The sequence below is a fragment of the Pelecanus crispus genome, chromosome 1 (genome assembly GCF_030463565.1).
Source record: "Pelecanus crispus isolate bPelCri1 chromosome 1, bPelCri1.pri, whole genome shotgun sequence".
NCBI classification, from domain to species: domain Eukaryota; kingdom Metazoa; phylum Chordata; class Aves; order Pelecaniformes; family Pelecanidae; genus Pelecanus; species Pelecanus crispus.
In genome coordinates, this window is record NC_134643.1 from 48,721,952 (window position 1) to 49,010,309 (window position 288,358).

A 288,358-nucleotide genomic window follows, 5' to 3' on the forward strand; every position below is an offset into this window, starting at 1 on the left:
ATCTGTATTATGTTTATGTATGTCATCATCTGGGATAAAATCCAGATCTGAAGATGGTGAGACCTCTACTGCCTGTGGGCAGGGTCCACGTCCTCTTCCCTGGCCCTCTACCCTTTACTCAGCTGCACAGATTTTCCATACCTGGTTTGTGTTTTGAGGGTTTGTAATCATTTATGTCTCTCTCAGAGACCAATAAGTGTTAGAAGATAAAAAATCCAAGGATGAAGCTGTAGAGCTTTAGAGCTCCAGATTACTTTAGGAAAAAGTAGCTAATATTCATGCATAGAAAACAAGAAAATCCTGCTTCACATCTTAATGAAGACCATCTGAATATCCCAGAGAGTAAAATCTCTCCACAACAATGTACAGTGTAGGTGAACAATATTTTAAGTTACTATCTGAAGCAATTTGACAAATAAATTTCCTGAGAATGAAGAAAATGTTTGTCCTACAATAGAAGGTGTTCATGAATGCAAAAATTTTCTATACGAGGAAACTGTATCCAGAATTACGGTGAGCTATGGGTGATCAGCAGCAATTACTTTGTCCTTCTTAAATGTACACTCTAGCTTGGAATCCTTTGTCTTAGAAGACAGTGGCAATTAAATTGCCAGCAAGAAAAGTAAGCTTTGATTGACAGGGTAGAAGAACGGAAGTGTCTATCCATATTTTGTCCCCCTTCGTACCTTTTTCAGAAGGCCACATACTTGTGGTAGCTGACTGTCCCAAATGAGCCAACACAAGGCTTTATATGCTTGCACTGATATATTCACATACAGTTGAGACTTGGAGAGGTCATGTGTATCCATTTATGAAGATTCTTGTTGCATTATGATTAAGATTGTCTTTACTATTTATTGCAATTTTAAAGTTAAATATGTCAAACAATCTAAAAACAGACCAAAGAAACTGTTAACTGGCTGATGGACATTGAGCCAGAGCCAAGAATCAGCTGACAGCAAGAGACATGGGCTGATGGACCTTGAGATCTGGAAATGAGTGGAAGACTCCTAATATTGGCAGATCAGGTCTGCTCTGTACCCAAGAGAGCTTGTAACTGAAATAAGTGATTTCCCAAAGATGGGATATATAAGAAAGAATCTTTTATCTAAATGCTAGAAAAGTTTTATCTCTGGAATGATGTTTATATATGTACATAGGTCATGATGTAGAAACTCATTTCACATTTCAGCAAACATCTGCCAATAAAGTGTAGGTTAAGATCAGCAGGATAACATCACATCCCTCAACCCATATCGAGAAACATTAAATAAGCATAAAAGAATGCCAAAGTTTTCATGCTGCTTTCTGACCTCTTCTAATACACAGGGCTCTATCTACAAACTTATAAATTCTGTTCTCTTCAAAGTTCCTATAAAAGAACAGGAAGAGAATTTTAGAAAGTGTACATATATGTACATATATATATAACTTGGATGTGAAACAAACATTCATAAATATATATATATACACCTTGTTTGTTCTGAAAGAATTTTGAGACAATTTTGATATCACACTGTCCTGGTTTCAGCTGGGGTAGAGTTAATTTTCTTCCTAGTAGCAGGCATAGTGCTGTGTTTTGGATTTAGTAGGAGAAGAATGTTGATAACATGCTGATGTTTTAGTTGTTGCTAAGTACTGCTTATGCTAGTCAAAGACTTTTCAGCCTCCCATGCTCTGCCAGGTGCACAAGAAACTGGGAGGGGGCACAGCCAGAAGAGTTGATCCAAACTGCCCAAAGGGCTATTCCATACCATATGATGTCATGCTCAGTATATAAACTGGGGGGGGGGGGTTGGCCGGGGAGCAGCGACCGCTGCTCGGGAACTGTCTGGGTATCGGTCGGCAGGTGGTGAGCAATTGCATTGTGCATCACTTGCTTTCTATAGTAGTAGTATTGTTATTATCATTATCTTTATCGTTATTATTATATTGTTATTATTATCATTACTATTTTACTTTATTTCAATTATTAAACTGTTCTTATCTCAACTCAGGAGTTTTCTCACTCATACTCCTCTGATTCTGTCCCCCATCCCACTGGGGCAGGGGGAGTGAGCAAGCGGCTGCGTGGTGCTTAGTTGCTGGCTGGGGCTAAACCATGACACACCCAAACATTGAAATGTAAAGTAGTAGTACCATGACACTGTTATACAAATAACCAGCTCCCAGCATTTCTCCATTAAAATAAAATATTACAAAGAGTTAGTTTTCTCTTATTTTTTTCCTTCAAATGAAGAGACTGTGCCAAGCATGTTTTTATAGTGTTTGTATGTAAACATTCAATTTTAACTGGAGGAAAACAGGTGTGTAGTTTTCCAAACAGTCTGCTCTGGGAAGTTATTTTATGAATCAAATTACATTTCCTTACGTGTAGCTTCAGAGTTCTCCCTATCAGGTCTAAGCTGATCCTGCTCAGCAGAAATTTTGACTTACTGCATTCCAAGAACAGTAGAACTTTAAGATTGCCTCAACGTTCAATAAAAAAAAGCACCCCAGATACAGTATACCAAATACAGGTTCACAGGGAATTAATCAGAGTGCAGTCAATGAGTACAAGTATGCATAGTACATAAAGTATATAAAAGTTTTTGTTCAGACAATACATTTAGATCACTGACTTTTCTTACTACTTATGCTAACTATCCTTAGAGCAAAAGTTAGCAAGTCACTTTGGGAATATACATTTGTATTTTGAATCATCCATTAGATTGCCATGAAACACTAGCCTTGCTTTCCATGCCCTGCGCCCCCACCCTGGCCCAACATGCATTTCAGCATGTATGGACTACACCTTTTAGGGTTTTTGTAACCCAGAGATTTACAGCCCTATGAAGAAGAATTAGGGACATGATAATTAGTAACTGTATTTTTTTTAATTATGAGAAAAATAATTCTAATGATATTTTACATGAAGGAAATTATTTAATATATAAGCAGCCTTGCTTTCTTTCAGACACATGGATCAGGAAAAATGATATGACCATGATGGTAGACTTTTGCTCTAATTAGTGTTTATGAATTCAATGAAAGCAGATAAGAAGTGTTTGAAATTTCCCCTATCAGGCACAGATGAAATCTATTGTTCTGTTTCCTTGCATTTCAGCTGCATTAATGAAAGTAGTAATAGTTGCAGACCCCATGCCATTTTGCCATATAGTCACGATTTGTCCTTTCACAAAAGAAAATCAGAAAACTGCTGAGTATTATAGATATTAATGGTTGTTAGAAAAGTGTAATAAAGGGCTCCTCTTCTAAAGCATTGCCAGGCTTTTATGTCATTATTCACGAATGACTAACACATTCAGAGGAGAGTAGCTCTGATATCCAAGGAAGCAATGATGAGCAGCAGGAAAGAAGGGTGCAAGGAAAGCAGTTTTTCATACGGCAGAAATATCAGGGCTGTGTGTAATATGTGATTTGAACAGAAGTGAAAATGAATTATTTTTCATGAATGTTAAGAGTAGCACGTCATTTTGAAAGAGAGGTAGGTCAAACCTGTACAGTGGTTAAAATAGCTGAGGGTGAGAATGGGGTGGGGATGGGAGCGGGAAAGAAGAGTAAAAATAGACCAGACAAGAGCAGGCCAGACTAGAATTTGGTAACTAGCAAAACAACATGCAGGCATTCTTAAATTTTGAGCTCCTTTGCTGGCACTTCGTATTTAAGCTCTCAACAAATTTACATTATTTTTACACAGTAATTAACAATGTTTTAGCAACATATTACAACAGAAGACATGAGCATCAATAATTAAAACAGAAAAGAAACTGGTAAATCAAGTATACATCATGATTTATTAACTAGCCCATTGTTCATCTGTATTTCTTTCATTACTCTGTAAATCACCTAATATATTAAAAAAAAAAAAATACAGCCCCCATTCATTACTATGAAATGGTGTTGAGATAAGCAACTAATTGTGTATCAGTGATTGCTGTATTCCATTAAGCACGATGATTTTTCTTCTTTTTCTTCACCTACTATACTATCTTCTTGGTGTATCAGAAACAGGATTTGAGCAAATGCTGAATGAAACCACTGGGAATCTTTGCATTAACTTTGAAGGGTTTTGAAGTGGATTCTTTATAAGACAAGAGCACTCCAGAACTGGGAAATATCCAGTTCACTCCAAAGTCTCTCACAGCTTTTTTATAGTGTTTATGGCTTTCAATACAGAAATTCCACTTGTGCTCACTTTTGAGGATTTAAGTGAAATTTAAACAGAGCAGATATCTTAGTGCCAGCTATGGGGCAGGATATATTTCACACTGAAAATACAATCAGAAAATATTTTTATAGTTATTGGGAAGCTCACCAAAGTTAAATGAAAGAAATAAATTAATGTATTTTATAACAAAGGAATGGGAGGCAACACATAATTTTTTATTATATCAACTATTTATAGGTTTGCACAGTGAGCCAAAGATTATAGAATATTTTATAGTATATAGTTATCTGCTACATTATATTAGACTCCTTAAAATATTCAGGATTCTACCTGAAATTAAGATGCTTAGATTCAGGTAATCTACATGGAGGTGGTTACATGTAACTTACATGTAAGTTCCCATCTGTGGAGAAATTGGTCATGGTTCACCTCCTTAAAAATGGGTGTCTGAGTTGGAAAACTCAGTAGAACTCCCCATTTCAAAGGGCTAAATCCATACTAGTTTTGTTTAATCTTGTCTTACTTCTCATGCTGTCAGATGGGACATAATATTTATTATAAATAATCGTAGGTTAAAAACTAATACCAGTTTCCAAATTCTTTGAAATTATTTTTTTTTCTGCCTTTATTTTTGCTGATGCATGAAACTATCTAAAAGTCAAGATTTCAGAAAGGTCTGCCTGCCCAGGGCTCTTTATTTTGACTCACAACCTTCTTTGAGTATTTATAATTCTATTTATTAAAGTAATAAACATAAGATACACAAGTGCCTTAGTCAAAGGATGTCTATGTTAAAGTAGCCCAAGGGACAGATTTTCAAAATCAGGCATTATCATCACAAATTATCAGATGCACCAATTAAAACAAAATCAAAGCAAAATTCTGTGTGTGTGTGTGTATGTACGTATGTATGTGTGTTTGAGACAAATTTAAGTCAAAATTATGTATCTGTATTTTAATATATGTTGGATAATTCTATTTTTTAGGTTAACCTACAGAATATTCTTTTCTAGGAAAAAAACTCCAAACCCAAACAAACCCCCCAAAAAACCCTCTTAACATTAAATAGATATAAAATAACACACTGGCTATTAACCTTCATTTCTTAATAATATCTAGGATTAAAAGTCATACTTAGTTACATGAAATAACTGTTCTTAGAATTTTTTTGTTTAGTTCTTAACCTAAACTTATTCAAAGTTACCTCTATATATAGGTATCTGGAATCTATTTATTTGTATCATTATGGCTGTTAACAGGTCAAACTAATAATATGAAGAATACTTAAAAAAGCAGTTTATAATGAACTCTTTTTTTCTGATTAATTAGAAGAATCTTTGTTACATTTTATTAAAAGTATTAAATACATTTTCTTTCAGTGTACTGACAAAGGACAAGCAAGGCCAACACAAATATACATAATGCTTAAGTTTGCACATTTTGTCAAATTCATATTCATACGTGGAAAGAATGTTCGTACATGTCTTTCAAAAATGACATTTTCTAACTAGATATTACTGAAGGTTAAAAAATTGTGTGAAAGACATGAAAACATTTCCATACACATTATGCAAAACCATCTAATATTATTCATGTGAGCTTTTAAATGTATTTTCTTCAGTCATCTTTCATTCCTTTTTTTAAGCATGTTTTCCCCAACACATTTCACTGATAGTTTATCAGAAAGCAAAGTTTAAAGTTGAAGGTACAAGTCTGTGAACAACCAATCTGCAGACAGTCACTATGGCTGAAATCAGAGATGGAAAATCGCTGGCCGTCAGAAAACTGTATTGTCAGTACAGGGTGCAACATAAGCATTGTGCTATATGTTGCTTAACAAAATCACTGGTTTATTGGGCAAGGAAGGAATTACTCAGAATAACATTCAGGACTGGGTTCATATATACAACAAAATGGCTGCCTTTCTTATGTAGTCCAGTAATACACAAATGTAAGGAACAAATGCTGAAGCCATCTTCAGTAAGAAACTTGTTTACTAGGAAGAAGGAAATTTGCATGCAGTGCTGAAAAGTTTCTTTGGTTTTAAAATTTTAGCTCCAACCAAGATATATAGGTCTTTAGGGTATGACACAAATCTACTGAAATCAGTAAAAACCTTCAGGTAAGGCTGTTAGGACTGAATTCTACCTTCAGCTGTGTCTTGAAATATAGTGGTAAAAAATACATTTGGTTTGGGGTTTTTGGTGTTTGGTTTTTGTTTGGGTTTTTTTTTTTTTCTTTTTTGGAACAGCTGATGGAGGTAGAAGCAGCATTAACATGGAAAAGGTATTTGAGGCAGAGGACTACCTGGAAGGTCTGTTGACTAGATGCTTTGGAGATGTGCTGAACTAGTTCAAGCTTGTTGTGCATTGTCTTGGCTTGCTGTTGGATTCCACCCCAGCCACTGCTCATGTAAATGTTTCCTGGCATTTGTTTCTATAATCTTTTAATTTCTACAGTCACATCTATGAGTTACGTTTTAAATCAAGGGTGGAAAAAAAGAATGTAGACAGTAATATAGGAGAAATTTGTAATGGATTAAGGAGGAAAATAACACTAACATAGGAAGTATTTTAGGATATATTGTGGTTAAATAGTCAAAGACTTATTTTCTTTTAGGGTTCTAGAAGCCTTTACATTTTCTTTGGTCTAATTAGGCTTTGATGTTAGCTGTTTTCTTAGCCTTTCTGGAACATTTAGTTTTAGGTAGTCATGCAAGGAGCAGGGATTTGGACTTGATGATCCTTATGGGTCCCTTCCAACTTGAGATATTCTATGATTCTATGATTTTTGAAGCCTGATGCCCCTTTTCAGAGGTAAAACTTAGTAAAGATTCTCAGATGCAGTGCTGATTTGACATTATATTTGTAACATTAGATTGCGGAATACTCAGACACTTTTAAAGGTTAAATTTCAGTGTTAATTGAGGCAAGCAAACATAAGTTGTTATGGTTAAAGAAAAAAAAAAAAAAGGTTTTAATTTAGATACCAGAAAACATATGTAGTTTTAAGGAAAAAATTGACATCCTTTTCCCTAACCTAGTTTCTTCATCATTCCTTTGAGTATATGTTGGAGTCTCTTATTTCATGATTTTATGTTTAAATAATGAAGGTATAGCATCTATGTTGAATGCCAATTTCCACAACCATCAAGGGTCTTTTATTTTTCAAGGCTGTCCATTTTGCCCTCACTGATCATTTTTACTCACAGAATAGTTCATACTCTGTTACCACACTGTTCTGCTGATGGAATGACTGACCAGTTTCTGTTAAGGTTTTATTTGGTTTCATTTTATAAGGGTTTTTTTTTGTTGGTGGTGGTTTTCTTACCCCTATAGTAGAGTAAGTGGTGGTAATCAGTGTAAGTAGACTCTAGTCTGAGAGCCATTTCTTATCACAAAAGTCGCTGCGTGGTAGAAGCTGCAGTAGCACTATTTACAAGAATTTCACTGCTGTTTAGAATCAGAATTATGTCTATTTGCTGTATGAAACTAAAACCACTACATTATTAATACCAGTAAATACCACATGTTGATGTCCAAATGGGACTATTCTGGATATATATTACACATCCTCTCAAAGTTGTCACATCGATGATGTACTATGTAACACTAATGGCTGCTACTCCAATGATGTATAACAAGTGCCATCACTTCAGCTAAATATTTCATCATGGCAACAGAATTTGTGCTAAAATACTTCAACAGTGTAGTTGTAAATATAATATACATGCACAGACCAATCACTCCATAATGTGCTACAGAATTATTTACCCTGTATGTGCTTGTGTGTATGTGTCCGTGCGTACGCACACACGTCATCAGATAGTTTCCTGTTTTCAGGATATGCACATTGTTCTTGATTATTAACAGCCTGATGCCGAGTTCTCTTAAGGCTAATACCTTTAACATAGACAAAATCTCTTACCACATCCTTGCCCTGAATTTTCTTTATCATATGTCTTTGGAAAACCAGTTTTCCCTATCTGGGTTCTCACTCTAATACGATGGGCTATCCATTATCAGTGTTCCACTTCATCAATTGTCCTTTCTTCATTATTTCCCTTATCTTCCCTCTTGTGTCTCCACTTGCTCTTTCTCTTTAGCTCTTTTCAACCCCACCAAGTGTCAAAGCTGAGTTTCACTATTCAGACCTATCCCTAGTATTTAACAATATTCAATGACCTGCTAAGTAACTTCTAGTTATCAAAATGCACAAGAACCAAAAATCATAAAAAACCCAAGCCAAAACAATATAAAAAAACCCTGCAACCAACCAACCAACCAAAACCAGAATAAATGAGCTGAAATACCGTCACATTCCACACTTAAGTTTCCCTAGGTCAGGAGTCATGGCTTGATGGAAAGAAGTACGCCAATTAAACCCAACTCACTCCTCCCTCCCAGTTACATGAAGTGATTATCTGGAAATTGTACTGCTTTCTCCCTCGTATTCTTCCTTAAAAATATGGCAAGCAACATGGAAGCAGAATAAAGTTTACATGTGGAGACCATTCATAGCAAAATTCAAGCAGCAGGGGACCTCAGGAGGTCTCTAGTCCAAACTACTGCTCAAAGAAGGGTCAGCTCTGAGATCAGACCAGGCTGCTTGGGCTGTATCCAGTTGCATGTTGACTGCTCACCTCTCTGTGCAATATTTTCCGTTGCTTGACAGGAAAAGTGTTTCTCCTCACATCCAGTTAGAGCCTTCCTTGTTCCATTTACACGCATTGCCTCTTGTTCTCCCACCATGCACCACCATGAAGGCTCTGTTTTCTCAACCACCTCCATGGAGAGCCACTATTACGTCCCCTCAAAACCTTCTCCTCTCCAGGCTGAACCAGCCTTGGTCCCTCAGCTTCTCCTCCCAGGTCAGGTGCTCCATCCTCAAGACTGTCTTGTTGGCTTCACTGAACTTGCTCCAGTCTGTCAATATCTTTCTTGTACTGAGCGGGCCCAAAAACTCGTCACAGTTTTATGTATTAAATCTAATAAATCCTCATTAAAGGAGGATAATCAAGCCAGTCCAGGATGCTATTGGCTGCCTTTGCTATCAGGACACACCATTGGCTCATATTCAGCTTGCTGACTGCCACAACCCCCAGGGCCTTTTCAGCAGAGCTGCTCTAGTCCATCCTGGTCAGTCCTATTCTCTGTTCTCAGGAAAATGTTATTCCTTCCCAGGCAGAGGACTTGCCATTTTTCTCTCCTCTGATCCTGACACACAAGCTCTCAACCAGTCTGTCATCCGTCCTACAGAAGAGCTCCATGTGTCCAACCTGCTCCTTCGTTCTGAAAGCATTTCTGTATTAGATGTCATTAAGCTCCGGAGGATCTCAACTTCTGCCACAATTGTGTCCTCCCTTCTGCTAACTCACATCAAGAGTTTTCTAGTCCTCTTCAGTGTTCTGCTCTCCCTTCCCCTGAGTGAGAACACTGGAGGGATGTTCTTCAATTAAAAAATTAACTACTCTAGCTTTTGTCACTCTAACTGCACACTGCCCTGCCAAATCACGTTGTGGGCATTTCATCACTTTGCTATATTTAGTTTTTCATAGTGCTTCTGCAGTCTTTCTTAGATCTTATTCATGTAGCATTTTTCTCTACTGTTTCAAAAAAGTTGCCTCAGTATTCTTAAAATGATTTGATATTTTAAGAAGCATGTAGTTTTCTTGCTTTCTGTTTAGTAAGTGATGAGGTCTCATTTCTTACAGATAATGACATTGCAGCATCTAAGTGTCTGTAGCATTACAGTGGTCTTTTTTAATTTAAAAATTATCTGCAGGCTTATACAAGTAAATTTCCCTTATAATCAGGGTTTCTTGTTAAATTATTAGTAATAAATAGTACTCAAAGATATTTAAACTGTCCAAATTGTTGACATCTACAGTAGTCAATTACTGTAGGCAGTATAGAACAGATTACTGGGTATTACAAATCATACTCATTCTGTCCTTTTATCCCTTTTTATATAAAGTAATAGTCTATTGATTGCACTGAGGCAAGAAGTCTTGCAGTGGTTTTTACATCACATTTTTTCAAAACTTCAAGTTCTTTATCTTTTCTTTCAGGATTTCAAAAGACAAAATTAATGTGCAAAGCATTCAGTTTGGTTTAGCCTTTCTTGCCTTAAATAATTTATCAGGAATGCTGTAAAATATTAAGCTTTTTCATTCTCATTAACTTTTAAGATTCTTCAATTTTTTTTCCTCCTGCTCACAAATCAGATCAGCATCTGAAAATGTTAGCTCAGAGCTTATATTTGTATCTGTCTTATCTTTCTGCAACTTTTGTGACTTAAAGATTTGTATTTTTTGTCTTTGGCAAATTCACATGTATTTGATAGTCTGTCTTCTTTACATTGAGACTCCTACAAACTACTCCCAAATCCTTAGTATTTCTTTCTGTCTTCTTTTTCTTTACCAAAAAATAAAATATTGCCTTTTGAGATTTCTTACCAGTCTCCTTTTTTGGTCTTTCTTTTATTTTCACATTCCTCAAGACATGACTGAGTCTGAAAACATGCAATTTGCAATTCATTTTACATACAGGAAGCTGTAGAATTGTATCCTCAAATCATCCCCTTTTCTTCATTTCCATGGTCTCCAGTGTCTCTCTTCAGTATATGCCTGAACATGTCGTACAAGTAATCAACAATGTCTGAAATGTACATAGCAGTCTTGTAAACCCTTACTTTCAACTTGATAGTCCTGTCTATATTTCAGCTTTCACAAAGGTTCTGAATTGTACCTGCAGCTCATCTGTTTCCCCTACCTCTCTGTCATAGCAAGCATTTTTTTAACTGTCGCCTTCTAAGTCAGTGATCTGAGTGTAAACATCCCCTGAGGTTTCTCTTGTTCTTGATATCACTCTAATGTCAGGAATCAGTAAATGCATGATTAAGCTGATTGATAGCAAAAAGTATCCTACTTCATTTAGGATTGCGGGTAAGTAATATGTTTATGAAACACATTTCTCTTTACAGCCATAACTTTGTATATGTTTAATTAATTATTCTCTTTCTTCTTCCTTTCATTATATTGTAAAGACTCTCATTAATTACAATTGTTTTCTATGCAAGGGCCTTTAACACTTCCACATTGCAATCATTATCATTCGCAGTTATTTGGATGTTTCAGTCAGGGATACTACCTGTTATTTGTTAATGCTTTTCATAAAATACCTTGTATTTCAACTTCTCTTCATAAAATATCTTATATTTCATTATCAGTTCTTCCAGAAGGAACATTTAAGGTCAATATTTTACCATTTTGCTTTTATCCTTAGATAGCGGATTTCTTCACTGATAGTGTCAAAACCAATAACTGCTGAAAATAGAGTATCATTCATCATGAAACTTAGTCCTATTTCATGCCTCACAGTCTTTTCTCTCCTATAAAACAGTGTGAATTCACTAACTTAAAAGATCCACATCCCAGGTATCTTGTGAGGCTGTGATGTGTATGCAATACACACATGGCAGGGTCCCAGTTCTGTTTATACTCCAGATATTCCATGTTCCAACTCCCTGTCCTTTTTCTATGTCTTATAATCCCCTGCCAGTTTACTTTGGGTTCAAAGATAAACTTTTGGAGGTCTTGGAGGACTTGAGATATAAAAAGAAAGGCATAAACATTTTGCTCTGAAGGGATTGTTATTCTTACCAGAACAAGCCCTTTATTTATCACAATTGTTATTTGCCAGAGATATTTGATTTTCTACATGGGAGTGATTATTGCTGGATCTAAGGACTTTATATGAACTGAACTGAAGTGTAAGGATACATGCTTAGCATACAGAATTTATTCATAGTCACAGGCCACAAGGTGGGCTATTCATGCAGGCCAGCAAACACAGAAGACGTTCTGTTGATACTAAGTTGCATCTCAAGTCACTCCAGAACCATAGCCACTTTAGGCTGATTATGCAGGTTTGCCTGAAGTGTTTTTTGAAGACTCCAAACTATAAGATAGACTGAAATGTCAGGAAAAGATGTTTGGATAAAGGCATTGCAATATCTGAAAATGATAAAGGAGGCAATCTTCTGTGATATTTGCTGATTCTGAGGACAAAATGTCTCTTTAACCTGAATATATGTTTGCTACAAAAAGTGAGAACATTATTTTCAAATGATAGGTAAAATTATTCCTGATAATAAGGAAATCATAAACTGTAAAATATGCATAATTTAGTTTAACAGTGAATAAATGTCTGAATGCATAACCAGAGTAACAGGATGAAAATAAGACTATATTTAAAAACCCCAAACCAAATCAAAAAACAAACAGAACTTTTATTAGGCTGTGAAATAATATTTCAATAGAAGAAATAAGAACCTATCTCTTGCATCTTACAAACTTACATTTTGAATTAAATTAAATTCTAAACCAACATTTTACACAGCAGTTTTGAAGAGTGTCCAGGGACTCTTAATAGGGACTGGGAGAGGGGACATATGAAAAAAACACTCTCACTCATATGGCAGAAAAAAAAGTGAAAATATACTTCTGTAATGAGTGAAAGAAAGAGTTATTTTCTACAATTTAGAGAACAGATACCAGCATTACTCCATGGGATGGGTTTGACATAAAAAAGGTTTGCAAAATAAATGCAACCAATTCAGTAAAAGACAGAACAAACATGAACAGGAATGAAAAAATCAGATTCAGTAATTTGAGATATTTTTAATAATAGCGAAAGTATCACTTTATGATCACTGTGGAAAATAGAATCATAGAATCTTTTAGATTGGAAAAGACCTTTAAGATCATCCAGTCCAACCATTAACCTAACATTACCAAGTCCACCACTAAAACAATTAAGTGTAGAGTAGCAATTTCTTGTTTCCTGGCTTGGTGGCTGGGTTATTTTTAATGAAAGTAAAAACTAGGAATCATTAAGGTTAGAAAGGATCTCTAAGATCATCAGTCCAACCACCAGACCAACACCACCATGCCCACTAAACCACGTCCCAGAGTGCCATGTCTACCCATTTTTTGAACAATTCCAGGGATGGCCACTCCACCACCTCTCTGGGCAGCCTCTTCCAATGCTTGACTACCCGTTCCATAAAGAAATGTTTCCTCATATCCAATCTAAACCTCCCCTGGCGCAGCTTGAAGCCATTGCCTCTTGTCCTATCACTAGTTACTTGGGAGAAGAGACCAACACCCACCTCTACTACAACCTCCTTTCAGGTAGTTGTAGAGAGCGATAAGGTCTCCCCTCAGCCTCCTCTTCTACAGACTAAACAACCCCAGTTCCCTCAGCCGCTCCTCATAAGGCCTGTGCTCCAGACCCTTCACCAGCCTTGTTGCCCTTCTCTGAACACACTCCAGCACCTCAATGTCTTTCTTGTACTGAGGGGCCCAAAACTGGACACAGTATTCCAGGTGTGGCCTCAGCAGCACTGAGTACAGGGGAACAATCACCTCCCTGCTCCTGCTAGCCACACTATTCCTGATACAGGCCAGGATGCTGTTGGCCTTCTTGGCCACCTGAGCACACTGCTGGCTCATGTTCAGCCGGCTGTCTACCAACACCCCCAGGTCCTTTTCAGCCAGGCAGCTTTCCAGCCACTCTTCCCCAGGCCTGTAGCATTGCATGGGGTTGTTGTGCCTGAAGTTCAGGACCCGGCACTTGGCCTTGTTGAACCTCATCCAGTTGGCCTCGGCCCATCGGTCCAGCCTGTCCAGGTCCCTCTGCAGGGCCTTCCTACCCTCCAGCAGATCGACACTCCCACCCAAATATAGGGTGATTTCAAGTTAATGGATTATTTTTAATTCAATAATGCAAGGGAACAATTCTCTAAAGACTTATGTACAGTCATAAATGTGAAAAATCTACATTTCACTATATGTAGAGTTGAAGGAAGTCTTTAAATTTGGTATCCAAGGGGAATTTAGAAGAGATATCTAACAGAACAAAGGAGAAAACAGCTAAAGAAGTTACTACATTTTTAGTAGAAATATTCATTAAAAGCTGATATAGAGTGCCATTTGATGATACAACCACAGCTAATTATAAGCTTGAGGGGAAGATCCTAAAACTGTTATGTTAGACTATTGCATTCTATGTTGTTAGTGATTTCTAGCATTTCAGGTATTTGTTACTTTGCAATCCATCATGATGTGTCCAATCAGAAATTATTCACATTAATATAATGATTTTCACTTATATTTTTATTGTCTGACTTAATATGAATTTAACTCATTATGATGAAAAATTAGCATTACATTTTACTCTCTAGAAATGGATTCTCTTATGTTATTAACAAGTATGTTAGAGCAATGTATAATGAATAAAAATCTAACAGAAGAATCTATTTCCATCAGTTCATAATAACATCATTTCACACAGTATCTTATTAAGATGTGAATTTATTAGCAAAATTGACAGTGTATTTGAAACCATTCCCATTACAACGTGCAAGGCAGAAAAGAATCATCATAAGAAAATCAGTAAAGAATACTAACTGGTTTTTCTTTTAAATCATATTGTGTGTCTCCACAGGCAAATGATTACTTATGGCAAATCAGATGAGGAACACCTGTCATTTAGTATATATTGTACAGATAGTAGATAGATTTTTTTTTTTTAAATGGTAATAAGAAATGCAGCATGCAAAGTGTTATGATGCATGTTTGTTCTTTCATCTGTTTAGCCTCATAGTATTCCTGTAAATGTAACTATTCCCTCCTACAAATGGGACTTGATGCACAGGGAAGCTATATAAATTCACATAGAAAAATTGTAAGAAAATGGACAGTTAAAATCATATAGGCCAAGTCCCAGAAAATCACTCAAACCATGGAACCATCCTTCTTTTCTCATTAACTCAGAACATACAGGGGACATTTCCCCAGGGCAAATTGTTAGCAGAAAATATTTCAATGGTAATAAAAAATTGACTAGCTAATCCTCTTGAGATAAATAGATATCTCTTGTTCTATCTGTAATCTGTGTGAATCTGAAATTCTGTCCACAGATCTGCTACTCTGTATCTGACTCCAATAAATCTGTTACCTTAGATAAAGGATGACTGGGACCTCTGTTATTGCTTTGCTTCCCTTACTATCATTTATGTCTTGATTTCTTCTGTAAAAATAAGTCTAAAAAATCAGCTTGATTTGCTTTTGAACTCTAAAACTTTTAACATATAGTTAATGGCAGCATCTGAGACATTAATAGACATAACCTAACAGTTAAGCACATCTCTTACATTCAGTAAACTATCTCAAGCATTTGCTAGGAATCTCAGAAAAATTAAACACTTCTTTTGGACATTCCTAGCAGTCAGTACTTGCACATTCTCATACATGATAGGTAAAACAAGGGAAATGTATTAGCACCAAAAAAAGAACTTAACATTAAACTGCCCTACCACAGTGGTAAGTAGTTACTTACCAGACCCAGTTCTGAGCTGTAGGTATCCAATAGTCAGTTGCTTCCAAAATGCAGTAGAAAAAACCTCTTCCTTCCTTGGAAGATGTTGCCTTACTCTGTGTGGAAGTTTAAATTCCTCTAGTTATTTAAGCATTGTTGCCCTCAGCATGGAGGGCTCAGTCTGCAGAGCTTCAGTAAACAACTGCCTCTGTACTGTATCCGCCCTGACAAAGAGCCCTAGCAGACATCTGCAAAGAAAGCTAGCGTGAAGAGGCACCTGGCACTACTTATTGGGAGATAGGGAAAGGTGCCTCCTTTCCATCATGATTCATCCAGAGGTCTGAGTAAATCATTTCCACAAATGAAATGATCTGTAGCCATTTCCTGCCCTTTTACTCCCCATCCACTGCCAATGATCAGCGAAGCTCAGCACTGCCTAGGATTTGAGGACACATGCCTTCAGCATGTGTGCACACTCTTCCCACTCCATTTTTACTGACATACACTCTGCCTTAAAGGCTATTTACCACATCACAGGGAAATCCCTGTACCATCGACAACCTGCAGAAATCATGGCCTCATGGACTTTCAAGATCCTTTTAATTATTTTTACTTTTCACTGATAACCTGGTATCTTGCTACATTCCCCCTTTCCCTTCTGTTCTTTGGCAGACTGGACAGGGATTGAGAGTGTTCTGAGAGACTGAAAACCTTGTATATCAGGACTGTTCGGCTCCCCAATTCCTAAATTCTATTTTATTTCACTATTCATGACATGACTGCATGGGAAAGCTGTTAGAGATTGGATTTCCTCTGAGGGTCCAGTTTTTCCTTCATCTCACGGCCATCAGAAAGCCTTGAATCTCTGCTCCAGTCCAGTTTGCCCTCTGAGTGACTCCAAAGTCCGAAGCTTAAGGGTTATCTACAAGGTATCTGCATCTGGTAATCAGACTAGAAATTTGTGCAAGACCTGATGGCTTTGATACGGGGAGATGTAAAAAAATTCTGCATCTCATGTATTGAAGAGCAGTATGATTGATTGTAAAAACTGTATATAATCTGTGTGAATTAAAGAACATTTTTATTTAAAATATTTAAGTCAATTAAATATTGCTGAAAAACAGGACTAGAGCTAATAGGTAATTAAATACCCACTTTGAAAAAAATAGGCTGACAAGGAAGGGAGGAAAATATTCAGAAGAAATTGAAAAAATTCCCAGATTGTGACTTGCTGTCACATATCCTATTTCAAGCAGAGCAAATTAAGAAGACTGTGTTAGAATATAACAAGATAAATAGTTATTAACAATTCACCATCATGCAGAAATCATGTAGTGGTCACACATGTTTAATATACAATAAAGTCTGTTATCTTATTAAACTTAATGACACCTATAAAAGGGAGACAAGTCACAGGCTTGAGACAGTAATGAGATAAGCTTGCAGTCTGATCAGTTTGCATGCAAATGACCTAATCTGAATGAAATTAATGTTTGCATTTTTATACTATTCTGAAAGCACTGCCATTCCCATTATTCTATCCTCTCTTTCTTGAATTTTCTTACAAACAAGAAAAAAAAATGCTAATCAAGAGGATAAAGATCAACTTGTACTCCACCATTACATCAGTTTTCAAATGTTCGTTTCTGAGTGCAAGCTTCTACTGATGTCCATCAAAGACATGTCTTGTTAGCAATTTTAATAAACTTTAAAAAGTTGAAATGTATATTTTATTTGAAATGTATTCATGTGTTTGAAAAGGATAATGAGATGGTAAGGCCTCACATTCAGTGAACAACACATCAGTGAATTTAATTATTTTTTCCATATAAATAAAACCTCCTTATATTTTAATTTTATTTGGTTTTATGCATTCCATAATTAAGGAAATAAAGAAGCTGGAGTCATATTTATCTTCATCTACATTTTGTTTCAAAACCCGGAGTTTATTTTTCCTGCAAATAATATTGCAGAAGAGGCAAACACTATTTCATTTATGTGCTTTCTGTGCAGTTGGGTTTAGACCTAATGTAAAGACACATGAAAAGTATTTTCTTTATACCATCAGATGTCAGTCTGACAGCGAAAAACTTTCCATTAATATATGTTCAATAATGCAACATGCTGAATATTTTGACCACAGCCTAGGAAATCATTTAAAAGCATGTTTCATTTTAAGCACAGGAACAGGTTGTACTTCTTTAAATTATGAATATGAAGAAAAAAGGTATTTTGACAGGTGAGGGTAAATAACTATAGAAGTGCAAAAAACTGAGTCCAATGCAAGCTGGAAAAATACAATTTAAGGAGTAAGTGCCTTAAATTTGTATTTTAATGAATGTCAGACTAATTCTTTAAATAACTTCTGCTATTATTGTGGACTTAGTAAAAGTTACACTTCTCCCCTTCTCCATTCTTAATGTTCCAGACAAAAAAAGAAGGTTTTATTGTAACATAAATATACTGTATCATGCAATGCAATGTTTTGATTACTTCCCCCTCTATTAAATATCAGAAAATAGAAGGGAAAAAAACAACACACAAACACAACTGTTCTTCACCATCTTTTTTTGTCATTATTCAGACAAGCTATTAACAGGATCAACTTACATTATCTTAAAGAACTATCCCTATGATTGGATTGCTCCAAAGAAGATTAGGACTGTTAGTGGAAAGTCACAGAGAGAATTTCTCACATACTTAAAGGAATAAGGGCCAAGTGTTGTACAGCCGCTAAATATTAGAGAGAAGGACTATCCCTTAAGACTTCTGTTCATGTGGTGGTCTAGAGCAGGCTCTGGTAAGGTTTTCTTTTTGAAGGAGCTAACAACAATGTTGTGAAATGCGGGCAGCAAGGCTGGGAAGATATTCAGCTGACATCCTAGTGCCTCCAGACTCCCTCCCTAAGCACAGAAGGGAAATCTTTTGGAAATTAATTTAGAAAAAGTTGGAAAAAAGGAAATTCCCTTGGTGGAAGTACCAGTAAATTATTAAGGGGAATGAAAACCACTTTCAGAGACCAAGAAGAGAAGTAATCAAGAGGAAGGGAAATTATGAAGTCAATAGAAGTTGTGAGATAGCTTTCATTTAACCTTTCAGCGTAAGAAAAAACAGCATAAAGCTCCGTGTATTAACTACAGTTCTTAAAAGATCATGTCCAGAGAAAACATGTGGAGGAGAAGATGATTATTTGACTGGTCTAACCATGCTGAAAAATTCTGTTCCATATTGTCTGATCAGCGGAATAAAATAACCATGAGAACAAAAGTACACAGAAGATAGAGACCCACCCTTAGATGATACTTAAGACAGAAAGAGGAATTAAATATTTGAATTAACAAATGCTAGAGAATGGGAAGTGGTAGTATAAAACACCAACTTCACTTGTGGCTAACCAACTATAAGTAGAAATTCCATTATTCAAGACAACTTGAAATGTAAAGCAGAATCATCCAAAAAAATCCGAAGTGTCAAACCAGAAATCTAAACTCTGTTCTAACAACAGTTCAATATATAACTTCACAATCTTATCTTGGAAACTGAAAAGATGTATAACACTATTTCCTTTCCTTCTTGCTTGCAAAGGTGTGATGAAGGATTTCTGATGCTTCCTATACATAAAGCTGTGTTTCAGCATGTTCCGATCTATAATAAGAGTCAATGGATTATGCTTTTCACATCATTACATCCACTTCCAAAGCTAATTGTCATTGGCTCAAGCAAAACATCAAGAAAACAAAGATGTTTATAGTCTTACCTGATACACTTAAAATATATATAATCAGAAAGAAACGATTCAAATAATTCAAAAATAAAAAAGTTCATTTTAAGATCAGGACCAAACACCTTCTGTGGTAGCATATAGGTGGAATAAAACATAAATTGTAAATCTTTATCTTTTTTACTTATTGAAGTGGTATGTAGACAAAATATGTAGGACACATCTGTTAAAAAAAAGTATTTATGACTGACCTGGAGAACCATGAAAGGCAGTTGCCTATTTTGTTTTCTAATAATAAGTACAATTAATTGTGTATTTTCATTTCAGGTTTTATTTTTCACTTTTTGCTTTTGTTCAGTTTGGAATTCTATCAGTAGATGCAGAGAAAGACAGATGTGGAAGCTGTGTGAGGACAAATGAGGTTGAGCGTAAGCAGAAATCATCTCTCAGGAAGGTGGTAGAAATCTATTTTGAGTTTCTTCAAGTTGTATAGTGTTGAAAGACATCAGACAACTGGAACAAATTGGTCTTGATGAAACAACATAAGGCAAAATGTAGAAGATGCAGAAAATATTACCTGCAAAAAATAATGTCATGTTGGCTGACTGAAGTTTAAGGCAAAGTTTTGAGGAGTGCACTGATTTTGAGCTACTCAATTTTGCAGAAGTTAAACTGAAACTCCTGCATCCTGATTACCATTTGGAAACATGGTGCAGGTAACCCATTAAAAGCTAAGGCGTTATTTGGGTTCTCAGCATCTTGGAAAATACTCGTGCTAGGTCTACTGATACAGCCAAGAAGACTGAACAAATTAAGAAACAGGAAGTATGAAAGGTTACTCTACAAGAAGGTTTTGTATGTCTTGTGATTTCACTACTCAAGTGTTTACAAGAACTTTTCTTCTGACTTTTCACTAAAAAAAACCCAACAAACCCCGCCCCCCCCCAAAACCCCACAACAAAAACCCAGCATGAGTTATGCAGATTAAATCACATTATTTCTGTCATGTTAAAAGAGTTTGTGAGAAGAAAAATGTGTAATAAACTGGCATGTTCCTAATATCTTTGTTATGATATCTTTCTTCTGTAACTGTTTTGGTTGTAGGAAATTAATTTAACAGATAAGAAAGAAGAAGAAATGTGATACAGATCACTAGATTTTAATCTTGGTCTACCTGTGTTAGAAGGAAAAAGCTGGTTCAAGATTTATTTTACTAACTGAAAATGAAATAAATACATAAATAATCCATGCTGTTCGCAGAAATCTATTGTAATGCAGAAAATTACATTCATGCAATGGATCAACTTTGCTACTAGATATGTTTCAAAGGCAGTTAGACAGTGATAATCATTGGAACAGTCTCTAACAGTGTGTATGGGGAAGAATACCATTATATCAGGCCACTTAGACTCATTACTCTCAATGTCGCTAAACAGACAAGTTGAATCAGTGCCTTTTTTCTTCACATAACCTTAATCCCTCAACATACAAAACTCTTCCTTGAGCAACTCTAGATCTACCTGTCTTCTCAGCACAGATTTCCCTTGAGGTCTCTTCACTTGTGGGCTTTCACCAGGGAGCACTGGTGAAATCCTTCACTGTGAGTTAGCTTAAGGGAAACTTCTTAAACCAGCTGAATAACTTCACATTTAGCAACAAAAGGACATAAATAAAGAAACAATTTGACAATTTTTGTGATACTGGATTTCTTTCTCTGCATGCTACAGTTTGGACTGGAAAGGTAGCTATTCCAAAGAAATAAAGCGGTACAGAATGACCAAAATAAGAGCTGCTCTTAGGCCCTACTGAAGATCCAACGTGTACAGTAAAGCTAGGGCCATTCAAGCTAGCAGTATGCTGTAATAGTCCCAAAATATTTAATAACATGGAATTAGATGCCCTACCAGTTAAGAAACTACATTTTTCTTAACAGTAACATGCTCCAACACCATCTTTCCTCCTCCAGGATGGTCTGAAGTGAACCATGTCTTCTGGAGATAGAAAAAAGATCACAAACTTTGCCTCTTCCATACATTATACAATTCTATTTCCCCTTATTGAAATGAACATACTTCAAACCATTTTATATATATAGTTTACAAAGTTATTAGCATGATAACACATAGATTTTAACACTTAAAAGATAACACCATAAAGCATTTTCTATATTACTATAAGAATATTATAAAATTAATTTATTATAAGATACAATGGTTGCTTTCAAAACTATTCCTATTTCCAATAAAAATGGAAGACTTTGCTAACAGAAGCAATGGTATTCCTTTATTTTTAGAGATAAAAGATGTAATATTTTAAGGAAGAATATTGTATTCTGCAAGCATGTAAACATGATAAGATTTGTATAAATCAAGGTAATTGAGGACATTTTCAACCACACATGGAACCTGGGAAGAACAGATGCTGGTTACTCCCAGACATATGCAGAACAGGGGGCAAGAATACATTATGTAGTCAAATATGATCTTCTTATTCATGCAATTTATTATGTCAGTCTGCAAGTGCTCCTTTTCATTTTACAGGATTAAAAAGCCTCTCAGGTAGAACAAAAATTATTAAAAATTAGCATTTCATTCTGGTTTCAATATTTCCAAATCTGTTTTCATCTGCACTGAGAATTCAAATATTAAGCATTAATTTTTTTTAAGAAAAACAAAATATTTATGTGTCGAAAGTTATTTCAGTGTTTTAGACTGAAATTAATTCTTTTTTATATCATTGAATCAAAACTTTCTATTTCAGTTTGTTGAATTGATCTTATGCATAACTATTTGAATGACATGAGTCAATTCAACATTCATCTACATTTCCTTCCTATGAAACAAAGCTTTATGGGAGTTCTCATTTACTGGAAGCCTTAATTTTATTTTTTTATATATATATATGCATATTAAAAAAAAGAGTTTTTTTATGTATACACACACCCCTCCATATAATTTATACCATATTATTTAATTTAGGAAGATTTATTGCAATGTTTTGGGTATAAACAAACTTAAACTGAGGATTGCAGCAGTATTGTCAACTTCGTATTTATTGCGTATCTACTTACATTTAGGATATTTTCTTGCAGCTATGAAATCTACTTGTAGTTAGTCTGACTTTTTTTATGTTCAGTTTCTACTACTGAAGTTTACAGAGAAAAAAATGAAAGTTGGAATCCTAGAGATTCCTATCTTACATTTGATGTTAGAATGCTGTCAAGTTTTCTTGTGAAGATGCAAGAACATGCTTTAGCTAGGTTTGGTGGACTAAGAATCTGTTACTTCTCAACTGCAAAGTAGTCTTATTCCTATAATAAGTCTTATTCCTTATTAATTTTCATATTAAATGTTCTAGTGCATGCTATGTTATAGAGTGTCAAGATCTTTACAATTGCTTTTTTAGACTTTGGATATAGTATTGAGAAATGTTGCTTGGTTATTTGTATAGCTGTGTGTTGTATTCAATTTTGAAAGCTTATTTTCAGCAATGATGGGAATACAGATAAACACAAACTAGGATGGATAGGCTGTTGAAAACACTGTTAATGTCATCATAATAAAAAACTTTAACAATTGTTTCATTTAGAGTATGGTAATAAAGTAGCAATATTATTCCAAGAATGCCTTTGCCTTTATAAAGGCAATGATAAGGACAGTTTTACAGAGAAACAGTAACTTACCTGAAAATTCCAGGATAAAAGTCAATGAGAACATAAAAGTGGTTGACCAGGCAAGCTAATTCTTTTCTCTAAGCATGAAAAACCATTTATGAAAATGATAATGATAGCAAGATCATTCACTTTATTGCATGGGCATGAAACAAACTGTGTCTATAGACTAAAATCTGAAACAGATATGTCTGATTTTTAGAATTGCTAAGAAGTCTATAGCTCCTACTTTAGAAAAATACATGCTTTTCTAAGCCTCAACTTAACTTCCATGACTGCTATGACATCTTATTCTGCTTTGATCAGATGTTTTGATTCATGTTTAAAAGATCAATATTCTCTGACAAGTACAATATGAGAAACTGTAAGATTAAGAATAGAGAAGAGCTGTCATGACTTTGGTTGGGGTATTTTGTGGGGGTTTTGTGTGTTGGGTTGGGGTTTTTTTGTTGGGTTTTTTTTTGTTTGTTTGTTTTTTTGTTTGTTTGTTTTGGGTTTTTTTTTGTGGCACCCATTCATAATGCTTTTCAGGTCTTCAGACTATTTCCCATGCCAGTAAAAGCAGCCATAGTAAATCACCTTTCTCATTAATTAGTTAAGAGGGTTCCATGTGAATTTGAGTCCTGTAGGTAAGCATATTAATTAGATTTAACTGTTCTGCTTTACTTGCCCATCTAGTGATCCTTTTTCAAATGTGGTTCTTTTTCCAGGTTTTCACATATATGTAACAATATAATTTTAGAGACTATCTTCAGAACGTGTGTTTCTTATTCCAGGCACGTATGGTGCTTGATCAACAGCCTACTTTCAAAAAAATAACAGAACTGCAGCAGAGAAGGTTTCAATCTTGCCTCGTCACAGAAAAAGTAGGTAATAGAGCAGTGTTGACATTCTGATAAATTTTTATCATAAATAAATGTCCACAGTACATAAATCCTCTGAATACGAAAAAACAGAGATCAGTTGAACTGTTAATTCATGGAGATATTAAATATCTTGTAAGCACAGTTTCTGTAATTATATTAATACAGAAAATGACCAAATCCTGAATCTCAGCACTGCAAGAAAGGGTTGCTCTGGTATAGATTAGCCACAGTTTCATGACAGTCTTCCAGCATTAAGTAAAACGAATTTGATCATCCAAACACTAATGCAAGTAGATGTTAATAAGCACAACAAAAGACTAAGAAGTGTGAAATCAGTGATCCAGGTAATGGATATGGTTTTTACAGGTGCCCAATGGTTTATGGCTCATGGTTTAGCAAGTCCTTTGACATCCCCCTGGCATCTAGTTACTCAATATTCTAACTTACTTTGTTTAACATCATTACCCACTTTCAGAAATGTGTTCTCAGAAAATTCTTAGTGAATTGCTCAAGGGTAGTTCTCAAAAGACTGCTTAAAACAAGATAATAATTTTACCTACAGTTTGAAATCACAAGGTCAGAAATCAGACCACTATAAAGTAGTGTATTATAATGAAACATCTCTCCCTTGGGAAAGTGTAACACATTCTTATTTTCAATATTTCAATATTCTACTCATGATTCAAAAGCCTGGATTTTGAGGACACAAGGTATCATTGTCTTCTTCTTACTCAAGAAAAGGAAATTAGCAGCAGTTTGAGCTTATAATGTTCAACCTTGATTCCATTAACACATCTTAAGTATTCTTCTGACTAGCTGAAACCCATAACGCTTGAGCTTTATAGCCCAGTATATGTCTGGAAATCTCACTTAACAGTCTCCATAATAAAAATACAAACAACCCTAGTAGAACAGCTCTACTTCTTTCTGAACTTAATTGCAGTTGGAAGCTAGCAAAAATCATTTAGAAACTGGAAAAAAACCACCCTAAATATGTCTTTATCAGTATATCAACCCACAACCTTGGCAGGTCTAAAGATATTCAGCAGACAGATCACTATGCCTCTCTTCCAGCTTATTTCTAATTACAATCTCTTCAGGCAACTGATTGGAAGGGATTATATCATATGATAATAATAACATTAAAAATAGATCAGTGGTACTACATCTCTCTTATTGCATATGCAGTATATGCTGTTTGGAAGGTAGAGAAATATATGACACTGTGAAGCTACAACTTTAGTACTGAAGTTACTTTACAGCTTTAGAGTTCAGACCATGAAGTACCTTTAGGCTTCATTTTAAAATAAACTCACAGAATATTAAATGAAAAAAAATTCTCATTTTTCTGATATATGAGGTCATCAAAATTACTTTCTTTATTGCACCCTTCCATAATATAAATGCTAACCCTGAAGGGAGGAATAAACTCTGAAATTAGAAAAGGTAAGTCTCTAGGGCCTAAGAGCCTGTTTCAGAAAAGTAGAATTAAAACAAAACCAAATACATTTAATTGCAGAAGGAAGGAAAGGTGGATAGAAGTACAATGCTAAAAGTTTAGCTGGGGATTATCCCACAAATTCTAAGTTATTTTCCTGTATAAACAAGATTTATGTCATTAAATTCTCTGTATGAAAAAGCAGATGTAACTCCCCATGGACTACCAAACTCCAGATTAAATATTCATGAAAGATAGGGTTTTTTTAAAATGAATAATCCTGCTGTTTACCACAGAATTGAGACATAAATTACACTATGACATATAGCCAAATGAGATATTGGTTACATACATTTCTCCACAGGATCTAACTTATATGTTTTCCCTACAGCTTTTCTTGAAACCTGGCCCTATAAATGTCGTCCTGCAGTGCCATGATATTTCTACATGACAAATTCAGACCATTGATATGATATATTTAAAAGCAAGAAAATAGTTGATGTTGCAAGGAAGACTGAAACTGAGGAAGAGGAAAACACGTTTGAACTTCCTAACCCTCTGATTCAGAGCAGCAAGTGGAATTTGACTGATATAGAACACAAGTTAGATCAGTAGTACAGTTGAAATACTTAAAACTAAGCTGATGACTAGATATTATTCCCATTAACGATTTTAGTTCTCAGCATCTTACATGTTTGAGGTTTCAATAGTTGATCGGTAAAATTATTATTTATAAATCTTGGTATTCCTACAACTATGCCAACATAAATAAACCTGACTCAAAACCCACTGAACTTAATGAGCTTTGGCTTGTAACCTGAAACAGCAAAGAATGCAATACTAAGCACCATAAATATAGACATGCAACAGATCAAATGGGAAGGGGCAAGCTGCTGACGTGGGGCAGCTCTGACGCAGCGTGAGCGGGGCCAGGAGTGACGGCGGCCAAACCCCCTCACCTATAAAAGCAGCCCCCTGGAGCGCGGCGACCAGGGTGTGGAGCGTCAGTTCGTGCGGGGAAGGCCGAGTGCCCCTGCTCCTAGCTCCAGGGGTAGGTTCGGTAAGTTCAGCTGGTCAGAGGGAGCCTAGGCATGGCCATGGTGTCCATCCGGTGGAAGGCTGTATCCCCTGCACTAGCCAGAAAGGATGTATCCACCCAGACTGAGCTCCCAGGGAAACACGCAGCCGTCCAGGTCTCCAGCTGCAGGGAGTGCCACCAGCTTGCTCTGGGAACAGATGGCAGTGGAGCAAACAGCTGTGTGCGCTGTGACCAAGTGGATTACCTACTCTGCTTGGTGGCAGAGCTAAGAGAGGAAGTAGACAGGCTGCGGAGCATCAGGGAATCTGAGCAAGAGATAGACTGGTGGAATCACGCTCTGAGCTCCCGGAAACCTGACCAGGGACAGCCTCCAGAGAAAGCCTGTGATCAAAGGGAGCCAGTATCCTCCCCCCACCAAGATGTAGGCAAGGTCTTAGAGGGAAGCGGCGAGTGGAAACAAATCCACAATCGGGGCGGCAAGTGAACCCTTTCCTTGCCCACTGTGACCCCCCAGGTGCCTCTACATAACAGGTATGAGGCTCTAGATGTGGAGGACCAGTCAGTGGATGATGTGGGCATTGATCCATCTACACCCAAAGAGTTGCCAAGACCACAAAGACTTACCCCCATATTACTACCATGTCCACAAGGAGGAAAAGACGGGTCATAGTCATAGGAGACTCCCTCCTGAGGGGAACGGAGGTTCCAATATGCCAGGTGGACCCTCCTCATAGGGAAGTCTGCTGCCTGCCAGGAGCCTGGGTCAGAGATATCACCAGGAGACTTCCCAGCCTGGTACGGCCCTCGGACTACTACCCCTTACTGCTCTTCCACGTGGGTGGTGACGAAGTTGCAGTGCACAGCCCAAGGGTGATTAAAAGAGACTTCAGGGCCTTGGGATGGTTAGTGAGGGAATTGGGGGTACAGGTCATCTTTTCCTCCCTCCTTCCAGTTGTGGGAGGTGACATTGGTAGGAACAGGCGGATCCAATCTCTTAACACATGGCTCCGAGGCTGGTGCCACCGTCACAACTTTGGGTTCTTTGACAATGGGACAGCCTACATGGCACCAGGTTTGCTGGCGACAAATGAGAGCCACTTTTCTCAAAGGGGAAAGAGGGTCTTTGCACAGGAGCTTGCGGGGCTCATTGACAGGTCTTTAAACTAGGTGTGAAGGGGGAGGGGAAATGTTTCAGGCTTGCCTGCGACAAGCTGCGGGATGGTACGCAATGGTTAGAGGGATGGGGTACTACTGAGAGCCCTCAACCTGTTGCCCAGAGGCATGATGGGGATGCTGCAGCACAGTTGAAGTCTGGCAGAGATGAGCCGGGGGCTCCTGAGATAGTTAGAGCTCACAAGGAAACCTTCGTGAAACACCCCGAGGAAAACGAGGGGTGTTCCACTAAGAAGGTGACACGGCCAACAGCCCAGATGAAATGCCTCTACACGAACGCACGCAGAATGGGGAACAAACAGGAGGAGCTGGAAGCTGTTGTGCTACTAGACAGCTACGACCTGATTGCCATAACAGAAACCTGGTGGGATGAATCCCACAACTGGAATGTGGCTATTGATGGCTACAGGCTCTTCAGAAGGGACAGGTGAGGAAGGAGGGACAGAGGCGTTGCCCTCTACGTAAAGAAATCAATAGAGTGTGAAGAGCTGTCCCTGAAGAATAGCCACGAGCAGGTCGAAAGCTTATGGGTAAGAATCAGAGAAAGAGGCAACAAAGGGAACCTTGTGGCTGGTGTCTACTACAGGCCACCTGATCAAGGGGAGCCTGCTGACGAAGCCTTCTTCCTCCAGCTCCAGGAGGCTTCGCGCTTGCAGACTCTCGTCCTGCTGGGGGACTTCAACCACCCCGACATTTGCTGGAAAAGCAACACGGTGAGCTGTAGGCAATCCAGGAGGTTCCTGGAATGCATAGACGACAACTTCCTAAGCCAGGTAATAGACACATCTACCCGAGGGGACGCGATACTGGATCTGATGGTCACCAATGCAACTGAGCTCATCGGTGATGTCAAGACTGGAGGCAGCTTGGGCTGCAGTGATCATGCATTGGTGGAGTTCATGCTCCGGAGGGACATGGGAAAAGCGAGGAGTGCAGTCAGGACCCTAAATTTTAGGAAAGCAAACTTCCAGCTCTTCAAGGAGTTAATCAGGACCCCCTGGGAGACGGTCCTCAGGGACAGGGGAGTGGAACAGAGCTGGCAGATCTTTAAGGACACCTTCCATAGAGCACAAGAGCTATCAGTCCCCAAGTGTAAGAAATCAGGCAAGGAAGGGAAGAGACCAGCATGGCTGAGTCGAGACCTGCTGGTCAAACTAAAGAGTAAGAGGGAACTGCACAGGCAGTGGAAGCAGGGACAGGTGTCCTGGGGGGAATACAGGGAAACGGCCAGGTTGTGTAGGGAGGAGGTCAGGAAGGCCAAGGCAAGGATGGAGCTGAATTTGGCAAGGGATGTAAAGAATAACAAGAAGGGCTTCTACAGGTATATCAACCAGAAAAAGGAAGGTTAAAGAAAGCGTACCCCCCTTGATGAACAAGAAAGGCGAACTTGTATCAATGGACGAGGAGAAGGCTGTGGTACTCTACAACTTCTTTACCTCAGTCTTCACCAGCAACCTCTCTCCTCACCCCTCCCGAATCGATGGACCAAAAGATGGGGACCAGGAGGTAAAGCCCCTCCCACTGTAAGGGAAGATCAGGTTTGAGACCACCTGAAGAACCTGAATGTACACAAGTCTATGGGACCTGATGAGATGCATCCCAGAGTCCCGAGGGAATTGGCTGATGTAGTTGCCACGCCACTCTCCATGATATTTGAAAAGTTGTGGCAGTCAGGTGAAGTCCCTGCTGACTGGAAAAAGGGGGATGTTGTGCACATTTTTAAAAAGGGAAGAAAGGAGGACCCTGGGGACTACCGACCTGTCAGCCTCACCTCTGTGCCTGGGAAGATCATGGAACAGATCCTCCTAGAAGATATGCTCAAGCACATGGAGGACAGGGAGGTGATTTGAGACAGCCAGCACGGATTCACCAAGGGCAAGTCCTGCCTGACCAACCTAGTGGCTTTCTATGAAGGAGTGATGGCATCAGTGGACAAGGGAAAAGCAATGGATGTCATCTACTTGGATTTCTGTAAAGCCTTCGACACAGTCCCCCACAACATCCTTCTCTCTAAATTGGAGAGATATGGGTTTGATGGGTGGACTGTTCGATGGATAAGGAATTGGTTGGATGGTCACATCCAGAGGGTTGTGGTCAATGGCTCGATGTCCACATGGAGACCAGTGACAAGTGGTGTCCCTCAGAGGTCCGTACTGGGACTGGTGCTATTTAACATCTTCATCAATGACACAGACAGTGGGATTGAGTGCACCCTCAGCAAGTTTGCAGATGACACCAAGCTGAGTGGTGCAGTTGACACACCAGAAGGACGAGATGTCATCCAGAGGGACCTGGACAAGCTGGAGAGGTGGGCCTGTGTGAACCTCATGAGGTTCAACAAGGCCAAGTGCAAGGTCCTGCACCTGGGACGGGGCAACCCCCGGTATCAGTACAGGTTGGGGGATGAAGAGATTGAGAGCAGCCCTGCGCAGAAGGACTTGGGGGTACTGGTGGGTGAAATGCTGGACATGAGCCGGCAATGTCCGCTTGCAGCCCAGAAAGCCAACCGTATGCTGGGCTGCATCAAAAGCAGAGTGGCCAGCAGGTCGAGGGAGGTGATTCTGCCCCTCTGCTCTGCTCTGGTGAGACCTCACCTGGAGTGCTGCGTCCAGCTCTGGGGCCCTCAGCACAAGAAGGGCATCGACCTGCTGGAGTGGGTCCAGAGGAGGGACACAAAAATGATCCGAGGGCTGGAGCACCTCTCCTACAAGGCCAGGCTGAGAGAGTTGGGGTTGTTCAGCCTGGAGGAGAGAAGGCTGCGAGGAGACCTTACTGCGACCTTCCAATACTTAAAGGGGCCTACAGGAAAGATGGGGACAATCTTTTTAGCAAGGCCTGTTGTGACAGGACAAGGAATAACGGATTTAAACTAAAGAAGAATAGATTTGGACTGGATATAAGGAATAAATTTTTTACAATGAGGGTGGTGAAGCACTGGAACAGGTTGCCCAGAGAGGTGGTGGAGGCCCCATCCCTGGAAACATTCAAGGTGAGGTTGGACGGGGCTCTGAGCAACCTGATGGAGTTAAAGCTGTCCCTGCTCACTGCAGGGGGGTTGGGATAGATGACCTCTAAAGGTCCCTTCCAACCCAAAACATTCTATGATTCTATGATAACTTTGAAACCCACGGTATTTTGTGGTCATTTGTCCCTTTTTATTTATTTTGACCTCTAGTAATTACTGTTACTTCAAAATTGAAACAATTTGCAAATGCATTGGACTGCTTAAGTTTTGCATTTTGGGGGCACTATTAACATATGCTACCTCATTACATGAAGGATGGCATTCAGAAAACACAGGTATCTAAAACGCAATATAGGTGTCACCTAACAATAAGGTGACAATAATCCAAATTGCAGCCCAAACATTGATCAGATGCAGAGGTGTAATGACTTCAGGTACACCTTTATTTGAATTCAGGGTTCATTAATGAATGTCATTTCCCTAAGATCAGAAAAGATGGAAAAACAGGAAAGAAGAAAACGTGTCTCTTACAGGAGACCAGTCCTGCACAAAAAACAAAGTCAAAATGCCGTGACTTGTGGTTTCATTTGGAGAGGCCCTGTTCTTGAAAGTGCTAGTGGAGATGAGGGACATGTGGCAAAAGATAGAGTTGCTTTTCCACGTGTTAATGTATGCCATTTTTCTTTACTAGGATACAGTGGTGCAACAGGGAAGACAATTTGTTTGCCTTTTCCTGGCACTTGCTCTGCAGGTCACCTGGGCCACACAGGCAGAGTGCACACTGGTATGAGTATGTGGTCGTGACCTGGGAGACCGCACCACCATGGGGACTGAGGGACTTCTGAGAAGCTCAAGGAGCATATATAGATCTACAGGTCCTGAAAGGAAGAAAAACTGTTCTTAGGAATCTGGAAAGGACCGTGTCAAACTTAATCACAATTTAGACAGCCATTGAAAAGATGCTGAACTAGGAAGGAGCCTGGGCTAAAGGATGTTCTTTTCAAAGGCACAGTAGTCTGATGACAGCAGAGTAGAGAAGACTGTCTTTCAACTCTGTGTCTAATTCATTCTGAGCTTTATACAGAAAATATCTTGACTTAGCTTATAGTCTGATAGAACCTAATTTTAAAGGCGCACAGCACTTCTCAGGTGTTTAGGGTGCTCACTGGGCATGCAGCTCCCCCTCTGCTTTTTGTCTCTCTTTGGGCCCCCTCAAAGGGTACCATGTCCATGGTCTAGGGGTAAAGGAGTACTTGAGAAGTGTTAGACCTAGATTTAGGCCCTCCTCTGTCAAAACATGTTCAAATTCACATCTATCTTTTGCTTTCACAGACAACAGTCTAAAAAGTAAGCAATAACCAGTATTCTTTTTTTCATGCAATAGCTGTGCCACTGGCTGCATTAGCAATTGATGTGGCCTGGAAAGGGTCTGTAGATCCAAATGCTTTCAGTCTGAGGGCCCAATTTCCACATTACATGCATATCTGGGGTGGGGGTATAGTGGTGGGGAAGGGAGGGTTGTTTCTGATAAATTCCACTCTGGTCCTGTGGACTGAAAGTCATTGGAGCACAAGTTTGGTTTTAATTCAATGGGAAAATAATTTAGTGTATAGGCTGAGATTCTTCTGAAGTAATTTCCAGTAAGCAGAGAAAATCATGCAATTCACTTCAAAAGCTCACTCCAGATCTAAACTAAAATACTGATATAGGCAGGTCCATTATGCAGCAACGAACAAAGTATGTTAGAGAGTGAACTTGGAGAGAGGTTCCTGAATTCCAGTACTTGCTTATGCATTTTATTCATTGGTTACTTGACATAAAGTGTGTAAAAACTTCTATACAGTACATGGAACACCACATTCAGACTATGTTCCCATAATTCTTCCCTAATGTCTCGAGGTCATGGAGAATAAAAATTTTTATATATTGGTTGTTTGGTAAATTTTCATACTAATCCATTATTCGAAGTTTTTACATGACTTAAACAAAAAATGTACACCTTTTCTTTCAAGCAATCTTGCTTTTGAGTCTCACTTACTGCTTTACAAGCTGTCTCTGAGTGTCAAATATTATTGGAAATTGCAGTCTTCAAGAAAGTAATACCACACTATTCTCAGAGGTCATACTTATTCACATGCAGACAAATTTTGAAGGGAGAAGTCTCAATGAGAACTATGCCATGAGATCCTCTAACAGCTTAGAGAAGAAAATGATTCCCACTTGCAGAAAGAGCCATAAACATTCATTTTATGAGCTTCTGAGGGCTTGGATATGTCAATGCAGGTGCTGCTAGGCCACTTCTCCCCTGCTTTCTAAAATTGATATATGAAAAAAGTTCCTTCCATCTCTGAGTCACAAATATTTCATGCTATAATTTGTATCATTGTAATTTGTATTAATAGTGAAATAACTGAACAGCACTCTCAATAATTAAGTGGCAAGCTGCATTAAATTAATTGGGAAAGAATTCAAACAGTAAAATCACAAAGGACAATATTTCTTTTAAAAGAATGAGACTGAACAAAGTCTTCTAACTGCATGAACAAACTCAGAGAATCAAGATCGAAAGCAAATTTAATAGCTACTATCAATAACAATTTGGCAAAATATTTTTATTTATTAAGATTTTGCCCCCAAAATGTGGTTTATAAACTGTTTATATCCAGAAGTATCATAAAATATACCATCTCTTTTCTGATAGCTTCCACACCCTGTTATTTAGGATAATAACAGACCGCACATGTAACAAACAGAATTATTTTGATGATCAGGAAAGTATACTTTGCAGTGCAATTAATCCTCTGTAAAAAGGATTTCTATTAAAACCCTGTGATTAAAACCTCTTTAGAAATACTTTTTTCCCCCAGTTTTCTACATACTGTTGATCGTATCTATCTGAATCTCACTCTGCAATTTTCCTGCTTACCAGAAAGGATGCTTAATGCATTGTGATTGGTCCATTGGATGGAGATTTATAATTTACATTTTGTGAAAGAGGTTCATGCTGTTCTAAACAGTTACCTCCTTTATTATATTTCCAGAATATGCTAATAACATGAGAGAGAGTGTATTTATTCTTATCACTGAATAAAAGCATCACATTGGTTCATGAAAGTGATAGAGAGGGTAGCCTTAAGCAGAGGTATATAAACCAGTCAAAACTGGATCAAAAACAGACAAGCAAAAGCCTGACAAAAAACTGCATGATGGATAGCTTTGTATAGATTGCTGAAGCACACCAGGAGTTCTGCTTTAATTGAAACCACACTTTCTTTTCAGCCTTGTATGTAAAACTTGCCATTAAATGTATGCAAGGGCCTTTTTTCTCTTTCTGAAAAAATACGATTCTCTTGGTTCTTCCACTGAACAAAGCTAAGCAATATGGTTCTTCCCCTGTATGACTTAGAAAAAATAGTTTTTTAACTTTACAGGTATTAAATGTGTTCATTTTATTTTCTCCTCCCCCCCATCCAATTTCCAAAATGTTGTGTTCTTCCTATGCAGCTTTCTCTTCAGACTTCACAAAAGGAGTGGCACAACATAAAAGTTCCAGGGAAACTCATCTGGAAAACTTTTACTACTATACTTGCCTTCGGCAAAAATAACATGTGCTGCTGGGTTATTTTCTAGAGATGTGTCATGGTTTAGCCCTTGTGGGCAACCAAGCACCACACAGCTGCCCGCTCACCCTCCCCCCTGGTGGGATGGGGGAGAGAATCAGAAGTGCAGAAGTAAGAAAACTTGTGGGTTGAGATAAGAACAGTTTAATAACTGAAATAAAATAATAATAATAATAATAGTAATAAAAAATGTAATGAAAAGGAGAACACGTGAGAGAGAAACAAAACGCAGGAAAAGAAAACCCATAGCACTATCTATGCCAGCTACTAGGAAGAAAATTAACTCTATCCCAGCCAAAACCAGGACAAAATGGTTAAATTATTATCTCATAAAATAAATAAAAATCTCACTAGATTTGTCTAGCCTGGTACCCTTCTTCTTCCAGTGACCTACTGTGAGTGCCCAGGGAAAATGCAGAGGACACAGGGCAACTATGAGACAGTTCTTTGCTCTGGATGCATCACAACTTCCAGTAACTCACTTTTTGTCTTATATTCTCTCTCACATTGTGCAAATCTTTGAAATCTTTTTGAAAATGAATAAATATATTGCATAACAGCACACATGCATACAAAACAAACATACATAGCCAGTCTATATCTTCCATGCACAAACACGTGTACTCATGTAATGGCAAATTTTGACTCTAGAGTATGAGTAACAATTCTGATATCAGTTATTTACAAAACACACAAGATTTTCAGTCAAGTGACAAGGTTTTGCTCTATATTCACTGACGTAAAGGTGGACTTCTTTTCATATTGACCTCATTAAAATGTACGTGACACCAATATTTTACAGCAGGACAGGTAACTACTTGTGAAATGCTCCAAATTCCCCTTTTTTCTTTCAGATATTTATTTTTTACTTTAAGTTTACAGAATATTATTTTGCATAGAAATCTTGAATATTAAGGTGGGTGGAATTAGATAGTAAATACTCAGGAAGTAAGGAAGATGTATTTACTTTCCCTGTCACCTTGTGCCTATCACAGTAGACCAGAGTACGATGAGCATGACACATGTGAAGATATTTTATACTAGATAATAATCCAAAGATTGCCTGCAAAACAGACAAATTGGAAAATACTTCTGAATTAGTAAGTACAGAACACTGCAAATTACTAATCAAGGCTAAGAAATTATAGAGAAAGCAATTTAGTGAGTGAGATGCAATGGTATCCTCTGAATCAGCTGCAGAAAAGCTGTTAGAATCAGTAAGGTGATTTCTTCTCAGTGTACCAATGGTCAAAAATACAGTGTTTATACCGACCATCTGAAGTTCACCCTGTTTGGAACAAGGTAGAACTTCTGCCTGTGGTGGGTACTCACATTTGTTTTCTATGCAAGATACTTACTGGGAAAAGAAGGCACTTTGTACATGCTTGCATCTTACTTCAGGATAAAACTGGGATGAAATTAGAGAGTGCACCCAGTCCCAGGCACTTGGAAGAGCTCATGAGTTCTCTAATCTAAACAGTATACTGGCATTTAGAATCACTCTGGTAAAAGTAGTAGTTCTTGTTTCTGCTTTGAATTGATGTGAAACTTTGAACACAGCTGTAAACTTGAAAGATAAGACCAGCTGGAAAATGACTGGAAGAAAATGAGGAAGATACTTGACAAAAATGTTCCTGGCCTTTTGTGATATAGAAGTCTGAGCAGTTGCAAAAGCTTCTCATTGGCAGATTTAAATTTATTGTCTGAGCACTGGATTTATTTTCAGTAATTCTGACTGGTTCCAGTATGTACAGGTCTATATTCCTTTTTTTGCTCAACTGGTTAGGTTTTCATATGCCTGTGCAACAGGGCAAGAATAGAATGCGGATGTCCCCTGAAACTCATACTCTGATTAAAATATCAGAATTAGATAAGCACTAGCAATCCTGGGTGGTCAAGACTGAGCTGTTGTTTTGGTTGGGGTTTTTTGTTGTTTTTTTTAAAGTAGAATACAAGTTTTTTTCATTATTATTTTAATGATTCAAAATAAAAGTAAATGAAGAGTCATCCTGGAGGTATGTTTTGAAAACTCTTAAGAAACTGAGTTTTCATGCAGACTCAGGAATATGAGGTCATCGAGAAGAATTTAGATGTTAGACATTTGTTTCTATGCTCTGGCAGTCATAATTTTATTTGCTATTTCCTTATCTTTTTTGTGTCTTAAAAATGAAAAATAGAAACAATGATAGGAGTTTAATGGAATAAGTTCCATATTCTGTATTTTTCTCTCTTGATTTTCCACCTTTTTAAATTTTTTTAAAAATGCTATTATCAGTCTAACATTCATATTCCCAAAGCCCATTTCCCTTATCAAGCTGAAAATTATCTTCCAGAAAGGAATCAGGGAGAAAAAAATGCCATTGTAAAGTATTTCACTTCCAAGTTGAAGAGCAAGTAAAATGCCAGCAACTAAAATGCAGATGCAATTTTTCTGCAAACAATGAATTTATTTTCCAGTTTATTTCTCAAAGCTTTCCTCCAGAGATTCACACCTAAATTTCCTTACTCCTCACTAGCTGGGGAATAGTTTTAATGGTAGGAAATCTGTTTCACTAATGTTAATCCCAGTAGATACATATATTGTGATGTTCCTTTTCAATCAAATTGCTAGGGAAAAAGTAAACGTGCCTGGAATGCTCCGTGACAAACTGAGTGTTTATATCCTGCATTTATATGTCCTGCATTTATGCCTTTAACATTATGCATTTATAACAATGCAGTAATTAAAGCTACAGAATTATTACAAGGTGATATTTATAGCTTTTGGTCGCTAAAATTCATTAACAGAAGAGCACTGTGTGGCATGGAGTATGTATGACCTCTGCCATAAGGTAAGCTGACCACTGAAATAAAGATGAACAGTTTGATTTTTTCCCACTAGAAATAAAACAATACTGGGAATAACGAATATTACCCTTCGTCTGTACTCACTGTGCATTCTGATTACCACTTCCCACAATTGTCTGGGATCCTATGAGCAGCCATGTTGCTCAGGGATGCTTAAAATATTTGTGTAGCCACAAAACCTTAGAATAAAGCTGTCTCCTTGGTTTTAAATATTGGTGTGGTCAGAGGTAATGTTCAGTTATCTCCATTTCAGTAAACTAAAGACAGAAAATATAGCCGAGTTTCAGTAAAACACTATCAAGAGTGAAAGACTGTGGAAAACTCTTGCTAGAGAAGCCATATTATTTTGGAACATTGTAAATGTACTGAGGTAAAGTTTGGTTAATATATGATACAGAGTAAATCTGACTGGTAAAAATTTGATCAAAAGTGAGGCTCTGTGATTCAGAAATAATTTCCTGGCACACTGTGATAACAGTGAAAGAGGCATCTGTCACAGCTGACTACACATTTCTGTTCTTTTATGATCTGAAGCATCTCTATATACACACACTTCTAAAACATTTATAGATTTCCTAATACACCAGATACGTGGTTTCAGTATTCTGTTGCATCAAATGATGAAGTAGGAGGACTTCCTGAAGAGAAACACACATCATCCAGACTAAATCCATTTAGTAAAATGATGATGTGAAGTGATTGTAGTATATGCTATTCACTCAAGCATAGCAATAACTCTCTGGAGGGAGAAAAATGGGAGTGAAGGTTGGATGTGTTGTGATGCCATAAGGGCAAAATACAAAAGAAGTTGTTAAACACAGATTTTAAAACCCCTAGGGACAGAAAACATTACCTTTTCACTGCCTTTGCAGAGAAAGACAAAACACGTGGGAAAACCTTGCTATGTAAGTAATTTGGAGATTATCCTAATCACTCTAGGGGGTAGATGACCTTTCAAAAGGTGTATTTATTCACAAACATATAGAAAAGGATCATCATCTTAATGCAAGTAAGCCATCTGAAGAATGTTTTATTTGTATATGTGGATTTATATACAGAAACTGCCTATACACGACAATCTACGTTCCAGGTCCAGTTCTGCTGCAGAAGGAAAGGGAGGGGAATAGAAAGGGTAGGGGTGGGGGAGGAAGGAAAAGGAAAATATTTCATTCTCTTACTGAATCATCACAAATTTTTTCAGGAAATAAAATTGGCAGAGTGACTACAATTTTCAAGGAACTTACTTCTTTTTAGAAACTGAGAAACAGAGCTACACAACAGTAATAACACATTTCCAGTGGCTGCCCACTTGGAAAAGAAGTGTCAGAATGAGAAAAGCAAAATAACATATGTTGAAGGCAGTTTCATGATAAAAGAACATTCAAAGAAAGTAAAGAAGAATTAAAAAGAAAAACTAAGAGGCACTGAGATTAAAAAAAAAATATATATTCAGTGTTCTCTTTTTAGACTTTCCTCACTCGAGTTGTTACCATATTTTAGATAATTGAAGTCACCATTTTCAGATCTATCTAAAAACTACATCATCTAGTAAACAAAAACACAAAAGACTGACATTATAAAGGAAAATGCATTATTACACAAATTCTATTGGGTGGACTAAAACGCTCAACTTGCTTAAGCCACGGAATATTTATAAATGAAGAGAAGTGATTATCTTCCTCCCTAGAAAATATTTAGAAAAGCTTTCTTGAAACATATTAAAACAACAACAACAACAAAAAAACCCCAAACAAACAGGGCAAGGTATCAAATAATCAAAAAATTAAGATGATTTAGTCTTTCAGAATTAGAGGGTAACATAGTCCCTCTAAAGTGAATGCAGGTAAAGTAATGGCTGAAGATCTGTTCTTGAGTGCCAAAATAATGTAGCAATAGAAGCAGAGTTGTCCATTACCCTCTCCTATTGATTCCAGTATGATTATTCAATTAGTGAGCCAAAGAATAACCTTTGTCAATTAATCAAACTGGGGGAACACTCCTTCCTAAACTTAGCTGTTAATTATCTTCTGAAGTATGAGATTTAATTAAATTTTTTTTAGATTATTGCAACAAACAATTAGTCAAATCTTTGATCCCCTATATGAACCCAAATTCAGTGATAGACACATGAAAAAGAAAAATTGAATGTTAGCAAGGAGTGAGATTTTAACACTATCACAGAATTTTGCACGGCTGATAATACATGCACACAGAACCACAGCTGGTGTTTCCTCTCATAAGAAAGGAGTACACTCTACAACAGAGCAGAAAGATCAGACTAGCACTACAGGTACCATAACTGTTGAAAATTGATCCTCAGTTGTCATTTTATCCCCTTTCCCACACAAAAATAAGCCCCAAACATTTAATATATAAAAGCCTGAAATAAAAGCTATATAGGTTGGGATCATTTTTAGATAGCTACATTTCTAAGGGTGGACTAGGAACTGATTCAAGTAGTCTTGATCATTGGGTACAGCTCAAACAGAGTTTTAAAGAATTGTAAATGTAGCTGCTGTTTGACTTTGAAAGGAAACAGGATGGAGAAGGTAAGTTGTTAATAGCATCCCAGTTAAACTCATGGGGGAGCTTGACTGTCAGTTTAAATGTTTAGTCTATGCTCAACAAAGAAATATGTGCCAAGAGGATGGCAAATATTACAGTTAATTTATTGCCTGAAACAACAGCAGTTTTAATTGATTGACAAATGAACAGAAGCAAAGAAGAAGAAAAGTAAATGAAAACACTGTAAGAACGGACAGCTTTGTAATTGGAAATTGTAAAGGTCACTAAACATGGCTTATTGCTATCTGTTTGAATGGAATCATTACCTTGCAGAAATCTTTATTTGGAGCCTGGATATGAGCAACAATTACTTTAATGAAAAAAAGGTTATTTTTATTAATACTTTGGGCATGAATGAACATGGCAAATATGGATGTGCTGCTTCTGTAAAAAGTGACAAGACAATTATACACCATTACTAATGTGCACTTTTGACCCAGTCAGAGACTGTTCAGTACATTTTATTTCTGGGGAACATTGTTAATCTGGGCATCAAGAAATAAAAAATATCAAAAGATATAGGAGTTCAAGAATCAGACTAATATTAATTTAATTTAAAAATTATTTTTAACAAATGAAATAAACATTTATTATATAAAAATGAAAAAATTAGATTCCTTGCCTAAATTCATAACCTCACCATAAATTAAAAATTAGATATATCATTCTGTGTGTCTGATATTATTAAAATACTGCTTTAAATATCCCAAATACCACTGTTTAGAACATTATTGCCCCAAAGCTGACATCAATACATGAAATTATTTCCATTAGAAATCCGTACAAGGTTTTCAATTTCCCTTTTAAATGGAAATATCATTCTCCACTATATTTTCCTTTGAATATATATACACACACATGGATTCATGTATATATAAACTGTTCAAGAGCTAGAAAAAACCCTGTTTCCTTTGGGGGTTAGTCTTCAGCTAAAGACATCCCTTTTGTCAGTATTTTTTCCTGATATTTAGGACATTTGTTTCAATCCATAACCTAAGAGATGGTGCCCATATAGGTATTCTTTAAGCTTGCACATTTTTCAAGACTGAAATCTCGCTATCCTTTTGCCCCGAATAATGTAGTTTTGACATTATTAATATATGATGAAATAGCTTAAATTTAACCAGTTCTTTATTTGTCTGAAAACTGTTTCATTGATGTTTCTTTCAACTGATTGAAATTCTATTCTTTTGATCTGACTAGGTCATCTGATATGAAAGTGAAATCACCACATCATATTTCATTGGCTTGAAAGATGATTTGATATGCAATTTAAAATGCTGACTATGCTCATCAGTGCAGGTTGGGAAACTGTCAGAGAAAACCCCTATTTGCATGAAAAGTGAGTATGAAAAGTGAAAGAAATCTTCCCAGCCACACATTTGGTGTCCTGTCCCTTTTTCTTTTGCAACTTTAACAAGCTAAGCTTTCACAACAGAAAGATGCTATCAATTACCTTTAGCTTGCCTCTTGAGGGATAATTATTCTATATCACTTGAGTGTCAAAGATAGGAGATTTCAAATCAGTTTTGAAATTGGCTGTTCCTTCTAAGAGTTCATTACTGCATTACACATTTCTTATAGACCACAGTGAAGGTTTAAAAGAGCAGCCCTACAAGTAATTTGCTTTTGTACTAAATGAAATGTTTTCTGCCATTTTAGTGCATTGCAATGTTGTTCCTTTTGTGTGCTGTCCTACAGTCAGTTTTCACTCCACTGGAATGGAAGTGAAGTGGGCATTCTGAAAATAAATTTTCCACAAAAAGGACTGAGAATCATTTCACCAAACTTCTCCCTGCAAATATTTGTGTTGGACCTAGTTCTCCAGACTTGCTTTAGTGTTACTGGAGAAGATGGCATATCTGGACTATTTCAAATATCTACATAAGCATCTGATAAATCCCTCTCAAGCAGTGCCTCTCTCTCTCACTTATCTATAAAGGGAGTTCAGATGTTTGATATGCCGGTCCCCACACAAATGACCAATGCCATGGAGGTACTCTGAGGTATCCCACCTCATCCCCCTCCAAAAGACCACAGGCTCAGCATCCAATCTGTCAGGCCTGTCCCAGATAGCCTGTCTAGGTACCCGGAGTGGGATGCAGTTCAAGATTAGTATCTTTCAATGTAGATTTACTGTGTATATGTGAGCTCTTCTGTAAGCACCCCTTATAGTCAGAGGTGATCTGTGGCTTCATATACCTCCTAAACAGAGGCAGCTAGTGCCTTTTTGGGGTATCTTAAGGTATTTGAGAACTCTGCAAAGGGCTGGCAGATAGGATAAATGACTCTTGTGTGTCCCTCTGGGCTGGCAGGTAAAGGACAGATGGCCAGAGATAGTCCAGGACATCTCAGGCATCCTCGGACACCCAACTGACTTGTACTGTTACTTAGTAAAAGCAATGCATCCCTGCAGACAATCTTCTCAAACTGTGGTAGACACCTGGTGTCTGTTCAGCTGAATAACTTCCTAAGCTTAATTAAATAAAGGCTCATTATTTTGTCTAAACATAGCTGTATACTGCCATTTGAGATGCCCTAGTATTCCTTGTCCAAGGGTACCCATAATATTCCCACTAATACCACCCTCGAACAAACCACAAAATGAAGATTTTCTTTTTTATGAAATACCCAAGCTTCTTTTTTGTACTGTGAAGGTAAAAGTCATTGCAAAAGTCCCTGAAGAGTTTTCTTCCATTAATTTAATCTACTTTATTTATTATTTTTTCTCTATTACTTCTTTTATCATCGCACATTCATAAGAAACCTTTAGATTTATTTATGACATACTTACTTATTTTCCTGTAAATGAACTGACTGCATATTCTTGTTAATAGCCTACTTTTCAATTCCTGTTATATTCCCTTTCCACTTTCCTTCAGTCTCTCAGCAGTCCTTTTTGATGTCATATTTTGCCAACATTCTTCCCTACTGTGAAATATTACAGAACTAGGACTGTTTTAATGAGCTGCCTACTGTATTAAACAGTTGTAACTGTTTAATACCTCACTATACTGGAGGGACATTACTTAAATTTAAGTATGTGAAAGTATAACATTGACCTCAAATAGCTATTTCTATTTTTATTTCTTAACTTCAAGTTTTACAGCTCTGATATATTTTCAGCTGAGTCCTGTTTCTGTCAATCTAACAGACTCCTTACACAATGAGTTTACTCTTAACTCCCTCCTTTTACACTTAATTAACATGATTAAATATTTATACTGCTGTCACAGCCTATGTCCCTATCAATATTGAGGTCCTATTGTGTTAACTGCTAGGTACAGTACAAACACAAAAGACCATCATATTAATTACTTATGAAAAATGTTGTTAGCTTTCCATGAAGAATTACTTGCTATATGAAATATTCTTCAATTTTCTGAATAGAAAAGAACCTTGCTTAATATAAAAGGCTTTAATTTGAAGGAAAAATTATACAGATTTTCACACTTAAGGATTAGGATGGCTGTCTGATTATGGCAGCAGTCATATATTACCTAAATTATAATTATAAATATTATTATTATGTTCAATCAACATGACCATCAGTATTTAACACTGCAAGGTATGCAAAATGAGAAACTACAAATAGCTTTATAAAAAATAGCCATTCATATGCATTGTTAGTGGCAAAATAGACCATAAAGCAGAAGTTTGCATTCATGGGAAGAAAGAGTGAATATGTTTCTAAAGGAGCTCATACATTATGTATCTTACATAATATATCTTAGAAGCAAAACATCAAAAAATAAGTTATCTAAGAACATACAGAAGAGAAAATTCTAATCCTTATGCATATTCCACTACATATACTAAGCTCATATTATTTCTGAGTAAGTTACTGAGATAGAAAACAGAATGAGTAAGTTCATAGTGGGGACTGGTAGGGCAGGATAACAGTCTAAGCATGGCAAAATTCTCAGTTCTACAAAATTAACAGAAAAAATAGCAATCGATGTAATCCAAATTTAAGATTACACAGTTTTGCTTTAGAATTGCAAGACAGAAAGAGAAAATCTGACAGTTACTTACTTGTAATTAGAGATCCTGTAATATTTCAGAAAATAAAAATGTAGTTGTGTTCAGACAAATTCCAGTTTAGATAAGGCACCAAAGAACTACGGTTACTCTGACCATCTTCTTCTAAGAAACATATACTCATATAATCACTTCATGCCACACGATTTGGTCACAAACATCCTCAGACACCTACACTCTGCCTCAGATCAAGGAACCTATTATGATTTGCAGATGTGTTCTTAAATTCTGCCTGTTCACCTGGATGCACTCAATCCATAAGGCATACTCCTCATATTTTAAAGCAAGCCCGGTGCACAAATATCAGAGACAGTATGGGCTCAGGATCTGTAATGGAATATGTTTAAGGATTAAACACAACTCATGTGGCCTGAGCACAATTAACAGATTGGACTTCTATAGGGATTAGGTGAGTGTGATCAAGTTCACGTGTCTGATCCTTAAAGCAGACTTAATATAATCAGACAATATCGAGGTTAAAGCAGAGATTACAGGCATTTTCATTGAAAACCACCAAGTGAATGAAAAAGGTACTTCCCATAACCTAATAGCTCGTTTGTTAGAGTGCCTCTAAAAAAGAAAAGGCTTTAGAGTCAAGTGATGAGGATCTAGAAAAGGAAAAGCCTCTGGTGAAGGATGCCTGAGCCTTAACATGCAAAAGGAAGATGAGAAAGATATGATTGCCCAGCAGAGTGATGTCAATGTCACCTCTGAAACCAGAGGTAGCAGCAGCAGGAAACAGGGTTTATCTGATGCTTCTTCTACCATCTAATTTGGGGGTAAAAAAGATTAAATTTCTTGCTTCAAAATGATTGGATATAGAACCTTTAAAAGCTCTCCAGCTCAATAACTCAGGTAAAAAATCTATATATTGCAGCAGAACAATCAGCATTAGTCACATAATAGAGTAACACTAGCCATTTTTGACCCATAAAAGAACACAGAAACCTCCAGAACCACCCAAAAACTTCAAATTCAGTAGAAGCAGAAAGGAAATTATTTGTTTGGTTTTTTTTTTGTTTGTTTGTTTGTTTGTTTTTAAACAGAGGTTTCTAAATGCATTCCAAAAGTCTGAGTATTTCAATACATGTTGAAGTGATCAATACACAGTATAGGACTATATGAGCATGTTAACTGGAACAAAAGCTACTTTTTTCTAGAAAACTTGTTCACCTGAACCACTGACATCACTTCCTTGAAGATGAGCTAAAATGCCTTTTTAGAGATTATGTTATTTGGTCTTCTACTTAGTTGATGATATCTAATCTTAATTTCATCAAGTACGTACAGAAGTCCATTTTTTGCAGAGGTGTTTAGCTTTTGTTTCTAGCAAACAATATTCTACTCCATTAAGTTTTTTCTTCTGTTGAAACATTATTTCTCAATGGACAAGTGTTGAAAGACTTTTTCCTCATCGATTATGGAATCTGTGGATTCCCTCTAACTCCACTCATCTATTGTATTAGTTCACCTCATACAGTCTTAGCTGTGTGATGCTGTGAACATTTAAACATACCCCTAAAAAAGTGTCTCATAGTGTCTACTACTGGCCAAGCAGCACAATTACAGAAGGAAGAAGAATGGAGTACAAATTACATTCACCTACAATTATAAAACTGGAGAAAGATTTATTGCCAATCTCTGGAAATTTTTGAAATGTCAGGTAGTATTTCCTGCCTTTTAATAATATTTCAAAGAAGCAAAGAAGTATGTACCCAGTTTTACTTTAGAGTTTTGTAGAGCTATTTGTCATTATGACAATATGATTTCTGTGAAAACACAATTAAAAAAAAAACGTGGAAGGTGAAAATTTTTACTTAATTGAAATAATCAGGACTTAAATAATTGCTTTGAATAGCTCATTCACTGCTGCACATTTTTTACTCAGAAATTATTCTCTAAATGTATACATTCTATGTATTCATGAATAATGAATTCATTCCTGTATGCAAAGGTCTCTTCCTGCAGTCACATTTCTATGTTGAAAATCCAAAGTTTCTCTACTATTTACCTTCATTAAGTCTTCCCAGGAATCACATGAGTGAAGATTTGCATAATCTAACCTGCAAATACACTCTAACACGTCGGCCTCTCTCCTTTTCCTTAGCTTTCTGTAATGTTTTCCACCCTTGTCCCCCCTTGTCCTCTTAATGATCAAACCTTCCTGGTCATGTAGAGTGTTTCATTTCTTGCCAGCTCTTCTCCTAACCACCCCATGAGGAGTTTTCCACTACATTTAGCCCTGACCTGAAGAACTTTCTGTGGTTCATCCCCACATTTGAGAATATTCCTGCTGCATCCCAAGTGAGAAGAATGTGAGCTTTCCACTCAGTCTTCTGCTCCTTTGAAGAGAAAGTCAAGGAGGAGAAAGCTCAGCAGCAGAAGGAAGAAGAGAAGGAGTAGTGTCTGAAAACCACAGTGACCATAAATGAAATTAAAATAGCTAACTACAGAAAACTTACCTGCACCATCTCATGAAGGCAAAGTCAGTAACTGCATAATGAAATTTAAGTTCATGCTCACTAAGCATAAGGCTGGACTCAGTCTGCTGTATATAATACGGGTGAATGTACAAAACTTCTTACAGCCTTTCCTTGGGACAAGTTTCAGGTTAGCATGTTTTCATTGTAGGAATCAAAGATCAATAATAATCAAATTTCATATCACAGTTAGGCTATCTGACTTTTCACTGTGACTTTTCACTGAGAGGATATTTATGGTTGTAGGAATTATTAAAATCTTAGTGCTATGTATTGTGTGATCTTGGCATGGTTCATCTTTCACGTTAAGACTATTGTTCAAATTTAATCATTTTTATATTAATTCTTCTTAGTACAAGCATTTAACTCCTAACTGAATTTATGCTGCTTTAATGTAAATGCAATTTAAACATTAATTATATTTTTAAAGGGGGAGGAGGAACCCAACACAACCATGGTCTCTTCCTAAAATGTTCCCAAGAAGGATAATTGAAGTAATTGAACTTTATGATTTTGCATCAGTAATACTTTTAAAGTCATTTGCCTATTAATATTTATGAGATGTGTTAAAAATTTGGGTGTGGGTTTGCAGAAAAATACAGATGAAAATGCACCTGACCAACCTGTGTGTCTGATACTGTGTCAATATAAGAACTGATTTACCCAAACATGAATCCAGTTACGTAAACACTGCAGAAGTTTATAAAACTGCAATGAATAAAACTTTTAGGTTTGATTCTTTTTCAGATGCATATGTAAGTGACATTTGAAACCCAGCATATTTAAACTTGCACTTTCAGCTCATCACACAAATTTCATCCAGGATGAAATTAGGTAAGCTATTTAACATTCCTATTCCTCTTTCTTCTTCTGCAAAATCTCTCAATTATGTATATTTATAAAAAGAGGTAATAAGGCAGAAGGACTCTATTAGGTCAAATGATTTATAATAGTATTTAGGAAGGAATAACTAGTAGTGTTGTGCATTATGGATATTGTGATACTCTCCTAACAAATTCTGGAATGTAAAAGTGTCCTCATTTCAATGTCTTTATTTTAACATAAAATCCAAGCTGAACAGAAAGAATCAGAATGATTTGAAATGTGTAATGACTTTTGAAGTAATAAGAGAATTAGCTTCCTTAGAAACTAATATGCTAAGTTCAGAGATGATGTCAAATAATAGCTATATTGAAATCACTGGAGTTTTGCTAGTGACTTCACTGAAGCCAGATTTTTCTCTTTGTCTGTGAAAATTAGGCCCCTTTCCACTCACACTAGCTACTCTTCTTACACCTATTTTCAGACATTTTTCAAAATGTGAAGAACTACCTTAGCACAGTTTAACAAAACGAGATGAAAGAAGGTGTAAAATAATGTAATTTAAAGTGGAACAGGTACTGAGACCTACTTTGTTTGAAATAAGTAAGCAAATGAAAGCAAACCCAGCAGTCGCATAAAAGACATCAGTGTGAACAGTATGGGAAACTGAATGGCTTTAAACAGTGTAGAGAACAAGACCCACAAAGTGACCTCAAGGTACATATTATTTTATAACACCTACCACACTTTATGGACTAATTTGGATTTCTCTCTGAATTAATTATCAATGATAGATTGATATTAGATACCTGTTTCTATTACAAAAGTTTCCCAAAGCTAGGAGAATAATTGTTTCAACAATGTCCTCAAATGAAAAAAGGAGGGGGAAGAAAGGGGGCTATAAAACAATAGAGCTTAAAGGGAAGGACATATTTTATGAAGTTTTTGTGTATGCAAAGATACTATCAAACAGTATGTAACCAGTAGTAAAACAACAGAACACAGTATCTTGGCATCAGTCCCAAATGAGTAATATTTAGCATTCACATGAAGGTCAAAGTTTTCAAAGTGCTGTATCCACATTAACTACTTTATCTTTACTGCACCTCTGTTTGGTATGTAAACAGCTACTATATCTGTTGGAAAGCAGTGTGAGAGCTGGAGCTATTGAGACTTCCAAGCTGTGATACATTTATAAATCATATGTATCCCCAATGCAGTGACAAGATTAAATAAACGTATGTTCCCTTAGCTATTTTGAGATCTGGATGAAATTAAACACCTCATTCAAGATGGTAAGTAAATAGAATTACTTTTAAAATTGTCTGCATTTAATGAATTCCCTGTTTAAGTAAGGTAAAACAAAACACATTTAATGAATATAATTCAATCTTCAAGCAAAGAGTTTTAAAAAGATTACTTTTGGGAGAAACAAGCATTGTTAGTTACAAAATACTGCTTTGCAAATATTTCTTAATGGTCTGATTATTTTTTTTAAAGTATTCACCATACAAAGCTGAAATAAAACTTGAACAATACACCACCAGTAAAATATTCAGAAGGGCTTAAAGGAATAAGAGTCAGAACTTCTTTGACTGTCGATGTTGCACAGATTCTAAAGTACCTAAGTCAAAGAACCCAACGTCTTCAGATATGAGGAAAAATCTTGTTCAGTTAACATTGCTGAAGCTTGTCAGTCAGAATCGTAGAATCATTTAGGTTGGAAAGGACCCTTAGGATCATCGAGTTCAGCTGTAAACCTAACACTGCCACGTCCACCACTAAACCACGTCCCTAAGTGCCACATCTACACTTCTTTTAAAAGGGAGAATTCCCCATTCAGCCTCCTTTCTGAAGAGACATATGTCTTTGGCAAAACAGGGAGCGACTCTGTTTAATTTCTGAATGAGTTCAAACTGACTGCCTATAGATAGCGATGTCTATCAGGATGATATGCCACCTGTTTTCTCTCTCAACCGCTAGGCCACCAGACTATTAGCTGTTTGTACTAGATAGGTAGGTAAATCTGCAGCTGGAGGACATCTTTGTAATTTGCTTGAGATTTTCTGAAAGCCTTGCCCTCCTTGTATCCTGCATTACTGATCTAAATTGCCAGATCAGTCAGGTTACAGAAGCACCCGGTAGCGTTGCTCCGTCCTGCAGTGAGCCGGGACTGTGCACTGCCTCTGCGTAACCTGCCTGCTCCATCCCTAGCTAAGGTGGGAATCCCAGATGGAGTCTGCACACGAGGCTCAGCAGTTCTTGCCTTTTGGGCATAGCAGTTATTGCAGACAGTCCCATTAAAGAAGGAGTGCGGACTGGTATAGGAATGCAAGGTATTTATATGTGCACTTTCACGTCAAATCAAAAGTTATTAGAAGTGACATGGTAAATGGAAGTGGCTGGTGTTGTCATGCTATGTGTAAAATTATATGGATTAAATTTTACCTTGTTCTCTGAACTACAAGTAAATAAAGTAATCTCAGGATGTAAATAATTTCATCAGTTATTTTGAAGTACTTTCTGGGCTAGGTTATATAGTATTTATGCATTTCAGTTTAATTCATTTTCAATATTGGCTCATGGTCCAGTGCAGACTGTTCCCAGCTTTTCTTACATTGTTATTCTACTCTGGCTGTTGTTATAGCTGATTTTAAAACCCTGGGCACATCAATATTTTGGTTTTATATTAAAGATGTTTTGAGATTCACTGCAGCAAATTGACACCTCTTAATTCCTAATGTGATTTTCAATTTGCAGAGACTCTCTCTCTGGAATGAGAAGAGAGGGTAGAGCAAATCATATCAAATCAGAAGGTCAAGTTTCTCCATCCAATGTAGAGAACAAAGAATGACGAGCACTCTACATATAACAAATACAAGCATAAAAAAAAATTAAAATACAATTTATGCTTTACAAATGATAAACAGCACAAAAAATAGCCAAGGTGAAATAAAAAAATATCTTTACTTCCTGTATATTTAAACTGTTACCTCCTCTGTCTATGTATCCTGCTGGCCATCAAACAGTAGTACTGAACGTTTACAATTGATTTGTTTCTGCTAACTCCAGTTCTAAGAAGGTACCATGATCATTTCTAAAAAGAAAATATCTTTCCATTGTGTAGTGATGTTTATTATTCTTGCTTCTGTCTCTCAAAAATTGACACTACATCTCATTGTTCAAATATATTAGGTGTATTTAAGTATTTCAGAACCAACAGACTTTCTTGTCCCCCAGCTATACAAACAAGCCCCAGAGACAAAAATATGTTGACTGATCTATATGTAGCTTTCAGGTCTAAACACTTCAAGTCTTCCAACTTAAGGGACACTTCTGATAGCTCGTTTTCTTTAATGTCTTAGCCCTTACTCAGATCAGAATCTGCAGTATATAGAAATCTATGATATTCACAAAAGTGTCTGCAACTACCTTTTTGCTAACAACCATCTCATCCTCCAGACAGACAAAGGCTAATACCTTTGTAAATATGACTCACACTCACTTAGCAAATGAATACAAATATTTTGAATTTTTGTGCTGAACCCTTTACTGTTCTAATGCACTGCTGAAACTTATACTCCTCAAAAATTCAGCTGCGGATTTTATTAGACACAGCTGAGGAACAAGCCCAAATTTTTCCATGTTTAGACTGCTATGATGGAAAGAACTGAGGTTTTTACTCATGAGACTTCACCAAAAGACCCATATAAATGGATTATGATTTCTTTTTAAGACACCTACTTGTTCTGTACAAAAATTATCTTAAGTTCATGTTTGCATACAGGATCAGATTAGACAGGCCTCAGTATTTATACATTCACCAGGGCTAAGGGAATTCATTCTTGTTAGGATCAGCAAAGTCAGACTAGACAAACAGATTCTGTGGGCTGAGTCCCCAAGGAACTGTCCCCAGACAGCATGAGAACGCTATCAGCAATTATCAAAGACACTGTCAAAAAAATAAGAACTGTGGCTTCTTACATCTCAAGTGATCATGAGATGCATTTGGATAAGGGGGAGAAATAAATAACTATGTACTTTTTTTAATCATAGATTAATACACTTGAAAAATTTATGTGCAAACTTAAATATTCATAGTGTTATTTATTAGTATTTTAACGATTATGAAGAGAAATAGGTCAGAATATATCTGTTGTGTTACATTGCTACACTACGACTAAGGAAAATTTGAATAAAATTTCCTATCCACTATTGTTCCATTTAAAAAGTATAATTTAACAAAAAGTGTAAAATGAAAGACTCCTACGTCTTTAACAGAAGAAACTTTAGAAAAGTAAATATATTTCATGTTATAAAAACCTTAATTTTCACTTTTTTACAGCCAAAAAGTATTTTTCCTTAGTTTGAAATCAGAAGTAAGAATGTGTCATAAGTTTACATGCTTTCTTCCAGCATTAGTGGGACAAATATTTATCTGATCTTCAATTCAAAGAAAAAGTAAGATTAAATAATCTGTAGAAAAACACAGATATGGAGGAACAAACATCTCTGACTTGACCTTCCAGCTCTTTTAGCAATGGAATGCTAATGTACATCATTCAAAATCATGTACTCTGGGGAATCTTTCAAAAGTTTCCAGATAAAATGTGCTTCAGAAGAATGGTATATTCCAATATTGATTGAATATACAATTTAATAGAAAATTAGTTTAAATGAATTGCTTTCATATGATGTAAGACTTGAAGGAACTTTTTGGTTCATCAAGCCCAGTCTTTATTATCAAAGAAAACTGCAACGTGCAACTGCTGTTATAAATTTTTCAAGCTTTGTTTTGAAAATTGGTTTGTTCAGCTTTTTGCCCAAGCTAATATTGAGAAGCTGTTTCTGAATTTCTTTTCCTTGGTACTTAAGGAAACAAATATTTCTTGCAATTTTCCATTTAAATTTTTGGCCTGTTTTGTTCATTCACTTTTGTGCCAGCTTGCCCTTTACTTCATTCCTGGAGCTGAAACTCTGATGTCTTTACAGAGGAGGACTATATAGCCTCTTATTCTTTATATTTGGGAGATATAAAGTGGTTTTTTGTAGGCACACAAATGGTTAGGACTTGTGTTTGCAGAGCTCTACAGTTGGGGAAAATGGAGAACGGCAGACCCCATTAGTGCACCTCAGTTACTCTGCAGTCTTGGCTTGCAAAGCATCCTTGCCATGGCTTGAGTTAAAGCATGAACACAGTGTCATTGTCATGCACCACCCAGCCACTGCATGTATCAGCTTCACTCAGGCAGTGAAGTTAAACAACCAGCAATGTGGGAGGTCAGTCCTTTCCCACAGGATCCCAAAGCAAATCTTACACTGAGCAACTAAAAGGAAGAAATACAAATATGCAGAGACGGCGTCAAACTTCTCTCTGTTTCCTTGCCTGGCCATCTTAGGCACACTACAAATGCAGCAAAGAAGTCTCCTTCTTATGACCACTCTCTCAGGATCTCTAACAATCTTGCTGGGTGACACAAGCTCACCAGCCCTTCATTTTCATTCCGGTTTTACCTAGAGTTTTCAATTTAAAAGCAAAAATCAACCAACCAGCCAACCAACCAAAAAAATTAAAGTATTAATAATAAAATTTCCTTTACATTAAAAAAAAAAAAAATTATTTGTTAGGACACAGGATTAAAGCTGGCTCTTGTCCCAAAGTCAGTTTGGCTGTGTCTATCAGTTTGACTACTTAAGAGGGACAGTCCAGTTTTAGCTGAACTAATAAAACATTAAGCAAAATGCACAAGCCTCTTTTTAATGAACTCATATAGTAAATATGAAAAAAAAAATTGCTAGAGAAAGTATTGGCTCAGCAAGAATGTGTTAGACCACACAGAAAACTGATAATTTTTGAAAGATTCAGAAGACTTTGAGTTCTTCCCACTGATGCACCATAAAATGTCATATGTTCTATGAAAGACGTGCTGTAGACTGCTCCATCATGTACACCATGACTATTCTCAGTTCTTCCCAGAAGGACCAAAAAATGTTCATTGTAACCACACAAAAGCTAGAATTGTTGCTGAAATATTTTTGACATTATGCACAAAGGTAGATCACGGTTTGTCATCTAGGTGATCACACAGTGACCCAAGTCATGGTTTACTACTTTCACTCAGAACAAAGTAATAAATTTTTCATAAAGAATTAAAACACAACTGAATTCTTAGATTTGTAGGTATTATAAAGGCAAGTAATTTTGTTATCTGCCAGGTAAAATCCAGAAATAGGTATCACAAGCTAGTCAGCTGCTTTGTGCAGTAACTTTTTGAGAACATGGCAGAACAAGGGTCTTGTTATGTTTCAATAACTGCATTTTACAAAAGCTTTTTGAAAATAGTCTGACAGATCATTGTTTCTTTCTTTTGTTCATGAAATGTTGATAAACTAAAATATTTTTTTTTCTTAAGATTGCATTGTTTTCTTCCCAGTTGAATGGGACATGACTGAATAGTTTATTTCCATCAGTTGAAATACTGCATATTTTTTATAGCAAAATATCATTTTAAGGTATGACCTATCAAACCAAAATATCCCAGTAAAGTCAAAACATTTGGATTATATTGTATTGAATTACATTTACTGATTTATATTCCAAACAGAAAAGTTTGGAATATATTCTAAACAGTTAAAGTTGTTAGTTTCAGCTTAATCAAGACTAAATTCGATTCTAGTATTTCTTAGAGATGCATTATGAGATAAGATTTCTACCATTTGACATTATTTAGGTTCAGAAGTTAATCTGAATTCCAGAATTTCCCATAGGTTTTCCCACTAAGCAGAGTTATGTATTAATGAAAAACTGTAGGAAGCACCACTGGGTAGAATGTTTTTACCTGGAGTGCTGCGTCCAGCTCTGGGGCCCTCAGCACAAGAAGGACATGGAGCTGTTGTAGCGGGTCCAGAGGAGGGCCACAAAAATGATCCGAAGGCTGGAGCACCTCTCCTGTGAGGCCAGGCTGAGAGAGTTGGGGTTGTTCAGCCTGGAGAAGAGGAGGCTGCGGGGAGACCTTATTGCGGCCTTCCAGTACTTAAGGGGGGCCTATAGGAAGGATGGGGAGAATCTTTTTAGCAAGGCCTGTTGTGACAGGACAAGGAGTAATGGTTTTAAACTAAAGGAGGATAGATTTAGACTGGATATAGAAAAGAAATTTTTTACAATGAGGGTGGTGAGGTACTGGAATGGGTTGCCCAGAGAGGTGGTGAAGGCCCCGTGCCTGGCAACATTCAAGGTGAGGTTGGACGGGGCTCTGAGCAACCTGATGGAGTTAAAGCTGTCCCTGCTCACTGCAGGGGGCTGGGCTGGATGGCCTCTAAAGGTTCTTTCCAACCCAAAGCATTCTATGATTCTATCATAAGATTTGGGAGACCAAGTCTGTGATTTGGAAATGGCAGGTCAGAAAGACAAAAACAATCCCATTTTAAGTGATAGATATGTCCAGATGTCTTAGAATGCTCTGGAAAGCAGAAACTAAAAACTTGAAAGCAAAATCAATAAATTCCTGATGGTGTCAGGGAAATGTGTCATTCTAAAATAATCTTACTTTCTTGATCAGAAATATGTTTGGGTTTTTTTTTACCCATAATAGAAACATTAACCATAAATCACCATGCCACGTTATCCATCCCTCTTTGACACCTTATAGTGTTAGAATCTCCTCTAACAGAAGCTTGGACCACACAGACACACTTAGCAGCTGTGAGAGAGAGACAAAGTGAAAAGGAACATGGTAATCGCTCTTGCCTCATTTGTAGTAAAAGACATCACTGGAAATTAGACCTGTACCACATGATTGCCTCCACACCCCTCTACTTCGATTTTTTTTCCTTAATTTATGTGTGAAGTGGGGAGAAGGTATTAGAGTACAGAAGAGATTATTTCCTGTCTTGGATGTTTTTGCACAGTGAACACAATCATTGTGGTTAAAGGACACCAGAACTTCTATTACACTGAGCACCTCAAAAGAAATAAAAGCATATCTAATAATGTAACTTAAAGTTTTCAGTGCTTTAGATAGCCTTATTAATTAGGTCTAATATATTAGGTATCTGGGTTGCTTATAAAGCAGATCTTTCCCCCAGAAGCATTTTAATTTATTCTCTTTGTGAATAATTTGTTCAGGAACCAGGAAGGAATTATACTTCTGACATAATGGATTAATAAGACAATTTTCAACCAACAAAGGAAATTGAATACAAAGGTTAGTAACCAAGGATGAAATGAATTTAAAAAAATACATAACCTATTCCTTTGGATTTCTAATGTACTTAGAAAAGTGCATAAAATTTCACTGACTCCTTGTAATGAACTAGTATTTTCTTAAAAACTGCAGATTTTATGTTGGACAAAAATAAACTCTCGTGATTTATATATATATATATGCATTTATTGAATATATGCATATATACATATTTACTGAAGTATAAAGGTTGCTACATGAATAACTGATTCTTGCTTATAAGGTTTCTGCATGTGTGTTTGTTGGTATGTGTGCACAAATGGATACACTAAAGGAAGAGTTTGTAGAGAAAAGAATGTTCATTTAATCTTTGATGAACATCCAGAACCGCAGTCTTTGTTCACGGTTAAGGCATGCATTTTCAGTCTGGAAATTTTGTATGACTAGTCCCTTTTAAGTGTGTCTTTTATATAAGTTAATTTCTTGATTCTAATAGACAAGAAGCAGAAAAAACCCTTGCTATTTAGATTCTTGTGTTTTGGACAAGCTGGGAAAAGACAGAAACTTAAAGAAATTTGTCATGGTTTAGCCCCAGCCAGCAACTAAGCACCATGCAGCTGCTCGCTCACTCCCCCTACCCCAATGGGATGGGGGAGAGAATCGGAGGAGTAAGAGTGAGAAAAACTCCTGGGTTCAGATAAGAACAGTTTAATAATTGAAATAAAGTAAAATAGTAATTATAATAATAACAATATAATGATGATGATAATAATAATAATAATATACAAAGCAAGTGATGCACAATGCAATTGCTCACCACCTGCCGACCGATACCCAGACAGTTCCCGAGCAGCGATTGCTGCTCCCCAGCCAACCCCCCCCAGTTTATATACTGAGCATGACGTCACATGGTATGGAATAGCCCTTTGGTCAGTTTGGATCAACTATTCTGGCTGTGCCCCCTCCCAGTTTCTTGTGCACCTGGCAGAGCATGGGAAGCTGAAAAGTCCTTGACTAGCATAAGCAGTACTCAACAACCACTAAAACATCAGCGTGTTATCAGCATTCTTCTCATCCTAAATCCAAAACCCAACATTATGCCAGCTACTACGAAGAAAATTAACTCTATTCCAGCTGAAACCAGGACAAAATTGAATTTTAAGTTGCAAAAAAGGATCATGTTGTTCAGTTCATTCAGAACCTGAGAAACTTCTGCTTGGAGAACAGGGGATCCAGATTTCATGAAACACATTTTCCCAGAAAGGGAGAATGTTTTCAGCTCTACCCCTCTGTAAATACGTACACAAACCCACACATATATATATATATAAACAAAATTTTCTGTCATCTACCTATCTACAAAGCTGCTGGATGGCATCTTTGCAGAAAAAGATGTGCTGGAAGGTAAGTAGAAGGCGAGCCACTAGGGAGCTTGGCAGCAGAAAAGGTGGCTGCCTGCAGCCTGGGCTGTTTTGGCAAGATGCCACCAGCAGGTCCAGGGAGGTGAACCTTCCCCTCGCTTTGGCATTTGTGAGACCTCATTTAGAGGACTGTGATCAGTTTTGGCATCCCCAGTACCAGAGCAGAGCAAGTCCAGCAGAAGGTCACGGAGATGGTGAGAGGACTGGAGCACCTGGTGTACAAGGCTGAGAGCTGTGACTGCTCAGCCTAAAGAAAGGAAGTTTCAGGGGAGGCCGTACTGCTACCTGATCTGCTACACGACGGGGCCAGACATCTCCCAGAGGGCTACAATGAAGGGGTGAGAGGAAGCAATGGGGACAAGCTGGAAGATGGGGAATGCCAACTAGGCGCAAGGAGAAAATATCATGAGGGTGATCACACGCTGGGAGATGTTGCCAGGAGAGATTGTGGAGTCTCCATCCTTGCAGGTATTCAAAACTCAGCTGGTCATGGCTGTGAGCAACTTCCTCCAGTTGACACTTCCTTTAGCAAGTAATCTATATTGTTCGTCAATTCTACTAAACTTTATTTTTTGAAAAGGAAACTTTTATGCCTGGATTTTCTATTATTTTGTTCATTAGAAAGTGTACATGGCCATGAAAATGCTCACATTTCTTGTGATCTTATTAAACCAAAGTAGTTCCCAGCCCCAACAGGAAAATTTTCATTTAAAAAAAAAAAAGAATAAAAGCGTTAAGGACAACTTTAGAATTATATTTGGCTTTGATTTTCCATCTATACTCAGTAAAGTAATATAGTATGGGTCTATGGTCTTTTTTTTTTTTTTTTTTTGAGTAAATTTAGACTATGTTTTCAAAATATTTTTTTCAATGTTTAAAGCAGAGTTAGAATCACACTTATTTGTACGTATATACATAAGTATGTACAGATATCTGTGTATTTACACATATATATGTATTTGTATGTGTCTACAGAAACCAGGACTTTATGGATAATGGACATATGGCAGCAGGAGATAATTCTGACAATAGTACAAGATAACATTGACAGTGTTGGAAAGATTTGTTTTAGACAGGCAAAAGATTGTATGCACCATATATGTAAATAAATAGTTATCTTAATTTTTAGTGAGTAGAAAGCGCTCCAGGGATTTTAGTGGTGCTGCTGTAAATTCTTTTATATGAAGATAAAATCATTAGTAGGAAACGTGATACAATATTTAGATGAGATTCATTCAACAAGGTCAGATATTTTAGCACTCAGATAGCTCAGTTTCAAAAGGACCATTTTCTTACAGAAGTGAAGGATGGAACTCTGTGTTTCTTAATTTGACAGACAGACAACAATGCTGGTAACAGCTCCTGGTTCCTGTAGGTTAAACCTAGAGCCTCAGGAAACAACAGCTGCAGAACTGTGAACTACCTGAGTCTAAAGTGAAGACGATTTTCTTGACCCAGGAAACCTTTTCCCATGTGTGGCATGGAAAAGGGTTAGAAAAAAACAAAAAGACGCAAAACACAACAGCTTTTCATAAGAGATGCTTTTGAGGGATGTTTATGAGTAACATCCTGTTTATATGCAATATAAATGAGTTATGGGAGGAACTCAAGGTAGTTGGAAACATTAGACATTCCTTGTAGCAGGGAAGGAGTCCACCTGGTTTAACTCCGCAGAAAGAAGTGTATGTTAAATGAAAATGTTGGAGTTAGTTTGCTACCTTCTCTACAGCTTTGCCTGGTTTTATTGTTTTGCTTTTTTCAGGTGCTGGAGTAGAGGATGAACAGTCATGCACTAATAAGAGCACTGACAAATTTCTCTTTTTGATTCTGTTTTAAATGAGCTAGTGACAAAAAATCAGTGGTTTATTCTGAGACTGGAAAAGAAGATTCATTTCTAATTAGTATTGAAAAATGTCTGCTGGTTTCTAGTTCCCATGAGGTTTTGCAATAGAGTGACAGTTAATTGTCATTACTTCTAACAAAATGTCTTATCCCTAACTTACCAGCATATTGTAATAATCAGAAATAATTAAAATTACTTTTACATTAAAACATTTATAAATATGTAGAAACCTGTTAATCGATTCATAATGAAATAAATGAGGACAGAGAGTCTCTTTTTGTTCTGTGTAATAGAGAACAAAGCTAATATGGAGTCTATCACTGGACTCCTGGGCACTATCACAACACAAGAAATAAATTATAACAGCAGAGCAATGCAAATTCTACAGCTAGAAGACAGTGCTGTAATTTTTAATGATGTGTGTGAGACTGCTGCACTGTTTATAACAAATATTCACACACAGTCTCATGCACGTGTACTCATCCTGTTTACAATGTTTCTTCTCCTCCTGAGAGTTTTTTAAAAAAAATCATTGTCAGTCTGCTGCAATCCCATTCCATTTTCTGAAGTTAGGAAAATCAGTTTAAAGTCATTTGTTACAGATCAATGAATTAAGAGCACTTTGTATTTGGGAAAGAGAGGGTTAGCCTTGTTTGCTTGACCAGCTTGCATATTTCAGTAACTCGCAATGGATTTCTCAGTCATTAGTCTGAATGAGTGAGGTTTTCTGGTAATAATAAAATAGCAACATGGTCTGCTAGTCAAGACAGCAATCACACTGAAGTGGAGCTCTGCTGTCTTAATATTAGGAAAATGCAAGAAGGCAATAATATTTCTTCGCTCTGTGGTCTCTGGAAGACCCTGGTAGGAACTCAGAAGTCACAGATGACCTTATAAGTCACAAAAGACAAAGAAATGTTTATAAGAACAGGGACTAAAAGGGTGGGTTTCTACTTGTTCATGAAGAACCAGTGCTCCCTCCAATGTCTCTGGCTGATCCATTTAGAATAAAGAGAAAGTCCCACTGCACCACCTCCACATTAACTGCATGAGGCTTTCACCAGAAGTCATTTACCACTGAGCACTCTGGTAAAATCTATGCTGGTGTATTCCCCTCACACAAGCTCTAGCAACAAGCCGGATAAGTTCAAAACAAATAACCTCTCTGGTGTCTAACCATTTTGGAAGCACTCATTCAAAACCTGGTTTAATAAAATTTTTCCACTAAATTGATCATCAAAATCTCTCTTTTATTTCAACTTTTTTTTTTTTATAAAGAGGAAAAAAAAAACCTCATAAACAATTTCCTAACAAGTATTAGGAAAAAGTAAATCTTAAATTCACAAATGCCTTGCAACTGAAGTCCAAGTTTGAAAATCTGGGCTCTGTGTGTCCTGCAGAAAATTACCAGGTTTCTGGATATTCAGGAAAAGCAAGTAAACAAAAGTACGTTAGCTAGAATTTCAGAGACAGACTTACACTCTTACCTCCCACTTTTATGATGTCAATTCATATGTAATGTTGCCAAAGAGCAATACCAATATTTACAATATAGAACTTTCTTCTTATACCTTTCAGAACACTATTCAGACATTTATTTAGTTCTTGAAACATTCACATAAAACAAGAATATTATCTCCAGTTTACACAAAAAGAAAGTCAGTCCTGGGTAGGACACACATAAAGTTCACTCAACTACCAAATGATATAATCAATTATTAAGACTAATTAAGACTAGAATGGAAACTCCAGCTCTTCTGAGTAAGGCCACTGCTACTGGAAGTTGATGTTGGGACCCATGAAAGACATAGTTGCTTTAATTCAAAGAAAACAGTACATTCCTATCATGTTTTATTGCAGATATGGTTCTGTAAAGATGACACTCTGAAAACCAGTTTCCAAAATTCTCAAGTCAAATAACTGTGACATTTTTCTGTCTCAAAAGATAGAATGAAGGTTCTTTCTTCCTTCCTCCCCCCTACCAAAGTCTTCATTAATGCGGCCCTACACAGGATAGTGAGGCTACAGAATCCGAGACCTCTTCTGATCCATTCAATTAAACTGTTCTCCTCTTCCGGTTATGGGGTAAGATTGAGAAACACATCAGAAGAAATTTTTAAGGCAAAACCAATCGTATTCCGATCCAAGCTGTCACTTCTTTCATAGAGTTGCAACAATATCAGTTGTGCTTTTATTACAACAGGCCACTCACATATTCATTCCTTGAATGTTTTTGTTTTTTGTTTTTTTTTGGAGACAAACAAAGTAAGACTTCTGGATATGCATTTTAGATTTAATGAATTCAATGCATTACTTGTGGTTTTCAAACTATTAAGGATAATTTTTAATTTTATATAGTTCTTTACAGTATTAATTACTGTATTATTTTTATCCTCCAGCTATGTATATTTATGTCTTAAAAGAAAAAGATGAGGTTAGGGAAGTCATTATCATCTGAAATGTTAGTTCTGCACAGGATCAAGCCTCCACACTAGAAATTCATTCTCTGCTGTTTGTCAGATATTAGATGAATATGTCCATGTTTCCAAAACAGCTAATGTCTATTTTTGTCACCTAGCAACAGAACAACAAACTTATCCTAAGATTAGTTGTATTGTTGAGTTAGGTGGAAAAAAAGGTTCTTCTATATGTACGTGTAGACCGTGAAAGAGCATAGTCTCATTAGGCATTTCTGAGGCTTTCTTCTTTTTCGTATGCTGCATCTGACAGTAAGAACATATGGAAACTAAAGCAGATACTAAAGTGATGCACGCTCAGCAGAGGGAAAGAAGCTCATGAAAGATTCCTACACTCCAATCCAATTCTGTATTAAGTAACTTGATAGATAATACAAATTGAACAGTCCAACTCCTGCAATTTAATTTAAGTCAATGGAAATATGTTAGTTAATGAGGTACTAACTATATGAGCTGTATAGGCAATCATTTCTGCATTTCTCATTCAAGGAAAACCTCTAACTGATATACCTGAATTTAATTTTCTTGCAAAATGACACTCTAAATTAGAAGTTCCTTAGGAGAATGTCCTTACCATCCACATAATCTATAATATTTGCACTAGGATATCGTCCATCCCATAAATATTTAATTTATTATTAATCTCAAAAATGTTTGCAGCACTCAGAGTCAGAAATATAACAGAAATGCACTAGTTACAACTTCAGTAAGAAAGTAGACTATACTACTAAATGGAAAATTCATTGATGCAAGAATTTCAACTTGCAGTCAATATCCTGTATAACACAATTTATTTCACTGCATTTAATCTATGAAAAAGGTCAGAGAAAGATGTTCTTGAACTTCTCTAGTATATACAAAAAGTGCTATGTACAGAAAAAAAAAATCCTTTAATATGTGCTGAAGTTCATTTCCAATGGGAGTAGAATTTGGCTTCAGCTGCTGAATTCTGTGTTTTATTTTCATCTTGTGGTGATAAGCAGATGAAATTTTGTTATTCAAATAAAGACAGTTTATAGTGTCATATTTTGACATTGATTGAATACATATTCTGTCTTCATTTGGCTGACATAATGAATTTAACATTCAGGAGTCAGAAAAGAAAAACTCAGTTTTATATTATGTTTAAAAAATATAAGTGTATTCCATTTCTTTGCTTGCACATATTTTATTCATATCTCAGCCCCTAAAACTTCAAAAGAAAAAAAGTTTACAGTTCATATTCATTGGGACACATGGACAAATTATGTTCTTGCTCACAAAATTTTCAGCTTCATTAATTTTAAGAGTCACTCTAGAGTGCAGGAGATCAGGCTTCCTTTCACTATTTACAATGTGTTACAAACGTCTTAAAGTTCAGTCCAACTGGGAAATGTCATAGCAATGAATTTTGAGAGGCTTGAGATTTCCTGAAACAGGTTTTTCAATCCCTCATGAGTTAGAGATGAGTTTAAAATTCCATTATCAAATCAAGGCAGCTGTATACTACTAGCCATGATACAGAGGTTAAAGTTTAAGAAAGCAAAAACTTTCATCTTATCTAATCAATGAAGAAACTTCTTTAGTTACAGACTGACTGTGTTTAGAATAACAACCATACTTCATTTCATCACTGTCCCAAGACAGCAATAGCATTATCACATATTAATGCAGTATAACATTTTGTCCTTATCCTGTGAAATTCACAGAAATCATTATCTCTAATTATTGCATCTAGACAGAATTTGGCACTAGCTTTAAACATAATTTGTTTTGCCATTGTCCTGCCATTTGCCAGGACTAGGATATCAACCTGGTCAGAACCTGTCTACAGTTAGCAGTAAAAAAATAAAGGATGACAAGAAAAATAACATTATATGCAGATATTCTAGAACAAAAAAAAATCATATTTACTTTTTCAAATTCAAGGAATTTGCAGTAAGTTGAAGGGTGACTGATTGCATATTTTACTAACATTCAGAACAGAGGTTTATTGCCAGTAAAAGGTGAGGATAAAGAAAATATATATCAGGGCAGGGGGAGTGTTTTGTTCCATACCGTCCTGTTACAAATATTACAACATATGAATTACAGGTAGCATTCATTTATGTAAAATGTGTACAACTATTCTTTGTACCATGAAGCACCTATGACTGCCTGCAGAAGTATGCTTGGAACAGCAGCAAGAAAGGGCCTGCACTGTCATCTTCTGGCATTCCCACAAATTTTGGGTGGGTGACTGCTATATCCAAAGTTTCTTTTAAGTTTCGTGAATAGAGCTTAGATGCCAGAACTTTGTTTAGACAATGAAGAACAGGAGAATTGTAGATTTATAGACTCTTATACATGCATGAGTACAAATGAACATATATGAATGTAAAGCGGCTATGAAGTTAGAATCAAAGAATCATAGAATTATATAGGTTGTAAGGGTCTTCTAGCAGTCATTTAGTCCAACACCTTGCTAAAGGAAGTGTCAACTAGAGGAAGTTGCTCACAGCCATGACCAGCTGAGTTTTGAATACCTGCAAGGATGGAGACTCCACAATCCCTCCTGGCAACCTCTCCCAGCGTGCGATCACCCTCATGATATTTTCTCCTTGCGCCTAGTTGGCATTCCCCATCTTCCAGCTTGTCCCCATTGCTTCCTCTCACCCCTTCATTGTAGCCCTCTGGGAGATGTCTGGCCCCGTCGTGTAGCAGATCAGGTAGCAGTACGGCCTCCCCTGAAACTTCCTTTCTTTAGGCTGAGCAGTCGCAGCTCTCAGCCTTGTACACCAGGTGCTCCAGTCCTCTCACCATCTCCGTGACCTTCTGCTGGACTTGCTCTGCTCTGGTACTGGGGATGCCAAAACTGATCACAGTCCTCTAAATGAGGTCTCACAAATGCCGAAGTGAGGGGAAGGTTCACCTCCCTGGACCTGCTGGTGGCATCTTGCCAAAACAGTGCAGGTTGTAGAAGAGACACAGCACCCAAAAAAACTATTCTTTTGTCACACGTACCTCTGATACAACTAATCTCCTTATCCTAAACAAAGGTAAAATATGCTAATTTAACTACCAATGTCTACCATATGCTTCATCTGTCCACTCATTCTACATTAACCTTTTATTTTTCAGTTTGTGGTAGCATTCTCAATCATAGAATCATAGAATCATAGAATGCTTTGGGTTGGAAGGGATCTTGAGAGATCATCGAGCCCAACCCCCCTGCAGTGAGCAGGGATTGAACCTGTGAACTTGGCGTTATTAGCACCATGTGCTAACCAACTGAGCTAACCTGGCAGTCAGTAAAATTATCTTCGTTAATACTGGTAAAATGTTTTGAGGAGCTGTTCTAGACTTCAAACTTTGTAACCATTACATGAAAAAATCTGTAGGCCTGAGCTTTCCCTCTTTCATGATTGTTTATAATTATTGGACTAAAATTTCAATATATAGTGATATGTTTGATATGTGGTTAAAAGGCAACTTAAGAGTACTTCAATGAGCTTGAAACCATGCTACACGAATTTCCTGGTCCCTTGAGCAGTAGCTATATGAACCTATCTTTTCCTTTAGAAGATGAAAGGAGTAACCCTGTCCCTAGCCGAACACACGCATTGCATATTTGAGCAGTGCTCTGTCATACCACATGCTGAAAATTAAGTTCACTGCTTTGGTCAGGGTCTTGGGTTTTGTGCTGGGGATTTGGCTTCATGCACTGATTTTATGGTGCTGCTGCAACTCCACTATCTGCCGTTCCTCAGCAGTTTTTTAATCTACTAAGAAGCTGAATTTATTAATTAAGAATTTCATAATTCCCTATTTTGTAAGTATGGTTGTGGTCACCTAGCCTTGCACCCAGTGAAAACCTGTAATCTGCCTCCCAGTTGTTCAGCTGCCTGAGATCCAAGGATTAGTTTAATGCAGCATGGCTGAACTACCTTGGTTCAGTTTTACAGAGAAAATCATTGCTAAGCTGAGAGATAACACATGGAGCAGCAGCAGACTCACCTCTCTTGGGCTGTTGGATCTGGCATGACATATTTTATCCTAAAAAATTCAAGATTTCAGCCCTTCTGTGAAGAGTTTCCCTTTCATTTTACAGTGCATTACATAATTTTGCACCCTACAACCTGCTCATAAATGAAAGACCCACTCATAAAGAAAAAGTAAATAAATCTCTTAAGTCTGTCTATCTATTTACTGCACTCATCTCTCCTTTCTGCATACTTAGGTTATATCTTATTGGCAAGGATAATGTAAATTATATAATTATCTGGACAGATAGCAATAATTATATCTCATGACAATATATTAACATGTATAGAAAAAACACATAACAATAGAATCAGTTTAGAAGCAGAGATTCCTTGCTTTCCCAGTACCTTTAACCAGGTCACAAAAAAAGTACGATAAGAATCTTTTAATTGACAAAAATCTATGTCTTCATACACTTGTGGAAAAGAAGGTGTGTAATTTGAAAATAAGAGTATTAATTTCAGAAAAGAAAAAACAAACCTCAGGTCTACAAAACAATAAAACCAACTAAAAATACATACAGATTATCTGGCACTTGTCTGAATAGGATCACACTCTTTTTTTGGAGTCTGTCAATGAGGCAGAGCTTCACTCCAAACACCTGAGTGTCACTGACTCAGGTTGCTTTATCCATTGTCTTTGTAGACCAAACGTTTTTCTGAAATGATGTAGTTTTTTAGTTCTTGTCTTAGAGCAATATACACATATTTATAATATTTAATTTCATTTCTTTTCAAATAAAAATATTACTTTAAAGAGAATAAGAAGCTCAGGATTATGTACCATATTTTGTGTATTCTCTAAATGCAGTAATTTCCAGTTGTAAGAGCATTATCATGGATCATGTAAAGCATGTTTTTTTAGAGCAAGTATGAATTTCACATGCAATATCTCTGAATAAAGTTCACAGCAATGATTATTTTGTTGATAAACTTTCAGTAATTGATTAAAAGATTAAGCTGTACACCAAACATTCATTTGGAAATGGACACGGTACAATTTTGAGCATATTACAGACAAAATTTTGTCATTCTCTTTTTAAACTATACAAAATGCATTAATCAATGTTATCAATATATAACACCTCAACAATTACAAACTACAAGAGAAAACCCACTCAAACCAGCATATGTTTACTAAATAATAATAAAATGACAAAAGGAATTGCCAACAAACCAGATTAATCAGGAATACAAGGAAAGTTTATATAAGAATCTGAAGAACACATGTTCTTGAAGATACTGCTCTGTTATCTACTACTTTGAACATTTTCTCTAACAGGTTGCACTGCAAGAAGACACGAGCTTGTTCTGCTTGCAGTATTGCAAGAGAGCAGGATGAGGACCAGCTGAACCCAAAACCCAAATGACCACATTGGGCTGGTTACATCTTGACTGTTATAACTACCTTATGGCAGAAATTATTACCCAGTACTAAGAAAGCCACATGGCTTTTGCTTACCTTGTAGCATAGCAGGAACAGTACTGCATAGACATACCTGATTTCTCTTAGTCTGCGAAGGCCATAATGCAACGGAAGTAAAGTACTAAAATAAAAAAAAGATCAGATGGAACAGATCTCATTGAAGAATTTCAATCCAAATATTAAAACTTGAGCCCTAGCAGTTTAAAACATAGGACCAGGATCCATGGGTGAGTGTGTGTTATATTACATTTTTTGTAGGTGGAACATAGAGGGAGTATTAGAAACTCACCCTGAATGCTCTAGGTTCTAACTATGAGTACAGATTATGTTTATTTAGTGCACTGAAAAACTGTACTGGCACATGAGATAAAATAGTGTCTGTAACTGCAGGTTAAATGGGATCCTCAAAGGGAATTCTACATGGATAAAACAAAAACCAACAAATGACACACAATGCACACTGGCAACTAGGTTTAAAATCTCTGGGCTTTTTCTTTACTTGAATCTGTGTGTGTGAATGTGCCTGATTAAAAGAGAACTTGGCATCTCATATACCACTTTCTGGCACCTGTGAACCACCTGTGGTCAACATACTGCAGGCTAAGAAACACTGGAATAACTTAAAGACATAATCACCAGACAGGAGAGAAGGATTATGGACAAATATGACTGAGTAAGAGATTAAGTGGTAAAGGGCAAAGTCAGAAAGAAAGGACAGTATTCAAACATTGGTCAAGAAACGCAAGTGAAAAGAAATATGCTCAGGCTAATCACAGATTAGTGGAAACCTGTCAGCACAGGGGAAAAGTTCTATTCTCACTGCAATGCTTAGCAGGAAAAAATTGTTCTCTGCACAGAACGGATGAAGGAACTTTCCTATAGATGTGTATCTTTTCTTTCCTAAGTCATCTCCACATGAAATGGACACTTGTGACATCATTGCTAGCCATGAGACAGGTTGAAGCTTTAGGCACAGCATCTTACCAGCCAGTCTGCATGTGCTAATTGGGCAGTTGGCTTCTGCCAGACAATGTACAATGATGGAGATTTTCCTGCCTTTCTTTCAGAGTCTCTGTCTCCTGCAATTAGTTTTCACAAAACTTGAAGTGTTGTTATCTAAACTTTGGCTTTCTCTATTAAACTAGGTAAAATATTCAGAAACTATTAGGAGGTGGGGAAGGGAGCAGGCATTTGTCACAAAATGTAACCAAGTAATACTTATTGTCTTTGGAAAACATAAGTGTTTTTTAAGGGGGTAAATGAACTACAAATAGCTTATTTGGAGTATCTTAGATATCAATTAAATGTTTTTCACTGTTCATAACTGAACACTGACTTTCAAAAGGTAAGACAGTGTAAATGTTGAAGTGTAAAGTATGTAGAGATGACTGAGGAAAATGAGATTCATGAATGAATAACTGATTAGTTTTAGAAAGGAGTATGTAAGTCTGTGCCTCTGGGCATGTTAAATTGAATTTACCCACATTTCTGCTTTACACAGTTGGAAATCAACATTAGCACAAAAATTGGCATTATATAGGTGATATTTTCAGATGAAGAAATTATTTTTGTAAACCTGAAGCTATACTGTAATGATACTTGGGATGAAATTGGAAATCAATCATAAGATTTCATCTAATATCTCATAAATCCTATCAAATCTTGCTGCTTCAAAAGTAGACAGTGCAGTGCTACTAAAATACGTATCTATATTACTAAAGTTGATGCTTATTGGACCACGTGTGATCTACCACTGAACTGGAAAGCAACATCAACAAAACTCTTCCAAGGCTACTTGAATTACCTTACTAATCTTTACCAAATCAAATCAGAATGAAAAAATAAGCAACAGTAACAGCATAGTCTTTATTTTCCTTTCAGCAAGTTCTATCAAGGTCTTATATTCATAATATCTCTATATTATAAACCATACAATATTGTATTTACAGTGTGTCATTAATGTTTAAATTGAGTTGCAGTTAAGAAAATAAACTATATTTTACTAGATATTGTAATTTTCTTTTTTATTGTTTTCTGCATTTTCAATGGTCGACTACTATTACAGAGTAGTGAGAGTTTAGAAAACGTGAAGAAAATGAAAAAAGGGTAGGTGAACTGTAAATTTAGAAGTGCTGGGGTGAATGATTTGCAGTCAGCCATTGTGCAAGACGAAGGTTTGGCTTACACGGTGCTGCTCAGAGCGCAAGTACTGAATGAAGCAGATGTCTGTCCAGAACCCCCCTGAGCTTTCTCTTCTCCAGGGCGAACAGTCCCAGCTCTCTCAGCTTTTCCTCAAAGGAGAGATGTTCCAGTCCTTTAATCATTCTTGTGGCCCCCTTGTTGGACTCTCCCCAGTATGTCCATGTCTCTCTTGTACTGAGGAGCCCAGAACTGGACCCAGTACTCCAGCTGTGGTCTCACCAGTGCTGAGAATCTCCTCACAGTCCTTCCTGCAATGCTGATATTTTAGGTAAACATTGTAAACCCCACTTTGTAATCAATTTAATATCTTGCAGAAATACTTCCAATAATTTGTTAATACTGTGGCATGAGTGGAAGAGCCATTACATTTTTTAAATTTGCATGTGTGTTTGTGATGGCTCATTAAAAGATGTCATTTTAAAACTATTAATCTCAGAGTATATCTCCTTAATCCAACAGGCTTTCACTGATGGAAGTAGAATCACTCAATAAAATTATAGAATCATAGAGTTGTTGGGGTTGGAAGGGACCTTTTAAGGATCATGTAGTCCAAACCCCTTGCCATGGGCAGAGACATCTTTCAATAGATCAGGTTGGTCAAAGCCCCATCCAACCTGGCCTTGAAAGTTTCCAGGGATATGGGGCATGCACAGCTTCTTGGAGCAACCTGTTTCAGTGTCTCACCACCCTTAACAAAGAATTTCTTCCTTATGTCCAATCTAAATCTACTCTCTTTCAGTTTAAAAATGTTATGCCATGTCTTATCACTACAGGCCTTGGTAAAAAGGCCTCTCCATCTTTCTCATAAGCCCTCTTTAAGTATTGAAAGGCTGCAATAATGTCTCCCTTAAGGCTTTTCTTCTCCAGGCTAAACAACCCCAACTCTCCCAGCTTGTCTTCCAGGGTGTTCCAGCCCTCTGATCATTCTAGTGGCCCTCCTCTGGTCCTGCTCTAACAGGTCCATGTCTTCCTTGTTCTGGGGACCCCAGAGTTGGATGCAGTACTCAAGGTAGGGTCTCACCAGAGAGGAGTAGAGAGGCAGAATCACCTCCCTTGACCTGCTAGCCACACCTCTTTTTATGCAACCCAGGATACAGTTGGCTTTCTGAGCTGGAAATAGGTTTTTAGTCAATACAAAACCTCTACAGGAAATCAATGAGGAGTTTAAAAAGTCAATTTGAGCTCTATAATTCTCAAGAATCTGAGATTCTAAACTGACAAAATTTGGCCACAAGAGTGCAAGGCCACAGATATTCAAGGAAATGTGTGCACTGACATTGGCCAGAGCAACATGAGTCAGAGGGCAAAAGTGGTTTTTTATCACAGACACAGGATGTTACCTTTCATAGTCTATAACTTCAAAAAAGGTGAAGTCAGGTGAAGCAAAAGGAAAGTTATTTTTTTCTTCATACATGAGGCACCAATTTGTTTGTACCCAAAAACCTGACTACAGAGAAATATGATCACTTTAGAAAGCATTCCCATTAGTATATCCCCAGCCAATTTCTCTTTCTGAAGAGACAAATATCTTTTAGGACATCTTTGCATTTAGCTAGGACTTACAGGCTTTTCTCTGACAACAGTCAGTTAAGGAAATGTATGAGAACTAATGGTCTTTCCAGTGTGCCAAAAGCTTGTCCCTGTCCCAGTCTGCAGATGATTAGTGTAATCACAAGTTTTTACCAAGGGAAAGACACCACACCAAATATCTTCAGACTGTCTTAATTTACTCTGTCCTTCATAATATAACTTTATTCATTGATTTTAAGATCTAAGGAGTAGTAAAGTGGACATACAGGTAGGGAAGACAGAATAGTGTAGGAGAACTTGGTGCCAAATATACTATTAAAAACATATTTTTGTGATTTAAGCAAAGACTTTAAAATTGGCATCAAAACATTACAAGAATGAGGAGGATTAATATGTTCTCCGAGTAACATTTCTCATAGAGTATAAGGTCAAGATCAGACTGCTTATTTTAGGTAGTAAGTTTAAGTATTAGACCACATAAGATACAGGTGATTAGTGAGCAATGATGATTACCTGTGTTAGATGCCTTACCTGTATTAGTTAAGTGTCTTTGAGCGACTTCCAAGGACATTTATATGGTGAGCACAGACCCACATCAGGCTGTCTACAAACAGCACCATGTCTACCTGTGGGGTGGATACAGCCTGTGCTTTGCATCAGTGTCCTAGTTCCCAGTCACCCAGATCAGAATAGCTATTGGAGTGCACAGTGGCACCTGGTCTTTCCTTCAGAGGGGAATGGGGGATGCAGAGTTCTGGGGTTCTCATCCCCAAGTGAAAAGAGAACATGGTTAGGATGCACACACAAAGCCTATGGTGTGCACCAGGGAATGCATCTGCTCTGCAATGTGTTCTTTGGAACATAATTGCCCTGGTTCTGCAGCCAACTCTCTGAATTCTCTGTATATTTTGTATTAAACAGTCACTGGATAAAATTAAAAAATAAGCCAGCATTTGTCATTCATCTGAGTACTACAAAACTACAATGTTACTTGATTTCCTACATAGTCATCATGCCTATATTCCTGTATTCCTGTGGTTGCACAGTGTCCCAGATTCAACTCCCTGGGTGGGAAGAGCCCTGTCTCCCTCTGTGTCTGCTGGTTGGCGTTTATGATACTATCCTGTAAAGAAAACACCATAGGTTTCAACTCCTTCAGACTGAGGATTGCCTAGAACTCGAAAGTTTAATGTACAATTTAATTTCAAGATTCTGGTCATCTTTTTAATACAGGAATGGAGGTGATTAAAGGTTTTACTTCAAATCCAGTATGGTCCCTGGAATGTACTGTAGAGTGTAGTCTGTGTGACCAAAACCAAAAAAAAGCCACATTAAAAGTAAGCTGCTAATGCAACCAAATAACTGAAAATGAGTAAGGCAGTCCTGAAAGAAAGTGCCATTCTAGTGCAAACACACAGCTTTTTAGTCTCTCAATGCATCTGGAGGCATGCAGCAGGTGGGACCTAGTCAATTATCTCCTATTATCCGTATGATTAAGTACGGTTCTTCATATCAATAATATTATAATTGTCTGTCACAGTCCTTTGTGATTCTTGAATTTCTGAAACTCCTGGCAAAGTCAGTCTAACCATTTCTTTTAGTGTAGCTCTCCTGGAGCTCAGAGAGCCTACTGCAGTGCCATTGTGAAACACTGCGAGGCCCAGGAGGGAATTCATTGTAAGTGTGCAAGAAACTGATACCTCCTCTCTCTGTCACAGGAAGGAAGTTAACAAGCCCACTGAGGATTTGGGTCTGCTTACTCTCTTGTCTACTTCTAATTTAGAAGCAACCTAAAGGTCTCTGTCAGAATCCAGGAAGAAACAATTACCCAACTGGGAACGAAACACTTACCTTTTAGAAATTTTTGGTTAAACCAAACAAAGAAATCTTTCTAGAGAACTACAGCTTTCGGAAGTTTTACGTGTTCTGGAAAGATTTCAGTGAATTACTGTTCTGAGTAAATTCTGAGTACCCATAGAATATTATTTGATAGAGACTATACTTCAATGTCTTACTAAATCATATTCATGCAAGCTAAATTAGTACACAGGAAAAACTAACTGTAAAATTTTGTAAGATATACTAGAGCTACAATTGCATATGAAATGCTTAGTGTGTTTCTAGAAATATTTTACAGACTGTGTCCTCCTTACACAGTGTCCATGAAATGTATCACCTCTGTGGTTCATTCTATACTGCTGTTATAAAACCTGCAAATTTCCAGCTCCTTCCCAGCACCCCCATGGAAGAGGACAGATCCTTTCTCCAGTGAAATCCTCAGCTGATAAAAGTTCTCAGAGCTCTAGCAATACAGTTCTAGTGTTCATACATTTAAACACAATCCCACTGGGTTTTTTTCTTGAGAAAATAGGCTTACTCTTCATCCCCACCTAATAACTTTTGCATGTAGTAGCAGACACCAAAGTTGGACGTCCTGGGGACAATTCTCTAGTGCCAATTAGAGCAGAACAGAGTAACCCATCTCTTACTCCCTGTACTCTGTGTTGGAGAAAACTGAAAGGAGAGGCAGTGAGAAAAACCAGCTCTCTTGGTATGCTAGTGAAGGTACTTGATTCTAACTAGTTGGCACAAGCCAGTACTTGCTAGTCCTGCAGCGAGAAGAAGAATGGCTTAATTTTACAAGCATATGGAGAGATAACAAGAAATCTTAGTATAAATCACTTAAAAAGTTAATTAATTAAGGGACATAAACCCATAGGAAATCAAGCACTGTTTCCAGGGATCATTAATATACTTAGCTGTTGCTGTTGGGTTTTTTTCCCCCCATGATTCTATGAGAATTATAAGATGAAATAATGAAGAAAGATGCTATAATTCCTACTGTTCTTTACACATTGGTTACAGCAGCAATCACGACGACAGTGGCATTAAATAGGCTTCTTGATAATTTTGGGGATATTGGGCACGGTAAGATTCAGATATGCTTTCAGAGAGGGAGAAAAATCAGGGAATGTTCTAAGTATTCTAGTGTTATTAACTTGAGAAGAATTCTTCCCAAATATTGGTTTTCAAAGTACATAATCTTTTTGAGGTTCAAAAATCAAACCAGACTAGATTCTACACAATTTAGGAATTGGGTTTGGAAGCAAAATGAGGACTTGGAAGTAGACCATTCCTTCTTGGAAGTTAGGCAATGTTTCTAACATATTTTGATAAAAATTGAAAGTTGCATTTTGCTGACATAGTAACACCTGGTAACTTGAATCCCATAGTTTAAAACCTGTGTACAGCTGCTTCCTCTTTAGTTCAACTTTACTTTCTTGAGATGTCACTAAGCCTCCTTTTGTTTTGCCATGTGACTGCAGTTGACTTTGTAGAAACCAGAACAAAACAATTCACCCCTTTTCTCAGAAAGAATATTGGTACAAAAATTCACAGACATAAAAAAAAAAAAAGTCAAACCTATTAAAGTCTTTCACCAGTGAAAGTCATGACCTCTTTGTGCTGTTATTTTCTGTCTAGTTACTGATATGTAGGACCCAGATGTCTGTTCTGCCTTTACAACTGAAAACAAGGGTAACTGAGAGAATGACTTCAACACACCCCTTGTCAGTGCTACAGACCATTAGCAGTACTATAAATAGCATGATCAAATCCCATATTGCAGATTCAGTCATAAAAGTGTCTACATTTCACGCTGATTCAGAGGGGCAGCAGCATTAACTGCAGTCATCAAGGAATGTGACATCTCCACAGTATTTTCTACAGCTCACTGGTCTGGTGACAGGATGATTGTTAAAAATTAATGGGAACCATCAGATGTGGATAAGTACAGTTTGGCAACTATGAAAGCCATACTTCCCATTTGTGAGTGATAATGTAATATTATTCTATGACATATTGTAATAGATTATTTGGATTATGTTTAATTCAGGAAGTAGTAAGTGTTCTTACTCTTTGAAAGTTTGACCACTATATTTTATTTAATTGCTAAATTTATAAGCCAGGGAATAGGGGGAAAGAAGTATTTTCACATTGTTTTCTAATTTTTCTCTGTTGAAAGTACACTTCCACCTTCTGTTTATCCATTATAATCATTCACTTCTCAATTACATAACACACTAAGAAATTTGAGATCCTAAAATCTAAAGTTTGTTAAGAGATTGATTCTGAGAGTTAATAAGAAAAATATCAACACGTTGTATCCAGTAATTTCCAGCTTCATGTCTGGATTTACAAGAAATAGCACAACTTTGTTTGATACATTCTTACTCTCTTATGTGTCTGTATTTTTAAACTGCAACAAACTGTTTCAACCAAAATCGTGGGCCTGATGAAGAATTTGCTGGATTAAATTCTCTAGGCTGTTTTATGCATAGGGGCAGACTAAACTAGCATACTATGAAGAATATTGCTTAAGAACTCCTACATAGAGTCTGATCCAAAGGGATGGACTGACAGGCGGAAGGACAGGCTGACTGCCCGATGTACCTGTTTAAAAATTCCTGTTTATTTTGGAATTTTGGACATTATGGACACTGACCATTTGTCCTGAAATTATAGCTACTAGACACCTGATGCTGTTGTCAAAGAATGAGACTAGGCAAATGACATTTTTTTCTCCATGCTCAATAGATTGAATGTCTGAGGAGTCCCTAATGTTAGTGCAGGGACTTAAAGAATGGCAGGAGGAACAATGTGTGTGCTATCTCTGTCTTTTAGGGAGAAAAATCCAATGAAATTTAGCCAAGTTGCAATACCTTGAAAATATGCAGGGTATATGAGCAATAGCTGGACTCTCCAATGATTATGGGAGCAGGTAAACAAATGGTCACTAATAGGAACAAGAAGAGTTTTAAGCATGGGAGGTAATGCTTGAATGACTGTAAAAGATGGAGCATGCTTCCCCCTATTGCCAGCCATGGATCTACATTTCCCAAACCTTTACGTTTCCTGACTGCCAGCGAATACCTGTGGAACCTCAGAGTTTTGGGCCAAGTGCTCTGGTCAACACCCCTGCTGCAGCAGAGATGAAGTCCAGGGTCCATCTATTATGAAAATAGATAACTGTGACTCCTATGTGCAGCAAATAATGGGCATAATTATTTGTTTATTTATTATTTATGCTACTGGTGCAATTCACTGCTACTCAGAAATCTTAAAGATCTTAATCAGACCATATTTAAAAGTTCAGAAGTTAGACACATAATTGAAAGTATTCAGGTAGGTTGTCTATACGGACTGAATCTGACCCCTCCAGAGAGTGATTCAGCCTATCTATCTGAAACAATTACCTTAAGGATGAGATGAATCCTTTTATTGGAGATGCTTCTTTCTCTCCACAGATTATAAGAGGAACCTTCCTGACTGAAATTAGCTGAAATTGATATCACCCTTACTGAACTACGTAGGATTGACTCTATGCACTCACAGTGTCACACTCCTATGTGAAAATATACAATTAGGGAAAGAAAAAGCACCGTGCTATATGTAGGCAAAAGATCTAAACTGAGGTTGCAAAACTACCATAAAATCTGAGTTGTAAGTCCTTGACCATGATCTTCTTTTAGTACAATCTTTATTGTGTTGCAGGATATCCATTGGACTTCATTTAAGATTCAAAACAAAACAAAGCAGAACAAAATAGATAACAGAAAACAAACCAGAAAACAAAACGGTTGTCAGTGTCTGTACTATGTGACAGATGTGTGATCTAAATTTCTGGTCCTTTAATCATCCAGACAGGTCTCCTATTGGGGTACATCCAAGGTGTGCTCTCCATGTCTGTACACCTGGATTTCTTTCCAAAGGAAAACAATGACTTGGAGGGATAGATGCAGATCCACATCTCACATCTCCCACATTAGAAATACTTTTTGTAATCTCTGTTCCCTTAGACTTTAGTAACAGAGAAATGAAAAAGGAAAAAAAAAAGAAAAAAATCTCCTCATAATTATATAGGTATACAGGAATTTTTTTTTGGCTTGGGTAATGGAATATAAGGAGAGAAAAAATAGAACAGGATGGACTCTCAAGTCATCTTCTCTGGCACCCTCAAACATAAAGAACTTCAGTGATGGACAAGGAGGATGGTAGCAGCACAAGGTTTTGTGGCTGTTTTTATAATTTGGAAGTTCCTAGAGAAGCCTCCTTGTAATCTATCCTAGATAATCCAAAAACCTGACCCTTGGACCAAAGCTTGGAGCATGAAGGAATTCCTCTGTCTCCTGTACTTATTGTAAACTGGATACAGAAGAAAATATGCTATTACAATCTTACTTTAATTTGTATTTTCTAAGGATAATTTTCCTTTGCCAGTTGTAGAGGAAGAAGAATTACTTTTAGTTCATGTTTTTACTGCTGGTGATATGGATACTTTTTCAGCAACTGATGTAATTATCATATTTCTGCTTAGCTGACACCTTTATTTTCTTTAAGAAATATTAAATGCATTGAATTCTTATCAGAAAAAATCCTCTTTTGTCACTTCACTCAAAATTATCTGAAAGAGAAGTGAGTATCTTGTGTAGGAGGAATGACTCAAATCTTCATTATAGGGGTTGTTACCTGATGTCATTGTGGAAATGTATGAGTTGACTCATTCATAGAAAATCAGACAAACAAAATGACCTGTTCTTACAGTCAAGCCACCTAATGCTAATTCTTCATTTAATACAGTGGGCCATTGATGGAACATGGACTTTGCAGAGTATGCTCTGTGGGCATAATCTGTCATTCAAGCACAGGATAAGAAGGACTCTTCCCAGACCAATGGTCAACCTGCTGTGCAGTCTCTGTGCTAGCATTATCATTATTATTTTATTTTTATTATTTAAAAAAACAAAGGTTGCAACACTATTTTTATCCAAGAAATATGGTTTTCTACAATTTTTTTTTTTAAGCTAAACACTGTTTCTGATTGAAAGTAAGCAAAAAACCCACCAAATTTTTCCTGTAAAATGGGCTCCCAGAAATGATTTCTCTTCCTTTTGAAAGATTAGACCAAACTAGAAAGTCTCATTTCCTATAAGAAGTTGATTGCTATCTGTTTGGATTACCATATCATTAAGTCTCCCTGGCTTGCCTAGGTCCATGATTACTATCTAATAAAGCAATGTACATTAGTACTTAAAAGAACACATATATTAAAAACAGTCTTTGAATGCTTTGAAACAGAGCATTGTGAGTATGTAGCAAATCAGCATTAAATCTACATTATATCCATCATCCTGTATTTCAGCAGAAATAACAGATAATTTGTTCATATGCGAATTTTGGCTAATCTGAGTAGGAACAGAAATATTGTGAGATCTGACATGAAGCCTAGTAATGAAGCATTGATAAATGACATGGACCTATGCAATGTGTAGATAAGTAAAACTGAGGGAAAAGTTCAAACTTTTACCTTTTAATTAAAAAAAAAGAATTTAAAGACATAACTGCAAAATAATTTTCAGTTAAGTTTGATAATGATCTAAGCAAGAAGAGTAAAGTAGTAAAATGTCAAATACTCCTCGCCCTTACAGGCCATGGTCATCTCAGCTTTGAACTGGAATATCTACCTTCTGCTAGCGAAAAGGCAACAAGCCATAATGAAGGTTTCACCTTTACAAAAATACATTGTTCTAACCCCATCCATATTATACGTACGGCATTTAATTGAAGTTTAGGATTGTTTGGGCACATTAGTATCCAGAGCAGAATTAACAATGGTAAACGCCAGGAGCTGCATAGACAGGACTGGACTAGTAAAAAGTACAAAAGTATAATACAGCTGAGAAACCCTACTGTGTTAAGTGGGTTTTGAGCTGAAAATAACTATTATTCTTCTGATAGTGATTAGAGCAGACCTAGTCATAGCTAGATTGAATGACAATATATCTCAATTTTATGAACACTTGTAATACTCACTGCATATGTCATTATTTAAAACTTTGTATTGTGTAATCATGGATTACTGAAATAAATGCAGAGAGTTCTTAAGTGGCCTAGGTATTTAGTGAATTCTAATCACTATAAAATAAATGTCATTAAGCTTTTAAATTAACTGGAGCCTGCTGTTTACTATTTCTGATCAGGTACAGTACTTGACTAGTTAAACTGGTTATTGGATTCTTCATACAGTAGCCCCTGAACTCCTTCAGTCAATTAAATCCTTTATTGCATCTGATTTGTCAATGTCAGCGTCACTTCTAATCTCTTAAATCCACATCAGTTCAGAAGCTTTAAATGTACTTATGCTGTTGCAAAATTAGGAAGTTACACAGGCAGAATCCTTCCCCTCTCCCTCTTCCCTCTGTGCAAACCACAAAACTGTTAACAGTGTAAAAGGTACAAACACTTCTTCAGCCTCTATGTATACACTCATATAGCTACAGAATGAGACATTTTTTAATATGAGCTACAGAATGTAAAGGGGAAAAAACATACAAACAAAAGACGTACATTGGGTGGTTTGCTACCAGTATATTGCACATTGAACACTTTTAATCTATGACTCAGTTTCTTATCGCTTTAAATTATGGAAATTAGCAGAACAAAGTAACTATAACTAATTCCAGAACTGGAAACTTGAACATCTAGGTATTAATCTCCATGGGTTTTGAAATATATCTGCAAAAGTATTCCAGAACATTTTTTAAAGTTGGTACAACATCAAATTCCCTCATCTTAAATCTCCCCATTTCTTTGTTCATCAACAAAAGCTAGATTTCAAAGGGAAAATATAGCTGTTAAAGGAAAAGAAAGGAAAAATACAGCTATTAAATTATTGTTCTGTGCAGTGGTCTTGTCAGCCTAATAACTCTTTAGTTCACCTGAGGAGCAGCATAAACATGCAGGCTATGCATTTCCCTATTGTAAAGTAGAGTTTGCCAGACACAGACTTGTTTTTCCTTTAAAACATCCCCTTTCGAAAGGATCTCCTTTTTCGCCAGCGAAAGCTACTCTTTGCATATTATAGCCGTATACGCATCCGAACTATGAAAGCAATTCCCCTCGCAGGTTAGGCGCATCACCTTTATTCTGAAAGAGAAGGCAACCCGGACCAGACCCTTACCAGACGCAGGGACAAGAATTGCTTCAGCTGGAGCCAGCCGCGCTGTGTGCGAGCCGGCAGCGTGCGCGATCCTTGGGCCTCACACAAAAGCGAGATAATTGGGAGAGCTGGGAGCATCCATCACGGCGGCGCTGGCGCGGCGGCTGGGAGCTGCCCCGGCCGGGCTGGGTGCTCCCGTGCAGGATGATGTCAGACACATCAACCGGGCGTACTCTCATTGGCTTCCCTCACCTGGAATCATACCTTAACCCTAAACTGCCAGCCACGAATTGAAATGTGTCTCTCTAATCATTATATATACACGCAGTTGGGCTCTTTTTCTCCCCCCCCCCCCCCCCTTTTTTTTTCCTTTCTTTCTTTTTCTTTCCTTTTCTTATTTTCTTTTTTTTTTCTTTTTTTTTCTTTTTTTTTTTTTTTTTTTTCCTTGGGGAAAATGAGACTGTACAAGAAACTCCTACTTTAGGAACCAGGAGTGGCAGGTGCTTGTTGCTCTAGCCATTGAATGTAGCAATTAAAAAAAAAAAAAATTTCTAACCCCTAATTTGCCTAAATTATTAAACAAGGTCCTCAGGTAACTGCATTGTCCTAATCTGTTTACTAAACGGCAGTAATCGTCAAAATATTGTACAGGAGAGGTATTAATGGAAAGATTAATGCATGCAGCACCTGGAGAACATACTTTTTAAAATGATTTTGCATCACCTCCTCTTAAGCTATGAGATTAATAAAGGTACACACTGGAAAAAAAGGTGTAAATTCAAGAACATTGCACTGTTGCAACGTCAGGTGGATTATGGTGCCTTTTTAAGTATCTAAAACTAACAGCAAAACTAGAGATGCACAAATGTACGTGCACACTTATTCCTTGAATGCTAAGTAGCAGCCCAGACATTCTGTAGTAAATGAGGCATGAAACGCACTGCCAAATGTACGATGTCCTAAATATAGTGACACTAAGTATTTTGCTGTATTACAGGCAATAACACAAATCACATGAACTTTTAAATGAGTCCAAATCAGTGCTTAAAGAATTGCTTTTTCCATAAATGAGTATTTTGAGATCTCACCTTTCAGTGACAAAGAATCCTAACGTTCTATGGAAAAATGCAAAAAATCTTATCTAGCACATGTTGTATTTGTACCTTTTGTTCTACATCAACTTTTATTTCATCTATGAAAACTAATTTTTTCTCTCAAAGTATAGGAACCTGATTCAGTATTTATTTACAGTAAATTATATACCATCCTAGTTTATTTCTGGTCTCCTATCCCTCATGACAAAAAAAAAGTATTCTTTTTAAAAATAATCTTCCTCAGTTTGTTATCTGGGGGAAAGAAGCAAAACCGAAGAACCAACCACACTAAGCCAAACAAACAGGAAAAACAAAATATAATCAGACATGGTTTAGCTTAATATATAAGACATGAAACATAAAATTTCTGGAATAAACTTGATAAACAGCTCTGCCATTTCCTTGTGGTTCTTTCACAAAGTTATAGAGACTCAGGAGATTAAATTCTGGGGACTTAATAAACAGCAGTTCTGTGTGGGGATCTGGAGGCTAACCTATTAGTCAAAACACACTTTAGGCCAAAATGAAAGCCTCTGTTCATTTATTTCTGCTCAGAAAACATGGGAGTTCAGATGGAAATGTATATAAAAAAAGATTCATTGCCATGCAAAGTGACAAAACTGAATTAAACATCAGAAAAGACGAATTTGGACAATGTGAATGCCAGCTTTGCTTCCGTATGATTAATGATAAAGGTAAGACATAGTAATTGCTAAGAAGATATGAGTCATGAGTAAAAGAATTATTGATGAGATAAAATATGCTTAGATGTATCATATGTCCAAGTTATATTCTCCTGAAAATTTAGTGCTATAAATAGTCTAGACCAAACAGACACGTTGTTGACAAAATTTGATTATGTGGGTTGGTTTGACCTGAAAAATACACTGATTTCCCATATCTAGTTAATCTTACCATAATGAGCTACATTTCTATACATTTTTTATTCTTACATAGACTACACTTTCTTCCTTAACAGAGCATATCACTCACAGATGACCTGCTAGACAGTCTTTAATGGTAGAGTGCAGTACTCTTACAAAGCCTTCAGCATTCATAAAGTACGTTATCTATGGTGATAATACAGAACTTATGCTTTTTAAAACTTATGCTTTTATGAACTAAGCAGTCACTTATATTAGTAGAAAATTTACCTAGAATAGGTAGGACAAATGCTAGTTTGGAATTTTAGTGGAGAATACTTCTTAGTAAATGGCCTATAAATTTGGTCATGTTTTTGTTAGAAAAAATGTCCTTTTTCTGCAGTAAAATATGATAAATGAATGTTTTGAAATTGAATGACTTATGAATATTAGTGATAAATTATCAATTTGTACATGCTCTTTGTTTTAAGAATAAAAATTATCTATCACCAGTGTTTTTAAAAACATGGGTAACCTTGGAAATTCAGCTGAACAAAGGTTACAGCTGTAGATAACAGAGCAGTTCCATGATCCTAATCAAGTCACACAGCATTTTTCACACTTTGACATGCTGTCATACATGGGTTACAACCAGTTTGAACTTAGTATTAGTTATATTACAAATAGAAAAAAAAAAGGATAGGATTTAAATCATACTATTTACATATGCAGTAGTAGTGAGCTGATTCAACAAAAAAAGTCATAAGACCATTTCTTTAAATGAAAAATCATTTAAATAAAATAAACATATAGAATAAGTTACAGGAGCTGAAAGAAGGGTGTGCGTGACTGTGTGTGAAATCCAGGAACACACAATTCATATATTCATACCATTGTGCCATGAGTTGTTTATCTGAAGAGAATAGCTTGTTAACTCTCACACATGGTGCAGACAATGGGGATACTGTTGCTGGTGATATTTTTTTGGCATCATAGTTTCAAACACAAATCACATGGAAAAGAGGGAGGAAAGAAAAAAAGAATAAAAGAGAAGTGAAAGAACTTTTCAGTAACTAACTGTATAATTTCTTTCTATAACATAATATTAATTGATAAAGGAATAATGCTGAAGAACCTAACAAGAGTGGACATCTTAGTTCTCGAGCAGAACGAAACTTAGGTATATTAGTATATATTTCCCATGAGTTGAAAACATTACTGCATTTAATTGCTTGACAATTATTTCTGTCACATCAATTTAATGGTTAAACCAATTATTTATATTACAAAACATAGCTCTGCACCAGACACTAATTGAAAAACACAAGCGGTTCTTCAGTGTTGTTTAACCTATACATTATTAATATTGGAAAGGCTAGGTCTAAAGATTTTTGGGGAAATTAGAGTTCAGTCAGGTGATAAGAGGTTTTAGAGATTGAATGTGCAGGCTCAAAATTACAGCTTTCATAATCCTGTATATAAGCTGAATGCCATGTCAGGTAGAGCTGATAACCATTATAAACATGTTTTTCTTCCACATTCTGGCAACGTGAGCCACCTGCTCTTAGGACATTTTTATCCACAAGATGGCAGCTCAGTTTGCATGGTCACTACTTCTTGCACTATTCAACTTGAAAATCATAACATGGTCATTTTTTTTCAATTTATAGCAGATAGCTTTTCTACCTTATGAAGAATTTTTAAAAAAATCCACAAACAATCCCAATAGCTAAGCGTTAATTAACCACAACGCTGAGGTAAAATTTGCCAAATTTTTGCTGAAGTGTTAGCAGATCATAAGAAGAATTTTTACTTCACAAAAACTTTATTTTTAGAGTTTTGAAAGAAATCTCTATTCACATCCATGTTTCCCATGCTTCAATTTCTAAGCCGTCAAACCCAGCATAGCCTTTAACAGATTGAATTTAAAGAGTATAGAAAATTCTACTGACAGTAGAAGAAATGCTTATATGTCTAAAAGTAAACTTAAGTTAATAGGTTTCCTCTATAGGTAATTGTATCTTTTTTTTTTTTTTTCAACACCTAAACTCATCAAGAATGCTCGTTTATGTTATTAAAATCTAATAGATAACTTTATTTCTAAGTCAAAAAATGCTGAGATGTTTATATGTAGAGATCAACCACATAAAATGAATAATTGTTTGTGCCTTGTAAAATGAATAAAGTACAAGTGAACATAAGTAACAGGCTCTAGTTCTTTTCAAGGGGTTCATTTACAGCTGAAATGATTAGCAAGAGTCTTAATTTCAGATTTGGGCAAAGATATATAAAATGCAAAAGTATTTGCTTTGTCAATGAAAACCAGTAAATTAAAATGCTTTAATACAACAATGCATAATTTAACACGGAAGGAGTTTGCCCATGGGATGACCATTTCAAAGGAAATTATTTGGCCCAGGGTAACTGTCTGTGTGCAGTCTTTGATGCCATTTCTGGAGTGGAATCTTTGATCCCTCAGAGAGGGGTAAGAAACTCTGACTTACCTAACATTTACCATTAACCAAGACCCTTCACGCATATAATTATAAATCAGTGGATGGGAGCCTGTAGACTGTAGTAAATGCAAAATAGATTGATGTGACTTAACTCTTCATGAAAAAGAGATAAACTGTTTCTGAAGTGCTGTGGCCAGGAGTGCATATGTGAATGGTTATCATGGATCAGCTAGTGGGCAGTAACTTGTTAACATGTCAGCAAGGCAGTAATTCATGGCTTAGGGGCACATGACTACTCTCACAGTATTTTACATAATGAAAAGAACAATTTGGGGGTGTGAAATTCCAGAGGACAAGAGCATGCTTGGTAGCCTAGGTCACATCAGCATTGACTAAGTTGAGATGTGCAGTAGAAGAGAAGCAGATAAAAGGGGTCTAAAGAAAAAAGGTGGTATAATAGAAGGATAAAGGTAATTTGAGGTATTTTAGGCTTCTGTGAAGAGAGGGCAAGCTGCCCAATGCATGACATGAGCCTGAACTCAGTCAGTTATCTCAGAGCAGATGATTCACTGCAAATTACAATCCCACAGTGACTTGTTCATATAGCCACACTGTAAGAGCACACCACCGGTTTTGGCAGAGAACTGTCATAACAGAAGTGCCGGTCTTTCATCAGAGAATGTCAAAATACATTAATGTCATGAAGTTCCATTTCCATTCCATGAACTAAGCTATGAAAAGGGTGTCAGGAGAAAAGGGTTTCAAGTTTGCTCTGCATGTGTGTGTTGGGAGTTCTACATCAGGGTTTCCTAACTGTGGATAAGTTGACTGTTGTATTCTGGTCTACCATGTGAGGGTCTATTTTAATACACTTTTTTAAAAATAGGCAATTTTATATGGATTAGAATGCTGCAGTAAAGGCACCTGGACTAAGAGTTTGCGACATTCTCAATAAAAAATACATATGAAGATTAACTTTTTGCGACACTGAAGATAAGAATTTTCAGATAAAGCTTAAATTTAAGATAAACTTTTCCAAAATGTCTACATAGTTTAGGAGGCTAAATCACTTTTTCACAAGTGACTTTCAGCCTGGAGGAGAGAAGGCTGCGAGGAGACCTTATTGCGGCCTTCCAGTACTTAAAGGGGGCCTACAGGAAGGATGGGGACAATCTTTTTAATAAAGCCTGTTGTGACAGGACAAGGAATAATGGATTTAAACTAAAGAAGAATAGATTTAGACTAGACATAAGAAAGAAATTTTTTACAGTGAGAGTGGTGAAGCACTGGAACGGGTTGCCCAGAGAGGTGGTGGAGGCCCCATCCCTGGCAACATTCAAGGTGAGGTTGGACGGGGCTCTGAGCAGCCTGATGGAGTTAAAGCTGTCCCTGCTCACTGCAGGGGGCTGGGCTGGATGGCCTCTAAAGGTCCCTTCCAACCCAAAGCATTCTATGATTCTGTGATTCTGTGACTTCAGCTCTAATTTGCGCACATGTAAGACTAAGCTTTCTTACTGCCTAAATTCAGAGATTGCTGAGCTAGCTGTGAACACACCAGAATTTTGTTACAGGAAAGGGTGGAACCATGAAGGTGTACTCTGTGGGCCTCAGACCTACCACACAGAGCAAGTGGAGTGCCTGTCCTGTATGCTAAATTAAGAGCAATACCAGGTTTGTTCAAAACAGAGCCTGTTTGAACTGCTGTTGTAAATCAGGAACAGTGTCAGCTGACTGACCTTCATTTGAGCATGACATAGATATCATCTGGAAAGATTAAAAAAGAGGATGAAGACAACTGAAATATGGTGATATCGTCTACTTCTCTGATGATCAAATTACTGCAGTACTTCAGCTAAAAAGGTCTGCTCACAAGCATCTCCATTTTGAATGGCTACATTTTTTCCATAACTGGAACCTTCAGACAATCATTTTACAGGTTCTGATTCCAGAGCTGGATGGTATTCATACACAAGCTCTGAAGAACTTTCATTATTGGACCTCAGAGAAAAAAATTCTAAGAGAAAAATGGTAAGAACGTCACACAAAGTTTCTGCATAAAATAGGGACCAAATAGTCTTTTCATACTTTTGCAAGTCATCCTTTTAGCACCTAGCTTCCATAATTGCTTTGGAAATTATTTATTAGTCAATTCTGTTTTGACTAATAAATGACTTCATTATTGACTCCTATATAAGCCATTTAAAGTCTAAAAGTTAACATACGATTTCATTAAGTACAAACATAAGAAAAATGTCTCATAATCACTTCACACACAGGAGTCAGAACATATCCAAAATTAAAAAGCATGAACTTCACAGCTTTTTTTTCCAATTTCTATTTTGATAACTCTATCTTTGTGTGTAAGCTTTAGCCCAAACAGAAAGATCAAAAGCACTGCTGGAAGCCGTGATTGCTGTGTTATATAGTTCACCCAAAGTAAGGATCACAGGAGTAAAAGAATGAACAGGACTACCTGAAAATACGTTTTTGAATACTAAATGTTCATTTCAACATCTTGACCTGTAAGATAGTTGACCATCCTGGAGTAGCATTTTTAGACACTATTGCAGTGAAGAGAGCTCTATTACCATTCAAATCAGTAGGCAAAGGGCAATTTTTGCAGGTCCGAGTCAAATATTGGTCTTTGAGAACAGCTTTCATGATCACTACAAAATATGATACAAGCATCCTCCTCTTTAACTCAAGTTTTCCATAGATGGGTGTGCCAGATGCAAATTTACAGGGGATGGTAAAGGTACCAGATATCAATACCAACTTGTGAAGGACATACATGACATGATAAATGTATCATGTCATATGCATGACATATTAGTGGCCACACACCTGCGCAGCCATTCCTCATTCACATCGGGATTAAGCTTGTTCCTGAATGTCATCCTAACAAGACAACTTTTTTAGCAGTTCAGTTGAAAGTTCATCAAAGATGAAATTATTCACCATAAATATGTCAGTGTTTGATGTTTTATCAGGAGATTTTGAGCCAGTATAAAATGAAACACTTGTTTCCGCAGCTAGCATGATAGTGTACAAAACCATGTCACACTAAAAAGGCAGAGGTGACTGATTGAGGTACAGCTCTGTGCTGACTGACCATCAACCTTTCTGATGTGTTAAATGTTAAGCTAAATTTGAATTGACAAATATCTACATCTATGTTATTTATACACATCAGAAAACTTTGTTATGTTTTGCTGACTTACCCAAAAAGGCTACTTCCAAAAATATGTATAGCAATATTTAATACAGCCATCACATTATTAAAACAGTACATACTGAAACTATAGAAAAAAAATTGAAAAAAAAAAAAGATACTAGGCAAGGTAGCCATTTTCAGTGTTTATTGAATGCTCAGGGAGTAATAAAAACAAGACAAAGACCTTGAGAAGGACAAGCTATTAAGTGACTTCTAGTCTTGAAGACACTATCTTCATTCTGACATTGTGGAAAGGAATTCTGAGAAAAGTGGAAAGAACAGCTTGCTGTCAGAGGTCTCTGCTAGTGGCTGGACAGTTGGATTTAAAAATGACAATGAATTACTGTTATATTTATATTAATACACAAAGATATATATGGTGTATGATACATATAGTATGTCATAAAATAGTTAGGCATATTTAAAAGTGCACTTTCCAAAGGTAGCATTTAAAAGAAAATTAAAAAAAAAAATATTAATACAAGTATTCAATACTGTTCAACACAATTAATTCCAGATTACATTAGTAGTGATAGGATAGGGAGTAATAATTTTAAACTCAAAGATGGTAGATATAGATTAAATATAAGGAAGAAATTCTTTACTGTGAGGGTGGTGAGACACTGGAACAGGTTGCCCACAGAAGTCATGGATGCCCCATTACTGGAAGTGTTCAGAGTCAGGTTGGATGGGGCTTTGATCAACCTGCTCTATTGAAAGATGTCCCTGTCCACAGCAGGCGGGTTGACTGGGTGATCTTTGAACCAGTCTAGGATTCTGTGACTCTATGACAAAATGCCAGCACAGATAACATTTTGAATAACACTGAGATGCAATCTTTTTGTATTCTTAAAGGGTTAACTTCTTTACAATTAATATTCAGTAAAGCACAGTTTCACGTAGATTGAAAACTATATACAAGATACAACACTGACGATTTCTTTATTAAGCACAGTCTATTAAAATGATAACATCTTAGGTTTTAGAATGGTTGCAGTAATTAAAGCTGGTTGAACCATTCTGTACAAGATAAAGAGTCAGCTGAATTTTGGGGGGAATTTTCAATTAGCTGACTAGATTAAATCTGTCTTGGTTTAAATCTGTCTGGATGATTTAAAATGGTAATACTTTGCTACATATGGGATTCAGTTTTAGATTAACACTCACAAATTCAAGTGTCTATGTGTGAGCTAGGTATCTTATCTCACTTTATAATCAAGGCAGAGCTAATCAATGCAGTCACTGGAGCCTAGAAATAAGTTTAGCTCACTTTGAACTAGGTATCTATGGAGAGACACAGTTGTCTAAATACAGGAGTTGTTTAATGTTATTTGAGATGGCCAATGGCATCTGAAAAATCAACGTCAATGTAGCTGAAGTCTCCTTTCTGAGAAACGACAGGTGGACACAGGAGTTACAGGAGACCTGCACCCTCCTCATGCAAGCTCTGCAGACAAGGCAGGTTACCCAAAGCATCACAGATAGCAGAACACTTCTGTGTTCAAACAACTGAATAATTCCTTTAGTGATTCTTCAGACCAGTGGGAAAACTTCAGCTGTTTGAATATAGGTGCCTATATTTGATGCTTGCTATTTGAGATCCACCTGGCCCAGGGCCAGAGGGCAGAGGTCTCCACTGATCTTCCAACTTACCTACCATCCCTGTGAAGATGTTTCCAATACCCTAGGCCATCATCTCAAGCAGCACTGGATGTTTTGGCAATTGATTTTAATCCTTCTTACTGAGGTTAAACACCACCTTTTCAATGTTACCCAGGATTACTTGTTTCTTAGAATTTACTTGCTAAAATAAGCACTTACCTCCTTTAGTCCATCCTTACACTGTGAGCATAAATCTTGTTCCTTCTACAAGATATTCCTCAATACATATTTTCCATTCATCCATTCCGAATACAGAAGAAACAATGTAATTACCTGATGAACCTCAACTAAGTGAACCTTAACCCTATTTCTAGGGACACCGGATTTTGTCTGATGTTCTAAAAATAAGGAACTAAATGTGCTGAAGTAAGGAGTGTGGGCCATCCTTCTACAATATCTATATTACACTGTTGGAAAAATAGTCCAGGGAAACCAACTTTTAACAAACAATGGGACTGTGAACCATAGTCCCTATAAGGGCTTGCACTAGGAAAGTACAGCTTCAGCATTGGTTCTTAAATTAATTGAAAATGTAATATTATTAGTTAGCTCAATAGAATGAACCATTTCATTTGGCGGACTGGCAGAGCAAATGAAGGAAGTGAACATCAGCACACCTTTTTATATTGTCTGCATCTGTTACTTTATGTGTTACTATCCTATATGCCACCTAACTAAAAAGCAATTTAAAAAAAATCCTTTGTAAAGAATGTACGTTTTACTTCTTTTCACTTTTGACACATACTGGAAAACTAAACTGTGAACTAAAATAATCCCAGTTATTGTAATTCTAGAGAACATGAGCATAAATTGCATATAGATCTTGAAGTTGTACATGAAGCACAGGAAGAATGGCAATCAATAAAAAGTTTTCTTGTCTCAATATTACCTAAGAAGGGAGGAAAAAAAAAAACCTATATAGCTATTTTCATCAGCAGGATTGTAAGAGTAGTTGTGCTTTCTGAGGTGGGACTTCTCCATAATGTTTACTTTTCAACCGTGAGTGTTTGAGGCTGAGGTTGTGATTAATTTTTATGAAACAAATGTTAATATACATTTTTATTTGCTGAAGCAGACATTGGGACATCTAGAGCAGAATGTTCATTGATTCATTCTGCATGAAATTGAAGTTCAATGTCCTCAGAAGAAAAATCTGTGACAAATGCCAACATGACAACATAGGATTTGCATCCTATGCTAGACCTTTGCCATAAGTTTTTCTTTCATGTTGCTTGTTTCTGAAAGTCACATCAAGAAGTTATTTTTGTACATTAGTATCTATTAGCACAATATCTCACTGCAGTTGTAAATTTGTAACACTTTCTTTGGTTCTATGAAATTATATAATCCACTATTTTAATATTGTTTGTATTGTGTTCCTCTTGCTCATAATTAGTTTTATGAAACATCTTTTTTGTTTGTTTGTTTAAAGTATATCTTTCTTAGACATAAAAAATTATATACAGTCCCATACATATTGCTGGGTCAATGAATTTTCTGCTCTTCAGGGAAATGATATCTTATCTTCCTTAGTTATACCATGGTGACACATATTTTGTTCTTATTTAAGCAACACAATTGAGGAGATGATTGAAATAATCTGGACACAGACCACTGTATTGTGATTGACTGTGCTGACTTCATATGTAGATGCTCTCCTGCTCCATATTTACTAGGCTTTTTCCCCTACACTGCTGAAATAAAACATAGACTCACATTCTCCTCCTTACCTTGCTTTAATCTAAATAAATTCCCAAATGGATTCTAAAGTCTACCTTATGATATAACCTTATCTTGGCTTCAGTTAATAATTAGTCACTTTTTTTATTTTCTGCCTTACTTGAAGTTACAAAATTAAATAAATATTATCTATTCTGAGTTTCCTTACTGAAATTAATGAACCATATATTCCATTTCATCTGCTTTGGATAAAATTAATAAAGTTTGAATCCTATTTTATCCTTTCTTTTCTGAAATTAATAACCTGTATGACCTTTGTTATCTTTCTTTGACTTAAAAAGGTAATCTTCATGTCTATTTTTGCTTTCTGTCTCCTGAATTGCTGAACCCAGCTTTGTCTCCTTTAATAAAATTAACAGATTCCTTAAAGCAGTTTATCTTCATTTTCATTTAAATGTGAGAATTCTTTATTACAATTTCCTTGACATCATTCCTTGGTTTAAGTGAAGGTCTAAACCAGTAATTTGCAAAGAAACATATTAATTTAAACAATTAATTTGCTGTCTAATATATTAGTATGTAGTTTCTTCCACCTCAGTGTCCCCTTCCCAACCCATATGTCTTTGCAATTTTTAATCATTTTATATTTTCTTTGTATTTTTCACATTTTTTTCTGTTTTGTCTCAGTAAGGTGCACCCTGAGCCTCTAGCTACGCAGCTTCCCTCTCACATGCTCTCTCCGCACAATCAAATTTGCAGTGTGGCTGTAATTCACCCCTGTGGCAAAAGGTAAGAACAAAATCTATGAAACACCTAAGTCCAACTGAAGCCTTTAAATAGACTTTGTATTATCACTGTGCATACAAATGAGTTTTGTTACTATAGAGTTTCCCCAGTTTATTTGTGTGCAACTCTTAGATATGTACAGTCCAACAGATGTCCCCTGGGGAAAAAAAAGAAAAAACATAAAACAACCAAAACCATCTTACTCTTTATGAACTTCCAAAGTTGATACAAATGATTTGTCTTTAAAAAAAAAAAAAAAAATCTTCACAATAGTTGGCAGTATCCTTATTGACAAGACTGATTTTTTTTTTTCTTTTTATGTATTCCTTTGGCTTAGAATTATTACACAAACTAAATCTAGCACTAGAAATAAAATGGCTTTTGTGGATACACTGAAAATTGTAGGTAAGTTCTAAGTCTCTATTCTGTGAGCTGGTGGAAATGTTTACTTGCTTCATATTTCAGATGTCTGTGATGCCATTTGGGACCTTTGGCAATCCTCTAGCCCTAAGGTCTCTTTGCCAATCATTTTGCCAGTTGTCATGTGATCCCTGTTTGTAAGATATCCTCCTGAAATTGGTAGAAAATGTCATTGCTGGCATGACAGACCTGTGATTAAGATTTGAATTTTTGAAATCACATTTTTTTCATAAAGTCACTTTCAGAATGCATTACCTAGATAACTCCTGACTAGAAAAGAATTGGAAATTCTACATGATAAATGGGTATTGTGAAAAAGAAGCTAGAAAGAAGCCCTACCAAATGAAGGCCTGGTCCTAAATCTATTGAACTAGTGGAAAAAATCCCAATTATTTTATTGAGCTTCACCTCAAGGTGATGAGGAACACATAATCAGTAACAAACTGTCAGTTATTATCTTCAAGTTACATGAGGCTGGATCTCCAGCAGATTTAAACTGGTGCAGTTCCATTTGTTTAAATTCAGTTGTGTCTTTTCAGATTAAATGAGACTGTGTCAAATTTTAATTTAAAGCTTCCACTGCTTACCAAAACATGTCTTATGAGCGAAAAGTCCTTGTAGGTTAATTTGAGGCCATTTAGAAGAAATATAGAAGATGGATAAAACATTTCTAAATTTTTGATCATTACAAATATTTTAATGAAATTATCCTGTTCATTAAGAAAAGTTCTTTAGAAAATAATCAGGGAGGAATAATAATTACTTTTAATTACAACACCTATCTAGTCTGTATAGTTTAACTACAGAGCATTTTGCCTGCAATGTGTTACAATGGGTTATTGATGCTGCCTATGATCCCTTCTTCTCTCAAGCAGCTCTTTCAAAGCTGTCACCCTTACTCCCTTTCTGTATGAATTACTCAACACCTTGAAGTACTAGTTAGAGACACTCATAACATGGCAATGACTATGCTTCAAAAGTGTTGTGGTTTAACCCCAGTCAACAACCAAGCACCACACAGCCGCCCACTCACCCTCCCCCCCTACCCCCGGTGGGATGGAGGAGAGAATCTGAAGAGCAAACGTAATAAAACTCATGGGTTGAGATAAGAACAAATTAATAATGGGAATAAAATAAAATCAAATACAGTAATAATAATAATACATTGTAATGAAAACAATAAGAGAGAGAGGAGCAAAACCCAGAAAAAACAAGTGATGCAACCACTCACCACCTGCTGACTGACACCCAGCCAGTCCTTGAGCAGCAATCACTGCTCCCTGGCCAACTCCCCCCAGTTTTTATACAGAGCATGGCATCATATGGCATGGAATATCCCTTTGACCAGTTTGGGTCAGCTGTCCTGGCTATGTTCCCTCCTAGCTTCTTGTGCACCTCCTCACTGGCAGAGTATGGGAAGCTGAAAAGTCCTTGACTTAGTATAAACACTGCTTAGCAACAGCTAACACATCAGTGTGTTATCATTCTATATAATTTTTTTAATATATATATATTCAGTATATTCTATACTAAATCCAAAACACTGCACTATACCAGCTACTAGGAAGAAAATAATTCTATCCCAGCTGAAACCAGGACAAAAACCTTAAAAAGAAAGGATTCCCAGGTGGTATTTTCTTCCTTTCTGTTGTGAAACACTGTTTTGGACTTGGAAATTACCATGGTTCATATTCAAAGAAATGTTCAACAAGGTTATACCTGTTCAAGGATGATATTCTCTGGGCATACTGACTCTCCATGATGAATAATTTTTTTCAACTGCCTTCAGGAACCCCATTCCCAGACACCCAGGGAAACAGCAATACACTGTGATGGTCAGGACTGAACAGTGCTGATACTGACACAGGAAACACATTCCAGTTCTGAGTATCCTTTAAAATAAAAAATATCTTCCTTGCAGTCCCCTACTGGTTAAGCAGAATGACTGTTTACTCATAGATGTGTGCACATGAGGAGAGATCTTATTGCTTAGGTAGGGTGTCTCAGTAAAGAGATGAAAATGCTGTCATTTTTTGAATAAATAATTTGAAACATTTAAGGGTGGGTTGTTTGGTGATTTGGGATTTTTTTAGTTTCTTGAGCCAAATTTCAGCTTCTTTCTCACTCAGAATGAAAACAATTTGCGTGATTGAAAACAGAAATCAGAACATTCATTTCCTTCCAAAATTCTCATAGAATATATATGCTATTTTCCCACAAATATAATTTCATACACTGTCTTTCAGATAGACAGCACTGAGTGACAGCTGCTGAGAGGAAACATACTCATTTTCCATTGTAAAACTTGGTTTTAGATCTAGCTAGAGCATGTTTCTTTTAGTTATGTCAAGTCCTACTTGACTTCTTAGCCTCTGTGTAGCTGCATGGAAGGCAAATGTTGAAAATTCATAGTGAACTTTCTTTAAGCACAAGTAAAACCTGGGAAAATAAATTTGCTAATAAAAAGAGGTAATTTCTACCTACCCAGCTAAAAAAAAAAAAAAAAAGATAAAAAAATATTATCTCCATCAGCGTTTTTTGTTCTCAGAAGAAAAAGAGCAAAATAAGTCTTAGAGATGTGATTGTAAGAGATTACCTAGAAATAATTAATAATAAAGTCTGTAGAAATTGTCATATGTACATATGATGCCCTTAAATTAATAGAGGTTTACATTGCCTACATTGTTTTCCACAAAGAGTGCTGTTCCATTCTATGTGACCTTAATTAGTATAATTGATAGTAGTTTTAGAGCTGCACACCATTTTAATCATGTAGTTACAGCTTTCATGACAGAAGAAAAATGAAATAGCAGCTGGGAGTTATCTATTAATAGTGAGGGAATAGAAAGGTAAAAGGAAAGACTCTTCTCTCCTAGGACTTCAGGGCTTTTATGGCGTTAGTAATGAATGACTAATGTATTCTAAGAGGAGCACACTGATCTCCCAGGATGTAATGAAGGGCAGCAGGAGGTAGGATCAATGCAAGTGAGAAATTTGATATCATTAGGAAATGATATGGCTACAAGAGTATATGGATAGGCCAGAAAAAATGTCAAAGCTTGAGAACACAGATCATGCGTATGCATGCATGTATGAATGGGCTTACCTGGTCATGTGTGTTAGGGGTTCACACTCTGACATACAGAGTAAAGTTTCCTGTAGAAGCATGCTGTGCTACCACAGGTCACGAGGTTAGAGTGGGAATGGTAGAAGAATCAAATTTTATTTGGAAATAAGATTACTTGGAATGGATTTGAAACAAGCCAAGGTACAATGAAAACAGAAGATGAACAAGACAGTTTCTAAGCTGTGAGCAAAACATCCTAAACAAGTAGATTTTTTTCATTAGCTTCAGTTGGTAATTGTTTTCTTGAAGGTTTCTCCTATCTTTGTTAATGACGCGCAGAGTTTCCGAGGTTGGGAAGCTTTACAAGAAAAGAAAGCTTGTTCTACTGTCTCTTTCTCACAGGTCTAGCTAAAAAAAAACCCAACAAAACAAACCAAAAAACCCTCTACCAGTGGCACTTACTGCATATCATACCGGGAGAAAAAAGTATGTCACAATAACTGCCAATTATGTATAAAACTGTATTCCACTAAGTTCCTCTGTGGCACTACAGTTTAGCACATTTGTAAAAATTACAGTGTAAGATGAATTCATTGATAAATACTAATTATATTTTCTATCTAACAATTCTTTTTTCTTCTTTAAAATAAAAAGGAAAAAATGAACACATTAAATTAACTTTAAATATATGGCAGAGGACAGCATAATTGAAAGTGAAAAATCTGGGGATATATATTAGTTTTTAACTGTGCATGTACCTAGAGAAGAACTGTGTTTACTTAAGGTAAACCATCTTGGTCATGAAAATAAATAACATAACATAGCTCTTATAACTTAAATGCTATCATACTTATTTTGAAGATCATGCCAAAAAAGCTTAATTGAGGTACTCACTGTGCGCTATTCATAGTGCTAAAACATTTTCATAGTTCCAGTCTTTATGGATTTTACATACAAACACCGTTAGGAAGATTCAACTGTCATTACATATATGGAAATAGTCAGACGGTAAGAAAGAAAAATATTTCTAAAGACTTGTAAAACAAATTTTCATCCAGCTTCTTTTCTAGCTTTGCAGAATGATTGTTGGCTTTTTTCATTATTTTCTTTTTTACTTGTGTGTCTGCTCTCCTGTATTCTTGCACAAAGAAATGAACTTTGACAATGGGGATTCTAAGACTTTTGCTTCCTAGACAAAGAAAAAAATGTTCACCCTGCAATTATTTACACAATGAATAGCTACTAAATCTGTTGCTGTTCCAGTTAACAGTGTATTGTGGCTACATGATAGAGCCAGTTCTATTTTTAGGTCAATCAATGCAGAAAGGACATACATTTTTTTTTTCTGTGTCTTTTGTTATGACACATTTCAATCTGCTCTATAGAAAAAATATTAACCATAAATTGCGGTTAATACCTTAAGGTCAATAAAAGTCGGGAAAACAGCAAAGTTAAGGTTACACATAGAATTCTACCTCTAGATGCAAGAAAATATGCACAGCGACTGAATTTATTATGTAACTATATAGAATTGGTAAAATATCAGATGACTTTTCCAACAATTTTAAGTACACACACTTGGAGTCTTACACCACTTACTTTATTCCTAACCATATAAACATTATTTGCATTCTCTATCTGCCTCTGTACTGACTTAACTCAGAGTTCCTTAGAAGTAGCCAGGCATTTTAGAAAATTAAATATTTTTTACTTCTAAGGAAAGGGCAATATGCAACCAAACCCAGGGCACAGGTTTTGAAATTAGTTCACAACTCTGATGAAGGACAGCACCCTGATTTCATTATGATTTTCCCTTCACAAATGTATAAATCCTGAAAAACAATTAGCATTTTTGATTCCTTCTCCTTTGCATTATAGAGCACTAACTCAGTTCAAGTAAAATAAAAACTTCAGAGATTTACCTGAAACTTATTGTCTAAATTTCTTGTAGATATTAAACGCAACTTATTAATCAGTCACAAGCACAGTGTTCACTGTGTGAACAGTTACGCAGAATCCGTTTTTTTGGTTCAAAGCCTGGTTTTGGTCTACAAGATTTAATACTTTTTCCTCAACTGGGGAGGAATAAAGTATTCCTTCACTAGGAAAATTGTGGAAATGTCATTAGCATCATCAATTAAAAAAAACCCAACAAACAACACAAAGAACCCCCCCCAAACCCCAAACATTTTAATATATATACATCTATACTAATACTTAATCATCATCTGTAAATGTTTACACATCCACAATTTACTAAAAAAAAATCTAAACAATGACAATAACAAACAAATGGGATTTGTTGTTGTATAAACACAGCTTTTTAAGACATATCTCAGATCCATCAAGTTGAATAGACAGAATTCAGTACAATTGCCTAGTTTTATTTATTATTTAGAAGGCCCAAGAGAATTTGTATTAATTTTATAGCTTGTTTGAAGTTTCTTCTATTTTAAAAAACGTTACTTTTATTCCTCTCCTCTTATTTTCTTAATTTTACACTCTTCAAACACCATACTTTACATGATAGCTTGCTTTGGAGGAAAGACTTTTTTTTTTTAGAATGAGACCAATATGATAATACATCTGACTTTATATATGAATCCAAACAAAAACATCTAGTTCCTCTTCCATTTTCATTTATTATTACATCTCCATATTTCTCCAAAGTTACCTCCAATCTGGATTTAAGAACCAAACTGTCATTCATATTGTGCCACATCGCCTTCTCCAACTGCTACTGGAGAGAGATTCTTAAGATAATGATACATTTTATGAAATATAGTACAGCCAAGTATCTAAAGCAGGGAAGGACCTAAAATGCATAACACCCTACGATACAATATCTTTTAGTAAACAGTAAAAATTCTGGTAGCAAGAGATAGAGAACTAATCTAGAAATTAATCCTGAAGTTGGGCTAAAGTTCTGAATTTGAGTGGACTAAACCATGGTTTAGTCTAGTCTATCATGGTTTAGTCCAGTCTACCCTTAACTGGTTTAGTGTGGACTTGGTAATGTTAGGTTAATGGTTGGACTGGATGATCTTAAAGGTCTTTTCCAACCTAAACGATTCTATGATTCTATGATTCTATGAAATTTCAAATTGTACTTTTTCAGGAATGTTCTTGAACAAATAGAATAATTATTTGCAGTATTTATTGATGATGGGATGAAAAGTGCCACTTTTTCAAAGAAAATGTTTTATAACAAACAGTGAAACAGTCTACTTTTTCAAATGCTAAAATCCTACCAATGTCATTTAAAATGTGTGTCATGTGTGCTGTCTTTCAGCTTAGACACTGCTGTCTTTGAACTTCTCATAGTGTAATTATTTACAAAAATGTGACCTATACAACACACTGCAACACAGGTCTTTATTCTATTGATGCATTTATTTTTAAGTTTACTCTTAGCATGAGTTTTGGAAAAAAAAGCCATGTTTGAAAGTTCTGAAATTTTGAATGAATCTGATAAATATAATTATAACTTATGTGGCCAAAGCTGTGCTTACATAAGTCAATGAGAAATCAGTGAATTAATGTTTTGATGGTTGTCTTGGGTTTGCGTGGCAAGGTGTCGGTAGTGGGGGGCTACTGGGGTGGCTTCTGTAAGAAGCTGCTAGAAGCTTCCCCTATGTCCAATAGAGGCAATGCCAGCAGGCTCCAAGATGGACCCACCACTGGCCAAGGCTGAGCCAATCAGTGACAGTGGCAGCACCTCTGTGATAAAATATTTAAGAAGGGGAAACAAAAAAACCCCCATGGAACACAAACTGCATCTGCAGTGAGGAGCGAGAGTATGTGAGAGGAATGACTCTGCAGACACCAAGGTCAGCGAAGAAGGAGGGGGAGGAGGTGCTCCAGGTACCAGAGCAGAGATTCCCCTGCAGCCTGTGGTGAAGACCATGGCGAGGCAGGCTGTGCCCCTGCAGCCCATGGAGGTCCACGGTGGAGCAGATATCCACCTGCAGCCCGGGGAGGACCCCACACCAGAGCAGGTGGATGTGCCTGAAGGAGGCTGTGATCCCGTGGGAAACCCACGCTGGAGCAGGCTCCTGATAGGACCTGTGGACCCATGGGGAGAGAGGAGCCCACTCTGGAGCAGGTTTGCTGGCAGGACTTGTGACCCTGCAGGAGACCCATGCTAGAGCAGTCTGCTCCTGAATGATTGCACCCCATGGAAGGGACCCATGCTGGAGCAGTTCGTGAAGAACTGTAGCTTATGAGAAGGACCCATGTTGGAGAAGTTCATGGAGGACTGTCTCCCATGGGTGGGACCCCACGCTGGAGCAGGGGAAGATTGTGAGGAGTCCTCCTCTGAGGAGGAAGGAGCAGCAGAGACAACGTGTGATGAACTGACCGCAACCCCCATTTCCTGTCCCCCTGTGCCACTTGGGGGGAAGAGGTAGAGAAAATCGAGAGTGAAGTTTGAGCTCAGGAAGAAGAGAGAGGGGAGGGAAGGTGTTTCAGCATTTGGTTTTATTTCTCATTACCCTACACATGTTCTCACTCTTCTCTCCTACTCAGTTTTGATTGATAAGAGATTAAACTGATTTTCCCCAAGTTGAGTCTGTTTTGCCCGTGATGGTAATTAGTGAGTGATCTCCCTGTCGTTATCTCGACCCATGAGATTTTTTGTTATATTTTCTCTCTCCTGTCCAGTTGAGAAGGGGAGTGACAGAGCGGCTTTGGTGGGCACTTGGCATCCAGCCAGTGTCAAACCACCGCATTGGTAAAACATATATACCATGAAATAACTCTAGTTAAACAATAATTTTTATACTTGGTAATTGTTACCATCATATTGTTGTCATAAATTAGTATATATTTTCTAAGGTTGCATAGTCTCACATAAACATTATTTCTTTTTGTTTATTCAACATTAACTATAAGAATCAATCTTGTTATTTAGATTATTATATTTAGAAATGTTGAGGCTAACATGTCCTCTTGGAGCATCAATAGGAGGTAATCTGGTATTTTTAATATCATTGCAAATCAAGAACATACTGTATAATCAGTTCAATGTATGAGTCAGTTGTCTTCAAGTTAAATAACTTTTTTACTCTTCAGTTATCATACTTTGCTTCTCCAAAAAGAATAAAATATTTATTTCACATTCTTATTTTATAATCCATACATATTCAAGAAAAGGAATGCCAGCCACTGGTGAGCCAGATTTACTGAGAATTTTTACACAGTCCTTGACCTACGGAACTTTTAGAACAAAATTTTGTTGACTTTTTGTGTGCATGAGGGATCAACATAAAGTTTGGAATGGATTAAGGAGGACAAAAATAACCTTTTCTCATACAATCCATATTTAGTAGAGGAAGGCCAATGGCACTTAGGCAGCACAGTTTCCAAAAGACATCTGCCAAGAAGATGTCATGAAAGTTTGATATCCTGATGTCCATATTCCTTTTTACCTGCCAGCAATGTTGACCAGAAGCTAATCAGTGCTCCCTGACTATGACACAGCAATTGCGTTTCACTGTAACATCCTATGGGTGGTAAAAGGGAATCTTGATCCCTTGATCACAGAAAAGTATTGTGCTTCATGGGTCTGTGCCATTAGGCAGTAAATGTGAACTACAGGCTATATAACAGGCAGTAATGTAGCACATTTTTTTTCCTATCGTTTATTCTATATACTCTCAGATACTTTACCATCACAAAACAATATTTTGACTGAGCTCATTCAAGCATCAGAGCATCTTTATAAACAGTAAGCAAAATTATGACTCATCTCTCTATGACTAATATTTTTGTCAAGGCCATCTAAACATTTCTTCTGATAGTGTATATAGATGGTGAGAAGAAGAGAAGGAATTCATCCATGTGGACTTTCACTGGAAAGTGGATCAAAGTAAAAGTGTAATTTCAATTTAAATGTCAGTTGAATTTCATCAAACTTTAGACACATACATAGACCCACTCCAACAGGTCCATCTCTTTCTTGTGCTGGGGACCCCAGAGATGGATGCAGTACTCCAGAGGGGGTCTCACAAGAGCAGAGAAGAATCACCTCCCTCAACCTGCTAGCCATGCTTCTTTTTATGCAGCCCAGGATACTATTGGCTTTCTGGGCTGCAATTGCACATTGCCAGCTCATATCTAATTTTTCATCCTCCAGTATCCCCAAGTTCTTCTCAGCAGGGCTGTTGAGCAGGGCAGTTTAGAAAGGACCTTCAAGATCATCAGTTCCAGCCATAAACCTAGCACTGCCAAGTCCACCACTAAACCATATCCCTAAGTCCCACATCTACACGTCTTTTAAATACATTCAGGGATGGGGACTCAACCACTTCCCTGGACAGCCTGTTCCAATGCTTGACAACTCTCTCGGTGAAGATGTTTTTCCTAATATCCCATCTAAACCTCCCTTGATGCAACTTGAGACCATTTTCTCTCATCGTATCACTTTTTACTTGGGAGAAGACACTGACACCCCGCCTAGCTACACCCTTCCTTCAGGTAGTTGTAGAGAGTGATAAGGTTTCCCCTGATCTGCCTTTCTCCAGGCTAAAAAATCCCAGTTCCCTGAGCTGCTCCTCATGAGACTTGTGCTCCAGACCCTTCACCAGCTTCATTGCCCTTCTCTGGACATGCTCCAGCACCTCAATGTCTTTCTTGTACTGAGGGGCCCAAAACTGGACACAGTATTCCAGGTGCAGCCTCACCAGTGCTGAGTACAGGGGGACAATCACTTCCCTGCTCCTGCTGGCCACACTATTCCTGATACAAGCCAGGATGCTGTTGGCCTTCTTGGCCACCTGAGCACACTGCTGGCTCATGTTCAGCCGGCTGTCAGCCAACACCATCAGGTTCTTTTCTGCAAGGCAGCTTTCCAGCCGCTATTCCCCAAGCCTGTAGTGCAGCATGGGGCTGTTGTGACCCAAGAGCAGGAACTGGCACTTGGCCTTGTTGAACCTCATACAGTTGGCCTCGGCCCATCGATCCAGCCTGTCCAGATCCCTTTGTAGAGCCTTCCTACCCTCCAGCAGATCAACACTCCCACCCAACTTGGTGTTGTCTGCAAACTTACCGAGGGTGTTTTGTTTCATCCCCCAGCTTGTATTGAAACTGGGGATTGCCCCAGCCCAGGTGCAGGACCTTGCACTTGGCCTCATTCAACACAGGCGCACTCCTCAAGCCTGTCAAGGTCACTTTGGATGACATGCGTATCAACTGCACCACTCAGCTTTGTGTCACCTGCAAACTTGCTGAGGGTGTACTCCATCCCATTATCTGTGTCATTGATGAAGATACTAAACAGCATCGATCCCAGTATGGACCCTTGAGAGACACCACTCATTTCTGGTTTCCACTTGGACATCAAGCCATTGACTGTACTTCTTTGGACGTGGCCATCCAGCCAATTCCTTGTCCATCTAACTGTTTATCCATCAAACCAGTATCTCTCCAATTTAGAGGCAAGAATATTGGGGCGGGGGGAGGGATTCAAAGGCCTTACAGAAATCCAGGTGGGTGACAGGTAGAAACTAGTGAGTCCATCTGAGACGTGCATTAGGATCAGACAAATTTTGCTATTTAAGTACCTGCTTCTCTTCATTTTAAGGCAGTCTACAGAGCTAGGTCAGATGCAGACATCCACAGTTGTGTGAGCTGAATCTCACGAGGGTTATATTTCCATAAGAAGAATTCAGAAGATATTAGAGTTACTGCTATTTCTGACACAATTTGCAGCAGCTGTTCATTATGAAGAATATCAGAAGCTAGAGAGACAGGTTATCTATTTATTGTTACACTATCCATCGGCAGAGGCTAGCAGTCATCTGTCTATAGTACAAAAGCTCCTGATTATTAATCCTTACTACTTGTTTGAACTTAAATGTAACAGATGGAAAAAGTTAACTTCAATTAGGCTTTAACTAACTTCTGCCAAGCTTGTTCAGCTACATGAAATTTGTCTCTATGTCGGATTTGGTCAGACTTGAAATATAGCATGAGTTTCTTCATGGATAATTATGCTGTTACATTCTTGAGTACATTGGGTACTGCACTGTGAATTGAACTGTGCAACAAAATCTACTTAGCGTGCATAGGTTTGTAAAGTCATCTGCAACCCCCACAAATGACTCTACTTCAGTCTTCTGGTCAAGGATGGTACAACCTTACAGGGACTTAGAAAATCATGGTGACTGGGTATTTGGTATTTTACCCTGGAATATCCATGAACCACTTCAGATATGTAAATCTTGGACTTAACCTACTTAGGGGTTTCCAGAACATCTTGACAATTAAATGCACTGAAGCTTAGGAATAGAGACTGATTTTTGGCTTGTGACTATAAAATGGGATGATTTATACTTCAGGTTTCATGTATGAGATCTTTTATTACAATAGGAGTACTGGTTTTACAGCACCTCATACTCCATTCAGTTGCAAGCTGTAGGTATCTGGGACTGACTTACCACCTTAAATAGCAACATATACAGGATTTTAAATTGTCATTGAGAAATATTAAGAAATATATTTGAGGAATTTGATATGGATGACTATAGCAATCACAGAAGATATTTTCTCTGGAAGGTCACATGAAGTAGGTGTTTGCACAGTACATTAAGTTGCTGTTGCTGAAAACATATTTCAACCTTTCCTGAGTGCAATATTTATGATAAAGTCTCTCAAATATATAATGCTGCATTTTCAACCCAGCCTTCTTAAGCAGTAATTATATCAGAAGATTAAGGGGAACAAGAAACAGAGCATGCAAATAGTCTCTTTCTAAGATAAGTCTTTAATAAAACTTGCCTTTCATTTTAAAAAAAAAAAAGCTAAAAGGTGCCCTTTGAGATAGATCAAAATCAAACTTTTCAATTTTCAAGCTTGAATTTCAATTTACTGAATAAACTTTCTGTGTTTGGACATCTTATTGTTTTCTTTCTGGCCTGAACTCCATCTCCAGCAATTATTAAATGATTTATAAGAGCTATATTTACACAGCACCCAATACAGAAATGGCTTTTTTTCCATCTGTGTGTAAAATATTACTAACTTTATCTTATACCTTAAACTTCATTTTATTGTTGATGACAAGAAACTGACAACTGCTTCACACTAAGAGTCTAAAAACAAAGATCACATTTTGCCAAAGGAAAATGCAGTTTCTTGTATTAAAAGAATGAGGCAACCAAAAATTTTCTGAGTTAGTAGGTGATATTTTATGATAAAAATTATGCCACCTGTTAAGCAGAAATTATGAAGTTATGGTGCTTGGTCAAATATGAAAGTATTGGCTTCAAACAATGACAAACAATAACAAAAAAATTATTTTGTCTGGTACACACAAGATTAGCTTTATGACAAGCACATGTTCTCAGAACCAGAGGTTTGTGTCCACTCAATGATTCAACACTTGTAAAAGTCCTTTTGTTGCTGCTACATATGGTCTTTTAACTGAACAATCCACAGAATGACTTATAGAGAATCACTGTTGTTGAGAACCTCTTGACCTTGTTTGTTATGGAAAGATTCCACATTTAGAATTGGACGTTCTACAAGACAGATGTATCAACATAGACAAAAAAAAGTATTTTTGTATACTTTCATACATACTTTCTCTCTAATGAGTTGTACCTGTATCTTTATTACCTCTCTTTTCATGAATAATTAGCTTTCTTAATAGGCTCTTCTGTATGAAACCACATGAACAAACTTTTGTAAGTCTACATATAGCATGTTTCCAAGTTTCTTTTTTTCATTACACTATTGACATCTACAGTCCATCTCAAGAACTGAGTGAAAGATGCTTTTCTTGGTAGACACCATACTGGATAAGTTCATTATTTCATGACGTTCCATGTCTTTTACTATTCTATTCTTAATTATTTCCCAACAGCCAGTTGTCAGGTACAGATGTAAAGATTTGACTGGCTTAAAATTTCCCAGGTAACATTTATAGCATTTATAGCTAAAAATACATAGTTAAACTCATAATTAAGAGGACAAGAGGCAATGGGCACAAACTGAAACACAGGAGATTCTATCTGAACATCAGATCTAATCTGATGGAAAAAGGAAAGACTTTTCCTGTGAGGGTGGCTGAGCACTGGCACAGGCTTCCCAGGGCAATTGTGGAGTCTCCCTTCTCAGAGATATTCAAAACCCATCTGGACGTGGTTCTGGGTGACTGACAAAACTTGCCTGAGGCGGGGGTGTAAAGGAGACAGAGCCAGACTCTTTTCAGTGGTGCCCAGTGTCAGGACAAGAGGCAATGGGCAGAAACTGAGACACAAGAGGTTCCATCTGAATATCAGGAAACACTTTTTTTACTGTGAGGGTGACTGAGCACTGGCACAGGCTGCCCAAGGAGGTTGTGGAATCTCCTTCCTAGGAGATATTCAAGTGCCTGGGCAACTGGTTCTATGTTGCCCTGCTTGAGCAGTGGGGTTGGACCAGATGACCTCCAGAGGTTCCTTCCAACTTCAACCATTCTGTATGATTCTGTGAAAATAATTTATAGTTAAAATTTCTGCTTTCCAAACATCTAAGCCTTTGAGCTGCTTAGAATAAGAGACTAGATCTTTTTGTTGTCAGCTCAGCCACTTCATAGTTAAGCTTTTTTAGACTCTTGGGTATATACCATCTGGAGTGGTGACGCTCTGCTTTTGAAGTGGTTGGTTTACTCCAAAAATGCTGTTTATAAGTCAGTCTCTGAGGATTCCTCATGTTAATTATTAAACAAGGCAGGCCCAAACTGCTGCATTTTTATTGATGGTGATAAGAAACGATCCACTTATCAGTATTGTCTGCACCTTGTTTAGCTGGTTTTTTTAACCCCTTGATATAGCAGACCACTCTTCCCCTTCATAAAGAACATGTTTTTTGCAAAACATTAAGATTCAATTTTGGCATTTCTGATTTCCTCTGCCTTTAATAATTAATCAGAAAACATTCATCTCTATTCTATAGTAAGCAAGTTTCTGGAGGAAATGCAACAGGGCAAGGCAAAGGAGCAAGGGAATCCATCTCACGTAGGTGACATGGTATGCACACATATGTGGGTGACAGCATTTTTCCTGGTGACCAAAGAAGACAGTGACCTCCCATGGCTTTCCTTATTTTATGGCTATCTTTTTCATTAGCTGGGCAGTGACTTTTCCTCATGGGATAAGACTAAATCAATGTATTAAGCAATTTCTCAAACATCTTCATACTTATTGAAGCCAATATCAAATCTAGCTCCTGATGGGGAAAAATATAAATCCTTAGGATTTCTGTATTTTGTGTTTGTGCAAAGAATATTTTCTGTTTCTGATGGGATATTAGGTTTGGTGCTCTTTGAAATAGCTTTGTTTTGAAGTGCTTCATAGGCAAGAGCATCAGACAAGGTACCTCCTTGTTTCTGGAGACTTTCCATATCTAGTGTTAAGAGCTATTCTGGGTAGCAGTACCTCATCTGGTAAGTATCAAAATCAGAGCTCTTTGAAAGATGAAACGTGCCTTTGCCTTCCTTTCTATAAGCCTAGCCCAGCTGGGGGTTTTACAAGGTTGATGTGTTTTGTTTTGTTTTTTCTTCTTTTATTTCCTTTTTGGTTTTCTCTCTTTCTTCTGTCCACTCAGCTTCTCTCAGGAAATGGAATCTGCTCAATCCAGATTATCAGAGTTTGAACTAAATTGCCACATAAATCTTCTAGAGCACTCTTTTGCTTCTTTTCACATTGCTATTATGACAGCTAGTCATCACTCTAAGGCACCTACACATTCTTCATGCTCTAGATCTTCCTGTCTAAATATGTTAGGGATAGATGGATGCTTTTCCCTGCCTTGCTTCATTTGAACCCACTTGGTCCTCCCTCATGGAATTAAAAAGCTGGCATCATTTGTCAGATCCTCCACACTTACTTTCGACCAGATGTTAGTAGAAAGTAAATTAAGTCAGTGTGCTATGGAATCCATGGAACAGATTTTAATTTTGGGACCAAATAGGCACAAAGGTTTCACAAAACAATTGCAGTTCCTAATAAATGGAAGAAAGAAGACAGACAAACAGTATTTTCTAAGCAAAAGAACTTGGAAAAGATAATAAAATTCTGAAGTTATAAAAAAGAAAAAAACTTAAAAAGAAATTTGAGTTTACTACTGGTAAGGTGATTACTAACTAAAGAAATAAACCATAATAGAAACACACATTTCACTTGTAATTCAAACAAGTCAAAGATGCTGGTACAGCCTTATTTCAGTAGTATTTTATATACACATTGTAATATGACCTTTGACTACATGATTACATACTACTTTTCTGTGAACATCTGTTTCCAGTGGTCTTACTACATCTTTGGCATCTTCAGACTCAATATCTTAGTTCTAGCCTTCTCAGTTGAAGTTTTTAATCCAGTTTAACTCCTGGACCTGCTTCTGTTCTGGCTACTGTTGCATACTTGTCCATGTCCCGTCATCTAGGTTGACCATATAGGTCAGCCCCATTCTCCCTGCTGCTCCTGAAATTCATAGCTTATAGAATCATAGAATCATAGAATCGTTTAGGTTGGAAAAGACTTTTAAGATCATCCAGTCCAACCATTAACCTAACATTACCAAGTCCACCACTAAACCAATTAAGGGTATGTTCACTTTCTAAACACTAATTTCTTCCCTTAATTTAGAGGTACAGCAAAAGTGGGCCCCTCTAAAAAACATGCAAAAAGTGGACAAATACTCCCATATCCACAGGTGAAGGAAGAAGACATCACACAACCCTAGGTGCCAATGTATCCTGTCACAGGTCTTCCTACACTCCTTCCTATTTTCCCTTTTATTCTGCCTACTTACTAGCTCTTTATCTGCATACCAATAATCCCCCTTTATAGTAACTCCCACTTCTCTCCATTGATCAGGTCTCTACCCCTTCTTTTTGCATTCAGAAGGGATGGCTTCCTCTTCTTCACAACCATGAACAGGCTGTATCTATACTTTCAGCTGTATATCCTAGCAAGTCTCAGATTTGGGCCCTCCACTTCTCAGACTTTGGGGTGAATTGTTGCTCCTTCAATGCCCATTTTCCTAGCTTTCACTTCAAGCAACACACGTATGGGTAGGGACTGGCATGTCCTACCTTCCCCACCTCCCAACATGGTATCAGGATGAACCCAACTTTCCAGAAGAGTGGATAATGCTACTGGAAGTACTAAGAAGAGGCTCTTTATCCTTGGACATACTAAAAAATAAACAGCTGTACTGTCCATTACTGCTGAGAGAATAGAAGAAAAAAAAAGACATAAAAATGGTCAGGAAGAGAATGAAGACTGTGCAGCTTGAACTAGGCATATGCCCAGACAGCAAAAAAACCTGCACCATAAGCTTGTTGTCTAAATATTAATAGAAACTGAAACTACATTAAGACAATTCTTTTCTTTTTTTTTTTTTTTTTCTGATTGATCAGAGCAAAGTATTTGTGTATTTTTTTTTCTCTACAGGGTACTCACCAAATATAGTAACTAATTATTTACAAATTCAAGACTTAGATAATTGGAGGTAACACAACTGATTTCTTGATTATGTATCATCTAGATTAATTTGAGGTCCTCATAAAATTTATTAAATTTTGCTGACCACTCATCCCCTCTATTCACAGTGTGGGAAGTTTATTAAAATGTTGTCAATGATAGGAAGAAAAACAGTAATAAAGAGGATAGAGAGGAAAAACCAGAACTACTTACAGTGGGACAAAACAGGATATTTCATTTCTCACTCCTTTCCTTCCATGGCCAAATGTTCAAAACATAAAATGATACTGTGGACCATCTTCTCACAGATTTAACTTCTTTATTCAGGACTCTCCTTTCTCTAACATCACTCAGACACTTGGCATCTATGGGACAACTATGTTATTTCTTTTGCATAAGAAAAGTTGTCTCCTGTTGCCCAGCCTATTCACTAGTCCCTGTTTCATGCAGCAGAAGTTATTTCTCCTCATTTCACACAAAATACATGAGACATCTCTCTTTCCAGAAGTTTCTTCAGCTTTCTCTTTTCTATGCTATGAAGCATCAAAAGTTAGTTGAGATTGCTGGAAATTTAGGAGAGTTTCACATCGTCTATTAAATCTCTACAGAATATGAAAATGTTCAGCAGATCAGAGTTTGAGAACTGATGGATGAATATCTATAAATATTATATTAAATGCAAAAAGCTATGTTAATTCTATATTAAGTATGCACAGTTAAAATCTCAAAGTCAGGAAAATTCAAAGGTTAAGAGTTCCATACTTCAACAGCAACTCCCAAAAACAGTATGGAATATATATTTAATAGAAAATGGATTCAAAAATAAAATCTGCAGAATGGATTTTCAAAGAGACAATATATAGAACACATAGGACAATAAGCTAAATAAATCAAATAAAAGAGTAATTATGTGACAAAACAATTCCTTTATAGAAACAATAAACTAAAATTTTAAAAATGGACTAAACCATTGAAATTACAAAAAAACCCCAACCAAACAAGCATTACCAAAAAATCATGCTAGTAATTTCCTCTTATTCATTCTCTAGCAACATGACTGTGTGACCACATATACATCATTCTTTTGAAGTCTTCAGAAACATTTTACTTAAAAGAATGTCTTCAGGATATAAAGGTAATTATCCTAACAGCTGAAATCTTTAGTTTTCAGTGTTTATCATAAACTTTAAAAAAAGCAGCAATCTCAAACCTTAAACATTCTTCTTTATATTTTCCTCTTTATGGCAAAATTCATAAAATTTAAATGCATTCCTAGTTTATATATAAATATGCTTATATATCAGTTTTTAGTATTGTGGCACTGTGACTTAGAAGCTTTTATAATAGAGAACATATGTCTGATTTTTCTCCAGTAAGCAGTAGAAGTGCAATAAACTCTGTGATGCTCCAATTTGTTTAAGTTTTGGAGTATGTTTATATTAAGTAATTAATTCTGACACTTGACTACTGATAAGTTTTTTTATGAAGTCAGGCCATTTTGGTAGTAAATGTTTGACATATACTGTATGTTAAAGTGACATCATTTAATGGAACTATAATGTAAGCACAAATGAAGCAGTACTGAACAAATACAATAAAGAATTGTGACCCCCACACTTGTTTGTAGTATCATAGATGCCATAAATAGAGTCTTAATCTATATGTAAATTAGATTATTTCATACTGTGAAACAACATTAAACAACTGTTGGAGCAGTTTCTTTAAAACAACATTTAAGTGCCTGTAAAAAACCCCTGCTTTTGTACATGATCTGTGAACCACAAGACAAAACTTTCTTGTTCTGCTTAGTTTAGCTTAAAATTTCTCATGGTATTCGTATTAGGGGATAACAATAGATCTGGGGCTCTCTGAATCTTCCTAATAAACCCATGCTTGCCTTTCTATTTCAAGACTTACTGTCATGCCTAAACATCTACCTCTAGAAACACATGAGCTCTTTTGCAACATCACTTCTGTATTTCATTGATATTTCAGAAACTGTTTCCATGGTGAGGAACAGACTTTTACATCAGTAGAAGCACATTATAAGGAATAAATTATAGTCAGTCCTTGCTACTGTGAAGAGAACTGTCTCTCACTACTGCATGCATTTCCTCCAGCCTGCTTTTCAAGCCAGCGGCACCAGCTTTGGTAAGTCACTGTAATGACCAGGCTGATCTCTTTGACTTTCCCCACATATAAAGACAGTTAGCATTTGTATTCTAAGTGACTGTCACCTTCTAGCCTCCTGCCCCAAATTTGCTAAAAGGAAGTAAAGTCATTAACTGTTCATCAGTCCTCCTGTGGTTTTCTGCATATCAGAATCATCTAATTGCTTAGAGCTGCTGAAAAATAAAGACTGCATTATATCAGTTGCATTACAAAGTTCACCTGTTGGTTCTTTGTTTTGCAGCACATAAAATAGGATAAATTTAGCCAGTTACAACTGGGCAGATGTAATCTAGTCCTTGACTATCTGAGCGGTGATTTCAGGTAGCCTTCACCCCTTGAGAGACATTTCTGTCACAGGCAAATCTGATGTACCGAGCAGCAGTTTCTGAAAATTGAGTATTTTCCTTCCTGCTATGGGAGCTTCTGTGGGCACGCAGAAACTCTAGGGGTCACATCCAAGCAAATGTTGTGTTTGCTCTTCAAGTGTTTGAACAATACCCCTATACTGGCCATCCTGTCAGTTTTAGGCTGGAGGTTCAGGGTAATATTTTGAGAGAATAAAATTCTTATATATTAGTTGCATTCAGTCATTCACCATGAAATGTTAACAGTAATGAACTATGATTGTTAGAACTATAAATCAAATCTCATAGATAAGAGACAGCTGCAGGAGCATTACAACAAAAAATGTTATAGTAGTGTTTTTGCAAATTTTCAAAAGTAAGCAGGGCTGGATTTTTAAGCACAGTTGGGTAAACATAATCCATGGACAGACAATCTTCTTACATTCCAGAGTATTTACTACTGGGTACTGGGAAAAAAAAAAAACAACCCAAAAAACCCCAACCAAACAAAAAAACCCCAAATAAACTCCCAAAAAGCAACCAACCTAGTAAGTCAAGGTATTTTAGCTGTAAGATTAAAAGCTTTAAGAATTGATAATGTCCTAAATTCTCCTAAATCTAAAAAAGGACTGTAGAAAGAATTTAAAAAAAAAAATGCCAACCCTTATCATCTGGAACAACTGCAATATAGATCTTAATTTGAAATGTGTTTTTCTGTTTGCATGTATACATTTGTAAGAATGCATCTGAGGTAACAGATGTATGTTATACCTGTATGAGATATAATTAGTGTGCCAGCTACTTCTATTCATATCTTTCCTGGTAGGTAATATTTGTCAGTGAGAACCTGCATGTGTACCATTAACTGATTGTTGATAGACACTTACAGTTTGGCTGCACAAAGGCAGTCTGAAGATGACCTATATTACTTTTGCAATACCATCATCAAGCCACACATCCAGAAACACTTTTATAGGTATCTATTTTAGATAGTAATATTTCAGAAGACAGGAACACAGACAGAAACTACAAAGGTTAAAATTAGAACTGCTTACTTAACTTCACAAGTGAATATTTTAATAACATTTTGATTTAAACACTGTGAAGTTTTCCATATGTAGATTAAGGTTTCAGTATTTTATTTGAACTTCTGACAGAGAAGGTAATTAAGAGATCATCACACACCCATACAGAACACCACTGGTCTTGGATGACTTCTGTGTCCAAGCAAAGAAATAAAACTGATAGATGAGTCTGCCAACACTAGCCTAGCTTACTAAAAAAACCACATCTGAACGCACATATAACACAGAAATACAGTGATGGTGAAAAATAAGAAACTTTTACAATAAATATTTTCAGTAAATGGTACATTTCTGAAGCTATACATTTCCATTCCACAGTTCATTAGAAGGTTTTTCTCCAATGCACCTTCAGGGTGTCTTACTTAGTAGTATATTTTATGTTACTCTTTCTTCCTCCAAACACAAAGCTATGTAGAATATAAAGTATATAGACCATTAAGAATATAAAACTTTCAAGCTTTCAGTTTCCTTTATGTCCAGTTTTGGGCCCCTCAGGACAAGAAAGATATTGAGGTGCTGGAGCGTGTCCAGAGAAGGGCAACAAGGCTGGTGAAGGGTCTGGAGCACAGGCCTTATGAGGAGCGGCTGAGGGAACTGGGGTTGTTTAGACTGGAGAAGAGGAGGCTGAGGGGAGACCTTATGGCTCTCTACAACTACCTGAAAGGAGGTTGTAGTGAGGTGGGTGTTGGTCTCTTCTCCCAAGTAGTTAGTGATAGGACAAGAGGCAATGGCTTCAAGCTGTGTCAGGGGAGGTTTAGATTGGATATTAGGAGAAATTTCCTCATGGAAACAGCGGTCAAGCATTGGAAGAGGCTGCCCAGAGAGGTGGTGGAGTCACCATCCCTGGAAGCGTTCAAAAAACTTGTAGATATATCACTTTGGGACACGGTTTAGTAGGCATGGTGGTGTTGGGTTGATGGTTGGACTGATGATCTTAGAGGTCCTTTCCAACCTTAATGATTCCTAGTTTTACTTTCATTAAAAATAATCCAGCCACCAAGCCAGGAAACATGAAATTAATTATTACTCTACCTTTAATTGGTTTAGTGGTGGACTTGGTAGTGTTAGGTTAATGGTTGGACTGGATGATCTTAAAGTTCTTTTCCAACCTAAATGATTCTATGATTCTATTCTATGATTCTATGAATTACAAAAGTGAAAAAACATAGATGAAGTTTGATTTCTATAGAGTTTAGAGAAATATTTTCTCTTTTGAATAACCATTGTCCCCTTTTGGAGGAGGATATAGAGGACTTAGATATTATGTTAGTTGTTCATTATAGATTAAAAAAAAAACCAAGCAAACGTTCTGGTATCCATGTGCAATTACTAATGACATGATCACATTTAAAATATGACATGCAACAGTTTAAAATGGCCTTTAGTGTAAATGGAAACCATCTTACAAGTCTTTAAAGTTTCTTTTACACACATTTTTAATAGAATAGACTTAGAAAGAAATAGCTATATATACGTAGTTGTGTACCAGCAGAAGAGCAGGGCAGCACTGAAGATGCAAAATGTTGCTATCTTTACACCAACAGTAGCATGGTATATGTGGAGTGTCCACCAAATGTTGTGAGTTTATGCATCAAGAGTAACCAGAGAGCCGCATTATGTTCATAATATCTTAAATAATAGTAGTCTTGGAGTAGTCGCTGGTTATTTTTATAGTCATTTTACAAAGCACAAATGACGAAAAGGTTTCAAAGACTCCAGCTGAACCCCTCTATCTTTCCTATTTTAACTTAGTCTAAAAGTAATGCCAGCCTACACTGTTTCATTGACAACTATTATCAGTCACTACAAAGACTAATTAGCCATGCAGCCTGTGAACATATTCCATATCAGGGGACCAGCAAAGTAAGCGACATCTATCCACATTCACTTTTAAATGTCTAAGGTCTTTACATTGTGTTGCCCCTTCTCTTCAGAACATTGTTGTTAGTTAGTTAATATAAAATGTCATCATTGACTTGTATTGAAGTTTTCCACTAAGCCACATTTTTGCTGTAAAGGATATGAGAAAAAGTCTTACACCTGAACGACATCTTCAAGTAATATTAAATTTTTGATTAAAAATTAATGGTAGAGATTGTAGACACAGTCCAAGTAAAATTTTCTTTCATTATATGCAAATAATAGTACAAAAATTAAATAGTCAAACAGCATGAAAGGCAAGCTTTCAATTGCTTTTCAAGGCAAGCAATGTCAATATAAGTATCCACCTTCCGCAGAACAATTATGTCTTTAAAAATTGCTGGGGAAAAAAAATAATCAAAACAGAAGAGAGAAGTTCAGCGCTCTAGCAGCTCCCTCAAGGGAACAGATATTAAACAGAAGCCTGAGTCATATTATTAATTACTTTGTAATTTCAGTAAGTGATTCATAGTATGATTTGATCTTGATAAATTCTTGGAGCAAAAATTATGACTTTGTTTATTTTCAGGAAGCAAATGATTTTAGTAAAGATGCTATTGAAAAGGTGCACTTCTATTTTCTGCACAATTTCCAAGGCTGAGTTCCTCAGCACAGATTTTCAATTGTTCTTATTTAGTTCCTTTTTCTCTTATACCTGATCTAATATATCAACCTAAAGATTCAGATTTATTCCTTCATTTGAAAGGAATTTCTTCTGGTTTTTATAATAACAGAAGACCATTGTCTCCTATTCTTTACAATAACTTGAACTGTATCTTTGTCATCCTGATGCAGAATTCCTTAAGTAACTACTTAGCTTGTTAAAACAGGAGGAAAGTATTGACGAAGAACAGCAGTAGCAGGCTGGACTGTGACTGAAGTTATACTAGACTAGTGAAGAAGACAAGCCAGAAGTAAATCATATAGGAGAAAAATAGAAAAGAAAAGCTAGTGAGACCAAGATGATATGAAAGGAAAAACAGAAGTGATAGCACAGGATGACAAAGATGGATTGTGGGCTACATACGAGGAATAGACAGTGAAATATGTCGAAACTTGAGACAAATTTCAAAATTTTAATTTGAACATCCTCTCCTCCCCACTGCACTCAGGCTTTCATTGTTACAAAATAGATGTTTTCCAGTTTTGTCAAAAAAATCAAGAAATTATTAGCTGGCTTAATTTCCCAGTTTTAAAATTCTGAACAAAACCAAATTTAATATTCATCAACTGATGTTATTCTTATTAAGTCACATAGAAGGACTCAAGAGGAAAAAGTAGGTAACCTGTAGATGAGACAGGATAAATGTTTGCTGCAAGTGAATATATGTAGTATGACTTTTTCAATTACTATGAAATATTTCAAGAAGGAAAAAACCCCAATCTTTCCAGTGGGGGAAAACATTTTTTTTTTTTCTCTGTCCCAGTAAATGGAATTCTTTATAGTGTACTGACATTAATAATTCAGGATTTTGTATTTAAAGGATAACAGTGGTTTCCAAATACTGAATGTTAAACTTTGAAGTGATTTCTAGGTACAAAATACGCAATGAGAAAAAATGTTCCTAAAAGAAAAAAAAAAACAAACAAACCAGTCAATTTATTTTTAAATTGCAAAGCCTCAGCATGCAATCCTATAACGTTCTGTCAGAGATATTACATAAAACCAACCATGTCTTTCTATAACAACTTCTAAATTCAGTGGCTCTATGAAAGTAATTATGTTCAATCACATAATTTTGTGTTTAAGCCAACTTTGAGATGGGCTGCTTAAAAGTAAGTGATGTGAATACAGAAAAAAAAAAAAAGAGATAAATGGAATGGAAATATATCTGAGATTAAAACTGAGTCAACAACCACAGAGACAGGAAACATTTACTCACCGTTTATAGAAAATGTGCTATTCTTTAATGTTTTGATTTTGTGAAGTTTACTGAGAGTTCCTTCATTTTAACATCCAAACACCTTGCAATCTTAAAATTGGATATTAGATCAACCAACTATTATGAGAAAAATATAAATACAGCACTGGAAAGAAGTTCCCATTGTCAGTACCTAATGCTGCATGTGTGCATGTGCATTTCCTCTTGTATTTACAATGCTATTGGAGCTCTCTGTGGATATCATGCCTTTAGGGAAAATGCATGCTACTTTATAATATACTTATTGCTATACACAGAAATTTCTTAGATCTTGTTTGTCATGGGTTAAATGACAGACATCTCATAAAAATGAGAATACCTATATATATTTATCTAGTTTTCCATTTGAAAAGGATTTTGTCTGGTGTTGTTTTGTTGGAATTTTCTGTTCTTTACAACTGTTTATGGAATTAGTAAGCAAAACCAAAGATTTATATGTCATACAATGTAGAGACATTAACATATTCACAAATATATTTCCATCTTCCCTATATGTTTTATACAAATAGCTGATTTCCATTGTTGGCTGCTGCTGTTCCTAACAGGAAAAATCAAAACATTGTGTGCTTATACTACCATCCATTATTCACACTTTGTATGCAATCAAATAATTAGCTGCAAATTGAGCAATTTACATAAACTACAGTACTAGTTCAACAAAAGATGTCATATGTAGAACAGAGCAGCTTTAGTACATGTGACTCAGAAATGCATGACTGAATCATTGTTTCTGTATCTTTGCAGCTGACTTTTTTTCTTTAGTGGCTCATTACAGTGCTGAAGGTGTTTTAAACTTACTTTTGTACAATAAAGTAGTGTTTCTTTTAGTTTCATCAGCTTCTTTCCTAAAAATAAAAAAATTGCCTCTTCATGTTTTCCTCACTACTATCCTCGAACAAATAAATATGATTTTTTAATGGGAAAAAAAAAAAAAAAAAAGGTGAGGAGCTTTACTGTTCAAGAGTTGATGTCATGATTTGAAGAGTTTGGTAGAAATACCAGTTTAAAATATACCATCCCCTTCTTGCAATGGTGACAGGAGGTAGAATTATTCATTTTAAAACCTGAATCAGTGCTGCTCCCACTCAACAAGTGACTCCACCAGTAACTGCCAAAATGCGGCAGGTTACAGAGGCAGGAATGACAAACACTAGTGGCAGGGAATGGGAAGAAAGGTGGAGATATCTTAAACCAGAATTACTGGATGTTTTGTACCAAGCAATTACAGCACAGCACATGTCTGATAAAATAATGAGCAGTACAACAAATATTTGGAGGGCAACACAGGGAAAAAACCCACAAAGGTTTTCCATGAATACTTTGACATAAACATGAAGAATTTGGAAATGCCTGACTTACCGCTCTTTTCTAAACTGTACAGTGATGAAGGTAGATAATAACTGCACTTTTCCACCGGAGTTCACGGTTTGTAAATCTGTCACTGCTGACACTTGGTTGATAGCACTGGGGAAATGACCGCTCACAGCACAACAAGAATGCAGATTGAATTGCTTTGACTATGGGTGTCTTGGGAGCTTGCTAAACATTTTATCCAGGAACCAAGTCCTGTCACTTCTTAAAACAACCAGAAAAACTGCCCTGTGATACAGATCATATTCTACACATCCTTTAGACTACTAATCTCAATTCCATTTAACAAAAACAATGGTAACTGAACTGACAGCTGTACTAATTCTTGCTGAAAGTATTCTTAAATTAATTTGCATTATGCATAGTTCACTGTTGGAAAAGACAAAAGTTGATTCTAGAATCAGTTGAATTAATATGCAGGAAATAATTAAAAAAATAACAAATTTCATACCTAATTTTAACAGGAATGGCCTTTTGCACATAATGAGTTCTTTGGAAATTTTTTAAACAAATTAAACCAAATCAGAAAGACTTTTATTATTCCCTGAAAAGTAAGTCTTCCATATTTGTATTACGCAGCTGCTTCTTCTCAGCCAGAAACTGGAGGAATACTTCTGAAAATATGAATACGCATTGGAAATTCAGATCTGTTTGATGAGGCTAACATTTTGCCATTAATACGCTGCATCCATATAATGTTCAGAATTCACAGTTAAAATATTTTGTAGCCATTGCTTGTAGAGAATATACACTGAGTAGAACTGTGACTTTTAATACGGGCCTAAGTAAAGTAATGATCTAACAAGTACTGGACCTCCCTCTCTCCAAGATTCTGGGTCCAAGCCTGAACAGCTGCAACAAGAAAAGGAGGCACGATCACATAAGTCACTGAAGAAGAAAAGAGCAGGGGTGTAACGAAGAAAGTTCTGGAACTGGGCTTTAATAGGTGGTTAAATAATTGAACAGGCTGTTCATCAAATCAGACTGAACCTCTGCCAACAGGTTTGCAATTTTGATGGCTGGAGAACTAGGACCTGGTTTTTTGTTTTCTTTTCTAACTTCAAAGGAGGCAAGGGAACAGCATCAGTTTTAAATCTCATTAACTGCAAAAGACTACACTATGAAGTTGAAGCTGCAAAAAAACCTTAAAAATATCATTTTTGGATGGAGGGTCAGAGCAAAATACCTACCAGAACTAGGACTAAAACAGGAATGAATTCTGCTAGTCCATCAACAAACAATTAATTTGATTTTGCTTTTATTAAAATAAAAAATACATCTGACTTTTATATGCTCTCAACTGAATCACATACAAACAAAAAAAAGCCAAAGGGGAAAAAATGAACTGTGCCTTAGGTAGATCTTTGGTTCTGTGGTGATGGTGGTGTATTCCTCTGATAGAAAATTTTTTCACCATTTCACCCTTCATACACATACATTCATCTAGGTAAATGTATTGGTTATTTAAAGGTAAAAATAATACGAAAAAATGAAGATAGGGAGAACTATCTGAATAACACTAACTGTATAGTTTTAAAAATTCCTTTTTGTGTAGTATTGTGCTGTGCAATAGTAGTTCAAAATACGTACAATTTAATGATATCATATTATATCACATTATATAACCTAAATGTAATAGGTACTCTTACAATTAGTATTGCTAATGTATATATATGTAAACCTTAGTATGTATGCCTAAATATACATTATATGTAATATATATTACCTGTATATATAACACTATATAATATATAGATTTAGACATAAAAATATATATCTATAATTTATTTCTATATATACTTACCTATACTTGTCTGTCTAGATCATAAGACAGCCAAAATGCACTGAAAAAAATGTAAGCCTCAATAAAATAAAGGAATTGTACAGCACACTGAGAAGACACTGACACATATGTATGACTAGTGCTTTCCAAAGGTGAAAACATGCAGCAATGGCTGGCAAAGCATCATCAAAAAAATTCTAAAGCCCTGCCAACTAAGGTTCACAAAATTATGTAGGACTGAGTGCTGCACATGTATGCATATACAGTCAGCCTCAGAAGGTTCCCAGAAAATCAGTCTAACCTATCCAGTGATTATAGATCTAACTTATTTGGGAAGCGTGCAGATGGGTTTTTCAAGACTAATATATTCTAATCAAGAGTGAAAGCGACTGGCAGAGGACTGGCAGTCCTCCTATTATAAAATAAAGAAAAATATTATAAAGGAAGTCAAAGAGAGAAAGTACTGAAAAAAAATATTAACATGGATGAATGTTCACGTTTCCTTATCAAACACACTGTCACTCAAATATAGAGTTCATTGTACATTACAGGGGGATGAAGCAAAGACAGGAAACAGCTATCTAAATGATTTGCTCAGTCAAGGGAATCAAGGTAGTTTGAGTTCTAGGGTCTGCAGATCACAGTTGTTCTCATTTGTTCCTGAAAATGGGATGCAACATTCTGTGTAGCACACACAGAAATTAGTGTATTTGGCAAGTTTACAGCATAGGAAAAGAAACTAAATTAGAAATCTGAGAATCACTTATAAGAAAAATGTGTAATGGAGAACACTGGGGGAAGAAAGGGGAGATAAAGAGAAAAGAAAGAAAACCCTCCTATTCACATTTAACATTTAAGGTTATATTAATGTTTTCGTTAACATCTTCTGTACTCATAAATCTGAAATCCAAATAGAACCTTTTTTTCTTGAAAACAGGGACTATATCAAACATTCATACAATGGGATGCTGAGTCTAAACCCACAAAATTTAGCTGTATTCTCAAGATTCATTTATCCTATTGAAGAGGAAGGTGGCTGTAGAAATCACACTATTATAAAATTAAATTAAAAATGTTAACAGTAGTAAATCCAAACAAAAACGAACCTAAAGCATACTTTTCTGTTGTGGTTCTGTCATCCTGAAGGCCCATTTCATTGGAAGCTGCTAGTCTGCAATACTACATTATCTTTGTTTATTAGGAATGAAAGCCGCTAATGCCCTAGTTACCTAAACCCATCTGACAGTTGCTGGTTTTGCAGCTGATTGAACACTCCACAAACTCTTTACAAGTAGTGGATCTTTTAGTTGCATTTCTTTCACGTGCATTCAAGCTCTATGCCAGAAAGCCCTAGTATACTCCTCTTATAATAGATGAGGTTGATATGCCTTTCTGCACAAGAATTGACAAAGAATCACTGGTCAGTAGTACAGTGAACTCTTTCCAAAGATCCCATGTTCAATAGGTCTTTACTTTCATGGTGCTCTTTCCTGTATATTGATGCCCATGCAAGTTAAAAAGACTAATTAGACATCTGAGCAACACCTTAGCCGAGAGTAGTTCTGGTTTGGACACCTCAATAGTACTAGAAATGTTGAGATTTTATTTTATGAAGATTGAGAGTGGAGTGCTTTTTTCCATCAGTTCACATAACAGTCCAAGGCCAACACAACAAATAATTTTTAAATTTTCTTTTTTTTAATGCTTTACTGCATATTCTCCCATCTTCACCAGCATGGTCAGGGTGTTTTTATACTTCTGAATAATGAACAAAATTTGTAAAATAACAAATGAAGGTAGTATGAGAATGTCTCATAAATCCATTCCTAAACTAATTCAACAAATAGGTTTTCACAGGAAATATGTGACCATAACAATAAATAAATATAGAGATCTTCTGAAATTTACTTCTGTGCTAGATCAAAAATATGCAGCTGACTTTGTGTGTGGGAGCAATGTGTCAGAACTAGAACAGGCATATTTAACAAGTTATTCACTTATCAAATGTGTGACATAAAAAAGTACACAGATTTCTAAATTTTCATCCATGTTTTTGAAGTTTCAAGGCATAAAACTTATGTTTACCCTCCATTCTGCATTTATGATCCTAAATAGGCTCAGCTATTCAGTGACAGATTGTTAAGAAATACTTTCCCACTAGCTATTTGCCTGCACTTTTAGATGATCATCTTTTCCATTCTCTAGAAGAAAGGGGCCCAGAAGATAGCTTCCTTAATTGTGGATCACAATTTTATACCAGAGTTACATTTTAAGTCAGGTAGCTCTTCTAACATTAAATAGACAAAGCTAAATAGCTAAGGTCAAATCTCTCATTTTCTCTTGGATGATATTAAAAATTTACCATGCAACAACTTACAGATGGGGAGAGTTCATTAGGCTTAAGACACTCATGGAAACACTGAAAAAAGTCATAGAATACATGACTCAACAAATCTTTTTGTTTCTAGACTTGAAAAGTCTTAAAATATGACGTCATGTAATAATGAGTTTCTCTGAGAACTAAGAATTTCTCCATTACTTTTCACTACTTTTCTGTCTAGTTTAATTTGAAATGTCTTGATTTATTTGACTTTTACCATTTTCTTATCAAACTCCATAATGAAGTTACACACTTTGGAAACAATACTTTCATGATAATGTCAACATCAAGTGAAATACAGCAGTAGCAGCCATCTATTTAAATAAATAAATCCTTTATGTCTCCCTTACTTTCTAATAAACTTTTGTTTAAGTAAGGTATAGACATGTCAGCTAGCTCAGTATAGAATGAATTTATGGCAAGAAAAGATATTTAACAGATTCATTTCAAAATTAATCTGTAAACTCCTTATGTGAAAAGAAACATATAATTTAGACAAAACTTTTCTTCATTTTCCCACCCACAAAATGGCATAAGATTTCCCCAGATCCGCCAATTTTGAATTAAAAAAAAATTGGAAAAAAACCGTTGATGCTTAAGAATGGACATCATATAAATAACACAGAAAATGTATTACGCAATTTAGGAAATTTTTGCAGTGTTTTTAAAACTTTAAGATAGACCACGAGCTATAGAAAAAAAAGTATCCTAGATGTATATTGCTAATTCTCATTTTCATGTAAAATTCATTCAAAATTTCTCCCCTCTCTCTAGAGTTAATAGTGATGACATACATAATACAACTTATCTGCCAGCTATAAGCTATCTTTACAGAGATATATAACAAAGAGCAGAGCAAAATGATAAGATTTAAGCTAGTTCTTGGACTAGAATGTAATTGGTTACAGAATTAATTATTTAGACTTCTTTTGAAGTTTCTGTAATTTGAAAATCTTACTATGGCAAAATTCTCCACATGCAGGTAAACATACAGCAGTAACAGCTTAATGGACCAATTCTGATTTTAAATATGTAAAAGCCTGCACAATATCTATTGTATTCTGAAAATGCTATTAGATATAATATCGGAAGGTTTTTTTCACGGTATTTGCTGACAAATTACTGCATAACTGAAATTAAAATCAGGTCCAATCTATTATGCCCAATTCTTTGAAAATGCTAGTGATGTTAACATTTGATTAATCCATACTGGGAAAACAGTTCCATTAGCTCACACATCAGTGGAACAGCATTTTGTGTAACAGGCTATCAAATGCCAACCATGAAGTAAATTAATATGCTACCCCAGGAAAAAGTCATTTTAACAGAGTTTTAACTACTTGTCAAAATTATATTTAAAGCCTATTATATTGGGTTTGTATGTTTATTGTGTTTAACAGAAAATATTAAATGTTCTTGAAACAGCTATTGTCAATGAGACAAAAAGAAATAAAACATTTGGATTTGATTTCTGCATTAAATTTGCTCCTCTTTCTATTTCAGGTATCTGTAAATACACAAACATTGAAATAAACAGGGTTTTTTAAGAACTTTTTTTTACATTATATTGCCAACTAAAATTTTCAGGATACATAAGTGAAATTTCTCTTGAAGGATGTTATTAGAATTCCCCTATTTCTTTTATGCATAGAACCTAGTGTCAGGACAGTTTAGAGAAACCATTTTGATTCATTGTTCTCCATGACAGTGTCACATTTCCAAAGTAGCCTGAGAAATAAGCAAACAAACAAACAAAGAAAAAAAACTTTAGTACGTTCAAAAGCCTTTTAAGAAAAGAGTGATTCACCTTAAGTTCATGGATAATGCAATTTTATAATGTTAAACATAATCTGCTGTTGGAGTCACTGATTTCAAAGAACTTTTACCCTTTTCTCATTGAGCTCTGTTGTTGATTCCTCTTTAATGCAATGGGAATATATAAAAAATAACTTTAGATTCCATATGCCCCTAAAAAATTCAGGTAATAGAAAAAAGTGATTCATAAACCTACAGCTTCATTCAATAGTCATGACATTACACAATGCAAGAGAATATGGTCCTTATAGTGTACAAAAAGACTTGGCCATGCCAATGTATAATTCTACCTAGACACTACTTATAGTTTGAATTTATCCCTTTCCTGATTGGAATTCATTCTTATGAAAGAAAAATGTCTTCAGAGACCTCTTGCTCATGTATTCTCTAATAGTAACTTTATGTTTTGCTATATTTGAGTTCACATCTTGTGTTGGTGTGATTTCCTGAATTACCTAGGAAAAGGGGAGAGAAAAAAATACTTTGCAAAAAAGTATTATATTGTATTGCATTGTATTGTATGGTATGATGTATTTAATCTTTATTAAACTCTTTCTAATGCAATGGAAACTTACAAGAAATATTACTATTTCAAGGATAAATGTTTAAACGTGCACCTCTGTGTTTTTAAATACCTATGTGACCTTTACCATCATTACTTTAGGTGGAACATTCAAAACCTATGAATGTAAAAAAAAAGAAGTCTCTCCATGGCAGAGACAGAATGTTTTTTTATGGCAGTAAAAAGGAATTGTGTGCATTCCTGAATAGCTTAGCAACTGCATCTTCTCTTTCGAAGTTCACAGAATTGGGCTTTTCTATATGGACAGTATTACAGTCAGTTTTCCAATGAAAAGTGGATAATAAGAGAGTACTTGATTATCTATATCTTCTATATCCTCCATATCCTCCTGAATATGGATTTCTTAAGGCTTACATTTCTTTCAATTTACATTCTTCTGGGATTATAGAGCCACAATCTCATTCCACCCCCAAAACTTGGAATCAGTGTTCATAATCTTGGAGAGAAATTTGCATTTCTACCCAAATGGTTAGCTTAGCCCTTCTAAAAATCTCAGAATAGAGAAATCATTTGTTAATTTATCAATGAATGCCTTCAAACAAGGAAAAAAGAAAATTATTCTTATAAAAAGACAGAAGGCAGTTTTCTGTTGGAAAAAAGAGTTTCCAATTATTTCTTTATAACACTTGGTGCATATTTCAAACAAATATTTCAGCATTTACTTGTTAAATATTACATTCAAGAGTCATGAAAGTTAGGCATCACTCCAATGAGCTGCTTAGAAAAGCAATGCCTACTATGTTTCTCTAAAAATTCAATGCCCAGTCAAACATGGCAGTGTGCACAATGACATAATACACAAAACTAGATGTCAGATTGTCCACATATTTTCATATTGCAACTGAGTTCTGATTAAATACTATAACTGTTTAAAACAGAAGTGTACATTTTTTAATATTTTCAGTAAGTTCACAGAGTAATATGAAAATATTATGTTTTATTGCTTGCTGATTATATTCACAAACATTATTTATATTGTAATAATTGTTTTCTGATGTAAAGAATAAAATAATGTAGTTAACTACAAAGTATTTAATTTCTTGCTTATTTTGAGAGTCTCAGAAGAAATCCATCTGAAAACTAAGAGTGCAAAGTGAGGGAAAGGAGAATAGCAGTCAGCAAAAATGCAAAATACTGCTTTCTCAGTTTTGTCATATGCAGTATTGTGTTTGTTTTTTACCTGCTGCTCACAAAAGGAAATTACTGTTAATCTAATAAGATTGTGCACTTAATGCTTCACATAATATAATGTGTCAAATCTCACCAGTGCATCTGAGATGGAGAAAAGCAGTCTGAAGTCAGGAGTGTGCAAAATCAGGTCTATAGCAGAAAGATTTTTCAACAGCTCTGTAGTATAAAATGCAGTAGAAGTGGATCGGAAGAAATCAAGCATTTGTAGTATTCCAGCACCCGATAACAGCAAATGAGGAACTAACTTCTTGTAAAAGGCAAATATTGAAGACTGATGTACTCCATCCCAGAATGGTGGAAGGTTTCCTGGATATTGTTCTATGATTTTTTTTTCCCCCCATGTGGAGAAGGGGTCAAAATCTACCATTTTTAGTGAGTCATTTTGAAAGAATAAAAACTTGGTATTTACCCTAAATTCCAGCCAGAGGCAGTGAATTTGGAGCTATTTATCAAAGCATGCAAGGTGGTGGCTCAGTTATTAACTGTGAAAGGAACATCATCCACATTCTTCCCTATTTATTAGTTGCAATGATCTAGCTGAGGAGCTTGTAAATAAACTATATGATTTTAGAGTCAGAAATTAGCACTGATACAGTTTATCAACTGCTAATCCTCCTGATCTCTTAATGATGAGAGCGTTTGTGCTATGTATACATCAGTAAACAGATGTTATAAATTGTAAGTGGTCAGGACTGATATTGACTTAACCAGAATTTTATCTTGGTTGCAGGTAGAATCATAGAATCATAAAATTGTTTAGGTTGGAAAAGATCTTTAAGATCATCCAGTCCAATCATTAACCTAACATTACCAAATCCATCACTAAACCAGTTAAGGGTAGAGTAGTAATTTCATGTTTCCTGGCTTGGTGGCTGGATTATTTTGAATGAAAGTAAAATCTAGGAATCATTAAGGTTGGAAAGGATCTCTAAGATCATCAGTCCAATCATCAATCCAACACCACCATGCCTACTAAACCATGTCCCAGACTGCCACGTCTACCCATTTTTTGAACACTTCCAGGGATGGTGACTCCACCACCTCTCTGGGCAGCCTGGTCCAATGCTTGACTACCCTTTCTGTGAAGAAATTTCTCCTAATATCCAATCTAAATCTCCCCTGGTGCAGCTTGAGCCCATTTCTTCTTATCCTATCACTAACTACTTGGGAGAAGAGACCAAGACCCATCTCACTACAACCTCCTTTCAAGGTAGTTGTAGAGAGCCATAAGGTTTCCCCTCAGCCTCCTCTTCTCCAGTCTAAACAACCCCAGTTCCCCCAGTTGCTCCTCATAAGGCCTGTGCTCCAGACCCTTCACCAGCTTCGTTGCCCTTCCTTGGACATGCTCCAGCAACTCAATAGGTAGATAGGTTTGACTATGGGAACCTGAACCAATGTTATGGGCCCTTTGAAACCAGTTTGATTTTGGGTTAATGTTGAGTTAGTAGTGCCATGAGATGTTATTTAGTAACGGGGTAGCTAATCTGAAGACTGGGTGTTACAAGATGTTTTCAGGTATTTCTGAAAAAGAGGAAGTTTGCTTCAGGGTTGGATCTATTACTGAAAATAAGATACTTTCAGTACCTGCAGTTATTGATAGAGTAAGGGTTGTCGTATCTGCCATACTCAGTCATTTATCAAACACTACAATATGTAGGAGAATAGCTGATTGTTTCGAGGTTCCAAAGAATATATGGAAACATAGAAAAAATGCATGGAGAAGCCTTTGAACAGTCATCTAATCCAATATTTTACTGTGGTTAGGATCAACTGAGTTAAAAATATCAACACCATTAAAGCATATCATTATTCATATTTTTAGGCATCATTTGGTGCAAATTCTGCACATACGCAGTTTTAATTCAGAATTATATAAACCTGTATATTGATAACATATAAAAGAACTTGGAGAACAGGAACTGGTACCTTGAATACAGAGAGGTTATTCTGAGCAGAGTTTCAGAGTGTAGGGAGATAAAGGAAGATTAAACTATTGATCATTTTGATCCTGTATATACAAAAAGGCAAGTCAAGATCACGGCAAGATAAAACTATGACATAAAAGAAAGAAAAAAACCATTTTTTCTCTCAGCTGATAAGTTATATAACTTGAAATATATGAAGTAAGGGGATCTCATAGAATAAGAATCATTGTGCATGTAGAAAAATAATTTGAAAAGTTAGGGTTTTCTGATAAAGAATTTCAATTTATTCTTCCAAGACTGGGGCAATAACATCACTGGTAGATCTGGTAATAAGGGTTGAAAGGACATAGGCAACTGGCACTTCAGTCAAATCTGTAAGGAACTTATGAATGTCTTTTGGCAATACAGTATCACAACCCCAAACTGATTGTCTAGTACTACTTAATAGGTTGAAAAGGTAGGAGTCATCTAAATGAACATATGGATTTGCTGGCACAGTGTAATATACTCAGGTGGCTATGACGTGAAGGTCAGGCACAGGCACTGCTAATCAGACAATTTTAAAAGCACATGAGAAGCAAAATTTAAGATTAACCGATAAACCTCTTGGATTATGTGCTAGTATTTGTGAAATATTCATCTCATATTTGAAAATACATCAACTTCTGTGTAGCCACAGAATTTGAGAATATTATTTTTATAAAGTGCATTAGCAGTAAAGACTATTCTACACCATTAAGTCATGTTGGTAAGTAGTGTGTCTTTCTGTATGGTATCCATGGATTATATCTAACAACTCACTTAAAAGGTAGAGCTGCCAAAAAGAAAAGTTATTCATGTCCTGTGAGCAAGGTCTAAAGAGCATTAATCCTACTTGGAAGTTATCACCAGAGAAAAGTTAAGAGATTTATGTTTAGGTCGTGATCAATATCCTTAATTTAACTAATGGAGACAAACTCTGGCTCCTCAGCACCTTCTTGTCTGCCAAGGAACTTAACCTGAGAGAAAAAGATAAACCTTACTCTGTCAGTTTGTTACAATTATAACATGGTTAAAAGAAGGCTTTAAATGAGAGGGAGAGGCTGAGGGAAACAAGGTGGTTTACATAAAGACAGAATTTTCAACATATAGGTAAACATAGTCACAGTCCTTAATGATGAACTGATCATATACACACACACACACACACACTTGTTGTAAACACATGTATATATTATATAAATATATAAACATATATATATTTACATGTGTACAGCAAGTATTTGGGAGACCTGAGAAGGAATTGAGAAATTATAATAAAAGACAGATTTAGTAGCTCTTCCACTCTGAGGATTTGTTTACTGTGACTGAGTTTTCTGTAATGAAATTAGGGTTGATATGCCCTGAATGTTTGTTAAAGTTAAATTTAATGGTCAGTTGAGTAGGAAGTTTTAAAGTTTAGCACTCCATTTTCATTTGTCCTAATACCTCACTATAAAATATTTCTTTGCTTTTTCTTTACACTATGTTTTTCTTTTGTTGAATAGTTTTGTAAAGAAGATAGGAGATGAAGGCTACTGTTAATGATTAGAGAGAGCCATGATCATATTTAATATAGTACAAAAATACCCTTTTCTACCAGACTTAAATAAGGTTAGAATTACAACTGTTTGAAAAAAGTTATGTGTAATTAATCAGAAAATAAATACTAAGAGGGGTGACACAAAGAGCATTGCTAAGTGTAACTTCAGATGTGAACAACTTCTCAACAATGAATAGTAGCTGCACATGGAATCCCATTTATTTCTACTACCAAAAAACTATGGGTACAACATAACAAACAAAATCAAATGACACACACACACACTGTCTTTAATTCATGTTTCTTTAAACAATGACACCTTTGCCACAAATTGTGTAACCATAACATATGGATAATTTTCCTGCACTCCTTTGAACAAGACATGTAAAGGCACCTTACCTCCCTGTCAAGAGGTGTAAAGATACAATTTCCTATTGAACTGGGTGCAGCTATAAAAGTAAAAATTTGAAAGTATAAATATAACTATGAATCAAAATTAATATTAAATTTAATAGCATTGATGTTTGTATCAGGTTCACTATGAAGTAAGCTATAATTTACATGTGCATTATAAGTCTCAATGCAAGAATGAGATTTCACAGCAAACAATGGGAAAAGTTTACTTTTTTCATTTGGGAATTAGACCCTGGGTCTTCTGGTGGTTATGGTCATCTTGCAGATCACAGTACTTTAAAAGCAAAAGCATTTTGCAGAACTGGATAGTATTTTTCAAAATCTTTGTGATAATACTACTGTCTGTCATTCTGTTTCTACTACCCTTTTCCCAGACCAGGTATCCAAAATAATAATGAAGAATTTTTTAGATATGCTAAATGTAGCATCAGATGGTTTAAGTGGATACTTTTAAGGAAGAAACTACAAATACTCGCAACATCATCTTGTCCTCCACCCGCTGAAATTCATCCGTGATCTCTGAGTTGAACCAAAATCCATCAAGGGTCATTAAAATATAGTATGTGCAGCTCAATATTGAAAAGGACTGCTATCTAGTAAAGCACTGTTCCTTTCAAGCAAATAGCAATTAGGACTTTCCTCAAGAAACTATCTTTGCTTGTCTGACCAGGCTTCTTCACTGTCTAAACACAAAAGCTTAGAGTGGCAGGTGGGAATATTAAAGAGTGCAAAGATTTTTATTTTCATCCCTTTCATCTGATGGCCAGTCTAAATATGGAACTTATTGTAACAGCCCTGATTTTAGGGCTATATAGACAGACATCTATACTGCTTTGGGTCTCTTTTTCACTAGATGACCTGCCTATGAGTTGAGTAGAAAAGCATAGCTTAAATTGTTCCATTTTCCCCTCTCCAATAGATTACAGAGTGTGGATTTAGGAAATTGCTCATCTGCACCCAGAGACCTCTGCTCTGTGATTCTCCTTTGAATTGCTCTTCAATATGTATGTGGTGCTGCAAGGAAGGGGAGAGAAAGATTAAGTGGATGGTAGTGTCAGCAAAGATGTGAATGAGGCAGAGCTTTGGCACTTTTTCAAACTAACATGTTTTTGCTTTATGGGTGCATTGCCAAGAGTGAGTGTTTGAGGGGGATGGTTTCTAGAGCTATAAGTAGAAAAGAGAATTGTAATATAAGTACACTGAGAGAAACCTTTAGAGGGATAGATAGGGATTGAGAGGGTGAGGTTATTTCTTCATTATTTATAGTAACCACTTTTATTTCAGACAGAAGATTCTAGTATGATGCTGAATATTCACTGAATATCCACTTACATATCCATTACTTTTAGTAACATTAGCCCCAAATGCCCCTCTTCATTTCAATCTCATTTTACCATTTTAAAGTTTCTGCAAGTCTCATGCTAAGCAAAAGACTGAGAAAATACATTGTTTCAATTGTCATCAATCACCTACAACATTTGTTTTCTAAATTCGTTAGCAACCTGCCATATAACTTAGATGAATGAGGGCGTGCAACACAAAAATTGTTAATTCTTCTATTAATTTGTTTTTAAAATTAATAAACTCTGAATATGAGATTGATGCTTAGTGAGTACTTCTGTGAGCTGTTAGAGGCAGAAGAATCAGACATTTTGATTACAATCTAGACTTCTTCAAGTCATGCCAGAGTTACTGTAATTTATTTTATAGTAAGAAGCTAACCTTTTGAAGCAAATGTATAGGAAAGCATTAATTTAAAGAATTAGTTTAAAAGAAAATGAAGGATTCATTTTTAAAAAAATTTATATACATCTTTAATATATATTTATTTGTGCAACTAATAATAATACTGGCTTCATTGTCATGAAATGAAACATATTCCTTATCAGTAATAAACGGACACCTAAAAACTAGTGTTACAGAGAATGGGATGCTAGTTTTTGGTGGTGTTGAAATTGAACTCTTTGTTCACCAGTCAATAGTACAAAGTGGTTTTGAATGAGGGCTTGAATTAATGAAATATCAAAAATAAACTTTTAAGTAAGATTGTATCCTAAGCTGTCAGAAGATTAGTCATACTACCTATAGTTTGTTAAAATGTATAGACCACATCTATTGATTTAAAAAAAAAAACAAAAACAAACCACACCCAGTTTTTCATTGAATCAGAATTTTTTTTCCCTAAATGTTCACATGTAGCAGAAACTGGCAAGACAAGAGCCACCTTGCCTAGTGGAACTACCTTCAGGATTTTCTTCAAACAGCCCAACCGTCTCCAGCTTTTGTAGAGAGCCTTTCCCCAGTGACTGCATGAATATCAGAAGGGAAGCCCTAAGCCAATTATTGATACATCCCATAGTCAGTAGTGCTGTGTGTTGGAGGCATATCAATATTACAACAATTCAGAGGTGGATGGAAAATTTGATTAGCATCAGCAGTGAGAATTAAGAAATAGGGAAAGATACAAAAGATATATAGGGAGGAGCAACTACCCAGGGAAGGTACTTATTATTAAATAAGAAGGGCTCAGATACTAAACCATAAACATCACAGCAGACTTGTATGTTCCCAGTTACACTGTTCCTTCAATCACTCAGTTGACAGTCAGTGAGACTTCAGGCACATTGGGCTTAATGCTGAAGGTGCTCAATTGCTTTGAGCATACATAGTGGCCAAGCACAATTGCCTTTAGAAGACCAGACTTGCAGCAGCCTTGGAAGAAGATGCATAGAAATCCATGACAGTATCCATAATCACAGCAGCAGGACAATGGACTACTGATTTTTACTGACCAGATAAATACGGTTGGTTAGTCATGTGAGGCCAGTTATTCTATGTATATAGAATAACACAGAATTCTAGCAAGTGTCATCCAACTCACTAGCAGTGTGATTCCTCTCTTCAGTGTATTTGCTTATTACCCTGTATCAACAGGCAATTGTCATACTGGATGGAATGGCAAAAGAATGCATTTGTCCTTATTTATATATTGAAACAGAATGTTTCTATAGCATGTTACAAAAAAAAGTTCATCACAAAAATAATTAATACACACACTAGTAGTTCACATCATCCACGCGTTAATGTAATGCTTCTTCCCTGTATCGTTTGGATTATTCCTTGTGGCATTTTGCATTGTCAAACATTATGTTCTATGTCAGAAACATTGTTGCTAATTTTAGTAATCTACATAGATATCTGCAGTGCCTGTACTGCAAATGACTCCCTGGAGAAGATAGTGTTTATCAGTGATGATGATAGATAGGGCAAAACTATATATTTCACTGGTTTGACAACAGGCGTAGTATAGAATTTGCATACCAATGATTTGCAGTATTTCTTTAGGTTTCATGCAGGGCTTGTGCTATCAAATGAATATATGTTTTAAAATTATTTTTTCTAAGTTTTTGTTTAGGGTTTCTACAGCATTATATTAACTTTTTCATATAACATCTTTTTCATCACCTCTATGAACTGTACATACGTATATGCAATTTATACTAATGACCAATAAGTATGAACCACTGAGCCAATGCATAAACATGATAAAAAAAAATGAGGTTACCTCCAAGTACAAAACTGATATGTAGTTTTAGTTTACTTAAATAAATTAGGAAAAAATATTCACAATTCACAAAAAAAAAAACCCAAACAAAACAACATAAATAAGAATTGAAAAAACTGCTAGGTTGAATCTATAATTATTGGTTGTATGTGAGAGTGTGTTTACTGACTGAAAATTTCTTATGTCAGGTAGGTGGAATGTAAAATCCTTCATTTTCATGGAATCATAGAATCATAGAATGCTTTGGGTTGGAAAGAACCTTTAGAGGCCATCCAGCCCAGCCCCCTGCAGTGAGCAGGGACAGCTTTAACTCCATCAGGTTGCTCAGAGCCCCGTCCAACCTCACCTTGAATGTTGCCAGGGATGGGGCCTCTATCACCTCTCTGGGCAACCTGTTCCAGTGCTTCACCACCCTCATTGTACAAAATTTCTTTCTTATGTCTAGTCTAAATCTATTCTTCTTTAGTTTAAATCCATTACTCCTTGTTCTGTCACAACAGGCTTTGCTAAAAAGATTCTCCCCATCCTTCCTGTAGCCCCCCTTCAAGTACTGAAAGGCTGCAATAAGGTCTCCCCGCAGCCTCCTCTTCTCCAGGCTGAACAACCCCAACTCTTTCAGCCTGGCCTCACAGGAGAGGTGCTCCAGCCCTCGGATCATTTTGGTGCCCCTCCTCTGGACCCACTCCAACAGCTCCATGTCCTTTTGTGCTGAGGGCCCCAGAGCTGGACGCAGCGCTCCAGGTGAGGTCTCACCAGAGCAGAGCAGAGGGGCAGAATCACCTCCCTCGACCTGCTGGCCACGCTGCTTTTGATGCAGCCCAGGATACGGTTGGCTTTCTGGGCTGCAAGCGCACATTGCCGGCTCATGTCCAGCTTTTCACCCACCAGTACCCCCAAGTCCTTCTGCGCAGGGCTGCTCTCAATGCCTTCATCCCCCAACCTGTACTGATATTGGGGGTTGCCCCATCCCAGGTGCAGGACCTTGCACTTGGCCTTGTTGAACCTCATGAGGTTCCCACGGGACCACCTCTCCAGCTTGTCCAGGTCCCTTTGGATGATATCTCGTCCTTTAATTTACCTTTAAATTTTGGTAATTTAAAAAGTAACTACAAGAAATAGATTAATTTCTATTTGAAATTGATTTCTAGTCACTTGCAAATTTCCACTCTGCAAATTTTGGGATTACAGTCCTTTGATGCTCAATACATTTCAGGACATACTCATCTTTACAAGAAGCTCATTTTGAATGACCCTGAAATTTGAAGTCAACAGCATATTCATTAACTTACTGCTTTGCCACCCAAGACAACTAAAATTCATCTCAAAATACCTTTTAAAAAATTACTTACATATCTAGACAAATAGTGATGTATTTATATATTTTGGTAAGTAAAGATGGTAAAGATGTTTAAAACTTATAAATTAATGAATATGTAAGTTAAAGGTGTCAATAAACACCTTTTTGGAGGTACATTCTGGCCAAATTTTGTAGGTGCTCTTCTAATAAGTGGAATAGTTGCCTAATTGAAATAGAGATTTTCTAAAGCAAAAGCTGCCAGACACTAAGCATGTGCTATCATCTTACACAATTAGCAGCTGGTTAAAGAACAGCAAACCAAGAACAGGAATAAATGGTTTTTTTACTAATGGAAGGTTACCTGAGAAATCCCTTGGTGACCTGTGAGGGAACTTGTATTTTTAAGTATATTCATAGGTGGGTGATCTGGAAAAGGTATTAAACAATGAAGGAATATATGATGATATCAAAATTATTCAGAATAGTCAGAATTAAAGTTGACAGCAAAGAGTTGCAGAAGAGTTTTATGATACTAAGTAACTGGACTATAAAATTACAGGAGACATTCAGTATAGTCAGTGTAAAACAAAAGTTATTGAAAAAAGACAAGTGTGTATATAACAATGGGTTCTAAACTGACACATTAGAAAAAGCATTAGAGTAATTGTGGTTAATTTTATGAAAACAGCAGTTCTAGCAGCAGGCAAAACAGTGGGGTTTTAGAAAGGAGGAAAAAATATAAAACAAAACCATAGAACATTTCTGTGGTATTTCAGAATTGTGTAATTCCTATGTATCTTGAATGCTGAATATCTTTCAGGTCTCCCCAACTCAAAGGAAAAAGTACAAGTAAAAATGAACTATGAAAAGGCTTGCATATGAGGAGAGATTAAATCAACTGGAATTCTTCACCTGCAAAAAGAAATGATTGGAGGAGAATATATGATTGCAATATATAGAGACATATGAATAATGCAGAGAAGGTGAAAAAAAGGAAGTGTTATTCACTATTTCACACAATACAAGACCCAAGAATAATCAAAAGAAATATTCAAGAAGAATTCTTGAATTTAAGTGAAAGTAGGGTTTTTTCCACTCAACGTGTAAATGACTTGTGAAACTTATTGGCAACATGCTGTGCCAATATAACTGCTGTTGCAGTTATTAAGTGATATCAAACACAAGGATGTAGAGACAAACTCCAGTTCAGAAGGTCCTAAGCTACAGGATGTCAGAAGCTTTGAGGTTAAACTGAGTGAAGTATTAATTTATTCTTGCATCCACAATTAGTCACTGTCTAACACAAGATGTTGGAGTAGACAAGTCTTTTATCTTGCCCATTATCGTTGCTTTTGCAAGCATTTCACAGTCTGATCTTTTCTTGAAGTTAACTAAAGAGAGCATTTGACTGCTGTGTTTTTGATATGGGCTTGTGTATGAGTAAAATTAATCAACTGAAAACCATGAAATTTGGATTGCTCTATCTGCAGATATGTGCAAAGGACTTTTATCTTGTTATAGGTATTGTTAATTGGCTGACAATCCTAAGTAGTCACCGTGTAGCAGTCTGTTGTAGAGATGATAAATAGAGATGAGAGTGAAAGGCAAGGCCCACATAAATGATAAGCAAAACCCTTCCCTTTGACCTAAAATTACAATCTGAGTACAAAAACTTGGTTTTCTTATTATTTGCAATTTAAATAGATGTGTACATTGCCATGGTAAATGCTCTATTCTGGTATACATTTTAAGATCATCACTGAAACTCAGACACCACAAAACTGAACACAGATGAGTTGAGAGAAATTTAAGTTTGTAGAAGCTGCAGATTTTTTTTTCTCCCTGAAACTTGTAGAAAAGTGACAAACTACAGCTTCACAGTTTCCTGTGATTCCATTCAAAGTATTCCTACATGCCTGAAACATCTTTGCCTGTGTAACTGAGAAAGATAAACTAGTATTGACTCATTCTGAAAGAAAAGAGAGAAGGAAAAGACCTAAAAGATTGCTATGGCTTTTATTCCATCGGTGCAGAATTGTTCCCTGATGGGTATTTCAAGCATTGGACTAGTCTGACTTAAAAGTCTAAGCAATAATTTTATGAACTACTTATTACAGGGAATCCTATTTTATGCTTAAAATGAATATATCTTAAAAGCATTACTCTAATGTACAATACCATTTTCTTGATTTAAATCACGTTTCTCTTGGAAATCCCTCCTTGCATGTTCATCAAGAACATGCAAATTACTATTATAGAGGAAAACAATAGCAACTACTTCAATTGAAATGCCATTTTTCTTACATTTTAAACCACAAAATTTTCCAGTATAATCCTTGATATGATGTCTGTATCTACTTTTGAACTGTTAGCCTTTTAGGAGAAGTTTTATCATGTTATCTTCCTTACACTCTCAAAAATATATTAAGAAAAAAAGTTCCACTTTTATTTAAATGAATTTATGTTTCTACAATGGTACACATAAACCTTCATGAGGATAATATATATTCTTTTTTTTTCAGAAGCCTTAGAAAAGCAAAAAAATGCTGCCTGTGTTACTATATTTATACATGCCAATCTGATTGGTATACCTTCCCTAGACAGAAGAACACTAACTAGTCCTAGCCTATAGTACCTTGCTCTCTTTTATGTGATGATCTGCTAAGAGAAAGTAGGCTTCATGTACAATGAAACCCATCTTGTGTGGGTCTCTTTTCCTGTGAAGAACCTGAGACAGAAATTAATAGAAAAAAAGCTTTAATCCAGAATAATATAAGCACCTGTTTCCCAAAGACATGATCTAGGTTGGAGAAGTCAATAAACCAGAATTTCCTCCAGCAGCACATAAGAGAACAATAGTCAGGGTCCTTTTACAAGGTAAAACAGCAGCAGCTTGTTCAGTGAACAGATCTATCCTAGGAATCCTACTAAAGAAAAATGAAAATAAAAAGCATAGGTTTTTTGGGGGGGAAGGGGAAGAAAAACAAAAGGAAAAAAAAAAAAAAAAAAGGAAGAAGTGCCTAAATGTTTTTTTAACTTCATTTAGTGTTAAGACTCCTCAAAGAAAGTACTGTCTACATGTTTAACAAATTTTATTACTGAGAAAAGCAAGAGAGTGTTTTAATTTTCCAACTGTGGAAAAGGCAGCTATAACTCAGCGTTTACTCATTTCTATGAATTAGTCGCTAGCTAGACAATCAGCATATGCTTATTTTTACTCTGAACTAGCTGTTTACTGGGTTACCAGAAAGCCAAATATATATATACACACATATATATGCATATATACATATATGTTATCATTAGTGTCATGCAAAGAATCATGAGGTATTCCAGTGAGAAAAGGGGATATTACAGGCATTGGAAAAAAAAAAAAAAGGGTACCTGGTGGGAAGAACACAGAAATGAAAGTGGGTGTCCATTGCCAGTTATTGCAGTGGGGAAGTATATCACACACACACATAGCAAACCATGTGATTAATTGTGCTGAGCATAAAATGTCCTGTTCTGTTTATTTTTTTCTTTTGAGAAATCAAGCAATGGAATAACAGTATATGTAACCCAGCTATAGTTGATAATAAAGAGTGCTTCTGTAGGAAGAATGTTGTTCTGATGAATAAAATTAAAATGAGCAGAAATTGTCAAAGAAAGGCATTGAACATTAAAAAAAAAAAAAAAAAATTACTGTTCCCTGAACACATAGAACATTCAGTCTGTAATATTTTTTTTAAGAACTATTCACAGTATGCTAGTTATAAATCAAAGACCTAGCCCAACACATGCTTACAGTTAAGTTGTAACAGTGCAAGAGCGGGGCACAAAAGATTCATGTAACAAAGCACAAAAGCAAATTTTCAATATACACAAGGATGTATATCATGTATATCATGTATATCCAGTGTGAGTGAAGATAGACACTTAGTTCCACTCAAAAAAACACCACATTTTGTAAAGCTGTAACATACAAGAAAACAGATGTATGGAGAAACATACAGAAACAATAGGAAATTATTCTAGGTTTTATGTGTATAACAAGAGTAATGAAATTAATTTCCTAAAACCTGTGGGAACAGGACAAGAGAAAAAATTTTCAAGTGGTAACAAGAGAACAATCAGAAAATATCTTGCAAAACAGGAATGATGCAGATGCTTACAGTTAAAATACTACCCTGAGAAGGGAACAACAACAATGTGAAGAGAAAATTCTCAGTCCATGGGCAGAGCATGACTGCTGCACATTGGCACTGCAGTGCAAACAGAACATGAGTTTTGGTAGTGGGGGGGCTACAGGGATGGCTTCTGTGAGAAGCTGCTAGACCGACAGAGCCAATGCCAGCCGGCTCAAAGATGGACCTGCCACTGGCCAAGGCGGAGCCAATCAGTGACAGTGGCAGCGCCTCTGTGATAACATATTTAAGAAGGGGAAACAAAACAAAAAAACCCGACAGTACACAAACCGCATCTGCAGTGAGGAGTGAGAATACGTGAGAGGAATGACTACGCAGACACCAAGGTCAGTGAACAAGAAGGGGAAGGAGGTGCTCCAGGCACCGGAGTAGAGATTCCCCTGCAGCCCGTGGTGAAGCCCATGGCGAGGCAGGCTGTGCCCCTGCAGCCCATGGAGGTCCATGGTGGAGCAGATATCCACCTGCAGCCCATGGAGGACCCCACACTGGAGCAGGTGGTTGTGCCTGGAGAAGGCTGTGACCCCATAGGAAGCCCACACTGGAGCAGGCTCCTGGCAGGACCTGTGGACCCATGGAGAGAGAGGAGCCCATGCTGGAGCAGGTTTGCTGGCAGGACTTGTGACCCTGTGGGGGACCCACGCTGGAGCAGTTTGTGAAGAACTGTAGCCCGTGGGAAGGACCCATGTTGGAGAAGTTCATGGATGACTGTCTCCCGTGAGTGGGACCCCACGCTGGAGCAGGGGAAGATTGTGAGGAGTCCTCCCCTTGAGGAGGAAGGAGCAGCAGAGACAACATGTGATGAACTGACCAGAACCCCCATTCCCCATCATCCTGCACTACTCGTGGGGAAGAGGTAGAGAAAAATCAGGAGTGAACTTGAGCCCGGGAAGAGAGGGGTTGGGGGAAAGTGTTTTAAGATTTGGGTTTATTTCTCATTACCCTACTCAGTTTTGATTGGTAATAAATTAAACCGATTTTCCCCAAGTCGAATCTGCTTTGCCCGTGAGGGTATTTAGTGAGTGATCTCCCTGTTGTTATCTCAACCCATGAGATTTTTCATTATATTTTTTCTCCCCTGTCCAGTTGAGAAGGGGAATGATAGAGAGGCTTTGGTGGGCACTTAGCAACCAACCAGTGTCAAACCACCACAAATATGAACATAGAAATTCTTCTAACTGATCTGCTTTCATAGTGTTTTAAAAGAATGCAACAAAAAAGGGGAAAGACTAAAGGAATCAGCTCACCTTGTATACTTCCGGTATTTTTTGTTTTACTTTAAATACAGTATTCATATACACTACCAGTAACTTCTGTAAATTATCACAGATATTTTGAATTGATAGACTGAGTTCATTAAGAATAAGCAACGGAAACAGGGAGCTATTAGAAAAAAGTCCTAGTAAACTCCTAGTACATTTAGGTCATATACGTAACTTGTATTTGTAAACCTCATGAGCAGTTTTAAGAAAAATGATATCCTTATAATTTTTTTTTTTTTTTAAATTTTACCTATCTTTTTGGTCATCTGCACCCATCATCAATAATTACTTTTAAATAATAAGCTCTTAGGGAAAGGTTTTTAACAAGACCCCAAGATAGCTAGGGCTGCAATCCTAAATGAACTTTTCAGGAATTTATCATGTTGTAAAAAGTAATGGAAATGACCAGTTACAAACTTTATTCTAATAGGTTTCTTCCTATTCAATGACCTCTGTTGAGAGGTGGATAAGCATACTGCACCACTCCTTTTTATTTTTATCTTCTACTTTTAACTATTATCATACTCAAAACTGACTTTGCTTTCAGTGAAGATGCTAGATTTCTGAAAAGGCTTTTTCAATTTTTTGCCTTTGGGATGCAGGATGATGGATGATAAAGAACACTGTCAAGGTTCCACTCTTTCTCAGCTCCTTCACTAGTCCAGCTTCTATTCAATGCCAAAGGAAACAGGGCACACAGCTTTACTTAGGATTGAGAGTTACACCTTTTATAAATAATTTCTATAGGTATTTCTGAATTCCATGTGCATGTCTTTCAACAGACACTTGGCAAAAACACCAAGAAGTTTTTGAAGTATTTTCATCCACTTTTATTTGCAACACAGTAAAAAAGTGTTTTGATCTTAACACTATGGTTTAAATGTTCAAATAAGGAACTTAATACATCATGGGCCTTAAATCTTGCCACTGAAAACATCAATCTAGGATGGTATCACTACCTCCACTTTCCTTCTTTTTAAAAATATATATATTTACAACCATTGTTTATAAGATGATCTTTTTATCAGAAGCGCTCTTAAAGATATATTACCACTTTATAAAAAGTAAAATATCTGGCATAATTTTTTATAAGACAGAGCTAGGAGGAAAAGTTATGTTAGGAATGAAGTAGAGAAAATTATGGACTAATACAACAAACAACAAATTCCCAGTAACTTCAGCATGAACAAAGTTTGACCCCAAAGTTACACAATATTCTGACAGTTTCCAGGGAAATAGGCATGTGCTCAAAGTGTTAAAATCGTATACCGATCATGACTAACTAAAGTCTGCAAAAAGTTGCTTTGACATTTGTGATCATTAATTTAGCTATTTTCTAACTTTTCCCAAATCATACATGAGTGTGGATGATTCTTACAGCGAAAACAATACTTTTCAATAACCTCCCTAGACTGTATGACAAAACCACAGGATTTGTAATCCTTATGGAAAAGAAGAGAAATTTTCTAAATACAAAGAAAAGTGAAAGTTGTTTGTTTCAGCTCCTCTATAAGAAAAGTATCTGGTTTAGGAATCTAGATGTGCTGTGTAGCCAACTGAGATGATTACTCAGAGCAGGTACCTAACCTAATCCTGAGGGCTTCAGAACCATCTTCTGAGGCAGTCTTATCTCTAAGCACTTAGTGTGAAGCATAGGCAGCATAACTCCCACATTCAGACAACTGAAATAAGGTGGTTAGAACAGAACACCCCTCCATCATTTGGACAAGCACCCATTTGTTTCTTTCTTTTATAAAGGAACTTCTGGAAAAGTGGAAAAGTAACAAAAAGGCATCCAGTCAAGTTTCTTGGGGAGGACTGAAGGAATACTCTGGGGAAAAAAGCAAAAGCAGAAAGCAGAGCTTGCTAATTATTTGTATCTTTACATATATATATATATATATATATATATATATATATAAAACTCATAGTAATCACAGAATCATAGAACTGTTTAGGTTGGAAAAGACCTTTAAGATCATCCAGTCTAACCATTAACCTAAGACTACCAAGTCCACCACTAAACCAGTTAAGGGTAGAGTAATAATTTCATGTTTCCTGGCTAATGTTGTCAACAATCAGAGTTTTTCATGTTGATGTCCCAACTAATATTATCAGAGATATCTTCCTGCTATGTTATAGAATTTGTGGCCAAACTGAAGAGGATGACTTAATTCCTCATTAGATTAAAAAACTTTGAGTAAAGCAGGAACTTGAATCTTGGTGTCTAACAATGTAGAGGGGAACTTTCCCAACTGGTACTTGCTCTGAATCAGCAAATGTTTTTCAGCTCTCTTAATACAGAAAAAATTGTAAATGGATCTCCTCAAAGCAGAAGCAATACACTGAAGTGCATTTACACTGAAGTGTTGCACTTGACTTCTTCCATACATTCAAACAAATGTAAAACTGAAGTAACATGAAATCATGAAAATTAAGCGTCTTAAAATCTGATAATCTATGGTGATTCATAGATTCAGTTAAGCATGGTCAAGTATTACTCTAACTTCAGAGAATCACAGAATCAGAATCACAGACTCACAGAACGGTTGAGCTGCGAAGGGACCTCTGGAGGTCATCTGGAGTGTGTCCACAGGAGGGCAACCAAGTTCGTGGAATGCCTCGAGGGTGAGACTTAGGAGGAGCAGCTGAGGTCACTTAGTTTGTTCAGCTTGGAGAAGAGAAGGCTGAGGGGTGACCTCATCGCAGTCTACAACTTCCTCAAGGTGGGTGGCGGAGGGGGAAGTGCTGATGTCCTCTCTCTAGTGACCAGCGATAGGACACAGGGAAATGGAATGAAGCTGCATCAGGGGAAGTTCAGACTGGACATTAAGAAAAAGTTTTTCACTGAGAAGGTGGTTGGTCACTGAAACAGGCTTCCCAGGGAAGTGGTTACAGCACGAAGCCTGTCAGAGTTCAAGAGCTTCTGGATGATGCTCTTAGTCATATGATTTTGCTTTAGGTAGTCCGGCGAGGAGCAGGGAGTTGGACCTGATGATCCTTATGGGTTCCTTCCAACTTGAGGTATGCTATGATTCTGTGATCTGGTCCAACCCCACTGCTCAAGCAGAAACAACCCTGCACAGGGTCAGAGAAGAAGGAGGGTGGGGAGGTGTCCAGGTGCCAGAGCAGAGATTCCCCTGCAGCCTGTGGAGGACCATGATGGAGCAGATATGCACACTGTAGCCTATGGAAGACCCCATGCCACAGCAGCTGGATGTGCCCTGAAGGAAGCTGCAGTTTGTGGAAAGCCTGGGCATGAGCATGCTCCTGGCAGGAGCTGCAGCCTGAGGGGTACCCATGCTGGAGCAGTCTGTTCCTGAAGGACCGTACACTGTGGAAAGGACCCATGCTGGAGCAGTTCATGAAAAACTGCAGCCCATGGGAAGGACCCATGTCAGAGTAGCTGATGTCTAATCTAAACATATACACAGTTTCTAAAGAAAAAAAAAAATCTTATATTCTGTACCAAGTTCAAAGTAAAAACACAAAGATATTTTTCTGATGTATCTACAGCTATCCAATTAAATTGAAGAAAGAGATCTCAGCTCATATTGCACCGGCAGTGTCAGTTACTATGTACTTCCAAAGGATGAGTATGTAGAGCCAAAAGAAAAAGGATCTTAAACTTAATTTCCCTTTCTCGGGGTTGTTTTTTTTGGTGGTTTTTTTTTTTTGTTTGTTTGTTTGTTTGGTTTTTTTTTAAGCTGTAATGTGAATTTAAACATTTATGGTGAAATGCAGACACCATGGGACTAAAAGCAAATTTCCCACAGACTTCAACAGAACTTAAATATTCCCCTTACTTTACATTATGACTAGCAAATCTAGTTCAAGAATCACTAAAAAAGAATAAACAACTCTGCTCCTCCTGTGAAATATTAAAAGAGCTTTTTTCAAATGTTCAATGATTTATGAGGGAACTGAGGGTAGCTGGCCTCCTACAGAGAACGCTTCACTGGAAAACAAACAAAAAAAACCCTAAACAATTCCACCACTACTGGTTATGTTGAGACTACTAAAAATATCATCCTTAAAAAGAAACCAATCGGACTATGTATCCTGTTTATGAACCTGCATTCTATAATATGAGTTTAGAAGGGAACATGTTGTAGCTATGGTGGCAGAAACACAAATGAATTTTAATTCAGAAATATTACAGCAAACAGTCTCAGACAGTCATTTTTACTTACAGAAAGCAGGACTGCTATCTTGAAAATGATCACCCAATAGAAGTTCACACTACATAAGTGTAACAACAGTTATTCTTAGTGAAATATGTCATGTGACTGACATTGCCCAAAAGAATTGGGTTTCCTGTTTTTCTTATTCAGCCGTAATAATTTCATACAAACTGCTGAAATACTTGAAAAGGAGTTTAAGCCATCTAAAATAGAAGATATTATTTAACATACAGGGTTTTTCACATTAGCTGATTTGTGTTTCTGTTTATTAAGAAAAATAAGAATTTATAAAGAAAGAAGACTTTCTAGTGTCTGTAAGCTAATTAAAAATATTGTCACATTGTAAAATATTTGATATACTAATGTAGTAAGCTTAAAGATAGCATACTAAAACCTGACTTTCCAAAGATTTATTACTTTGTCCCTTTTGCACTCCTGAGACATAAAGAGAGGAGCATAATGAGGGGGCTAAGCCAGAAAGTCAACAAATCCACAGTTATTTGCTCCAAACATCACAGCCATGGAAGCTCATTGACGAGAAATCAACTTGCACATTCTCAGCTGCAGAGAGACTTTTCAAGCTCTTCTAGCACTCAAAAGCCAGCCCTACTGTTCTGATTCCAAGCATACTTTCCATACTTTCATATGATTTCTGGGGCTGGCATTAGATGTGTGAAGTTTAATTTTATCAAAGGATGTGGTTTAACAAATCTTGTGAACATTCAAAATATATCTCGTTTTCCATCTTCCTTTCTAATAAGAATATGAACATTTCCTCCAATCAAAATATGTGACAATAGTGAATCCCTGCTCCTATTTGACACTGCACTCCTTAGGAAAGTTAAATTTCAGTTTGTTTTAAATCACTTTATTGCAGTTTTAACTCAGTTCATCTGGGCTCTGAGATGTAACCAGTGTCTCAGATAAGAGATGGATTTTTAAAAAAAACCTTGAGAGCTTTCTAAAAGAAGATTTCTGGGGTTCAATCTGCATAGAGCAGCAATTGAATAGAATCCTTTTTACAGTGGAACATAGTTAAAGATCAGTTAAATGATTCAATAATTTACCAGTATGTTATAGAATAGTTATACATACAAAAATTCAGAATATTTTTACAATGTAAACTTCAAACTAATAAAAAGAAATGTTCTTAATTACACTGCAATAGAAAATAAATATGTTAGCTCAGTGGCAGTCACAGAATAAGTAGTCACTAAATGATGTATTTTAAAGATAACTGCATGGCTGTAAGTCATGCAAAAGATAGTACTGAATTGAGATATATGTGCATTATTAAACATAATTCTGGCTTTCACAGTAGCCCATTAGACTTAGATAATTTTTTTCTGGATCTAAGTTCTCTGCTAAGAGTCAGAAAGTGTAACTTTTGTGATTTATTTTTATTATCTGTCTTCAACACATCCAATAGCCTGTCAGCTAGTGATGTGCATTGCACTGTGTTGTTTGCATGAAGAATATCTATAGTGGTTAATAATTAATGAGTTCAGGCACAGGCATTTTCTGCAGGCCCAGACTCTCCAATTTTCTGCCAAGTTTCAGGAAGTTCACAAAAAACCCCCGATCAATGTGCTTTCAGATGCTGAGTACAGTAATGCTTATTTAGGCAGATATATAGAATAAAATGTCCAACAATGGCCTACAAAATCCTGGTTTTACTTAATGGACTGATGATCTATGCAGACCTGACAATGTAATATACAAACACTGGGTACATGCAGAATTCTTCCGAGAATTCTTGAACTGACATATAGATTGCACAACATATTTTTGTTTATACAAATCCTGATTTTCAGATCAAAGAGAAGGAAGAAAATTTTTTTCAGCTGCCTTTATTGCCATGCCAAAACCCTGGTCTCCAAGGCCTCATATAAAGCTGAACCAGTCAATTTGTAATTAAATCTTATAGGATACAGCAGTGATACTTGTTACAGAAAAGGAGTTTTATGGTCAGCAATCTTATTTGCAACTAACAGGATGATACAAAAGTCACAGTTCACAGAAACTTTATGTCAGTTATTTTATGCTGGAATAATGCTGCACAAACCAATTAGCCAGTATGAGAGTGTCACTGTGTATTTAAGTTAAAAACTGGATGTGGCAAAATGTGTCTGCCTTTCTCATATTTATAGAGTCCTGTGTATTACTGGAACAGTAGTTTTACATTTGAAGGGACAGTCTTGTGGGGTGCTAAGCAATAAATCTCATAAAGCACTTCGCCTATATATAATTAATATAGGATGACATAGCTCCCATTCCATAAATAAGATTTTTCTTACAGTTGCAAACAATGGCCACAGTTCCAGAAAAGCCAAAACTGCATAAAAACTATTAAAATTAAAGAAAAAAAAAATCATTGCAGCATAATAGCTTCAGTTAATGCATCCATTAAGGTGAATGGGCTGAGAGACTGCTATGTTTCTGACAGACTGCTGAATTAAGTCAGCAATCCACTGACCATAGCATGAAGGTATTTCACATCCATGAGTGCTGGTAAGCATGGCTTTTTTCTTTTGTCTCTTTGTTTGAAACAAAACTGATTCAGGAATATCACAGAAAAAGGAGGGGAAATGGGAGAGGAAGAAGACTGAAGGACTAATGAAAGACTTGAAGGGGGCTAAGTTTACTACCTTAAATTAAGCACAAAGTTCTGATTTCCAGAAAACCTCTTTCATCAGATTCTTGTAGATTTCCAGGTAACTGAGATCTATATAAAGTTTTACAGAGGAGTGATGAATGTTTGTAAAGCAGACCTAGTATCTAAATCAGTGAGTAAGGATGCCCTGGATTCTCAGAAAACCTTTGCTTTCTGAACTTCTTGCAAGTTCTACTAAAATGAAATTATAATATTCAGTTATATTTTTACAATGGCAAGTGGATTTCACAAGACTGTTAAACTAAAAAGAACCAAAAATTATAGGAAACTTTTATATGGCAAATCTTTGTCCTAGAAAAGTCCTATGACTTTTCTAGGAAGGTGCAAAGACCTTCATATTGTTGCATCCCTGTAAGTAACCTCAGTATGTGGAAGTATGAATGGAAAAAAATGTTTCATCACATATCCTGACTACTAGTTCCTCTCTTTCTAGTCAGTGTGGAGGACAGTATCAGTCTAAATCTGTAAATAAACTTCATTTGGATATTCAGATTGCCCCTCATTTCTCTTATCATGACAAGGGATTTACTTCAGGCTTCTATCAAAATATCAACTTATTTACATGACAACTTCCAATTACATTCTGCTGTGACACTTTTTTCCCCTGTTAAATATTCAAGACTGTTTTAATTGGCTGACCATTTCAGTTTCACCTTTAAGCAAACCAGTAATTTTTATATGTTTACAAAAGATAGCCAGGTATATTAGGGAATAGTAAAGAAGCTTTACAGCACTATAGATACAGGTTTGTCACCAGAGGACAACAAAACAAAACCACTTCAGAAAATAAAAAATTAAAGCAGTTTTTAAACATGGAATTGCAGAGGAGCAATACTACTTCATTCAGCAGGAGGTTTATATCTTCATCTCTTTCTTTCCTTTAAAGAAAAATGAAAATATCCGTCCTAAAGAAATAAATGGAAATATTGCTGTGGAATTACCAGACAACCCATCTTCTTTCTGACAGCTTATGGACCACAAGAAGAAAATAGATGTCAATCAGAGAAGCATCAATTTCTATAACTAGGGCTCAAAACTGTAATTTCCTAGACTACTAGTGATGTTCTAAAAAGCTACAAAAATCCTGCATATTTTTTTCCTTGAGTAGTTATATAGTTATATAGTTACCACAGATTAACTTTCTCTGTCTTGTGCCTAGTTTTCTTTTGCTTTCCATACATTACCTAGAAATGAACACAGCTGGGATAAGAAAATTTAACTAAAAATATAGAGAAACATTGAATGAATGACAAGCATTGAAAGAACATCTATTGTATTTACCTGACACTTCTCAGATTAAAAATGCACTTAAAAATGTTAGCTAAAAATATTTTCACCTAAAGAAGGGAAATATTGTATGAATTACTGGGTACAGATTTTTTAGTATGCAGTAAGTTTAACATCTTTAGCATTACATGCTCAAAAGTCAACTCACACAGAATATTTCACATTTCTAAAGGAGAAAAAATGTTGGGTTTTGATGTGATGCCATTTCCTGTTCAGTATTTGAAACTCATGATTGACTTGCAATAGTGTTTAACAAGACATAAGTTTTAGTTTTGTGTTCTTGAAAAAGAAGAATTATGAATTTTAAGATTTTAAGAAGAATTTTAGGAAGAATTATGTTTCTATAAATGCTTTTAAATGTACATACTGTATTTGTCACCACTGCTTATTAGATATACACACAAAGTTGAAGTTCATTGTTTAATTTACAGATCAGGAGGTGTGGAAGATTTTTCATTTAAATACTGTGAATTCTACATGATCTAATAGCTGAATTTCATAAAGCTTTAGGAAGTACTAATATCATAAAAATATCATTTAGTAATGGAAGTGGTGAAGAAGGAGAAACAGGAATAATTCTTAATCCATGCAGTGTAAAGTTTTCCATTTGGTCTACAACAAACTGTTCTTGTAAAGTGAAAAGAAACTAATTGCATTTGGTTTATGCTTATCCCAGTATAGAACATTCACTTCTCAACTGAAAATAATGAATTGATTTCTGGACATATTTTGCAGCTATAAAGATTGTGAATAAAACATTTTAATATACCAGAAATATTGCTTTTATGTTACAGTTTATACGTCCTTTGTTGCATTAATTTAATATTACAAGTTGGGAAATGGCAGCAAAATGTACCAAAACATCTTTCTAATACCCACAGTAGGAGAAAGAAATTACTTTGCACCAAAAATATAGTTTGAGTTAATGTGCCCTTTATCCATTGCAAACATGTTGATAGAATTTTAGAAAAAAATGCATTATTTTAAAATTGCAAGATGATTTACTTGCAGGATCAAGGATTCAGGAAGATTTTAAGACAGTGTTAGGCTTGAATAAACCTCCACAAAAATAAGCCTGGGATTATCTCTGTTGTCTAGCAGCACTCTCCCCTGACCCCCAAAAGAGGATATAGTGACAAAACAAGAAACTTAATCCATCCTTAATGTATAGTAATTACAATGAAAATCTTTACTAACAAAAGTTGAAAGACTCATTATGAATCTTGACACAACAATCAGCAGTTATTCATTTGGTCTTATAGAAGCTACACGTATACTCTCCACAGAATGATAGTTATCTACATTATGTTAAATAATAATCAGCTTTTCCAGAAAAAAAAAAAATCTAGTGTAAAATCTCTAATTAGACGGAGATTTCAGCTGCCATGATATTGATAGAAACAGTTTGTATGAATCAAGCATGTTCCATCCAGTAGCATGGTTCTGACGACCCCTGAATGTGACCTGCTCCCAGTGGAAAGCAATTTAATGCTCTACTGCACATAGAACAGTATATATGAATACAAAAACCCGAGATAAATTACTGGCAGGTACATCCAAATAGGACTGCTTCTTAGCCACTTATCTGTAGCCAGGCAAGCTTGTTTCACCTCAGTTTAAAAGATAAAGACACATGGCAGGCTGCCTCTGCAAGTTCTCATTAGGCAAACAGCCTCCATTGTCCATTAGTGGAAAAGTCTCCCTATTATTTAAGGAAATGTGACAGCAATGGAGGTGAAGTGAAAACTATCTGATGGCAGGAAATTCATCAGTGCATTACAAAGCTTTTTACCTTCTACAACTTTCACCAGCCTCTTTCTCTTTCCACTTTTGTATCTGACAGCTCAAATGCCCCAGGGTTGTAGCCATGGCAAAGGTCAAGAACATAACAGCAGGGCTATCAAATGAGGCTGTTTCAAGGGGAGAAGCTGCCAAACACAAAGAAGTTTATTGAGCACTAGACAATGAGATGAAAGCCAACGTCTCAGCAAATTTATCTTAGTGGTTGCACTGCTTAGAAAAAAAATATTAAGAACCTTAAAAAAGATTTAGAACTTTTTCATACTCTCAGAAACCGAATAAAACTAAGAAATATTAAAATATCTGCTATAATATAAATATTAGAAAATTTCATTTATGCTGGGAACCATTGTAAATATGCATAACTAATAAGTAGACTGTCTTTTAAATAACAACCATGTCGATCACAAACTATTAATTTAAAATATTCATAAATAATATATGGCTTATATCAGGCTCACTTAGTGCATATACAAATGTGTGTTTTACTAAAGACTAAATCACTTTGATATGATGCTCAATTAAAAATAAACAGAAAATGCACTGTCTTCTTGCTTCCTTTAATAAAGACAACGTTTGCAATGCTACAAATGCCAAGATGAAAACCAAGAGATTTTCTTATATTAATTTAATCCTGGAAAACTATGGCTTCAATTTTTCACAATCTGTGGCAGCAATAAGGTGAAGTTGAATTACCTTTCACAATGTCCAGGAGTGCTCTTATTGGGTCAAAGAACAGGTGAGTGTCTGATTAGAAAATCCACAATGCAAATTCCTGCTAAAACAAAGAAGACAAAGACAGGATCTTAGCTTCCTATTCTGTCAAAATGTTAATCTTTACACATATACTCATTCAATGTGTGCAAGGAATAAAATAATTTAAAAAGTGTGAGATAGCTTCTGCATACACATCCATTCAGATATGATTTTGACAACAGACAGAAGACTGTCTACTATCAACATCTGGCTATTAACATGCACACATCATATAAAAACATATTCTAAAGCAAGTCACCCATTAACATTGTTAAGCTCAAACACCAATGGTTTTAGATAGCTATATAGCTGTATCAACACTTTGCATTCTCCAGATTGTATATTAACATATTTGATTCAAGCAAGAATAGTTGTGGTGGATTGACCTTGGCAGGATAAATAGTTTTTATTTTTAAACTGTTTGTATATGACTACTTTTTTCATCCAGTCCCCACCCATACAGGTACCAATCCAATATGTTGCTGGATGAGATAAATAACATCATGTTTAGAGACCTGGGATTATTTTTTCTGATTTTCATTTTTAGATTTCATACATGTGTTCAAGACTGAGTAAAATGTTTAAAGTGGGAAGCTTGAATGAAACATGATGTATGTTCTGTTTTGAACATACATCTGTGTTGTTCTGTATTGTTATAATTGGTAGTTAAGGACAGCATCTAAGGAAGTATATGCTATCATTCTGTCTTTATCTATTCCACATTAAGAACATAGTAACAATTGCAAACAATGCATAATTACTTCTTTTTAAATTTGAAATATTGAATTAAACTATTTCAGGCAAAATAATTTTGCAGAGAGAAACTGAATTCATTTATCTCAGAATTGATTAACATGCGTTGATTTCTACTGCATTATCTGCCAAACTGTTTATAATTTGTTACCTTAATTTTATGTGTATGTACTTCAACTTCTATACAATCTAAATGGAACTTTTGGAAAAGGTAAAAAGGATAAGAAATAATTTAACCACAGCGACTATTACTGTTAACGATTGCTGAAATAATCTTATCAAGAAATGAAGTGCCTTAGACTGTACAATCACTGATAGCACTATGCAGATTGGGTAGGCCCATCTGGTTGTAAAACTCCTTTTTGCAAATGCACATTGCTTTCAGTGCCTTTATCTCATCTGCAATACCTTAAGAGAGCTTTTATTTTCTTCTTTTGTTTTTAAGAAATGTACTTGAATAAAACAATGTTGTAATGTATGCTTAGAGGTTCTTAGAAATGTAATTCAGACATTTCAATATTCTAAAACCAAAACATTCATCACAAAACTTATTTACCCTTGAGTTTCATGAATGTATTTTGACAGTGCACATTTTATGTTGAGTACACTAAAGTGTAGTTAAAGAAAGGTAGATTATAAATGTATATATTTGTGTTTGTACATATACATGTATATACAGATATTTATATATCCCTTGAAAAGTTTATAATTCTCTAAATTTGTCATATAACACACCTTCTCTCACTATATAGACAAGATCCATTGTATTATGTTAAGAAATATTTTGGGAGCATTTCATGTTAATAGAAGTAGGAAATTTTCCTGCAGAAGTTATTTATTATATACATATCTGTACCTATGTTTAGCTCTACATCTATTTTTCTTTCTTTCTTTCTTTCTTTCTTTCTTTCTTTCTTTCTTTCTTTCTTTCTTTCTATCTGTGTATCTATCTATCTATGTATCTATCTATCTATCTTTATATATATAAATACATAGGTATGTATATAATTAATTTCAACAGGATGTGGAAGAAGAAAGGGAGTACCATCTCTCTCTTTTTCCTGTTGTCATTAACATAGCTCTGTATGGCATACTACATCTGTAGTATATACACATTTACCCCAGTCATTGCAAGTACTATTGCATGCTTTGGAGATGTCTGCTGTTAATCTGTTTGGGCCCCACTACTTGCTAATATAGATTAAGCCAATATGCCCTAATCACTCTTTATTGTGACCAATGGAGAAGACATAGCATGCAATATTGTTGCCAGAGAACTTTACCTACAAGGATTTGAACATTTCCCCTTAAATCTTAGGTCACCAGAAGAAAAGAAAGTGGACAAGACACCTTTTTCAAAGGTAGTCAGCAAAACGGGAACAATACCAAGCAAAGAACTGAGAGGTGAGCAAGGTTTGTACTTGGAGAGAGAATGTGATAAAAAAGAACAGGCGACAGTGAGGAGAGCTGCCATAGGACCTGGTCCCACCATCATGCTCAATGGAGGTGCAGAGGAAAAAGAAGCAAATGATCTATACAAAGAAAGCAGTGAGACTGACGTACTGAACGGTCTTCAGAAGAAAAAAGAAATACGGTCAAGAGCACTAGCAGAATAAGTGAAGAAATTTACAGGAATAAAAACAGTTTTAAGAAAGTAAGTCTTGAGAAGTGATATCTGATGTGGTATAGGGTGAAGAAAAAGGTGTTGTATAATCACCTAAGGTTGTTGCAAGAACTGCATGTAGTTACCAGATCTAACCAGAGATAAATATAAAAGACATAGCATATTAAATAGAAAGGATTCATATCTCTAGAATAATAGAAAAATTTGTATTAATCAAAATCAAGGAAAGGGAGAAGTTCCATTTTGTGCAAAGATTTCACACACAGAATTTCTTACAACACTTAACAATAAGTTCATAAACTGTAAAAATACTAAAAAAGACAGAATGCATAAAATCACACAAAATGTAATCTACTTGTATTGGCCATATGAACCCAGATATAAAATTAGTTAAAGCATTTTAAATGTCTTTAGAAATATTTTAATGATAGCCTTTTTTTTTATTTGCAGATAACTTCACACTTTTCATGTTTAGTACTATTACTTAGCTCATTTGTGGTTCAATGTAGATCAATTAATGTCTTTGAATAGATGACGCACAGCTTTAGCTAATACTCCATGACAAACATTTTCCTATGTCACAGCACATAGAAAAGAGATATGCAGCTATGAATCATTGGCTGAAAAATCAACTTCTCAGTTAACTGGTTCAAGAATCAGTGCACAATTGATTTATAGCAAGACTCTCAGCTTCACTATAGACTTTGATAGGGAAAGATGAAATGAATACTTAGAAACATGAAATGGAACTTTTCCAATTAAATTCAGTGTGCTTATGACACATATAGTTTAGAGTGAAGAAAAACCTTATTAGAACGAATTCTCAGTACCAGTGTCATTCCTACATGGGTCTTGCAGCAAACTATATTATATTATACTATAAAAACATACATTATCATTATAGAACCACCCCTCTGGGCAGCCTCTTCCAATGCTTGACCACTATTTCAGTGAAGAAATTTTTCCTAATATCTAATGCTTGACCACTCTTTCCGTGAAGAAATTTCTCCTAATATCCAATATGAACCTCCCCCGATACAACTTGAAGCCATTGCCACTTGCCTTATTGCTAACTACTTGGGAGAAGAGACCAACACCCACCTCACTACAACCTCCTTTCAGGTAGTTGTAGAGAGCGACAAGGTCTCCCCTCAGCCTCCTCTTCTCCAGACTAAACAACCCCAGTTCCCTCAGCCGCTCCTCATAAGGCCTGTGCTCCAGACCCTTCACCAGCTTCGTTGCCCTTCTCTGAACACACTCCAACACCTCAATGTCTTTCTTGTAGTGAGGGGCCCAAAACTGGACACAGTATTCCATATTCCAGGTGCAGAGTCACCAGCGCCGAGTACAGGGGGACAATCACTTCCCTGCTCCTGCTGGCCACACTATTACTGATACAAGCCAGGATGCTGTTGGTCTTCTTGGCCACCTGGGCACACTGCTGGCTCATCTTCAGCTGGCTGTTGACCAACACCCCCAGATCCTTTTCTGCCAGGCATCTTTCCAGCCACTCTTCCCCAAGCCTGTAGCATTGCATGGGGTTGTTGTGACCGAAGTGCAGGACCCGGCACTTAACCTTGTTGAACCTCATACAGCTGGCCTCGGCCCATTGGTCCAGCCTCTCCAAATCCCTCTGTAAAGCCTTCCTACCCTCAAGCAAATCGACACTCCCACCCAATTTGGTGTCATCTGCAAACTTAGTGAGTGTGCACTCAATCCCCTCATCCAGATCATTGATAAAGATATTAAACAAGACTGGCCCCAAAACTGAGCCCTGGGGAACACTGCTCATGACTGGCTGCCAACTGGACTTAACTCCATTCACCACCACCCTCTGGGCTCTGCCACCCAGCCCGTTTTTTACCCAGTGAAGAGTGTGCCCATCCATGCCATGAGCTGCCAGCTTCCTAAGGAAAATGCTATGGGAGACAGTGTCAAAGGCTTTACTGAAGTCCAGGTAAATGACATCCACAGCCTTTCCTTCATCCACCAGGCGGGTCACCAGGTCATAGAAGGAGATCAGGTTGGTCAAGCAGAACCTGCCTTTCATGAACCCATGCTGGCTGGGCCCAATCCCCTGTTTGGCCTGCACATGCCTGTTGAGTGCACTCAAGATGAACTGCTCCATAATCTTTCCTGGCACAGAGGTCAGGCTGACAGGCCTGTAGTTCCTGGGATCTTCCTTCTGGCTCTTCTTATAGATGGGTGTCACATTGGCAAGCCTCCAGTCATCAGGGACCTCTCCTGTACTACGTACTATGCGCAACAGGGATTAGATATTCTCCCTAAAGGTTTAAAACACAATTCTGATACTGTGTCTACTTTCAGAAGTAGTGTGATGATTACAAGTGGATTAGCAGGTCGAGGTAATGAAGACCCTATAGCTACATTATGCATAGTTGGATGGGAAGGTTTATATGGCACTACAGTTAGTCTGACCATTTGGACTAAACTCAATCAGTGCCAGAGTGCCACAAGGGCCAGGACCTCCTTCCAGGCTGGGGGCTGGGAGCAGTGGAGGGACCCCATGGGGAGGAGCAGGGCAAGGTCTGGCAGACAGAGCTGGACCCAATTCCACAGCCAGCAACAGGGCAGTCAGGGGGTACTGGGGTAGCCCCAGCCCCAGGCATTGGACAGCTCCATAGGGAGGGTCAGGATGTGGCTCAGTGAGGGGAACTGGTGTCTGATACAGCGCTGGGATAGCTGGGCAGGGCTGTGGGGATGGAGTCAGGCTGAGGCTGGGCCAGGCCGTTAGCCCACAGGTGGACTGATGTGAAACATTTTTTTTCTCACAACCACAGATAAAACCACACTGAACTTTTGGTGAGCCCAACAGAGAAAAGACAGCAAAGAAAGAAGCAAAAGGGAAAATGAAAAAAAAAAGAAAATGAAAGGGGCTCAGAAACAATATACAGCAGCCAAGAAAAACACAAGGAAGACAGGAAATGATATCAAGACAAGACAAAATATCTGTGGAAGACAAAGAATGAGCTGTAAAACCTGAGGGCTGGTGGTTGACAGCAAGTGATAAAGCACAAATTAGTTTTGTCTTCTAATGTAGCATTTCAGATATGAAGAGAGTTCTCAGTGGTTAGATAATTTTCTTTGAGTATGAGTTCCTGGTAGGCACTGAAGTAAGTGGCACAACCCCACCTACTATTTTGGAGTCTCATGTCTGCACTACAAGAAAGCATGTGGTGCTCAGCTGGAGTGAATTTTCCAGTTTGCTTTCATCTGAAAGGTATCTTGTTACATACACTTTGCAGTCAAAACCAATCACAATAAATGAGGAGGATCAGGGGGTTTGTTTCAGAAATGTGTTACTGCTCCAAACTAAAATGCTAATGATAATTCATCTTCTGTCAAATATAAATGTGGGGAAAACTACGAGAAACATGCTTTCATCAAGATGACTTTTCTCCGCTTTTCTGTTGCAGGTCTGTCCCTAGAGAAGCTATGAACTCTGTTCGTCTTCTAACAGCATGGAACTTCCAAATTATATTCAAATATTGGCAACACATACTGGCTCAAAGTCATGAAATTTGGAGAGCACAGGCAAAGCATATTCAAAACTGTCAGACCTTAAAGCAATGCACTGGTTAATGTCTTATCAGATACCATAAAACTAGATCTTTTAAGCTCAGAATGAGATAAATACAAAGGGACATAAATTACCTCAGGTCCACTAAAGACAAAATAATTGATCAACCAGAAAATTGCAAAATACACACACTAAATGCAGTAACTTTAAAATAAACTGACTTATCCAAACAGTGAGATACATCTCCTACTCTCCACCTTTGCTATTACTCAGTTTAATGCCAGCAGTGTATTATTTATGAAGAAATATGTCATGATGAGCGGCATACATAGTTCTATGGCCAGATACTAAAACAATGAAAAAAAAATACTGTTTTCTATTTCCCTTTTTCTTTCTTTCTTTCAACTCCCTGTTAACTGACCAAGACTTTTATAAGGATAATAATTTTTAAAAATGACCATTGGTAAAACCAAAACCACAAAGCTCTAAAATAGTGATGACTGAACTCCAGCCATTTTCTTTTTGTAGTGATTCAGTAAGAAAAAAGATCTCTGTCTGGTTTATATCAATTCAGAAAAGTGTGCAGTTAGCTGAATGTGAGACAGTTCTCTTTTTCTGAAAAAAATTAGGCAGTTATCTAAGAAAGTGGAGAATCATTACTCCCTCCCAGTAAATCAAAGTTTCTGACTGCAGCAAAACAAAACCACACACAAATATCTACATTCTTGTAACAAATTAGGAGCAATCTCATAAATAACAAAGACAGTGTGGGGTTTTGGAGTATGTCGTTCCCATAGTTCTTTTAGAGAAATTATAGCTTGAAAAAGCATACACTGCCTATTTAAATTCTTGAGGCTACTTTACTTCAGTTCCTGTCTGCAATCCTTCTGTTATGTACCTCTGCACAAGTTAAGTATATTTTGCATTTTGTTTCAGAGGTGGCTGCATTTTAGAAGTGGTTTAAACAATAACCAACTGTCCTGTTTTCGGCTGGGATAGAGTTAATTTTCTTCTTAGTAGCAAGCATAGTGCTGGGTTTTGGATTTAGTAGGAGAATAATGTTGGTAACACGCTGATGTTTTAGTTGTTGCTAAGTACTGCTTATGCTAGTCAAGGACTTTTCAGCTTCCCATGCTCTGCCAGGTGCACAAGAAACTGGGAGAGGGCACAGCCAGAACAGCTGATCCAACCTGGCCAAAGGGCTATTCCATACCATGTGACATCATGCTCAGTATAGAAACTGGGGGGAGTTGGCCAGGGAGCAGTGATCGCTGCTCGGGAACTGTCTGGGTATCAGTTGGTGGGTGGTGAGCAATTGCATTGTGCATCACTTGCTTTGTATATTATTATTATTATTATTGTTGTTGTTGTTGTTATTATTACTACTACTATTTTACTTTATTTTTGTTTCAATTATTAAACTGTTCTTATCTCAACCCAGGTGTTTTCTCACTCCTACTCTTCCGATTCTCTCCCCCAACCCATCGGGGTAGGGGGAGTGAGTGAGCGGCTGCGTGGTGCTTAGTTGCTGGCTGGGGCTAAACCACGACACCAACATTCTACTTCATGTATATTTAAAAAGTATTTTGCAATGAAATGCATTTTGAACATGTGAAAAAATATACAGGTGGCTGTCTAAAATGAGTTTTGGAAGACAAGAGAAAAGAAATTAAAGGAATCAATAAGGTCTTTATGTACTTCCTTATCAGAAACAGAAAGCAGAACATGTTTTCTATCACTGTCTCCATTGTCTCTTATTATTTCTAATGACCCCCTCATTTATTAGTCATGGTTTAACAAAGACTTAGCATAATTTAAAATTGTAATGTTGAGTGAAGACTGATCCACAAGTGTCTTTTATTACATCACCAGTAATACATTTAAAAATCTATTTTTCCATGGAACACAATCCTTGCAATAAGCCTTGGTGTCCTGAGGGGAACAATACTGGGGCTTTGTGCTTTCCACTGCATATGTGAGAATCTTTAGAGATCTTTATCACGGTAACAAAAAAAAAAAAAAAAAAAGCTCCACAAACTTCAGTTAATTAATTCTTACCAAACTCTGCCAAATTTGGTGATAATAATATTCCTAGTTTACATGTTAGGAAAGAAATTGTACAGATCATGATAAAATTTGAAACAAAATCTTATTTTTCTGTATGTCAAAAATATTTTCTTTATTGCTTACCTGTAAAACGCAATGAATTTTTATAATACAGGGATTATATGTAGCTATATGTACTATCTGTTCATGTGCAGTGCTATCTTTTCTGTTCAGATTTCCAATGGCCAAAGTAGGATGCAGTTTTAGAAATACTACTGAGGAAATTATTACAGCCAGTTATATTGAGCGGGGGGAGTGAAAAATGTAAATAGTTACACTTTTACAGATACCAAGAAAGCTTGCAAGTTCAGTTCAAATACTCAGCTTAATATATATATATGTTTAGAGATACTACAAGTATTCTAATATAAACTATTTCACTTTGCCCATTAACAAACTGAACATCTGTCCTTTTCTTAAATTTAGAATAGCTTTTAATTTTTAATTTATTTTTAATATTTAAAATGTGTTAGAGTATATTTAGATCACAAATAAATAAACAAAATAAATATATACTATTTTTCTGTTCTTCCCCAGAGCTATCAGCAAACTGATATTTATTAGATATCAGCAGAACTACCCTCAAAAATCTGTTTATTTTCTGTATTTTTTCCTTTTTTATCAACACCCCAGTTAAAAGCATGTGCCCAAGAAATAGGAGCCCAGTTTCCCAACTCTCCTCTACCTGAAGCACTCTAACTCCCTTTCCAAGAAACACCCTAATAACATACTGGGTTTTTGCTCTAAAAGATCATCACATTAAGGTAGGATACATTTACAGTAACTAGGAAGCATGTGTTTGAACCCACTGTAATTCAGGATGAGGAGACTTTCTTAAATCTTTTTGTGCAGGTGCTCTGAAGTGATTTAAAAAGAGATATCGTTCACTTTTTTGATAACTACTACTGCTTTCCAAGTAAGGCACTGCCTACTTTGCAGCCTGGGGTTAATCACCTCTTTAGACAAACTCCTGTGCTTAATGTCTCTAATTAATTAACTCCAGGCAGATCCTAATGGGAATATTAGGTACCTAGACTCTCATTACAACAGCGAGAGGTAGAGTATTTGGTCTTCAAACTGTTTTGCAAAGGAGGCTACTTCTCTTCACAGACAGAGGCTATTGCCTGCCTACAGTGAACACCTGCTTGCTAGCAGAGTATAGAGATCCCTAATGTCCAAATATCGGACCCTTAAAGAGGATATAGCTCCCTTTATAATCTTCAAAACTGAGAAAATTTAACATTTTCATGTTGAATCGGCTGTACTTTTCAAAACATCAAAAATCTTCACATACAAATCAGATTCATTCTGCAAATGTAACAGATACAGAAAAAGATTCCTGGACATCCAATCCCATGCAAATTTACTTGTAGAATTTCAGCCAAGGTGATAGAATATACAAATTTGTCTATATTATAAACAATTGTTCAAACCCCTAAAAAATTGCTAAACAAAATTTACAGTTTTACAGATACTAAAAGAAAATATCAGTTGGTAATTCAGAGATAATGAATGATATAATATTAATGAGATAATAATTGTGAGAAATGCAACTCTTTCTGAAAAATGTGAATGTTGTAAATAATATACTTAAATACTTAAAGGCAAATTTTCTTAGTTTTAACTCTGTATAATAAACTTTTTGAATTCTATATTCATATCCCAGATGGAAAAGAAGGAATTCTTAAGTCTCAAAGCTTATTGGACATGCAGAGTTTAAAAAAAAAAGGAAAAGAAAGACCTGAATAATGCTTCAGAATGGTGATGCTATAGTGAAACATACATTAAATATAATAAGATACTGAGATACTGCAAGTAAAAATATAGGTCCTTTGCAGAGATGGTCTTTTTTCTTTAAATTGAAAAAACCTTTAGTTGTTCCTTCAGTATAATGTAGAGAAAAAAACAATAGGTCTTATGGTCATATGCCATAAGGCAGGTTGTCAACCCAAACATAGGTAAAGTTTTGCAAATATAAACTTTGGATATAATGATGAAAAAGCACATAGTAATGAGACAAAATACTTTGACTGAGTTAACAGAGAAAGAGTGCTGTGGCCTGGTTGAAATGAAAATTTGCCTTTCAGTTGCAGTTCATGCTTTCTAGCATTCCTTTAGTTGTGACACTGTAACAGAAAAAGACCTTCCTTAAGAGATGTTATAAGTGGCCACCACCTCCTGTGGACTTGGGGCTGGGAGTTCCTCCTGCCTGGTTGCTGGAGCCCAGAGTGGTGCACACATGTGCACACACACACACACACACATACACACACGACAGTGACGTGATTGGCCACACACACAGACACAGACAAGGCACTGCCTTCAAACAGCAGCAACACATAACACTACTATGGCTGATGTAGTCCCCAAGGCACTCTCTATGATATTTGAAAAGTCATGGCAGTCAGGTAAAGTCCCTGGAGACTGGAAGAAGGGGAATGTTGTGCACATTTTTAAAAAGGGAAGAAAGGAGGACCCTGGGGACTACCGACCTGTCAGCCTCACCTCTGTGCCTGGGAAGATCATGGAACAGATCCTCCTAGAAGATATGCTCAAGCACATGGAGGACAGGGAGGTGATTTGAGACAGCCAGCACAGATTCACCAAGGGCAAGTCCTGCCTGACCAACCTAGTGGCTTTCTATGAAGGAGTGATGGCATCAGTGGACAAGGGAAAAGCAATGGATGTCATCTACTTGGAATTCTGTAAAGCGTTCGACACAGTCCCCCACAACATCCTTCTCTCTAAATTGGAGAGATATGGGTTTGATGGGTGGACTGTTCAGTAGATAAAGAATTGGTTGGATGGTCACATCCAGAGGGTAGTGGTCAACGGTTTGATGTCCACGTGGAGACCGGTGATAAGTGGTGTCCCTCAGAGGTCCATACTGGGACCAGTGCTCTTTAACATCTTCATCAATGACACAGACAGTGGGATTGAGTGCACCCTCAGCAAGTTTGCAGATGACACCAAGCTGAGTGGTGCGGTTGACATGCCAGAAGGTTGAGATGTCATCCAAAGGGACCTGGGGCAAGCTGGAGAGGTGGACATGTGTGAACCTCATGAGGTTCAACAAGGCCAAGTGCAAGGTCCTGCACCTGGGATGGGGCAACCCCCAATATCAGTACAGGTTGGGGGATGAAGGCATTGAGAGCAGCCCTGCGCAGAAGGGCTTGGGGGTACTGGTGGGTGAAAAGCTGGACATGAGCCAGCAATGTGCGCTTGCAGCCCAGAAAGCCAACCGAATCCTGGGCTGCATCAAAAGCAGCGTGGCCAGCAGGTCGAGGGAGGGGATTCTGCCCCTCTGCTCTGCTCTGGTGAGACCTCACCTGGAGCGCTGCGTCCAGCTCTGGGGCCCTCAGCACAAGAAGGACATGGAGCTGTTGGAGCAGGTCCAGAGGAGGGCCACCAAAATGATCCAAGGGCTGGAGCACCTCTCCTATGAGGCCAGGCTGAGAGAGTTGGGGTTGTTCAGCCTGGAGAAGAGAAGGCTGTGGGGAGACCTTTCAGTACTTAAAGGGGGCCTATAGGAAGGATGGGGACAATCTCTTTATCAAGGCCTGTTGTGACAGAACAAGGAGTGATGGTTTTAAACTAAATAAGGATAGATTCAGACTGGATATAAAGAAGATGTTTTTTACAATGAGGGTGGTGAAGCACTGGAACATGTTGCCCAGAGAGGCAGTGGAGGCCCCATCCCTAGAAACATTCAAGGTGAGGTTGGACGGGGCTCTGAGCAACTTGATGGCATTAAAGCTGTCCCTGCTCACTGCAGGGGGGTTGGGCTAGATGACCTCTAAAGGTCCCTTCCAACCCAAAGCATTCTATGATTCCATGATTCTATACTAGGACTCACCTAAACATAACTGTAGGCAGACAAGTCCCCTCCTCCTCTTCAGCTGGCTGAGGCAGAAGTTCACTAGGAAAAGCACACAAGCTTGCACCACTCCCTGGGTTCACAAGCACACACATTTGTGGATTCCTCAAGTACCGGCCTGGCCCCCCGTCTGTCCAACACTCCCACCCAGACACTGGGTCCTCTTATCCAGTTCATGGTTGTGAGTCTTCCACTCACCAGCTAGTCCACCTTGCTGCTCACTAGCAAATAGACACATGTACGCACAGACTCATCTCAGTGGCATCCCTCATTTGTGGGTCCCCTCACATACTAGCATGGACCCTCTGCCCACCTGATGCCCCTGCCCAGACCTTGCAACTACTACTCTCTGCTAGTCCTGTTTGGAGTTTGTTAGCAAATTGCACATACACCCCATGCACATAGACAGGTTTAGAGAAGATAAAGACACTTGCTCCCACCAGCAGCCGGCACCAGACACATGGGCTGTGACCCACAGTCCCGCTTTTGCAGCCAGCGCTGAGCCCCTCACTTGCCCCAGTCATGCCAGTCACTTGCAGTAGCTGGTTTTCGGGACACACATTGTTCTCTTCCCTGCGGCTGGTGGTCAAGGCCCTCACCCATTCCAGTTGCTGGCACTGAGACCCCTACTAGCTCCAGTAGTTGACACCACTGGGGCACCTACACCCTGGTCGGATTCTAGTTGCTGACACTAAATCCACTGATGCTCACCTCACCAGTAGCTGGTACTTAGTCTTTATCACACTTACATGCACAGGACAGAGGGTGATATTACATGGAAAGAGGGTTAAGAAAGGATTTAACAAGAAGATAGGCCAGACAGAGGCAGGACTTGGTCAGACAAGTGTACTAATTTGCGAAGTTTTACATGCAATTGGCACCTTTTATATCTCTGTCAGTCTATTACCCTCTTTGTTCCTCCCTGATGCCCTTCCCCTAAATATTCCTTAATAAACTTTGCAGAGTCTCACAGATACCATCGAAAATCCCAGATCCTCATGTTCATCTTTTTTTCCCTTCCTTATCAGTTGCAAAGTCCAAATGACCTTCTCTAAAGCTGTGCCTGGGGTTTCGTAATGGTCATGAATTAGTAACTGGAGCCTTTTGGTCTTTGCCATTGTCTCTGTTATCTCTTGTTGTCTAATAGTTTTATGTCACCCTGTGTTCTTATTTATCACTGCTCCATTTACTTATTACCCCCTTTTGCACTGAAAAGGTCTTTAATTATTAGATGACCTTGATGAACAGATGCTTTCACCTTTAACATAAATTTACAGCCTTATTTACTGAATTCCAGATTACCCATCTGCCATTTTGACTTCCACCTCTGATAATGATGCTCAACAAGGAGCCACCAAAGGAAAATAATTTTTCTTTGCAGCTGAAAAGCCAATTGCACCTGTCTCTTTATGAACTACTATGTAGCATCCCCGCCCCCCGCCCCATTAATGCTCCTGTTTTATATAGCCTCTCCACATTTTATTATTGCTTTCTTTGTTTTCGTAGCATACAGTCATAGAATCATAGAATCGTTTAGGTTGGAAAAGACCTTTAAGATCATAAATTCCAACCACAAACCTAGCACTGCCAAGTCTACCACTAAACCATGTCCTTAAAGCACCACATCTACACGTCTTTTAAATACCTCCAGGGATGGGGACTCAACCACTTCCCTGGGTAGCCTGCTCCAGTGCTTGATAACCCTTTCAGTGAAGATGTTTTTCCTAATATCCAATCTAAACATGCCCTGACACAGGTTGAGCCCATTTCGTCTTGTCCTATCGCTAACTACTTGGGAGAAGAGACCAACGCCCACCTCACTACAACCTCCTTTCAGGTAGTTGTAGAGAGCGACAAGGTCTCCCCTCAGCCTCCTCTTGTCTAGGCTAAACAATCCCAGTTCCCTCAGCCACTCCTCATAAGGCCTGTGCTCCAGACCCTTCACCAGCTTCGTTGCCCTTCTCTGAACACACTCCAGCACCTCAATGTCTTTCTTGTAGTGAGGGGCCCAAAACTGGACACAGTATTCCAGGTGCAGCCTCACCAGTGCTGAGTACAGGGGGACAATCACTTCCCTGCTCCTGCTGGCCACACTATTACTGATACAAGCCAGGATGCTGTTGGCTGCCTTGGCCACCTGGGCACACTGCTGGCTCATGTTCAGCTGGCTGTCAAACAACACCCCCAGGTCCTTTTCTGCCAGGCATCTTTCCAGCCACTCTTCCCCAATCTTGTAGCATTGCATGGGGTAGTTGTGACCGAAGTGCAGGACCCGGCACTTAACCTTGTTGAACCTCATACAGCTGGCCTCGGCCCATTGGTCCAGCCTCTCCAAATCCCTCTGTAGAGCCTTCCTACCCTCAAGCAGATCAACACTCCCACCCAATTTGGTGTCATCTGCAAACTTAGTGAGTGTGCACTCAATCCCCTCATCCAGATCGTTGATAAAGTTATTAAACAGAACCAGCCCCAATACTGAGCCCTGGGAACATCACTTGTGACCGGCTGCCAACTGGATTTAACTCCATTCACCACAACTCTTTGGGCCTGGCCATCCAGCCCGTTTTTTACCCAGTGAAGAGTATGCCTGTCCAACCAGCCAGTTTCTCCAGGAGAATGCTATGGGAGACAGTGTCAAAGGCTTTAGTAAAGTCCAGGTAGAGAACATGCACAGCCTTTCTCTCATCCACTACATGGGTCACCTTGTCTTAGAAAGAGATCAGGTTAGTCAAGCAGGACCTGCCTTTCATGAACCCATGTTGTTTCAGCCTGATCACCTGGTTGTCCTGTATGTGCCACATGATGGCACTCAGGATGATATGGTTCATGACCAAGGTCAGACTGACAGGCCTGTAGTTCCCCAGATCCTTGGGTCACCTTGTCTTAGAAAGAGATCAGGTTAGTCAAGCAGGACCTGCCTTTCATAAACCCATGCTGTTTCAGCCTGATCACCTGGTTGTCCTGTATGTGCCACATGATGGCACTCAGGATGATATGGTTCATGACCAAGGTCAGACTGACAGGCCTGTAGTTCCCTGGATCCTCCTTCTGGCCCTTCTTGTAGATGGGTGTCACATTTGCTAACTTCCAGTCAACTGGGACCTCCCTGGTTAGACAGGAGTGCTGATAAAGGATTGAAAGTGGCTTGGTGAGCACTTCCGCCAGCTCCCTCAGTACCCTTGGGTGCATCCCATCTGGCCCCATAGACTTGTCTAAGTGGTGTAGCAGGTCGCTAACCATTTCCCCTTGGATTATCGGGGCTGCATTCTGCTCTCTGTCACTGTCTTCCAGCTCAGGGGCCTGGGTACACGGAGAACAATGGGTCTTCTTATTAAAGATTGAGGCAAAGAAGGCATTAAGTACCTCAGCCTTTTCCTCATCCTTTGTCACTATGTCTCCCCACACATCCAATAAAGGATGGAGATTCTCCTTAACCCTCCTTTTGTGACTAAGGTATTTACAGAAACATTTTTTATAGTCTTTTACGGCAGTAGCCAGATTAAGTTCTAGTTGAGGTTTGGCCCTTCTAATTTTCTCCCTGCATAGCCTCACAATATTCTTCTAGTCCTCCTGAGTTGCCTGACCCTTCTTCCAAAGGTCATAAACTCTCCCGTTTTTCCTGAGTTCCAGCCAAAGCTCGCTGTTCAGCCAGGCCAGCCTGCTCCCCTAGCAGCTCAACTTTCAGCACATGGGGACAGCCTGCTCCTGCACCTTTAAGATTTTCTTCTTGAAGAATGGCCAGCCTTCCTGGACTCCTTTGCCCTGTGGGACAGCCTCCCAAGGGACTCTGTCAACCAGTCTCCTAAACAGGCCAAAGTCTGCCCTCTGCAAGTCCAAGGTAGCACTTCTGCTGACCCCTCTCCTTACTTCTCCAAGAATAAAAAACTCTGTCATTTTGTGTTCTCTATGCCCAAGACGGCCTCCAACCATCACATCACCCACAATTCCTTCTCTGGTCACAAATAACAGGTCCAGCGGTGCACCTTCCCTAGTTCGCTCACTCACCAACTGTGCCAGGAAGTTATCTTCCACACACTCCAGGAACATCCTAGAGTGTTTCCTCTCTGCTGTATTCTATTTCCAGCAGCCTTCTCATAAGTTGAAGTCCCCCATGAGAACAAGCACTAGTGATTGAGAGACTTCTCCCAGCTCCTTATAGAACATTTTGTCTGCCTCTTCATCCTGGTTGGGTGGTCTATAACAGACTCCCACCATGATATCTGCCTTATTGGCCTTCCCCCTGATTCTTACCCATAAACACTCAGCCCTATCATCACCATCATTAAGCTCTAGACAATCAAAACACTCCCTAACATACAGGGCTACACCACTGCCTATCCTTCTTTGCCTATCCCTTCTGAAGAGTTTACAGCCATCCATTGCAGCACTCCAGTTGTGCAAGTCATCCCACCATGTTTCTATGATGGCAACTATATTATAGTTTTCCTGCTGCACAAGGGCTTCCAGCTCGTCCCGTTTGCTGCCCATGCTGAGTGCATTGGTATAGATGCACTTCAGTTGGGCTATTGATCCTGCCACTTTTTTAGGGGCAGAAGCCCTAATTTCCTACATGACCATTCTCAGGTGCTTCCGTGGTTTCCAACACATCAATAACCCTTGTGTCTTTGCTGCCGCATGGATCTCCATCCCCTTCCTCCACTGAGACAGCAGACCAGAGGACCTCGCTAGCACACCATCCCTCAAACATTGGCGTGCCACCCCCAGGCTTACCTCTAGTGAGCCTGGTTTTATCTCTTTCCCCCTTCAAGTCTAGTTTAAAGCTCTTTCAATGAGCCCTGCTAACTCCTGTGCAAAGGTCCTTTTCCCCCTTTAAGACTGGTGTACCCCATCTGTCACCAGCAGGCCTGGTGTCATGTAAACCAACCCGTAATCAAAAACCCCAAAATTCTGCCGGTGACACCAGGCTCAGAGCCAGGTATTGATCTGCTGGCTCTTCCTGTTTCTTCCCTCATCACTGTCTGCAACTGGAAGGATAGAGGAGAACACCACTTGTGCTCCTGATCCCTTAACCAGTCATCCCAAGGCCCTGCAGCCTCTCTTGGTTGCCCTTGGACTTCTAGTTGCAGCTTCATTGCTCCCTACCTGAAAAATCAATGATGGATAATAATCTGAGGGCTGTACCAGGGTAGGAAGCTTTCTCTTCACATCTTTAACCTGGGCCCCAGGGAGACAGCAGACTTCCCTAAGAAGTGTGTCTCATCTGCCTGTTGGGCCTTCTGTTCCCTTCAGAAGGGAGTCTCCTATGACAATGACCCATCTTTTTTTCTTTATGGAAGCAGTTTTGGCACAGGGCGTAGGCCGACTTAACCTTGGCGATACCTCCAAGCTAGATGAACCATCGTCCTCGTTATTGTTCAGTTCCACTTGCAGAGCCTCATACCTGTTATGCAAGGGCAGTCATACAGTCTGTTCATGTTTCAATCTGTAATGCAAATGCTGGCATTCATTGTTGGCTAACTTCTTTGAAAAAACATTTTTCTCTGTTTCTACAGGAATTTTCTTATACCCCATTAACTAGATAACACCTATTGGGTGCCAAAGGGTCAGACTTAACAATTTCATGTTGAAGACCTTTGTTATCACTGGAAAGTTTTTAAACAAGCTAGTTTCTGCCTACAGTTCCTTTATGCTTTTTTCCCTTTACATGCGCCAACCTTATGTTCACTTAACAAACCCCTTCTTTACTGTATCTCACCTGGACTTTGTATTCCCTATTGCATCCAACACTTCTGCTTGAAATTTCCTTCACTGTATGCTGGCACTATTTTTTATCCAATACTCTCTCAAATTATCTTAGCTTCTGTTTTTTCTTTCCAACAGAAAAGAACTTTAGAGAATACCATATTCAGTCCATGAGCTAATGCAAGAAAACACACTTTGCAGAACATATATCTTGATTTGGTTATCTTCCAGCAGACTTTATTATTTATTTTTTTAATGCTGTCTTTTACACTGCACCCCAACTTCATTGTACAGGAAAGCCATTTCCCTCATTGATTTGGCTAATCCATCTTGAAACAATGCTTTAATTACTCTGTTTGAAAGAATAAAAAATAAAATTTCTTTTTCTTATAACACTGCAGAAGCAACACAATGAACAGAAGCAAAGGAAAAGCACAATGACTGAGACATAGTTTATATAAGGAGGTAACTGTACAGATAGCTAGAATGTAAATTTCTATTAGTAATTGTAAAAATGTCCCTGGGTAAGGTATTTTAGAATTCATATCTTAAGTTACTATACAATAATTTCTTCTGTTGACATGCCTCAATTTCATATCTTTGCTTAGGGAAAGGTCCAGGCCTTTCTTTGCTTTATTTTATTTTAACATCAAGACAGCTACCATAAGAACGATAGCTCAATGGAACAGCCACATTAGCTCTTTGCTAGGTCTGGGAGAAGGAAAAGAAATTATGCACCTTGATACTTTTTGTTGTTTCCTACAGTCCTGGTCCTATCCATCCCATCGGACTTCCATTTATAGAGCACAACACCTACATGGGGAGTATACCCAAGTTCTCTCTCTATGGCATCCCAAGTGTAAACAGAAGGATACCATGGGTACAGCTTACTCACTGCAGAGTGAGAACGGCAGTCAATGTATGTTCACTCATGAACTCACATGAACTGAAAATTAGAAATAACCATAAATCTTACAACTGAAGGTAGTTTTAGCTTTTATCTTCTTTAATTCCTTAGCTGAAAAATGTCATGAACCTTATTTTCCTCCTTAACATTATTTTTTTATGAATGCATAAAGGCTATAAGACATTTCTTTAAGAAGAGATTGGGGGAGTTGAATACATATTATTTTAGATACTCTTTTAAGGACCTTAAATTATCAGAGACATTCATGTAAGGCTGGCATATGAGACATCCATGGAAGATTTTTGTTTTTCTGTAATAACCAATGGAGATCAGACCAGGCAAGACATTTAGATGTTGCTAGATATCTACATTCAGTCATGGAAATTGCACCCAATGTCTCATGGATTATAGGTAATATTCACAGTGGGAAGTGTGAATGTAAGTATTCCTATAGAATTGGAGTTTAAAAAAAGTTTGGACTTAATTTATTATTTTTTGAGGTGGAGGAGTAAACGAAATAACTCTAATAAGGGAATATTCTGTTCAAGCATATTATTTTATGTCCTATTCTAATTCTAATCTGCATAAGTATTATTTAGTATACACAGTTTAATATTCTTACAAATGAAGCATGTTACTCAAGTCAATTAATATAGTATATTCAGTAGTCAATAATCATGTAAACTCCCTGATTCACAAATATTGCCTAAGATTTTGGCAAAATTCTGAACTGAAGAGCCATAAAGAAAAAGAATTATGTGCAATTTTGTTAGTATTACTTATTTCTCTTTAAAATGATGCCAGTGATTACATGAATATTAACTGCTGTAGTTTTCTTAGTTAAAGTATGTTGTTTTAAATGTTGCACACTGCTTAATATAAATAGTATAGATTATTTATATAACTCTCTAACTTTCTATAATCCCATTTGCAAATGAAAACTGTGAACTGATCTTTATTGATCTCTTTGTAACTTGAATATATTTTTAAATCAACCAGAAGTCATAGCAATGAAAAACTCATTTCAGGCTAGTGATTTTAATACTACAAAAACCTGTGTGTTTGTTAAAGCCTGTTCTTGACCTTTTCACAGATACAGTGTGTCAATATCAAGGAACTTCTAAAGACTATCAATTTTAACATCAAGCAATGGTCTCTTATTATTAATGATGATACAAAGTTACAAAACCCAAAAGTCCATCTTCTATTCACATAGTCAGTCAGGAATTTGAATCATAATCTTCCTAGGAACAATAGTTACTGTGTAATCTGAGTAACTGCTGTTACTTTTTTAAGTTTTCAGTTTAAGAATTTGGAAGAATGCTCTGATCTTTATTTACAAATAATCCATGAACAAAAAACCACAATAATGAGAGATGCAGTAAAAATCCACTTAGCTAATCCTTTCATAATTCTGACATCATTAATAAAAGCCATCAATTTCTTATCTAAGATATCAACTAAGTAATAAAAATAAAAGTTCAGCATTTGGTAACAGTGCTATATTATCAGATCAGCATAACGATTCTCTCTTGCCATGAAAGAAAAGGTGAATCACTAGAATAAAGGAAATCCATTCATTACATAGAGATGAATAAAGTTAGTCCCACTATACTAGTTCATGAAGTGCTACAAATACACATCCCAAATCTGGATTGACTGTACATGGATTGACTACTGACTGGAAAACAACTGAGCTCACAACACTGTCTAAGTATGTAGAACCCCCCCTGCATTAAATAAATGAGAAAATCAATACCAGTTCTTGAATCTGCTGAACTGTTTTTAACCAAATGAATTTATAGTACTTACAACTTCAATTATAATTTCTTTTTTTTTTTTATTTGTACAACCCCCTTTAATGAAATGCATATATGCTCTAGGTGATGTTGGTTCTAGGAAAACATAACATCCTTCTGTTTATTCAGTGTAACATTAAAAAGATGACAAGAGAAGAATCTTACTCAAAATCTGTATATTTTAATGTAAGAGAAATTTGGGTTAGAATTATTTGCTTTTGAAATAAAATGCTTATAAATTTCTTTAAACCATAAATAATTTAGCATCACTGTTGTAAGTGAAGTTGTATGAGGAAAAAACCCAAGATTAAAAAGAGTTAAAAACTGTGAACCCTGAAAATATTTCTTGATGCAACATTAAAACAAAATAACAGAAAGTTAGAATTAAAAACATTTGTCCTGAAATGTATTTTTTTCAACTCTTACTGACATTTAATAACTTAATTATTTAAGTTAATTGAAAATTTAAGTTAATTGAAAATTGAAAATGTATGTCAATATGTAAAGGAGGTAGTATTATACAGTCCTCTGGAGTCAAATAGAAAATTTATTTACAAAGCTTGACTGAAATTTTCAATACAGAAGAGAATATTTAAATGCATAATTCATGTTACCTTTAAAGAACAGTTAAGATTTCATCCTTCTAAATGCTTTTCCTAAAGTATTGTGTACTACTTAATGAACAAAGCAAATATTAGTATAGAAGTTAGCTAAGGAAAGAAAACATTTTATGTTTCTGTTTGTTCATTGATCAAAATGGCAACACAGGCAAGCTGAGGAAACTGGGAAACCTTGTGTGGAAGGTGAGAAGGAACTTTTGATCATCTGAATTCTGTAATCTCTTGCAGAGATGGCTCACAGAGGAGATAAAAGCTTACAGCCATGAATTAAGTAAGCATAAGGAGCAAAATAGTCAACATGGACTTTTGCTGTCCTCTTTCTAAGATCGTAGCAGAAGAAAATGCACACCAGTGCCAAGTCTGGCAAGACCTCACTTTGGTCTGAATTATTCTTGATCATGTTTTAAGAAGGCCACTCAACACAGATATACTGGTTCTTTTCTGTTCTGTCTAAGGATCTGGAACAAACTCCTACTTTCCTTTCTTCCTAGTGGCCAACCTCTAACAGGTCTGATAGCAAGGGAAACCTTTGTATAGGTTGCAAAATGCTAAACAATTATGCTGTGGCATGAAAGTTGAAGCAGAATTTAGATGTGTAACTTTGGACTTTTAGCATTTGAAAAGTACACTGGGCTTTTTGCTTTATTCAGAGCATAGCAACTATAAAACCTCTATAAAGTAATTGGATTTTTTTCCGCCTTGAAAGATACCATAGTTATAAATAGGGTTCCTCCATATCTGAGACAAGTGAAGTCAGACATGTTAGGATTCTGTATTTATGTTTTTGCACTAGGCTGTAATCACTCTGGTTATTTGCAAAGATTTACAATGGTAATTCAAAGTCTACAATGGAGTCAATGGAGTCAATGTTTCAGGTGCTTAGTAGTTGTGATGAAAACAGTTACCTCTAGTTAACACATTCATGAGCAAGATTATGTGCAAACACATTTATATGTTTCATGATACACAGATTTATATGCATTTTTTACTAAAATAAAAATAAAATTTAATACATTCTGCCTGTATATTATAAAAGCAAATATGACAGTTTTAATTAAACTTATTATCTGAGAAAAATTCTTGAATACATTATGGATTCTAAATTAAGATGTTTTAATTCTGAAAGTAATTTATAGCTGCTTTAATTCAACAGTAGTATAAATCCCTGGACTAGACCATATTATGAAGGCAAGGCTCTGTAGGGCATCTGACTCTTGCTGCTGTGAATATTTGACAGAAAAAGTGATTTAACCACTACAAGAATTGGTTCCTACTTCCTCCTAACTACTGATTAATAACATGCTGAGCTGGGGCAGAAAACAGCAGTTGCACTAATAACAGTTGCACTAATGACAACACATGGAACAAGGTGGAGATATTTTACTTACCTCAGTACTTTGGAAACAGACATCTATCTCTGTGTTTTATTCATGGGCTTCTAAAAAGAAATGAAGGCATTATTGCCTTCTATTTCACTCATGGAAAGCTGAGTTAATCTGACTTTCTGAAGACTTACTGCTTTTAAAGATTCAATAAGCAAAAGTTAACATCAGATGTATTGCTTCCACATTTTTCACATACCCAGAATTTTTTCAGGTATTACTACAGCCTGTGCTAAGTCACTTACATTGAGCTTGAAAGGACTGAATCATATGACTTTCCTTTGTCTGTGTCACAAACTGCTCTCCATACCCAGACCTACAGCTCTATTTGTTCTGCTTCATGGGTGCAAAAATTTCCTATCTAGCCAGTCTATACCACTTCCTTTCGTAATACAGCAAAAAACTAGGAGGTTATATATGCCTGGATATGCTAAGTAGAAAAAATTATATATCTTCTAGAATTAGGACTCATAAAACTGAAGACGACCAAAATGGTGTGATCATTTACAAGCAAGACTTTTATCTTAGTATACAACTGGCAGAATAAATATGTAAATGATCACTGTGACAGCAGCATTACTTTGTCTCAGGAGAAATGAATCAGGAAAATCTGTGTGGTGCTGTAACTCTGTAAGATGATGATGATGATGATGATGATTTTTTTTTTTTTTTTAACAAAAAAGACTTCAAATGGGAAATGTTCAAATTTATTTGGATAGGTGCACATTTGTTAAGTTAGGAAATCAAGATCACATTAATAGTTCATTTTGTGCAAACTACTTTTAGACAACTAATATAATATGGTAAGGAATGCACAAAACCACAACTTTGATGTATAACAAAAATATCTGAAAGACGAGAAAAAGCTGCTAATATTATTTTAAGATGCCAAGCCTTCAATAAACATGACATAATGGGATTTTAATGAAGGATTATGACATACCCAATATATGGTGCAATGCATCTAGACAACATTGTATCATCGATTTTTACTATTGTTTAATATATCTTCTCAGAAAGCAAGCTATAATAAGGGACTATGTCAAAGCAGCAGAGGTTAAATTGAAATCCCAATACAAAAGAATCTTACAAACTTATGTAACAATGCTGCTTATATAGGGACACATCATGAGTCTTTGCTGTATATTTGCTGACTTGCAGGAAAAACAGTGACAATAATATTAAACATATGTTTGGGGAGACAAAGCGTAACTGAGGATGGTTAACACTAAGGTTTGGGAGTTGACATGAAGAATACCATACTGTATACAATCCCTTATGCAAGGACAGGAAAAGTTCAAGATATATGAATGGAAATCATGGGGCTGTTACCCATAACAACAGATTTAGTCTGATATAAGGAAACTCTGCATAATACTTACCAGCTCATGGGAAGGAATCTTGAAAAGGAGTGAGAACAACACGATTATCTCAAAAAGGGGGAGAAACTGTAATGTATATGACCAATCCAGGAATATTGTATGTGTGAATTCTGCCCAATCCCAGAATACATATGTGTGAATCCTGCCCTGGATAACTGAAAACCTAGTAGTCACATGGGAGCTGCCATACTGAAAGCATCCACCTTTCTATCTATCTATCTATCTATTTACTTATCCATCTATCTCAAAGTGCTAAAACTACATGTCTTAGTAGATAGCAATACAAAAAGAAAAGTTCATATGTTCTTACGTATGACTCAGTTAAAAATCCAGGCAAAGCAACTTCATGATGTTATGTAGTCAGTAGAATTACAAGAAAAAAACCAAAGTCCTTATTGATTCTGAAAACATTGTGCAATTACGAGAGTATTGGCTTTTACAAATAAAACTCAAGTACTAGTATGAGCTTGGTGAAGTGAATCACACTTCTAGAAAACAGAACATCCCTGTCTGATGAATTCAGCACCTTGGACCACTCATACAGACCTAACAAAGCTATGCATATTGTAAACTTCCTGGTTCTTCTTGTAAGAAATAGGACCATGCCTTTGAAATGTTATCTCGAATGTAATTGGTTAAGTGTTTAAGGGAAATGTCTTAAGCAAATAAATAAAGCTGAGAGAACTAAGGAAGCAGTTGGAAAAGAGTAACAGGAGCATATTATTTTTCTAGTCTCCAGGAAAAAAATCTTATGTGCTTGTTTTCTAATTTGTAACCAGTTTCAAAAAAGCAAACATTTATTGATTTATGAATTATAAATACAGAAGGAATAAGTCATGATTGTCCTTATGTATCTAAATCCCTGTCCAATGGACTTAATTTAATTAATTCTAATCTGAATGAGAACATATCTTTGTAGGGAAGTATGGATGATTTGCTTTAAAATTTATGAGTGTTTAAGAATTCTCCACAGACTTGGCTGGCTGATGCATCAGTTATTTATACTTTAAAAAAAAATCTTATTTCTTTAAATTTTATCTAGTTTCAAAGTATTTGATCATATTGTAACCTAGCATTTAAATAACCTTCTCTGCTACCTACACTCTGGTACCTGTTTCCAGACTACAGCCTATTTACTGCCTCTTTTCTTTGCTGCATCAACCAGAATTATTTTCTTGATACTTACCATGAAATTCCAAGTAATTTTCTAATTTACTGTCTTACAGTAAATTTACATCACCAATAACAGTAAATTTACATCACCAATAATGTTTAATATTAGACACCAACAGTCAGTCTTTTCCTCATTTATCATGAAATTGTCTTTTAATTGTGTAGTATGAATACATCACCATCTACCTTTTATATAAAGTCTATAGCTTGTACAGAAAATTTAGCTTTTCCATTATTGCACTATTGCAAACAACTTCATGTTACCACCCTAATTATAAGCATAGTGTTTCATTTTCAAAGTCAGAATTACCTTTGTTATTAAAATATATATGTATCCTTGGATTGGATTCAGTGATTCCATTCAAAACTGAGACATTTACACATATAAATCTGTATATAAGAAGTGTCTAAATTCTTTTTGTCATTAACACATCTAGTCAGTAGAACTGACGCAATGATTCCCCTGACAAGATGCAAGTCAACTGACTAAACATAGGCATCTAGTGATGTTTCCAAATAAGGGTATTTGACACATTTGACAAAGGGCAAGTAAGATACCTGCACCCTTCAGGATTAGCTACTCGAGACCAAGTGTAATATTAGGACATTTCAAAGAACCTTAAACATCCATGCCTGGACACAGAAATCCATCCTTAGCATGTGCTACAAGATAAACTGAGCTACTCTTCAGTCTCTTTACTGTATTGAATAAGTATTCAATTCTCTTGCCTACAAATAGACTGTAGCATTCAAAATGCCTTGTGGCATCCTGCCTGGCCACCAGCTGCCACTCCAGAAAGACACAGATCTCCTATAAGTTCTGCTATTCCTATATAGATATACTGAATAAATTAGGGCAACTCAAATGGCCCTGGATGTCTAATTTTAAATAAATGAATCGAGCTATGGATTTCCACTGACTGTCATGGAGGTTTAGACATCTATCTCACATAGGGTCATAGCATCAGGATCCAGCTCAAGCTCTGATATGAGCTCCCTGCTTAGCCAAGTCAGCCTCCTGATCTATATACTTGATTTCCTGGGTGTCAGGATAGACTTTTCTTGCAATTGAAGGATGATGTCCTTAAAGACCTGACAGCTTTCCTGCTCTCCTTTGCCATTCAGAGCCGTCTTCCATGAGATCCCACCTACCAGTTCCCTGAATAAACCAAAATCTAATGAAGCTCAGGGTGCTAAACCCTGCTACTTGTTTTCATCACTCCCTTCAGGATGTTGAACTCCATTATTTCACATTACATGTTGACATGTCAATATGTCTTAATATGGAGCTGATATGCACATATAGTGTCCTAAACTATCTCTGAGTCTTTTTCTTTCTTTTCTCCCTTTTCTAAAATCCTACTCTTAGTTTATTGTAATTGCTATCCCTCTTCCAAACTTATTAATTTTTATACATTAAATTTCCATTTGTTTAAATATAACATTCTTAAAAAAATATCAAATATAAGATAATCTTACCATTTAGAACTACTGTTGGAGATAGGCTACTGTATGTCACCTCAGATATTCAAATTAAACACATGAGAATGGAAGACTAACTTAAAAAAAATAAAAGAATACATATATTTAATCTAACTATTCAATCCACAGATCATCCTTTTGTTTTGTTTCCAACAGTCCCAAGCCATGCTGTTCAGTTAAAAAAGCATAGTATATATAAGTAAGATGAGGTTATTTAAAAGAACAGAACTTCCAGTTTGTTTCCCTTTCATCTGTTGTGACACTTCACATTACACACTGGAAAAGATAAAGAAAAAAAACTCATTTCCACACATATGTTGGCAGCATTTAAATGGCTAATATTGGCATTTTTATACAAAGTCTCTCTTTTGTCAGAAGCATATTCAACAAGGGTAAAAGGGTCAGGTTAAATAAGAAGAAACTGTTTTTTCCCTTCCCATTCAAGTGGCTCTAAGCCTCTTTATGTTTCTCTATATCCTTTGGCATATGTTGTAGTTAGAAACAGTCTCTTAAGAAAGTGTAGTGTTAAGCTTTTGTAAGCTAGATATAATTAATGACACCATAAGAAACACCTTCAGAGGTAAACATTTATCTAAGGATTTTTGGAAATTGTATGAATATGAGAGGTGCCATACTCCATGTCACCTGAGAAACCTTATGATCAATGGCATATCTTTTTTCTTCTGAAAAGGAATAAATCATTGCAAGATGACTGTGACATAGCAAAGCTTTGGGGCAGAAATGTCAGGGGGTTTTATACACATATGCAGATACATATGTGCATAGATACATATTTATAGATATATGTGTATATATATATACATATATAGACATGTAGAGATATATAGGGGTTTTGTTGTTGTTTGGATTTGGGGTGGGTTTTTTGTTTGTTTGGTTGCTTTTTTTCAAATAGAGTGAAATTGTGTACATAGTGATCCAGAGCTGCCTTCAGTGACTTTAATCAGTTTGTCAGTCTTATTGGGTGATACTCTGGAAAAAAGTATCTTAAGAATTTTTAACTGAAATGCAAAAGACATGGTCATGCTAAGACAGTCATAGAGCAATGCCACAGTTAAAAGGAAGCTTGGTAATTAAAGCTTGGTCTTCATTTTCCATCGGCACAGTTTACTTAATGGATACCAATCAGAAAAGGGAACAAAGAAGAGGGAGGCAACAATGCAGTGTTAATGGTGCCATAATCTGGAAATACAGGATAGAGAGTTTACGCTATTTTTATTTTGCTTGTAACAGCACAAAATATATGGTTATCAGATACCTAATGGTCACCAGAGACTTGACAACCTAAATTACTTAGGTCTAATGAAGATAAATAGCTTTCTAGACATGAACACATACTACATACTGAAGAGAAATTGACACTGATGTTGTTGCCAGGCAACCCATCTCCCCATGTAAAACATGCATTTCCTATGATTTTGCTGTATATGTATCCAGAAAAAGATGGGACTGGGGGGGCAGACACTAGTATTCTCATTCACTGAATTACTACTGCATAGTAATGTATCAGAAAAAAACCTTGTTTTCACTAACATAATTTTATTATGTTTTTAAGCATCAGATCCACATTCTTTTTTTTATGGATCTTACATATAAAACAAGGTAAGAAAGCACAGTCACTTACTTCTGGTGGGTTTTAAAAAGTTAGATTGTACGTTTTCATTGAATAATGATGCTTTCTTTAGGGATTTATATTGGTAGCTGGGCAATTTTCTTGATACAGTGCCAATCATTATCTGTAAGTGGATGAAATCACATTTTGTCTCTTTCAGTTCAAACAGTAAGAATAAAGGATTCAGCTCTATCACCATTTATTCTGTATGTAGCCAATTTATGACAGATTTTTGTTTTCAGTTTTCATTCTCTTTCACTTATTATAGAATAGGTATGTGATTGTTCTTTTTACATAGGGTTTTCCTAAGTGCTATACAAGTACCACATAAGCATCATAATTAAGATTTATTTCTAACAAAGCAAAATTGAATTACCATTAGGAAAAGTGTATAGAGCTTAATGATATTCTAGTAAAGCTCAGAAACCCATCCTGTAACAATCATTTCTCTAAGAACCTGCTCTTTTATGTTTTCTTGGTTGTGCTACAACATCCCTGATTAATACACACTCCAAGAAGCATGAAGAGTGTTTACCATAAAAGCAGATGTCATTTTGTATTGCATTCCACGGTTTGATTCTTTGTTTTATAAAATACTTTAATGTATTTTGTTCCTGCATTCTCACATGGCTATTTGGTGAGAAAAGTAAAGCTATAGAAAGGCATCAGCACACTTACTATAGTGTAACAAATACAATGAATTTAAATTAGTTCAGCAGTGTACTTGATACAGAAATGCAAGCTCTTTGATAGTGGTCCTGTCTGTCTTCTAGATGACAATCATAATAAGTATTCACCATGCTTAAGATGTCAAGGGCTTGTTTCTCAATTTTATACAACCCAGGCACAGTCTTTCAGTTTTCCTCACAGCTAACACTGAGATAGACAATTGGGAAAATTCTAATTTAGTAACCTCCAGATCAAGCAATGAACAGTTATATTTTTAAGAACCTTAAAACCAAAACAGAGATCAAGTATTCAAAGAATTATTCTTTTTTGATTCATTCTTGCATCCGTTGCTTGATATCATTTGGGCTATTGAACAACTAATATGATTATCATCATTTTAAAAAGAAAACACTACACAAAGGTTCGTTTAGTGCTGCATCCAATATTGGATAGGAGAATACGTAGAACTTCCTGTAACTTAAGTCCCAGGGTTATGCATTGTGATATGGCTCTCTAAACAAGCCAAGGATAAATTTTTTCCATTTCTCATATTAAAGATGGAGGGTTCACTAGGTTTTTCTATGCTTTTTTTTCTCTTTTTACATCTGCCTTGAAACTGTTTAGTAACATAACCATAAATTTCTTTGCTACATTTTACTCTAATGTGATACTGGACAAAGCCCTTAACATGCTTTAACTTTTGGTCAGCCCTATAGTGGTCGGACAGTTGGACTAGATGATCATCGTAGGTCCCTTCCAATTGGAACTATTCCATTCTATTTAAATGAGATGCATAATGCATTGAAACTCCATTAAAAGTTGTTTATCCACTAGTCTTTAGATTCAGCATCATAACTGAAGGAGAAGATTGGGGAAACATGACACATAGTATTAACTCTCCTAAGTAGCCAGTTGTATGTACTTCTTTCCTTCCTCCACTACTATTAAATGGAATTCTTACTGCCCTACTTAGGAGTTACCCAGGGCTCAAAAAGGAAATGATGTCTTTTTTAATTGACCAATTCCATCTGCCTTTCTATAAAAGATATATAAACTTTGCAGACCAAACTCAGAATGCCTATGTCAGCTATACATTACCTAATAAAAATAAGATTCAGGTGGACAGTGTTTTGCTTAGTAAGTGTATTTCAGAGAACTAAGACAAATGAGGTGGTGTTGCTTTCCCCTATGCCAGTGAATGCAGGAAATTTATTCCACTTTGCATTGGTGGGACAAGGTCTTTTTTGCAGTCACATGAGTTCTTTTGTTTGACTCAGTTAGATACATTGCTAAGCAGTACATCTTAACAGGGTTCTCTGATGCTTTTTGTTAAGGACAATGTAAGGAATATTTAGTGCTTTTCCAGTATCTCAGTTTTCACATCTGAGAATATGTCTCAACATAGCAAAAAATGCAAGGCTGAAGAGCAAAGAAGAGGATCATGTATCTGTAGCCAGAGAAGAGCATTTTCAACTGGAAACAGAAGTCCTGTCTCCCTGGACTTGGTATGAATTTTGTATTAAGTGGTTACTGGATAAAATACAAACAAAATGTTCTACAAGGAATGCATTTTTCTCAGACATAATCAGTGATAGGATGTATATTTATAAATTCTGCTCTTAGATCCACAAACACAGCATTCACTGAATTCAAGGATCTGGGGATTACCGAAAATGAATAAAATTCTGCCTTGTGGAATAGTTACGGTAACACTGGAGTTGTCTTGAGGGATGAACTTTTTATTGGGTTGATGGTTGGACTGAAGATCTTAGAAACCCTTTCCAACCTTAATTACTCCTAGTGTTCACTTTCATTAAAAATAATCCAGCCACCAAGCCAGGAAACATGGAATTATTACTCTACCCTTAATTGGTTTAGTGGTGGACTTGGTAGTGTTAGGTTAATGGTTGGACTGGTTGATCTTAAAGGTCTTTTCCAACCCAAATGATTCCATGATTCTATGATTCATGATAAACATTGCACTATTAATTACTACTTTAATTTTTTTATCAAAATAAGAACGGAATAAATGTGTGTTCAAATTATTTATTGACTAATATCACGCATTCTCTCCTGATAATAGTTATAATTATTCTCCTTATATTATTTTGCATTATACATTTTGTTAATTTTCTGATTCTTTATAGTTGTTTTGCTTGTTATTCTTAATATTCTGTTTATCATATAATCTCTTTGTTATAGTCACATGAGTGAAGGAAACTAAAGAGATTTAGAGTGATAATATGAATATTTAGAAACACCACATAACCAGAGACCAGGCTGATGAAGGATGTGGCTCACATCCAGAGATGATATGACAGGTTGGATGGGTTTCATCACAGAGTTAAAAAACCTAATATAAGGTATATATGTGTGAACTTGGTGTCTAATCCTCTAATCAATGAAGAGCCAGAAAATGCAGTCAACAGGATAATGATTTGCCTGCCTAGGTATTATACATGTGTCCTGGTTTTGGCTGCAATAGAGTTAATTTTCTTGCTAGTAGCTGGTATAGTGCTGTGTTTTGGATTTAGTATGAGAATAATGCTGATAACACACTGATGTTTTAGTTGTTGCTAAGTACTGCTTACACTGGTCAAGTACTCTTCAGCTTCCCATGCTCTGCCAGGTGCAAAAATCTGGGAGGGAGCACAGCCAGGACAGGTGGTCCAAACTGGCCAAAGGGATATTCCATACCATATGACGTCATGCTCAGTACATAAACTGGGGGGAGTTAGCTGGGGGGCAGTGATCTCTGCTCACGGGCTGGCTGGGCATCAGTCAGCGGGTGGTGGGCAATTGCATTGTGCATCACTGGTTTTATGCATTTTGTCATTATTATTATTATTATTATTATTATTATTATTATTATTATTATTTTCTTTTCCTCTGCTGTCCTATTAAACTGCCTTTATCTCAACCCACGGGTTTTACTTTTTTTTTCCGATTACCTCTCCCATCCCACTGGGGCTGGTGGGGGAAGGTGAGCGAGTGGCTGTGCGGTACTTAGCTGCTGAGTGGGGTTAAACCACGACAACATGGAATGTCGTTTCCTAAACAGAAATGTCAAGTACCACTTGCAGCACTGAATGGTTTCTCACTCACACAACGCTGGCAGATGTGACATGGAGCCTATGGGAGAACCCGTGACTTGCTGGAATGGCAGCCAGAGACTACATTATATTTTATGTTGACTAAAACTATGTCTAGATAGCTGAACTATGCCTTTAGGCATCAGAGCTCTTTGGGTTCCGCTGGTAATGTTAGCTATCAGGGAAGCTTATATGTTGACATGTGGTTGTATATACCTAAATTTAAGTGTCAGTCTTAACTGAATCCTACGTTGCAGTCACATTCCACACAAATTCCAAATTATTTTCTTAATGTAAATGTGAAATATCATCCAGTTTAATAAAAATAGTATATCTCTACAGTACCTTATGGGTGTGAATATAACAATTTTCTTTGCACAAGAATTTTGGCTTCATAAACATGGCAAACAAACTTTCAGTAATAACAGACTTTAAATAATCAACAGGGAAAGAGATCAAACAGTCTATTTGATTGCCAAACATACTGTTCTATACAAATGAAATAAATATATGGTTGGAATACTGTATGATAACAATCATAATGATTAATTCATTTGTTGCAGAATCCTATTGATAAACAAAACCAGTACTCTCCTAGAGGGCAAATAAATTCTGTCCAATTCTGCAAGAAAAAAATCCAGTAATGATACATTATTTAGAATAAAGGTGTACAAACACATTCCTTATTCACATCTTTATTCCAACTGTCTATTATCTGAAACAATAAGGGGAATAGACTACATGACAGACCATCTCTCTTTGACTGCCAGAAAGGGGAAATTTAATTAACATGAAAATATTTTCTGTATTTATATTTCTTTTCCAGTCAATATTTTATTTCCTAGGATTTTCCTTCCTTAAGAAACAAAGTTTAACATGCACTTCTTGTTACTAAAGCAAAATTCATGGGATGAAAAGAAAAGGAACAAAGAAACATTCACATTTTTGTATTGATGAAAGCTGATAGATCATAGACTAAACAGCCTAACTAGAATCCTGTACATATACATGTAAATATACATATATGTGCATATGTGTATACACATACATTTCTATTTTTTTTGTTGATCCTGATTATCTACAAGGATGTGTTTTATTTTTTGTATTGAGTTTTTTGAAATAAACAAAGATACTGTTCATTAGACTGTAGACAAGTTTTCTTCATTTTTTTTCAGATTTTTCCTAAGAAACCACTGTATTAGTTATAAATACAAAATTCAGTTAGTCTCATTTATAGCTCACACAATATCTAGAACATTAGAAAATATGACACACTTAGCTCTGGATTTCTTCCATAAGATATATTTTAAAAAACCCAAACCCACACATGTGTGGAATGCACTTAAAACAAGAACAGAAGTAAAGAAATTCAAAGCAAAAATTTAAACTGTGAATTAGTATCTTTGCTGTTGTTATTGTCAATGCAGAGAAAATGTGTGTTTCAAGAAAATGTTCAACCAATAGTTAACACAATGGACAATACCAAAGTATTTCAGTTAGTAACAGAAGCAACTTCCTTGCAAAATTTCTAGAAGTCCAATTAAATTGCTACTAGCATTTTAGTAGTGCTGGTAATCATAGATTCAAGGTTACTTCCCAGGGAACAAGTACAGTATTAAAAAAACACCACCCCAATATCATCTGTGTTCTCTTGTTCCTGTTGCTGAAACACTGTTCCTTTCGCCATTCTAATTTGTTTCCATATAATGGGTAATTTAGCTAGAAATGAACTCCCAATACAATTCTTTGGCCTTATCAGAGAGCACTAATTTTTAGTTATATTAATCCATCTTGTACATTGACACGTATTTCTATGGACGGCTTTCAGGTACATTAACAAGTAAATCACAGGTGGCCATAAAATGCCTGAGGATTGTACTGTTTTAATTGTTAATGAAAGTTTATCTCACCATTACTCAGACTGCTGAATTTAATTCTCTTAAAGGCAGTTTAACTTGGATGATGAGACATGCAGTATTCAAAATCCAAATATTTCATATGAATATTCATAGTCCATATGAAGTCCATATGAACATTTACACTAAATCTATTTATATATATGTTCTATTAAATTGAAACAGTATTCAAATGTAGTGACATTGTACAGATTTATTTAAAAATAATTTTTAAAAACCTTGGGAGAAAAAGAAATCTCATCAAATTTTGTAGATGTGCCCAGAAAAAACAATAATAATTTACCTTGCAGATTACTTTTCTCATACTGTACATCTTTTTCCCTTTACTTCACTGAGTAATAGAAGTTTGCATTCTGGGTTTTGACATTGTATGGAAAGATTAGTGGAGGTGTTGACTTTCACTATTCATATATATTAAGCTTTTTCTAAAAGGATTCACTATAAAATGTCTACTGCAACATCTCCAGCCAGAACTCTGTTTACAGTTTTTTGGAGAGGGAAAGTACCCTATAAACTAACTTCAAGAAAAAATTAATCACCTATCCACCTACATTTCTAATTGTTTTCCAGACTGTTCTTTTTGGTTTTGTGGTAATCTCCAAACAGCTTATTTCTGTGAGCCACTCATGCTGTAAAAGAAATACAGTATGTAGAGATTTCACACTTTGTTTGGAAATTGATGGACCTGTGGCATAAAAAGCTGATTTAAAATATCAGCTCTTTATCAGAGATTGTCAAGAAAGTAGTAGTGTCTTGCTGGTGTCATAAAGAGTCTTAGACTACTATGCATATAAATAGTTTTATCACAATTTTTATTAAAATAGTTTTTGGTACAGCAGTAAGGTCTTAACAGATGTTTAGCCACTGAAACTTGTAACATTATTTGCAATACCTATAGGAAATTTAAGTATTTTTTTCTTATTGAAAGCTGAAATGAAAAGTTTATTTTATACCCTTTTTTCTTTCCCCTTTTTGTACACACACAGACTGACCCCGACCCCTCCCCCCCCAAACGACACTGCTGTTTCTTCATGTCTTCCAAGAACTGTCTCTGGTAGGAAAAAATTCTTAGACTGTACTCTAAAAAGGATCACCGTTCCTGACACAGTAAGAGATGCCTCCAAAAAATGACTCTATAATGCTCCAAGACAGCCCAAGTAGAGCTACAAAAAGTAAAAAGCTTTGGAACACAGTTCCATAATTGCAATTGCAATTGTCTAATTATTCACAAAAATGTAATTTTAGAGACAGACACATGAACTTATTAGGATACAAAAGTAAATACTTATTCCATGAATTTTACCAGAGAGGGAATTGAGATTAACAAGTAAGAACATACTTGTTATTCAGTTACAACAAATATATGTACATGCCAATGGCAGTATCAATACTGCACCATAAAATGTCTCCTAAATCATCTAACTAGATTCAAAGGAGAGTATTCTTATACCTGATGGTTTTGAGGCTGGAGAGAAAGCGCTGGTCTGATGCTACATATCCTCTGTTCAGTTCTTTGAGACTACCTTACTTTTATTAGGTTTTGTTTGCTTGCTTGTTTGTTTTAATTGGAAGACAAGGCTTAATCCCAGACTATTTACAAAATTTTTACTGGAAAAAATGCAGTCTTCCTTCTCTATGGATACTAGAAAATTATTGGTTTGCTGTTTCCTAATGGGGACTACATATCCTTGATATTATATGAACTGCCTAGTGGAAGGATTCAAAGATGTCACTTAGAGCACAAGACCCAGTCTTCAACAATCATTAGAGAATAAAAAAACTGGAGGACCTTCAGCTGGATTCTTTGTGGGAAAATCTACAATTGCCAAGGAGGGTGCTAGAATGATGATTGTGGACTAGGATGTACAGTAAGCTAAATGTCCTTTTAGTTAATTCAATGTTTCCCCTGCCTGTATTAATGTAATTTGTTTTCCCCTCATCAAGGGTTATGTGGCAGAGATCCTTCACTGATGCACGCTGTACAGATACACTCTACAGTTTATATCTGGATTTTTTTAAAATAATGTATTTGCCATCTGCTGTTGAATCCCACCATGTCATTGTCCATACTATTGTTTAAATTGCTGCCAGGATTAAGATCTCTTACATTGATGATGGTGTGGAAATCTGTGTTGTCAGACAGATTACCCGTGAGCAAGCTCAGACATATTGGAACATTTCCACCTGCCCAGTAATCACAGATTCTTGAGCACAGAAAAAAGAGCAGTTTTCTTTGCCTCTATCATGGCCACTGAACATATGATGTCTTCCTGATGCAATTGGCTGGATTTAGAACACTTTCTGCTGATGATACTCTTAGATTTTCACTGCAGCCTCATTTGTTACCATATTAGTTAAAGAATAATGAGAATGAATTTTGCTTCTCACTGAGAAATCCTATATATACAATTAAAAAACTGGCTGGTAATTAATACTGAAACTTGTCAGCCACAGGAGATATTGAAGAGTCAAGAATAATCTGAAACATACAGTTTAACAATTAGATACAGTAATTACAATATTTCACATGCTCACACAGAGTATATTCCAGCTTTATTAAACCTTAAACTTTTCATCTTCCATGTTTTTAATCCTTAAATTTAAAGTACTGTTTGTTAGCAGAACATTATGCAAATACTGTTGTGCAATACACGTTACAATATTGTGTCTGTCTAAAGATGATCATAGAATCATAGAATCATAGAATCGTTTAGGTTGGAAAAGATCTTTAAGATCATCCAGTCCAACCATTAACCTAACACTACCAAGTCCACCACTAAACCAATTAAGGGTAAAGTAGCAATTTCGTGTTTCCTGGCTTGGTGGCTGGATTATTTTGAATGAAAGTAAAAACTAGGAATCATTAAGGTTGGAAAGGATCTCTAAGATCATCAGTCCAATCATCAACCCAACACCACCATGCCCACTAAACCATGTCCCAAAGTGCCACATCTACCTGTTTTTTGAACACTTCCAGGGATGGGGACTCCACCACCTCTCTGGGCAGCCTCTTCCAATGCTTGACATCCCTTTTGGTGAAGATGTTTTCCCTAATATCCAATCTAAACCTCCCCTGGCGCAGCTTGAGCCCATTTCCTCTTGTCCTATTGCTAACTACTTGGGAGAAGAGACCAACACCCACCTCACTACAACCTCCTTTCAGGTAGTTGTAGAGTACAATAAGATCTCCCTCCTCTTCTCCAGACTAAACAACCCCAGTTCCCTCAGCCGCTCCTCATAAGATTTGTGCTCCAGACCCTTCACCAGCCTTGTTGCCCTTTTCTGAACACGCTCCAGCAATGCAATGTCTTTCTTGTATTGAGGGGCCCAAAACTGGACACAGTATTCCAGGTGTGGCCTCACCAGCGCTGAGTACAGGGGGACAATCACCCCCCTGCTCCTGCTGGCCACACTATTCCTGACAAAAGCCAGGATGCTGTTGGTCTTCTTGGCCACCTGGCCACACTGCTGGCTCATGTTCAGCTGGCTGTCAAACAACACCGCCAGGTCCTTTTCAGCCAGGCATCTTTCCAGCCACTCTTCCCCAAGCCTGTAGCATTGCATGGGGTTGTTGTGACTGAAGTGCAGGACCTGTCACTTAGCCTTGTTGAACCTCATATAACCGGCCTTGGCCCATCAGTCCAGCCTGTCCAGGTCCCTCTGCAGGGCCATTTTACCCTCCAGCAGATCGACACTCCCACCCAATTTGGTGTCATCTGCAAACTTACCGAGGGTGCACTCAATCCCCTCATCCAGATCATTGATAAAGATATTAAACAAGACTGGCCCCAAAACGGAGCCCTGGGGAACACCGCTCAAGACAGGCCGCCAACTGGACTTAACTCCATTCACCACTACTCTCTGGGCTTGGCCACCCAACCAGTTTTTTACCCAGTGAAGACTACACCCTTTGAAGCCATGAGCTGCCAGCTTCCTAAGGAGAATGCTATGGGAGACAGTGTCAAAGGCTTTGCTAAAGTCCAGGCAGAGGACATCCACAGCCTTTCCTTCATCCACCAGGCAGGTCACCAGGTCATAAAAGGAGATCAGGTTGGTCAAGCAGGACCTGCCTTTCATGAACCCGTGCTGTTTCAGCCTGATCCCCTGGTTAGCCTGCACAAGCCTGTTGAGTTCACTCAAGATGAACCGCTCTATAATCTTTCCTGGCACGGAGGTCAGGCTGACAGGCCTGTAGTTCCCAGGATCCTCCTTCCGGCCCTTCTTGTAGATGGGCATCACATTGGCAAGCCTCCAGTCATCAGGGATGTCCCCTGTTAACCAGGACTGCTGATAGATGATGGAAAGTGGCTTGGTGAGCTCTCTGCCAGCTGCCTCAGTACTCTCAGGTGGATCCTATCCAGCCCCATAGACTTGTGAGTGTCCAGGTGGCATACCAGGTCATTAACTGCTTCCTCCTGGACTATGAGGGCTCCATTCTGGTCCCCGTCCCTGTCTTTCAGCCAGGGGGCTGAAAACCATGGGGATAACTGGTCTGGCTGTTAAACACAGAGGCAAGGAAGGCATTAAGTACCTCAGCCTTTGCCTTGTTCTCAGTGACAATGTTCCCCCCCGCATTCAGAAAAGGGTGGAGATTCTCCTTGGCTCTCTTTTTATTGTTGATGTACTTGTAAAAACATTTTTTATTATCTCTTACAACAGTGGCCAGATTGAGTTCTAGCTGGGCTTTTGCTTTTCTAATTTCCTCCCTGCATGACCTAACAAGATCCCTGTACTCTTTCTGAGTTGCCCGCCCCTTCTTCCAAAGGTGGTAGACTCTCCTTTTTTCCCTGTGTGCCAGCAAAAGCTCCCTGTTCAGGCAGGCTGGTCATCTTCCCTGCTGGTTGGTCTTACAGCACATGGGGACAGCCCACTCCTGCACCTTTAAAACTTCCTGCTTGAAGAAGGCCCAGCCTTACTAGACCCCTTTGCACTTCAGGACTGCCTGCCAAGGGACTTTCCCAACCATCCTCCTGAACAGCCCAAAGTCTGCCCTCTGGAAGTCCATGGTAACAGTTTTGCTGCCCCTCCTCCCTACTTCACCAAGAATTGAGAACTCTGTCATATCATGGTCGCTAAGCCCAAGATGGCCTCCAACCACGACATCTCCCATGAGTCCTTCTCTGTTTGTAAACAGCAGGTCAAGTGAGGCACCTCCCCTGGTAGGCTTACTTACCAGCTGCATCAGGAAGTTATCTTCTACATACTCTAGGAACTTTCTAGACTGTTGCCTCTCCACTGTGTTGTATTTCCAGCAGATATCTGGCAAGTTGAAGTCCCCCACGAGAACACGGGCTAGCGATTGCGAGACTTCTGCCAGCCGCTTATAGAATGCTTCATCTATTTCTACATCCTGGTTGGGTGATCTATAGCAGAATCCCAGAAGGACATCTGCCTTGTTGGCCTTCCCCCTCATCCTTACCCATAAGCAATTGACCTTATCATCGCCACTGTCAAGCTCTATACAGTCAAAACACTCCCAAACATACAGAGCCACCTCACTGCCTCTCCTTCCATGTCTATCCCTTCTGAAGAGCTTATAGCCATCCAGCGAAGCACTCCAGTCATGAGAGTCATCCCACCACGTTCCTGTGATGGCAACTATGTCATAGCTATCCTGCTGCACAAGGGCTTCCAGCTCCTCCTGTTTGTTGCCCATGCTACATGCATTGGTGTAGATGCGCTTGAGCTGGGCTATCGATTTCACCCCCAACGTCGCCATGCTGCCCCTGAGCTCCTCTCTAATGAGCCTGTTTTTATCCCCTTCCCCCTTCAAACTTAGTTTAAAGCTGTCTCAATGAGTCCCGCCAACTCATGGGTGAGAATCCTTTCCCCCTTTGGAGACAGCCGATCTCCATCTGTTGCCAGCAGGTCCGGTGCCGTGTAAACCTCCCCATGATCAAAAAAACCAAAATTCCCCTGATGGCACCAGCCTCTGAGCCACTTGTTAATCAGGTGAGTTTTCCTGTTCCATTCAGCATTCTTCCCTGTCATTAAGTAAAATACTCCTTAAAACCAAAACATTAAATTAGAACCAATAAGCAACTGAGTAACTTTAACCATATTTTATAACCTCTTGAACTTCTTGGCTGGGGGATGAAGAGATCGAGAGCAGCCCTGTGCAGAAGGACTTGGGGGTACTGGTAGGTGAAATGCTGGACATGAGCCGGCAATGTGCGCTTGCAGCCCAGAAAGCCAACCGAATCCTGGGATGCATCAAAAGCAGCGTGGCCAGCAGGTCGAGGGAGGGGATTCTGCCCCTCTGCTCTGCTCTGGTGAGACCTCACCTGGAGTACTGCGTCCAGCTCTGGGGCCCTCAGCACAAGAAGGGCATCGACCTGCTGGAGCGGGTCCAGAGGAGGGCCACCAAAATGATCCAAGGGCTGGAGCACCTCTCCTATGAGGACAGGCTGAGAGGGTTGGGGTTGTTCAGCCTGGAGAAGAGAAGGCTGCAGGGAGACCTTATTGCAGCCTTCCAGTACTTAAAGGGGGCATACAGGAAAGGTGAGGACAATCTTTTTAGCAAAGCCTGTTGTGACAGAACAAGGAATAATGGATTTAAACTAAAGAATAGATTTAGACTGCACATAAGAAGGCAATCTTTTACAATGAGGGTGGTGAAGCACTGGAACAGGTTGCCCAGAGAGGTGGTGGAGGCCCCATCCCTAGAAACATTCAAGGTGAGGTTGGACGGGGCTCTGAGCAACCTGATGGAGTTAAAGCTGTCCCTGCTCACTGCAGGGGGGTTGGGCTAGATGACCTCTAAAGGTCCCTTCCAACCCAAAGCATTCTATGATTCTATGATTCTGTGAATGAGAACAAGGAAGAGTACAGGAAGTCTACTTCAGTGGATTAGCCTTTTTCTGAGAATCCTAGAGGACAGCTCTGAGTTTCTGTTCATTCTCCTACAGAATTTCTGCTTTGTTTCCACAAAGTATTGCTTACTATGTACAAGAATTTCTAAATATTCCATACTGCACTGTCATTAGTATGATACAGTCAAGACTATATACTTCAATATATGATTTAAGTACCTCCTCCATTTTTCAGGATCTGCCTTGTTCTTTTCAACTACTTGTACATTTAACAATAAGTTCCTAGTTGCGTCTTAAGCTTCTGCAATTAACATTCCTCTGTGTGTGCCTGAGAGAATTCATACCAAATGGCTATTACTTCTCAAACAGAAAGGAAAATGAGCTAGTCTACAGGGGAAAGATTTTCAGCGTAATAGATTGAAGAGCATCTATATAGTCAAAACATATGACAAACTTCGTAAAGTAGGGTTAGTGGGCTATATGCATATGCAATAATTTTCACAGATAGATAAACACTCTAAATATCAGTTTCCATGGAATGAAGCTATTTTTAATGATGAAAGAAAAAACATTCTGACAAATGTTTGCATACAAGAAATTGAAAATAATATGAAAGCGAAAGGTAATTTTGAGAAAGAGTAAATGCAATTTTACAAATGTAATAATAATCAAGACCCACAACCACAGCAATAGCAACAGCTGGTATACATGGGATAAAGACATTGCAGAGGTGTGGGACAGATAACCTGGAGCAGATGGGTATTAACAAAATTTTTTAGGCAACCTTCTTTTGAATTTCGACAGATGTTTCCAAAAATTATCATTTGTATTTCCGTAGTAGTTGTCTTCACAAAACAAGATGGTAGACAGAGTATAAATTTTACTGGATGTGTGAAAACAGTGTCAATGGCATACCTTATCTGCATTTCTTATTATAAGCTTAAGACACTTAATAGCAGTAGAGGTGAAAATTGTCATACAGTTACTGGAGAGAGGTGAAAAGGGTAAAAGAATTTCACAGTTTATCTCCTATGTATATCTCACCAATTTATGTAGGCTTCACTGTCACAGATGAGTTTTAGTCTTTTAAGTATTGAAGGGAGGAGCAGAAGAAGAAGAAATGGTGTGATGACTGTATTCATCAAAAAAAAAAAAAGCCTTATTTAACAAAACAAATTAAAATTGCGTAGGAGGAGTTTTTTTGCTGTAGTGCTATAGCACAGCCTTCAATGTGGCAGGAGAAAAACAAAAACGAAACATTTACCATACTTGATATAAGAAGAGGTCTTGTCCCAGACATCTTTGCACCACATTATTACTATTAAGATCATTGTACAAAGCAATTCCCATCAGCATACTGGAGAATAATTCTCTAGAAGAATGGAAGGACAAGTTGAAACATTGCTGTAATATTTTGCACAGCTCTTCATGAAATGAGAAAGATCCAAACACATTTTGCTATGTTGCTTACCTTGCTGGTCTCTATGGCTTACACAATATTAATATAATGGGCTTTCAAAACTTTCCTGTAAATGTTCATCATGACAGCCCTTGTTTATGGAAACTAGATACTATTAAACCAGTTCTTTTTTTTTTTTTTTTTTCTTTTTTAAATGTATCAACAGCAGTTTCTCTCTGAGCTCCATCTAGTTGGTTTGCTTTCCTAAAATAATAATATAAACTAATATCTTTGATGAAAAAACTTTGAAACCCTTGCTCTTTACCTATCCTCATTGTCAAGGCATTCTTTGCCTGGTAAATACTGAGCAACATATATTATAAGACCATGGTCAAGTTATACATAAACAGCATTTAATTTGATTAATGTGTTCAAAGGATGTCCTTACTGATCTTTAGGCCAAATGTACACAGTTGCATATATTACTATTTCTGATATTTTCCTATTTATTTTCTTCAAAGGAAAGAAAAATATTAATAAAATCATAGAATTGTTTAGGTTGGAAAAGACCTTTAAGATCATCCAGTCCAACCATTAATCTAACATTACCAAGTCTACCACTAAACCAATTAAGGGTAGACTAGACTAAACCACGTCCCGAAGTGCCATATCTACACGTTTTTTGAACACTTCCAGGGATGGGGACTCCACCACCTCTCTGGGCAGCCTCTTCCAATGCTTGACTACCTTTTCCATGAAGAAATTTTTCCTAATATCCAATCTAAACCTGCCCTGACACAGCTTGAGCCCATTTCCTCTTGTCCTATTGCTAACTACTTGGGAGAAGAGACCAACACCCCCCTCACTACAACCTCCCTTCAGGTAGTTGTAGAGTACAATAAGATCTCCCTCCTCTTCTCTAGGCTAAACAACCCCAGTTCCCTCAGCCGCTCCTCATAAGATTTGTGCTCCAGACCCTTCACCAGCCTTGTTGCCCTTTTCTGAACACGCTCCAGCAATGCAATGTCTTTCTTGTATTGAGGGGCCCAAAACTGGACACAGTATTCCAGGTGCAGAGTCACCAGCGCCGAGTACAGGGGAACAATCACCTCCCTGCTCCTGCTGGCCACACTATTCCTGATACAGGCCAGGATGCGGTTGGCCTTCTTGGCCACCTGGGCACACTGCTGGCTCATCTTCAGCTGGCTGTCAAACAACACCCCTAGGTTCTTTTCAGCCAGGCATCTTTCCAGCCACTCTTCCCCAAGCCTGTAGCGTTGCATGGGGTTGTTGTGACCGAAGTGCAGGATCCAGCACTTGGCCTTGTTGAATCTCATCCCGTTGGGCTCAGCCCATCAGTCCAGCCTGCCCAGGTCCCTCTGCAGGGCCATTTTACCCTCAAGCAGATCGACACTCCCACCCAATTTGGTGTCATCTGCAAACTTACCGAGGGTGCACTCAATCCCCTCATCTAGATCATTGACAATTAAACAAGGCTGGCCCCAAAACGGAGCTAGCCGTGTGTGACTGTTAATTATTCAAGGCAATAATGACATCTGCTAAGAGTCCAGCTGCAGTGTTTTGGTACTTTAGAATTCCTGAACAATCTCTTATTTTGAAGTTTTTATTGCTTATGCTAACTAAAGCTCACCCTATACTAAAGAAATTATTTGTGGACCTAACTGCTGATGAATTTAAGTAGTTTCAAAATATATACTTAAAACATTGATTACTGATAACAGGGCATTTTAGAAATTTAAAAAGAAAAAGCCTCCCATACAAAAAAACCCACACTAAAGTAATAACAGAGCTAGACAACTCCACATTATTTGCACTTGTCTAGTGCACAAAATTAATGAAGTAACTGAGCACTGAAAGCTGATTTTGTGTGTGTGCATTTCAAAGGATTTGTTTGGTGTAGATTCTAAGAATTGCCTTTTGCAGAATCATAGAATCAGGTTCAGCTGAATTTGAATTAGACACTTTTTTGTTTCTTTCATTGTTTTGAAATTTTATCAGTAAAGAAAACTTATTCCAATTTACAGTGCTTTTATACTGAAATAGGAGTTTACATCTGAATGTTGTATAAAATATTAGACTCAATCACAGTCATGTAAACAGGGACTAATTCCATTACTTAGAAACTTTTCCAGAAATGTTTCATTTACTTGGACAGCTGTAACACTACAAAGTATTCACAGAATACTTTTGGTAACCTGTTCTTGGTAACTATGAAATGTCATCCACACAGTTATATTAGATAAAAAATCAATCTCTCCCTTGAGTAATTTAATAAAATTAACTGCTTCTCTAATCTGATATTCTAGTCTATATTCATTTCCTTTCTGCATTGCTAAGACTTCTTTCCAGCTATATTATATTTTAAACAAAGCTGAAAGCAAGCATACATAAAAAGAAAATCTGAAAGCGTTTGTACATGCCCATAGTCAAAATTGGATATTTAATGACATTTTTTCCCTGTTCCATCTATCAGTTACAAAGCCTGAAGGCAACGCATAGACAAGATTCTGGAGGACAATATCAAGCTGACAGTAGAATCTGGAAATATAATCACTTCGAAGTTCCCTGGAATTTGCTGCATCATTGGCATTTTTTAACTTGACTGTCTCTCAAAGACTCCAAGATACCAGCTGCAAAATATGTTTTGAAGAAAGTTGAACTCTGTAACATTGCAGCTTAGGTAACTTCAAAATTACTAGCAACTTCAAATCATTTTCTCTAGATAGTTTTCTTGGAATCAATTTCATTTGTTCCAAGGGGCTACAAGAGCAACAATTCAGATCAGAAGGAAAATGTGAGATCAGAGAAGAGAACATATGTTTAAGATGTGAAAGAGTCATATTTTCTATGACAGAAAACTGAAGCCAGGTTTTCCCCATGCTAGATAACTAAGATATAAGAAAAATGACAAAGGCTGTATCAGCAATTGATTGTAGCTCTAGCCGTTCTTCTATTTTTCACTTCCTATAGTGTTTTATTTTGGGTTTTCTACTGAACTTACAGAAAGACAGGGGAAATATAAAAGAACAAGAGAGATTTATTTCACTCTTTTAATCTAAAGCAAACTTTTCCCTTTTCTCTTTTTTTAGGTAAAGTCAGACAGCAGAGGAATGAAAAACAACTTAAAAATGTTAAAAGTTCAACTAAAATTAAATGCTGAAACACACTTCTCGTATTCTTTAAACACAAATTAATACCACTCTTACACATTTTGAAAATACAGTCTTATCATCTGAGTGTATATAGATACTTTCACCCTATCATGAATTCAGATTCTGTAAAGGATCAAATATATGCAGTATCACACCTCTGTCTGTAAACTGTATAAAACTGTTAACTTTGGTTTCTGATCTTTGAAATGTCTTTATATTGAATATGTTATTTATGAAGAAAGTGTGTGCTTGGGATATGCAAAATCTATTGCTAGTGCACTTAAAAATTATATGACCCATGTCCTATGCCTTTCACTAGAAAAAAATTCTGTTATAAATTTCCTTTCCCTAAAGTAGGGGTGTATATTGTGCACTGTGACCATGAAACTTCTTTACAGGGGCTATCAACAGAGGCAGACTTTTTTATGTATACATGTCAATGCAGAGTTATATTTCAAGAAATAACTACAATTTCAAGTGGATAAATAAAGTGGATAAGAGTTATTGGTGTTTCCTGGGAACACAATATTTGTTGAGAGACCAATTAATTTACTGTGACAAAGAAAATCCTCCATCACTTCATTTGGTATAATAACCACCATGATTTTGAAGACGCTTTCCTACACCACATCTGTCCTGGTTTCGGCTGGGATAGAGTTAATTTTCTTCCTAGTAGCAGGCATAGTGCTGTGGTTTGGATTTAGTAGGAGAAGAATGTTGATAACACACTGATGTTTTAGTTGTTGCTAAGTACTGCTTATGCTAGTCAAGGACTTTTTCAGCTTCCCATGCTCTGCCAGGCGCACAAGAAACTGGGAGGGGGCACAGCCAGGACAGTTGATCCAAACTGACCAAAGGGCTATTCCATACCATATGACGTCATGCTCAGTATATAAACTTGGGGGGGGGGGGGGTGGTGGCCAGGGAGCCGTGATTGCTGCTCGGGAACTGTCTGAGTATCGGTCAGCGGGTGGTGAACAATTGCATTGTGCATCACTTGCTTCGTATATCATTATTATTATTATCATTATTATACTGTTACTATTAGCATTACTATTTTACTTTATTTCAATTATTAAACTGTTCTTATCTGAACCCAGGAGTGTTTCTCACTCTTACTCCTCCAATTCTCTCCCCCATCCCATTGGGGTAGGGGGAGTGAGCGAGCGGCTGCGTGGTGCTTAGTTGCTGGCTGGGGCTAAACCACGACAATATCTTAGCCTCATCTTGGTCAGTATACTAGAAACACTAGAAAATGGCAGACCAAAAAAATTAAAATTTAAGAAAACTGTCTGGATCTGACATATTTAGAACATACATATGGAAATCACTAGAAAACTGCCTGAAAGTATTTGGAAATTGAATCTATTGTCTGACAAGAACCACCAAAAAGTCCCTTTTTTTAGCCTTTTTCAATGAGTTAAAATATTTTATATTTCCTGGTTTGTAATATACTTTTCATTTTCAGAAGAAGTTTTAAAGAAAACATGTAGGATAGAATAGAAAAAAAATCAAATTAATATAAACTAGTACTTTTTCTTATTATGAGTAATAAGAGCTGCTTATCGTGCTTAAGTTAATACAGTCATCTGTCCTCCCACAAATGCACTCACTGACCATCCATGCATCGCTGACAATTTATCTATGGCACAATGACTGTGACAATCTTGCAGTTTTCCAATGAAGACATGAGAATTTGATGGCTACTTCTTCATCATCAATCAAAACAAAGTCTTTCTAGGTTCTCCCAACTAAAGTAATTGTATTCTAAAATTTGTCATGCCTCTTAACCATGAAAGTCCTCCATGAAAACAATCCAATCTTCCAATACTCCAAAATGGAAAGCTGATATAAAATTATTTATTTATTTAGTAGCCTTGTTTTATAAGCCTTATGATGAAACTCTCTCTCTAGCTGCCAGAAGTTTTAATCATCATTTAACCCTTCACACACAAAAGACGAGACTTACTCAATACTTATTGCCAGACCATATTTGAATAGAATCAGAACACTTGCAGTCAAAACAGAGAAAATCAATAATAAAAGTAAAAGGATTCATATACAAACTACAAATAAGAAAGTGTGACTCATCATCCTAATATAACATTGATGACTGAGGTGTAAAAGACATAAAGATATAAAAAGATACAAAGGTGGAAATAACTGTGGATCTCTTCCTGATTCCCAGTGATGCATTAGTATTCAGTTTAATGTAAAGCTGTGCTACCAGAAAGAGTTATTTATCTAAAACAAACCTGTATTTCAGCTGCAGTCAGAGAAATAGGCACCTTCTGAGGTGATTCAGCTCATTGAGATGGTGCTAGAGATGACTGGCGGGAATCACTGAATGTGTAAATCTCTGTTTCTGTCTACTAACCAGACAAAGTTAGAATGAGCAGTTTAGCCTAGAAAATCAATTGTTAGATGCCAGTTGCCTCTCTGAGGTACACAGGACAAGAAGCAACAGGCACAAGTTGCCAGAAGGAAAATTATTATTAGATATAAAGAAAAACCTCTTCACACTGTGAATGATTAAGTGTGGAACACCTTGTCCAGGGATGCAGTGGGACCTCATCTTCAAAATGTTAAAAGCTCAGCCCAAAAAAGCAAAGAGAAATCTGGATCTAGCTTTGAATTTAGACCTACTTCAAGCAGGAGGTTGGCCTAGATGGTGTCCTGAATACAAAAGCTGGATACATCTGCCAGCCATAGTCTTTTTATGGTTCTAGATCTAAAGGCCTGTGACAAACCCTATCTTAATAAGATTTTTGTTCCAAATTTAAAGCTATTGTCTATTGCAGAAAACCTGATTTTAATCAAATGACATTTAACCTAAAAAAAAAAAAATCCTAAAACTCATGCAGTTGTCAGACAGACTGGCAAGATTTAGTAGTGGAGTTGGTAATGTTAGGTTAATTGTTGGACTGGATGATCTTAAAGGTCTTTTCCAACCTAAATGATTCTATGATTCTATGATTCTATGATTCTATGATTATTAACCTGTTACAATGATTTAGGAATGCTTCTTATGGGAATAGCAAAAATTGGAAGTACAAAGGTAGGTTCAGAAGAAGAAACAAGCACAATGAAAACACCACATTCTCAAAAGGGAAAAAAATGCTTATTAAGGTTTTATGAACTTCAAAAGAGAATTTATGAGGTTCAAAAATTTTAAACCCATGTGCATTTGACTTTGATCTTAAACTAGATTCTGCCTAAATGTATTTACTTGTATCTACATCAAATCATAGCAATGTGCCAGTGCACGTCAAGCACACTTTGACCTTTAGCTCACCTGTATTTACTATGCACCAAAGTGCTTTGTAGCAGCTTGCAGTTCTGGATTTTTTTTTTAAAGGTTCCAACAGTGCTGTATATGCTGAAGACAGACAGACAGACAGACAGACATGTGGGTATAGGATGCAAAAGGTATACTTTATTAAAAATTTATTGTAAAAACCTTAATGTCTCCATTCATTGTTCATTCATCTCTGCCTTCAGAACCAGACATGTTCTCAGAGGTGCAAAGGGTAGTGCAAAATTTAAAAATGTCTTTCAAGTAGGAAATTTGTGTGCATGTAAGTATTTATTACAACTCTTAAAATTAAAAAATCTAGTGTGATTGAAGGTTTTAAATGCAGTGCTGAAATAAAGATGTTAATTTCAGCTAGTAAGTGACCTCTCATTAACATACATAAAATTTTGATTACGCCCTTGCGTCATAGTTTATTGTACCTGAACACCTTATATAATCCTATCACTCTTGAATTTACGAGCATTTACTCCTTATCAAGTTCTAAGCAGCTCCTAAGAATCACCTTTTTTTTTTCCCCCAATATTTTCACAAAAGTATTTACAAGATTGGAAAGCTAAAAAACAACTTCCATTTGTCACATTTTTCTTAATGCACAATGAAACTACCTAAACTAGTTTCCCAGAGATTTGTGTTGATTTCCTCACAGTAGTACATCAACCTTTGCCTATGACACTTCTGCTTTGTGATATCTTCAGTTTACCACTTTGGTCCTCACCTACCTTAAGAATATTTCTGGTTCCTTCTATGCCCTTTTTCACACCTATCACCTGGGCAGGAGTGAACAGGAATCACCAAGGTCCCAGCCAACCCAAGCCATCCTACAATGGGACAGTTCAGAAAGAACAGAATTCTTGAGCTCCTGATGTAACTTTTCTCTCAATATAGTATATACTTTTCTTTCTACCCACATATGAATTTTATAAAATTGGAACCATATACTGTTTTTGAGCTCTGTACTTCTGTGTCAAACTTGTCTTAAATTGGCCAGCCAGCAGGTAAAGGGTTATTAGGGAAAAGGGAATGACAGAAGGAACAAATGATTGCATAAACCTTTCTTAATGAAACTGGGCTAAAAAGGAGAAGAAAAGATAAAAAATGTAACTTTTGTGGATGTTCAAAATAATTTCTTCAGCATTCAAGCTCCTAGATACTTTGTAAAATGTCTTTCTAAATCATCTTTGAATAAATAATACTACCTTCAAATCATAAAAGAGTCCCAGGGGACTGATTTCAGCTTTATGAATTTCCACTGTCTGAGAAAGTCAAGCACGGCTTGTCTGTAATTGCTCTGAGAATAGCATCCTTCTAAATCAATCTTTTTAAAGTAAGAAAGGAGAAGAACAGGAAAAGGAATATTACCTACAAAACATTTTTAATATAGAATCATAGAATCATAGAATACTTTGGGTTGGAAGGGACCATATACATGGAATTGGTTTTGAATTACAATTTGTTTTTTGAGGGTTAAAATTCAGTGCTTTTTCCTGCAAAGATTTAACTTCTCAACTTGAAGAAAAACCAAAATATGTAAAGTTAGATAATAAGCTGAATTTAAACCTGATATTAAAGCTGAATTAGGACTAGATAAAAGCTGAATTTGGATGCAAACTAAGAAATTTTCTAATGTAAAAATTCCAAGTAAAACTTTCAAGTTGTCATAAATTTAAGTTATCATTGGGATAGGTCATGTTCTTCTCTGGAATCAGGCAATTTTCACTCTCCATACAGTCCAAGCGTGACCTTTCTCCATTATTTGTAGGGGAAGCTAATATTTGAATTGAAGTGCTTCAGTAAATTCCTGAAGTTATGTCTACTAACCAAGGATGGATTGTCCTAAGCTCTGAAGCTCAGGATGTAAAGAGGACCTTCAGGCAATAATTTTATGCACCAACTATTCCCAAAATGGGAATCAGCTGACATTGAATTTTGGAACTCAGATATTTCTCTGAAACAAGGGAATTCCACACACCTTCACCCAATACAGAGGAACTTCTTCAACTAGTACAGGTCTCCAGTTTAAGATTATAAATGTCATGGGTATACGTGGAAGCTTGTTAGCAGCTGTATAGGACTAACATGAAACTAGGTGATACCAGAGACAAAACACAGTGTTAAATAGATTTATTACTCTTCTGCAAAGATAATTGCACTACCCAAAAAATAGGGCTGATATCCCTGCAAACAACTTCAGCAATAAAAGATCACTGAATGCCATAGTTACTTTGACTAAAATGCTGTTTAAGAAAAAGTTTTATGTTACTTATCTACGGTTTTTATAAATTGAATGTGAAAATGACCTTGACAGAAGGAGATAAATCTTCCTGGCTAATTGCTGCACCTACATTTTTAGGTCATGCTCTAGAGAATATAGACATCTTCTCATTTTGTAACACTTAAGTTCTTTTCAATCACATTTAGCTAAAATACTGCCATAACTTCAAAAAGAAAGAAAATCATATGTTAATTTATTCCATCACAGACACACTGGACAGAGGTTTCAGACTCTAGAGGCTCTTGCTTGTGATGAAGCTGTCAAAAAATTGCTAGACTTTCTCCACCCCTAAAGGAATGATTATGTCTCTGATAAAATCAAAACATATTTGTACTGTATAAACTTTGCTAAGGAAGCAGAAAGGCTTGGTGTTTTTTCATTTCCAACTTGTCATTCTTTGTGAAGAGGTATGCAATTATTTATTTGAATATTTATTAGGTCCCAAAATAATTGAAAGAAATTCCAAATTGGATATTGAAAAAAAAAAAATCCAGCTTTGAAAAGTTGGAAATAGCAAAGCAGGTCTGCCAATCACTGTCTCTAAGTTCTTTAAAAATACAGTATAAAAGAAAACCCTGGTTGTTTTTCATCTAAGATATGCTTTTCAAGCAGCTAAGTTACTTTGAATGTCTAGCCACAGAATTAACTCAATACCAGAAATATTTCTTACGTTTTCTTTGATTCAGAAAGTCAGGCAAGCAGTATAACTCTGCAATTACACTGGCCAAAGAAGAAAAAAAAAGAAACAAACCAAATCAAACCAAACCAAATGAAAAAAAAAACACAACCCCGAACCAAAACCAAGCTAAATCAAGCAAAAACAAGAACAAAAACAAACCCAGAAAAAACCCAAGAAACTCCAGCTTTTTGTAGGAAGAAGTTGGTGAGTTCAAGTTTCACCCAGGAACAAGTACTGATTCATTGGTCATGCATCTGACAGTAAATTACGTGGAGTCTATATTTTGCACAGCCAGCTACTGGTTTAGTATTTGCACTCATCACCTAACTATTCTCACTCTGTTTAGAAAATAGAATGCATCCAATGTTTAAGCTGTAAATATCATGGTCTTGCTGGTACCTTTCTCAGGCTGTAAAAGCTTAACAATGTGAGTCATATTAAGATATATACACCTAAAAGTGTAAGTATGCAACAATGCAAACAACCTTTTTCTACTTTTTTTTTCCTGCTGATTCTGATTTGCTTCTTTTTATACTCTGCTGTCCCTAAATCAGTTGTTAATATTTCCTAGAACTATAAATACTCTGTGCTTCATCTTTTCCAATACACCAGAGAAAAACAAAACTCTATAATCAAACATAAATATATAAATATATGAAGAAAGTTTGTAAACCTTAAATAGCCTTGTTAGGCACTTGTTGTAAAAATGCTAATTTAAAATAAATGGTGAAGTTAGGACTAAATGAAGCTACCTAAAGCATGAATTATGCAGATTTGTCGAAGTTACCAAAAAGTTAAGAATTTCACAGGAATCACTTTGAATTAAAAATAGTATACACTTGACTTCACCTGCTGTCCAGGGAAATAATGATCTTGGTCTGAATGTTTCTGAGTGTAATTTATGGGTTTCAGAAGTAGGCTGTCTTCAGCATACTCTGAACTGAAGTTACAGACTTATGTGTCTGGAAGATTATTCAAAAACCTTACAGGTAGTATATATATTCTATTGCTGTTGTTGATCTACTAGAAATAGCAAGGATATAAAAAAACAACCTTCTGTCATGACATTCAAAGTCCATCTAGTGTTTTCCCTAAAAATCCATACATGTAAATCAGAAGAGTTAAAAAAGCTAATAAAGTAAAACACCAGATTTGCACATTCTGTCACAGACATGGTCATTTGGAAGGATGGAAATTTCAAAGACTTCATACAATACGGATATTGTGAGTACATAGAATATTCAACATGTTACAAGCATTGTTGTGTTCCAGGACCATAGAGTGTGTTTGCTGGTGAAAATGAATTTCCTAGATGATAGTTACTGCAAATCAGTAGCACAAACTGGAAGTCTTTGGAAATATCACTCCAGGGTAAGCATGGAAATAGGAGGGGTTTATAGGTACAGTTAGAATGGTAGGACAGTGTATGCTATTTGGGTCATTCTCAAGAGGTCTAATAAAGCAAAGATACAGTCTTAACTTATAGAAAAGTATCCTCACAATAGCAAATTAACAAAGAAATTAAAGACTTGAGACTGGCCAAATTAGGGACTCGCGTGTAAGATAGGTTACAGACAGACACTATTTTTTCAGGTTGAGAACGATTATTGCTTTATCATCCACACTTTCTCATCAATTTAATGTCTCAAATTATATGTGTTGTGAAAAATGGCTGAATAGTTAACTTGAATTAATTAACACCTCCCTACTCAGAAAAACAGCAAATGTTACAATATTAACTTAATTTCAGATCTGATAAAGTCCTCACAGTGAACTGTCAGGAGTCTACAGTCTTAAGCCCTGTCATCAGCGCATGGGAAAACTGTTGACTAGAAGTCTGAGACTGAAGATGGGATACTGGTGATTCACAAAGGAGTCAAAAATACAGTTAAGTGGTAATCAGCCAACCAAATAAACAAACAAAACAGACAGTGATGGAGCAAGAAATACTGCAGTTAAAGTTTTAAGCTAAACTTTCAAATACTTTCATATTGATGAAAATTATTAGGATGGAGAGGTATTTTTATTACTAATCAAAAGATCAGTGAAGCAAATAAAAGCCTTTTATGATGACATCAATCTGTCTTTCAATCAGTCCTTTCTCTGGGTGCAAACACATTTTCCTGTGACTAACTCATGTAACACAAAAGACTTTTAGTTGTATTCCAAGATGGTCTAACATACAGCTGTATTTAAGTCATTTATACCTTACTCCTTAAGGCTATTGGCTGATGATGCTCCTTTGGATTCAGATTAAGTATTTAGAACAGATTGTGAAAAACTTAGATTAATCTGATTTTGGCTTTAAGATAACCTGTATTACCTGCAATTTTCAGTATAGCAGCAGTTTAGTTTACTAGAAAAGGAATTTATGATGCATTGGAATTAATTGCTAGATATACATACTTGAGTAACCTGTTTCTGTATTTGGAGATTCTCTATAGATAAGAACTTCAGTGGCTTTTTTTTTTTTTTCCTTAAGTGAAAATTATGAGGATTTTAGGTATCCAAATTAATGACAGTGATTCAGAAAAAGGCACTAATATATTCTGTTGCCTGAGGCATGGCTTCACATTATGAAGTGCTTGGCCAAAGTTCCAGCTTAATGTTTTCTTGCTCTTCTCTCAGTACCTATTAGGAGCCATTGCTCCCTGTCTGAGAAGCACTGCCCCCACAGTTTTTTCAGTCTGCTTTTTATGGAATTCAGTTTTGAACCTGCTTGAAAAACCAAGAATCCTGCCATCCCACAGATAATACTAGCATATTTCTCTAGGGGGAAAAAAGCCTCAAACCAAATGAACTAAACCCCAAGTACTCTTAATCAGGTGTCTACTTTTTTACAACAGTGTATGTTCACAGATGCAGTAATTTTAGTTGGCTTTCCATGCAAGGCTGCTTGGTATTCACCTCTCAACAATGCTATGTAACCAAGAAAGCAAGTAAGGAGGCTGAAAGGAAACAAAAAAAGACTTGACTATCCATATTTATGGTTATAATGTAAAGAAGAGATTTGAGTGGTGGGGGAGATACAAGGTTTTGTGTCCCTTCCTAAGGGCAATCCCAAGACTATTTCTGCATTTTGTATTAGACTACCACTGGAATAAAAGTAGGAACCAAAAAATTGGTCTGTGGATGAATGAATCTTGTATCATGTTTCAGATTGACTTTATTTTAACAAAATAGTTGATAGTTAATAGTTTCTGGGAGTGGTGGCTTTTAATTTGAGAATAGCAGGGTCCCTCCCCACTAGAACTTTAAACATAAATCTTATTTTGTACTACTACTAAGCGTAGTAGATACCGGCACCAAGCCTGCCACCACAACACTCTGAAACAAGCTTGTACTGAAACAGAAAATCTGCTGCACCTGCCTGTTGAGATCCTCATCAGATAAAAGAGACAGCAGTAGTTTCTGGCTCAATTGTTGGGATGTTCACTTTGGAAATAGGAAATATAAATTTCAGTCCCTTGACTAGAGGACATCTATAGATTTTCCAACTCCTGGGCAATTTGTCTAACCATACAGTACTACAAAAAAAGGATTGTTGTGCACAGCAGCACAACATACAGCTGTGCTTTCAAAGTAAAGAGTAAGTAATTCAGCTATACCGCAAAAATTATGTAGATACCTGAGTACATGGAAATATTTTCAGTCTCTGAATGTACATTGCACAGCAGTCTTATATCTGCATTGAGATAGCAGAGTCCAGTGAAGGTAAAATTGTGAAATACGCACTTTTATTCACTCCAAAACTATTTCTAAAAAGAAAGCAATCAAGGGAGGGAACGTCACAATAAAACTAACACAAAACAAGCTTTTTTTTTTAAATATGCAAAGATGACAATGACTGATATGTGATGTATTCAGTTAGAGCAAACAGCTGTTCATAGCCAAATACTTAATCAGTATATATATTTTCACAGGTAGGATAGAAATATAACTACATCACAAGTTACTTGGAATGAAAAAATGAGAAAAGTTTTCTAAACTTAATCCAGTGAATGACATTTATACTAATAACATTTCATCATCTGACATAAGGATCCCATGTAAAACATGTTTCATTGGTACTTCCCTTGAAGTGGGAAGGCTAGGTTTTTCTTCAGGGTATGCTGTACCAAAAACTTTGTAAAAGACTTTATGTTTGGACTTAAATGGAGATCTGAAAGAGCTGTCTTGTTACTGGAAAAAATAAATGTCATTGGTAGTCAAAAGTAAGGTTTAAAAAAGATGGTTTAATTATTAACAAAATGTTCTCCCCTCTGTGTAAGAATTGAGACCACCGAGTAACTAATTTGTTTCCATTTTACTTTCAGGGTCAATACTGAATCTCTGCTTTTCTCATCCTGTGACTGATGTTCAGCAGCCTGCAATAAGAGAAAAGCATATTATATTTAAAATAGAAAAAAAAAACCTGCAAAATGACTAACATGTTCCAACATAATTTATATACAGAAGATTGCACAACCTCTGTGAAAAGAACATTTTTGTTCAAAGATGAATTACATACAAATTTGAAATCATAAAATTATTTCAAAGCAAAAAGTAATATTGCAAAACCCATCATAGCTGTTCTTTACCTAGATTTCCTGGGTTCTCTTTGTACCCTGCATTTACCTCCCTTATGATTCCAGAAAACTTTGTTCTTTCCTGAAACCTCCCAAACATCCTGTTCCATTCCTTACACCTCCTATTTGGAGAAATAATAAAATCAGTAACATTTAGTATAAAATGGGGGTTGTAATTCTTACCCATAGTTGCAAAGGTTCTCAACAGAATCGTATAGATCCAAACAATAAGAATCACAAAATTATCTTGAGAATTTGGTTAAGAATTCTTTCCTCCCATGATTCCCTTTTTTCTCAAACTGTCTCCCTTTTGTTCATTGATTAAAAAACCAGGAGCAAAGAAATGTTCACTGCTTGTTACTAGAATGATATTCAAAACCCCAGTTTATTGTGTGTAATCTGCTATCATAGATAGTACAAATAGCATGAGTACTGTATAATATCCATCGAATGCTGTCTCTAGGAGGTCATTAAAAAATACGAGCAGATCCACAAAAATCCCTAGTAGAACACAGGAAGAAAAGCTAGAACTAACAAAGAAGAAAGAAGAGGTTGAGGCAGTAAATACAACTATATTTTCACTTGAAAAAGGTGTGATTTTAACACTGAGACAATAGTTAGAAATCACAACTTCAGAATTTTATGGTAAATTAGTTGCAAGGCAACAGCAAACTCTACGGAATCAGAGTACTAAATGAATTCTTAGCAGATGAGTGGCAAAAAGACAGTGAAAAGCTAAAATTCCTGACCTCAGCAGAATTTTTGTATCAAGATAACTAGCCTAATATGATTCTATATAAGAAAGTGGTATAAAGATGAAAGAACAAGAACCAGTAATAAGGCATGAATCTACCTCTTAATATAACTATAAACTTTTGTCCTAAATACGGAGCATCTTTTAAAAATACTGTTAAACTTGATTTAAATTTAACGTATGTTAATACTGTGTGAAATTAATGAAGGTTACAGACTACCTCATGTTATCTCACAGAAACTGCAGAATTAAACACTCTCTCTCATCTCACCAGTTTTTCAGAAAGACAGTGAGTGAACAAATGTCATCTTAATGAAAGACAGATCTGAAATACACAAAGAAGCAGAGTGTCAGCATTTTCATTTTGAATTGGTGGGTACTTCTGAGATAGGAAATTATGAAAAACATAAACATTAACTTCTTGTGGAAAATTTACAGAATCACTGTGGGAATAAGAACGTATTTTTATTTCTTAATGCTGTAAGTAAGATCATAATTTCCTCCTTTTTTTATTATGCTTTTGGCTAGAGAACTCATAAAGCCCCTGCCAGCCACTAACATGTACTAGTTCACTTTAGGGCAGGCTGAAATAATTAGATATGTTTCTTTGGTAAACAGAACAGGACAGAGAGATAAAGGCATTTCCTTCTTGGTTAGAAGTAATTAAGTATCCAAGTTATAGATATGCAGACATTTATCTGGGGAGATTTAAATAGATTTCCAAGTGATGTGAAAGACAAAAGTTCTCCATCTTGGTACAGAGGATGAATACTGCAGTTGCTCACATTTGCTTTGCCTGAAGGTCAGCTGTTACACAGATAAGAACTGCTAGAAAAATGCAAATGCATAAGTTGTATCACGACAGTAAAGGTACTTCGGAGGATCATGCTCCCATGTTCAAGGGAGTCTTCTGACTAACATGAAAAATCCTATCCTTCTTAATCCTTAACATGAAAGTGTGTATCCCAGTGCGCCCTCTCTGTGTCACATACAGGAAGGCATACATGCATCATTTAAGAATTTATAACATTCAGGGACTAAGAATAGGGAAGAAAATCATTATGTATTGTAATGTCTCCTGCTGGTTTGTGTTAGGGAAATGCTGAGAGACAAATGGAATACAATATTTGTAAATAAGTCTTCAATATTTATTACTTTTATGGTAGATATTCTAAGACATTCCAGGCAGAATTGGACTATAGGGTGCTAGGTATTAGATAGATTTATGACAAAGAACCTTCCCTGTTGAAATTTACAATCTAATTATAAGAGAAAATAAATGGGTACACTGTCCTGGAACAAATAAATTGTGGGCACACAGCTATGGATCTTGCTTTATTCTGCCACACGTGATAATAGGCTGTATATTTTTTTCCAACAAAACGTCTTAAAAGAAATAAAGTTGTAATTACCTTGGCATCAAAGTTACCATTTAAGGGAAAGGACAGATTATTAATATACTGGTTTGGGGGGTTTTTTGTTCTGCTTTACCATCAAATTTAATAATACAAGGTAAAGAACTGAGAAAGGCAAAAGACAATATAGGGAAAGGAAGAGAAAAATAATTCCTCTGAATTCTTTCAATGAATATTCAAATGAGTCAAAACGAAAGAGAATTATAAGGAATAGAAATGTTTCACTATTTTTTACTGGGAGACAAAAGGACACATAAAAGATAATTTTTGATCAGATCTAGATCTAATCTTTCTTTCCTTTATGGAATGATAGAACTTCAACAATCCTCTTCATATACTATTTCAGCATGGATTGTTCGGCAGTCACTGTCTTAAAAATGATAAACCTAAATCCAAAATAAACCCTTATTCTTAATGAAAGACACAAAGACTTTGTAAAACACAATTATGGACTAGCCAGAATATTATCATTTTAGCTGTTCTTGCTTACAAACTGCAGAATTAAGTGAATACATTAGATGAACTTAGGTAATGAAAAGATTTTGTGATGCAGGGTATCATTCCTATCTTCTAGGGTAGAGAACTGTGAAACAAAAAGAGCAGCATCCATATTCTTATATCTCATTTTAAATTAATTGTTGTACAGCTTCACAAGTTTTTGACCTTGGGAATAAGAAAAGCAGTGAAAGTGTGAGTGTAACACCAGAAAAAAAAGGGTAGACTCTTAGGAGGTGTGTATGAAACTTTTAAACTTATTATTATTGAAGAATTTCTGTAATAATTTCTTTACTTTCTTTTTCTCTAATAATTCATCTGGAATAATAGTAAGTCTTTTTTGTTTCAATTTCAGTTAGATGAATGCTAAATCCTTTGCTTTGTGTATTAAGTATGTTTCACTGATCCAAGAAAGCTGCACAAGTTGTAGCAAAAAGATCCCAAAACAACTTGATGGAAGAATATGGGATAGCTAGTCTGTAATCTAAATGCATCATAACATCAAAGTAAAGAAGATAATTTAATACTTTCTTTGCAGTTATGCTACTGTTAGAGGGTTACTTTTCTAAAACAATGACAGGAAATCCAGACAGCCCACATTTGCTAACACTATCACAAAAACTAAGGGACTACGACTTTCAGAAGATGTAGGCCACATTCCAGTTTACTAAAGTATGACTTGAATTTATAAGTGCAATCCATATATGTTTTGTAAAACAACAATTTCTGCTTCTGTATACTTACTGAAAGAATGTAGTCAGTATAAATATGGAAAGACAAATAGAATATAACACACCAAACACCACTTCTGAACAGGCAGTCAGGACAAAGGAAGAAAAGTACTGAAATGGAGCCAGAGATCAATCAAAACTTTATGCAAGAACGTATATTGGCAACTTGCAATAAGATTCAACATGTTGAAAATGGAAGTAGAAAAAAAGCAGGAAAAGTTTTTGTTACAAAGAAAGAATAATAGATTTTCAATCATTAAAAAAACATTTCACATATTATGCAGAAAATGATATGTAAATTATATACATAAAAGAATAAATAAGCTAGATTTGAGTATTATATGAAATCATCATAGTAAAATTTAGTCTTACATAACATTCTCAGTTCTCAGCTGATTCCATGAAAAGGAAGGAATATCTCTATTACACTGTAAACTCACCAGTCCCTTTCATCCTTTCCTTCAACATAGCTGATACATATGGTGTGTTCCTTCTATGATATTTCAGTTGTCCTTTAAAAGATTTTATTTAAATATTTACTTTGCCTAAAATTTCATTAAGTGTTGAAGAGTGATTGCACTTGAAAACAGAGTACAGATGGTTGTCTTCCCTGTATTTACAATATATTATTAAGCATTTTTACTGATAAAATAATAAATACAGAACTGTTAATTTCAATGAGATTTTTACTTAGATTTCAGGATTTAATAGAACATTCATCCAGTGATGACTCTTCATTAAAGGACATCGAGAGTACTGAGGTTGTCATTTTGTGAAGTGATAATTTTCTTTACAAAAAGTCTAATAGAAATTCAGTATTTTTTCTATCAGGACACTGATTTTAACTAAGAAGTGAAGAATTACCCCATGTAGACTGTTCTATACCAACATTATTTCTACATTATAAAATTTACAGAATTTTTCCAATGTATTTTTCATTTTTAAAAGTTATTTTATAATGACTCTTTTAATTATAAAATATTCACAAGACTCCTCTTTTTGTAGCATAAGTAAATTTTCTTTCTAGTTATTTGAAGGCATACTAATTAGACACAGTTCAACCTGCTTTGTACAACATTACGGGTGACATTCGGAGAATGTCAGCTGGGACAGCTAAATCTGCACATAGAAGATGAAGAAATATGGGAAGGAAAGGTACTAATGAGATTTAGTGGAAAGACTAATATGTAACCAAAGTACAGGATAGGTTCTACTGTTTTTTTCAACAGCAACAAAATCACAAATATTTGGTGTGCTAGATAAATTACTGAATAAAATTTTTATCACGTTTAACCTGCACCAGAACTGGATTCTCAGCAAATGAAAGTGTAAAATTTTTTATCACATTCCTTGAACAATCCAGTGACATACATTTTTCTAAACCAGACCACTACAGGTATGCAGTTTTAGACATGTAGAGTAATCTTATATTACCAATGCTCTTTAAATGTTTATAAATACTTTGAAATTGGAAAATATTAGCAGCCAATTACAATTTAAAGTTAATTATCTTTAGAATTTTAGGAGTAAGACTATTTGCAGACAATTAGGTACTCTGAACTTCAAAGAAAAATCTGTCACGTCAAGATGTGAAATTTGCAGTCATAAAATCACAGAATCATAGAATCGTATAGGTTGGAAAAGACCTTTAAGATCATCCAGTCCAACCATTAACCTACACTACCAAGTCCACACTAAACCAAGCAAGGGTAGACTAGATTAAACCATGTCCCAAAGTGCCACATCTACCCGTCTTATGAACACTTCCAGGGATGGGGACTCCACCACCTCTCTGGGCAGCCTCTTCCAATGCTTGACTACCCTTTCCGTAAAGAAATTTTCCCTAATATCCAATCTAAACCTCCCCTGGTGCAGACTGAGCCCATTTCATCTTGTCCTATCACTAACTTCTTGGGAGAAGAGACCAACACCCACCTCACTACAACCTCCCTTCAGGTAGTTGTAGAGAGCGATAAGGTCTCCCCTCAGCCTCCTCTTCTCCAGACTAAACAACCCCAGATCACTCAGCCGCTCCTCATAAGATTTGTGCTCCAGACCCTTCACCAGCCTTGTTGCCCTTCTCTGGACACGCTCCAGCACCTCAATGTCTTTCTTGTAGTGAGGGGCCCAAAACTGGACACAGTATTCCAGGTGTGGCCTCAGCAGCGCCGAGTACAGGGGGACAATCACCTCCCTGCTCCTGCTGGCTACACTATTCCTGATACAAGCCAGGATGCTGTTGGCCTTCTTGGCCACCTGGGCACACTGCTGGCTCATCTTCAGCTGGCTGTCAAACAACACCGCCAGGTCCTTTTCGGCCAGGCAGCTTTCCAGCCACTCTTCCCTAAGCCTGTAGCGTTGCATGGGGTTGTTGTGACCGAAGTGCCAGACCCAGCACTTGGCCTTGTTAAACCTCATACAGCTGGCCTCGGCCCATCGATCCAGCCTGCCCAGGTCCCTCTGCAGGGCCATTTTACCCTCAAGCAGATCGACACTCCCACCCAATTTGGTGTCATCTGCAAACTTACTGAGGGTGCACTCAATCCCCTCATCCAGATCATTGACAAAGATATTAAACAAGATGGGCCCCAAAACTGAGCCCTGGGGAACACCGCTCAAGACAGGCCGCCAACTGGACTTAACTCCATTCACCACTACTCTCTGGGCTTGGCCACCCAGCCAGTTTTTTACCCAGTGAAGACTACACCCTTTGAAGCCATGAGCTGCCAGCTTCCTAAGGAGAATGCTATGGGAGACAGTGTCAAAGGCTTTGCTAAAGTCCAGATAAATGACATCCACAGCCTTTCCTTCATCCACCAGGCAGGTCACCAGGTCATAAAAGGAGATCAGGTTGGTCAAGCAGGACCTGCCTTTCATGAACCCATGCTGTTTCAGCCTGATCCCCTGGTTGGCCTGCACTTGCCTGTTGATCACACTCAGTATGAACCGCTCCATAATCTTTCCTGGCACAGAGGTCAGGCTGACAGGCCTGTAGTTCCCGGGATCCTCCTTCCAGCCCTTCTTGTAGATGGGTGTCACATTGGCAAGCCCCCAGTCATCAGGGATGTCCCCTGTTAACCAGGACTGCTGACAGATGATGGAAAGTGGCTTGGCAAGCTCCTCCGCCAGCTCTGCCAGTCCTCACTATGATTTAAACTTTTAAAATCCACTCTATTACTACTTAATCAAAAACTTCCTTGTTAATGTATACATAACAGTAATTGATTCTTCTAATGCAGAGACAATGACAACAGCAACAGAAACAAAGGTAATCCATCTTCCAAACTACATAATTACAAAGAATATCAATGCTTGAGATTTAAATTTATCAGTCACCACACTTTGTGTCTCATTCATGTATAAATAAATGCAGAAAACATATAAATTGTAAACTATTAAAGTAGGTATGAAAAAATAGCTTGGAGCTACTTTACAATAGAAAACACATACCAGTATAGTTTTTCTAAACTTAAAAGTACTCAGGTTGTATTATTCAATCATTCTCTTCAATGAATGGAAAATCACAAATGCAACATTCTGTCTTATAAGTTTCAAATTTTTGTGTATACTAGGTAATCCCATGTTTTATAAACTCTGGAATTCATAATCCTAGCTTTTAGCATTCAGAACTATTCAGAGATCTAGATCTATAAACCAGAGCATGTTGATCCATCACCACAAGGCTCCCTATAGACGTGCATTGCCTGCCTTGCTGCGCCATTGCCTCTTTGGCGTTTCATTGAGAGCTTTCATAAGCTGCAGGGAAAATTCTCTCCTTAATCTAAAACTGATTACAAAATAAAGATGATATAAAACCAGCCGAATTATTTTTGACAAGAATCACAGAGAAAGATTAAATGGTCCTTAGACCTACAGCAGAAATGCAGTGCTCCTTGCATCACAGGAATTTCTGATCGTTTTCTCTGTCATATCATCCTTCTTACCTTTCTGACTGCCTGTACATTTCTCTAGACTAATGAGGCCTGTGTGCATTTTTAAGGCAGGACTTTTTTGCTATGATGTGTTTGTGATGTACTCATTAAAGTAAGATCTTTCAAAACCTTTTGAAAAGCTTTGAATTTGAAATCTCCATACTCTGTCTCCCTTCCCAAATAGGATGAAAGAAAGCTGGACAAGAGATCGTCACAATTTCTTTCCTCGCCATACAGAGTGAGTCTGTTTAGTTTTAGTTCATACCAGGAGTGTGCTTTTTGAAGTGGTCATGACCACTTACTGCATTTTGGACATAAAAACTGGATTTGAGGGGTTTTTTTGGTAATGCAGAATCAGATGGCATGTTCTAAGAGCACAGCTAGTCACCTCCAACTTCTCGTTCAGTCCAGTGGAGCAAATAAAATACAGTATGAAGTAAAACCACCCAACATATTTGTAGTGATGACCTCACCTCCTTTTTCTTCTGAGAAGCCTACCTTTGGGCTGAAGTGGACCACCTTGCAAGTACTTTGAGGAAAAGGAATCTTCTTAGACTGAATTGTAATTCAAAAACTCTCCCAGTTGAAGAGAAGTTGCTGAGTTATTGATAGCAAACGCAATATTTCCCTTCATTTAAAAATACCTTTTCAAGTTATATTTTATATGATGTATCAGACTATAAAGCAAGATATTAATTTACACCTTAGGACTTTAAGAAAAGCTGAGAAGAAAGTTCTCAGTTTGCTTATTGGATAGTTTCAAGCTGTGGAATAAAGTATCAAATTATGTCAAAGAGTGTAGATATAACTTTCAATTTTACTCTCTAAAATCCGAAACACTTACTCAAAAACTTTAAAACAAAGATGAACACATGAGTAAAAAACCAACCAGAGTTTAATTTCTTCAGTAGTCTGTACTTAGCACTGGAAGACAGTCAGCAGAGGGAAAAGAAGTTAATTAACAAGAATTGTTCCCAGAGCTCTGCTGATATAATTAATAACGTAGGTACACACAGACACAAATGAAGAGGAATACTGATTTGTCTTATATGAAAAATGAGGGGTAGAACCCTTAGTAACACAAGTAACAGAAATCGTGAGAGACAGTATCCTACCCCATGAAAGAACCTGTTAACACTTTTGCACCCAGTGGAAAATGTATAATGCTATATATAGATTTTGGAAAATTATTCTGACACAGTTCAAAGAATGACACTTATTCTAAGGTGACAGTTTTGAACATTAGGATGTAACTCTGTATCAGGCAACCTATAGGATAGTCATTTATTCTTGGATAATTATTGATCTATGTCTGGTGCTTGTCCACGCACAGAATTCTACTGTCCCTCATTACTTAAGGATTGTATTAAAGACGGATGAGCCATTTCAGCTGGAATCCAGAGGTTTCTTTCTCTTTGAGTCACTTATTGCTTGTAAGACATCTCAAAAACTGGGTCGTGCAAGATATTTCTTATGAGGTACCTTTTGGCATCACTTGAGATACATCACTCTGCTTCCAAATGTTTAATTTCTGAAGAAGATGGCATATGGCCATCAACTGTACTGACTCTTTTTACTGGATCACAAAGTTGCTTACCAGCTTAAAAAATAATCCCAAAACCTCTATGCCACATTTGTTTTTTTCACTTGTGTAACAGTTACTCCAGAAGTATTCCTTCTTTACCTTGAATATCACAAAGTGTTTTAAATGAACAGTCTTAGGTAAGTGGGTTTGCTAGTCTCAGGTGAACTAAAACATGAGCAGCCCTGATTCCAAAATAACAAACAGCAGTAGGAAAACATTAGCAGATGTGTCTATATGAACATATTGCAGCCAAGACAGAGTAGCTCATGAAGTGCTAATACTCCTAAAAAGATAAAGCACTGGAGTGATGCTCCATTACAAACCTGAGATACAGCCTCAATCATCTGAGCAGCTAATCAGTCCAAAATACATGAGTCCTCTCCTGCAAAATGCAAACAATGCTTGAAAATGTAGCAGGTTTTTTGTTGTTGTTGTTGAACATCATAATTGGCAGCATATTAAATAAGTCTAATACTTAGCCAGCAGGAGCAAGGTGGTGATTGTCCCCCTGTACTCGGCGCTGCTGAGGCCACACCTGGAATACTGTGTCCAGTTTTGGGCCCCTCACTACAAGAAAGACATTGAGGTGCTGGAGCGTGTCCAGAGAAGGGCAACAAGGCTGGTGAAGGGTCTGGAGCACAGGCCTTATGAGGAGCGGCTGAGGGAACTGGGGTTGTTTAGTCTGGAGAAGAGGAGGCTGAGGGGAGACCTTATTGCTCTCTACAACTACCTGAAGGGAGGTTGTAGTGAGGTGGGTGTTGGTCTCTTCTCCCAAGAAGTTAGTGATAGGACAAGATGAAATGGGCTCAATCTGCACCAGGGGAGGTTTAGATTGGATATTAGGGAAAATTTCTTTACGGAAAGGGTAGTCAAGCATTGGAAGAGGCTGCCCAGAGAGGTGGTGGAGTCCCCATCCCTGGAAGTGTTCATAAGACGGGTAGATGTGGCACTTTGGGACATGGTTTAATCTAGTCTACCCTTGCTTGGTTTAGTGTGGACTTGGTAGTGTAGGTTAATGGTTGGACTGGATGATCATAAAGGCCTTTTCTAACCTAAATGATTCTATGATTCTATGATTCTATAATATTTCGAATTCTTTTAAAATTGCAGGAACAGCAATCTAAAATGTGTGATATTTGCAGGCAACTGCCCATGAAGGTTGAATTTGTGAATGGGAATAGAATCTGGGGACCAACTGTGATATATTTGCTGACATCATACAAAAGATCTGTAGCTTAAAAGTTGGAGGTAAAAGAAAGACCAATTATATAGGAAATGAATATATACTAAGTGACTTGAGAACAATCTCCTTCAGGAGAGTCAGGTTGTTAAGGTAACAGGAGTGACCTTGTGAAGTAACAGATGGATGAGAGGCTATAGCTGTAGATATAATAGGAGGAAGACATAGAACTGCTGAGGCTCCATCATGCTCAGTTTTGGAGACTATTTGTTGTCCAAAAGGAGCAATGGCTGTTCAGAAGAGAGAAAAGTAGAGTAAAATATCAGGGAAGGAGAAATAATATGGTTCCTCGTCAACAGGACACTGCAAACAAATAATATCAGAGATGGATATGAGGAATCTGTATGTCAGCAACCTTGAAAAAAATCATAACTCTTAACCCTTTTATCTAACTTATATAGAAGCTAATTCCATTGATTTATTTCTAAAATTATTTCACGCAGCCTGCACAAATGAGGAAGTAGCAGATAAAAATTAAACCCAAGCATTTTTAATAGAGATTGTGACATTTTTAATACTGAAGGGGAAGGAATTTTAGAAGTATGAAATAAAATCTAAATTCTTAATGTTCAAGCTATTTTAATTGATTCCTCAATATTACAGAAAGAAAACTGAATAATTTGTTAAGTAAAGGAAAAAATCTGTAGGAAGTACATAATAGGAGCAATGTGTGAAGTAGAATATAGAGTTTTATCTTCGGTCTGTGACAAGGAATTTCATATTCATGAACCGAAGCTAAAAATTCATATATTGTTGAAGTAATGTAGCACCCAAGCCATGGAACAGGTGTTCAAGGTATATCAGAAGATATCAGAGAGGATGGATTAACTTTTTTGTAGGAGATTAAGGATGATTGTATCAAATAAAGAACATCCAGGAAAAATATTTATATAAGTATGTTTCCATCAGGAGCCAGGAAAGAAAAAACCTTGACTTTAGGTAATAATAACTGAAAAAAAAGCTGCAATAAAGAGAAAGCTACAGGTATAAGTTGTGCTACTGCCATAGATATTGAAAAGCAGGAAGCACCTTGAGCTAGCTTTGCCACATAGGTGAAGTTCACTCTATGAGTTTCAAAGTGCCTTGTAGCTCATCATTCCTTTTACATTAAATACGTACTGCATTTTGGAATATCTATTTCTTCCTTCTAAACACAACAGCATCATCCTCATAACAGGTTTGAAACAACTCTCCAGCCTCTAATGATGGGATAAGGACCATAATAAGGAAATAAAGCAATTAGGGCTTGTACAGGCTCAGTTTCAGTTCTAGAAGGACTATTGCATAGGAAAATTAGTGGATAAGTTGTTCATGATAACAGATATGCCAGAGTCTGAGAGAGTGCTTGGTGAAAGTATTTAGAAATAAGGTATTTTAGGGAAAATATCAAACAAAAAGCAACTGAGAATCAGGGAGAACCTATGCCTTAAATTAAGTGAGTCTGGTTTAATTTGAGGCAAGGAAAATAATTCTGAGAAAACTAATTTCTCAGATGTACTACAGGCAGAATGAGGTCCTTGTTTGCAAATATTATAGAAAGTGATCACTGTGCTAGTGTTGCCTTTATGGTCACGTACAATATACAAAACCAACATGGCTACAAAGTGGTCCAAACCCAAGCTAGTTACACCCAAAGAGGAAGAAGAATCAGACCCTGGTGGTGTAAACACATGTACCAAAGAGAATCACGGCATATAAGACCATATAAACATCATGCAATAAAGTTTGATGTAACAATTTATAGATAATACAGACATTATATAGTAAGACTTATAAACATCCTAAAACATATGAACTGAAGAGACACTCTATCTCAAAAACAATAAAATTATAGAAAATAAATGGGAACTTAAGAATAGTTGAACGTGCTTTGAGTCACGTTAAAAGTAATAACCATCACCAAGCTTCAGGAAGAATAGAGTGGCTGTGAATAAAACTAGCTTGGTCAAGAATGCATCCTCCCAAGACTGGAGTTAAACTCATACAGTTTGTTCTAGGCATTATGGTACTCATTTCCCATAGAGTAATAAATAATGAAGTATACAGTAGCAACAGAAATACTAAAAAGTGTAACAGCTTAAGGGAAAAAAATAATTTGTACAATGGACTGATGGGAATGGCAGAAACACAAATGAGCCAAGAAGTTCTCTAGTGAAATATAAAAACGTCAAATGTTGTGGTAAGATACATAAAAGAGGCACATAGCAGTGAGAAGTACAAGGGACTAACTCTTGCAAAAAAATGGATGGAAGTGGATTGAAGCCCTGAATGCTGAGAGGATGATGGCAATAATCACACAAAACACTCACTAGGAAACTGTTGAGTTCTGCCTCACTCTCTCCAACACTTAATTGCTTTCTCTGATGCTTGCAGCAGCTTTACAGTAGCTACTTCTGAGTTAAAGCTTTGTTATGCAGATCTCACAACAGAATCATGTTTTCTATTTCAGTCCGCCCAATATTGATGCTTGTTTTCTCCAGACATTGAGCTATATTGAAGATTAGGTTGTGTGCAATGCAAAAATCTGCTTTATAATGTAGTTTAAATCTTTTAAAAATTAAAAGTATTCTTACTGGTTATATAAAAACATGCTTTACAAAGTATGAGCTACATGTTGTGAAGTCTTCTCTGTATTAAAGAGTATATATGAAATTTTGAAGGCTAAAGTCTAAACAGACAAAAAAAAAGACTCTAAATGTGGTTAAGCCATCTCTTCCATGAGGTTTTCAGGGTGAGAGTCTATTTGCCAGATCAGAGCATAAGAATAAACGTTTCTTGAATGCCACAAACACATCTTCCTAAATTTTACTAACTCTTTGGAGGACATCCATTGATCTGTCTTAGATGTTGCTTTGACCTTCCACAGTAACAGTATTATAGGCCCCTGTGCTATCATGCTATTTTATTTTTAGAAACTTAATCCAACAAGAATAAAGAAAGCTTCACCAGGATAAAATTACAAGGAAATCTCAGATTTTATTGGTCAAAATAGCTCAAAATACATGTTTTGTTTTAGTACTGAGAAGTACAAGAATATTATAATATGTTTTCTATAATATTGTTTTGTGATGAGATAATACAGGAGATTTTTTTTCAATGTGAATAGTCAGAGAAATGGTAAAGATCAGATACTAGAACTAGAACTAGTTATAGACAGACACTTTGAGGAGAGAGAGGGAAACAGAGAGATATGAACTGGGATGAGGAATCAGTGTGTCACTGGCAGAAAGCCAGTTATTGGTGTAAAACAAATTCAGTGAAGAGAAAGTATTTGAAAAACAGGAAGAAGCACAATTTTACCAGTAGAAATTGTAAAGTACTAGAAGATATCAGTGAAGGAAAGGTCAGAATTAGAAAAAAAGTCAGAAACTGTCTCAGAGAAGTGGATCTCCAGGAAAGATGAGAGATCAACAATGTTAAAAGAGGCAGAAATAAACAATAATAATCATGAAAGAGAGCTGACAGAAAAAGTAGGTATTTATTTGGCTTAGGGCACTTTAGCTAGCCTAAAGACATTTAGCGTTCTAATGTAATGTGATGCATGACAGCAACAATAAAATAAAATGTCGTTGACCCATACCAGTTGACATAATCCAGTACAGTTCTTCTGTAAGCAATGTAACCACTATGATTCATGCTACGTGAGTGTCAGGTGCATAAAATGAAAGCAGGAAAGTTCAGGCTACTTATTACAGTATTTAAAAAGTATGAGTTTCTACCTTGCCTTCCTTTCTTTCCCCACCCTCCCGCACAGAGAAATGATGTTCTAAGATTTGATTAAGTCATTTGGTAACAGATAACTCTCTTCAGGTCATCCAAATATAATGAAATAAACAGAAAAAAAGTAGTAGAATATATATGAAACGTACCAATCTAGATAGATATTTTTGTGTGGTATTTAGAAATTAACCTTTTCTATCAATTCTTTTCAGAGGATAAAGCTTATTCAAATACATTTATAGAAGGAGCATATAGTTGTACTTTGTTCAAAAGATGGCCTCATCAAACAGCAATGTGCACTCTGCTGCCCACCACAAGCCAGATGATAGAAAAGAACAAAAACTTTAATGGACTGTAACTAAGGAGGCTTTTGTAACACAGAAATGTGTTCTTCGGAATATGTTATGCTTATGTCTCCCTAGCAAGCTGTGAATAGATCAGATATATTTCTAAAATTTCAAGGCCTATTCTTTCAGCTGTTTCCATCTTGAAGTTTAGCCCTTGTTCAAAGATACCTGGTCACATATGCACCTATGTCAGTGTTCTGCTCATGGATTTCTGATTTTTTAAAATTCTACTCTATTTTTAATTCTATTTTATCATATTCTAGGGCTATTTTCATGTGAATGTTTCTCAAAACAAAAATACATTCATATCAGAAGAAACAAACTGGACAAAAAAACCCTATACAAACAAACGATTTTTGCCTTTTGAACCATGGCACAAGAAGAATAGTAGGCAATCCTATCACACACACACACAAAGTCCAAATTATGACTGCAAATCAAACTCATGTTCTTGGCCACCCAGTGAAAGGCTTTGGGTTCCCTTAAAGCTTAATGAAAATTTCCAACATTTAAAGCTTTTTTTTTTTCCACTTCTATTGTAAAAAAATTAAATAAATACAGAATTCAGTTACAGTCTCCTTCCTTTAAGCCAACTTCTCTTCTTCTGGAGGAAAAAAAAAATGTTATTAACAAAAAAGCAGCTTTTGCAATATCATTTTATTAACCTTCCAATAATAGTGACACAAGCTGAAGTTACAGGGATTTTCTTATTTGCAAACTTTTCATATTTAAGTACAAAATCAATCAGTAACAAAAAAGTGTCATAAGAACAGCAAATTCTTTCTTTTCAAATATCCTTGACTACAAGACATTAGTGTAAGGGAGATTAATTTAGTGCATTTAAATTATTCACATTAGTTTCACTGCATAGACTGGTTCCAATCTAAGAGAAAAGAAAACTTTCAATAGGACGGTGAAATAAAGAAGAAGAATACGTGTTGGAAGTACAGTGTTAAAACTGAAGGCTTCTAATAATTATACCTAGTAGAAGGTAGTCATGAAGGATTTTTCTGAGGTGCTAAGTAACTTCCTTTTGAGTCAATCAAAGCAAGATATTGATGCTCAGAGCTTTGAAATATCATGGCTAAGACCCCAGGTGAACCCCAAAAGTACTTTCAGTCTTGAAAAAATTGGTTAACTACAGCTACGCATTACTTTGTGTTTCATTTTATGTCTGTTAATAGTAAACCTTTTCTCATTTGTTAAAAATGTTGAAATAAAGACATAGCTATGTCAGTGATGTACACTAAACGTCACTGGGGTTAGACTGAGAAGTACAGCTGCATCCACATTTACATCTACACCTACATACAAATAGCATAGCCACTTACTTTATGTTATTTCTCTGAATATTCCACAACAGCTTTCATATACAAGCACAGAGCAGGATTCCATCAAGGAAAGATATGTAGTTTGGGATATATCTCACTGCAAGTTTTACTTTCTTGATTTTATTATCGAAACAAAGTAAGATAACTGCAAGATTGCAAAGACCTTCATAATTTATACTGGGAAATGTCAGATGCAAAGGTAATCTGGTATTTCTTCAATACTCTTTTACCTGTTTCAAGAAAATACATTACCTTATTAGCTTCAAGTACTCATTTAGCTATTTAACACTAGCTCTGAATAACTGCATTTCAAATATTTCCAAGTATCATAGGTAGTAAAGTGACAAAAAGATTTTCACAGTTCCTTCACTGATCTGTCGTATCACTAGTTATTTATATTTGAAAAGTATATGCACTTTAATAAAAGAAGTCTATATACTTTAATGTTGTCTTCTGATCTCAAGAGTTATCAGTAAAAATGCCTGAAATACACAGGAAAAATTACAAGACAAAATACTGGAAATGATGTCACTAACCATAACCATCCATTAAGACTAGTCACATGTTACTACTATTTAGGGCTCTTCATGTATACTTCCTTGTGAATGCTTTAAAATTTCTTAGTATTGTAATAAATAATTTATTTCATTAACATAACAATGCCTTCTACTAAAAATATATTCTAGTCTATGAAAAAACCATAATATGAAAAATTATGTGGTAACTCATTACACACAAACTCAGATAGGCACAAACAAGAATTTAAAATATATTTTTATTTAAAGACATCTTTTTCTTTAGAAGAATGGAATTAAAAACATACCTTATTATACAATGATGACACTTTGCAGGAAGATTGATAAAAAAATGCAATATTTCTTCTACTCTTGTTAAGAGGCAACATGCACATATGGTCATATTTTGAAAACAAAAATCTTCTCTTGATGAGCTGCATTGCAGGAGAGCAGAGATTGTTGGCCTGTTCTCAGACATCCTACTTAGGCAGGCAGATTGACTCTGAATGTGAAGCACTGTTGCATACACTGTGTAGAACTGCCCAGAAAAGAGCAACAAAACCCCTTCTTTACATTCTAACAGGCACAAAAAAAATCTCTCTAAATAACCAGTTCTGTAACACTATTTATTTATCAAGCATATGCTAACAGTAAAAATAAACTTACAGTACCGTATGAGCAAAGTTATATCATGTTACATAGATATTTTAGCCTGCCAGTGCAGATGACATTTTTTCTTTTTTCTGAACTGACTTGGTCTGAAATATCCCCCTCCTAGACCACTGAAGTCCAAAATAATAGAAAATATAATAAATAAACAATAAAATAAAATAAAATAAAATAAATGGTTCAGAAACCATGAGAAGGTAAGTTATTGTTGATTTAAACAAATCTTATTTATTCCCAGTACAAAGTAGGGAAGAAGCCAAGCTGATGCGAATTTCAAATAATTTAATGTAAATGAATATGTAAATTAGCTGTAGCCCTCTGGTTCCTGAAAAGTTGCCAGTGTGGCCTTTTATGTTGTCAAAGTTGTAATCCATTACGCTAGACAAGTGGAGCAGACCACGGTATAAATGAAAGCCAGAAAGAGCTATTTAAGAAATTAAAACCAAATAAATTAGAGAAACAGCAGCACGACAAATGTCCTCTAGATACACATATTTTTCATTCATTTCCTCATTATGCTCCTTAGTTGTTTCTAAAACACCCTAGTGATATTAGTGTTAGGTATTAGCACTCCATTCCATAACTACTTTCAGGTCTTTGTACACATTGAGAGAAGTCTCTCATGCAGTAATCAGTCTGATTACTTTTATCTTTCATTACATTAATGTATCTTGGCAAGGCTACCAGCATATGTTTGCCTCTTTCTTCAACAAATGTTGTTGTATTCTTTTTACCCCAGACTGGAAAGCTGTTCCTGAACTATTGTCAGCTATGTCAATCGTACTCCTGACCTTTACATTCCTTTTTAAAGGCCTACATCAGAAAATTAACTGAAAGAAAAAAATATATATAAATTTCTGCTTCCTTCTTCTATTTATGCCTCTAAATCATACTGTAAATCAATGAAAAAGATTTCTGACTGCAGTTTATCTCACCTCAACCTACCTTCTCCTTTATCTATGTGCATGTAGGCACCCATGCTCTCTCACACACCCATTTCCCAGCCTCAGTCCAGCAGGGCATCAGGAAGCAGATGAGAGTGAACTAGAGCAGAAGAGAGGACAAGGGTGGAAATGTGAGGCTGAAATGAGTGACTGGAAAGGAGATGACCACTGGAACATTCATACAAATTGTGACATTTTTTCCAAAATTTTATGATACAAAAACCAAGGAGTAACTACATATAAGATAGTCCATGCTTGAGGACTGTGGATGTGAGAAACAGACATGGCAGAAAATCGTAACCATGAGAAAAGAGCATGGTTAAAAACAACCTGGGTGAGTCTAGCTGGAGTTCCAAAAATGAAGGAAAGCCAAAGGCTATGTGGAAAATACCAAATAATATTGATACTGTTGATCCAAAACAGGAGTTGATTAACAATAGCTCATCTCAGTATGTCTACTTTGGACTACAGTTAGCTTGGTCTCCTAGCCTGAACATCCCCACTACATACATGGTTCGAAGCAACAGGAAGGACAGCTACTCCACCAATGTTCATTTTCTGGACTGTGGGTCCCTTAATGAGTTACATCATGCTATTCATTCATTTAACACTTCTACTGATACTTGTACTCATGCAAGGTTTTACACATGGAAGCAAATCTTATTTCTGTTTCAATATCTATTTCCAGCTTGTTTCTGTTTCTGCTCATTTGTAAGTTATGTCACTGATCCTGCTACGTGAACTTCCTCCTACCTCTGAGACCCATCATTGTCATAACAAACTTCCATTGTGTGTGCATGACTTTCTGTGTGAGGGGAAGTGGCATGAAATGGTGACTTTGCTATTGTGGTTATGGCAGCTACTACACGTGCTCCCCTTGGATGATTTGGCTTGAACTTCCTGAATGTACTTTTGACTGAAGAAACAGATAACAGACAGTGATTTTTTGAGACCCTTTCCCTAGCTAACAGATTTGGCCCTTGGATGACCAGAGACTCTGATCGCTGGAGACGACTTCATCAGCAGGCTGGTGTGATTTTGTCTTTGGCAGAGAGACAGCCTGCGCCAGCTGCTGAACCTTCAAATGCAGAAGGGCATAGCTGAAGCTTTCTGCTGTAGGTATTTTTATACAATTTTGCACAATGTTACTTTAAATAGAGGACTTCTCAGGAGCTTTTAAATGTAGAGAAGACAGTGCCTAAGTGGAGTTCATAATCCCTCAATTGCCATCAATTAATAGCTGATCTGTTGGAGAGGACACCTTTCAAGTTTTCTCCCTGATAATGCACAAGAGAAACATTGATGAGACCATCTGGATATGGGAAACATATGAATCTCTCTTCTCTGTGCTTTCCTGGTGTGTGGGTGGTGTTGACAAGATCCAAATTTCACTGTTGTGCCTACTCCCAGGTATTCATTATTGCATAAACCACAATTTGGGACGCTTCCCAAGAAGGATGCATAACAGCTGAGTTCTGTTACTCTGCCCCAGACTCAAAGGGGATACTAACACCTTTCTCAGCAAGACAAGGACATTCGCAGGACTCATATCAAGTTGTGATATCAGAGACACAATACTCTAGCACCACCGGCTATAGTCAGATAATGATAGCCCATGTCATGACATTATTTGCATGCTACATAGCTGTAAAACATGGTTTTGGTTGCCTGAGTGCAAAATAGCTTCACGTGCAGATCAGACACCAACATCCACATCTTCTTAATTATGGGTGCCAGATGTGTCCTGCACAGCTTCTGTGAAGATGTGATGAGACTTTCTATCCAGACCAGAAGAGCAAGGACCCAGTTTTCTCAGGAGCTATATGATCAGCTGTCCACATAATCTGCAATGAGTCAGGACACCTTGAATAGCACTTATCTGTGCTTTCATTGTAAGGAATACTCTGAGTGTTGAGGAGATTAAATAGGACAAGTGGAATGTAGCTGCACATCAATGTCTTCAGTTTTTGTCCCTCTTTTGGCAAAGATTGATGAGCTGTGCCATTTGCTTGGAGTCCTGAGTGGCACCACACTGGATCTTCTGAGACACCAAAACAGGAGACCAGGGACAACAGGTCCCCTGTAAACGGGGCAACTGAAGGTAGGGCATGTAAAGAAAAAAAAGAATGTTGAGACTGGTAGAAGGCTGGATAGATGAAGAAAGAGCAAGAGGAGTCACTAAGGAAATTGGGTGCAATAGCAAATATAAAGACGTATGAGTCATGTTTTATACAGCACAAGAGGTACTCCACCATATGGGCTGAGAGCTTGATGTTTTCAAAACTTTCTGTTAGCACATGTGTGCTAGCACATTCTGGAAGATTGTGCCCATTTGTTCCCATTAGAGACACTCCTGATTAGATCTTACAGTCTGGTTTAATTCAAAAGGAATCTGTTCACCTGCACAAAGCCTTCATGAACAGCAACCCAGTAAGTGGAGAAAATGGATCCACTACAGAAGCACACTCTTGGTCTGTATTAACACCAAGTATAACAACTGCCAGAAAATTTTCTTATCAGAAAAACATTTACATAAAAGTAAATGATAAATAGCGGGCCCTCCAAAATATAGAAAAAGTCAAATGGCACATTTGTTATATGTGAAATTCATTGAAGTAGCTAATCTTTAGAAATATGAATGGAGAACTAAGTTACCAGACAGCAAAACTTACGAAACATTGACAAGTTTACTCTCTAACACACAAATAATTAAGATGCCCTAAAATTAGTCTGACCTATACACTTCTGGCAACTGATGAAGGCTTATTCACTTTCTAGACCAAGGAAGCTTATTGAAAAGTCTGAACTAAAGTCCTAGATAAGGAATATATACAAGCAATGCTTAAAAATTATTTGACTTGGAAACACTGCATGTGTTAGGCTCCATATAGCATACAATTACTGAATATAATTTTCCAAAGTCTGATTTGTCACAATCACTAACTCTGTATAACTTAAAAAAAAATGTATCTTGGCTTGAAAGGAAGCACTTTAAAAACACTTTACATAACAGTTTTTCCTTTTAGTGATGCAAGCAGTATATATGTGGTACAAGCACATGAACTAAAATGGGTTTAAAATGCACTGGCAAGACTAAATAACATACTTGAAATATAGACAAACTCCTCCTTACAATGAGTAATACTAATTACCCTGTAGGTAAGAATCACAATAAAAAATAATGGATTTTTTTTTGTTTTATGTCAAGTGTTCTTTGGTGGGTTTTTTTTCTGCTGGGGCCAATTGATTATTGACAGTGTAGAAACTGAAATTTGTACATGACTTGGAGAGATCTGGGGGTTTTTCTATATGAAAAATAAATCATTGCTTACTTCTTTATAAGCAGTATTTCACCTTTTTTCAGCATTTTTTCATATGCTAGTAATTAATATTTTTAAAAATATTCTTTTTCTGGAACATTTTTTTTTTCCTGTTTCATATAAGTGTTACACTGTGGAATTAGACAGAGAGCCTTGAAAGTCCAATTGCAATAGTGGTGGAAAAAATTAGGGAATGAAATTCAAAGATAATTTTATAGAATCAAGATCAAATGTAAACATTCCAGGGAGATTTAGATATCCAATGGAAGAAAATGCCACAGCTTGTTCTTCACATCATAGAATCACAGCATAATTTAGGTTGGAAAAGACGCTTAAGATCATTGAGTCCAACTGTAAACCTAACACTGCCAAGTCCACCAAGTGGGTAGCCCCCAGTGAGGAATCAGCTCTAAACAAAAATCTTGTATTTAAAAAAAAAAAAAAAAATTCTTTCCACATGACAAGGCATTTCCACTCCAGCAAGGCATGTTATTGGAAACATCTTATACAAGTTGCTTCTTAAAAAAGGAAACCTGCCCTTCATGTCTTGTTTTTCATATATATAAAATACTAAAGTTAAAATTTACTTCATCTTCATAAACCAAGTTGATTGGTTGTATGGTATGAATACCATTCTTTCATAAAAGGATATCTGTGGTGGTTTGACCCTGGCTGGATGCCAAGTGCCCACCAAAGCCACTCTATCAATCTCCTTCTCAACAGGACAGGGGAGAGGAAATACAACGAAAAAGCTCGTGGGTCGAGATAAGGACAGGGAGGTCACTCACCAATTACCATCATGGGCAAAACAGACTCAACTTGGGGAAAATCAGTTTAATTTATTGCCAATCAAAACTGAGTAGGAGAGAGGAGTGAGAACATGTGTAGGGTAATGAGAAATAAACCCAAATCTTAAAACACCTTCCCTCCACCCCTCCCTTCTTCCCAGGCTCAACTTTACTCCCAAATTCTCTACCTCCTCCCCGCCCTAAGTGGCACAGGAAGGTGGGGAATAGGGGTTTCGGTCAGTTCATCACATGTTGTCTCTGCTGCTCCTTCCTCCTCAAGGGGAGGACTCCTCACACTCTTCCCCTGCTCCAGCGTGGGGTCCCTCTCACGGGACATAGTCGTCCATGAACTTCTCCAGTGTAGGTCCTTCTCATAGGCTGCAGTTCTTCATGAACTGCTCCAGCATGGGTCCCTTCCATGGGGTGCAGTCCTTCAGGAGCAGACTGCTCCAGCATGGGTCCCCTGCAGGGTCACAAGTCCTGCCAGGACCCTGCTCCAGTGCAGGCTTCCCACGGGCTTACAGCCTCCTTCAGATACATCCACCTGCTCCGGTGTGGGGTCCTCCCCGGGCTGCAGGTGGATATCTGCTCCACCATGGACCTCCATGGGCTGCAGGGGCACAGCCTGCCTCACCATGGTCTTCACCAGGGGCTGCAGGGGAATCTCTACTCTGGTGCCTGGAGCACCTCCTCCCCCTCCTTCTTCGCTGACCTTGGTGTCTGCAGAGTCATTTCTCTCACATATTCTCGCTCCTCACTCCAGCTGCAGTTTGTGTCCCAGGGTTGGGTGAAATCAGAATATTTATGTCTAACAAACAAGTCACTGTGTAGTCCTCTCTGGTTAACGATCTATCTGTATACCTGTTCCTCCAACTGTGTATCACTAGACCTATTAATTTTTTTTTTTTCCTGATCAGTAAAAATATTCAAGCATGAAGTTACCTTCCTAGTGTGAGAAGACAGATATCCATGGTTTGGTGAAGAGGTCTCACATACTTTCTCCTTTTGCCACCTGGATGTCCTCCTGTGCCAAAACAGCCTTAGTGTAGCAATACAGTAGAGGATGGGCAGTTTATTATAGCCTTGAAAATCCCAGGAGAAATTTTCTCTCTCACTCTGTTTTCTTCTAGTAGTTCACCTTGACCACAAGAGACCATTCTGGTTCATTTAACCTTAGTGATTTATAATGTGGCAGGTTTTTTTCTGGTGCAAATGTGTCTGTCTTCTTTTCTTGGAGTCTGGTAGTATTCACTTGTGGGCACTGCTGGTCCTCTCAGAGTAGTTTATCTCCTGATGTAACCAAGACTAGAAATGTGCACCAGAGTATCATCGAAAGCACACCAAGGTCACCTGGCAGTTAGCTTTCTGTGCTTGCCCAGTATGTGCCTAGGTTTTAGTGTCAACTTCATTGCATGATATGAACATGTGAACATATGAACATGTGAACAGTCAAACACTGGGACTTGTGTCTTTACACACGCTAGTCCATAATTTGGATGTGTCCACCAGGGACTGAATGAGCTGTTAGAATCTTGGGAACATGCACTTGCCCATGGTGTTGGTAATTGTACATCTAATACTCAGTAGAGTAGTTGGGACATCCCAAATTATGTTGGTCTATTTGCATTTTCATTCACTTGCAAGAGTGAGTAGTTGCTTTTGTTTGTTTCCCTGTTCATCTAACCTATTTAGCTTTTCTTTTTTTTTGTGAGTTCTCTGTGAATTAGGGCTAGAGCTTGCCCATTTCTGGTTTTACAGTTGCAGTGAAGAAAACACTTATTTATTATTCTTTTTTTGCTTAAGGAATAAAAGGAAGGTTAAATGTATCAAACTTCAAATATCTCTCTTTTTCATTTCAAGTTTTGATCAGAACATTTTTAAGCTCCTCTCACGTTGGGCTCCCACTATGTATTCAAGAAAACAATGTGTTACTCTTTCTTATTAAAATGGTCACAATAAGACTGAGAGGACTAGATTATAAATGGAAAGAAAAAAAAAAAAAGAAAAAAATATTTGCCATTGCCTTGCAAAATCTTTTTATTTTCTGAGTAAAACCTTGCAAAGTCTTTTCCTTGCCAACTTGAATGGTGTTCGTGCTGCTGTCCAGACCTTGTTTCTGAAGGCCTGGGAGAAACAGATGAGTTCATGAAACACTGAAGGTGCACATGAGACAGTGGTGCTTGCTCAAGCCTGGCTGACCTCTGCCTAAGAGCCTTACTATGATGCAGCTACCTAAGAAAGAGGCTATTGCTGTATGCAGTGACATCCTTTGTATCTCAGAACAAATGAGAACAACATATGAGAATAACTCAGAGCATTTTAGTATCTGAGTTTCTGAAAGAACACTGAAATTTTAAACAGCCTTTGGAATGAAAGAACATGTAGCGATTTAAACAAAATGATGCCTTCAGTTCTCAGATTTGTTAAATTACCCTTCACTCTTTCACTAAGATATCTATGAGAAGAATGCTCAGAGATTTATCTTAGAAGCACAATGATATTTTATTTACATGTTTATTAAATATGTCATTTCCCAAAGATATTTCTCTCTAAACTTCTGGTGAAACAGTCAGGCTATCTTGTATTTTTTCCCCCAACATACAAAGATGACAAGATTATTTATGTTTGCACGAAAAAAATTTTGGATGTAACATTCTGTGTGTAGCGTTGCAACAATTTGTAATGAATGATTTCAAATATTACCTACAAAATGCCAGAGACAGAAAAATGAAAGGTTACCCAAAGGTTAGAGGGTTCAGTATACAGTGCAGCTGCCTTGCCAGAGGACTCAGTATGCACAGTCCATCTCACCTGCACTATTCTCTTTGGAGTAAGATTATTCCTGCTAAGAATGCACTGCATTGTTATACAAAAGGAGTGGCAGCATTTTAAGGATGTATATGACTTAAATATTTTTGGCTGTGATGATTTACTTAAAGCTGTGCTATACCCAGGCTAGTCTGTGGCATTCTAAAATCCTCAGTGCTACAATACTGGTGTCAAACAGCTGTGAGTCTCTCACAGAAATTCTAAATATCATATACTCCACAGAAGACTGCAAGACCTACATAAACAATATCCATTATGTTTTGCCCAGTCACTCATGACAGAGTAATTTTACAATAGAACCTGAACTCATTCTCATTCCAGAAAATAGAAATTTCAAAATATAAAAAAGAAAGTCAAATTATTTTTTTGTATGTTCAAGGAGAAAGATCTTTAAATGAAACATCACTGTTGACCTAAGGAAAATCAGTAGAAGTTCCTATTTCCAGCCAGAACTAATATGCATACTCAGAAGGCTAGGGAAATACATGTCTGAAGTCCATTTTAGGTAGTTATACCTTTAAAATCTAAAGGAGTCATGGAACTTTTTTTATTTAAAGTAGTAATTTTTAAAAAGTTTAATTCTGAATTTAAAAGTTTAGAAGAATCTGTTTTCTTAAATTTTAGCTAGGTATTATTTTGACATTCTAACATATCCAAAAGGGTAAGGTTACTACATTTTTAGATTCTGTTAGTGTGTCTCTGATTTTGTAAAAGTCAAATATAAACAGACAACAGTCATCCCATGAAAGGAATGCAAAGGAAAAACTATCACCTATGACATTGACAATAACTAGATGTCTTTTAAAAGAACATGTTTTTAATCTTTTTCCATGAATTTAGTGGGTTTACTATTTCAATGCTTCTTAAATACAGAGATTCTATATATGGCTCAGGATAGCCAAAAGGCCAAGTGTTGAATTTATTTTGTGTTCTGCATAAATAGCCTACATGTATCAAACCCATTTAAAAGCTTGTTACAAATGCACTTAATGTACAGACTGGTATAAAATACAGTGAATGCAGAGACTTTATACTGAGAGATACAGCATGGGTTGCTTATGAAGGACCACCTGTTGAGTCAAGGAATCATTAAACTCAAATCAAGATCAGAAGGTGACATCTGTTTTGACAAAGAAACATTTTTTTTAATACCTAAAAGCATGGAAGAAGACTTAATTAGGTCTTGACACAGCTTTGTCTCCCAAAAGATTTAAAAGCAAATATGTTTGGGGGAGAAAAGAAATACACTAGGTTGACAGCAAAGTGTGAAATTATATCTCTATGTTCCTTTTAGAGGACTCCAAAAAGAAGGTAAGCTGTGAAAACTGACTTCCTCCCGTAGGAGAAAAATGTATCTGATATCATCTCAGACATGGGATACATAGAAAGACAGGATCCCTGATGAGGTATGTATCAGAAGAGCATTTATCATAAATTAGTTGGCTTCAAGAGAATAAGAGACTCTACAGTTTTAAATCAAGTGTAAATAGATGGAGTGCTGTTCCTCCTATTTTTTCATGTCTTTTATAAATATTTCAGCTTATCGCATATTTTTATGTTGTAAGTGCTCTTACGTGCCTTTTATCTTAATTTAGCTTGAGTTAAATGTGAATTACAGCCTAATAAAAAAGTGTTTCCCTCCTGAAGGTGTGTATATCTGTAACTCAGGTGTTTATAGGTTAACAGATTTCACACAGATTGGTCAATATGGAGAGGGTGAAACAGTCTGTACCTACAGAAGATGCCTAGAGTGATTTGTGGGGAAGTATCAAAGATGTCAAGAGGAGGAAAATTCTCTGCCAGGGACAGGTTATAATCAGGAGATGGTCTATGGTGTACATCACTACAAGGGGAAGAAAGAGATTGGAAGATGTTATCTTTTAGATGCCTGTAAAGTAGCAAAATAATGGATTATTTTAATATCACTGAAACGTGCTTTGAACAAGAGGCCTAATCACACCTCCCCTGCGAAGAAAAGCTGACAGAGTTGGAGTTGTTCAGCCTGGAAAACAGAAGTCTTCAAGAAGACCTTATTGCAGCCTTTCAGTATATAAAGGGGGCTTTTAAGAAAGATGGGGAGAAAGTTTTTACCAAGGCCTGTAGTGGTGAGACAAGGGGCAATAGTTTTAAACTGAAAGAGGATAGGTCTACAATGGACATAAGGAAGAAAATTTTTACTATGAGCGTAGTGAGACACTGGAAGAGGTTTCCCAGAGAAGCTGTGGATGTCCCATCCTTGGAAGTGTTCAAGGTCAGCTTGGATGGGGCTTTGAGCAACCTTATGTAGTGAAAGATGCCCCTGCCCACAGCAGGTGGGTTGGACTAGATGATCTTTGAAGGTCCCTTCCAACCCAAATCATTCCGTGATGCTGTATATGGAGTCTACATAAATATCACTGCATAACTAGAATGTTTTATAACCTTCTCTATACCCTCATGTTGTAGAGAGGACAAAGAATGAGATTGTTTTGACCAACTATAGCTATTTTTTTCATATTATCATACAGTTGCTGCCCTGTTAAACTCAGTGAGAATGCTGCCTTGGTACTAATTTGGAAAGATTTTTGAGAATTCCATTTCTGTGAGGAATTTGCCCATTTCCTTCTAAATGTGTAGCCATTTTTTCCTATGATATTACTGTCTTTTAGTTTAAATAGTCTTTGTCTCTCCTCAGAGCTTGCTTTTAGATATCAAAACTCACCCCTTTTCCTTTTAACGAGAGTAGCCAAGATTGAAGTGAAGACAGGAATTTGAAAAATTCTAGTAACCCACTCTTGGGCAAATTGAAGAGATTAATCAGAAACAGACTTTTAGAAACAAGTTATGCTAACATAAAGTGTGTAGATATGTGACCTGGGTGAACAGAATTACTTACAAGATTGAGAACATGAGCTAACATTTCATATGAGTTTACCTAAAGTACTAATTTCTGAAGGCTAGAAATAAAATCTTAATAGCCCAATAAAGGGGAAGCCTAGTCTTCTGCTCTTTCTTTAACCAAAGCTTAACTCTCTTAAATTATTCACTACGTTCTATTTAAATTGTAAATTTTCATGAAAACAGCTAATTATATTTTTTTCAGATTTAAACAACCTGAAGTGACAATAGTGCAATTGATGTTTCAACTGCATGTTTGAATTATTCTTGCCTTAATTTGTTAATTTCTCCACACCAGAAAAGCTGAGAGTGAGCAATCTTTCATTGATATAATTAGTATCTCTACATAAAAGCACATTAAATTAAAAAGTAGTCTTTTTTTGTTATAACATCCTGAAAAAGGATTAAAAGTGGTGGCAATTTTAATAAATTACAGCATGAGAAGTTTATTAAAATGGCAGACAATGATTTAATGTATGAAGTTAATATTTTCATCATATATAAAAGAAAGTGTTAGCTTTCAAATTTTATAAGAAAAAAATCAGTGTACTGATTGTGTTTTGCATACTAATTTCTGGCTCTGATGATCTTACAGTTAATGTATTGTTACTACTACTTACTCTGAAATCTTGTTTTAAAAATTGGTAAGAATTGTACTCAGAAAAATAGTCTAAAGATAACAATCTACTTTTGACCAGTTCAATTGCCCTCAATACCAGTTTTGAATAGATTAGAATTTATGACATTGTACTATTATTATTCAAAGCAAACATTCTGTGGTATGGTCATTTCTCTAATGATTTCCTCCCCACTCTGGACAATCTAGAAAATCTCTCCATAGATTTGATTATTTTCACCACAAGTTTCGTACTAAATACATTCTCCCAACAGTTTTATTCTATCTTAGATATAGTTCTGGTGGGAAGAGTTGTGAGATTTGATCTACAATATTCTACTCCTTTATCTTCCTGTGTCTTGAGACCAACAAATTGGAAATGATTGCTAAAATCAAACCATGTAATTAGGCAGCATAACATCTAATATACTCCTTTTGTCAGCTTGCCAGAAAGAGAATTTCAGTAAATGATACATTACACCATGAAAAAACACTTTCAAACAAGCCTGTTAATGATGATAAATACAGAACTTGTGCAAAACCAAGCAATTAATCCTTTGGAAGCTTTCCATTGAAGTTACTATTAAGGCATCAAGAAATGCAAATACATACATAAACAAATCCTTTGTGAATATTCCACTTTACGTTAGTGCATTTTCTTGCAAACCCATCTGTAGTTAACTTCTTTAATAGCAATTGTTTTTCACTAAAATATTGTGTTTATTTTAATAATGGAACAATTGAGAATCATTCATAGTGGTAAGAAACAGTTAAAGAAAAAATACATCATATTATGTAAGAATTTTAAATGTTCAGAGACATTGCATTTTATTTTCAGAGAATAAGTATTGATTTATTTACTTATGAAGCCACAATATTTTTTCTTTCTGCTACAGGGACAGAGCAGATTGCAATATTCTGGTATTAATAATGTATTGGAAATAAAGGGGAATGGTAAGCAAAAATTTATGCTGCAGCTTATAAAAAATGTGAAATGTCAAAAGGTTATGGAAAAATCCTCCCAGTAAACACTATTTCAAGTTACAATCTTGTAAAGCAGTTTCTCAGTGTGCAGGTACCTAAGTAGATCAATGTCTCAGTACAACAGAGGATAATGTACATTGGTGTTTTCAGTTATCTTTTTTTTTTTTCCATAGTCCCCCAAATTATTCCCTGTTTGTATTATGAGCTGTGGCTAGAAGCATAAAAGAAAGTAAAAAATGCTTTGGTGGTTTTTTTGCTCTGTAAGCACAGAGCAGTTCAGATCCCACCTTATTATCAGACAGGAGGAAAATGTTTTGGACATTTGCTTTCAGTATAAATCACATGAAATAAAAAAAAAAAGGTAACCAAAATATGTGTCACAATAAAGTGTGGCAGTCTTTTGCCATGTGGAGAACAAAATAGATATGGATCTCAAACAGTTTGGAATCAGCTTTTTCTGGATCACTCCACACTCCTTTTGGTAGATCATTCATACTCCGAAAGGTGCCATAACATAAATTAATGTAGGTCACATATATCATCTGAAGGCAAAATTATCTTTTGCCTTATAGACCAAGATTTTTCCTTTTTTTGATTTGGCATGTACTTGAACAATAAACATAAAAAATGTTATGAAGACTAAAGAGGTACTCTGGTTGTTGATTTTTACAATAGGACAATAAAGGATCAATGATTTAGTGGAAAGTAGCATTAAACCAAAATGATATTCAACTTTGTGATAATATAAGGATTTTTTTACCAAAATAAACTACAAGATTATTCTAACTAATGCAATTTTAAGTTAGGTCAAATGTAAACACTTCATCAGGCAAGGATAGTATCACCAGCATATTGACTGCTTGCAGTTTTAGATTTTTTTTTCTTTTGCAAGAAATCTTTTAAAGAAAGAGAAATGCCAGAGGTGGTGTTTTTCCAAAGTGAATGAATGGGAAGTCAAGAACAGGAAGGACACAAGGGGCAAATTAATCAGTTCTATTATATCACAGCAAGAGTTGTAACAAAAGTTGTAATGAAAGCACTTAGAAGAGAGCATTGGTCGTGGACATTGAGGATTTCCTTGTACTTGTAGAGACTGATACAGGAGAATCTGAACATTAAGCCAGTAATTCTGTAGCAGAACACCTAGTAAAAAATTGCTGAAAACACAGAATCACAAAATCACAGAATCACAGACTGGTTGAGGTTGGAAGGGACCTCTGGACATTATTTGGTCTAACCCTCCAGCTCAAGGATGGCCACTTAGGGCCAGTTGCCCAGGACCATGTCCAGACAGCTTTTGACAAGAAGGAGCCTCCACAACCACTTTGGGCAACCTCTGCCAGTGCTCAGTTACCCTCACAGTAAAAAAGTGTTTCCTAATATTCAGGATGAACGTCAAGTGTTTCAGTTTGTGCCCATTGCCTCCTATCCTGTCACTCTGTCTTCTTTACACCCTTCTTTCAGATATTCAGATATTTTAACAAGATCTCTCTTGAGCTTTATCTTCTCCAGACTAAACAGTCCCAGCTTTCTAAGCCTTTCCCCATAGAAGAGATGCTCCAGTCCCTTAATCATCTTTGTGACTCTTTGCTGCACTCTCTCCAGTACCTCCATATCTCTCCTGTACTGGGGAACTCAGAACCGCACACAATTCTCCAGATGTTGCCTCACCAGTGCTTAGTAGAGGGGAAGGATCCTCTCCCTCAACTTGCTGGCAACACTCACCGTAACAGCATTCTGCAGTCCAGGCTACTGTTAGCCTTCTTTGTGGCATGGGTGCATTACTGGCTCATGGTCAATTTGGTGACCACTAGGACCCTCAGGTCCTCTTCTGCGAACCTGCTTTCCAGCTGGTCAGTCCCCAGCATGGGGTTGTTCCTTCCCAGACACAGGGCTTTGTACATCCCCTTGTTGACCTTGCCTTTAATGAGTTTTCTGTCAGCCCATTTCTCTAGCCTGTTGAGGTCTCTCTGCATTGCAGCATGACCCTTTGGTGTATCAAGTCACTGCTCCCAGTTTCATGTTGTCTGCAACTGCTAAGGGTACACTCTGCCTCATCATCCAGATCATTAATGAAGATTTTGAACAGGATGGGATCTAGTACTAACCCCTGGGGGTCAGTTACTGGCAGGACAGGCTAGTTACTGGCCACCAACTAGATGTTGTGTAACTGATCACCACCCTCTGGGTCCAGCCGTTCAGCTAATTCTCAATCTGCTATCTGTTCATCCAGCCCATACTTCATCAGCTTCTGCATGAGGATCTCACAGGAGACAGTGTCAAAAGCCTTAGAAGTATTGCAGAGGATGATTTTATAAGTAAGGTTCTCCACTCATTTCTCAGTTTGGCCACAAATGTCTGTAATTTAGTAATGGACAACTTCATAATTTCTCTGTTCCTTTATAATTTGTTAAATGGAGGCAGTGATACTTCTCTTCCTGCTAATGACATTTGTGGGGCCAAGTTCTTATTTTTGAAGCTCCCATTAACTATTGTGACTTGACTTATTGTAGACTGGTATTGACATTAATAATATTGATGCTTCTATTTACCAAACAAAATATTTTTATTGCACAGCTTCTTTTTTTCTTAAATACCTTGTGGTGACTTAGATACTGCTGTTGGGCTGTATGGCAAGATGGTCACCTAAGCACCATTGTGAAAAACACAACCCCTGTCTACCTAGATGGAAACCTTTATCTGGGAAATTTTCTGGAAATGTTATTCATTTAGGGTAGCTAAACTGGGAGAGTTAGACTGGGAGAGGGAAAGACAATAGCTGGACAGTATTCATAATGTATTCTTTCAATGAAATATCTGTTAATACACATTTAATTATCCAAATTATTAATAAAATCAATATCTATTCTCTTTGTGTTTATTGAGACAAATCTTCCTGACGCATTTCTTACAGAGAGTGATACATGTAAAATTAAATTCCTAACACACTAAGCTTGTAAGTAATATTAAACCATTTTTAACCAGGGAGTTGTACTGTTGTGGTTAAATCTCTCTTCATATATTATCAGTTAATTTGCATGTAAGAGTAATGGGTTAAATAGAGCCAAAGCAAAAGAAACACCTCATCAGGTTCTGCACTAAATAGCCACAAGCACAAAATCTGAGCATCTGCAGAATCTGCTGTGAAAGACATATGCCATGCTGTGTCAGTGGGGGACTGAAAACAGTAGAAATAAAAGTGTTTAAATTTGAAGGTGAGAAATATTTTTGCTCTGACTCGAAATTCAGTAAATCAAGATTATTCATATGAGGAGATTGAGGGAGATTCATAATTAAAAAAAAAAAAAAAAGAAAAGGAAAAAGAGAGAGAAGGGAAAATAACTATGTCTTCCTTTTTGTGTGTGTGTATGGGTAATGGATAACCTTTCCATGCTCTTTTCACAAGAGAAATCCAGAAATCTGTGCTTTGGGACTATGAGACTGGATAAAATCATGTGTTAAACAGTAAATGCAGAAAAGGACTTAGTAGTCATCATGCTTATGTACAAGACTATTTTAATCATTATTTTTCTGTCAGGAGGCAATATTTTTCTTCATAGTGTATTAGCAGAATTATTTAGAATATTTTCTTTCTCAGAACAGCTACTGATAGTACCCAGGTTAAATGACAAATGTATTTCCTTAAGACAAGTACCACAGCTGAGAAAAGAGTACAGTCTGAAAAGTTTTACCTTCAGTGGGAATTGATTTAGAGACTCTATTTTTCTAGTTTTTATTGTATCTGTGAGATAATTGGTCATCTTGGGCTGTTGTGATGAATTCCGTATTTGAGTCTCGAGAAAGAAACATGCAGTCAATTGTTTTCATGTATCAGAAGTAACCTAGAGGGGCTGATTCATTTTGGCAAGGATGATCTGCTGGGGATTACGACAGAAATTCAATCTTGTAGGGAGAAATAAGAGACATGGTATACATTCTGGGCCACATGTCACAACATTTATCACTTTGAATAAAACAAAGGAAAAGTTTTAATGTGGGTGTTGCATATCCTCAGTCAATATTATAAACTCTAAAAGTGATGCTTTTCTTTCTCCAGGTTACTCTTCCCATGAACCATACCAACAGACTTATTTCCATCATGTTCCTAAAGAATTCATGCTTAATATTTAGTCCTTAGAACAAAAGGAGATTGAAGAACATGACTCCAACTAATTAATTTTTACTTTACTTTTTCCCTCAAATTCTGGCTTTGCAATTTTTAAACTAAGACATAGCTGATTTTACAGGTATCATGTAAGCAGCACTACTTGTAACTTATCATTCGGAGGCCTTGTGGTTTTGAATCAGCTTGTTCATTGGTCTGCACATGCTCATTTTAATGAGTTACATATGTATATATGACTACAGAATATAATTTCATACGCAGTGGTCTGGACATAAAATTAAATAATTAATATAATAGGTGTCTTTCTATTTTTGAGAATATTAATGTTATTCTATTATTAAAATAAAGCTCTGAATAACTGTTAAGAGAGAATACACATTAATTTATTGTATTAATAACACACCTTTACTTTGCATGGCCTGGAATGGCAGGACTTAGATCAGTAAAATATTTGTCTGCTAAATTAGTTTGAAGGGAAGAATATATATTTCAGTATCAGAGGTGTTCAGAAATTGGTCTGTATCTTTGTCAAGGACATTTTTGAGAGCTATGCTTGACAGAGGAAACCAGAAAAGTTTTGGCGTTTTTTTTGTGCACTTTGACATTGCCCATAATTTATAATTCTTCCTTTTGCTTTATTGGTAGTAACTTTTTAAGTAATACAGCTACATTGATAACACTGATTCAACAGCACAACAACTGCAGAAATTTTAGTGGTGAACACCATGCAGAATATAAATAGAAAGGTGTGAGACAGATTTGATTGACTGCTAGAAAGAGTGGAAGACAAAATGGTGGATAGAAATAAAGGTCATGACCAGTATCCAGCCATTCAGGAATCAGGGAAACAATGGATATGTTGGTACCATAATATAGAAGTACATTCCAATGGAAGTGATACGTGTTTTGTCCCCCAAAAGAGGGAGAAAAGGGACATATCTGTTCTAAATAAATGTGAAAATTTAAGCGATGTTAGGAAACACTTCAGTTTCCTCAGTTTTAATAAAATACCTTGATGGAATTCATGGGTTTTCCTTGCTCCTATTTATTTCTATGTCAAAATAACACAGGGGCAGTGAAATAAGAAGAGCTGCATTTCAAACAAAATCTTACTAAAACTTCCAGCATTGTAGGTCATTTCACTATTTCAGGTCATGTGCATCTTAAGTGAAAAGAATAATTTGAATGTTCACTTCACGGTGCCAGCAAACAGGTGAAATTGCTGAGCTTCACACTAAGCTGCCAAATAGACAAGGAGGGGTATTTTAGAAAACGGATTATTTTTTCTTTCACAAGTCCATTGGTTTTGCTACAGAACTTTGAAACTGTCTTATGCAGCCTAAAGAACAGGACGCTTTCTTTTTCTTTTCTCTGGTTCTCTGCCCTAGTACCTCTCATTTCTGCTACGTAAATTAACAACGTTTGATGTAGTAAGGGTTTTGATATTTTTCAAAATAAAAAATATTTTGAAGTTATTAGCCTGAGTTTCATAATATGGATAATATTTTTAAATCTAAGTAGTAATTTATTCTTCATCACTGACTTTTATTTAATTTTAAAGGCAAAATAATGTTTTCTAAATGATAAAACTAATGTATCTGCATAGCGTTTCTAAAAACATGTTCTTAAGTTTTAACATTGTCTCTGGAAGGACAAAAAAATTCTGATCTTGTGATAAGACCTGTTACTTAGCAGACACATATTTCTGCTTATAGAGAATACTACAGTCATGAATTTTCCTTTAGATAGAAGTCCACTATCCTTCTCTGCTTTCAGTTCACCACCATTTTAACTTGTTCTTATTTTCTTCATGCATCAAACAAAAAGAATCATATGAAAAGTAAACAGAAACTCCTCCTAATCACACTGACATTTTCTACTTTTCACACATTGCTGGTGAAATTATTTAGTGTTTGATTCTCTGGACATTTGATGTAAGTTTTACATAAGACATTAATGAGTATTAATGCTTTTCATCTCTAAATTTGTGCTTCCCCCAAGCAAAACCTGTATATGGGTATAGAAAACAGTCTACATATGATATATATACATGAAAGTCTGGGTGAACATGTGTATTTTACTTTAAAGGTTTTGATTAGCTTTTATGTGAGAAAACTTTAAATGTTTCCAATCTCTCTTTCTGGATGAACTTTCTAAGAGTTCTCCATGGTTCCTTTTCATTTTTGTTTTATTGAAGTATTTCTCTGAATGCATGACTGTATTTGTTCAATTTTTGCAAGCTTCACCTGAAAAAGCAGTCATTTCTGTTTCATTCTAATATATAACCTTAAGGACAGGTTTACATTTTATTATACTACACTGTTCCAGAAAATCTGTCTGGTTGATGCTGCATTATTTTTCATTTTTTCATCTTACTGAATGATTCTAATTTTAATGTTACTTATATGCCAGTGAGAAGATGGTAATGATATCAGAGGACTTCCCTACTAATATAGTTATGAAAAACAAGGATTTTCTGAGAGCAAACTAGCATTAGGTATATAATTTCTTCAGGAAGTCACATAATTATGTAAAGACAATCAAACATAATAGAGAGCAAGAGAAAGAAAAAACACATGGAAAAGTTGCAATTAAAGATATTGAAAAGCTATGGTAAGGAAGATCTGGGATATCTCTCAGTTCTTCACTTCCAGGCTTCTTCGATCATTGAAGTAGATATACAAAGATGAGTCTGAAAAGGTATGTGAGAGTATATTTTAAAATAATCTTCAGTTTAATCTGGATTCCCCTGAAAACTAGTCTCTGAAAGTAAATCATACTCATTTTTCTTTCCTTTCTTCTTTACTTGATCTATGTAAAATGTTTCTTTTCTTACCGTGAATATGATCCAGAGCTTGCAGATTGCAGTACTGTTTACACAGAAGACAATGCATTTTGTATTAAGTTGATACTTGGGCAGTTCTTCACACACAGATTATTCCATGGGTATCTGGAAACTGATGATGGGACCTTTACATCAGAAACTTGTTTTCTTTTTTCTGGTAACTTGTCTCTGAAGCCATAAATTTTGTCTTAGCTAAAATCCATACAGGAGACAATCTCTTGCATCTAGCTGCTTTTTTTTTTTTTTTTTTTATTGTCATTTCACTAAACACACTTGTCAGTTTACATCTAATACTTAAAAGGAAGTTAGGTTTTGATTAATTGATTATCTATCTTTCATTTATTTCATTGATGAAAGGTTTTTCATTAATAGAATATTTTCATTGATTATAAGTCTGTATATAATCAGATGTATCTTTTTTTTTCATCATGTTTTTTCCCGTTATTTTCAGGTTAAGGATTTCTTCTAGTGAACTGCTTATACATTCATTTTTCAAAGTATTTTGTTACACAGCCAGAAGCATTTTTATGAGGCTGCTTTTGTGCTGAAATCCCTTCCCTGTTACATGAAGCGACAACAAAATACACACTAACTAGCACGTTGGATTGTTTAGGCATTCTCAGTCTTAATGGTATGTTAAAAGAAAGAAGGAAAAGACAAAAGCAAAAATAGTACAGAAAATCCAGCTAAAGTTGCAAGATAGGTTTACTTTAAGGTATCTAAACCACAGGTACTTCAAGGCATCTGCTCACTTTAGCTGTTAACATTTACTCTGATTATATATGTATCTATTTTCATACTTATTTTTCATACATATATATACATAATATATATTTATGTTTTTATATATGTATGTATATGTATATTTTTTTTACCTGCATTTATCTTCAGATTGGAAATAATTGTTTCACAGTGTATATATATGTATGTGTGTTATGTATATATAGAATCATAGAATCATTTAGGTTGGAAAAGACCTTTAAGGTCATCCAGTCCAACCATTAACCTAACATTACCATTTGTGTATATATAGTGTCCATTCTGTGAAATGTTTTTCAGAATAATTGGTGAACCAGGAACATACTGACACATTGTAATGATCCAGCTGGTCAGTAATTGTCTTCATCTATACAGACATCCTAATTTGCTTTCGTTAAATAAGGGGAACGGTTGCAGGTAAAAATTCCAGCTCATGAGAAATTGCGTCATTCTCCCTGGACAGGGGAGGTAGTTAAGGAGTTCCTGCCAAGAGCCTCAGTACTATGAGCAACTCTGCAGCTCTTAGAGAAACTCATAGGCTTCTACCAGAGATTTCACTTAAAAAAATTTGTTCACTGTCAAGAATATTGTATTAGCTTGTCCTGGTTCGGCTGGGATAGAGTTAATTTTCTTCCTAGTAGCAGGCATAGTGCTGTGGTTTGGATTTAGTAGGAGAAGAATGTTGATAACATGCTGATGTTTTAGTTGTTGCTAAGTACTGCTTATGCTAGTCAAGGACTGTTCAGCTTCCCATGCTCTGCCAGGTGCACAAGAAGCTGGGAGGGGGCACAGCCAGGATAGTTGATGCAAACTGACCAAAGGGCTATTCCATACCATGTGACGTCATGCTCAGTATATAAGCTGGGGGGGGGGGGTTGGCCGTGGAGCAGCGATCGCTGCTCAGGAACTGTCTGGGTATCGGTCAGAGGGTGGTGAGCAATTGCATCCATATGACATCATGCTCAGTATATAAACTGGGGGCCGGGGCGGGGGGGGTTGGGGGGGGGGGGTTGGGGGGTTGGCTGGGGAGCAGCGATTGCTGCTCGGGAACTGTCTAGGTATCAGTCAGAGGGTGGTGAGCAATTGCATTGTGCATCACTTGCTTTGTATATTTCATTATTATATTGATATTATTATCATTACTATTTTACTTTATTTCAATTATTAAACTGTCCTTATCTGAACCCAGGAGTGTTTCTCACTCTTACTCCCCCAATTGTCTCCCCCATCCCATCGGGGTAGGGGGAGTGAGCGAGCGGCTGCATGGTGTTTGGTTGCTGGCTGGGGCTAAACCATGACACAGCTACATGAGAGAGAGTTTATCTGGACCAAAAAAAGCAGTAATACAACTAAAACATGGCTCCTAAATTGTGCTGTGCTTAACTGTTTTTGAGACAGTCCCTCTACTACATGCAGTCTATGATACCTCAACTTAAATTCTTGTTCAATTTTATTGCTTTTGAAGAATGCAAATTAAATGAAACTAAAATCCAGTATCTAGTAGTATACTTGTACTTTCTGATTATTGTCTTCAAAAGTGTTCATGGCTTACCCCTCTCAATCGCTGTATACAGAATTAAGAATTTACACAAATCTCCATGTCTATCAGCAAGTCTAATAATTATGTATTGTAGTTGTGCTTCCTTTTACAAATAGGAGCTCTAGAGTTTGTGATCTGAATACCTCTTTATGTGGGGAAAGAGATAAATATCCTTACACAGTTTCTGGGTTCCAGCTGGAATGCCCTAAGGACTTTTACAGTCATTCAGCAGCTACCCCAGAAAGGACAGGAACTCTTGTTTTTACAGGACATATACCCTCCTCACATAGATATCTCAACTCTTATAGTATCACCATGACTGAATGCAGGATTTAAGCTGGAAAACAACTGGAGGATAGACTACCTCAGTTTTAAGAAATTACAGGACCATTACATTTTCCCTTTCAAGTTCATTAAGATGGAAAAGAAAAGTCACAGTGATGTCACCTTTGTGACTAGGTGGTCCTGTATCTACATCTATATGATGCCATTATTGCCATTTGATAAAGGGAATAAGAACAACATCAGTGCCTTGTGACTGATCCTAGAGTTATTTGCAGTCCCTCATTAAACATTTAATTTGTATACTTTGCTATCATAGCAACCCTCCACTTGATCTAGAGCGAGGTTTCATGCACATTAAAAAAATATGCCTTGAATAATATTTTTATTGCTCTCATTATTGTATTTGTACAAGTGAGTTATCTAACTAGACTATATCCAAATTTTAAAACACATATTGTCTTTGTAATACTCAAACAACAAAGCAGAAATTATGAACAAGGGATTATTCTCATATCATCACTGATCTTGGTGTGTGTGGGGGAGAAAAGGACCTCAAATAATATATCCTTGAACAAATTTTCATCTAAAATATCTAAATAAGCATCCATATACATATATATATATCAGACTGAAAAGTTGCCATGATTCAGTTGTGAAAATATGATTTTCTTCTTTTCTTTAGCAATATCATAGAATCATAGAATGGTTTGGGTTGGAAGGAACCTTTAGAGGTCATCCAGCCCAACCCCCCTGCAGTGAGCAGGGACAGCTTTAACTCCATCAGGTTGCTCAGAGCCCCGTCCAACCTCACCTTGAATGTTTCCAGGGATGGGGCCTCCACCGCCTCTCTGGGCAACCTGTTCCAGTGCTTCACCACCCTCATTGTAAAGCATCTTTTAATGTTCCACTTTATATTCCTCTACTGTCACATGGATAGAAGTTGGTATTTTCATTTTACTTTTGTTTTAAAAGTAATTCTGAAGTCAATTATAATGCTAAAGCTCCTTTTCATTAAACCTACACAAACATTTCTGGGTTTGTGTTTTGATGTATCTAAGCTTGCATTTATACTTCAGGATACTCTGAAATAAAGATGCAATCTGAATGTATCAAGGAAAGATTTCACATTGTAGTCTTAATTCTAGAGCAAATCCTTGGCACATCTGGTAGTTGCATAAACATAATTTGGTACTATAATAACAGGTCCTTATATCTAAGTATGTTGTCAGTATAGGCTGAATGGCTTTCAACTAAACTGGCAATTAGATGTGATGTTGACACTCAAAACTTTTACAATACTTTCCCTTTCTGTTGTGTACAATCACACTACTATAAACAAATATTTCGTATGAAAAAACTACATTTTTTGGGATTAGGTTTGTATTTCATATGTTTATGCTAAGCCTATTATAAAGTAAAGTAATCCCTAGCCCTAGACCAGATAATATAGACAGTAATAAATGTACTAAGTGGTGGCTAAAGTATGTGAGGACTTTTGTCTGAACAAATATAATGATGTTGTGCAATGCTCATGTGAAAAGTGCACGTTCAGCCATGAACTATAACCCATGCTGACCATTATATAGCTAGGAATAAAATAATATAAAACAGTAATTACCATAGAATCATAGAATCATAGAATTGTTTAGGTTGGAAAAGACCTTTAAGATCATCCAGTCCAACCATTAACCTAACACTACCAAGTCCACCCCTAAACCAATTAAGGGTAGAGTAATAATTTCATGCTTCCTGGCTTGGTGGCTGGATTCTTTTTTAATGAAAGTAAAAATGAGGAATCATTAAGGTTGGAAAGGACCTCTAAGATCATCAGTCCAACCACCAACCCAATACCACCATGTCCACTAAACCATGTCCCGAAGTGCCACATCTACCCGTCTTATGAACACCTCCAGGGATGGTGACTCCACCACCTCTCTGGGCAGCCTCTTCCAATGCTTGACTACCCTTTCCGTAAAGAAATTTTTCCTAATATCCAACCTAAAAGTCCCCTGGTGCAGCTTGAGCCCATTTCATCTTGTCCTATCACTAACTTCTTGGGAGAAGAGACCAACACCCACCTCACTACAACCTCCTTTCAGGTAGTTGTAGAGAGCGATAAAGTCACCCTTCAGACTCCTCTTCTCCAGACTAAACAACCCCAGTTCCCTCAGCTGCTCCTCATAAGACCTGTGCTCCAGACCCTTCTCCAGCTTTGTTGCCCGTCTCTGGACACGGTCCAACAACTCAACGTCCTTCTTGTACTGAGGGGCCCAAAACCGGACACAGTATTCCAGGTGTGGCCTCACCAGCGCCAAGTACAGGGGGACAATCACCTCCCTGCTCCTGCTGGCCACACTATTCCTGATACAAGCCAGGATGCTGTTGGCCTTCTTGGCCACCTGGGCACACTGCTGGCTCATATTCAGCCAGCTGTCAACCAACACCGCCAGGTCCTTTTCGGCCAGGCAGCTTTCCAGCCACTCTTCCCCAAGCCTGTAATGTTGCATGGGGTTGTTGTGACCAAAGTGCCAGACCCGGCACTTGGCCTTGTTGAACCTCATACAGTTGGGCTCGGCCCATCGGTCCAGCCTGTCCAGGTCCCTCTGCAGGGCCATCCTACCCTCAAGCAGATCGACACTCCCACCCAGTTTGGTGTCATCTGCAAACTTACTGAGGGTGCACTCAATCCCTTCATCCAGATAATTGACAAAGATATTAAACAAGACTGGCCCCAAAACTGAGCCCTGGGGAACACCACTTGTGACTGGTTGCCAACTGGACTGAACTCCATTCACCACTACTCTCTGGGCTTGGCCACCCAACCAGTTTTTTACCCAGTTAAGATTACACCTGTCTAAGCCATGAGCTGCCAGCTTCCTTAGGAGAATGCTGTGGGAGAAACATCTTGATATAACATTTCTTATTAAAACCAAGCATTATTGGAATATTAAAAAAAGATAATATCTTCTTTGCATACATATTTGTTTAAAATGTAGAAAGTTACATATTTATATTGGAGAAGAAAATGGCTTATAAGAAGGACTTATGAAGTGAATGATGCTTTTATTCAGACTCTGTAAAGGAAAGAGAATCCTGGAAACATAATAGGTTTTAATCTGTGCAAAATTTTTCTATTTCTGTTTTGGCAGACAAATAGGATTTCAGGGAATAGTAAATTAACCCAAAATGTAGAAGACAAAACAATTTTATGAGTGCTTTTTTTTTTATATAAAATATCCTGCAAACAAAGGTAATTTATTGCTTGGGAAGGGAAATTTTAATATTTGTTTAGAAAAATGTTGAAGTCGTCTTCTCTCTTTTTATCTCTCTCTCTTTTTTTTCCTCCTTTGAGGGAGATGTGAAGCTTCAAGAAAATGACTGAATTTAAATCTATTTCTCTGGGGGATTTTTGACCCAGAAGTCATTTCTTGATTTGATTTGATAAAGTATTTTTACACAGCCTTATAAACAATTGAACTGGCAAAGTTCAATTCAATCATCTTGTCTTTTAGGTAATTGGAACAAGGAGTTAAGGTTTTCCAAAACACAAATGGTGCAATAGAGCTAGAAGTAATATACAGCTGAGAATACAAAAGGAAGTAAGAAAAAAGGACTGGTATCTCCAGTGAGCTGTTAGATTTGCTCAGCTATATCACTGCTCTGCAATCAGGTCATTTTTGTTTATACGTATATATAGGTTGGTTTCATACTTCATATTAATGGAAAGTGTATATTGAAATCAAGAAAAAAAGAAGCATTTTAGAACAATTAGTATGTTGTTGCTTTTAGAGGTACTTAGTCTGCAACTGCTGGCACTAATAAAGAGAGAGAAAAAAACCAAGACAACTTTAAGAAATACTTTAGCCTTTTTAAGGGACATTTTCTTTGCTAAGAGAGAGAAAAAATATTTCATTCTTGCATATTTTGAAACCTCTCTAATGCACCAACAGGAGAGCTCCCATCTCCTCAGTAGGCAAGAAGCAACTTATGATTATCTGCAAGTCACCTCTCTCCTAAGAGCTTTAACATCTTCATTTCTTCCCTCTTTGTACAATCCCACACAATGAATTAAGAAATAGACAGTTTCACAAAATTCTAGTCTGCTTTAGAGTACCTGAGAATACACAGCCAACAGTAATGGAATGTTAAAAATAATAAGTGACAAAGATATTAAAAGACAGAGCAGGAAATAAAAATTTCAGACAATTATCAAGATGCAAACTGAAGAGGGATTATTTCTTGTTCAGACTAGAAAGCTGAACAAATTGCTATTAGACAATTATGCTAGCAGTTATTTTACCATATTCAGAATTTGGTTACCTTAGTCTTACTTAGGCTATAGTCTAATATATCTGAAATTATTCAGTTACAATTTACCCACTACTTTTCACCCTCTCTTTGTACAATTTCTATCACATAGTGTCAGTCATTAATTTAATTGTACAACCACTGCCAATTTTCATTCGTATGTAATAGTTAAAGGCTAGGAAGATCAGCTTATTTCCTCATAGTCCCAGAAATTAACAGTCCTACCCTATTCCCTACATTTTTAAAGAAGAAAAAAAATAATCATAATATACTTTCTAGATCTTTGTTTTTTTATTCTACATAGAGGTTTTCCCTTGATGTTTTCTCCTCTTGGAGAGATATTAGATTTAGTTATTATCTGTAATAAATATATGTGTAAAAAGTACACTTACTTACTAGGCAATACACTCTGCAGTATCAAGTTTCTATGATGACTTAGTCTTTAATTTCTTTCACCCTTAAGAATGTTTCTGTTACTGCCTGTACTTTCCTTTCTTCCATGTTAATTATCTCCTCAGTCCAGCAGCCTAAGATATGACATTCTAATGTTCAAGGGTGTAGTGCTCTAGTATGAGAGTTCTTCCTTAGGACATAAGCATGACCATGTAACTCCAGGGATCATAGAAAAAAAAAAAAAAAAATCTTGCAGATTTGGACTCATCCAGATGTTCTTTAAAAAGAACACTTTGGGGAAATCAGTTTACAATACAATGACATTCAGGCTATCAAAAAATCAACTGAAAAGAGAGTGAACAGAATATTCAATGACTGTTTTCAATAACAAAGGTTATAAAAAAAGCTCTTGTTGACAGGCAACCATTTTACAAAGTAATACTGTTTTTTGCAAGCTGAGTGTTGTATATATTTTTCTCTGCTCATTGAGTATATTGTCCTGCCACTAAATGCCTGAGCTTAGTTTCTCAATGTCAAACCACTGCTGATCCCTGCATTCCATGCCAGCTTTCAAAGCAGACTATTTGTTTTGCAGAAACTGTGTACGATATTTTACTAAAAGGGCAGTGTTCATATTTCTTTCTATCAAATAAAAAAATATATATTTTTAAGAAAGTAACTATTGCTCTGTTTATTCAATATCTGTTAAATAGGAAATTACCTTTTTGATAACATTTCACCTCCTACTCTCTTTTGGCTAGTGACCATTACTCCAAGAAATTTGTGGCCCCTATTAAATTATAAGTATAGGTATGTTAAATTTCACATTTATTGATTGTTCTAACGTGATGAAGTCTCTACAAGCTACTCTTATGTCTTTACAACAAAACAACAATGTTCAGAGATAAGAGAGTTTAGGATCCTTTCGCTTCCCTAAACAAGTCTTGTAATGTAATTCCATAATACAAGATCCTAGACAGCAGTTGATAAAATCTAGAGATTATCTGCAAAGCACAGAGAAATAAAAGCCTTTAAACCACTTACATTGACTTCTGGCTTGTTATATCTCTCCTAATGTATTAGTAAACCACCTAAGAACTAAAAATTACTGAATTATCATTATCTGTATTTTAAGATTTGAAATATGAGATTAGATCCTAACCTCTGAGTCATTCAGATTTTCCATTTGCTCTCATGCAGATTTTCACTACCAGTTCCATTATTTCTCATAACTAACAATGATTTTACTATAAAGTTGCAGGATTTTTTGAAATAGCAGAGATGTCAGAAGTATTAAAAAGTAGTTTTCATTCACATAAGGACTTTCAGGTTGGGGGATTGCATCTGAACCCAAATTGCATTCAGTAATTGTAGCAAATTCCCTCTAAGCTTTACACCTGAAGCAGATGGAAGAAGATTGCATCAGGAGATCAACCCTTTCAAATTACAATAGTTTATGATGCTCATCTGCATTTTAATCAGATATAAAGGATTTATTCCTGAAATACATCAAGAAACACTATTTTCACCTCCTGAAATGCATCAGAGAGTTTATAGCCAATCAAGTAAAATATGTTGCACATTTTCACTTTGTATATCTTTCTCTCTGGTGTATGCAATATTACATGGATATAGGTGCTGGTGATTTTATTAGCAACTATATGTAAGCCCATCAAAATAGAAACCAGAAAGGGATTTCATATGCCGAATTCACTTTGTTAAGGATTTAACTCCTGAGCTCAACAAAAAAGAAGAATTTATTGTTACATTAGATACGTCAGATAATGTTATTTCATTCAAAATGCAGTGCCATGTAATACCAGCAGATAGATAAAGCAGATCACATATAGTCAGAGACTAAGAAAACCACAGGATTTGAAGGTACAGAGAATAAAGACTTGTCATGTCTCTTCTTGTGACCAGAGAGAGCAGGAATTGGAATTAGTTTTGTTATACACAAAGACTGAATAGCAAAATTCACCACCTGAAAAGGTATGTCTCATGTTCCTGACAAGTAAGTACAAGACTGATATTACCAAAATGTTCCTATACTGACAATTATTTCAGGAAAATTGTTTTCTCTGTTGAATTACAATCACCCTTTTTTTTTTTATTCATAAACTAATAATAAGTCAAGTGTAAGTGAAATTCAATGACCTAGAAACAACTCTGTGCTGGCAGATTGCTAACAGTGACTTATTTAATTCAACTATTGGAGAAAATAAATTTAAATAAAAAATATTAAAAATCTATTTGCAAACCATGTTAACTGAAGAATGAGCTACTACTAATAGGCAGCAAAGGTTTTGGAAAAGGAATACAGAATAGAAACATGTCTCCATCACCTCATTAAAAAATTACGTGTATAGAATCATAGAATAGAATCATAGAATCGTTTAGGTTGGAAAAGACCTTTAAGATCATCCAGTCCAACCATTAACCTACACTACCAAGTCCACACTAAACCAATCAAGGGTAGACTAGACTAAACCATGTCCCTAAGTGCCACATCTACCCGTTTTCTGAATGCTTCCAGGGATGGGGACTCCACCACCTCTCTGGGCAGCCTGTTCCAATGCTTGACCACCCTTTCAGTGAAGAAATTTTTCCTAATTTCCAACCTAAACCTCCCCTGGCACAGCTTGAGCCCGTTTCCTCTCATCCTATCGCTAACTATGTGGGAGAACAACCCACGTATTTGTTGACACAAACACTAGAGATGGAATAACTGATGATAATACCTATTAACACTGAATGAACGCTTGGTTCCTTAGTAATCCTTACCTTTTCTTCATCCAATAAATTATTTTTCAAGTTTTGACTTGTTCTATTTATCTGGAGCATAAATGGACATAATGACGTAAGATTCTTATTAGCTTCTAGGCTCAGTTTTGACAGGAGCTATTAACATGTGCTTCAAAAAGATATAAAAGTATAGTTCAATAATTAATTGACAGTAATCTGGATGAAAAAAACATCATCATCATAATATTAGGTCTGTGGTTCCAATTTCCTAATAGTTTGGTACAGTAGGGGTAATATTTTTTTTCTCCAGAGACTTTTCTCCACTATCAGTTTCTTGGCACTAATACTAATGCGCAATTAGTGCTTTTATTATTCTAGGTTATAGTCTTTCATTATGATGATTTTTACTGTGCTTATGAGATTCAGAGAGAAGCTTATTTGGTCACATTCCCTAAAGCTCCAAGATAAGTATGAACTTATACTTTCCACAAAGTATATTACAGTTTGACAGAGAACTATATGCTATTTCTAATAGAGATACCTATAATGGACTGAGTGAGTATATGCCTCGTACTAATTAATTTCATTCCACTGAATTATCCAGTTCCTGTTTTCCTTTAGAAAGAATTAGACATCAAACCACCCGTAGAAACTGTTAAAATTCTTGTTAAGATAACAATTATTGGAAGATCCAGTTAGCAACTTTTTTTTTACACTGCAATTGATCTGAATGGATGCATCATGTTTCTAGAATGATTTATGCTATAGATTTGTGTGTTTTCATAATATTGACAACATTAACATAATATGTAAATATAATTACAGGTCGGTAGAAAGTTGGAAGAGGCAACACATGAATGACAGTTTTAAGTCATGACAATAGAGATATTACTTTCCTGGGAAAAACCAAAGTTTTCAGCAATTGATTTTACTAGTGTTATGAATTGAAATTGGATTTTTCTGTGTCAATAAGGAAAAGAAGAGATTTAAGCAGATATGAAATGAGGATAATGCTAGAAGAGAAGTTAATAGGAAAGTAAAAAGATTAAAATGAATCTCTGATATCACTGTGTACTAGTGGAAAAAGACATTCAAGCCAGATTTCATTATTAATGGCATAGCAAATTCAATCATAAGAATAAGGGCAGATGGAGGGGTGTGCATAATGTTGATACAGTATTTCAGGAAAATATGTTTCCTTCAAAACAATGTGATAAAGTATTTTGTAAACAGCAGCTTACATAGTTTAGAACTGTATTTTTGAAACATTTTCTGAGTCATTCAACATTTTTTGCATAATCAAGGGAATAGTTTCTATCAGGAGGATTTGGGAATTCTGTATAAAGATGAGGAACATTTTCAAACACACAGACACACAACAGAATCATAGAATGTAATGGTTTGGGTTGGAGGGGACCTTCAAGGATCATCTAGTCCAACCCACCTGCCACGGTCAGGGACATCTTTAACTCGATCAGGTTGCTCAAAGCCTTGTCCAACCTGACCTTGAAAGCTTCCAAGGATGGGGCATCCCCAACTTCTCTGTGAAACCTGTTCCAGTGTCCCACCACCCTCATCATAAAAAATTTCTTCCGTATGTCCAATCATAACTTACCCTCTTTCAATGTAAAATCATTGCCCTGTGTCCTAGCACTACAGGCTTTGGTAAAAACTCTTTCTCCATCTTTCTTATAAGCCCCCTTTAAGTACTGAAATGCTACAATAAGGTGTGCCCAGAGCCTTCTCTTCTCCAGGCTGAACAACCCCAACTCTCTCAGCCTTTCTTCATAGGAGAGGTGTTCCAGTTCTCTGATCATTTTCATGGCTCTCCTCTGGACCCTCTTTAAACATTCTATGTCTTTCTTGTACTGGGGACACCAGTACAAGAGAAAAGTCTTCTTTTGATAAACAATAATCCTTGGAATATGTTGTATATAACCAGCCCTGAAAGCTCTTCTTACTGTTCTCATCAGAAACAAAAATGGTGATTTTTAAATTATTCATGAACTTTCTTTCTCCTTGAGGCAATATCTGACCCACAAATATGTAAAGGATGAAAAATGGCTTTCTGAGAGATAAAAGAATTGTTGATTTATATAGCATTCATTTAACTCCTCTTCACTTATATTAATGTTTTAAGTAAGCATTTTACATATTATGTTTAGTGTAAAGGACTGATTACATAGATTTTCTTTCTCTAATCTGTCTAGCAAAATCAGTATGCTTGATGACACTGTTTTTACTGAGGTTTATTTCACATAAGACATCCAGCATCATGTAAATGACCAAGGCCTGACATGACAACTTTGTCAGCCTTGTGTTTATTTATCTCCTTCAATTTCAATGGATTATTTCAATTAAGTTTGGACAGTCTTTGTTTTCTGCTTTAAAAAAAAAAAAATTAAAAACCCAAACAAAACCCCCCAAAAAATCAAAGGAGAAATACACTTGCCTTATTTGTAAATCCACACGTGAAACAGGTTTCTTAGAGTTATACAGAGCACTCCAGTTTTTATTTGTTACTTCTAGTAGATTTGAAAACCTGAATTCTTGTTTTAAAGATCTCAAATCATGTAGAGAAGAATTTGTTTACAATTCCACTTCTCTATTTCCTTTCTGTAGGTGTTTTTTAAAACTTACAACTTAGAAACTACCACGAACAAATTAAACAAAGCAATACGTTTTGAAACAGATTACAAAGAGCCCCTCCCCTTGAAGATGTCAGATGTTTTAATACATAATATTAATAACAATGCCTACTAAATGCAGAGGTTTCTGTTTTCTTAAAGTGATTTGCTTTAATGTTTAAAATTTCAATACCCTTTTAACCTTGCCAAATCTAGCAGTTATCTGAGGGGCTTGACAATAAGTGTCAAGGTCACACAATGAAACCCAAGCTGCAGCTGCTTCACTAAAAAGACTGCAGAGAAAAAAGAAATCTATGCAAATATTTCAGAATACTCTCTCTCTCTCTTCCCCCCCCCCCCCCCAGTATTTCACTTCACAAAATCGCAAATCTACAACTACCTGAAAGGAGGTTGTAGTGAGGTGGGTGTTGGTCTCTTCTCCCAAGCAGTTAGCGATAGGACGAGAGGAAATGGGCTCAAGCTGTGCCAGGGGAGGTTTAGATTGGATATTAGGAAAAACATCTTCACTGAAAAGGTAGTCAAGCATTGGAAGAGGCTGCCCAGAGAGGTGGTGGAGTCACCATCCCTGGAGGTGTTCATAAGACGGGTAGATGTGGCACTTTGGGACATGGTTTAGTGGGCATGGTGGTGTTGGGTTGGTGGTTAGACTGATGATCTTAGAGATCCTTTCCAACCTTAATGATTCCTAGTTTTTATTTTCACTAAAAAAGAATCCAGCCACCAAGCCAGGAAGCATGAAATTATTACTCTACCCTTAATTGGTTTAGGGGTGGACTTGGTAGTGTTAGGTTAATGGTTGGACTGGATGATCTTAAAGGTCTTTTCCAACCTAAACAATTCTATGATTCTATGATTTTATTGAGTACAAAATAGCTAATCTTGGTCAGGTTAACATTCTCTTTCCTGGTGCTAACACGGGTTGATCCATGCACTGTGAATGAGTAATTCATGAGGAGAAAAACTTTTCAAAGAGTAAATGGATATTTTGGGGACAACCACAGAATTTGCATTCCTTACATGTGGTGACTGTTCTGGAAGAATTCATACACATAGCCTTCATTGTTTCAGTGGAGAAGTGACATTTCCATATGCATATAAAGATTAAAGCTGTAAAAGTGCAAGACAAAATTTGAATGGTCCTTTTTTTCAAACTAGAATACAGCAGAACCATGGCTGTATATTTTTTGTTTCTCATTTATGTGATGAAGAGTTTTAGTGGTCTAGACAACAAACACATGCACACAGTCCATTTAGAATGATAAGAGAAGGATAGAATTATCATTCTGAATTATGAATGTTTTGGGTTGGAAGGAACCTTTAAAAACCAGTTATTTCTTGTTAAATTTCTCTTTTTAGTTTGTTTCTAAAACAGAAATTACCTTTGAGGTGTTGTTTGGGAGAAAAATACTTCTGCTCTATAGCAGTGAAGGACTTAGATATTTAAGAATCATGAAAAGTTATGAACTAAGCTTCTTTTAATTGCTTTTCATCTATTAGCCTTTCCACTAAAACATGGTGCCTGAAGTTATGTCATGAGCATACAACACATACTGTCATACAGAACCCATGAAGCACCACCCTTTAATACATGTTTTCTAAACTGAAGAGTTTGTAATCTCTCTTGATTGAAAAATGGGGGCGTAATGCATAAAGATTCAACTTTCCATGAGATGACAGGCCATTCAGGCAGAAATGTATTTATTTTCTATCATCTCAAACCAAGAAAAAATATTTAGCTGAAATATTACAGCTCAGACTGTTACCCCCAATGATAAGATTCATGTAATTTTCATTTCTCTTTTGGGAACTCTGTATGCTGACAAACTGAAGTTTTTAATAGATAGAAAAATGTATTTTCATATGTATATCAAAACTATTTTTTAATAGAATTTTTAGAGGAAATGTCCCTTTACATTGGACTTAGAAATATTTTTTATGAGCCAAAAATTTACCAGCCAAACAATAAAACAAAATCCAATGAGGGGAACGATGTAACAAAATTCAGTGAATTTTCTAGTACTATAGTCTATCTATTCTATCCTCTGTGAAAGAGTGCTCTAGATTGGCATTTAAAGTCTAGATTATGATTTTTGTTGTGCACAGCAAGAGACACCTTTAAAAAAAAAGGCTCAAATCTTGTAAAAGACAATTAAGAGATAATGTATAAATCTAGAGTGCTTCAGGTACTTTGAATTTGGATTTCTCACAGGTACTCACAGGAGATAAGAGGAAGAATTTTGCGGGACAACTTAAACTCCAAGTTCTTATCCTCTGATGGGGGTAACAATTTATATACACACAACAGACAGAAACATTCACAGAAATCTCACTATATATTTAATAAAGCAACCTAAACAATATGTTCAATGTCAGTAGTTCTGTTATGTCTCTTGCTCAGTCTGCATATTTGATACTCTGTCTCTTAGAAGAGATACAGCAAACTACTGAACACTGACAAATTAGCAAAAACCATTATTGTCTAGGTATGCCTGTGCTTAGCCCTTTCTTATACTCTTCTTCAGATTGTGGGGAATATAAAATTACTTACCTGATTTAGGAACAAATTCCCACAAAAAAAGCAAAATAATGGATTCTGAAGATGTGTATCAAAGGCAAACTTTTATTACTGCAACACAGTAACAGAATGTGTGCATAATTCAGCTGTTTCTTTCCTGTTTAAATGTGCATAAAATCCTAAGACACTGCCTCTGCCATTAAAGCTTGCTGAACTCACTTAAGTGCCTTTAAGAGACAAAGAACTTTTATTTCTTCTGTGACAAGAGTTACATAAGGTTTCCTCCTGACCTGCTTAGATAATGTTTTTTTCAATAGCACCTTACTATTAACATCTCACAGAACAGGTCAGATTTCTCCAGCAGTCACTCACCACTTGGGTGCTGAACATCACTTTTCATGTAGAAAATAGTCTTGGCTCTAATAGACATAGGCTTATATGAGAGTATCAGATAATATAAGTCTCTAAAGGTTTCTTGCCAAAGTATACAACATAGATGAAGATCACCAGGTAATATCATAAACACAGTGTTGTATTAGCAAACCAATTGTGCGGTTTCTTTAGTTAAAGTCCAGGAAAAATGGAACTGGTCAAAGTGAAAATGAAGTCAAAACCAAAACAGTTGGGAGTCTTTTAAAAAAAAGCCTATACATGTGTTGTGGCTTAGCCAGCCAGCAACTAAGCACCACGCAGCTGCTCACTCACTCCCCCTACCCCGATGGGATGGGGCAGAGAATTGGAGGAGTAAGAGTGAGAAACACTCCTGGGTTCAGATAAGAACAATTTAATAATTGAAATAAAGTAAAATAGTAATGCTAATAGTAACAGTATAATAATGATAATAATAATAATGATACACAAAGCAAGTGATGCACAATGCAATTGCTCACCACCCACCGACCGATACCCAGACAGCTCCCGAGCAGCGATCGCTGCTCCCTGGCCACCACCCCCCAGTTTATATACTGAGCATGACATCATATGGTATGGAATAGCCCTTTGGTCAGTTTGGATCAACTATCCTGGCTGTGCCCCCTCCCAGTTTCTTGTGCACCTGGCAGAGCATGGGAAGCTGAAAAAGTCCTTGACTAGCATAAGCAGTACTCAGCAACAACTAAAAACATCAGCATGTTATCAACATTCTTCTCCTACTAAATCCAAAACACAGCACTATGCCTGCTACTAGGAAGAAAATTAACTCTATCCCAGCCAAAACCAGGACAGTATCCACCCCTTATTCTATACCATCTACGTCATGCACAGGCCCTCCCCTTTCCAATGTGTTCCAATTAATCACCACCGCTTTCCCTATCTTGATATACACACAGATATCATTCCCTTCGTCTATGGCCCATCCCTCTAAAATGTCCATTGAGTTCATTTAGCCCATGACTTTGGGTTCCATCTGTCATCACAGTCTTTCAGAGCAGGAGAGGTGGTGTGCAGTGTTGGACTGTTGCATGCTGAAGTCAGTTCTCATTCCAGCATGGTTTCATCAAAGTTCATTTTCATTGAGCTGGGCAATTCTTACTGCAATACCATTGATGCGGCATATAGCAATCATAATATATAGTTTTATATACTTAATATTAACCTACTATATTATTATATTAACATGCAGTTAAGAGATAACATATAGTTAAGAGATAACATACAGTATTATAAAGCAATTAATATTATACAATTCAGTTCATTGGTTATTTTCACCCAAAATCAAATTCCCTTGAGGTACACATTGGGCTTCCCCATCCTTTCGCATCACCCACCAAGTGCACCCAGGTCCTTGAGCAAAAGCAATCCCACGAATGGGTTTGCCTTTGCCAGAGGGGGAAGTAACCCAGACTGTCTTCCCCAGCATATTTTTCATGTGCACTACAGGAACTTTATCTCCTTCTACAGTACGTAAAAGTTTTGATTGGGCAGGGCCAGCTCGATTGGCAGATCCCCTGGTGTTGACTAACCAGGTGGCTTTTGCTAAATGCGTATCCCAATGTTTAAACGTCCCACCACCCATTGCTCTCAGGGTAGTCTTTAACAATCCATTGTATCGCTCAATTTTCCTGGAGGCTGGTGCATGGTAGGGGATGTGATACACCCACTCAATGCCGTGCTCTTTGGCCCAGGTGTCTATGAGGTTGTTTCGGAAATGAGTCCCGTTGTCTGACTCAGTTCTTTCTGGGGTGCCATGTCGCCACAGGACTTGCTTTTCAAGGCCCAGGATGGTGTTCCGGGCGGTGGCATGGGGCACGGGATATGTTTCCAACCATCCAGTGGTTGCTTCCACCATGGTGAGCACATAGCGCTTGCCTTGGCGGGTCTGTGGGAGCGTGATGTAATCAATCTGCCAGGCCTCCCCATATTTATATTTCAGCCATCGTTCACTATACCCAAGGGGCTTGAACTGCTTGGCTTGCTTGATTGCAGCGCATGTTTCACACTCATGAATAACCTGTGCAATACTGTCCATAGTTAAGTCCACCCCTCGATCACGAGCCCATTTATACGTTGCATCCCTTCCTTGATGGCCTGAGGCGTCATGGGCCCACCGAGCTATAAATAATTCACCCTTATGTTGCCAGTCCAAATCCACCTGAGCCACTTCAATCTTAGCAGCCTGATCTACTTGCTGGTTGTTTTGATGTTCTTCAGTGGCCCGACTCTTAGGTACATGAGCATCTACATGACGAACTTTTACAACCAGGTTCTCTACCCGGGCAGCAATATCTTGCCACAATGCGGCAGCCCAGATTGGTTTGCCTCTGCGCTGCCAGTTGCTCTGCTTCCATTGCTGCAGCCACCCCCACAGGGCATTTGCCACCATCCATGAGTCAGTATAGAGATAAAGGACTGGCCACTTTTCTCTTTCAGCAATATCTAAAGCCAGCTGGATGGCTTTCACCTCTGCAAACTGACTCGACTCCCCTTCTCCTTCAGCAGTTTCTGCGACTTGTCGTATAGGACTCCATACAGCAGCTTTCCACCTCCGATGCTTTCCCACAAGACGACAGGATCCATCAGTGAACAGGGCATATTGCTTTTCATTTTCTGGCAATTTATTATACAGTGGGGCCTCTTCAGCACGTGTCACCTCCTCCTCTGGTGATATTCTAATGTTTTTTCCTTCTGGCCAGTCCATGATCACTTCCAAGATTCCTGGGCGACTGGGGTTTCCTATTCGAGCCCGTTGTGTGATCAATGCAACCCACTTACTCCATGTAGCATCAGTTGCATGATGTGTAGAGGGGACCCTCCCTTTGAACATCCAGCCCAACACCGGCAGTCGGGGTGCCAGCAGGAGCTGTGCTTCAGTACCAACCACTTCTGAAGCAGCTCGAACCCCTTCATATGCTGCCAGTATCTCCTTCTCAGTTGGAGTATAGCGGGCTTCGGATCCTCTGTATCCCCGACTCCAAAACCCTAGGGGTCGACCTCGAGTCTCCCCTGGTGCTTTCTGCCAGAGGCTCCAGGTAGGGCCATTCTCCCCGGCTGCAGTGTAGAGCACATTTTTAATATCCTGCCCTGCCCGGACTGGCCCAAGGGCTACTGCATGAACTATCTCACGTTTAATTTGTTCAAAGGCTTGTTGTTGCTCAGGGCCCCATTTGAATTCGTTCTTCTTCCGGGTCACTTGATAGAGAGGGCTTACGATCTGGCTGTAATTTGGAATATGCATTCTCCAAAAATCCACAACGCCTAAAAAAGCTTGTGTTTCCTTTTTGCTAGTTGGTGGGGACATAGCTGTTATTTTGTTGATCACATCCATTGGGATCTGACGACGTCCATCTTGCCATTTTATTCCTAAAAACTGGATCTCCTGTGCAGGTCCCTTGACCTTACTCTGTTTTATGGCAAAACCAGCCTTCAGAAGGATTTGGACTATTTTCTTTCCCTTCTCAAAAACTTCTTCTGCTGTGTTGCCCCACACAATGATGTCATCAATGTACTGCAGATGTTCTGGAGCTTCACCCTGTTCCAGTGCTGTCTGGATCAGTCCATGGCAAATGGTGGGGCTTTGCTTCCACCCCTGGGGCAGTCAATTCCAGGTGTACTGAACACCCCTCCAGGTAAAAGCAAACTGGGGCCTGCACTCTGCTGCCAAAGGGATGGAGTAGCCGCAGGGCCTGTAGTGGGGGTTTGAGTAGCCACAGTGCTTGTTGTTTTGTCATCAGATCCAGAGACCTTCTCTTTCTTTTGAGGGTACTGATTAGTGTTGACCACGGCTCGATAGGCATGGGCCAGTCCCCAGCATGTTGCAATGATTTGTGTCTCTCTGGAGCTACCAGGGTGACAACATACTTCTTCCAAATACTTTACTAATTCTTCAGGATTCTGCACTTGTTCAGGGGTGAAGTTCCAAAACACTGGAGGTCCCCACTGCCCTAGGTACTTGCGCATACGATCCCACACACCCTGCCACTCATAACTATCCAGCCTTGGGGTAGATCTCTGGATGGTATTTTTAAACTGCTTACTGACCTTTATCAAAATGGAAACAACATTCCCAAGAATTATCAATAGAAGTATCTTAACTGCCCAGGGGTGTTCAAGATACAGGAAAGTTGTTGTAATGAAGGAGGAAACATCATAGAAGAAAGCAGCAAAGGTGCCATTCTGTATTTCCTCCACAACAAGCCTCTCAGAGTAAGAAGTATAATTGCTAACTCTCTCTATGAGGTAGTACCCGAAGTACAGTAGTGACTTCTGTATGAAACCCAAATACCAAAGAATGCTCAAGGTCAGGGTTTTGATAAGGACCCTCCAAGCAAAAGATCATGAATCACTGCAGAGCATAGCACACTACACAAACTGACAGCAAGCTTTAACGCGTCCTGCAAAAAAAAGAACATGGTGCAGATCAGATGAACTAATATCTTGACCGGCAACTGTTAACAGACTCCTTAATACACTCTGGTTAATCTGTTGTTATCTCAAACCCTTCGTGCCCCACGTTGGGTGCCAAAAAGAACTGTCGTGGTTTAGCCCCAGCCAGCAACTAAGCACCACGCAGCTGCTCGCTCACTCCCCCTACCCCGATGGGATGGGGGAGAGAATCGGAGGAGTAAGAGTGAGAAACACTCCTGGGTTCAGATAAGAACAATTTAATAATTGAAATAAAGTAAAATAGTAATGCTAATAGTAACAGTATAATAATGATAATAATAATGATACACAAAGCAAGTGATGCACAATGCAATTGCTCACCACCCGCCAAACGATACCCAGACAGTTCCCGAGCAGCGATCGCTGCTCCCTGGCCACCCCCCCCCCCCCAGTTTCTATACTGAGCATGACGTCACATGGTATGGAATAGCCCTTTGGTCAGTTTGGATCAACTATTCTGGCTGTGCCCCCTCCCAGTTTCTTGTGCACCTGGCAGAGCATGGGAAGCTGAAAAAGTCCTTGACCAGCATAAGCAGTACTCAGCAACAACTAAAAACATCAGCATGTTATCAACATTCTTCTCCTACTAAATCCAAAACACAGCACTATGCCTGCTGCTAGGAAGAAAATTAACTCTATCCCAGCCGAAACCAGGACAACATGTAGCAGTACTAATTCAAGTTTATCTATAAAAGGAAGATTTCCCTTCTTAAACAATAGGCTTTCTCTAAGTTCAAAATTTATGACTTAAATAAAATGATGATTCTTCTCTGGCTGAAGTTATATTAAAATTAGAACTCACCATGTTCTTAAAAATATCCCTCTCTCTGTATGTATGTCTGTATAAAAAAAAGAAAAATAACAGGCCAACTTAGGTAAACTGTCTATGTGTCACTTTAATTTCTCAAACTTTGAAGAAGATAAACAACTCTATATACTTTGACTTACAGTGTGTAAGAATTTAAACTTGTTTGTTTGTTTGTTTTGAGACACTTAGGAAAAATATGTATTAGAAATTCACTTTATACACAATATTTATTATATATACCAAAAAAAAGTCACAGAGTAGTATCTTGAAGCAACTCAAAAATTATGACTGATAGACAAACTAAAAAACACTGAAAAGAACTTTACCATTTTCTTTTTAGTTGGATATTGTGAAGGAAAAATTAGCACATATAAAGCCAGAGATTATGTTGAAGAAAAGTCTTTGAAAACTTTAGACCAACTCTATCTACTAGCTGTAATTATTTTTAGAAGTCTCAGGAAAGAAAATATAAGTTGGAAGTACAGCCTTTGATCAACTGACATTATGAAAAAGTATTCTTTCTACAAAAGAATTGGTAGGACAAAGTAGAGTTTATGGAAATAGTTTTTTTCTCACTATAGAGACACATGTAAGTTTAGGGAAATACATGGTACAGCACCTACTAGTCTGTGTACTTTTGCAAGAGATGTACAATACCAGCAACTTCACCAGCACTGCAGAGAGGATAATGCTAATATTGATATTCTTTGTTTAGTAACATCTGTCTGTCAATCATATATTAAAAAAATTCTAGTTATCCAATACTGAATGATCATCTAAGAATAGGATACTTGATACTCAAATGATATCTGGAACTGAACAAGAAAGTCAAAGAAGAAAACAGGGATAGTTCATAGTAATATGTGCACATTACAAGATATTTTTTTGTTGCTGTCACTGAACCACTGCTCATCTGGAGACCACTATACATGATATCCAGCCACCTGGTTCAGAAATATACAGGCATATGGCAATTATTAATACTGACCCAAAGATATTGCAGTAAACTTATTCTAAGTTTGAAAAAAAATAACTCTAAATGTGGTTTCATCAGCACAAGAAGGACATGGAGCTGTTGGATTGGGTCCAGAGGAGGGCCACAAAAATGATCCGAGGGCTGGAGCACCTCTCCTACAAGGCCAGGCTGAGAGAGTTGGGGTTGTTCATCCTGGAGAAGAGAAGGCTGCAGGGAGACCTTATTGCAGCCTTCCAGTACTTAAAGGGGGCCTATAGGAAGGATGAGGACAATGTTTTTAGCAAGGCCTGTTGTGACAGGACAAGGAATAACGGATTTAAAGTAAAGAAGAATAGATTTGGACTGGATATAAGGAATAATTTTTTTACAATGAGGGTGGTGAAGCACTGGAACAGGTTGCCCAGAGAGGTGGTGGAGGCCCCATCCCTGGAAACATTCAAGGTGAGGTTGGACGGGGCTCTGAGCAACCTGATGGAGTTAAAGCTGTCCCTGATCACTGCAGGGGGGTTGGGCTAGATGACCTCTAAAGGTCCCTTCCAACCGAAAACATTCTATGATTCTATGATTCTATGGTCTTAAACCACAAGCCAAAATTAATGAATATATTAGAAACAAAATGGTAGAGGTTGTGACCATGCTGATCAGAAAAGAAAAAGCCCAGATCTAAATGACAGTTTAAAAAAAAAAAAAAAAAAAGCAGTACATATTTTTAAAGGAATTAACTGAAAAAAAAAATTGAATAAAAAATCCCAACATATCCTTACACCATGAAACACTTATTTCCTGTTATGGCACCCTCCTTCTACACTCCTAACATGTAGTGCTCCTATTACACAAACTGGCTCTTGCAGCTGTGTATCAAGTATGTTAACACTCAGCTCCCTCTTATACTTATTACATTCACAAGTATTGTTCCACATTTTTCATTCAGTGCATGAGTCAGTCTTTTACAGATGAGAGTTTCCCCAGCAAACAATTTTATTGGAAATGCTTGTAACCTCTGAAAAGTCAGACTTAATCTTTTAAGACTACACATGAACATTGTAAGATACATCTCCAACTAAGGTAACCAAAATCACCCAAGATAAGTTCTCACAGTAGTAGAGTGTCTGTAGCATCCACAGGAAGGACAATATTTATGATATGTATGTTTCCAGTACAACTAACTGTACTTTAAATGAAATTTCTTGTGTCAGTTACAAGTGTCCAAAGAATTCACTGTAAAAATAAAAGCAACTTTAGAAATCAAAGTACTACAGAAATTTCAGGTATCATTTTCTTGTGGAAAGCTTTATAACTAATTTTTGAATCATTATTAATATCATATTGCAATCAAACCTATTTGCTGTTCAAAAAAATTGTTATAATTAAAACTTTTCATAGTGTCCTAATCTCATAACTTTGTTGTACCTTAGAATACAATTAGAAACCTTAAAAAACTGAGCTCTAAGATGTTTTAAAGTGAATGAATTATGCTTTAGTAGAGTATATATAATTATCTAAATACACAAGCCCAATTAGTTTACAACATATCTAGTGTTCTGTTCTTAATATTTATATTATACTTCTACTTGGTTTTGATTTTTGTATTTGAAGAAGTAAAATTTTCTTTGATTCCTTCAGGCCTATAGACAAGAAAATTATAAAAGAGAAAAACCCCACTTTTTTACATATTTCTTCACATCAGTTCTGAAAGCAAAATATATTGTTAGTGACAGATTGTAATGTATATTCTTGTTCTAAAACTTAGGGAAAAAAATACTTCTGATATGAAACACTCCTGACAATTAGTTTAAACAAGCAGTTCTCCTTGTTGACCTACCAACAACTTAGTTGAAAGGAGACATGGAAGGTTATAATGTGGGAGGTGGACGCTCTTTCATTCTCCTATGAGTCACAGAAACTGAAAAATCCTGTTAAAAAGGTCACTGTCAATTAACTTCTTCACGAAAACAAAGCTGAAGAAGAATGAAACTATGACAGAAGAATGAAACAGGAAACAGGAGAAGATTTGTTTCTAGGGGCCAAATCAGCAGTTCCTGCTGCTGGAAAGGACAACTCAGATTTTACAGATAAAATTTTCAGCTGTGCTTTAATAATATAGTCAAACTAGTCTAAGAAAATTGTAGGCAAAACTATGCATCAAGGGGGAAAAAAAAGTGTAAACGTCATCAGTCTAGCCAGTGCAGACAAAACACCAGTAAAGATTATGATCCACCTGTAGGTTCTAAGTTATTTCTGCCGGAGGACAGACTTTGGGCTCTTCAGGACACTGGTTGGGAAAGTCCCTTGGGAGGTAGTCCTGAAAGGCAAAAGGGTCCAGGGAGGCTGGGCCTTCTTCAAGGAGAAAGTCTTAAGGGCGCAGGAGCGGGCTGTCCCCATGTGCCGTTAAGACCAACCGGTGGGGAAAATGACCGGCCTGGCTGAACAGGGAGCTTTTGCTGGGACTCAGGGAAAAAAGGAGAATCTACCGCCTTTGGAAGAAGGGGCGGGCAACTCAGGAGGAGTACAGGGATCTTGTTAGGTCATGCAGGGAGGAAATTAGAAAAGCAAAAGCCCAGCAAGAAGTTAATCTGGCCAACGTTTTAAAAGATAATAAAAAATGCTTTTACAAGTACATTAGCAATAAAAGGAGAGCCAAGGAGGATCTCCATCCTTTGCTGGATGTTGGAAGGAACATTGTCACTGAGGACAAGGCAAAGGCTGAGGTACTTAACGCCTTCTTGCCTCTGTGTTTAACAGCCAGACCGATCATCCCCAGGGTACTCAGGCCCCTGAGCTGGAAGACAGGGACGGGGACCAGAATGGAGCCCTCATAGTCCAGGAGGAAGCAGTTAATGACCTGCTATGCCACCTGGACACTCACAAGTCTATGGGGCCAGATGGGATCCACCTGAGAGTACTGAGGGAGCTGGCAGAGGAGCTCACCAAGCCACTTTCCATCATCTATCAGCAGTCCTGGTTAACAGGGGAGATCCCTGATGACTGGAGCCTTGCCAATGTGATGCCCATCTACAAGAAGGGCTGGAAGGAGGATCCTGGGAACTACAGGCCTGTCAGCCTGACCTCTGTGCCAGGAAAGATTATGGAGCGGTTCATACTGAGTGTGATCAACAGGCATGTGCAGGCCAACCAGGGGATCAGGCTGAAACAGCATGGGTTCATGAAAGGCAGGTCCTGCTTGACCAACCTGATCTCCTTTTATGATCTGGTGACCTGCCTGGTAGATGATGGAAAGGCTGTGGATGTCATCTGCCTGGACTTTAGCAAAGCCTTTAACACAGTCTCCCATAGCATTCTCCTTAGGAAGCTGGCAGCTCATGGCTTCAAAAGGCATAGTCTTCACTGGGTAAAAAACTGGTTGGGTGGCCGAGCCCAGAGAGTAGTGGTGAATGGAGTTAAGTCCAGTTGGCAGCCAGTCACGAGCGGTGTTCCCCAGGGCTCTGTTTTGGGGCCCATCTTGTTTAATATCTTTGTCAATGATCTGGATGAGGGTATTGAGTGCACCCTCAGTAAGTTTGCAGATGACACCAAATTGGGTGGGAGTGTCGATCTGCTCGAGGGTAGGATGGCCCTGCAGAGGGACCTGGACAGGCTGGACCGATGGGCCGAGGCCGGTTATATGAGGTTCAACAAGGCCAAGTGCTGGGTCCTGCACTTTGGTCACAACAACCCCATGGAAAGCTACAGGCTTAGGGAAGAGTGGCTGGAAAGATGCCTGGCAGAAAAGGACCTGGGGGTGTTGTTTGACAGCCAGCTGAACATGAGCCAGCAGTGTGCCCAGGTGGCCAAGAAGGCCAACAGCATCCTGGCTTGTGTCAGGAATAGTGTAGCCAGCAGGAGCAGGGAGGTGATTGTCCCCCTGTACTCGGTGCTGGTGAGGCCACACCTGGAATACTGTGTCCGGTTTTGGGCCCCTCACTACAAGAAAGACATTGAGGTGCTGGAGCATGTCCAGAGAAGGGCAACAAAGCTGGTGAAGGGTCTGGAGCACAGGCCTTGTGAGGAGCGGCTGAGTGATCTGGGGTTGTTTAGTCTGGAGAAGAGGAGGCTGAAGGGTGACCTTATCGCTTTCTACAACTACCTGAAAGGAGGTTGTAGTGAGGTGGGTGTTGGTCTCTTCTCCTAAGTAGTTAGCGATAGGATGAGAGGAAATGGGCTCAAGCTGCGCCAGGGGAGGTTTAGATTGGATATTAGGGAAAATTTCTTTACGGAAAGGGTAGTCAAGCATTGGAAGAGGCTGCCCAGAGAGGTGGTGGAGTCCCCATCCCTGGAAGTGTTCAAAAAACGGGTAGATGTGGCACTTTGGGACATGGTTTAGTCTAGTCTACCCTTGATTTGTTTAGTGTGGAGTTGCTAATGTTAGGTTAATGGTTGGAGTCGAGTGGATGATCTTAAAGGTCTTTTCCAACCTAAACAATCCTATGATTCTATGATTTCTATGATAATTGCTTTTGGTCTAAACTAAATGAAGCCTATTTTCCTCTCAAACTTCCCATGAAAAAAAGTATCCTAGCATTTTCCAGTTGCTCTTTCTTCTAGATATTCCTAAAACAATAGATCTTCCAGGTATAAACTACAGGTCTGCAGCAGGAAGCACAGGAAAGATTATCCTTCTTCCTGCTGTATAGATTGGTGTCAGCGCAAGTTGCAAAAGAAGGCATAGCAAGCAGTAAGGTATGAACATGTGATAGGAGAGGGTAAAGAAAAGAGAGGCAGACTCTCCTCAGTGGTATCCAGTGGCAGGACAAGAAGCATTACACACAAATTAAAATACAGGAAATTCCCTTTAAATGCGACAAGAGACTTAACTATGAGGGTGGTCAAACACTAGACCATGTCTCCTGGAGAAGCTGTGGTGTCTCCATCCTTGGAGTTATTTGAAACCAGATATTTGAAGCGCTGCATGACCTGCTCTAGCTGACCCTGGTATGAGCAGCGGGGTTGGACTAGATGATCTCCAGAGATCCCTGCCAACCTCAGCCATTCTGTGATTCCATGAAACAGGTTGTTGTAGTTTAACCCTAGCCAGCAGCTAAGCACCACGCAGCTGCTCGCTCACTCCCCCTACCCCGATGGGATGAGCGAGAGAATCGGAGGAGTAAGAGTGAGAAACACTCCTGGGTTCAGATAAGAACAGTTTAATAATTGAAACAAAATAAAGTAAAATAGTAGTAGTAATAATAACAATATAATAATAATAGTAATAATAATATACAAAGCAAGTGATGCACAATGCAATTGCTCACCACCCGCCAAACGATACCCAGACAGTTCCCGAGCAGCAATCACTCCTCCCCGGCCAACCGCCCCCCCCAGTTAATATACTGAGCATGACGTCATATGGTATGGAATAGCCCTTTGGTCAGGTTGGATCAACTATTCTGGCTGTGCCCCCTCCCAGTTTCTTGTGCACCTGGCAGAGCATGGGAAGCTGAAAAAGTCCTTGACTAGCATAAGCAGTACTTAGCAACAACTAAACCATCAGCGTGTTATCAACATTCTTCTCCTACTAAATCCAAAACACAGCACTATGCCCGCTACTAGGAAGAAAATTAACTCTATCCCAGCCGAAACCAGGACACAGACATAGAAGCTCTATAACATGGTCAAGTAACTTAAATTGTGGTCCTTGAATCCCAGGGTGTTACACTCCCAGGAGAGCAGTCACAGTGTGCCAGGTTCAGGAATCCCTTGCTTACGACCAGGGTCCTCAATGTTTCCATGACTACTGGATCCAGGCTATGGCTTTCCCACAAGCAAGACCTCAGAAACAGTGGGACTTGCAGCAAGGCATCAGGTGGTCCAGGAAGAGGCCTGTCAAATATTATCCTGAATTCAACTACTCCATAAAACTTTTGAGTGAAACCTTTCAAAGATGAAACCTAGTCAAAGTTGTGGACTTGGCAGTGCTGGGTTAACGGTTGGACTTGATGATCTTAAAGGTCTTTTCCAGCCTAAATGATTCAATGATTTTATGAAATCAGACTTCATCCTAAACTGCTGCAGCTTAATTATTGTAGTTTAAACTTCAGCTGTTGAGGTTGATGTGTGGTCTGGCAGATAACAACAGAACAGGAATAAAGACAGACCATACTTTTTTTATACTAATCAAATGTCAAAATCTTAAAAGAAACAAACTCTTCCTCCAAACCCCTGCACTACCCAGTAAAGAAAACTTTGGTGACATGTATCCTGTGATATATATCCGTGAAGTCATTTATTTGGTTTAAGCATGAGCTTGCCTTCTAGAACCAAAACTAATGTCCAGCATAAGTTTCTCAACCATATAAACAGGCAAACTTCTGTTAGAGGAAAGAATGTCATAACCTTTTATATTTACTACAAAAAATAGAAATGTTTCACATAAGTTTATGTGAATGTGTGTGCTTATATATAACTAATGTTATGTGCTTGTGTAAGAAATACATCAACTTAGAGGAGATAATTGAAAATATCAAGGTCCTGCAATCCCAAATTGTACCTGTTTTGTAGTCAAACTGCTTGTAACTGACTAGCAATGCAGAGTTCCATATTTCACTTTTGACTCTTCCCTTTTTAATCTGTCCTGATAATCTATTTCTTATTAGCATAACCACTTTACTTATTTCAGCAAAAGATAACTTAGTCTAATAAGCCCATTACAGGCTCATTAATGTCAGGCCTCTAAGGAAAGATCTATATCAGTTGTCTTTCATCATTCCCCTCTCAGACAGTTTCTTTCTTTTTCTCCTCCCTCAAACTCTACTGGAAAGATGAGGCAGCATGAGCACTTTACTCATCTGCCACCTGTCCAGTGACACCTACCATCTTTCTTTTTGTACACTTGTCTTCTCAACGCGATTACAGGTCAGCTTTATCTTCTATCCTTCACTTATCTTGGAGATATCTTTCTTGTGTTTCATGAAAAATCCTCGGACAAAATATTTAACTTTCTATTTCTAATTGACCCGTAACTTCCCCATTGTGAAAGCTATGTCACTTTTGGCACTCCAGTTTTCATTATATTTGAGCATCAGTCTCCTTTTAAATGCAGTTCTCCTCTCTGACCCAGAGAGGATACTTTCAGATTGCATACAAACAGAAAAAGTGGCAAAAATCCTTCTTTGAATTATTTACAAATTATTTACAGCTCTTCCTACCCCACTGTAACCAAATGAATCTTGCAGATAGGTATTTGTGCATCAAAACACCAATCTGTCTGGCTTTCATGTAGGTTATCTCAAGTGTATGAAAATGTTAATGTGGTTCACAAAAATAAGAGCATTACTTCAAGATCTCTTAAATACCCAGAAGAAAGATGCTGTATTTATAATACGTTTGCATGCCTAAACAACCTGTGCACCCCAAGAATAAGTGGACTTTCTCCCTTTTGTGGTTAAGATAAAAGGGTTTAGAGAAGCACAGTGATGCCTTATCTCACTCTATACTGTACTTATTGTAGGCTGAGATGACTGAGTACTTTTGTCAATTCATTACATTTCATGGACACTTAATCCATTCTGAGCACTACGTAGAGCTACATTATTTATTTGCTTGTGACCTCTTTATACCATATTACCTTTATATGCAAAAGCATGATCCTATAATTCAGCCTGGAGTTCAGTGTTATCTTTATTTCAATGTATTTCTACATCTTAAGCTCCCTAAATGATACACAATGTAAAACCTTTCCTAATGGGTCCCAGAGAACAAGGCTGATAAAAGGTATTCATTTATCAAAAGCTCTACTTCAGCCATCAGCATGTTCATCAGAAATGACAATACTTTTTTAGTAGAGGCTCTCAGGAACTCAAGATGCTCATTAGAGATGCACTGCTGAATGACAACTGTAGAGAGAAAGAAAAAGGTCACCTCATTGTTAATTGGTTGTCCATGTTGCATCAGCAATCCTAACATATTCTTACATCAATCTAATTGCCAGGCAGCAAAAGTGAAATATTTCTTTAGATTCTGCACTCTTGATAAGCTATATTAGATAATTAAATTATGTTAAAATATCATATAAAGAAACGATGTAAATCAAAACAAGAAATAAAAATTATGCAAATAGAAAATATGTTTTTTCAGTTTGTATACATTGTCTTTTGAAAGTTTTTAAATTAACCTTAAAAGAACATACAAGAATCTTTTACTGAAAATAGACAACTTTAACATTAATGATGTAACTTATTAAAGAAATAATTAAATAAGGTTTAACATAACTAGAAATAAGGTTTAATATAACTAGGGGAAAAGTTAGTGGTTACCTACAAGAGTAAAAGACTGAATTTGATAATAAATAATATTCCTCCAGTGCATTAGCATTCTGACATTTGTTAAACAGCTTGACTTGTTTTGTAAGCATGTCTTTACCAGCATATTTTCATGTTACATTGAAACAAAACTTGTAATTTTGTACACAATTTTTATTTCTTCCTCAGATATCCTTGTGGAAGTGTCAGCAAGCTTTCAGTGACAATCTTTCATTCTTTACACAGAACATTTCCAAAACAACAAAGTCCATATTTTTTTGTCCTAGTAAACTGCTATTTGTCCCTGTGAAATGTAACAACTCCCAACTCCCAGAGCACTGAGTGGCTAAGTAGTTTGTGAACTAGGTCCTGTTGAGTTCAATGGCATGTTTTCATATCTCCCCAGTTTGGTAGATTTCATCCACACTTTGAAACATCATGCAGATGTAAGAAATATGACTGTTACAGTTACTTTACAATGGATCAAGTATCACCTAGTTTATAGACAAATAAAGAAAAATACACATCATCATAAGCCATACAAAGAACTTCTGCAGCAAAAAGTTGTGGAAGCAATTTCATTGAAAGATATACTTAATTTCAAATTATTTGAATGTGAAGAAGACTTAGCTAATTTTATTATTTTCCAACTATTCTCAGTGGTGTTCATTTGCCAGTAATGAGTTACAGTAGCAAGAATAATTGCAAAGGAAAATCTCTCTGACTTGGACTCCAGAGATCCCAGTAATCAATGCCTTGAAGTCTTTCAAGGTTATTGAAATTAACCTTAAAACAAAACCAGAAACTTAACACAGGAAAATAAATAAATCATTAACATTATAAATCTGTTTTAGGTGAGAGAAGAGATCAGTAACACAATTTTACAGGTCTAATTCTATTCCCAGTTCATTGTGTTTGTTGTCTGCGGTTAGTACAGGTAGTTTAATCTGTGCAAGTTCTCAGGGAGTTAATTTCAACTACTGGAAGATATATATTACTTAGGGTGGAATCTCACATAAGACTGGTCTAAGAAAACACAGAAATAAAGTGTAGTATTAAAAGAACAAAAAGGAAATGACAAAAGTTAAGAAGTTTTAAAAAGGAGAAACACTTTCAGGGAGCCAGCCCAGTTTTGCTGTAGGCAAAACTAATGCAACTGAGAGAAGATAGTGAAGACGGTTTAGATAATATATTCACTGTAGGGCAGGATTAAGGTAAGGGTGTTCTAGGGCCTCAGGGTAAAATTTATATCCTATTTTTATATATTTTATATATTTATATATTTAAATTTACATAAAATATCCTAAAACACTGATAACTCTGGAAGAGTCTTAGAACCAGGGCATAGGGTTCAAAAGAGTTCTTACAATAGGATTCTTCACTAATACAAAACCAAAACGAAAATCCCTTCCTCACCAAGCACTTGCTAAAGAAAGATATTCCTGCAGTCTGGCAATGTAGTGTGAGTTTCCTGTCTTTTAATTATTTGCATTTGATACAGTGAACATTATTAAAACGTAACTGTTACACTTTATGTGGATTAAGTACATAATACAGTCAAAGTTAACAGTTTCATTTTCATTTTGATGTAACACAAATAGATAAATACACCCAAACAGAAAAACTCTGTGCAACAGTCATACTCAGTCTGTATGAGAACAGATTTTGCCTTCTAGTTGAAATTAGGCTGGTTTAAATGGGCTAATTGTTGATGTTCTTGCCCTGTATTCACTTATTCATGAGAATTTTTCTAAAAAAGTGCACTAATCTACATATTCTTATGAAAATCCATGACTCTAACATAGTAATACACTTTCTTAATATACCTGATTAATATCTCCCCTAGGGATCTGCTTTTATGACAAAACACCTCCTTGAAGAGTCTTTAGCAACATGGATGTAGAGTACTCTGGTACCAGACCTCAGAAGGCTGAGGTCTAGAAGATACCACCAGGGGAGTATAAACAAATCATCTCACAAATAGGATTGGTTTAATCAGCCAAATCATGCTTTCTTTATGATTTACAATCGCTGAGGAACTAAGCTTAGTAGGCCTGTAGAAAACAGCTGTTAAGATAGCATATTCAGAGAATTAGAGTATTTTTAATAAACATCTATATTTTTAATAAACATCTATAGTTATTAATGGTGTTTCAGCTGTTTCGTGATGATATACCTAGTACGGCACAGACTAAAGCAGGGAAAACAGCAGGAAAAACAATCTCCCAATGAACTCTTCAAAACTTCAGAGAAATATCCACAACAACATGAAGCAATTTAGAATACCTTACATTCAAGTCCTGCACCAGTGCAACACATTTTACACCAAATTAATTTGACTAATTACTAAGTCCTGGGAAACAAGTTGAGCTCAGAGGTTTAAGTTTTTTAATCTCTGATTCATTATCTCTTCAACATCTAACTCCTTTTTTTCCAGGAGTTAAATCTTGGGTTACTGTTACCTTTACTATATGAGAAAGAGTTAACTACTTAAGGAGCGGAAAAAGATATTGCTTGATTTAAGTTATTAGCTTCAACTAGCAATTGTTAAGTACTGATGTGAAGGAAAAAAAAAAAAGGAAAACAAAATTCAATAAAGTAGTACTTAGGCCATCAAAACTATAAATGTACAGTAAGGTGTTTTTTCCCCTCATTGAGTTACTTGAGGAGATCTATTCATATAAGGATCTTCATATAAGGAATTTTACATATCCTTAGAAGAAAGTCAGTCATGCATACTTGACAAGCTGCCTGTCATCCAACAACAAGTAAACAGGATGTTTTATGCATAAACATTAGCATATAATAAAAATAGAACCCTGAAATGACATGCTGAAAAATTTCCATTATCCTAGAAATCTATACTGTAGTGTAATGAAATACATAAAGAAAACCTTAAGCAGTTATTTTTGTAAACATCAATTACAGATCACAGACTATTTAGCAAAACAATAACCAAAAAGGAAAGACTAAAGAACCCATGCCATTCAGTACATTACACAGGCTGCAAGATGTGAAATTAGAGAAAAAGGGACATCACAAAAACAATGATACCAGAGCAGAACTAGATTTAGTGACATCTCTGGGAAAACTAAAAAGGTAATCATCAGTAAGGATATCAAGTTGTTAAAGGACAGAAGGTTTGCATCTTAACCCTAAATAAGTTGCAATAATTATTTCAATACTAATTAAATTTTCATCATATGAAACATTTGTTTGCTTATGTCTTCATCTCCTAAATGATATGAGAAGCAGAATTCTCTACTTATTAGAAATCAAAACAAATACTGAAAGTCTTTGGAAGAACTCTGAATTTCATACTATGAGTAATATCACAAGTCCTCCTGTCCTCCTGCAACTGTATATTCTAGATAAGGATGACTTGCCTGTCAAATCCCCATAGATTACCTTAATTTTAGTAGTTTTTTTCAAAATGAAGACCCAGCCAGATTGCATTGTTCAGATTTTCATGTTGCTGCAAACTTTTCACATTTTTAAATACTTAAACTGCTCCAAAAGTAAGGAGGGGGAAAAAAAACCCAAACCACAAAAAACCACACCCATGTTCTTCAACAAGGTCATGTTAATATGCATGGGGTTTTTTGAGTGACAAAATAAAAAATTATTAAAGGTTTGACTTAAGTGTAATTATATACAGTTTTCTTAAGCATATGTATGTATAAGAATATACATATAAACAAAGAATGTCTAAACAGAGTTGTGTTCAAAAAGATTGGGAAAACAAAAAATTTTATTTTTCACCAAATTCTTGTTATCTATGTGCGACTACTTCCTGACAAAAATATTATTAACGAAAACTTCTTCTTCCTATGTTTAGCATAATTCAAAGCTGTGAAGCTTCATAGAGGTAAATCCAAAGTTACTTCCAGGTTATCTGTAGTTGACACCTCCTATGGCTATTTCTCTTTTGTGTGTTGACTTTTTGGATACTCCATCTCTTTGGTGTGTTGATTTAAAGTCAGACATGAATACACTGTGAATAATGCGAGTCAGATCATATCTGAAGCTTAAATGAATTGACTCTTAAAGGCTTGGTAAAATCCATATCAGGATTTCAATAGTTCTCACAGTTTATTAAGTCCTGGATTTTCTGTCAAAAGTCTTAGAGCTCATACATCGAGGGGGCGTGGGTTAATCATAAAGCTCAAGCCAGAAACATAGACTCCAATCCAAAATTTGATTCTTTTTTATATCAGAGAGGAAGTTTCAGGCCTAACAGTGCGCTGCTGGTTTGGCCTCACATATTGTCTCAACATCCTGTGGTGCAGCAGGATCTGGAGGTAAAAAATGGCAGTGTACTCTGCAGTTTCCCAAAATACATGCAACAGCATGCTATTTTGCTTTCCAGGTCGTTTTTTATTATTGTGTCAAACAAGAATGATTTTTCTGGCCAGCCGTACTCATACAAATAAAAATATTATTTAAAGATTCAATATTTAAAAAAAATTAAAAAGAATAAAGAATTCAAGAATAAAAGATTCTGCATCTCTGTCTGGTGTGAATAAATGTGTCCCCAGATATGGAGGCATTTAATAGCAGACAGGGCTGAGCTACTCAATCAGATGCATCCGACAGAGAGAGATGGCACTCTTCCGAAGTGTTTCAAAACATGATGTAATTTTGTCCATGTGAACACCCTTTACAAGACATTAGAAATTCAAAACTACAGTTTGTAACAATAAGAAGGGGGTATGGATTCAGCTCACGGTTCTGCAGACCATTTCCCAGGTGAACTGTTTGGACAGGAGGTTGAACAGGACAACTCACTGAGTACCAATGACCACGCTGAATACACAGTATAGCAAGACTTGGTTTAGGCTGCTGCTGAGATTATAGAAAAAGAAGAAGGACATCGGTCTGTGAGCCCTGAGAAGGCCACTCTGTAGAGAGAATGGCTTGGGCAGTTTGTGACAGGAAGATCTAATGGTTCTCTCAAAGACTTGAACCAAACTTATGCATATACAAAATGGAGGACTATTTAAAAGACTGTGTTCAGGCAATAGTTGCTTTTCACAGATCTGTAGCTCCTATTTCTTTAAAATAAATAAAAAACCCAACCTTATTTCAGAAGTGTCTTAAACCTAGTCTTAAACCTCTTAACCTGTCTTAAATCTCTTTCACATTGTTCTTGATGTGTGAAACCACTGAAACAGCAGTGCACAGGGACAAGAATGGCCCAGAAAAAAAGCACAGGACTACTGGGAAGATGATTTTGAACTTCGGTTTTCTCACACACTCTGTGGTCTGTAGTGAAAAAAAAAAGATAGACTCACTATCTGCATTGTATAAGAGCTTCTGAGTGATTTGAGAATAGAGCAGTTATCAGTCACCACCTAGACTGACAGATTTTTGAACCCTATTGCATTCAGTGATTGACTTCAGCCCCAATAGTGACATCTTTGAGTGAAGCAAATTGGACTATTTCATGAAAATAGGGGAAAATAACACCAAAACAAAACCCGCTTTAAAGTGTCTTTATCATAGCTCCTAAAGCACTTTGTCTTGTAGATAACATGGAATACCCATATCAAGGAAAGTTTAATGAAGAAGCTGCAAGAAATCCTTTGGTTTCTTTTCCTCTACCCTCCATAGGCCTTCATTGGGTATGAATTATGAAATCTGAAGGATACTTAAATCATCTATTTTCAGATTACCACTGCGTTACTCAGAACCACCATTGAAAAAAATAACCAACTGTAACAAAGAACAGGGCTTTTTTGTTATTAGTTGCTCGACCTCTCTTCCACATTATTCAAAAGTTTGTGCAAGAAGCTGAGTACTTCTTTTGGCTCTTACTGCTGATACAATACTCAGCAACTCACAAAAATCAAATCCTAGGCTCTTTCACAGAGTCATCAGGAATTACAGAGGAAGATTTCCAAGACATTAAAAGAAAATGAAACAAACAAGCAGTTGAAATACATTAAAAATAAAAAAATATTTTTAAGTCACTGCCACAAAATTTGCCCATATGCTCCTCAATCATCAGACTGGAAAATTGAAAAATGCAAACTCTGATAAGAACTATCACTGAGGACACAATTTTAATTAAACTATGCTTTTGAGCTTAAACTTTAAAAGATGTTTCCAGTTTTCTGCATTTTATAATTCTGTACATATATGTGTATTAACACTCTGAATATAAGATTTTTAAGATATCTTCTCAACAATGACAAAGGCAAGAATTGTCCAAGACCAAGAATTAACACTGTAGCAAATGCCAAATAACCACACTTTCCATTTAGAAAATAAGAGAGAGAGAGAGACTGACTTTTTAGTAATCCCATGCAATGTGCATCTCTGTAGCAAGAGTGATATACTGGAATTGAAAAAATACTATAATGTAATTATATTTGTAGGACTTTCATGAATCCACTTTGACAACATTTCAAGTCATTTTTCAATTGTTAACAATCTTTGTCAGCTCTGGAATAAAAAACTCTACAAGTACCACTAAGACAAAACTCAAAACTACTAGATGATCTGGAACCACCCACGTACAAATTGATACTTCCATGGAAATATGGCCTTGCTTTTAGCATCTGACAACCTTGCAAGAGGATGAATAATAATACCAGACACTGCTCTGAGACTTTCCTTTTATCTCAAACAAAATCCCTGTAGGACTTCATTCCAAGCAAAGTTCAAATGTCAGTGAAACCTGTAGACTTTAATGACACTTGGAGTAGAAGACTGATTTAATACCATTATGGGCTTCTACTATGTACAATGGAACTCTCAAAATTATTTTATGTGGATTGGTAATGTATTGGTAAGGGGCTTACAGGAAGCACTGGTCATTTAGGGCATTTTGAGAAGTACAATCTTTATACAATATTATTAACCAAATCAGCTTTTGATGTTTTCCTAGATTAGGTACATTTTCCAGAAGATCACTATTTCAGTTTAGTCTGCTGTTTTATGGTGACAGAAAACAAAAACTCAGTCATAGAGGTCATATTGAGTGAGAATTGACAAGAGTTACATTTTAGGCATATAATTCTCTCTTAAATACAGTGAAATATTAAACTAACACATTGAAAATAGGAAGTCAAGAAAGGTAACCAGTATTAAACAATATATTACACTACATGATCTGCTTGTATTCTACAAAACCTGATCCCTTTGTAAAGGGAAATATTACAACGTTAACTTGCCCTTATAAAAAGTTTTACATGTGTGATAAAAGTCACCAGAACCCAAACCTCAAGTGATTTAAATCTATCAGATATTTATGAAGCTGAGTTATATAAAACCCTCTTTACTCTTGTCCTAAGAAAGCTTGTTACATATTACATAGAAAAAAACCTGAGTAAACTTATTGTTTTTTTAAATTTTGATTTCCACAGAAGTAGTAGCAATTACATTAATTTCCCCAAAGATATGCTTGCCTAAAAGTTTTCTTCTAAACATTTGTGTTTAGAATAAAGCTATCATGATGCATAAGGCTTACATAATGTGTAAGGCTAGGTCTGTTTCAGCTATGCACAGAAACAACACTTTCTGTCTGCAAAGCAAATCTTTTGTTTTCCTCAATCTTCTGCCTGTCAGATGAAATGTCTATTATATTTCCAAAGGTCTTGACTGGAAGAAGGTGACTTGGTGTTCTGTTTTTCATAGTCTTAATCCTGAGGTAGATTAATCTTCATTAGAACAGACAACTGCTTTTCCTTTTGGTGTACAGTGGATGTTTTCCTAAATTAACAAGGATAGACAGCTGCTGAGGTGGCTAACATCCAATCAGACAAAGAGTCAGTGGTTATAGAACACTAAAGGAGGTGAAGAAGAAAGTGGTTTACTGGAAAAGAGTGACACCAGCTCGTCTAGTGCTCCTGCACAGCCCATGGTATTCCTACTGGTTGTAAATGCTTCCTTTGGAGAGTCTAGCTGTCAGAAGTTAAGTTTTCACTGAGCATAATCTATTCTTTCAGAAAAAAACCCCAAACTATCAATTATTTTTTTTCATGCACAACATAATTATGCAGAGAAAAAAAGAATGAACTGGCCTACCTGGAACAGAGACGTAAGAGTGCTACTGCTTCCTACATATACTCATTTCAGAATTGGGCCAGGTGTTTATTTGTTTGGAGTGAATTTGTAAGAAAATGAGGCAACTAGCTGTGTTATTTGACATTTAATTTCCAGCATAATTTATTGGATTACTATAGCTCCTGGTGTCACTCTAAGCAGAAACATATTCAAATGTTTCAACTTTGTCCTTGGACATTTACCACTCCTCACAAAAGATATGTGCTTGTGATGCCATAGGATCATGAGCAGTCATTAATTACGACAATTAAATGCTTAAGCATTTTCTAGTCTATTGAATACAAGTTACAGTTCAAAGAATATATTTAATCTTCCTTAGAGAAAAAAGTTTTCTACATAAGATAACCTATTCACATTTTTTGTGAACTGTGAACTACAGACCATGTAAGTAGAGCAGAGAACAGGTGATTGCTCACTTTAGGTTCTTCTGTGTACTACGGGAAGAAGAAATGTGAGATGGTACGTAGGACTTCAGAGTGAGTGACATATATAAGGGGCAAGATGTCTCCAGCACTAAAAACCTCTGAAATTTCTTAAGAAGCAGTAAATACAAAGAAAAGAAGACAAGTATTTGCTAGCCCACAACATAATGAATTTTCTATTAAACCTAATTCTAGCAGAGAAACAGAAATCGACAGCTAAATTAAAATTAGTGATTTCATACCAGGGATCCTGCCCAGCTTGTATTAAGTTAATGAAACATAATGAATATTACTTTAAATGAGTAGTTTCACAGAGCTAATAAACCTACCAACTAACTTCTTAGAAACTATTTAAAAAACAGATTGATAACAGTTTAAGCTTATATATGTACACACACGTTTTAGTAAAAACCCCCAAATTCTTAAAACTAGAAGGAAAGCAGTTCTAATCATTAAAGGAAAAGAATTGTGTATGGTAATAAATTATGCATGTTTTACATATAGTAAACACCTTACATATATAAGGCGAGGTATCTTGAACTAATGAAGTGTATTGCATTTGTATGCAAGGTTTTGGTAGTGGGGTGGCTATAGGGGTGGTTTCTGTGCGAAGCTGCTAGAAGCTTCCCCCATGTCTGATACAATCGGTGCCAGCCGGCTCCAAGACAGACCTGCTAACTGGCAAAGGCTGAGCCCATCAGTGATGTTGGTAGTGCCTCTGTGATAACATATTTAAGAAGGGGGGAAAAAGCCTGTGTGGAACAACAGCAGTGGAGGGAGGAGTGAGAATATGTGAGAGAAACAATGCTGCAGACACCCAGGTCAGTGGTGTTTCTTCTCCCCTGTCCAGCTGAGGAGGGGGACTGATAGAGCGGCTTTGGTGGGCACCTGGTGCCCAGCCATGGATTACATGAAGTTACCTTTCTTTCTCCATTGGCACAGCTATTACTGTAGTGACCAGTCTGTCTATCCAGACTGCAAAAAACTCTGCAAAATATTGAGGATCATTCAAGCACATTAATAAAAACCATTAAAAGTTGAATATATTTGTTGTTTCCTATTCAAGTCCTGATTCAAGGAACTTAGTTGACTCAATTTTGTGGTGGGTTGACCCTGGCTGGATGCCAAGTGCCCACCAAAGCCTCTCTATCACTCCCGTTCTCAACTAAAATGGAGAGAGAAAATATAATGAAAAACCTCATGGGTTGAGATAAGGACAGGGAGGTCACTCACCAATTACCATCACAGGCAAAACAGACTTGACTTGGGGAAAATCAGTTTAATTTATTGCCAATCAAAACTGAGTAGGGTAATGAGAAATAAACCCAAATCTTAAAACACCTTCCCTCCACCCCTCCCTTCATCCCAGGCTCAACTTTACTCCCAAATTCTCTACCTCCTCCCCGCCCTAAGTGGCACAGGAAGGTGGGGAATAGGGGTTACGGTCAGTTCATCACATGTTGTCTCTGCTGCTCCTTCCTCCTCAAGGGGAGGACTCCTCACACTCTTCCCCTGCTCCAGCGTGGGGTCCCTCTCACGGGACACAGTCGTCCATGAACTTCTCCAGTGTAGGTCCTTCTCATAGGCTACAGTTCTTCATGAACTGCTCCAGCATGGGTCCCTTCCATGGGGTGCAGTCCTTCAGGAGCAGACTCCTCCAGCATGGGTCCCCTGCAGGGTCACAAGTCCTGCCAGGACCCTGCTCCTGTGCAGGCTTCCCATGGGGTCACAGCCTCCTTCAGATACATCCCCCTGCTCCGGTGTGGGGTCCTGCACGAGCTGCAGGTGGATATCTGCTCCACCATGGACCTCCATGGGCTGCAGGGGCACAGCCTGCCTCACCATGGTCTTCACCAGGGGCTGCAGGGGAATCTCTACTCTGGTGCCTGGAGCACCTCCTCCCCCTCCTTTTTTGCTGACCTTGGTGTCTGCAGAGTCGTTTCTCTCACATATTCTCGTTCCTCACTCCAGCTGCAGTTTGTATCCCATGGGGTTTGGTTTTTTTTTTTTTTTTCCCTTCTTAAATATGTTATCACAGAGGTGCTACCACTATTGCCGACAGGCTGCACATTGGCCAGCAATGGGTCCATCTTGGAGCTGACTGGCTTTGGCTGTATTGGACATAGGGGAAGCTTCTAGCAGCTTCACACAGAAGCCACCCCTATAGCCCCCCCACTACCAAAACTTTGCCTTGGAAACACAATACAATCAAGGACTTCTTTTATGCAAAGTCTTTAAACACCTCTCTAGGGAACAGAAATTTCCCAATAGAGAGCTTCCCAGCTTGGCATATAAAGTTGTGACAAAACATCAAGCTGGAGTAAAACTACATACACTGATAATAAAAGTAGATATTTAGAATTCTTTCTTTTTTTTTTTTTTTTTTTAACAGCAGAAAGCAATTACTCATTAGAACCATTACCTAAGGCTGAACTAAATTCTCCATGACTGGAGTTTTTTAAATCAAGATTTTGTTAGAAAGACTCTAGTTCAACAGCAGTATTCAACATGCATCCATAATTCAATTACACATGTAGTAGGAACAATGTCACTAAAACTGCAAGCCTACTGAAGAAATATTTTGGTGTAGTTTTGAAAGATTCTCCCTCCTCTTCATTTAATGCTACTTTATTCTCTATCAACACATTTTCAGCTCAAGTTAAGCCTGTAGGAGAGCAGGGAAAAAGGAAAGAAAAAACAGTTTCTGCCATACCAGTGTTTTATTTTGTAACCTTAAGGTGGAAGTGGAAGAAAGGTTTGCTTGTTACCTGTATTCCATATTTCTCTAGAAGAGCTGAATTGTTATAGCTATGCTAAAAAGAATAAAAATTTTGTATTCTATGAACACTTTTCTAATTACTTTACAGCTAGCCTAGAGACATAAATTTGATAGACTTTTTTCAACTGACCTGTTATACAGAGATACTAGCAAGCAACAACTATCTACTCACTCAGGAGCTGCTATATAATATTGAATTTACTTAAAATTTGTTTAAAATTACAAAAGTATTCTGCACAGCCAGAGTGTTTCACCTCTGATTATACACAAATATAAACCCAATATTTAAGGATAATTTTGGGGCATATTGACCATTATTTTTGGAAAAACAGAAAATATGCAACAGCAAACTTTCAACCCTTCCCTCAAGTCCTATAGCAGACCAATCCTCCTCACTTTAGTTAAGATTTTGACACATCTATTTCCATATATCCAATTTTTTTCTGCCATTTATGCTGCTCTCTGTTGTATGCATAGACACATCCTGGGAATGTCTCAATCAGACTCTTCCTAGATTCTCAATTTCCTTCAGACTTAACGTTTTTATTTGTACTTTATATTAGTCCTTTCCTAAGGTCAGTTGTGTTTATCACATTGAGGCATTCCCTTAATAACTTGTTTTTTCTTTTAGATGACATTTTGTCTAAAAATTGGAATAACATGTTCCATAACTTTTCAATAAGAAAAACTCAAAACTCAGTAGCTGAGTCCCCACAATAGATAGTCTGATATATCCTTTCAGTTTGATTTTTTTTCAGGATAAAATAAATGTATATAAACTGCATTGACATGTGTCGTGGTTTAGCCCCAGCCAGCAACTCAGCACCACGCAGCTGCTCGCTCACTCCCCCTACCCCAATGGGTTGGGAGAGAGAATTGGAGGAGTAAGAGTGAGAAACACTCCTGGGTTCAGATAAGAACAGTTTAATAATTGAAATAAAGTAAATGGTAATGATAATAATAACAGTATAATAATAATAATGATAATATACAAAGCAAGTGATGCACAATGCAATTGCTCACCACCCGCCCAATGATACCCAGACAGTTCCCGAGCAGCGATCGCTGCTCCCCGGCCAACCCCCCACAGTTTCTATACTGAGCATGACGTCACATGGTATGGAATAGCCCTTTGGTCAGTTTGGATCAACTATCCTGGCTGTGCCCCCTCCCAGTTTCTTGTGCACCTGGCAGAGCATGGGAAGCTGAAATGTCCTTGACTAGCATAAGCGGTACTTAGCAACAACTAAAACATCAGCGTGTTATCAAGAAACTTCTCCTACTAAATCCAAACCACAGCACTATGCCTGCTACTAGGAAGAAAATTAACTCTATCCCAGCCGAAACCAGGACAACATGCTGTGTGGCGTAAGAGCATAAAAACACAAACAGAAGTTTCATTGTCTCTCCTATCAAGATTCCTCTCATTTTTCACACTTTTCCTGAAAACAAAATAATAAAAAAACACCCTTTAATCAACATCAAAAATATCATCCTGTTGTTGGAAATTGAACACTAAGGAATCTTTTAGTGGACATCATAATAAATGCCAGCAATGTTTGTTATCACATCATACACGCACAATATGTAACAATACAATTACTTTCAGACTTTACGGCTGTTTAATTATGGGCCAAATATAAAATAAGATGAGATATGTTTTGTCTCATTTGGTACTAGAAATATGTATTTTCACTTGGTGGAAATAAAGACTGTCTTCTCCCACTATATCTCAAAGGTAGACATAAGCTAATAATTTTTAGGATTAATATAACTATGTTCTTATACCTGTCATTTTTATTAAGGATAATTTTACCTACCAGGCAACTGTTTAAAACATTGGTTTCAAGTTTAGCTTTAAGGCACTCATCTAATTTATTTTCAAGTATATGCTCATTACTAAAATGATCTGGAATGAAACCACACATTTCTTGCTCATAATGAATAATTAAAAACAATGTTTAATTGCTATCTATGATGTTATGCAAAAAGCACAATTTACACATTACACATTACTTTTTTTTTCTTTTTTTTTTTCTTTAGGAACACTTGCATTCTCTACCAGACAGCAAATCCAATTTAAAGTTCTATTTCCATGTCCTCTCTGCTACCCCTTTTGCTTCATATTGAGGTAACATACACAGAAAAGAGCAGAAAAGCTTTTTAAAGCAATTATTGGACAAACAATGGCTGTACATCTCATGATGGCAGATATTTATTCAGATTAAATACTTTTAATACAGTCAAATAACTATGACTCCAGCCAAAAAATTTTAAAAGTCCTGAACTATAGGGAAAAGTTCATAGCATATCTTCTAGGAGTGACTGCTTCAGAGGAAAACAGGCAAACAGGATTGAAGAACTATTTCATCAGACATTACCCCCCCCTCCCCCAAATAAAACAACAATATCAACAAGAAGTCACACATCTGAAAACTTGCTGAATTCTAAACTTCTATGAAGTTATAATTTGAGTTTTTAAAAAGTTTGCTGTTAATCAACTAATAGAGAGGATTTAGTGGCCACCTTCAATTCCAAATGGAGAGACATGTTTCCAGGAAAATATGATGTCTGAAGAAGCTAGAAAGCCTGCCTGTGCACACATAGGAGAGTCACTGCTGTGATCTTTTCGAAACAGAGAAAGCTGATTACTGGGTGGGTTTACTCTGGTAACATCCAAACTCAGTAGTTTGGAATGGCAATTAAAACAATTCTATAATTGCTTTTAATGACATTTTTAGACATCATTCAGATCATCTTCCCATAATGCTGGCATTCCATGGACTCCAAAACTGAAATATTCTCTAGACTGCATCTGTGTCCAGATTGGGTGAACCATGTAAGAATGTTAGCGTGAATGTGGATTCTTTTTTTCCCCACTATTTGACAGAGATTCTAAATCAATTATGTATTTGAAAGCAGTTCTGATTACTGAATATTTTATTCTACATTACAGATTTGCCTACATAAGGTTAAAAAAAAAAGTAAAGAAGGTCATTATTTGGTTAAGCAGCTGAAAAATTTTAGGCAATTCACATCAAGACTCATTTGCATGACATTTCAGGGTACCTTGGAATAGTAGCCTGACACTTGGTCTGCTGCTGAAACACATACTTCTGTTTACCTTTTCTTTTTCATTAAAAAATACTTGTCAGTATAAGGGAAACACAGAATGTCAGAAATCAGAATTAACTGCACAAAGCATTGCTGTATCCATCCATGATCCCTATCAGGAAGATCAGGTATATTCTACCTCTTGCAAGAGTGACAGGAATGTTGTATTATTAATTGCTATCTCTGTTTCTTTAGAATAGCTGACAGAAGTAATATTTGCAATTTAAGAAAAGCAAGTCAATTGATTTGATTAAGCAAGGCACATTTAATTTAAGCTCATAAATAAGCGTTTTGCTGAGGCAGAGATATATTCTTGCCATTTTTTGCCACTTAAAGAGAATCTATAACTAAAATCTAGAATGCTTATTTTATTAAAAGAACAGTTAATTAATATAAGGCATTTATACTGATTAGATAAAGCCAGAATTTCTTTAACTTTCATAGGTTTTCACTGAGCTGTTTTTACAGAATATGAGACAGGAACAACAAATCATTCTAATTCTTTCACCTCATAAGAAATCTAAAAGTAATGCACCCCTCTTTTCAAAAGCTAGAGATGAAACTAGTATTATTAAAAAGACTTTTATCAATAATAGAAGAAATTATAATAATAAATTCTCCAGTCTGACTCCCTTGAACATAAAGGATACATTTTCCTTTCCTAAGTAAAATAACCCAGACTATTCAAAAGACTTGAATGAGATAAAAATCAGACATTTACATTTATTTCGTTCTTTTGAGGCATTATGGTGGGTAACATCTGGTTAAATCAGCCTCCTGGTATTCTAACCAAACATAGTCCAACATAATATAGTGATTTCTGGCAATGGAACCATTATTAGTAGTAGCACATATCTTTTTATAAATTCAAAGAAATAAAGAAAAAATATGTAGCTGTACTACTGTTATGTAGCTGTACTTCATCACATGTAAATGCTAGCAAATTGCATTAATAACTGGAAGCGTTTGCCCATCATCACTGTATTGAGAGAAACTGAAGAACTGTTCATCGATCTATACTCTAGGAAATGCCTACTTACTCCATAAAATCTTAAGAATGCCTGACTCAAAATGGGTAAAACTTGCAATGGCATTGCCTTTTCTTCCACAATTGGCAAGTGCGTTACAGCTCAGGCCTACAGAAATGAAATGACTCGTGTCTGTGGCAGTGCACTGACCTTTTCCCATAATCCTGCTCAAGCGATAACCACCAGTGGCGGTTGTGATGGATGCATCCAGCTCAAAGTGGATTTTGGGGAGACAGATAACCACACAATAGCCAAGGGCTAATTTATGGCAATGTGTCCGCCTAACCACAGTGCTGGTCAACGTCCAACTTAAGCCAAATTTGGAAGAAACTAACATCTATAGTCAGTATGCAAATATGACTGTAAGTCAGTTGTCTTACCCCCATAAATAGTGAGCAGCCCAAGATCCCTTTGAGTTCTCCTGCACGCAGCAGGCTGCACGCCAGGATCTCCCTTTGAGTAGGGACACCTCTCAAGGTTACTCCTCGAGGCTGAGAGATTCTTTGCTGCAACAGATCCTCGGTAAGTGGCTAGCATGCTAAAATTTGAAATCTGAGCTAAGTGATATAAAGGATTGATTGCATATATATAACCCTTTAGATGTAAACTGTTGACCAAGTCTGGGACTAGGATCGGATCCAGCCGCACCTACACTACTGTCTGAGAAGGAGTTTAGAAAGCAACGGGGTCCTTTGCAAACCTCATGACTCAAAGCGGGGGTCTCCCTGGCTGTTTTGTCTGACCCTGTCCTCTGTGCAGTAAATAATCAAGTGTACCTTGCCATCCAGTCTTGATAAACCACTGTCACATTTACCATCGAACCTTGTTAACTCACTGTTTTATATGACTAAAGTATATTTTTCCTTCTCTCTCACTACATCTGCAACAGGGTCTCTGCCGGTCCAGCGCTCCACATCAGACGCTGGGCACGGGAATGCCCTGAAGGAGAACATCCATCTCACAGACAATCTGGCCACTCTGCATATGGTTTCTTTCAATCTGCCAACTTACACCATGTAACCAAAAAGACAGACACTTTTCTTGGAAAATTAAGATCAGAACAACATTTTTCATTGTGTTCCTTCCCCCACATCATAGATATCACTGCATTGCTTGACTCTCCAATGCTCTCTGCAATTATCAGTAAGCCACTGTGTTTCTGATAAGCAGATATTAAGTCTGAATGACTTGTATATTTGTTTTCAATTTAAATCATAAATTTGTTATTAATCTGATATTAATCTTAACCTTAATCTGTTATTAATCAGTTCTGTTTTGCGACTCCTTTAGCTTGGCAGCACAGCATTTCTGTATGCATTTGTTGATTAACTAAATGCTTGACAGTAATTCTAAACTATACTGTTTACATTCTGCCTTTCACCACTATGGAAATAAAAGTTACAAACTTCAGATTAAAAATAAATCCATGGTACATCAAGAGGGTCCACCAAAGCTTTTGTATCTCCACCGACTTTTCTTAATTTTTTCTTAGGTGAAGATTAAGCCTGATAGTTTATAAAGCAAAGTTGGTATTGAAAGCTCAAGATTTTTTGTTAGAGGTATATAAAAAGAAGTTTCATTATTTCATTTGTAATTGAATTTAAGCAGTACAGACTGAAATTGAGAAAAGCCAATTCAGATAACATGCCAATCAATAGAAAACCTTGTGCTTCACAGATAATGGTTAATTTGTTTAATAAAAGACATTTCTGGAACAAATGCTCTGAGGAATCCAAGGATTTTTAAGAAAAGCTCTATAATCTGTTTAAATGTTTAACAATGGCATTTCACTTCTGTATCCATAAGGAAAACGTAATTTGTACACACAGTGATGGCTGCCTGA